The sequence below is a fragment of the Aulonocara stuartgranti genome (genome assembly GCF_965226115.1).
Source record: "Aulonocara stuartgranti genome assembly, chromosome: 20".
Taxonomy (NCBI): domain Eukaryota; kingdom Metazoa; phylum Chordata; class Actinopteri; order Cichliformes; family Cichlidae; genus Aulonocara; species Aulonocara stuartgranti.
Window position 1 is genome coordinate 22,909,828 of NC_138956.1, and position 281,676 is coordinate 23,191,503.

The 281,676-nt window shown below is 40.0% G+C and overlaps 14 protein-coding genes and 1 long non-coding RNA gene across 24 annotated transcripts; 9 read left to right on the top strand and 6 right to left on the bottom strand.

The window, feature by feature from the left end:
- The first annotated feature begins 4,151 nt into the window (after nt 1-4,151).
- Nucleotides 4,152-74,625, top strand: LOC309696429 (acid-sensing ion channel 1-like). Of its 2 annotated transcripts, none has more exons than XM_082517668.1 (10): nt 4,152-4,261; nt 11,688-11,883; nt 67,113-67,263; nt 67,435-67,562; nt 68,564-68,714; nt 68,845-68,901; nt 69,214-69,367; nt 70,461-70,552; nt 70,638-70,717; nt 70,995-74,625. In XM_082517668.1, the coding sequence occupies exons 2-10, from the start codon at nt 11,704-11,706 to the stop codon at nt 71,112-71,114; spliced, it is 1,113 nt and encodes a 370-aa protein (XP_082373794.1). In that variant the 5' UTR covers nt 4,152-4,261; nt 11,688-11,703; the 3' UTR covers nt 71,115-74,625. The 2 variants fall into 2 exon arrangements, with proteins under 2 accessions (XP_082373794.1, XP_082373793.1); XM_082517667.1 differs by lacking the exon at nt 4,152-4,261 and adding an exon at nt 4,746-6,008.
- A 391-nt stretch (nt 74,626-75,016) lies between these two features.
- On the top strand, nt 75,017-83,782 carry LOC309696430 (glycerol-3-phosphate dehydrogenase [NAD(+)], cytoplasmic). Of its 2 annotated transcripts, none has more exons than XM_082517670.1 (8): nt 75,017-75,183; nt 79,458-79,635; nt 79,841-79,981; nt 80,097-80,235; nt 80,472-80,584; nt 81,164-81,400; nt 82,867-82,973; nt 83,062-83,782. In XM_082517670.1, the coding sequence occupies exons 2-8, from the start codon at nt 79,528-79,530 to the stop codon at nt 83,156-83,158; spliced, it is 942 nt and encodes a 313-aa protein (XP_082373796.1). In that variant the 5' UTR covers nt 75,017-75,183; nt 79,458-79,527; the 3' UTR covers nt 83,159-83,782. The 2 variants fall into 2 exon arrangements, with proteins under 2 accessions (XP_082373796.1, XP_082373795.1); XM_082517669.1 differs by lacking the exon at nt 75,017-75,183 and adding an exon at nt 78,409-78,581.
- A 1,542-nt stretch (nt 83,783-85,324) lies between these two features.
- On the bottom strand, nt 85,325-98,303 carry g6pd (glucose-6-phosphate dehydrogenase). 2 transcript variants are annotated; one of them, XM_082517465.1, is made up of 14 exons: nt 98,211-98,303; nt 96,566-96,637; nt 95,977-96,095; nt 93,032-93,069; nt 92,829-92,937; nt 92,238-92,455; nt 90,101-90,259; nt 89,500-89,625; nt 88,720-88,813; nt 88,453-88,639; nt 88,135-88,370; nt 86,928-87,004; nt 86,674-86,766; nt 85,325-86,338 (listed from the first exon to the last, which is right to left on the bottom strand). In XM_082517465.1, exons 1-14 carry the CDS (start codon nt 98,260-98,262, stop codon nt 86,248-86,250), a joined length of 1,671 nt encoding a protein of 556 aa, XP_082373591.1. In that variant the 5' UTR covers nt 98,263-98,303; the 3' UTR covers nt 85,325-86,247. The 2 variants fall into 2 exon arrangements, with proteins under 2 accessions (XP_082373591.1, XP_082373592.1); XM_082517466.1 differs by lacking the exon at nt 98,211-98,303 and adding an exon at nt 98,019-98,199.
- A 110-nt stretch (nt 98,304-98,413) lies between these two features.
- On the top strand, nt 98,414-106,943 carry spmip11 (sperm microtubule inner protein 11). 3 transcript variants are annotated; one of them, XM_082517468.1, is made up of 5 exons: nt 98,414-98,621; nt 104,219-104,334; nt 104,901-105,077; nt 105,161-105,284; nt 105,368-106,943. In XM_082517468.1, the coding sequence occupies exons 2-5, from the start codon at nt 104,244-104,246 to the stop codon at nt 105,414-105,416; spliced, it is 441 nt and encodes a 146-aa protein (XP_082373594.1). In that variant the 5' UTR covers nt 98,414-98,621; nt 104,219-104,243; the 3' UTR covers nt 105,417-106,943. The 3 variants fall into 3 exon arrangements, with proteins under 3 accessions (XP_082373594.1, XP_082373595.1, XP_082373593.1); XM_082517469.1 differs by having other exon boundaries at nt 98,414-98,536; XM_082517467.1 differs by lacking the exon at nt 98,414-98,621 and having other exon boundaries at nt 103,990-104,334.
- A 2,362-nt stretch (nt 106,944-109,305) lies between these two features.
- Nucleotides 109,306-164,207, bottom strand: adcy6a (adenylate cyclase 6a). 2 transcript variants are annotated; one of them, XM_082517643.1, is made up of 24 exons: nt 163,999-164,207; nt 159,259-159,516; nt 158,185-159,124; nt 128,941-129,090; nt 127,219-127,340; nt 126,430-126,541; nt 126,080-126,207; nt 125,788-125,946; nt 125,151-125,292; nt 122,348-122,476; nt 122,222-122,250; nt 121,989-122,136; nt 121,783-121,880; nt 116,211-116,298; nt 115,996-116,112; nt 115,753-115,905; nt 115,461-115,636; nt 115,188-115,208; nt 114,804-114,833; nt 114,482-114,614; nt 114,023-114,286; nt 113,731-113,935; nt 113,510-113,634; nt 109,306-112,247 (listed from the first exon to the last, which is right to left on the bottom strand). In XM_082517643.1, the coding sequence occupies exons 2-24, from the start codon at nt 159,276-159,278 to the stop codon at nt 112,119-112,121; spliced, it is 3,618 nt and encodes a 1,205-aa protein (XP_082373769.1). In that variant the 5' UTR covers nt 159,279-159,516; nt 163,999-164,207; the 3' UTR covers nt 109,306-112,118. The 2 variants fall into 2 exon arrangements, with proteins under 2 accessions (XP_082373769.1, XP_082373770.1); XM_082517644.1 differs by lacking the exon at nt 163,999-164,207 and adding an exon at nt 162,639-162,740.
- A 1,431-nt stretch (nt 164,208-165,638) lies between these two features.
- LOC309696438 lies at nt 165,639-177,047 on the bottom strand. Of its 2 annotated transcripts, XR_014273494.1 has the most exons (4): nt 176,774-177,047; nt 173,930-174,050; nt 165,980-166,207; nt 165,639-165,653 (listed from the first exon to the last, which is right to left on the bottom strand). It is a non-coding gene; the product is annotated as an uncharacterized lncRNA (long non-coding RNA). The 2 variants fall into 2 exon arrangements; XR_014273495.1 differs by lacking the exon at nt 176,774-177,047 and having other exon boundaries at nt 173,930-174,674.
- Nucleotides 172,336-198,733, top strand: cacnb3a (calcium channel, voltage-dependent, beta 3a). Of its 3 annotated transcripts, XM_082517661.1 has the most exons (15): nt 172,336-172,705; nt 173,564-173,656; nt 186,780-186,899; nt 188,006-188,128; nt 188,263-188,378; nt 188,464-188,543; nt 188,644-188,663; nt 189,233-189,310; nt 190,389-190,447; nt 190,562-190,662; nt 191,202-191,353; nt 191,433-191,528; nt 192,513-192,683; nt 192,906-192,951; nt 196,110-196,199. In XM_082517661.1, exons 1-14 carry the CDS (start codon nt 172,625-172,627, stop codon nt 192,933-192,935), a joined length of 1,320 nt encoding a protein of 439 aa, XP_082373787.1. In that variant the 5' UTR covers nt 172,336-172,624; the 3' UTR covers nt 192,936-192,951; nt 196,110-196,199. The 3 variants fall into 3 exon arrangements, with proteins under 3 accessions (XP_082373787.1, XP_082373785.1, XP_082373786.1); XM_082517659.1 differs by lacking the exon at nt 192,906-192,951 and having other exon boundaries at nt 196,110-198,733; XM_082517660.1 differs by lacking the exons at nt 172,336-172,705; nt 173,564-173,656; nt 192,906-192,951 and adding an exon at nt 180,266-180,338 and having other exon boundaries at nt 196,110-198,733.
- Nucleotides 198,734-201,366: 2,633 nt separating this feature from the next.
- On the bottom strand, nt 201,367-210,260 carry ddx23 (DEAD (Asp-Glu-Ala-Asp) box polypeptide 23). The gene is made up of 17 exons (XM_082518880.1): nt 210,144-210,260; nt 208,758-208,915; nt 208,509-208,628; nt 207,912-208,005; nt 207,762-207,827; nt 206,907-207,045; nt 206,687-206,820; nt 206,165-206,277; nt 205,938-206,081; nt 205,608-205,833; nt 205,324-205,469; nt 205,024-205,201; nt 203,617-203,859; nt 203,370-203,521; nt 203,174-203,282; nt 202,206-202,380; nt 201,367-202,093 (listed from the first exon to the last, which is right to left on the bottom strand). Exons 2-17 carry the CDS (start codon nt 208,913-208,915, stop codon nt 201,870-201,872), a joined length of 2,421 nt encoding a protein of 806 aa, XP_082375006.1. The 5' UTR covers nt 210,144-210,260; the 3' UTR covers nt 201,367-201,869.
- A 9,539-nt stretch (nt 210,261-219,799) lies between these two features.
- LOC309696432 (rho-related GTP-binding protein Rho6-like) lies at nt 219,800-231,428 on the bottom strand. Its single transcript, XM_082517673.1, has 5 exons — nt 231,037-231,428; nt 230,532-230,619; nt 223,104-223,213; nt 222,876-223,010; nt 219,800-222,748 (listed from the first exon to the last, which is right to left on the bottom strand). The coding sequence occupies exons 1-5, from the start codon at nt 231,154-231,156 to the stop codon at nt 222,503-222,505; spliced, it is 699 nt and encodes a 232-aa protein (XP_082373799.1). The 5' UTR covers nt 231,157-231,428; the 3' UTR covers nt 219,800-222,502.
- A 6,967-nt stretch (nt 231,429-238,395) lies between these two features.
- prim1 (DNA primase subunit 1) lies at nt 238,396-246,871 on the top strand. Its single transcript, XM_082520178.1, has 13 exons — nt 238,396-238,644; nt 239,909-240,066; nt 240,149-240,255; nt 240,341-240,414; nt 240,510-240,646; nt 243,620-243,678; nt 244,029-244,138; nt 244,257-244,348; nt 244,433-244,565; nt 245,106-245,175; nt 245,257-245,369; nt 246,370-246,468; nt 246,574-246,871. Exons 1-13 carry the CDS (start codon nt 238,536-238,538, stop codon nt 246,591-246,593), a joined length of 1,281 nt encoding a protein of 426 aa, XP_082376304.1. The 5' UTR covers nt 238,396-238,535; the 3' UTR covers nt 246,594-246,871.
- A 939-nt stretch (nt 246,872-247,810) lies between these two features.
- LOC309696434 (nascent polypeptide-associated complex subunit alpha) lies at nt 247,811-258,326 on the top strand. The gene is made up of 8 exons (XM_082517675.1): nt 247,811-247,907; nt 248,433-248,507; nt 256,897-256,982; nt 257,190-257,267; nt 257,354-257,500; nt 257,673-257,801; nt 257,885-258,007; nt 258,203-258,326. Exons 2-8 carry the CDS (start codon nt 248,438-248,440, stop codon nt 258,215-258,217), a joined length of 648 nt encoding a protein of 215 aa, XP_082373801.1. The 5' UTR covers nt 247,811-247,907; nt 248,433-248,437; the 3' UTR covers nt 258,218-258,326.
- Nucleotides 253,665-256,972, top strand: LOC309696421 (uncharacterized protein). Its single transcript, XM_082517657.1, has one exon. It carries the CDS (start codon nt 254,343-254,345, stop codon nt 256,476-256,478), a length of 2,136 nt encoding a protein of 711 aa, XP_082373783.1. The 5' UTR covers nt 253,665-254,342; the 3' UTR covers nt 256,479-256,972.
- Nucleotides 258,327-261,938: 3,612 nt separating the features above from the next.
- Nucleotides 261,939-265,239, top strand: LOC309697108 (uncharacterized protein). The gene is made up of 5 exons (XM_082518763.1): nt 261,939-262,159; nt 262,428-262,524; nt 262,898-263,008; nt 263,457-263,623; nt 263,930-265,239. The coding sequence occupies exons 2-5, from the start codon at nt 262,435-262,437 to the stop codon at nt 264,390-264,392; spliced, it is 831 nt and encodes a 276-aa protein (XP_082374889.1). The 5' UTR covers nt 261,939-262,159; nt 262,428-262,434; the 3' UTR covers nt 264,393-265,239.
- Nucleotides 265,240-266,365: 1,126 nt separating this feature from the next.
- Nucleotides 266,366-271,401, bottom strand: LOC309697106 (uncharacterized protein). Its single transcript, XM_082518761.1, has 12 exons — nt 271,240-271,401; nt 270,501-270,526; nt 269,925-269,957; nt 269,743-269,832; nt 269,063-269,331; nt 268,848-268,950; nt 268,488-268,590; nt 268,356-268,408; nt 268,170-268,248; nt 267,453-267,949; nt 267,060-267,253; nt 266,366-266,951 (listed from the first exon to the last, which is right to left on the bottom strand). Exons 5-12 carry the CDS (start codon nt 269,314-269,316, stop codon nt 266,807-266,809), a joined length of 1,428 nt encoding a protein of 475 aa, XP_082374887.1. The 5' UTR covers nt 269,317-269,331; nt 269,743-269,832; nt 269,925-269,957; nt 270,501-270,526; nt 271,240-271,401; the 3' UTR covers nt 266,366-266,806.
- Nucleotides 271,402-273,613: 2,212 nt separating this feature from the next.
- LOC309697107 (prostaglandin E synthase 3-like) lies at nt 273,614-278,647 on the top strand. Its single transcript, XM_082518762.1, has 8 exons — nt 273,614-273,858; nt 275,007-275,120; nt 275,222-275,291; nt 275,399-275,497; nt 275,588-275,677; nt 277,688-277,744; nt 277,881-277,908; nt 278,014-278,647. Coding segments are annotated over exons 1-8 (480 nt in total). The 5' UTR covers nt 273,614-273,856; the 3' UTR covers nt 278,034-278,647.
- The last annotated feature ends 3,029 nt before the right edge of the window (nt 278,648-281,676 follow it).

Below are 281,676 nucleotides of genomic sequence, written 5' to 3' on the forward strand. Positions count from 1 at the left end.
AGGGAAAATATCCTCTGTACAACATCGGCTTCAAACCAGGCAGTGAATCAGTACATGAAATATTCAGATCCTTTATGTAAGTAAAAAGACCACTACAAGAGTGTAAACTATGCTACTCAAAAAAATAAAAAATAAAAATAAGGGAACACTTGACCATCACAGTGTAACACAAGGCCAGATAAACCTCAGGGAAGTATAAAGCACTGTGCATCAATTTCAGCTACATTGCTGCAAATGGAAGTGACAACAGGTGCACTGCAGAGGCAACAAAAGGCAATCCCCCCAAAAGGGAATGCTTTTGAACAGAACATTGGTCTCTTCTTATCCCTCCTGACTGATTTTTCTTTAGCCTTGCCTTTTGCTAGTTCCCTTGTCACTTCAGGTTGCATTAGACCTGCAGCTTAGTCAGGTTTCACAGCTGCTCCAGAGTGGCACAATCCATATGTGTTGTTGCAATAAGGTTTGCTGTGTCTCTCAGCACAGTCTCAAGAGTGTGGAGGAGATGCCAGAAGACAGACTGCTACATGAGTGAGTGGAAGAGAGCCATAGAAGGGCTTCAGCCCAGGAGCGGGACCTGTATCTGCTCCACTGCACGAGGAGGAAGAGGAAGATCACTGCCAGAGCAGTAGAATCAGACTCAGTGAGCATGACATGAGAGTCCAATGTCCTTTGATGGGACCTGTGCTCATAAACCAGTGGCATGCAGCTCAGTCAGCAGGTCTGCCACTGGCACTGCACTGTTCTCTTCAGAAATGACAGCAGGTTCACACTGAGCACGTGTGACAGACATGAGAGAGTCTGGAGATGCTGTGGTGAACAATATGCTGCCAACAGCATCATCTTTGTGATATACTGTGACGAGTTCCTTTCATGTTTTTGAGCATTGAGCTTGTTTAGAAGTGAAGGTCCTTCATGACTTTTACTAATGATTTTTTTTTAATCATAATTACCTGGCAGCCCATTCAGTTTTTAATTACTGTGAAGAAAATCTGAAATTTTCTGTTAGTTCAGAGAAAATATCCCTCTTTTAATATTTTACAATGGAACCACTGTAAAAACAAACAAACCCAAAAACAAACAAAAAACAAAAAACAACAACAACAACAACTGAAATTTCTAAAGTAAGCATTAACAAACAGGGTCCTTTCTGTTTTTTAATGGTTTATAATGGTTTATCTTTTACTTACTTACTCTGGTGTAGCTTGCCAGGCTATGAGAAGACTGTAAAACTAACCAAAATATAGCTACGAGTGGAAAATGTATTCCTTTCTCTTATTTAAATTATTTTCTAAAGCCATCCAGTGGGCCAAATTGAAGCCTTTAGTGGGCCTTTCCTAGCCCCTGGGCCACATGTTTGACACTCCCTGTAGTAGGAAGCTAAGCTAGTTCATATATAGTTTTATGAGGCACCAGATGAGAGTCTGATTTACAAAGGAGGAGACAAAATTCAAAAGTAACAATCACTAAAGCAAATAAACCTTATAATTAAATATATTTGATTAGAAAAAAATATGGATATAAAGCAGAAAATTGGAAATACTCAAGTACCCATTTAAAGTAAAATACTTACAGTTCTTATTCTTGAGTAGTACAGTACAGTCCATGAATAAAACATTCAGTTTCTTTCCACCATATGACTGTACGTAAGAGAGACATCATGCAGTCATGACTGTAAACATGTGGAAAAGGCTTTGCTTGAATCACATAAAAATGTCTATATATATATATATTTAATTCAATACACATTCTGCAACACATATAGCTGTTTATGTAGCATTTGAGATAAGAACTGCTCCAAGGCACAGTGCCGAATGTTACAGGACATTTAATGTCAGAGATGAGGACTTTTTCTTCTCATGCTGAGGTATTTAGGGAGCTCAATGCATCTTTCATGACATGTGATAAATATTTTGTGATATTAACAAAGCTTGATTCAGCCATGTTGCACAGCCGGATCTATTTTTCACGCCAACATCCAGCTGAGGATAAAATGTCATTGTTTATTCATGGGTCCAATCTAAACGTGGCACATATCATTATTTTTCCTTCCTGTGTAGCTCATAATGATCCTGTTTTGGGGAGAGTCTCCTTCCACATCTTTAGACTGTCTAATAAAAGATGCTTTTGAGTTTCATCTTAATTTCACCTCTGTTTTGTTTTTATTTTTTAATGTTGCATCTTTGGAGATCACCAGTATTATTATGAAAGTAGAATATTAAATTGCTGGAGTATTTATTTAACGTATTGCACTTTATTGTATTGTTTTGTATGGTCTGTTTAGTTCCAAATACCACTGAAATTGACTTTCTTTATTGCGTTTTTGGCCTCAAAACTCAGCAATCTTTCTAAATCTTTAAGTTTGTATTTCAGTCCTTGTAATGTACCCCACTATATCCTTATCCCCTACAGGGATAACAGGCTCTTTTCTCTCTGAGGCTGCAGTCAAACAAAAGAACTGCTCATGTCTTTTTTAATTCATATGAGGAGTAATATGACTTTAATCCTGGCGTTGGGATTGTCTGTGTAAGGAATGAACCTGTGGAAAATTCAGTTTTCTCCTTTGTGTGCTGAAATTATTTTCTTTGAATTTGACTTTAAATTACAGAGGGTGAGTGAAGTCATCTGCTATGTGAGAGTCTGTCCTCTTTAAAAAATGCAATAACGTACATGGCGTTAACTATCACCTTCTAGGTTGATATTATAAAGGTGGAAATCATGAATATCTTTGCAGATTCAAATCACTTTGTTCCTTTAACTTCAAAGATTCACTGATTATGCAGTTCACTCCCCTTTTTTCTCCCAAACTTTTTCTTCTTTTAGAGTTCAAAGGAACTTCAGTACACATAAGGAATCACTTCCCTTAAGCTGGAAGATGTAGCTCTTACTCCTATAACAAAAAACAGTCAAAGCACCCAAATAGTTTCTGTTTAACAGGAAATAATGTTCTCTGAAAACCTTCTGCCAAATTGGCTGTTCACTATTCTCTCATTCATTTGGATTTTGCCTGACAAATATAGGTCCGGTATTTACTTTCTTTCAGCTCAGCTTGAATACGTAAATGTCTTGCTCTTTTGATCTGACATTTGATTCTAAACAATTACAGTGGGAAGTTTACAACTTTTTCTTTTAACTCCCATTCTGTGGGAAAAGTTAGGTTGTACTGTATTGTGTAGACTCACAGCTTAGAGCATCCATTTTAGCTAGCAGCTGATCAGTTCTTAATACAACGCAAGTGTGCTAGAAACAAAGCTAGAAGAAAACAAAAAACACAGACAGACAGACAGATGGATGCTGCCATAATATCGCAATAGAATTTTTTTCATCCAAATGACTCATTTTGTCAGTTTTACTATTATACACCTTTCAGGTTTTCCAAATGGGCTTATTGTGTAAGAAGCTAATTAGTCCAAATTGTCTTCACCAATCAGGCAAAATGTTACAATCCCTGACAGGTGCTAATAATAACTCTGATTATCTCTCTGCAATGGCACCTGCCATGGAGAGGCATGTATTGAGTAGCAGGTGAACACTCAGTTCTTGAAGTTAATGCTCTGCAAAAAGGTAAAATGAGCAAATGTAAGAATCTGTGAAGTGCTGACAAACAAGGGACAAACTGTGACTGCTGGATGACTCGGCCAGAGAGTTTCCAAAAAAGCATGTTTTGCGTGAATGGGTGGATGACTGGATATGTAAAGCGCTTTGGGGTCCTTAGGGACTAGTAAAGCGCTATATAAATACAGGCCATTTACCATGTTTTGGGGATTTCGAGTGTTCTCGCATGTATGCACCAGTTCGAACCAAAGTCCTTCAAAAAGGACTTTTAACAATGTGTCTGGTGGGAGGCATGCAAGTGGTCCAAGATGAGACAGTGATTGAACCAGTGGCATGGGAGTTTTAATCAGGAGTCATGTCACTCCTGAGTTAGCTTGTTCTAGAAAAAGTGAGAAAATAAGGATTTGTTTTGGTTCTTAGCAAAATAGTCATTCGGGTAATACTAGCAGTACAACATAATACTTTTGTGTTTCAAACACATTCATGGATGGAGCCTGATCAGCGCTCGGTGTATGGCTTATTTAGTGAGTCAAAAATATACAGTTGCAGTACACATTTAAAAGTTTACAGTTTTACAACTGTTTATTTCGGTCCTGCTATCTTGGATTGCTAACTTGGGGTACTTTGGTCTGCTGCAACTTTCTGATTTGCAAGTCCAAGTTGAGGGGGCGTTCTTCTTCTTCTTCTTCTTATTCCCTCATTTAAACAGGTAATCTTATGTGAACAAAAAAACATGCAAAAATTGAGATAGCCACATAAACCAACACATATTACAACGCACTTACTGCATCTCCCTTAGATAAAACAAAGGGGGTTGAAAAAAGTTGCTTTTTTCGGTTGCTCTAGCTGGTTAAGTATTTAGAAACGTGTTAGTTTAACTCAGCAACGTAAAGTAAAATAAAATAAAATTCCTAGACACAAAAACAAGTTTTGTCCGTTACTTTGTCTAAGAGCCAGGACAAAATAAAAATGAAAACGCACAGTTAAGTCAGTCACTGACTTAAATATATGCCAAGTAGCTGTTCTTATATGCCCAGTGAATCACCAAAGCCTCATTTAAGCCCCGAGGCAAGTTTGTATATTTTAAGGATGGTGATATGCTTTGATCATTTTAGACCAAAGTTAACAATCTGTATAAATGACTTGCTCAATATTCTATTGAATCCCTGAAATATCGATAGGGTGTAAATCACTGATTCAATTATATTTTTAAATAAATATATCCCAAGATAACAAATCCACTTTAATCTGCACAGTCTCTGAAATCCCACCTCTCGCTCTCTTTTTTTTTTCTTCCTCCCGGCTGCCAGCTTGTGTAGTGCTGACATATAAAAAACAACTGGAGTAACTAACTCGCAGGTGAACAGCAGAGCTTCAGTCCACTGCTGCTTGCAGACAGACATAAATGAGCGCGCGGGGGGAGGAAACCTCACGACTCACCACAACAACCAACCGTCTGACTCCTAAACAGGTTTTCAGATTCCTGAGTAGGGTATAAAAAAAAAAATCTCCGGGTCTGACCTGAAAATCTGCGGACTGACTGTAAGGGGCATGCGTGCAGCGCAGCTACAGAGGAACTCTTTATGAACGGGCTGAAGTGCCAAGAAGGATTTCCATTTCTCCCACAGCTCCGGCTTTCTTCTCGCTGTCGCGCAGGAACGACGCGTGCTTCACTGGACTTATAATCGACCAGCGAATTTCCAGGCTGATGAAGCACTTTGTCAGCCCTTATATTGTTCTTTGCTTTTCTGCAGCCCAGCGAGAAACCTGCAAAACATCATTGTAGCGCAGCGGTGATGGACATTCGCTTTGGCGTCTCGGTTATGCACGCATTGGAGTCATTGTGCTTTTTTTCAAAGGCGCTACTTCTGCACACATCTCTCGCTCGCCTGACTTTCTTTAAAGCTTAAAATGTTTTGTCGGTGTGTATGAGCGATGGCGTCCGAACCGCACCAGGTGACGGAGAGGTTATCTGCACGTTTGGACCTGTTCGCGTGGATAATGAGAATTTATGCCACAGGTGAATGAATATTTTCTGTTTTGAAGCCGCTTTCTGACTCTGGCATACAACTCGAGAGGGCTGCACGGTGAACAATGGATCTCAAAGTGGAAACCGAAGAAATGGAGTCAAATCAACCTCCACCCATAGAAGTTTTTGCGCACAGCTCGACCCTGCACGGAATCTCTCACATCTTCACGTACGAGCGGTTCTGCGTCAAACGCTGCCTGTGGCTCGTGTTTTTCTTGGGCTCTCTGACCTTCTTGCTGTATGTGTGCGTGGACCGGATCCACTTCTACCTCGAGTACCCTCACGTCACCAAACTGGATGAGGTCACGACCCCGATCATGACGTTCCCCGCCGTCACTTTCTGCAACCTGAACGCTTTCCGCTTCAGCCGCGTGACGCGCAACGACCTGTACCACGCAGGGGAGCTGCTGGCCCTTCTCAACCAAAGGTAGCTGTTAAAGAAAAGTTAATAGAGAGCGCTCCGAATTTAATTTCCAACTCTGCCTCCGCTACAGGAGAATTACTGCATTTAATATTGCCCTTTTAGCTGGGCATTTAAAACGCCCCATATTTTACACCCTACTGCACCAGTGGTTAGCACCGATGCCTCATAAAAAGAAATTCCTGGGTTCGAACTCCGGAAGGGTGGAGTTTGGGTACTTTGACTTCCTCCCACACAAACGAGTACAAATGTGCAAAAACATGCACGCTAGGTTAATTGTGTGAATATGAGCTGTGCTGCCTAGTGGCCTGTCCAGGGTGTAGCTCACTATGACACTATGTCCTATGACAGCTGGGATAGGCACCAACCACCCAACAGGCGTACCTGCTTTTCACCCTATGATAGTTAGTAAAGTAATTCACACTTTCAAAGTTTAGATAAAACATTTAATGTTTTTATCAAACGTTGTTCCAGATTAATTAGCAAATTGTCTTTTAATATTCTGTTTTTTGTCCATTTAGACATATTTTTAGAATAAATCATACATACTTCTAGGTGATATTTTCAATACAGGAATGTAACAGAGTGGTTGTATTTTGCAGCATTGTTACTGAAAACTGGCAGAAGTCTAAGAAAGACGAAAAATAAATTCCCTCCCACCTGATGAGCATGGCATATGCACTAAAATAAGTTTACACTGACTTTTGGCTTCACTTGGGATTCCAAACCTGCTTTCCTGTGGAAAGAACTCTACTTAACCCACTATGCCACTATGTCTTACCACTTTCTACTACTCTATGACCTCTGTGGTCAAATTCTTGCATTACAGGCTAGAGAAGGTGCAGTAGTCTAGTTACTTCTTAGATCACTTAAACTACAATGTGCTGAAAGGTTAATCTGGATTTTCTTTTAAAGTCCAGTGGCCCCACCTTCAAAGCATACCCCAGTTTTAAGCATAGGATTGAGTTCTTCATCCCCCACTGGCAGTTTGCACTCCTTTATCCAGCCAGCCCTAATAGTTCATACCTTGTTGAGTGATTCAGGGCTTGGAGAGAGCATGCTTGGCAGGCTTGAATTAACTAAGGCGTACTAATCAGAAAACTCCAGCCGCCTTGTTGGTGCAGCTGAAGGCTCTGGGTAATGGAGCTGGAAGCAGCGTCGTACTGTACAGCATGCACAGGAGGAAAAGATGTGGAAAGTCTGCTTCCTTTGATTGCAAGTGAAATGGCAGACGCTGTGGGTATTTTTTTTTATTTATTTATTTATTTTTGTCGTTCACATACTTACATCCTTCATGTCAGTGAAACCTCACCAAAAATTCTCCTCCTGCACATTAAATCTACTCAGTAGATTTTAAATGTTATATTACGTGGAGGTGTTCAGAATGAATGCTGATTATGATCACGCACAGGGCTGTTGAAGAGGCAGGCAAAAACAAGAGGCTGCGTTAATCCTTGCTTAAGACGCTGTTTGATTGCTTTCCCTGTGGTGTTGTAATATTTTTTTTTTCTTCCAAATGTCAACAGAGGTAGCAATAATGCAACAATTAGCAAGATTTTGACATTCACTACAATCAGGGCTTGAGAGCATTTCAGGAGAGTTTGGACCGTTGTTTCACCCGAGTCATCAAAAACACGAAAGTGTCCTCAGATTATGCCAGGCTTGAACATGTTGTCTGTTAAAGAGATCAAGGAGAAGACTCAGCATCTGGTGGGTTTACTTTAACATGGAGATGGAGACAATTTCTATTCTAAATCTTTAACAGAAATTGAAGTTGAAGAGTAAAATTAGCTTTGTTTTCCTGTGAGGCTGGTGTGGCTGATGATCAACACTTGCCATTTGGATTTTTCTACATCAATTCATCTCTTAATCCCTTTGAATTTTTTGTCAAAGTTGGCCACCAAATCAGAAAGGGGTTGAATTTCCTTCTAAGTTTCTTTCCTTGTGTACTTATCTCAACTCTTACACTCTGAAGTAGGTTTAGTGCTCATTATCCTGCCTCCCTTGGCAAGGTAGAGAGGCGATGCAACAACACACTTAGCTGTTATACCCCAGCCAGAAATGAAAGTGCTCGTGGCATTTAAGATCATTCTCCACCTACTTCCCATGTTTGGAGTCACTGGTCTGGGAAATGTCTTGTGGCATGATATTTAAGCTGTGCACATACTGAAGTGTCACTCTCTGCTGATCCTGTCGGCTTGTACTTCTGGGATTTTATCTCATAAGTGCCTTCTTGGCAGGTTTGTCAACAGTACAAACAGCAGGGAGTCAATGCCTCTCCTCAATTAAGTTCACTTTCAATCAAACAAAAGCACTCCCTGCCCCATCCTAATAAGGTTAGGCTCTTCTTAATGTCTAAAATCTATTAACTTATTTTTAAACCAGAATGAAGCTAGTTGTTATTGATCTGTTGTTTTGATGATTTCACTTAGTTGGATGCCCTTTTGCCTTCCGCAAAATGAAAAGAAAAGCATTTACTGCACCCTGTTTTTATAAGAAATTTTAATAGCTTGGCATAATTGCACATTACCGACTCCATTCTTAAAGTAAGCAGCCACTGGATCTCATTCTTATTCATGTTGCACATAAAACACATGGTGTGTATTAATTGTATTTGCCACAATAAAAGACCATATTCACAGTACATTCATATGAGAAATTTCTAAAAAATCCTTTCATTTGAAGCAGCGTTTGAGGTGGGGTGAGATGGGGGGCTGGAGTAGTCTGCTCTTTGGTGAGTCCATTAAAATGGTGACATTTTTAATAATAGCTCAGTGGGAGATCACAGCAAGGCTGGAGAGCGGCTGCATTTACAGCTATTCTGCTCACTTTTAATACAAGGCAGCGTGGTCAGATTTTTGTGAGCTCCATTAAATGAAAGTAAATTTCCCAGTGCTACCGATAATGCTGCGTATGATGTGGGTTGTCTGGCTCCCCACTACGTTACACATAGGCCTTTATAGTTAAGAGTCTGTCAGGAGAAACAGACGAAACCAACAGAAATGTAACTGAATGCCAAGCTATCAGTGAGGCAGAGCTATGTTAAACATCATACATGATATTACAGATGAGAAACTCATTAATATGGGTATTAAATGCTAAAACACAGACCTAATTAGGCTTTTTGATTTTTTTTTCTGTTTAATATACTATCTTCTGCTTTTAATGTTCCCAGTGTCTCCTGTTTCCCTGTCTTTGCCTCTCTCTTTCTTGTTTCTATGCTCGTACCTTAGTTTAACATTTATCATTTATTTATTTATCACTTCCTTGCCTGCATCTTCGCTTTCTGCCTGATTGTTTCAGCCTGTGTCTTGCCTTCTGCTGTCTGATTTCCTTCCCCTGTGACTGTCTGTCCTGGTTTGATTGTTTCCTCATGTGCGTACTTGGTTAAGCAGCTTTTTGTGCATATGTAGTCTTATTTTTACCTTTGTTCATTGTCAGATTGTTTGCTACCTGAACCTGTTTTTATGGGGAAAGAGTTAGCTTTTTATTATTTACTGTACTTTTCCTTGGCATCCTGTGAAGGTCCCCACCATTAGCAACTATACAGATATCAATTGTGGCCACTCTAGGGTTGGTTAGTGGATGCTACTTTATTAATATTCCAAGATGGCTACAATAACTATGCAAACTTTTTGATGTTAAGCTTGTTAGCTAGCTGACATTTGCTAACTTAACTAAAATGTGTATTTGATATAATTGAACGAAGTGCACAGACAAAGATTCAGAAGGTAAACGGACAATCTGATAAAAGGACAAAACTATGCACTCACTGGCCACTTCATTAGATACACCCGTTCAATGTTAATCAGCAGATTACATGGCGTCAACTCGTTGCATTTAGGCATGTAGACATAGTCAAAATGACTTGCTAAAGCGGGCAAGAAACGTGAGTTAAAAGTTCAAAAGTGGCGTTGTTGGTGGTGCCACACAAGCTAGCCTGGGTTTTTGAGAAGCTGTGGGGGGTTCCAACAGAAGCATCTTCAGGTTTTACAGAGAATGGTCCCCTCCCAAAAAAGTATAAAATATCCATTGAATGGGAATGCTTTGGGAGAAAATGAATTCCTAATGCCAGAGATTAGTGGAGACTAGTCAAAATGTTTCCAGCTGTTAGGAAGGCAACAGTAACTCAAATAACCACTATTCAGAAGAGTATCTCTGCGAGTACATTAAGTCAAACCTTGAAAGATATGGGCTACAGTAGCAGCAGATTACACTGGGTGTTACTAATGTCAGACAGAAACGGGAAATGGAGGCGACAGTTCACCTGTGCTCTGTTGTGGTCTGATGAGTCTCGAGTTCTGCTGGAACATTCAGATGGTAGAGTCAGCATGAAAGCATGGCTCCATCCTGCCTTGTACCAGTGGTTCTTGGTGGTGTGCCCCTTAGTGGCAGTTGATCATTGTTCAAATGCTTCAGCCTACAGTGACTGTGTGATTCCATCTTGTCAACATGGATCAAAATCTCAGAATTTTTCCTGCACCTTGCTGAATCTGTGCCATAATAATTTAAGGCACTTTTTAAGACAAAAAAAGAGTGCACCCTGGTACCAGCAAGGTGTAGCTAATGAATTGGCTGGTGTGTATGTGTGTATGCACACTTAGAGGGCTGATTTCAGAAAGAGACACAATTAAGGTGAGCCAGAGGGCTCAGGAGCAAAAGCATGGAGATACACAGAACGAGACTTCAAAGTAAAACCGGAAATAACAAATAGCTTACACTGATGGGGAAGCACAGAAGGAAGGAGAAAATTCAGCAAAAGGACAGCAAACCAGCACATATAACAGGGACCATGACTGTATTTGAGTATGTTCATGAACTGCTAGCTGGAGAATGCTCTCTGGGATGTGGGTGCACATGTTTCTTTGCTAATGTCCATAATCTAAGTAACAAAACTAAGTTTTGTTGATTGATGAAACAAAAATGAGCTTCTGTCAAAATGATAGAGCACCATGTGAAGCAAAAAGCCATCACGTTTCCCACCATAATGTCTCATCTTTCAAACATGGTGGTAATTCTGTTATGGCTTCCTCTACCAGCTGAACTGTGACCCAGAAATATATTAATGATTCCATTGTTCTGAAAAATTCCCTTTTTTTTTTTTCACCATACCTCTGCCATGGATTTAAAAGATTTAGTTACTTTTACTTCTGAAGGAGACAGTCAGCTTAAAAATTCACATGAAAGTTTAACCAAATGTTCTGACAGGCAACATAATCCAGTCAACATAAGGTTGGTTCAAATTGAAATACCATGCAGCCTGGAACTGTTGCAGTGAAGGGACTACTGGGTTAATGGCCTTGTACAGCTCCTGTCTCAACTTTATAATGCACTGTAATATAAAATAAAGCTTTACACTTTGGTAGTCCTTGTCATCTGAGAGGTGGAAAATGCCACAGAAAAACCATCTTGTACATTTTTATCGTCTGGTTTCTGCACCTTATGATTCATTGTGCAGTATTATTTTTAGGTTGAGGAGAGTAAAGGTTCACTGGTGTAGACGCTCATAAATTTTCTTGGAAGTGTACAAAAGCACCTTTACAAAGTCTATGATAAGGGAGTGATTGTTAACTGCTGGGATGTGCTGCTCAAGCAAGCGGCTGAGTCCATACCAAACTACGAGACATGAAATTTGCAATTGCTGAAACATTTCTATGAACTCTCCTTCTCTATCTGATTTCAAAGGTATGAGATCAGAGACATGCACCTGGTGGAGGAGAGCGTTCTGGAGAGTCTCAAGGTCAAAGCCGACTTCCACAACTTTAAACCGCGACCCTTCAACATGCGGGAATTCTACGACCGTACCGGCCACGATATCAGTGACATGCTGCTCTCCTGCCACTTCCACGGCACCGAGTGCAGAGCAGAGGACTTCAAAGTGGTAAGTCATTGCTCCAGAAGATTTGATCAGAAGATTATTAAAGGATTACGCTCTAGTCACATTGTTTCTATAATTGCTAGTTTGCAACAACCGAGCTGTAATTATAGCTGGGAATTTTTCTGAAACCTCTCATATATCTGACAGAATAACTGTCTGCAGAGCCGTGAACAAACATTGATGTTTTATGTCAGTCCAGGCTTTTTTGAAGCTGAAATTTAATTGATAGAGTGCTTTATTAAACAGGCTGTGACAAAACAGAGATAAAAATTACTGTGTTAAACTTTAAAAAAAACAATTGCAATCCTCAGTGCATTTTGATGGGCATGCCTGCTGACCCAAGTGGTTCCCATACTGAGTCATCAGCAGTTCTGCACACTCATCCATACATGCATATTACAGTATGCAGTGCACTACACTCAGTGTCAACAAATTTCACAACTTTTAATGGTAACTGTGCATGGGATGATCACTCACTTTTGCACTTCTTTATATTTTGTCAGGAAAATGTGAAATGAAACATGTGCAAGCAATTCTAACAAGCTTAGAAGGCTTTCGTTGGTATGAACACCTTTACTTTTCAACACAGCCTGAAGTCTCTTAGGCAAGCTTTCATGTAATTTCTTTAAGTAGTCTTCAGGAATATTCTCTAGGCTTCTTGAAGGACATTTAAAGCCTTTCTTTGGATGTTGGCTGCCTTTTGTTTTGTTTTCTGTCAAGATGATAATGCTGAGGTCTGAGCTCTGAAGAGGCCAGTCCATCACTGATGGTGTGTGTGTTTGTGCTTTATTTCTATCCAGGTATGCCTTTACTGCATTGGTAGTGTGTTTGGTATTAAAGCTGTAAGTGTTACCTGAAGTGCTGGTATAGCTCAGCAGGGGTCCAGATGTGATTTCAACCTGGGCTGTTTCCTCTCTGTTGTTTCCCACACTCTCTTCCTCCTTTCCTGTCTACTCTACTCTGCTACTGAAAAATAATAAAGAGGAAAAAAAAAAACACTTAAAATTGGTCGATACATTAAAAAAGAAGAAGAAGGAGAAGCTGTTGCCAATCAGATGTTTTCCAGATTGTATTGCATGGTGGATCAAAATTGGCTGGTACTTTCTTCTGTTCCCAATTCCATCAATTTTGAAAAAAATCCCCAACACTCCTTGCTGAAATGCAACGGCAAACCATAACAGAGCCTCCACCGTGTTTTACAGATAGCTGAAGACACCCACTGTTGTACCTCCCTCCTGAACAACTCCTCCTCCTCTTTGCTATCTTTGGCTTTTTTTTTTCTTTTTTTTTTTCTTTTTGGACAGTCAACTAAACAAATGGGAACAAATTGTGTTTTCTGCAACAGGCTGCAACACTGGCTCATCCCTTGAGTTATGTGCTTTTTTGGGATTTAATGTTTTATACTGTTTTGACAGAGCCCCTATTTTGTTTCTCCTATATTAAAGTACAGAGGATGCGGTGTCAAGCATTAGCTGTCTTTCTTTTATGGCTCCAGTTGTTATGTTGGCAAATGACCAGACTGATAAAAGTTGCCAACCAGGGACTGAGATCATGACGCGGAGTTGTGTTGGCTGCGCTCGAATCCCAGATGGGAATGAGCAACAGCTGAAGTCAGCACCTCGGATAGTTAATTGCTATGTAGCCAATGAAACTAAATTGAAATTGCAAACCATTAATCATATCTGCACACACAGATACTGAACCAATCAAATGCAACATTGACAGTCAGAACAAACACCTTGTGGTAAATCCAGTGTAAAGCCATCGTTACAGAGATCAACATGAAAATAAAGCTTTTGATAAAATAACCAGCTTTATACTGTAAGATTTAGATCAATTCTAAAATATATATATTTTAAAGCATATATGTGGCAAAATTTGCCACAGTACGTGTTGTTGTATGGGCATGTACGCCATTTCTTTTAATCCCAAGTGCACGCAGATGTTTAAAACCCCCATTTTCACTTCTGTGAGTCTTCCGTGTCTTCTAACAAGTTCTTGTTAAAGTAAATGATCAAGCATTGTTTTGAGCTTTTTAGTTATTTCGCTTGAATCCCTTCAGCTTTTAAAAAAAAAAAAAATGTTCGCGTCTACCTTTTTAAAATAAAAATGGTTTTTAGTGTTTTTAATTTTATCCTTTAAACAATGAAAGGGAGGCATTGTTTGAAAATGTGTTGTATATTTTTACCCCAGGAAGACTAGATGTGCTTTGTGTTTATAGCTAAAGGGGATCCTAATAAATAAAACAAACCAGTAAACAATGTGCACAGATGTCCTTGTGGAGAATGGATGTGAAATAATGCACTGGAGCTGGCAAAATTTGTTTAAGCAGTCCACTGACATTATATATGTCTGCCTGACTGACTGGAAAAGTACGTTTCCCCTGCAGCACAGGAGCAGAGCTGCCCGACTGTAATGTCTCTGCTATAAAACCTTCTGCTGACGCCGGCCCACCCAAACGCTGTAGCCAGAAGTCACTGGCAGCAGACATGGTTTTTAATTTGGAGCTGAACATTGATCATTCGAAACGGCGAGCTCGCTGAGTAGATTGGATTAAGTTCAGTTGTAGTTGTTTTCCTAACAAGATTTCCGTTTACTTTCTGTGAGCATCTCTGTTACTATCTGGCAGATATTATTCACGGGAGCACGAGTCGTCAAAGAGTTTTTACCTCGATCTAACCAGCAGATTTGAGGAAGAACAAGCGTGCATGTGCAGTCCGAAGAGATTAAAGGAGGAATATAATGACATGCATTCATCCACAATGACACCAGAGAGGAGCTCTTAAAGCTGCCGCTTAGTGTAGCAGCTGCACTGGAGTAGCTTTGAAGTGATATTTCTGCTTATGGGCAATTTTGCCATTTTTCCTGCTAAACCAATAAAAGCAAAGCAACTGGGTGCCTTTTTTTGAGTCTCCACATGTAGTTGGAAGCAGCACTACTAGAGTGTCTTTTTTTAAAAAACAGACATGCCTGGTAGCAAGTCGCAGCAGCTCTGATCTATTTTCATCTCCCCGCTTTTCTTTCAACCATCTTCAAATTTAAAAAAACAAAACCTCTTAGATCTCTGCATGGTCAGAGCAGTCACAGCTCTCCTTGCTTGCATTAGAGTAGTTAGTAGATCTTCTAAAGCAAGCTTCTGGGTTGTTTCTCACTCCAGACTTAAAACAAAAAGAGCCTGTACCTTTAAGATTGTGGCTGCTAAACCTCTGATTTCATATTTCATTTTCCACACCCACACTATTTGTATTGTGCATCAAGTCTAGTTTATTGATATAGCCCAAATGACAAATTGCCTTAATTAAAGGACTTTACATGCAGCATATGACAACCAATATTTTAGCTCCTCACTTTGGTGTCTGTTTCTTTTTTTATTGAGACACTTTGAGTAGTGTCCTTCCTATTTCAATAAATTTTATTGCTTTGGGGTTTTTTTTTGGTTTGGTTGTTGTTGTTTTGTTTTTTTTACCTTTTTATAGTGGTGAGATTTAAAGGGACAGGTGTGTTAAGGAAATAAGAAGTCTCTTTGTCATGCTGTGCAATCAAGCTTGGAATTAAATGTGGCTTAATTATACTGGTATTATAAATAGTTGTTCAAAGAGGTCACACTTAAAGGCACACTCACAATAGTCCTTTCACACTTTTCTACAGTAGGGGTCAAATAAATGATTTTATGAATATGTATTGGTTTGTGGTGCAGTGGTGAGTGCTCCCCACTCATAGGTGAGAGGTTCTGGATTTAGATCTGAGGTGTGTGTAGTGTGTGTTATTCTCCCTACACATGTGTGGGTTTGCTCCAGTTTACAGTCCAAAGACCTGTCTGTTAGGTCAACTAGTGACTGTCAATGGGCCGTGGGCGTGCATGATTGTCTCTCTGCGTTAGCTTGCTGATGGTCTGGTGACCTGACCAGTGTGTAGACCAACTCTTGCTCAAAACAGCCTTTTGCAGCCCTTTGCAAGCCTAGCTTGATAAGCAACAAATGGGAAATGGATGTTTAATACTGTCAAAGGAGCTTGCAAAGAAAAGCGTCTGGACTTCTTTAAGTTGCTTGAAGACGTTTCACCTCTCATCCGAGAAGCTTCTTCAGTTCTAAGGTCAAATGGTGGGGAGTCCCAGATTTAAACCTAGTGGGAGTATCCCCCCCAAAGAGGGACAAAGGGACCCCCTGATGATCCTCTAATCGCCTGAGCCAAGGTGTGAAAATGGGTGTGGGTCCCAATCAGCCAGAGTTTCGGGTGAGCTCATTGTGAAACCTGGCCCCACCAGGTGGGGACTCCCCACCACTTGACCTTAGAACTGAAGACGCTTCTCGGATGAGAGGTGAAACGTCTTCAAGCAACTTAAAGAAGTCCAGACGCTTTTCTTTGCAAGCTCCTTTGACTACGATGACCTGGATGACTGAGAACCTTCACAGACGATGTTTAATACTCTTGTAATGAGGAGTCGCATATTTGTAGCTTAATCGCTGCTACTTATGCTAAGACACACAGTTGTATGCTAGATGACGAAAATGTGATTAATGAGGAACTTCAGTGAACATCATTCAATTCATTAAATTGTAGGGCTGAGTTGTTAGTGGGAAATGTTTCTCCTCAATCCAACACAGTAAGTTGTGTGAAGAGAGAGAAATTCTCTTTGAATACCTAAAGAGATGAGCTATTTGAGCTTACAGGTGCAGCCTTAAGTTAACTTGCATGAAAAAATCTAAACTATAATATATATATGTGTTCCTAGGGCATTCAAATCAGGACTATGAAATAACAGCTGAGGGGCAGCGCACTAATGCAGACAGAGTTTAAAAAAAAAAACATTAAGAGGGTGAAATTACTTAGTTTATTATTTTATTATAATGCCCATTTCCTCTGTATTAGGTCCATCAGTTCAACAACAGTTACATTCTCCACACTGCTGCTGTTCTCCATTTAACATAAATTATATTTTCATATTCTTAGTCCCCTGATTTAAAGCTTCTATTGTTTTTTCACATTAAAAGGAAGCCTGCAAGACTGTTAATATGAAACTTTCCTTGATGGAAACTGGCATTATACCGAATTTAATGAGACAACAATGACTTTATATTAACTGGAGAACTGGAAAAAAATGAAGACTTAAGGTCTTTTTCTCTTTCAAATGAAAACCTGACTTCTACCTCATTATTACTGCAGAGCGCTAATTATTTCTGCACATATACAGAATATTTAAATAGCAATTTACATGCTACACAAATTGTATTAGTATTTTGATGTGCTATATCCTTTCTAAAGCCAGTGCTTCATTTCCTTAATCTTTTATCTCTGTTGTATTCTGTTGTTTTAATTAATTCTTTATCTGTTTCCTGGACTCTTTAGACTGTTTCTTTTGCTCTGCATGACAGTAATTTCCTCTCTAAACAGTGATTTCTCCCTCCTTTAAAAATGCTTTGAGGGGGATGTCATTTTGGGCTCTGTATTTTTATTCTTAAGCCCTGACAGAGAAGCTTTGCATGGTTCTCAGTTCAAAATGATCTTTAATGTCAGATCTTGTTCATGGGCATAAGTTTGTGCTGAACATTGGTGTTGTCAAGATCTCTGTCTAAATAAATAAATGAATAAATCTGGGTAAATTCCCAGATGATTAAACATGCAACTATTTTGCTGGTGATGAGTAAAGAAAATCAACAGCCTGTTTATGCAAGATAATTCATAATTTTATTGGCGGGTTATATTGGCTAGGTCTGATTATCGGGGGGGGGGGCATAACCTCCCTAACCCCCCTGTAAATTACGCCCCTGATCTTTCTACATACCCTCAGTTTATACTCTTTTCTGGCTCCTTTTCCCCTTTTTAAGCAGATGACTGTAACTTTCGTCGTACAGCAAGATTCAGAGATGATTTTATTAGCTATATTCCCTCCATATGACATTATACAGAGTGACCAGAAAGGGGGGGGGACATTTCATACAGTTGTCTGTAACCTGACGTCATTGATGATAAGGTTTATTTGCTTGCATTATTATGTCAGACTTTGGCAGTATTTAATCTGAACATCTACTGTTGTAATATTGTGTGCAAAGTGCTTATATTAACGATCTAAAATATTTGCTGTCTTGTTTTTATGGCATCTGTCAAAAACTTGTTTCTGTATGCACATTTTTATACTTCTACTATATTTTTATAATTTGAGCCAGCACACAGGACTTCACTGAGAAATCAAAAGTTAATCAAGCACAACATTCAACCACTAAAACATTATTTTTTTTTTGCTTTTCAATAATGCAAGTAAATAACTAATTTGGCATTTTAATTAAAAATACTAATGTTACTAATGTGCTGAATTATGAATGATTTTGGTAATTACCAGTACTGTTAGGGCATCTATGGCATAAACATTACATTGGGTGCTGGTCTAATAATGTATGAATGGCAAAAAAACAAACAAAAACAAGACAAGAATAAGAAGTTCCCTTTGGCATTAATGTACGTATGCGTGTGAAACCTGTTGACTTTTTATAGGTTTAGGTTGAGGCCACCTGGAAACAAATCTTTATATATAGTTATATATAGTCAATATAAATTATTGAAAAAATTAACTTATTTGAATTCTGAGGGTTTTTTTTAATTTTATTTATTTTATTATTATCAGGTCATTATTTAAAAAGTCATTTGATCCTTGCCATGTCTTTAACTTAGGTAAATACAATCTTAAATGTCATATGTCATATCATTAATTGTTTAAGAAAAACATAATGCAAAATCCTGTGAAAAACTTAAGAATAACCTCACTGCTTCCATAGGAATTAAGGGGATAAGTAACGCCTAAGTGCTGCTAATCAAATGCATTGGATTAATCGATCACCTCTATAAAAGAAGACGTTTTGATGGTCTGGTTCATTCAGCTGTATGTTAACATGATGCCAAGGTGGAAGGACATCAGCAGCGCAATTCTGGCTGCCCACTGATCTGGGAGGTCATTTCCAAACAATTTGAAGTCCATCACTCTTGGGTGATTTTTTTTTTTTTTTTCCCAACAAATGGAAAACATTCAGTCTTCCTGGGAGTGGCTGTCCCAGCAAATTCAACTCAAGGTCAGATCAGGTAATGCTTAGGAAAACTGCAAAACAAAACAAAAATAAACAGCTACTTCTCAGACATTACAGGGCTCAGTTAGCATTTAAAATTTTAAAGTTCATGTCATTATAATTAGAACAATTTTGGTTTGTTTGGAGGGTTTGCCAAGTAAAAGCTTTTTCTTGGATGGCCACAAAGGACATTCTTTACAAAAAAATCAGTAATTAACTTCAGAACAAGGGTTAAACCTCCTAAAGAGAAAAATGAGCAGATTTCTTTTTTAATTTAAATATTCTGCTGTAAGACAAGCTTCCCCACTTTTTCCCCCATTTGGTCAAAAAGCAAACAAAGCATATCAGCACATAACATCTGTTCATATAACTGCTGAGCACGATGAGCACGAGGGGTGATGATTTACCTGAACACACTGCAGTCACTGCGTCAATCCAGAGTTAAAAGTGGGGCCATCTGACCAACAAGTAAAGTTTGGTTAAAATTAGGTCATGCGGCAGGATAACGATCCAAAGCACAGCAGCAAATCTACAAAAGAATGGCTGAAAAAGAAAAGAATCAAGGTGCTACAATGACCCAGTCAAAGTCCAGACTTCAACCTGACTGAGCTGCTGTGGCGGGACATTAACAGAGCTGTGTATAGATGAAAGCTTGCAAACTTCAATGAACTAAAGCAACATTGTAAAGAGTGGGCCAAACCTCCACAACAGTGATGTGCAAGAGTGATAACGCCATACAAAAAACAATTATTGTAAGTTATTGCTGCTAAAGGTCCTGAATCATGACATTTACTTCTGTATTTTGGCAGCATTTATCTACAGTAGTCTTCAAAAGTCTTGAACTTCCCCTCATTTCTTTATCTTTTGCAAGAAAAATGGCAAATGGTTTGAACACTCTTAAATTATGTAACCATACCAGGAAATGCTGCATAAAAAGCCACAACATAAACACAGCACAGTATATGTCATGTGTTGTTGTTGTTGTTCTTAGGTCGAATTTAAATAATTTTAGACTCCGCTAAGGACCAGATGATGATTTTTTTTTTTTATATGATGTCCTGTTAAGTAATAATCTTTACCCCTTGAAAGCCTGCTAGGAGTAACCCTAGAAGCTCTTTTCTGAACTGAGTGATTTCTGTCATATTTCAGACCTGCTTATAGAGCAAAATGACTGGGTGTGCATCAGGAGTTTGTGAGGGTGGTCTCTTGGAAAAACTCTGAAACTATTCTGATGGTCATCAAACTACATCTTCGTTGATATTTACCGAGGTGTCAAAACTCGCCGTTAAAGATACACGGGAGGTTGTCAAACATTGACTTTATGGGGGAAAGAGTGTGTGCTTCCTGAACTTTTTCTACCTAGCCACTATATAATCTATATATGGTGGCTAAAGAAGTTTCTTCACACTGTAATTTCAAAGTGTATTCTGGCTGTTTCAAGGTAGTAATTGTCACACATTACAGGAGGAAAGAAAGAGCTGTAAATAATCATTTTTATGGCTCAGTTCTATCTAGGTGTGTCATTTTCAGGGTCTAGCTGATTTACTGGACGCTTGAAAAGAAACGAGTCACACTTCTTGTTAGTAGAACCTACGCTTGATTTTTTTTTTTTCGCAAGTAGAAATACTCATTAAAGATGACATTCTGTTAAGATTACATGGTCTGAGATCACCTTTCAACCTACCTTCAAGTTGCACACAGAAACATAACAAGGTTGGTAATGAGTTTTTTCTCTCCACAATAGGACATATTTATTCCACCCAACCAAACAGCCCCTTGAACTGAAAGGTGAAGATTGCAGTTGTGTTGTGGTGCTTTAATGACACAGCCGATGTTGGCCGAGCTGCTTGCCCTTCTCTTTAACCCAAACATTGAATTGAATCATGATTTTCTTTTTCTTTTTTTTTTCCTTCGTAGAATTCAAAACTGCTTTCTGGTTGCGAGCACATGCTCCCAAACATTTGATTAGTTCTGCCTCAACAATTCATTTCAGCACTGGAATATGAAATGTGCGCACATGAATCATGTAAATAGTTGTTTCGTGTCACCCCGTTCCTGGCTCTGTAGTTCTGAGTCTAATACACGTTCAGACATCTTATTGACCTTTATGTGTTTTTCTTCTAATTTGTGGGGGATGGATAATTTATGTAGTAGTTAATATCTGCTGCACATGTGCCTAAGACTGTTACTCAGACAGCCCCCACATCCTCTCTACTGTGTCTACTGTGATAGGGCAATTTCTCCACTCTTTGAAGAGCAGAACGCTGCTCAGGAAATTACATCTGGCCAGAACATAGTGGCAGCAGAGAGGTGTTTCCCCTGGAGAGGTTTAAGGCCTTTATTTCTCTCCTCTCCACTTCCTTTTGTTATCTACATCACCGCGTAGCTCCAGAAAACTGGAAAATACACTTCCTTTGAAGACTGTCTTTGATGCATTGCGTTGTTAATCTTTTCATTGTTTCATTGCAACATACTTGATGAATAAGGAAAGAGATATATCCCAACAGACTGTTCTTTGTAAAAAGATCAAACACAGAAAAGAGGCTGATAAACTATTCCAAGCTGTTTGTGACACGAATACAGACTGAAAACTCGACTGAACTGACAGGATCACTTCTCTCTCTTTTTTTTCTTTTTTTTTTTTAAAGAAATATTTTTATTCCATATAATGTGGAAAACGAAAGAACTATTCTGCACTTGTAAGATACCTCAAGGGTAGATTTTTTTCCAAATGATGGTGCATGCGGAGAGCTGACAATACTTTATCGTTTTCTGTTGAGTCGTGCCAGCTTATTTCTCCATATTTTTGCAGAAGATATTTCCTCTGCTGTTGAGTTTCAGTGTATTAAAGAGAAGCTCCCAAAAGAGAATTATATGTTTGAAATGTTCTCATAAAAAATCTTAAACATGTTTGTATTGGCTTGAAAATAAGACTCAGTTTGACAGAAGACTTTTGAGTTTAATTAAAAGTTGATGTCCGAGTCTTTATTCTACCTATCGAAGTGTCAAAGAAAAAGCAAATGCACTTATTTGTTGTTTTGTAAACATTTGCATGAGAAGCTGATGTGCCTTAGCACTACTGCTTACTGTCCTTAGATGGTTCAGGTCTTAGCACATTTTAAATTTGTAATTACATGGAATCTGTTGGTGATGATACATCGATTAAATGTGATAAGCTGTAGAAAATTGTAAATCTGTTGCCATCTACATACAAAATTCGCATTAAACAGAAATTTAGTAACTTCTTACTTTCAGAATCCAGACAGAACCTCAAAGATTTGGTACAGAAATTAAGAAATTTTACCACAAATAGTAACATAGTTGCTGCAGGATGGTGACTGACCTGCAAAATGGCATATGCACTCAGCAACCTTTCATTTATATAGGAATATAACCAGAATACAACCGGTTGAGGTGATTCCATGATTGCACCACTGGAGTAATTCGGTAAATACGAAAAAATAAAATTATTATTTTATTTTATTTTATTTATTTTACTCTGGTGTGAATGTGGGCCATTCACCGTCTCACCAAATGACTTCAGTTCTATTGATTTACTGTATTATGTTTGTGTGTTGAAAAATTGGACAGCTGGAGCAACACAATTTCTCTTAATTAAATGGAAACAAGGCTGTGAGACTCTCCTGTCTGCAAACAAAAATGCACCGATGCAAATTAGTTCCTACCTAGAATCGAGGGCACTAAAAATTTCAACCAATGTGATAAATCCTGGTGTAAGATGAGGGCCTGGTTTTACCCAACATATTAAGGCTGTAACTAAATCAGCCGTTTGGTATTTTAGAAATTTAGAGTGAATGAGAGTGTCAGAGCAAACCGCAGAGAAACGTATTCATCCTTTCATCTCCTGTAGAGTTGACTAACTACAGCCGCTCTTCTACAGTGTAGACGCTACATTTCATTCCGAATGGTGCAGCTGGGATTTTAAGAAAAACTGGCTAAAGGGAAAACATCGTTCCAATTCTCTGCTCCCTGCACTGGTTTCCTGTAAGATATAGAATTTACTTCAAATTAATACTTATTGTCTATAAGTTACAAAATGGTTTGGCAATAAATATTTCTCTGACATGTTTAATGAACATAAACATGACAGGTCTTTGTGATCTGCAGGAAGTGGTTAGCTGGTGGTATTCTGAAGCTGAACAGGGTGAAATGGCATTTAGCTGCTATGCTGCACACTGTTTAAAGCAATGATCTGTGACGGTGCTGTTTGAAAAAGAGAGATTGTGTTGGTTAGTGAGCTTTGGAGGTGCTTGATGGCAGATTTTATTTTATTTTTTTTATTATTTTTGTGCTAAGCTAACAGCCCACTGGCTGTAGCTGTATAAGACAAGTGTCCTTTCAAATGTTCAAAATCCCCAAAATGTCAGACATTTGCCTAAAGACATTTAACTGATTGTAGCTTTAAAGCAAGAAAAGCATAATGGATGACATTTTTCCTGTAATGTCGTGCCAGTATTTATTGCAGCGTTATCGAAAGCACCCAGCGCTCCCCCTCTGCTCCTTAACAGTTGAAGAGAATGATCACTGCTAATTGGACTCTGAGGTATTTCTATAGTAGAGAGCAAACTGGGCTTATTTAAGAACCCACTCAGCAGTGAACTCCAGTAAAGGAGAACAGAGTGAGTCTCACTCTGATGAGCGTTTCCCTTGGCCTGATGCTTGGCCCTTTTTTGTTTGTCAAAGTCAGGCTTTGACAGCTCTACCCGGGGAATAGATGTGTGTTTGCAAGCTCCCAGCACACTGCTATCGTGACAGTTGTGTTATAATTTCAGTACTCTGATCGCTGCTGTCATGTCTCAAGAAGGCAACATGCATTTGTAGATTTCGCTGACAAAATGTAAGACAAGCTGTGCCGAGGAGAAGAGAAGCGAGAGCCTGGTGGTATGAGAATAACAGTGTTTTATATATTTCATCATTTGCAAGCTGTGCAGCTGTAGATGTCATGAGAAAGCCTGTTTAAGAAGAAGTCATATACAAGTCTAAGGTCTGTGCATGCTTTAGTATACTTGCTATAAATTCTGCATATCCTAATTAAATATCCCAAAGCATTGTGGTTTTAGAGCTGTCACTTCACACATCTGCAGAATATGTAAAATAACTTTGGTCAAAATAAATACCTAGAGAACGTAAACCAGTAACTGTTTGGAAGGGCGATGTAAAATAACTGGAATACTTTAGGGGGGAAAAGCTGTTAAATAAAGCCTCTGCGGAGTTTTCAGTTCTGCACTGTTTTCCTCTCTGTATTCATTGGTCTGCAGGGTTGCAGTTGAACACATTTGTTGTGTTTTCACATCTTATTTCTCTTTTGACTGCTGTAAAACCTGTGGTGATGGTCTTAAGCCCCAGGATGAACTCTCCAAAAGCAACCCTCAGGGTGACAATGAGCTCAGATTTCTCTGACAACTGCAGCCGTGCTGGGAGCTGGAAAAGAACCAGACTCTGGAATGGGGGCAGCCAATCTTTCCCTTGGCAGGAATATACTTAGGCTTGCATTTCCTCAGGGTTTGTGGCCCGAAGCGACAGATGTGGAGCACAGCCACCACCCACACCGCCCAGCGGCTTGTGGGTCAGCACAGCTGCTCTCCGCAGCCTGACTCGTGAACCTGCCACATGCTCTGGTGCTGAGTTTGCAAAGTTATGTCATATCTCAGTCACAGTGTTTACCCCCCCCCCCCCCCCCCCCCTTCACTTCTTAGAGAGTTTCTGCATTCCTCCTTCATCTCAACCCTTCACATTACACTCCATGAGGTTTGATGTGCATTCCTCACATCAAACCTCATGGGCATGACGGTGTTCATTATGTTTTCATGACATGTTCTCGCCTCTTCTTACTATCTCCCTTTGCCTGCCTCACTCTTGTGCCCCTATCCTTTGTTCTCTTTGCTCCCATGACATTCCCCTTTGACTCCTCAATCTCTCTACTAGTGGTGAATTGGATTAAAAAACAACAACAAAAAAAAATCATCTGAACACACTTACTGAGGATTAAATTAATATTTGCAGCACATTGCTGAACGAGGGCTATTTAGTGCTGACCATGTCCAAAGAGTGATTGAGGCCCAGCGTAACCAAATTATCCAGATCGGCAGGTAAATGCTCAGGGCTCATAATGGGGAGTAATCCTGTACACAAAAGCCATCTGTCAGCAGTGAAAGTGCCCAACACAGCAGGAGAGCTCAAGTGCAGCTTTATTACACACTTTAAAATGCAAATTTAATAAACATTCATCTTCCATGCATCCCTGCAGATTACCTTCATATATGACAAGGCATACAACTTAAAGCCGAGTGTCATCCTGCTTGCACCACTTAAATTATGATGTTGGATCTCAAATATGGTGAAAAACTCATTAGTCTTTCCCCCCCAAAAGAATACTTTTGTGTGAATATTAGGACCTAACACATGGATAACAGCTGGTGGTACTAATTCACCAGTTGGCTGCACCACTGCTGTAAAATTTTGGCAACATGAGATATAATTATGAGCTCCAGTCAGACCTCAAACAGGGGAAAAACTAATGGAAATCTTGCATTTACGTTTTAATTTTGTTCCACTTTTGAGATTTTGTTCCACCCAGTGCTGCAATCTGATGTTTTAGTATCCCACAGTTGTCTCTCTAAGGCAGGTGACATTTAAGCCATTTCCACTGTACTCTCTATTTTGTTTTTGTTTCCTGCAGTAGTCTTTTTTTTTCTGCCCATTTCTATCTAATAATTCATTTCTTTTCTTTTTTTTTTTTTTTTTTTTTTCCTGCAGAAAAATCTTTTTTTGTTTCATGCCATCTGAGAATCAATCCTCCCGAAACAAGTTGAGGCTGGTGCTTTTGTAGGACAAGTAAGGAGGGAGTGTGAAGGAAGTACAGGTAAAATGAGATGTAAGAATAGAAGGAGGCGTGCAGTTTGGTGACAAGGGAATGAGCATAACAAATGAGTTTTTGCTGCACAGAAAAATGTATAATCGGGGATCACGAGCTTTAGATATCCCAGTCATTCTTTACGATGTCTTGCTTTAACTGTAACAGTGCAATTAAGGATCAGTAATCTTACATTTTTATTTTAAAACCATATCTTTTTCCTGTGTTGTTATAGTGAAAGGTTGACACGTCTCAACGACTCCGGCTTGTTTCGAGATGGATCAGTAATGCTGCCTAAGCACGCTCTATTTATCTGAGACTGAGAGGGGGAAATGCTTTTTAAGAAGACATTTTGGACTGAGGAAGAAGGCGGTAAAGAAAAGAAGAAGGGGGAAAAAAAGAGCACAGTGGGGCTGAAAATAGCCCAGGTTGGCGGCTACCCTGCTCTGCACATGGTTTATTTATCCTGTGGGTTAGTGCAGGTGACTTAAGGGCCAAGCTGTGTGTGGGCAGGAGGCAAGCTGGCAAAGGGCTAGCAGTGACTCAAGCTGCTGGATGGAGTTTAGGAGGAGGAGACTGAGAAGGAACGGCAGAGTTCGGGTTGCTCTCTCGACTGACCCCATATTACGCTAATTGTCTCTCCAGTGGCTTCTTTTAGATGTGACAGACCGGCTTGATAGCCAAGCTTAAAAAGTATCCAAGTACATGTATTTAGTTACTTAAGTATCACTCTTCTTTTTCAGTCATAGTTCTTCCCAGAAATGAATATTTCTGACAGTTACTTTCAGTTAAGGAGAAACTTGAAATTGAAAGCAAAGTTGTTGCATGTCAAACCAGTTGTTCTAAAAAGGGGGTTTTGGGTTGTGACACCTACAAAAATGTAGCGTCTAGTTGGGGATGCTTGTCACATTTCATATGTTCCCGAGTAGTTCCACCAAAGAGACATCTTCCCTCTAAACATCTCACCTCAAATTCTGTTATTTAGAAGAGAGGGAGGTTTTGTTTCACTAAAAGCTTTAACAAAATCTCAAAAATAAATGTGCTTTTGCATTCTAAGATATGGCTTTTACTTTTGTTCTCTCTGATTAGTCATATAACAAATTAAATCTACAGTAATGCTCGAAAAATGTTTGGACGGTGACACACTCTTTTGGCTTTGTTCTTAGCCACAATAGATATGAAATAAAAGAATCAAGATTCAATTGAAAGTGTATGCTTTTAGCTTAAATTCAAAAGGTTGAAGAAAAATACATGAACCTTTAAAGAATTAGAGCCATTTATATGCACATACCTCTTTCTTTGCTTTTGTTTTTAAAGAAGTTTGAGAGTAATTCAGTAATTGGACAGTTCACTCAGAAAGCTGCTGTGATGGCAGGTGTGTGTGGCCACAGATAGGTCTTACATTTAGTTTACTTCCTTTGCCTGAGTAGTCCCTACACCGGTGTGAATAGTACACATAGACTGTAAATAGACAATGGGCATCATGACATCACCTATTCGTTTTTGAACTTATAATTTTGAGGCCTCAACATTTTTGTTTTTGTCAATCACCAAAAAGAAAACACAAACTTCTTAGACACTCTGTACCACACAGTGAGACATATTAATGATGAGGTAATTCTATTAAAAATGCCCAGAAAGGCACCAACACTGCAAACATCAAGTGCTGGAGTTCAATAACCTGCATTAAATGTGGTGAAGCTTTGCTAACTGTTAGGACGCCGTCCTGTCTTTCAAAACAAGGGAAGAAAATTCAATTCAATTCATTTTTTTTAATATAGCACCAAATCACAAAAACAGTTGCCTCAAGGCACTTTATATTGTAAGGTAAAGACCTGACAATAATACAAAGAAGAAATTTGTAGCTGAGAAAAAAAACCCAACAATCATATCATCCCTTATGAGCAACCGTTTTGGTGATAGTGAAGGGAAAACCTCCCTTCTAACAGAACCAGGTTCAGGAAGAGGTGGCTATCTGCCGTGACCAGTTAGGGGTGAGGGGAGGAAGACACGACAAAGAAAGATAATGGCAATAAAGACCAAATATTAAATTTCCTTACAGAAGATGGGCATTTTTAGTGGGCAAATTTAGAGATTGACCTGCTGTTGAGACAAGGCTGCAATAGCAATTGGTGGAACTGTAGTTTTGGTACTTCTTTGTTAGCTCAATTTTAGACCTTGGTAGTAGGTTGGTAGGGGGTTGAAATTGTCTAAAATCAGTAATAGGACCATTATGATGTGCAGGCAGTTAATTTTATCCCACTGAAGTTTTGGTAAAATTAAGAGAAAGTTGCAAAGCCAGACTGAATCACAATCAAGAGATGTTTTCATTTGATCTAACGATGTAGCCATGAAAACATGACATATTGTTTTCTAATATTTCACTCTGTTTGAATGTCATATTGCTTCAATGAAGCGCAGTAACAAGCAGTATATTTGACACATTGCTCAGCGGAGTGGATAAAATGAAGCCACGTAACAGGAGCATGGGGGGGAAAACTGAACATTTTTGTAGTTAAAGTAGGTTATCCAGTCAGATGCACAAGCACACACACAAACAGCAATTCCCAATAATCCTTCATTGTCAGACAACATGCACCGTAAACACAGCAGATTGATTGCAGACAAGCTCTAAACCTGTAAACAATCAAATAATCCTTCCACCGTACAAACAGACCTGACAGAGACACAAACACAGAGTTTGGAGAAGAGAGGCGTGAGCTGTGTTTTCAACTCGCCTCAAATTGTCTTTTAGAAGAGCCTCCTTTTTGTGTGTCTGTGTGAACTTAAATATTGCCCGTTTCTGAGTTCACGTGCAAAATTTGTGTGCAAACAGACTGCGTCACTGTGTGTAACGAGGTCAGAGAAATGGATGCAGGGCAGGACAAAGTGAGAAAAGACAGATGGGAGCAGTTGTAGTGACAGGTGAGGATGTAGACTGTAGTCACTGTAGGTGTGATCCATGGCGCACAAACAAACTCTCTCTGAACGAGGCAAGGACAAATGGATGAAAGAAAGGGGAGTGAAGGGGAAAAAAAGCCCGAGGCATGTTACGCAGAACAAAAATGAGGTTTATAATGAGGAGATTTTGAACAAGGAAGGCTCTCTTTGCATGTCTTACACTGACGCCGCTGTAATGAGTCATTTATTCTGACATGCAGAAAGATCCTGCCCAGATTTACAGCGCCCATATTAAAGGTTTTTTATTCCTGCAAGTAAAGAAGGAGATATTAATTACTAGCCAGTAAGCTCAAGGTGCAAATATGTAGCACAAACATACACAAATACAAAAACCTACACTTAGATAACATGCTGTTGCTGGAGGCAGTGGCATTACCAACAGCAGCAAGGACTAGAAGAGCAGCCTCCTGGGAGAACAGCCGAGAGACTGATTAGTATTTCCTGGATGTGCCTTTGCACTTTTATATCAGTCTTAGAATGGCATTTCCACTGCAATTACTGAGCTAATCAGTTAACCAGCGATGGCTCTGTCTTGGCCTGCAGCCTGAGTTTAGGCAACATTTCTTTCTGTTTTTTTTTTTTCTTTTTTATTGTGTCCGTGGAAAATGGGGGCATGTATGTGGAAATAAGTTCATTAGCTGGCATGATGTGTGCGTTTGTGTGCTGCCAGTGAAGCTGGTGTGTTTGTGGTGTGGATTGTTGATTTGTTGAGACCTTGGCACCTCTTTCTTGAAATATTATCATTATGACATTTTGTTTCTGCCGCACAGAATACAATGCAGACTGACAGCAGAGTGGGGAGATGGCTAGAATAGCATTTACAGGGTGATGGGGAGGAGGAAAAGAGAAAAGAGAGAGGACAGAATGGCTGGGCAGAGTGCCCAATAAAGATAAATAACTTCTGAAATTCGTTTATTAGCTCATTCTTTTAATTTTTATTAAAGGTGAATTTATTCTCTTTTTCTGTAAGTGCAGCAAGATCCAAAGTGTAAATGGTAAAAATGTAGGGAAAAATCTTACTAACTTTTACTAACTGTTCATTTGTTTCAGTTAAAATAATTCCTTTCCTCCATGAATTACTACCTTATTGTGGTGGAGGGGTTTGTGTGTCCCAGGGATCCCTAGGGCTAAGTTGTCAAGCCCCCTGGTAGGGTCTCCCATGGCAAACTGGTCCCGGGTGAGGGACCAGACAAAAAGCAACGAATGTGAAATTTAGAGAACAGTTCAACACACCAGGGATAGTGTTTCTGTGGCACTGCCCTGGAGTTAGTCCTGGGGAGGGTGCCCAAGGGCAAGTGTTTGGTGGCCGGGCCTTATTCCACAGGGCCTGCCCGGGCACAGCCCAAAGAGCGAACATGGGCCCACCATCCTGTAAGCCCACCACCTGCAGGAGGTGTCGTAGGGGTCGGCGAATGAGATGAAAAAGGAGTGGTGCTGCAGCTGCAGTGATGCAGACGCTGTACCAGTCCATCATAGTAAAGAGAGGTGATCCTAAAAGTGAAGCTCTCAATTTGCCGGTCAATCTACGTCCCTACCTTCACCTATGGTCACGGGCTTTGGGTAGTGACCAAAAGAAGATTTTGGATAAAAGTGGCAGAAATTGTATAGAGATTATATCTCTAGGCTGGCCTGGGAACACCTTGGTCTTACTGGGACAAGCTGGAGGAAGTGGCCAGGGAGAGAAAAGTGTGGGCTTCTCTTTTCTAGCCCTCAATAAGTAGAAGAAAATGGATGGATAGCAAACATAAAATGTAGAACTAGGATGAGTAATGGCAACATTTACTAATAAGTCATGCATTATTCGAATTAAATACATTTCTCAGTAATGTGCACTTATGTTTTTATAATGTTACAGTAACACTATGGGAAACAGTGGTTGGAGACCACAGTATGACCAAAATTATCGCGACCGTGTGCAGAGAACTTGTAATCTCGATACCTTCACATTGTTGCCTCGAAGATGGGAAACAAGTTTGCAACTGCTCGCTCTGGGTTGCTGTTTTCAAACCTGTTTGCGTTGTGGAGATCACAGGGGGACAGATAATGATTTATTTATTTAATGCCTTATTCAGACACACAAAGGAGACTAATCAGATTGCCTGAGTCGTTAAGATGAGTAACCGGGGATGGCAGTGTTGTTCACTAGATTTCAAACATATCTGGACATTTTTCACCTGCCTCCCACACACAGTCAGCAAATATGATCCTGAATTGTTCGCTTTATATAATGAAATGAAATTAAACCTATCAGTCATGCTGCTATGCACTGACGTTGGGTAAACCCGGCATTACCGCTTAGTGAGTGATGTTCTGACAATGAGCCTGGATTGGGTATATCAGTCACTGCAGTGTGTGGCAACATTCAGGAGTGAAAGGTATATCTGAAAAAGTAAATAGACTCATTTGTTGTTTACTCTCCGCTGGTCATTGTTTGTCTGTGCTCTGATAAGTGGAGCTGAGCTGAAGTGGAAGCTGTGGCTGAGTTGTCAGGCGCGCTGTCTCCCGCTTTCCCCGTGTCCTCCAATTGACAGGGACACACCTGGTAAAGTAGGAGCAGCAACTTAATATGCTCCTCCAGTCGTCTGTGTCCGCTGCCTGCAGATGCTGCTGTCTGTGCCTGAGCCCCCCGCTGGTCCAGCTTCTCTCCCAACTCTCCACCTCAATTATACTTCTGGGCTCAATTAAAGCAATAAAGTGTGTGTACAGTCGGGACAGCAGAAAACAAGGTTGATGGAACAGCCCGTCTCACTGCTTCACAACCTCAGGTCATAATTCTTGATCTGACGTCTCACATGACTCAGTTTCTGCCCTTAAATCTTGAGATTTATTTTTTTTTTAACTTCGCAGCCCAGTGATGAAGAGTTTGTCTTCAGAAGCATGCAGCTGATGAGTTTACTCTTTCCAAAGTTACCTAAAATTAGTCTGTAGAGAGATGACATCATGTCTGTGCCATTGCATAAGATTCAGCGCCGTGCAGAAATGTTCCTGGACTCTTATCCTAAGACCTGTCATCATCCTGTACAGCAGTTATTATCAGATGCTGAAACTGTTTGTTGTTTCAATTTGGTGCGTTCATATGTTTAGATTTATTTTCAGTAATATATGCAAAAATAACAGATGCTGGCCTGACCCTCTGCAGCAAATCAGGGTTAAGTGTCTCACCCGAGGGCAAGCAAGTGCTTTCAAGTAATTGAGCTAGGGATTGAGTGAAAAAAGTAGCACACTTATAGGTATTAATCTCTTCCTTTTGCGATTTAAAAGTTTCTTTTTCATAGCTGTAAACTCTGGGGTCGAATGCTGTTAAACCCTTTTATTTGCAAAGGGGATGATTGGTAACAATAAGGAAGAAAAAGCTGAACTGTTGAACTACTGAAGGCCCAGTATATAATAAAAAAAATGAATGTGAATCTTGCGAATTATGCAAAGCTGAATTGGTCAAAGTGTAAAAATGTGGAAATTAGCATAATTTGAATGAGGTTTGGAATGGGGAACAGAAACGGTAAAATCTGATTTGAGTCCTCTACAGGTGCAGCCGAATTAAATGAGCTACTGGCTATTTTTTTTTCCCCTTTGGCAGCAGAAACAAACACTACAAACTGACACACTGTTGAACTTGTTAGCAGACGCATTCCAGCAGATAAAGAGCAACATCATCATTCATTTGGACTTGTTGTGTTGTGCTTCTGGCCACTTGATAGATGTGCTTAATGCAATGTCTGACTTGTTAGCTGCTGAATGCTTCACTTTTGCTTTGTTATTGAGTGCTGGGCTTGGATTTTTACAGTTTTTCAAAGTTTTGTTTTGTTTTGTTTTTTTTTTGGGGGGGGGGGGGGGTTTAAGCGGCCATAACTCTGTGAAAGATTGAGAGTAAACCGAAGCAGTAAAGTTGGGAGGTGAAAGCGGTCAAGGGAAACTGCAAAAGTTCAAGTGAGAACTTCAAGTACTGTAATTGTTAATTCAAAATTATTTTAAAAATTAGCTTATAAAGCAAAGCATTTCTTAGAGAAATGATGTGTTGAGTTTGTAAAAAAGGTTAATTAAAACAGTAAATAACTAAAGGCAATAACCTACTTATGGAACGCCACTGAGCAATCAGAGCTTTTGTCTTTATACTTGGAAATTAGTTTTGGCCTGATGGTCCTACTCATTATAAGTCTATTGTTGCTTGGCACCGCGGGAGTGATTGGGTGCATGCATGTGTATGTGTGTGTCTTTAAAGAGTTATCAGCGCCCTGCGTTATCACCTCTGACACCTTATTAAGGACAGTGTTGTTTTAATTATACGCTAATATAGGCGAGGGGAGATAATTTTGAGTGGCACTCATTATGTGTTCTATTAGCATTTGAAGACAGACAAATGAGTTCCACTTTGTGGAAGTGGGCTGCGCAGGTTCAGATACGGAAAAGGGAGGAAGAATGCATAATGAATAGCTGAGGGTGACTGAGAATCACATAGACCAAGAGAAGAAAGACGAAGAGAGAGGAAGCCGGTGTAAAATCCCACCTTGAGATTATGTTTGTATAATTAAGACGCCAATTTGTCACTTGCAACCTTAGCACAGCGATGCACTTGGAGGTCAGCAGGCTTTTTCTTGACGGTTCCAGCTTACTGTCACACTCACATACCTTACTAGGAGCCTTTGTTAATGTGATTAACACCTACAGTATGCTTTTCTTCAATCCAGAGTATTTCCTGTGGCACAAAAAACATGTTCTATTAGTTTTCTTCATAAAAAGTCTCCGGCAGGAGCTGCCTCAGTATATCATGTCTTCCCATACTTAAAACCACTGTTCCGATTCAGGTCTCAAGGCTGTCTTACTCTTATACTCCTCGGGTAAATACTGAACTTGGGAAGCCTTCCTTTAAAACTTTGTTAATGAAATCAAATGCAGGCAGTTTTTAAAACCTTATTATCTCAGCCCACTGGCTCATCTTCTAGCTTGAGAGATTTGTTTTGTAGATGTATGCTTATTTTGGTTTGATTACACGCGTGGGCACACGAGGCAAAGCTCTGAATTTCTTCAAATTAGGTTTATGTGATGTTAGGAGCCTGCTTTGGCTAACATCTTACCCTCAATGTCTGCAACCTGAGCCCATGTTTTAAACTTTTAAGCCTGACCTGTTTCAAGTAAAAGAGAGGGGGTCAGTTTGCACAAACGAATCAATCACGTCTTAATATTCCACGTGGAAAGGGAGAAAAATTCAGTCTGGTTGTACCTTCATGTTTGTGAGTCTAACAGCTAGATCAAAGTTAAGAGGCTGCTGAGTGAAATGTCAGCCGAAAGGTCTCTGCACTTTCACACAGTCCTGAAAGGATGCAAAATCGCATGTTTAGCTTTCTCATAGATGTGTTCACCAATGCCTGCAAATCCATGTAAGCCCATGCAAGAGAATGGAATTATTTTGGATAATCAGGCTTCTTAAGATTGCTGTGTAGGTGTATGCAGAATCTGTTTGACATTTCTTTCACTTCACTGTTAGCATTGTTATGCCTTTTGGGGTGGAACAAATCACAGCTTTGAGCCCATAAGGTCTGAAATTTTACGTGCAAATGTGCAGGCACACTGGATCTTGCTCTTATTTTACATTTCTAAGGTGAGAAATGTGGTCTCTGTTACTAGCTGAACCAGTTGAATTTAACTGAACTTGATATTCAGCCGGTTTGAATGAAGGGCGGGGGGGTCTGACATCTTATTCAGGAATTATTGATTGTTTAGCCTGTTTTATAGAGCTTTTTAATGGCAATCAAATGGCTCATTTACATCTTTGGTTAGCTATGACACAGAGTTTATGTCTACAGTCCTGCCCATGCTATTTCTGTCACCTTTGCTTATTGCCATATCATGTAAATCAGTTGTGCCCTGACTGCACCTTTTGAATGCTGTGATCTGTCTTGTGTTTGCATAATTGGCTGACTTTCTTGTTAGCTGCTTTGCACCTTTGTGTTTGGGTGGCACAAATTACATCGTTATCCACTGTCTGAGCTCCGTTTTGCCACACCAGAGTGCCGTTACGCAGTAGCAAGGACGGTAGATGAAAGAAGTAGATGTGATGAAAAACCTCTGACAGTTAGACAGCAGCAGGTGGTGGAGAGTCAGGATAAACTTAACTGGCAGTGAAAGCTATGTATAAATATGTTTTCCTTCATGCAGTGGGTGGTGCTTGAGTGCAATTGCCATGTGAACAAGTGAACACCTGTGTGGGAGACTGGGATCTGTGACTGAGAAAAACACAAAAGATTTAAATTAAGGTCCAGCAGTCCACTTTCTATATCAGCTTATTCTTATTCAGGGTCGCAGAAGGGACAGGACCTATATCCCAGCATGCACTTGGACCTGCTGTGGAGAAACACTGAGCCACCAGAACATTAATGTATTACTGAGGGCATATACCGTCAAAGAAACATTCAGCAGTAGTTGAAAAATTGAACAAGATATGCACTTCTTTTTTTTACTGATGTCCTCCTTGTCCTGAAAACCACCAGACGGACCTGCTCAGAGTTCAACTGTACCCACACACCAAAGATGCAGTGCACTGCTGCTCTCAGACACTCAGAGAATGTCAATGTGTTAAAAGTGAAAAGCAGTTTAGGAAATGCAGTATGTATGACTCAGAAAACCAGCCGTGGCTATGCTGAGGGGAATAGTTTATAGGCAGCCAGGGCTATAAAACTACTGATGGACATCAAGTTATACGTTTCTGAAATTTCCTCCTCCTTTAGCCTCAAGTGCACTCATCCCGTTCTCAGCAGGCTGAGTTAGTGCCACACCGGCTGGGTGAAAGTAATCAGAGTGAATCAGGGTGTGTGTGTGGTACAACAAAACTCTGGGTTTTCTGTTCCAGAGAAAGAGATGAATTTAACTATGAGTCAGTTACCGAGGTAACAGGCTTTATGAATGTAACCAGCTAGCTGGCAGGTTTTGTTGCACAAATTCAAAGTTACACTCGGACTCATCTCCTCGAATGCTTTTATAATTAATCAGTCATTAATGTAAGGACGGAGACAGCAATCATGGATTTATTATCTGCTTAGAAGAAAATATATAGGCCACATCTTTCTAATGCTGTGGCTCTGGATAGTAATGCAGCTGTCAGGATGTCAGCCAGTTCCCTGCACTGAAACATTTACCATATGTTACTGTGGTAATCGCTCTTTAAATAAAATGAATCACCGTGACGCTTTAGAGACATAGAACACTGATCAGTAATCAGTCATTTGTCATACTGTAATCTGTTGCATTAATGGAAAATATTTGTCAGGCACAATAATAACTTCCACACTACTGTCAAGGTGAGTGAAAAAGGTTCAGGGAGAAGAATATTTTATTTTAGTTTCTATATTTTCTTTATGGGAGTGAATAGCAATAAGGTAATTTGAAATACCAGAATGTCTTTATGCATACATGCAGATCTACCTACGCCTGTCAATACACAACCAAATAAATATACAGATGATTGCATATTTCATACATGTGCTCAAAACAAAAGAATGACAACTTTGAACTGAGCCACTGAACTGGCCATTTTTTGTGAATCACAAAAGATACAGCTCATCGTGTTCATGGTGCAATGTAAAGATGTCTTAATGGTTCCATAGTTTCACTGCATAATTAGAAACTTTTTTTTTTAGTAGTCAGCTAATGTTACCTGTAGTAACTTAAGTGTGAAGTTTTCTCCTGTGCTCAGCAGAATTGTTACTAATAGCACACGACTTCAGTACATCAGCAGGTAATGTTCCATGTACTGCATTAAACATCATTAATAAAAATTTCAAGTCATCTAGATTGTGAAGTCTCACTGAGAATTTAGAAACAATTTGTTGGTGTTTTCTCTTCAAACCATCTTGTGAATTATCCTAAACACCAAGCAGTTTACTTTCAAGCATTTCAATCTGTATATCTTTACTCCTCTTTCCAAAAATAATACATTTTGTTTCATCTGCATTTTTTTTTATTTCACAATTTAATTCGTAAAAGAGCCCAACAATGTATCATTAGAAGTGGTATTATCAGCAAAAAGTAATACCACTTTTTGTCAGGTAAAACTACCTGACAAAAAGTTGGGGTCTAGTATTGATCCCTGTGGAACCCCAAATTATACGCTATACCTTGGAAAAAAAATGTTGTGGTTCACAGAATTTTAACAAAACTTCTTAACATCAATAAATAGCCCAGTTGTGTAACGTCTTTTTTTATGCTGCAGATTTACCGTAGATTTTCTATAAAATCTATAATGACCATTTTCATAGATCTGTTCTTTCCACAGCTGTGTTAATAAAATAGCTCTATTCTGTTCAAAAATGCTTTCCAGTACTTTTAAAAATTGAGAAAGCAGTAATATAGGTCTGCGGGTAGTACAATTATAAACATTAAACACCTTTTTAATCACTTTTGAAAGCCGGTGTGAAGAGTTTCATTAACATTTTGTTTGAGATGAAGTGAATATTTGAGGGAAAATAAAGTGAGTTTACGAGGCTACAGTCTGAATGTGTTCTGACAGCTTTTGTTCAGATCAGTTCAAATATGTTCAACAGCTGAAATTCAGTCCAATTAAATTGATTTAAATGTACACTGGATGTCTAAAAATCTAAATTTTTCATTTAAATTAAAAAAATTTCAACAGCAAATCCCCAAAAATCAGCATTACTGGATTTGCTGAATGTCACTGTTTTGTTTTGACTTGTTACCACCTACATCATTTTATCCATCCATCCATTCATTTCCCCCTGCTTACCAACGGATTCTTTCACATTTCTCAGAGTACTGTATTAAAAGAGACATTCAGCTCTATGTACTCCTTGGCATAGTGAATACTGGTCTTGACACTGACAATGCTCTACACTTCAAACATGCCTGTCTGTAACTGGAGCCTCATAGGCAGTTGGAAAATATTAATATGTACTGTAGTTGCTGCAGCAGAAATAGTGCTGCGTGATTCTGTGTTTGGTTTGCTCTGTGATTTGTGCAACAGTGAGGCGCTCATCAAGTCATCATTTGATTACATCGTGTACTTTGATAAAAAAAAGACGCCATCGCCTTGAGCGATGCCTTTCATTAGCTGTGGCTGAGACCTACGCTCTTACTCTAGACAGCAAAGATGACTGCAGTATTTGTTTTTATGTGTTTGTTTGTTTAGTTTTTTTTTTTTTTTTGTCCTTGAACTTGAAAACATCTTCACTCACAGAAAATGAACACGTAAAGACACACAGGCACTCCCACAGGTCTGTGGAAGCAGGAGGCACCTGTGTTTAAGACTACAGTGAGTCTCTGTCTAAATGAGCTGTTAGCCTCCTGCTAGCCCCTTTTTAGGTCACCATGGAAACCCCAGGCTGTTAAGAGCCTGACCCTCAACTTTCACTGACACTATTCACTTGATGTAAGCTCACTGGGATTTCTAAAATAAACCAGCTTGTAGAGGGGGAAAAAAGAAAAAGGAGAAGCAGTGCAGCTTCTAACTGATAAGAAGAGACTAAAATCCATAAGGGAAAAAATGTGGGGAAATAATTTATAAGAGCCAGTCATTTACAGATGGAAATCATTTTAACACCCATTTGTCACAGATTGGTGTGACTTTTTGTAATTGCTCTCTTCTATCATTTTCTGATAGTGTTAAATATTATTTAGAATACTTTTCCTCATTATTAACAGCTTCTAATTAGTTCTAAATGTTTTCCAAATGGATTCTGATAACTACTAATTCATTTCCACGTGTGACATTGCCATTGGGGTGTTTTCCAGCTTCTTGTCAGCCGTCGTCACAGCTTTTAGACTTATGATTGATTTAACAGTGCAGAAGGGATTGTTGGCTCCAAAGCATGGCCTTCTGTACATGCATATGAAACTGGTTGCATATATTTGTTGGTGGTGTTTTTTGTTTTTTTTTGTCAATGCCACATGTAGTGCTCCTTTTGATGACAAAAAAAATCCTAAACTGAAAAATAGAAATTCATATTTTACATATTTTAAGCAATAACATTTGTAGGTCTATCTTCTTTAGAGCAAAATAAAATCTTTACATAAAGCAAGGTGCCAGCGCTAAACCACATGCTACCCATGCTTTCACCTTGAACCGGAGCACCCGAGCCACTGACTCTTAACAACAGTCGACATTTGTTTTTCTGCTGAAGTCTGCTTGGTTTCTAACTTGCAAACAGAGACACATCTTTCCCCGCACCGTTTGTGCAACAAGCAGTCAACCAAGCGAACGATCAGCCGGAAAAAAATACACGGCTAATGTCGAGTTGCAAGCTTGATCGTTAATTAGCTGCTCAGCTGCAGCACAATTAAACAGCATATTTGCTTTAAGCAGCCCTCCTATTTCTTCACGCAGTTTATTGCTGGGTTTGTCTCCTCTCCTGCTGGCTGCTGTAAGTCAACATGGAGCAAGTCCACATTTTTAAGTAGGTCATGGAAAAGAAACAGAAAAAGACTGCCCCATTGCCTCAAATAGTAAATGTTTATGTTTTATTTATAAGTCTTATGAGAGTCATATGTCTCGTACTATGATTTACTCCTGGAAGTGGGCACTTTCTCAACACGATGTCTACTTAATTTAAACCCAATTCTTATTGTTCTTATTATTGTTGTAGCATGACAGAAATGTAAAAGCAGCCCCCTTTATGCGTAAATCATAGTCTTGAGACAAACTAGTTGGAACAGGCCTAAATATCACTGAGAGATTTTTCAGGTTTTCTATTCCTTTGTCATATGTGATAATGACTGGCATACTCATCCTCACAGATTCAGAAGATAAGACATGGTACAAAGCTACCACAATATCTATCTCAGAGCTAGCTCAGGTACACAGCAAGCTACACACCAGCCCATACACATAGCAGGCTCTGCTACACACCAACATACACGCACTCATATCTATCCAGCCAACCAAAGAAACACACACAGCGTGAGGCAAATAAAACAGCATTGATTCTTTGAAACACTGTGCACAAAACGCACACACACTCACACACACAAAACTGGCTGAACAGTGGCTCATTCCCTTTGAAAGTCATACAGCGCAACATTATTTTCTGTCTGGGTCTTCAGTGTAGAAACAGAAATGGTTGTTTATCAGAGGGTATGGATGCCTAGATGCATCTTTACCAACCTTTTAATATAAATTGACTGCCGCCTGCTTTGCGTGTGAAAAACACGATGATGTCTTTAATAAAACCTCCCATGGCTCTGCTATTCAGTTGATGAAGGACTAATAGGATACAGGGCATACAGTTTTATGCTGTTTAATGATTGCTGCAACTGGAGTAATACAGTTGATTCATTTTTCATTCATTTAATTATATCCCAAGGGTGTTAAATCAAGTAGAATAGAGTAGAACTTGTATGTCCCTGTGGGGCAATTTGCTTTACAGATGGTAGTCCAACATAATCAGCAAACACGGTACAAGATCCAAATCTCTTACACTGACACAATGAATCATGGGAAAAGAGAAAGAAAAGGTCGACATGATGACACTGACATAATTTCTGACTAGTTGTGCTTCCTACTGAGAGACTAATGCTCCTATACAAAAGACTAGAAAAATACACGTGCATCCACACCAAAACAGGGACGGGTGCTGGGCCAAAAATAAGCACACGACAAAATGTAAAAACCACAATCAGCAACTATCACACTGCGGGACTCACCTACACCTGCTTCTGCTCAGGCCTGATGAGGAGCAGGTGTAGAGCTGCTCAAAATGAGACTGCACCTCCTACCTGATGGACACATCTTAAATTAAACATGTAAGGGACGCTGAGTATCCAAAACTGTGGCAATAACGTCAATTCATCCTGAAGGTGTTGAAAACCACTAAGCCTCTTAAGTCTTAAGGTATAGTTTGACATGCCTACATTTTTTTTTTTTTTAATGCCAAAGATGCCAAAATATAAAATAAATAAATAAAAGTTTGGGTTGCTGAAAAGGAAATTAACACTAGAACTGCCAGTTCTGTGTTATTCACACACTTCCACACATTCTTACTCTAAATGCATTGCAGGCAATTTAGGGTTTAGGTTAGCTTAAGGCAGTGCTTCCCAAACTTCTTTTGCTAGGCCCCCCTTTGTTTTACAAGAAAATCTTTGCGCTGTTCGCCACGCTATTGTTTACATGAGATGAATTTCTACAATGGTGGATAGAGACAAAATACTGTTACTGTTAACCTTACTATCTGCAGTTTTTACACGCTTACATATACACATGCAGTTACTGTCCCTCCGTTTAGAAAGGCAGAGGCGTCATGGTGTGATTATTTTACGTGTAGTTGGGTTTTTTTGTCAGGAGTAGTTAGTCGTTATAAGAAGTGTATGTGAACTAAAAATAAAAAATGTGGGATACTGTTTGTCTGTGGTTTGGACAGCCCAGCGCGTGCTCCCGACGCAGGGGAAACAAATTCTGTCAGGGAGACCTACCTTTGCACTTGTGCAGAAGCCAAAGGGAAGATATGCTTTATCATATTTTCTAGTATTTGGCTTGGAAGGAAGTTGGTTTGGAAACATATTTGGCGATGCTTCATTTTCTGCTTTGCGTTTGTGTGGGAGCCCATTATATCCAGTGTCCAAGCGTTGTGTTTTTTTTGTTTGTTTTTATTCATACCCTCACCATCTGCAGTGGCTCTGCGCCCCCCACTTTGGGAACCTCTGGCTTAAGGTCAGTTTCTTGCACACTAGAGTAGATAGCTGAAGCACCGACCTTCTGATTAGTAAAAACTAATACAACAAAAACTAGCGAATGATTATCAATATAAGAAGATTAAAGCATTTTTGTAAGTCACATCTACATTTGACCTTCCCGACTTACTTAAAAAAAACAGACAGTTTTTACAGTAGGTTCTTTATTTGCACTGAAAATCAGCTTCCAGTCCAAAAAGCTTTTACTGCTGCCTCAGGCTCTCCTTAATCAGACTTGGTGCAGGGACAGGGAGAGGGGGTAAAATTAGTTTGGAATTGTGTTATTCTTGTTTCAGTCTACAAACAGGATCTTTTGTTTGATGTGTTGACATTTGTGTGCTGTCTGTTATCTCGCCTCCCAGCCTGAATCTTCCCTTGTTGTCGCTGAGAGATTGGGCAGGTAGTGTCGGTCTGAATCCTGCATATTTGGGAGTTGGAGTCACTTACACGCATTATCTGCGAAATGAATTAATCTCTTGGTATTCAGCAACAGCATGAGACAAGCTGAAAGCCTCAGCGGATTTTTCCCAGCAGACTGTGAAATTTGTCAAATGGAGGAGGTTCACTCCAGGAGTAGAGCTGCAGGGCCTTTTCTCCCTCCTCACTGTTTTCCCGCCCTCTAAAGCCATTTTTTCCATTAGCACCAACTCAGATTGGCTCGGTGTGACTCGCCTCAGCTCGTTTTCCATTACAATCAAGTACCACCTAATGTGCGTGGGGTCATTATAGCAACGCGTCCCAGCATCCCGTGATGTAATAGGTGTATGATATGAACGCCACAACAGTCGTGGACGTCAAGGCAATGATCTGCTCGGTCTGTGACTTTTTGTCAGCCGTTGTTTTTTGCAGCCATTTCCCTCGTTGCTGCCCTTCAAAAATGGCGGTTTTGATTTTCGTGAAGGAGACGCACTCACTGACCAGCCAGTCGGTGGCATGCAATCTGTTGATGTCACATTTTCCAACTGTACTAAAAAAGTACCTGGTAACCAGTGTTGGGTAAGTTACTTTAAAATAGTAACTTAGTTACATTACTAGTTACTTCTCTCAAAAGTAACTCAGTTACTTCAAGTTACTCGTTACTTTCAAAGTAACTAGTTACTAGGGAAAGTAACTTTGGTTTTACTCAGAATTCTCTTGTTAATGTGTTGCTTCCATAACTTTGCCAGTCTTCTAGCTTGCTTACTTGCCACTGTCATGGATCGCTGTGTGGCAGGCAGGAGGAGGACCCAAAATGCAAAACTCACAGACACGGGGATGAACTCAAAAATTACAGCTTTAATGCTGGAGAGGCAGAACGTAGGAAATACAAAACTAAACTGGGAAAACTAAATACAAAGCTCGCCAAGAAACACAGGGAGGAACACACACAACATGAGGGAGAACGCGACACAGAACTGAGGGAGACGCAGACATAAATACACAGAGGGGTAATGAGGGAAGTGGGAGCACACGGGGAACACAGGTGACACTGATAATAATCACGGGACATGGCAGGAGTGAACACAACACTGACGGTAGAGGTGAAACAGGAAGTACAGAGGTTCAGACAGGAGGAGAGAGAGCACGGGGAGAACACCAACATAACGGGCAGGGGAGACACGGAATAAACACGAAAGGGGACGAGGGCTCATGAATACACAGAGGGGCACACAGGGGGTGAGAGTCACAAAGGGAAAGCACTCAGGGAACAACACAACAGGGCAACTCAGGAAACAGAGCCTAAACAGGGAACAAAATACAAACATACAAGAAAACTAAGAACACTGGGCCAACATGGCCCAGGACCATGACAGCCACAAGTGCACTGTGCCACCTACCAATAGAAAGGAAAAGATAATGTGCATATTTCCATGAGAGAAATCCCACGCCTGGACCGTCATTGACTGCTGCCATGATTCTAGCCTACGTCACAGCGTCATGCGCGCCTTTTACATCCAACACAAAAACTGGAGTCGTGGTGCTTTCGATTGTACTCAGAACTCGGAAATTCTGCCTTCTGAATAGGAAGATGTAGGCAACACCAGACTGCAGATGAGCTGCATACAGGGCTGGACTGGGACAGAAAATTGGCCCGGGCATTTTGACTAGAGACCGGCCCACCATTATAGGAAAAATCATAAAGCCTTTGAATGAAAATAAACACTGTTGTGACAGTGATGTTCACTGTTTTGATGGTATATATGCATCAATCTATCAATCGTTTGTTGTAAGATTCAGATAATTATTTTTTAAAAGCTAGACATTTTAAATGAGAATAAGAAAGAAAAGTATTTCTTTGTGCCCCCCTTTCCCTGTTAATGCCCTACATGCCCCCCTGGCAACACTTTGCTAGATCTGCACCTGCACAGTTACCAGCTGTCAGCTACCTAAAAAAGGATCCTGGTGTTATTTGTCTCTCAGAAACAGTTCATAACTTCCCTTCAACTCATTCATGTCACCTAAAAGGTAAACCTGTTTCTCCATCACCTGTTCAGCTCTGATGATTCAGTAAGGACATCTCCTGGTTTCATCTTCATGTTTCCCTCTCACCAGATAACCAAACCATATCATGACCAGCAGCTTTTTTTTACAGCTGTGGCTCCAGCAAACATCAGCTGATACTAGAAATTAATATTAAATAAATTCTAACAACAGCTGATCAAGCTTAAATGTGCTGCTGCTGCTGGTTTCCTCTTTCGGCGCAAAGTGAGCGATAAACAAACAAGAGAGCCGATCAGCTGATCATTGATCAGTTTTCATGATTGAAGCAGAAACGGGAGAGGGAGGGGGAGAGGATGAGAGAAGAAGAGGCAGCTGTGCAGCAAAGACACAGAATAACTCCAGCTTTGTGTCTTTTTCATTGTAGCTGAATTACGGGACAAACTGTTCCTTTTCACCTCAATAAGAAACGCGTAATATTTTCTCTGAATACCAGGCGGGACGGTTGGCAACTCTAATAACTTATGAACAAAATAAAGTTCAACATCATTAACTTCATAGCACCCACCCAGCTGTATAGAAACTCCGTCATGCTAGCTAGCACGCAGTACGGAAAAAGTCAGAATAACGAAAATAAACTCCACCTAAACTTGGTTCATATCTGACCCAGAGAGACTGCAGGTCATAACTTCTTACCTGAGGTTCAGTTCACACTTGGACCGGCGGCCGCCTCGGGTCTCTTTTCCTTCTGCGTCCCTTTCCCTCATCCACCTGCTGGCCTCCACCACTTGCTAATGTTACTGAATCTGTGGAAGCTCCGCGATAGCCACCACACGAAGTAACGAGTAACGACCCTATCTAAATCCCAGTAACGAGTAACGCGTTCCTGATTTTGGCATAATAACTAGTTACCGTGCTCGTTACCACAATAATAACGTAGTTACTGTAACGCGTTACTTAATAACACGTTAGTCCCAACACTGCTGGTAACAGATACCATGACCTGATGGAAAGCCCCGAAAACTGTGGCGGGCCGACCCAAGTAGGTACTAGTGAAAAAGCAGCAGACTGAATGAGCAGCAGGCATATCATCGCCTGCTGCTCATTCAGTCTCTGGCTTTTCGCCAGACTCTGGAATCGCACCGTTGTTTCTAATAGAGATGGACCGATCCGATATTACGTATCGGTATCGGTCCGATACTGACCTAAATTACTGGATCGGATATCGGAGAGAAATAAAAAATGTAATCCGATCCGAAGTCACAAAATTACCTCACAAAACGCGCTACTTGGAGTAACCCAGCTCGGCGCATCGGAGCAGTATGTGTCACGTGATAGAGCGGCTGTTGTCTGCGAGACCTGGCGGCGGTCTGTTGGAGCATTTGGAGCCTCGCTACATGCTTCCTAACCGCGGCTTTTCATCTCGGCAAAAACTATCCCAGAGAAGTAAAGCAAGTATGGAAGTTCATCCCTGAATGTTTGCATAGTATTTCCACGTTAAGCTTTACAACTGATATATTGAGCCACTGCTGGACTGGCCATCGGAGTTCCATACTGAGGTGAAAAGGCAGCGATTTGTCACGTACTTCAGCTAGAATTAAAAAATAGACACAAAGCTGGAGTTATTCTGTCTTTGCTGTGCAGTTGCATCTTCTTCTCTCATTCACTCCCCCTTCCTCTCCTGTTATTACTTCAAACATGAAACTGATCAATGATCAGCTGATCAGCTTTCTTGTTTGTTTATCGCCCACTTTGCGTTAGAAAGAGGAGACCAGCGGATAAACAACAGTAGCACATTTAAGCGTGATAAGCTGTTGTTAGAATGTATTTAATATTACTTTCTAGTATCAGCTGAGGTTTGCTGGAGCCACGGCTGTAAAAGCTGCTGGTCACGATATCCGTTTGGACATGTGGTGAGAGGGAAACATGAAGATGAAACCAGGAGATGTCCTTACTAAAACATCAGAGCTGAGCAGGTGATGGAGAAACAGGTTTACCTTTTAGGTGACATGAATGAGTTGAAGGGAAGTGAACTGTTTTTGAGAGACAAATAACACCAGGATCCTTTTCTACGTAGCTGAAGGCTGGTAACTGTGCAGGGGCGGGTCTAGCAAAGTTTTGTCAGGGGGGCCGATAGGGCATTAACTGGGAAAGGGGGACACAAAGAAATATTTTTCTTTGTCATTTAAAAACTTATCTGAATCTTACAACAAAAGTGGTCTTCTGATTAAATGTATAGAAATCCATTATTGTATATAGTAACTAATAAGTCTAATATACACCCTACTAAGCTATAGTACTTTTTCCTTTGGGAAGGTACCATCTGTGCAGTCTGCAATTCTGTTGAAGAAATATGTTGAATCTATTTAAATATTGTAGAAAAATAAATAATTTCTGTGCATTTGTTTTACACTTGCATTAAATTAAAGTTGATTACATCGATTATGGGTGGGCTGTGGTTCCCTATTATTTTTGCTGGGAGTTGGTAACCCTATTAGTTAGGTAGGTAAGTACTCTTTAGAATACCAGAATAGGGAGGATGGTGTAGGTTTAAATTTATTAGATTGATCAGTGTTGCTGAACTATAAAATGTTTTGGGTGCAGTGTATTTTTTGCATACAGGTACAACAGAATAGCTTCAGTCTCTTGTTTTTTAAAACTTGAGTATGAACTTATACAAAATGCAGCAAGATATTTAGAAAAAAACAGTTTTGATTACAAAATACGCTATATCGGATTCATATCAGTATTGGTAGATATCCAAATTTATGATATCGGAATCGGTATCGGACATTAAAAAGTGGTATCGTGCCATCTCTAGTTTTTAGTAGCCCTTTCCCTCGTTGCCGGGTTTCAAAAGTGGCGTGGGGACATACTCATGAATTGCCAAGCGACGCCGCTGACCAGCCAATCAGTGGCATGCAGTCTGTTGACGTCACATTTTCGGATCGACCTGGATTGTTTGGAACCCTGGCAGAGTAAATGTTAGGAAAGAAACCCCCGGAAACGGTGCCGAGCCATGGCGAGCCGACCGAGTAGGTACTAGTGAAAAAGGAACATAAAGCCTCAGCGGATTTCTCTCAACAGACTGTGAAATTTGTCACATGGAGGAGGTTCACTCCAGGGGTACAGCTGCAGGGCCTTTTCTCCCTCCTGACTTTTTTTCCCGCCCTCTAAACTGCACCATAAAGTGACAGAAGTAATAAACGCATTCATTAATCGTTGTTCGTCCCACCTTCGCTGGGTGGTATTTTGGGAATTGCAAAATCAAAGACGTTTGATAAAAGAGGGGCTTGTTAGCAGCACAGCTGCAGAGAGGTGCTCTTCTCCAGGAGTGCTTCTATCTGTCTTTTGATGTTTTCTTATTAATGAGGGTGATGGTTTCCTCCTTCTCAGCAGATGCGATGCCGTCCCGGTGAACAAATTGGCCTATGAGCAAAAGATCGAGACTGACTGCAATGACTGCTGTCCACCTTCCTTCATAGAGAATATCTCCTGTACAAGCTGGTCCCAATTCACCCCCTCGAGGAGCTCAACGTTTTCATTACAGCCACTCAGATGTTGAATCACGGCTCAATTCCTAAAATAAACCGATGAGTACTCTATTGTGCAACTCAACTATGTTTTACGAGAGGCATCCAGCAGGAATATATATGTCACGTATCACCCATCTGTATATCTCCATTACGTGTCTATGCATGGATATGCACTGTTGCCCTCTGATATACTGTTACCATATGTCTATACCATCCTCATCCCACCCAGGAACAAACTGTGTGACTTATTTATATGCTGGGTTTTTTCCTGGGAAGCTGTCTGACTGCATGTTGCACACACAGCATTTCTTAATGTGAAATTTAGTTAAGTTTTCACATCACACGACAGGATCACAAAGGCATCACTGTGCCCCAGCATTGCAGTGGAGTAAGTGATCGTGCTCGTGGAAACCGTGTTAGATTTTGATTAAAAAAAAAAAAAAAAAAAAACTACTGAGACTAGCTTAAGCACGGCATGAAATTTCATTAAACAGGCAAAGACAGTATCGATTTAAGTCGGTGTAAATTATGTGAGGAGCTGGGATGTATGTGCGAAGTGAAACATGCAATCTCAACAGCTTTCTGAGGCCATTACTAAGTTCAAGTCAGGTGTCAGGTTAAATGCGCTGTGACAGCCTTTTGGCTTTGTGAAATGAACCCCCCCCCCCCTCCATCCCACCCCATTCCTGTTGGAAGGTGATTACAGCTCACTATTAGACACGCATGAAAAGAGGCTTGCATGCAAATTTAAACATTCAAAAGAAACAGGCAGTCTGACATATAGCCACACACACTGTACCTATCGATAAATGTCCACCCAATATTGGTAGTGGTATATGACCTATTATAGCTAATCATTCCTAATTTACAGCTAACCTTTTGTCTCGGGCTTAGCAGGCAGACAGACACGCTGTCATTTGACTCTGGAGACTAATTTAAACTCTACAGAAATGACCCGTCATTATTAGGCTCCACTCCAGCTCAATTCACAGAGACCCATGTGGGCTGTGGCACTGTACAGAACATTTAGACTGCTTCAATGTAAGACAAAACACGGGAGATAAAGGCATAGAAATAATATGTGAGCCCGTAACTAATCTTGTGCCACCAAAGCTAGTAAATAAAAATAGATATAGGGAATTTGCCATGGTAGGGTCTCCCATGGCAAATTGGTCCTGGGTGAGGGACCAGACAAAGAGCGATTCAGAAGACCCTTATGAAAAGAATATCGAGGGAACAGTTTACCCTGCCCGGGATAGGGTTACCGGGGCCCCGCCCTGGAGCCAGGCCTGGGGGGGTGCCCGAGGGCGAGCATCTGGTGGCCGGGCCTTAGTCCATGGGGCCCGGCCGGGCACAGCCCGAAGAGGAGTCATGGGCCCATCCTCCCGCAGGCCCACCACCCGCAGGAGGCGCCATAGGGGTCGGGTGCATTGTGTGCCGGGTGGCGGCCAGGAGCGGAGGCCCTGGCGGACTGACCCCCGGCTGCCAAGACTGGCAATAGGGACATGGAATGTCACCTCTCTGGTGGGGAAGGAGCCTGAGTTAGTGCGTGAGGTTGAGAGGTACCGGCTAGATATAGTCGGGCTCACCTCTACGCATGGCTTGGGCTCTGGAACCAGTCTCCTGGAGTGGGGCTGGACTCTGTCTCAGTCTGGAGTTGCCCCTGGTGAGAGGCGGCGGGCTGGGGTGGGTATTCTAATATCCCCTCGGCTTGCTGCCGGTACGTTGGGGTTTTTCCCGGTGGACGAGAGGGTTTGTTCCCTGCGCCTTAGGGTCGGGGAACGGGTCCTGACTGTCATCTGCGCTTATGCGCCGAGTGGCAGTTCGGAGTACCCAGCCTTCTTAGAGTCCCTGGGGGGGGGGTGCTGGAAGGTGCTCCACCTGGAGACTCTGTTGTCCTGCTGGGAAACTTCAATGCTCACGTGGGTAACGACAGCGAGACCTGGAGGGACGTGATTGAGAGGAACGGCCTCCCTGATCTGAACCCGAGCGGTGCTTTGTTATTGGACTTCTGTGCTAATCACAGTTTGGCCATAACGAACACCCTGTTCGAACATAAGAGTGTCCATAAGTGCACGTGGCACCAGGACGCTCTAGGCCGTAGGTCGATGATTGATTTTGTAATCGTATCACCAGACCTGCGACCATATGTTCTGGACACTCGGGTAAAGAGAGGGGCTGAGCTGTCAACTGATCACCACCTGGTGGTGAGTTGGATCAGGTGGCGGGGGAGGACGCTGGACAGACCTGGTGCACCTAAACACGTAGTGAGGGTGTGCTGGGAACGTCTAGCAGAGGCCCCAGTCCGCGAGATCTTCAACGCACACCTCCGGCAGAGCTTCAACAGCATTCCGAGGGAGACTGGGGACATTGAGTCCGAATGGACCATGTTCAGCCGCAAGGTGGTTGGTGCCTGCCGTGGTGGTAATCCCCAAACCAAATGGTGGACACCAGAGGTGAAGGGAGCCACCAGGCTGAAGAAGGAGTCCTATCAGGCTTGGTTAGCCTGTGGGACTCCGGAGGCAGCCGACAGGTATCGACAGGCCAAGCGGAATGCGGCTCGGGCAGTGGCTGAAGCAAAAACTCGGGTGTGGGAGGAGTTCGGAGAGGCCATGGAAAAAGACTTTCGGACTGCCTCGAAGAGATTCTGGCAAACCGTCAGGCGTCTCAGGAGGGGAAAGCGGTGCTCTACCTGCACTGTGTATAGTGCTGGCGGAGCGCTGCTGACGTCGACTGAGAAAATTGTCGGGCGGTGGAAGGAATACTTCGAGGACCTCCTTAATCCCACTGACACGTCTTCCGAGGAGGAAGCAGAGTCTGGGGATGAGGGGAATGACCCGCCAATTTCCGGGGGCGAGGTCACTGAGGCAGTTAAACAACTCCTTGGTGGCAGAGCCCCTGGTGTTGATGAGGTCCGCCCCAAGTTCCTGAAGGCTCTGGACGTTGTAGGGCTGTCCTGGTTGACACGCCTCTGCAATGTTGAGTGGAGATCAGGGGCAGTACCTGTGGACTGGCAGACCGCGGTGGTGGTCCCCATCTTTAAGAAGGGGGACCGGAGGGTGTGTTCCAACTACAGGGGGATCACACTCCTCAGCCTCCCTGGGAAAGTCGATGCCAGGGTGCTGGAAAGGAGAGTTCGTCCGCTAGTCGAACCTCGGATACAGGAGGAACAATGCGGTTTTCATCCTGGTCACGGAACACTGGACCAGCTCTTTATCCTCTCGAGGATACTTGAGGGTGCATGGGAGTTTGCCCAACCAGTCTACATGTGTTTTGTGGACTTGGAGAAGGCATTCGACCGTGTCCCTCGGGGTGTCCTGTGGGAGGTGTTGCGGGAGTATGGGGTGTCTGGCCCATTGCTACGGGCCATTCGATCCCTATACAACCGTTGCAAGAGCTTGGTTCGCATTGCCGGCAATAAGTCGGACTCGTTCCCGGTGGGTGATGGGCTCCGCCAGGGCTGTTCTTTGTCTCCGGTTCTGTTCATAATTTTTATGGACAGGATTTCTAGGCGCAGCCAAGTGGCGGAGGGCTTTCGCTTTGGTGGCCTCAGAATCTCATCTCTGATTTTTGCGGATGATGTGGTTCTGTTGGCTTCATCGGGTGAAGGCCTCCAGCTCGCACTGGAACGGTTCACAGCCAAGTGTGAAGCAGCGGGAATGAGGATCAGCACCTCCAAATCTGAGGCCATGGTTCTCAGCCGGAAAAGGGTGGAGTGCCCACTCCGGGTCGGGGATGAGTTCCTGCCCCAAGTGGAGGAGTTCAAGTATCTCAGGGTCTTGTTCGCGAGTGATGGGAGAAGGGAGCCGGAGATCGACAGACGGATTGGGGCTGCAGCTGCAGTAATGCAGACGCTGCACCAGTCCGTCATGGTGAAGAGGGAGCTGAGTGTAAAAGCGAAGCTCTCAATTTACCGGTCGATCTACGTCCCTACCCTCACCTATGGCCACGAGCTGTGGGTAGTGACCGAAAGAACGAGATCGCGAATACAAGCGGCAGAAATGAGCTTCCTCCGAAGGGTGGCTGGCCTCTCCCTTAGAGATGGGGTGAGAAGTTCGGCCATCCGGGAAGGGCTCAGAGTAGAGCAGCTGCTGCTCCACATCGAAAGGAGCCAGCTGAGGTGGTTCGGGCATCTGACAAGGATGCCCCCTGGGCGCCTCCTGGGTGAGGTGTTCCAGGCATGTCCCACCGGGAGGAGGCCCCGGGGCAGACCCAGGACACGCTGGAGAGATTATATCTCTCGGCTGGCCTGGGAACGCCTTGGTATTCCCCCGGATAAGCTGGAGGAGGTGGCTGGGGAGAGGGAGGTCTGGGCCTCTTTGCTTAGGCTGCTGTCCCCGCGACCCGGCCTCGGATAAAGCGGATGAAGATGGATGGATGGATGGATGGAATAAAAAATAAATAAATAATGATTACATAAATTGTAAGCAATCCACAGGCCGAGTTACGTAGATGATGTGCTAAAAAGTCCTAAAAGACTTTGTTTCTCTGACTCTCCTGAGATAATCTTCTGAGACAAGGACAACAACGACAAGTAACAAGTGAGTCATTTCTCATAGACTACCATGTTTTTTCATCATTACAGATGAAATACACATGTTTAAAGCCTGGTACAGAAAATCATTTTGTTTTTTTATAGCTAATTTCAGCCTTTGTGACAATAATTAAAAGTTTTTAATGTGGAAAAGCGTCTGGACTTCTTTAAGTTGCTTGAAGACGTTTCACCTCTCATCCGAGAAGCTTCTTCAGTTCTAAGGTCAAATGGTGGAGAGCCCAGATATAAACCTAGTGGGAGTATCCCCCCACAGAGGGACAAAAGGACCCCCTGATGATCCTCTAATCGCCTGAGCCAAGGTGTGAAACTGGGTGTGGGTCCCAATCAGCCAGGGTTTCGGGTGTGTTCATTGTGAAACCTGGCCCCACCTTATCATGCGAATTCCTGAGGTCAGATGGCCCAGGATGTGAGTGGGCGTTAAGGCGTCTGGGAAGGGATCTCAAGGGATCTGATGGTAGGTTTCTTTCATCAGGCTATCACAATCCTTTGCACAGACCTTCATTAGAGCCACAAAAATTGGTTCATTAAAAAAAAATATATATTTTTGGTCCCCCAGTGTGCTGTCACTCTTTATATTCTAATTACTACACTATAAATCCTGCACATCCACCACGTCACGTTCAAATGTCTCATCCGTTATCACCTTGCTTGTTCTCATGTAAGTCGACACTATCGCTTCTTTTTTGTCACTCCATGAGTCTTTTATTCACAGTTTCTCTCACATTGTGCTGATATATTAAAGTACATGACGAATGAAGACACATAGTCACACTTGACACATGATGATTTAATCCTAGTTAACCCCACTGTGCTGTGTGCAAACTAAACTGCCCTCAGCTGTAGTAAGGCCTCTGCCCCTCTGGCTGTTTATCCCCCCGATGTTTACTCAGCTGTAGCGGATGAGAGGGCAGCGCACGCTGGAGTTACAGCGAAGCTTGCTGCTACAGTGATGGCCTCTCCGGCTGCCTGGCAGTTTTTCCCCTCAGCAGAGAGCGAGCGTGGGCTCTGCACATGGCTGACACAGGATTTGTAGGCAGGAGATTTGTAGGCGACAGTGATGATTGAGGGAAAAGGCAGGCAGAGGAGGTTTTAACATCCCATATGGATCTGCAGCATCGAGGGAGGGAGAGAAGGGGCACAACAAAGCAGAGATTAATGCTGCATGTCACAGTTTGCGAGCAGTGCAAGTATTTTTAAGCTGCCATATAGCTATTTAATCTAATATAAGTGCATTATAAAAATGAACTATATAAGTACATCCTGTAACTGGCTCATATCGAATGTATCAGCCCTTTTGTACAGCTATTTACGGTCTCACTTTGCTCTCCTTTGCTCACTTGGGGGGAGAATGAGAGGGTTTCTGCTAACTGTGAGAGCTTCAACTGAAAATTTAACAGCTCTGAATGAATGTGAACCGGCAACTCTAAGACATTTATGTCTCCCATCCAAATTCACAAGATCATTTCCATTATTCACCGAGAAGCCGGCACTCTGGAGGAATGTGGAAGCGTCATTTTTCATTAGTCATTTAAAGAAGCCTTTCAACAGAAATCTCCCTCTGTCTTCATTTGAGTGAAAAGCAGGCATAGGAGGGAGGAATTGTATGCAGTCTTCCCCGGGGCGTTATTTCCTCTCAGTGTGTCATGCATCTCCAAGTCCATCCACCATAGAGACCAGCGATCGCATTAAAACAACAATTAGTTTTCCTCAGAGGAAAGACTGCAGCCTGTAGGCTCTTCTGTCGCCTCTTGATCAGCTATTATGTTGTTTTGTTGTGATTCTCCTTTGTTTTTTCACAAGAAGGGTCTCTCTTTAATTCTCCACTGATTTGGATCCCACTGTGCCACATCTATCTAAATGATAATGACAGACTGGTGCCACCCTCTGATATTATTTCATTGTTTTCCGCCTGTCTGTTATTTTCTTTTGTTTCTTCATTTTTGATTAATAATTTCATTAATAAAATGACGAAAAATAAGCAATGTGAGCCTGAGAAATACAAAATTTTTGTTTAGGCCTGAATCTTTTGATATTGTGTCTCCTGGTCAGTTGGGGACCTTTCAACGTCATATCTAACCTGGAAAAAAACTGCCTGAAAAATGTAGTTTATTGACTAGTCTACATAAACTGCAAATAAAACTGCTCTATTTTGCCCCAAAATCCTTTTAAATAAACTTTTTGGGTTTTCTGTCTTTAGCCTGTGACGATAATGGTGTGTACTCTAGACTGTCATCAATGATTTCATGCAAACCTGGTGGAATTTTCATTAGTTTTATTAGTTACAAATCAGCTACAAGTATTGTTTTACATTGTTGCCAAACAATACTTCAAAGAACAGATGCAGTTTGACATCTTCAAGTTAGAAATTGATAGAAAATACACTAAGATGGATAAATAAACTCTGGTTTATCATTTTAGTCTAGAAGATTTTTGTCCAGTGTTCTTGCATATAAACAAATGTATACATGCGTGTTGGTTATATTAAAAACAGAAAATGATTGAGTCATTTTTTTTAATAACTTTTCTGCACCATATTGCAAAAACTAGGTTGCAGCTTACCACGAAGTCGTCACTTGACTCTGCACCTTTACCTGCTGAGCTCTGAACTTTACTCTATTGCCAATGCTGCAGACAGTGGTGAGAGTATTGTAAACAACGGAGTCATTCTGCTGGGCAAACTATGTGAAGACACCCATTTCAGTTACCCCTAGTTGCATCTGCAAATATGCATATTGAATACAACGCATCTGTTAATCTTTGAGGTGTTTTAGTCTGTTTGCCACAGGTGTATAAAATCTACCATCGAGCCACGCAGTCTGCCTTTACAAGCCCTTTACGAGTTGTTCTAAAGAGGAGACCTACAGTCTAAAACCTACATATTAACTTTTGGTTCTATATTATAGGTTAAACCTTTGGAAGGTTAAACCTATACTGTATTTATTGATTTATTTATTGGCCAGACAACTTAGTCATTTTAAGTACTGACACTGTATTGATTTTTAACTACTTTATTAGGTTTTTACATTCACCTTACCCTACTAAAAAACTCGAGCGTATTCGAATCTCAATCACCTGGTAGTCAAAGTCAAATTTTTCTGAAAATCTTGTGAACTTGAGAAAGGTGACGCTGGAATTTGAAATTGTGACCATTGGTGTGTCTCTCTAGGTTCAGAATCCTTGTTCTGAAACATGTAAAGGAGTTAAAACTTAATGATCAGAAAGAACTGCAAAAATTCTGTTCATCACTTATCATTTTTAATTTATTGTTTTTTATATTGACATTTGTCAAAAGGGATCCAAGGGATTAATCAAACAAGGGATTAATCAAACAAGGGATTAAGTAAATAAGCAACAAAAAGAGAATCCTTTCTCAAATCCTTATAAATTGGACCCTGTGAGCGTGCAGCTTAGTTTTTTTTTTTTTTTTAGTGATTATAAAAAATGATTAATTGCCTAATGAATCATTTGCATCACTGGTATTGATCTATCTATATAAGTACACTTGGCTGCTTTCACTACTGTAGTACTGGAGTATTTTAGGTGTTGTTGTGCTCTGGTAAAAGCTTAAAATAATTCTTCCACCACTGGACAGTATCATGGTGCGCCCATGCGGGTCCTTTTCGCACCTGATGGGTGTTGCCGTTTTGTTTTGTAATATCTGCCAGCTTTAGCCTAAATCTCATATGGTGCTAAGGTCAGGTTTTAGATGGTTTTAGATAGACGTATAGAGCTTAAGTTAATACACAATTCCATTTTTCTTCATATGGCATGCTCCCAGAGACCCAGCTGACTCCTGAGGTGCCACTTACCCAGCGCTAGGATGTTATCATCTCTGAAGGTGATAGGTACTGAGAGCTGAGTAGTGTCTGGGAATAGGATGAGAGAGGAGGACGACTGTCTCTACTGGCCTGTGAAATATTCATCAAATGAAGCAATGGTGGGTGGGGAAGTGCGGCAGGAGATGGAGTGAAGTCCACAGGGGAAAGAACAACATAGTTCAAGAGCCACAAGGGAACCATGGAAGAGCTCTGCAGTCCAGGGAGGAATGAAATAAAGGAGGGAAAGAAATATTTTTATTGTGTGGGAGCTAGTGGATAAATTTCCAAATATGATAGATAAAAACTCCCCTCACAGGAGTGGGGGAGGTTTAATAGTATTTCATGTAGCTGGTGAGGAAGGCGAGAGACAGATGATGGTTTCCTACATGCATTAAATTCTGACATTTAAACTGGTAAACACTCATTTTTTACAAGCACTGAAAAACTTTTGCAAACAGCTGTCAGGAGGACTTTTGTCTAAAACAACAAAGTGTTCATCATACGCAGCTTTTCTCTTAGCCGGTACCATCTCAAGGTGTCTGCCAATCGATGCACTGGATATGACATTTTTATTCTTTGTTTTTTCTTTTTTTTTGGTCAATAATGCAACGTTGATAGAGTGTTAGTCTCCTGATAGTTCAGCCATGTAGTGAGTTTTATTGTTATTGTCACCAAATGCCTTGAAAAGACCAAAATTAAACCTTTTAGGAACAGCCAGTTTAGCTAATTCTTGAAAAGAATCCCCAACAAACTTTTTTTCTGAATTTTCTGGACACATGCTAAAATGAATGATGAATTCTAATTGATTTTTTTTTCAATTGGATACTTTTTTAATTATTTCCTAGCATTACCCAAACATTACTAATCTAAATTAATTTATTTACTTTATAAAGCTATGTTATTTCGCTACATATTTTAAATTGTATTAGGTTTTGTTCTAATTCTAATAATCTAATCTAATTCTTAACTTTCAGAATAAATAACATATATGTTATTATTTCTTATCTTAAACGTTGGATATAAACATCAGCTGCAAATATTTTTATTACACTACCATGCTGACATTAGCCCGGTTCAACCCACAGATTGACTACCTAACCTTGGGTGAAAGAGGTCCACTATTCAGAATAAATGCTAATATTAATGTGAGGGGGAAAAATCTAGGAGACAGTGTAGCTTCTCTTGTTTAATGGTTTACTATCACATTTCACTCAGTAGCTAACAAAACTAAAATCGTGTATGCTTGGCAAGCATCAAATCACGTCTGTGTAATCCCAATTTTGTAACACTCAATATACCACGTTCACAGCAAGTAAACGGCTCTGTATTCATTTCCAGATGTCCTATAAAAATAACCTTAATATTTCAATGTTAACTAAAACTAATAAAAATTAAAGTTGAAAAAAAAAATAGTTAATACTACTAACACTAATGTTCGCTGACGACAGCACCATTTTTGCTGAAGACGACACCGAGGCGACTCACATCCTCTATGACATCGCCCGGCACTCCAAACCATACGGCCTCAAGATTAACGCAGAGAAGACCAAAGTCCTGACCACAGACGGTTCACCAGCGATCGTCCACCTCGACAGTGTGCAGATCACACAAGTCCAACAATTTAAATATCTGGGGTCCCTCGTCGAGGAGAAGAAAGTGGCATCATCAGTGGAGATACGCTCATTGGAAGAAGAACAGGTGCATTTGGAAGAAGAACAACATCTCATTGGCGACAAAGATCCGCCTTTACCGAACCCTGATCCTGCCCATTCTACTTTACGGCGCGGAGACGTGGACAATGCCCAAACACGACCTGAGCAAGCTCGAAGTTTTCCAAATGCGTTGCCTTAGATGCATTCTCGGCGTTTCCCTTCGCGACCGTCATTCGAATGACACCATCCTCACCAGCTGCGGAAGCCAACCAACGATCGGCGACCTAATCCAGCGCTGCCGACTCCGTTGGTTTGGCCACATTGGCCGAATGGACCAGAGCCGCTACCCCCATGGCCTACTCTGGTTGACCCGCCCCACCGATTGGAGGGTGCATCGAAATGCACCAAAAAAGACATGGATGAAACAAATCCAGGATGATTTGAAGGCCCTTCGACTTGACCTCGAGCAGGCAAGAACCATCACCTTAGATCGAAAAGCGTGGAAGATAATCGTTGGTCAAGCAAGAGAACCTGCGGCACCTACAGCAGCGTACTGGTTGCACGGCCAACCACCGCCGCTGGTCGCCCGCGCAAAGGACAAGAAGAAGAGGACTACTAACTAACTGAGTTTTGAAACCTGCTGATGATGAATAGTGATAATAAAAATCCAGAGAGGCCGTCAGTGATCACCAACTATTTTTAGGAGCTTCTTCAGGTTAAATAGAACAAGACACCAAACATTAAAACACGTTATAAAGACAACAGCCTTAATGAACGCAGTGTAGTTTGGACCCGGAAGCACGGTTCATACGTCATCACAACCGGATAGAAGCTATCGGCCTGTCAGGGAATAGACTTTTTCCCCAAGGACGCTGTGTTTTGTCTCTAGGTCTGAGGCTTATTATCAAGCTATGTGCTGGTATTTAAGTAATTGTTTAGCCTTTTTTTACTTGGAGCGTATTTTGTATTGTTGTAAAATTAGGTTGTTAAGGTAAATTTGGAGTGGTGGTATTTAATAACTGGTTAAAGCATACCACATTGGTGAAAAATGTGGCGATTAACCATCCTTCTGATAAAGAGTGTGCTGGAAATCCATTTGAATATTTTTTTTTTTCCTGTGCCGGAAGGATCAGATGGTCATGATTGGATCATGAACAGAATGGGATGATTCACCCTATTCACCCACCTCATAAAAAATAAAAGATATGAACCAAATGGTGGATTATGAGAATCTTTGTACACCTAATTGTGACCTATTTTTAAAGAATAAATGGAAACAAAAGGGACTTGAATCAGAAAGTATGAGAACAGATTGATCCTCAGACAAGCCAGCTCTCATATGAGGATTTATTGAACTGCTTGATGTTTCAATCTCAGGATTTTTCTTTAAACTACTGAAAAACACAGATTTGCCATCTTAAATAACCACAGCGGTGACAGACGTCTGGTGTGGATCTTGATTTGTAGACTGTGAATAAATCGTAGAGTCATGTTGGCCTTGTCAGCAGCTCCGTGACTCACACCTGTATTTTGCTCACAATGACAATACTCATGCTGATACTTGATGTTTGAGGTGACTGTTTTCCATTTAAATATTAGCACTGTACTAATTCTTTTTATATATATATACTATTTCTGATGCAGAGGCTGATATAATCTACTAGTTGTTTAGAGTTTTCGGTCTCCGCCAAAGAGATGGAGAAACTGTCGTACAGCCTTCACATTACTGCTGCTGAAAGTACAAATCAAAATGTGGTGAGGATAAGTGTGTTTCTTGTAGTGTTTTGGTTTTTTTTTTCTGACCACGCTGAAACTACAGGTACAAAGATGGAAGATCCACAAAGTGGGTATCTCAGTAGCGCAGGATAGTCTTTGGTCTTTTCTCCCTAATTAAGAAAAAAGCTTTTCTCTATGAACCCTTTAGTTATCTGTACTCCCCCGAGGAGCCCTGTGGTTCTTCTCTACCTTTTCTTGTTTGCCTCTCATCTTTACTTCTTTATTTTGACAACCAGTGACTCAGGGTCTGATTCTATATTCTGGGCATCATTATTACACACACAAACACCCAAGCTCCACCGTGCCTCTGGCTTTCAATCCCCTGCCTATACTTTATTTTGTCTTTGGAGTAGCTTTCTTTTCCACCCAAGACTGGTTATTAGTGTGGTGAGTCAGCTATTCATTCAAAACAGAGCGGGGGAGTGTTTGGTTTGGCTCTGATGCTTTTATTCTCGAATTAATTTAACCTGTGTGCAGCTAGCAGGCGCGCTCAGACTTTAAGATCACGCACATCTTTGAGAGTGTAAAGCGTAATAAATCACCTGTGCAGGACACAAAAGCCAGCACTCTTTATTGGTACATAATATCACTATTTTCCTTTGATTTTTAACACACGCTGTATTCTCATTGAATAATCACGCTCCTGGGCTTTTGGGTTTTGTTTAAAGATCAAAGAAAAACTCAAATAATAGTGGATGGATCGCTATTAAATGTAAAAGTAATAAATGTGGTGCAATGTCAGAGTTTTACCAGTTTAAACCTCCCTCAAAGAACCAAAGGAAGAACACGTGCATTGTAGCAAAAACAATATACAAATTTTTAATCAATTTTGTTGATTGAATTTGTTGTTGCTCAAACACAGAAGCTGTACGTGTTCTTCCAAATGGTCATAAAACAGAAAAATGCCAAGATTTTTGCCAGATAACACAGAGTCGATGCTTCAAGATCTTCACAGATGGTGCGTGCTTTACATGTAGTCACCTATCCAAAGGTTGATTTTGATTCCAAACTTCACCTCATTCATCCAAAATATAAATTAGGAGAAAAAGTTTTTAAAAAAATTTACACCCAGTTCAGTGTCATGAAGGATAAAATTTTAATAGGAACCAACACCAAAGAATTCCTTAACACATGTAGTTTGAGGTGCACAAACTGACCAGCCAGAGACCAGAATCAGCTGTTTTGCAGCGTTCTCAGCCCTCACCCATAACCTGTCGGTTAGCTGTATGCCTGATTATGAGCCACTCTATTTCATGCATGCACAATATGCGCACAGCAGTGCAGGCAAATACTTTCACACAGACTTATAGCCCACATGCTCATTAGTGTGAAAGGGCCTCACAATGAGGAAAGATACATGATAACATGTATCTTTTAGATACCATGAAAATGTTTGTAATGACAAACCTAATCAGGCTCTTAAATCACCTTCATCTAACTGAACATGGACATTTAAAAGAAACTAACAAAGTGTCTAAAGATATAAACCTGAGCCAACTGCACGCCAGCAGCCTCAGTATGAGCAATAGATAAAAGCAGTTCAAAGGAAAAGAAACTTAGATTCTATATATTTTAACTTTTTTGCAATGAACAACAAAACGCAGAGGAACATGTTACATTTGTATTGGCAATTGACATTTCAAGCAAAAATACAGTTTCATATTCACTGGGCACTTTTTGACTGTGCTTTGAATATTGCACCACACCTCTGCAGAGAGGTGGTAGATGTTTTCATAGCCGTAGAAAGGAAGTAAGTAATGTTTATTTATAGAGTACCTTTCACAGACAAGTGGTCACAAAGTGCTTTACGTAAATGATAGTAAAATATATAAAAACACGGTAAGAAACAGAATAAATTAAAATAATTAAAAGTATCACAATAAAAGGAAATTGAAATAAACATAATTGTAATGGGAGACTGTTCCAAAGCTTTGGCACCACCGACTGAAAAGCTCCGTCTCCCCTAGTCTTCAATCGTATACGCCAGGAGTGGGCAATTCCAGGCCCCGAGGGCCGGTGTCCTACAGGTTTTAGATCTCACCTTGGGTCAACACACCTGAATCACATGATTAGTTCGTTACCAGGCCTCTGGAGAACTTCAGGACATGTTGAGGAGCTAATTTAGCCATTTAAATCAGCTGTGTTGGTTCAAGGACACATCTAAAACCTGCAGGGACACCGGCCTTCGGGGCCTGGAATTGCCCACCCCTGGTATACGCGGAACAACCAGCAAATTCTGAGCCTGTGATCGAAGACTACGAGCAGCAGTGTGCTTTATACAGTACCAATGACACTGAACCAGTCCAGCAACCATGGCAGGTAATAAGTGCCGGTATTCAGAGAGTTCGTGGGGGTTAGGGACCACAACTGCCCGTGAATAGCTGAAATCTGCAAATACTTTAGACCCTCACGAAAATAAAATGAAAATAATTAGCGAATATTTTAGAAATGCTCTACCCCCGCCCCCCAAAAAAGCGAATAGGAGTATTTTCCGCGAATAATTTGGAGTTACGGGGGGTTGACTGTAGTTCTCCCATTTTCTAGTTGTTTAGATGCATTCATAGCACCAGTCATTGTAGTGGCAGAGTACTGCATTACATCCCCAGGTATCAGTAAAAAAAAAATATATTTAATTTAAAAAAAACCTGCATAAACTGTAAATAATTTGATTTCATGGTCATCCCTGACATGCATGTACAAGCTTTATGGGTGTAAACCAGATAATTGTAATATTAACCTAAGATGCACTTTATGTAAATATTATGCTAACATCAACGTTTTAGCATTGTAAATATGAGTATGTTAGCATTTAGCTTAAAGCAGAACTCTGACTACAGTAGGCTGCCAGAGGCTGTATGACTGCAGACTCTTGTTTTCTTATTAATAAGTTCATCCATGTGTGAAGGAAAGCAGCATGGTGTGAAACTTCCCACTTTTTCCAGGTCACCTGAAGTCCTCATCAGATTACAATCCTGAGTTATGTTGTAAATGCACAATAGGCAGCAATAACCGTGAATGATTTCCGTTTTTTAATTTTTAATTTTTATTTTTTTCAGCCCTGGTCACTGTGGACTACTGTCTGCTCACCATTCCATTTAAATAGCTTTTTTTCCCCAGTGGTGGCTATAACAGCATAATAACAGTGAAAGTGTTTGCACTTTACAGAGATGGCTTTAAAGTCTTTGTTGTTTTATGGGGATGTTTTCAGAGCACTAATGGATTGAACTTAGCCTGTCGAGACGTCTTTTAGCTGCTTGCAGACTGCAAGACTGTATTAAGACCTCCCTAAATGGATGGCAAAGAGCAGGGATTTGCGATTTAGAGATTCCTTCAACTTTTGATGGCTATAGAAACAGATATTCATGATTATGTGCATAATGATTAATTACTGCAGAGCTCTGTTGAGTGCTTTTCAATACATGGGAAATTGTGTGTGAGTGACAGTTTTATTGATCAGAGCTGTGAAGATAGTGTGTGTGTAAACTGCAGTTGGTAAGTAATGCATTCAATTCTGTGGAAAAAAGGGCATTGATTTGTTGTTTGAAGTACCTCTAAGTAGTGACAAAAGGGTGTGACAGTCATGCATCTGTCATAATTAAAGTCCTTCTCTGTTGTAACACTCATTATTCCTCATGCAGCGTATAATTTCTGCTGCAGAAAACCTTTTACACATGTGCACGATCATTTATTTATTCATCATAACAGTGTGCCGTGCAGACTTTGTGCATTATACATGGTTCATGTTTTTATTCCTACCACCTCTGTCACAACTATTCAACCAGAGGAAAAGAACACCGGTTACCTGACATCAACTCAGATCTGCGTATTGATCGAGCCGCCTATGAACAATCGTGCACCTGTCATACACACGGGTTTAACATTTTTGTCATGATTGATTTTATTTATGAAATTCAGTCACCTTATGATCTGAAAGAGCCTTTCCACTCTTACACATGTTTGACAATCTGTCAGGGTCCACAGTGTGTACCTGTGATCAATAGTGTGCAGCAAAGAGCAATTACAGAAGGCTGGGAGTAAATGGGGAAAAGAGAGGCTGGGTAGTGCTATGTTTACTGGATGATTTCTACCTGCGGTGACACCAGGGCTCAAGGGATGGTGTTGGTCTGTCAGTTGGTTCACTTTAATCCTAACTGAAATACTTCAACATTTATCAGAAATATTGCCATGAAACTTTTAAAATCCCCACAGGATTCCTGCTGATTTTGATGTTCTCTCGGTTTTTCATGCAGCATTATTAAATTAACTTTTGAGACTGTGGGTCAAATATCCCAACAAATGTTGGATGGATTCCCTTTAAAAACACACACACACACACACACACACACACACACACACACACACACACACACACACACACACACACACACACATTCAAGATGAAAGGTTTGAGATTGCCAGCTTGTTCTAAAAGTTACTTTTGTAGTTACCCTGTGAAGATTTTAACAAAAACCACTAGGAGGCAGCATTTTACCAGTTCATGTGTGTAATAGTTTTCAGATGTGTGCTGCTGTTCTTTCTGAAACTTTGACTTAAGGATGGCAAAAGAAAAAATAATATTTTTAGTGGCATAAACAAACTTCCATAATGTGGCCTATTTTAAATAAGAACGTGTTATTAATTTCTTACCTGGTTAACGTTCTGCATCATCTTGTGGTTAAAAAAGATTGGTATTACACAAAAGTACAGCTCATCTCTAATTTACCTTCACTTGTTATCTTGTCAACACGATACATAAATGTTCAGGACATGAAGTCATAGGTGTTGTTTCTTTAAATGTTATCGATATGTTTAGTTAGTTTAGAGGGATTTAAACTATTTTTAAACACAGGGGTCTACAACAAGGACCTTTAGGCAAACTCTCTAATCATTGGCTGCGCCGCAGAAAGGGAAGAATTGAACAGCAGGTGCTGTGCTTACAGTCAGAGCTGTTTGCTTGAGATTTCGCCTTTCCTTTGGCATCATACAAAGCAGCGAATTGAACAATCTGACTGAATTTGAGTGTTTAGAGCATTATGAAGCCCAAACTTTAGGTTGACAAGGATTATATGCCCTTAAAGATGAGCATTGTAACTGTTAATATGTGGCATAAAAGTAGACCCAACACCTCGGTAAATTTACACTAAGAGACAACTTCCACAATTAAGACTGACATATTTATAAGTAACTTCAAAGACTTTGAAATATACACCAGAATTTAAAACTTTTGTTTTTCTTTAAACAACCAACCCACTGGCCAGCTGTTGCTTGTTTTGAAGGTAAATATGGAAATTTAGGTGCCCATTTTTAGACAGCCTCATGTGGAAGCCGTTCATACTGTGGCACTTGGGTGTTCACAACTCACCTCCGCACATCTGGCCCGTCGTGGTGTGAGGTGGGCGTCGATGTTGGAGTGTCAGTCTCTAAAAGTAACAAGTGCGTCTTTACCCTCATCAGTTTTTATTTAAGCCTGCAGCATATGACAGAAAAATTCTAAAGGTGTGGACACACATTATTTTGTTGCTTTTATTTGCTTTTTTTGTGCAGAATCTTTTTGTGTTTTGTTTTTTTCTCCCACTCAGATTGATATCTGCTTCTGCAACCAGCAGCAGTCTCTCGCTGACTTGACGTGATAGATGGCCTAAATGTTTAAACTGCCCTCGGCAAGATCCCAACTCTTTCTCTACAATTACTTGCTTGGTTTGTTCTTTCTAATCATAGATATGTCATTCTGTGCTATAATGCTGAACAATAGCCAGCTTCAAGCGTTAGCAGCTAAATCCCCCCCCCCCCTCCTCTCTGTCTCTTTCACTTTGCATCCCTGCCCTCCTTCGCTCCTCCATTGCTCCTTGCTCTCCTGCTCTCTCCCTGCATGGGTTACGTGACTCACACAACACTAAAAACTAATACAACATTAACTCCGCGCCGAAGAAAGCTCAATATTGTTACGCTTCTGTCTGTTCACCGTCGCACGCTCGAAGCTGTTTGTCAAATGGCCTTTTGCTGATGTCTCACAGAGGTTCAGTCTAACGTCTGTGTCTCGGCTTTCCTTTAAAATTAAGGCGGTATTCTTCCTTGTCGGGATGCTTGGTCTCCATGGTAACATCAGGTCCATTATAAGTGCCATAAAGAGCATGTGAGGGAATGTTAAATCGCCAGTCTGCCAGTCTCCATCACCTCACTGGGTTGATTGTGTAACTCACACTCCCACGGGAAAACCTCCTTTCTCCCTCACACATTTGCCTCTCTCCTTTCCTCTCATACTATTTCAGTCATACAGTCAGCACACACACACACACACACACACACACACACACACACACACACACACACACACACACACACCATTTATCGAGTCAAACACTGACCCCCAGTGGAAAAACACTCTCAAATCCTCTGACACAAGTTTTACTGTCCAAGGCACACCAGCAAGAAAGACGAGGCTGTACATCTCAATTCATATCTGCATAAAATAGCCTTTACATCATAAGGTTTTCTTTGGATTGCATTGTCAAATAAAGGCAATGGATCAGGCACAACACCAGCAATTTTATTTCCAAGAATGTCGACACTTCAATAGCATTTACCTTGCCTCCATCACCTTATCAGACACTTTTCACACAGTCCCACAGTCTCTTCCCAAGCACCAAATGTCTGCAAAACACTGTTTGCAGACTGACTGCTGGTTTTCTGCTGTTGATTAGAGGTCTAGATGGTAGAGTTTAATAGATCACATAAACATTTCTAATTCACACCAAGCTGTATATTAAGCCATTTATGGCACACTGTCCACTTTATTGGGCACACCTATTCATCTCCTCCTTAGACTGCTCCTTCTCAATCAGCCAATCCTTTGGCAGCATATCTACGTAAACATGGTTAAGGTGCCCAAAGTAAATGGGGAAGAAAAGTGATTTAAGTGACTTTGAGTGTGGCCCGGTGGTCAGTGCCAGATGGAGTCATCTGAGAATTTCAGAAACTGCTGATCTACTGGGATTTTCCAGCGTAGCCATCCCTAGAGTTTACAGAAGCTAATCCAAAACAGAAAATATACAGTGAGCAGCAGGCATAAATGCCTTCCTGATGTCAGAGGTCAGAGTAGAATGGCCTGACTGCTTGCGCTCGTCACAAACAAAGTATGCACATCTTTGAATGTGTGACATGTTAAACCTTGAAGCAGATGGGCTGCAGCAGCAGGAGACCACACTGGGTGCCAAAGTGAACCTATTTGTGCAAATCTCTAGACAGTCAAAGCTTTTCATCCGATATTTAAGTGTAGAATGTTCACTGAGGGCCTTCTTGCTGTGACACGAGAAGTTTTGGGATTCAAATCTGCTAGCCTACACTGCCTGCACTGTTTAGACTGCTGAGTAGGTTGTAGTCTCTGGTTCAGAGCCAGGACTGTTTTTGAAGTTTCTCCTCTAAAGAGAGTCTTGGTTGCCAGGTGCCTGTTCAGTTTGCTCTGCAGCATCTTAGAACTGGCCAACATTTCCCTAGAGATATCACACATGACCTGACGACGAGGTAGCTTTTTTGATGCTGTGTATAGATTCTTGTCTTTTCTTTTGTTGGTGAGCCATCTGCGCTGGTGGTTTACACCACGCAAGAAGGTGATCCGCTTTTAACCCTTGTTATCCTCTGAGCGCTCAGTGGAAGTCTTATATGTTCCAGGCTCTCATTTTTTTCCAGCATCCCACAACTGTGCAGACAGATCGGGTTTCCATTTAATACCCTTTTTTTGTTTTGTTTTGTTGTTGTTGTTTTTTAAGGAAAATGAGTGCAGTGGAGTAGCCCATAATTTTCCATTCAGTTGTATATTCCAGTAATATTGTGTGGTTGTGACAAAATTGACCTGAATCCTTCTCTCAGAAACATTTCTCTAACTGCTTAAAAAATTATATATCTTTCCTGTGTCACTCAGGTCTTCACTCGCTATGGGAAGTGTTACACCTTTAACGCTGGCGGTGATGGGCGCACTCCCCTCATCACCACCAAGGGAGGTATGGGTAACGGCCTCGAGCTCATGCTGGACATTCAGCAGGATGAATACCTGCCAGTCTGGGGAGAAACAGGTGAGAAGAAGCCCACTCACGTGGCAGGTTATAGCTGTCTGTCACACTGGTGTGATTGATGTGTTGGTGTTTGTGGGCGTCGATACCTCAGAGCCTGAAACTCTTCTGCGTGTTTGGATCCTTAGTGAAACTCATTTTTACAGTGATCCCAAACGTTTTGCTTTCCTGCAGATGAGACTTCGTTTGAAGCGGGGGTCAAAGTTCAGATCCACAGTCAGGACGAGCCGTCCTTCATTGACCAGCTCGGATTCGGAGTGGCACCCGGGTTCCAGACATTTGTTTCCTGTCAGGAACAGAGGGTACAAACTGTTGCTTATTAATTTTTACAATTATTACGTTATCATACTCGGCAAAGGAAGAGTTCAGAGATCTGAACAATTAATAATTCACTATAACAAAGCAAAGCAAGGTTCCATATGAGGAACAGACATGAAATAATCTGGTTTCAAATGATTGAAACAGTTTGGTTACCAACTGATTTCTTGCCATTTGATTGATTCATTGATTCACTAATCAGCTTTCAATCAGACACATTTTGTCCTATAATTAAAAATAAAAGTACACACAAACCAAGAATGCGTCTTTGGATCCTTTTCAGTGTTTTGTTTGGATAAAATCACTTTTACACAATGTCAGTCATACTTTTAGTGGTTTTAACTAACTTTATTTTGACCTTTCTGTTTTGTTTTGTTTCTGTTGCACTATCTCACAGTATAAGGCACTTACTGGGCTTCTGTGGCACTTTTTATTTGACTGCGTTGTTTATTGTAGGCTGTGCTATTTTTACTCTTTATCATGTTGCTGTAGGACAAAGATTTCCCTTGTGAGACCTATTTATAAATCTAAAATCAAACATTTGAAGAACCAGAAATACTTTAGTTTCAACACTGATATGAATATGAAATTGAAAATAATAGCCACAGCTGGTAAAAAAAAACATTTCTGTGAATTATGGCAGATGTTTATAGTTTTCACTTTCCCTTTTCTTCGACTGAACAAAGTTAAACTGGAGCCTCTTTAAAATCTCTTTTTTTAAACTAAATGAGTGTTTTACTTTATTATTCCTAATAAAAAAAAATCACATCCATAGCTCTGAATAATAGATTTGAATTATCCGCAGGTCACATCAGACATTTTAAATCTCTTTCCCATTTGTGCAGTTGTAGAATTTAAAAAAAAAAAAAAATGGATTCAGTTGTTTAGTTCTTGCTTTTCCCTGCAAGGAGAAGCCTGCTTTTTATTTCATGCGGTATTTATTTCTTATTTAAAACACTATTAAGTCGTTATGTGGTCATTGCAGCTGATATATCTCCCCCCACCCTGGGGAGACTGCAAGGTGACGCCAATGGAGTCGGACTTCTTTGACACTTACAGCATCACAGCCTGTCGCATTGACTGCGAAACGCGCTACCTGGTGGACAACTGCAACTGTCGCATGGTGCACATGCCTGGTAGGCGTCCGGTCTTTCTCTGTGTTGTATCAGACTTACGCCGATCTGAGAAATTACTGAAGGCACTTCAAAGAAGGAAATCAAAGAAAAAATTCATTAACGTGAGTGTGTGTTGCTGCTGCTGCTACAGGCGATGCCCCCTACTGCACCCCCGAGCTGTACAAAGAATGTGCTGACCCAGCTCTGGGTAAGAAAGAGGCTTCATACTCCTCTAAATCTTTAAAGAACAGCAACACATGCACAAACAGAGCCATGTTTGCATCGCTTCACAGGACATCACATTTATTTCCTGCACATTTAACCAAAACCTGATATTACCTTAATATGTCTTTATGATATTAGTTTCCCCCAAAAAAGGAGAATGCACAGATTTATACCCCAAAAACATCAGAAAGACACACACGCGCACACAGATGCAGGCACATCAGCTCGTGACATCTTGAAGTCGCAGTCGCACTGATTCAAAGGTCAAGCTGAGCTCTGGTTTTCCTCTCTCCAGATTTCCTGGTGGAAAGAGACAATGATTTCTGTGTGTGTGAGACGCCGTGCAACATGACCAGATACAGCAAAGAGCTGTCTTTTGTCAAGATCCCCAGCAAGGCCTCTGCTAAATATCTTGCAAAAAAATACAACAAATCTGAGCAGTACATTAAGTAAGTATGTTTGGGTTTTCTCATTATTGTGTGCGCAAAGCAAAGCCTGCGATGAATAATTCTTTTATTACAGGATTATTGTATTTCATTGACTTTCACTAACAAAATATAAAAAAGGGGCATTTTCAAAGGCCCAATGTGTTCTTTCAAGATATTCATTTAGTTTAATTGTGTCCAGAAGCTAAACATTTTTAGTTTCCCTCTCAAATAAAAGAAAAAGGAAGAAAAACCCAACCTGAGAGGCCATCATCAATAGAAACGTGTGCTGACTGATGACTTTCTAAATGGTTTTAAGGGGTGAAATAAAATCTAATACCAAACTGCTTTGATTCAGTTTTCATCAACTTATACCATCTTTTGTGCATTTTGATATTTTCTGATCATATTTCTGTACAGACAGACAGTAAGTAGGTGGGGCTTCTGCCTTCACAGCAAGAGCTATGTGCCCAAGATTACCCCATTATCACACTGAAATCTAGGAGTAGATTAAAACCGTATTAAACCCAGTGTTGAGACAACAGGAGCGACCAGGATGGAGAGGATCGGGAATCAGTTTGGAGACAAAGTTACCCTGGAGTAACTTTGGAGGTGGCTGAGTTGAAGATGCCAAGATTTTCAGAATGAGGGACCGGGAGAAGATTAGAAATGAATGTATCAGGCTGAACAGTTTGGAGATAAATTTAGAGAGACAAAGTTGAGATGCTTCAGACATGTGCAGAGGAGGGATAGTGGACATACTGGACAGAGGAAGTTAAAGATAGAGCTGTCAGACAGGAGGAAAACAGAAAGAGCGCAGATGAGATATAGCGAAGGAGGACATTCAGAGGGTTGATGTGTTGGAGGATGTTGGGATAGAGTGAGATGTGGCCTCCAAAGGCAGAAGCTGAAGGAAGAAGAAAAAGGTTGTCTCAAAAGCTGTGTTGTGATAACTTAGATGGCATTGTCAGGGTCATATTTCAAACGTCGAACCAGTCCTTTCAGAGCCACTGACAAAGAAAACATTCAAATCTCATCTCTCAAGTGCTCTTAATTATTATTGAGCAGCTTCAAAATGAGGGATTTGTGTCTTCATTTGTTTATGTTGTCTCCACAGGGAAAATATCCTGGTTTTAGATATCTTCTTTGAAGCTCTCAATTATGAAACTATTGAACAGAAGAAAGCATATGAAGTGGCTGGACTTTTAGGTATAGCTTCATTTCTATTATATAACATAGACTGCTTGCGTTTTTTTGTCTTCATGCATTTGTTATGAATATGCTTTCATTTCAGGTGATATTGGTGGTCAGATGGGACTTTTTATTGGTGCAAGTATACTGACTATTCTGGAGATATTTGACTACCTTTATGAGGTAAGACATAGGCATTTAAGAGGCCATATAGTCTGTCATTTTTAATATGCAAAGCTTTGGACTTGATGTATTTAAACCTGACCATAATTAGATCAGTAGGAGTGATCAGAGGAGACCGTATTTCACAACACAGTTTTGTTTTATTTCTGGCTTTGAAGCAGTGTTTACACCTCATATTTAGAAAATTGAAATAATTAAAAGCATTTCTTGTTGCGTTATGCGACTTATTTCTTTTCCTGCACCGACCTTGCTGCGACTGTGCTTTTCCTCCCCTCAGGTAATGAAGTACAAACTGTGCCGCTGCTCTGATAAGAAGCACAAGCATAACAACAACAATGACCAGGGAACGGTCCTGAGCTTAGACGATGTCAAGTGTCACGTCAGTAACTTTCACTAAGCTTCTGCAGCCGGGGGCAGAGAGCCGCCGCACTCTCTCGCTTGTGAGCAGCTTCGTGGACTTTGTTCTTTGCAGGTTTTCTTTCTTTTCCCACTGCTGGAACAACAGAGGAAGTGCGTGAACTGTGCCTGATTAAGGTGTGTAAGCGACATGATGAAATAGGGACGTGTGGCTGAGGTAGGCGGACGGCCACAGAGACGCGAGGGCAGGAGAACCAAGAGAAATAAAACTTAAAAAATGTTAGAATAACTGCATGGTCTTCTGTAAACACCTTTTCAAGACGTAGTAACAGATACAGTTAAAGGTTACACAGGTAAATTATATGTTCAGTAAATCAGTGTTAGAAATCCCAGCAATGTGGTGTCAGTTTGACTGTTTTTGTGTGAAATAGTTGTTAATTTACAGGAATTTTTGTTTGGACTAAACCAGCTTTCTCTTTTACTTACAGCTGTCTTCCCCTGTTAAACTACGCATTTTGCCATCATACTGTACTACCTCGTCTCGCAGGATGACAGTGCTAAAAATAATTTAAGTAAAACTGACTGATTAAAAGGTAACTGCCATGTAGAGTAGGCGGACATTAAAGAAAGCCCAACATTTTCTTGAAAAGTAGTTGCAGGCGGTTTGCACAGAAAGCATTTTGATGTGTCACAATAGGTAAAAGCACAAATGTAAGGATAGCTGAGATCCATTTACTTTAATTATGGGTTCCTGCAGCTGGATGAATAAAACGTAATAAAATCTCGCTTCCCACCGTCACCACGTGCTTGCTCAGAGGGCATCATCTGTTTACTGCGGTTCTGTCTTTCTTATTGTAGGGTCTTTACCTTAGCACAGTCACACATCTTTAGTTGTGAAGGGGCACTATGTGAATGAAACCTAATTGAACTTTTTAAGCCCAATAAAAATTAGTACACCCCGAATTTGTATTTAATGTTATAGATGTTAAATTGCTCATATTAGTGTAGCTAGGTCTGTTTGTAAATAGAAAAAGATTAAATAATAAGAGTAAGTGTAAGCTCTGTGAAAGTAACTGTTTTGTTTTATGGTAGTTATTTTCTGTCATATAAATCCTGAGGTAATGGTGGATGGTCATAATAAACATGGCCAGAGTTTCAGATATGTGTAAATAATCCCTGCTAGCAAAAAGGCAGCTTTAAGCTAGTTCAGACCCCACTGTCATAATAACCTGAGATATCAGGACAAACCTTCTATTTGCAAAAGGCAGCCAATCAGACGAAAGTTGGCTGAATTGGAGAAGCGCTAAGAGTTTTTCTTCCCTTGAAGACAGGGAATATACAATTGGTTACATTTGCTTGTCTGTCTGTTAACAGTTTAGCCTCTGCAGTTTTCAAGATATTATTTTCAATTTTGTGTGATGGTAGATACCAATAACAGCTCAAGCTGATTTCATTTAGGTGGAAATCAGGTCAAGGTGACATGTGAAAATCAGTAAAAACGTTATATTACCCAATGTTTTTAATGGCTCGTCTTCAAACTTCACAACAATATACAAGGCCTTTGGGGATACAAGTACCTGGGTAAGCATTTGACCTATACTGTTAGCACGAAGATCAAAATTTCAAGAATCTATAACAAGTAATATCTCATATGAAAGGGCATGGAGGACACTTTTTTTTGCAATACAGTGCCCTATGGTGTTGCAGTAACACCATGACAGGCTAACGTTATGTATTGTAATAAAAACACCATAAAACATCAAAGTTTTAGTCTAGTCGGTTGCTCTCTGAGTGCTCTTGTTTTTGCTTTTTTCAGACAGCGAATGAACCGATAAACTACCCAAAGGCCCAGCATAAGACACACAAAGAATAATTTGAACTGTAACTCATGTAGACCTATTGTAATGTAGTCCACAATAAAAATACAGAATTGGAAATGAGCACTATAAGCTCTTTCTCACTTTCTCTCAGAAAACGTTTGTTTGCACATTTTCACCGCACATTCTTTGTTATAACCAGTTTATGTATGAGAGTAAAAAAGGCCTACGTATGATTTTTATGCACACGCATAGTTTATACATCCAGCCTCTGATGTTGCACACGGTTTCGCACTTTGGCCCATCATATGACGCTTGTGAATGTTATCAGTAACCTGTGTTTTTCCTGCTGTAACAAGTTCAAATGCCCGCTGTGAAAAAGATCTGCCAAGGGAACTACTTGGGTTAAACACGAGCAGGAAGTTAAAAACCAGTTGCTAGATTCCCCACAAAAAAGATGTAATCGAACAATATGACAAAGAGACTTAATCATCGTGTACTGTATAGCTTTGCTGTAGAAATGAGAAATTTATTAACACGTGATGCCATAACATTCGTTTAAGAGAATGTCATTCATGTTTACATGCTTTTTGTCACATTTTAAGGAATTTTGCTTCTGTTGTGTCAACAAGGCTGGATCACATCAACTAGAATCAATATTTTGAATGTTTTTTTACTTTCGAACGCTTACTTGCATGTAGCACTGTACAGCAAGCATCCTATATGTACAGTTCATCCACACCTGCAGTTTAAGCCTTCTTCTGTCCTCGTGTCTGGGTGCGTTTTGTGAGCATGTATTCATTTGCGGTTTTACGGCGATGAAAGAAAAGTGGAAAGAAACTGCCCTAAAATGCTCAACAGTGAGTGTGGTGTCAGGTAGATGGAGAAAATCTGAGCTCTGCGGAGCATGTTTGAGAGTTTCCCTCATGATTGTGTATATACCAAAATTAGGGATGCACCGATATATCGGCCAAACCTCGGCACAGCCTGATCTCCGCCTTGTTGACCATTCACTTCTCTGCAAACAAGAATGTATTTATTGACGTGAGTGTTTTCTGATCTTTTTTTCACAATGCCTAATGTTTAAGATGGTGTGTCAGTTCTGTTATTGAAAATTTACTTGTCTTCCTGGCACACGAAGGAAAAGCAAACAAGAACAAAGCGTGGCGTGCCCAGAAGTTCACAGTCGGTGCATCCCTACCAAAAATCTAACCATGTTCATTATTCTGCTCCTAGTTGTTCTCAACAGGAAGTGGGATCTGATTAGCGTGTAGCTGTGTGGTGTTACTATCAAGCACAATTATTCCATCAGTTGTAATTTAGTGTAAATATTACTGTTGACTGTGGATAATAATCCTCGTGTATTAGCATAGTCTGGTTTGTCTAACGGTGTACTTAATGGATTTATTTCAAAGAAACTTGCTGTGTGTCTCAATTCATTTTTTTCTTCTGTAAATGACTGTAAATTTGTTTATTTGTCAAAGACAAAGTAGGGGGGGCTGTTTGTTTGTTTTTATTAATATTGCTAGAGTTGAGTCACAGCAGCCGTTCTCATCAGTACATGAGAATTAAATAGCCAGACTGTTGCTGCATGAGGTCGCCCAGCTTACTGCTTTTGTTTTTGCCTCCTTCTTTACTTTTGCCTTTTCATTTGTGATATGAAAGGACAGCTGTTTTAGTCTGGTGATGTAAAGATGAATAATGGACTTGAATGGGTTGTTACATTAAAGATCAAATGCTAACTGTATGTATCTCTTATTCATTTCGAGGAGTTATGTGTCATCATTTACACTTTCGTCATGAAAAATCAGTAAAAGGTTCGAAAAATGGACTTCTGGCTTTGAAGAAATTTCTTTGGAGGCAGGAGCGTGGCTGAATGTGGATCTGGGATGGATCCAGATCCCGTTTTTCTAGAAAAAGCACAGTGGTCCTCCTCAGTGGAACATTGTAACTATAAATATATAATGTTAAATAATACACTGAAGGTTCCTGTGCTCATTTTAGCTGCAAAACAACACTTTCTTTTTTTTAAATGGACTCCCCCCTCATATATCTCGAAGTGGTTTGGTCCACTCCCCCAATTCCTTTTATACTCTGCTTTTGTTAGCACCATGACCTCACTGTTGAATCCTGTGTTTCGGTGCAGCTTCTGTTGTTTTTACAGCAGTCTCTCGGTGCATGCTACAAGGGTAGGATGACATCTTCAGTATCGTCAATGTGATCCTGATAATGATGATGATTTGTTCTTGTTGGCTTCAACTGACTCCCAGCTTGCACTGGGGCAGTTTGCAGGTGGGTGTGGAGTGGGCTGGGATGACATGTATAACAGCTGTAAAATATAGTGCACACACTCTGGGTTGGGGAGGGCTTGCTGACTTATGTGGAGGAATTCCAAGTATCTTGGGGTCTTGCCTGTAAGTGAGGGAAGAATGTGAATGTCTGACTGGGAGAGATTATGTCTTTGGACTAGTTTGGGGACTCTTCTTTGTGAGTTGGAGGTGGCTATGAAGCAGGAGGTCTGGGCATCTGTGCTTTCAGTGCTGCCCCTGGGAGTTGAGCTGAATAAGTGTGGAAAAGGGATTGATGGATGGACCACTGCCCCCCTTTGAAAGATCCTGGAAAAAAACCACTGGCTTAAGAACAAGCATATTGGCTTAAATTCATTATAACGTTTACATTTTCACTTATAAATGAACTACAGTAAATATCTCCTAGACTCTAATAACCCCGCAGCAACACAGCTTCACATATCAGACCAGTCAACTCTTTCTTTTTGAACTATTTTCTGCAGAATAAGCTGGATTTTGTCAGTTTGTTTTAAATTTGCTAAACCAGACTGCTGAGAGCACTTCCTTCCCGTGTTGCCTCTTCACCCACTGATCAACACTTGCGTAACAAGGCGGTCCTTTGTTTGAGCCCTTTGGACCAAATAATTTTTGCCACAGTGAGCTTTTTGTGGTTTGCTCCAGTGACTTTTAATGTCCTGCTTATATTTTAAAGAGAAGTTCAGAAAGAGCAGTAAAGTGGTAAAGAAAAAAAATACACCATTACAAATTCACTTAGAAGTTCCTACCTGTCTAATGTTTATCAAACATTGTGCTATTGGTGCTGATGCATTAAACTGTTAAAATTGGCCTGCTTTTAATGTTCTGACAGTTTTTTCAGCCATTGAAGTGGACAGTAAACTCAAAAACACTGCTAATAAAAAAGTTTTTGTTTTATTTTAACTGGTGGAAAAAAAATGGTTTAACCACAAGCTAGCGCTACAACCAGAGACTAATATTAGACACGACTGCCATAATGGATTCCATGGAAAAGTTTTAAATATTTCACGGACTACTTCTTTTTTATCTTCAACAAAAATTATACTGGATGATCTTCAGATTATTTGCTGCTGCATTAACAATACAATGTGGTTACACTGTACATAAGAGATACTAGTCTCATTGTTAAATGGTAAATGGACTGGTTCTTGTATAGCGCTTTTCTACTCTTCTGAGCACTCAAAGCGCTTTACACAACTTGTGCATTCACCCATTCACACCCATTCGCACAAGCACATTTTTCTAGGTGCTTTCTATGTAGCATTCACACACATCGGATGCATCAGAGAGCAATTTGGGGTTAGTATCTTGCCCAAGGATATTTGGCATGCAGACTAGGGGAAGCCAGGAATCGAACCACCAACCATCTTTTGAGACTTTTAAATCATTAAATAAGCCTACCCAAAAACTTAGGCTGCCTTTACTGTTGAACCTATTTACTTTTCTAATCACTGGGATCCAACTTACACCATCATGCTGTCCTCAATGAGATTTTGCAAAATAGACCGACACCATAAAGTCATCAGGAAAATGTTTACTGAGGTTATACATCAAGGGAGCCAAATGATCGCTATCCCTCTAAATTCTATACAATCTGACTTTTTTTTTCCTCCAGAGGAGTCGCCCCCTGCTGATCATTAAAAAAGAATGCACGTTTAAAGTGTTTACATATTACCCTAAATTAAAAGACTGGAAAAAGACCTATAATGCCATTTGTATTATATTTGATACACAAGTTTCTGAGACCTCTATCTCATCAACATGATCAATACTTGCCGTAATTTCAAAATGTTATGGACGAAACTCTTTTTTTGTGTAAAATTAACATTATTGTTGTTAACAAAAAGTTGCCAAAAACGCCCAATGTATGAAATATGATACAAAAAATATGTAATAAATATATAATAAAAATGTATCATACACAATATCATATAGCAAAAAATATGGATTTTGTTCTAAGGGTTAATAAACATCTCAGTTCCAAAAAAATCAGAATTTTCTGGCTATCTTTTGATGGGCTGGGTCTCACAGGATTAAGTACTTCTTTTGTTTTTGCCTTTGAAACACACTCTAAGTAAAAACAATCAAATACAATTAACATTCCTAAATTCAAGCATTTAATGAAGTAGTAATACAGGTAAGTAAAAATACTTTAAAGCACCAGAATGGAGAATAAAGGACTCATTTTTGAAGTAGTGATGTATGAGTATGCAGTCACTAGCACCCATGAGAAAATATAAATATAGGTAATATTTCGATGTAATATTGTTTCTGCCACTGAAAAATAAATAAATAAAAGTTGAAATCTCAACTTATCACAAAATTTGGAGTTACGTATCTGAAATTTTCAAGCACTTTTCTAAGTATAACTTAAAATTTTTAGTTTGTAAGAACATTTTCAGTTAAAGTTTGAAGATACTAACCTGAACATTAATCCTGTTTCATATTTTTTGTTTTGTTTTTCCCCTCAGTTAAAATTTCAGGTATCTTAGTATCAGGTTAGATTATCAAGATAATCCACTGATTGCTTTGCTTTGATTGTTAATAACAAGGAGCTCAAGGAATGAAAACTTTAATATTTACTTCAATGTTTTTAAGCAACTGTTTTATGTAGTCAAAATAAAAAATGTTTTATCTGTGTGAATATAACTGTTAAATAATCACCTTGACATTACAATTTTATGTCCTGTTTAAACAAATGTTTTGTATCATTAATCCAGTAATTTATTTAAACTACAACTCCCAACACTTTTGTTTGTTTGTTTTACAGGAATTGGCAAAGCCCCCATATGTTATCATATGTCATTACAAGATTTGATTAAGTTGTAATCATTTAGTAATTGTTGCTAAGTTGGTAATTATTCGATATTTAACCATCTCGTTTTGTCAATTACAATTGTAAGATATGTCATTAATCTAAATCTACGTCTGGTGAGTATATATTACACATATACAGACAAGATAATGGTTTAGATTGCGTGTTAGTATGTCAGCATTGATCATCTATATAATTCAAACAACCATAGTTCAGGTTTTAAATTAAATAAAATCCGACAGCTTGGCCGCCTCTGGGTGAAAAGTCACTTGCACATGCAGATGATGTGAAACCATAAAGGCTGACATGGAGACTTTGGCCCCAGTCTAGCATGCTAGCCTCTGCTCTGATGGCCTTGGCCTTGCTTTAATGGGCGGGCCGGTGTCTCCCCTCGGGCAGACCAATAAAACCAGGGAGGCACTGTGTGTGTGTGTGTGTGTGTGTTGCATAACTGGACTGCAGTCAGTACAGGTTCACTCCACACACTCAGCGGTTTACCTCTTCACAATGGCAGCTCCGAAGAAAGTCTGCATCGTGGGCTCTGGAAACTGGCAAGTCGAAGTGTTGATGTTTTGAACCGTCTCCGGTTGTCTCATATGTGCGGTTATCCGCTGGACACGGTGCACAGTAACGTGCGGGAAGTTTGACCTGCTGTACCTGTAACTACCAGATAGGCTTCGTTAGCGGAGGCGACAGTTGGGTTTATCTCCGCGTGGAGTCACATGCTGACAAGCCGGCTTATAATCGCAGAAAACTGGCCACAAGTCTGGCAACATTACTGGGATTTTTGTCGTTAGCTTTAAGGTGTCTGCCGCCTGTTAGCTCGCTCTTATTAGCGGTAGCAGAGACATCAGCGCTCCGTTTACCGGTCTAATAAATTAACGTTACCTCCCCAAAGAGATAAAAGATGATTTGACACGAAAAATAGATTTTTAAATCATCCTGTAAATTCGGTGTGTGGGTTCAGTTTATGAGCCGAATAAAAAATATTAAATTTTTACATTCTTTTCATACACACACTGTGGTTTTTGTAGTTGTAGCTCTTATTTTGGAACGAAATTAAATGTATGTCTATTTCTTTTTATTTCCGAATTCATGATTACCCCCCAAATAATTAAAATCATTCCATAAACTGGTTATAAAGCCATTGTAATTTTGCTGCTGCTTATGCTAAAATAAAATTGCAAGAATTCTCAATGGAGTTCGGTGTACACCCGTGGAAACCGTATGGAGGATTGGTGATTGCAGCATACCGCTATCAGCTTATCTCTGCGTGCAGCTTTGCCGTCTTGCCCTGAAATATTAGTTAATGATCAAATAGGAATCATTACCTTTAATGATCACCCCATTAGATCACAGTGTGACTGAGTGAGAATATGGATTTTTCCCTTAAAATGAACACTGACTTGTAACTGTTAACCACGCAGGGGCTCAGCCATTGCCAAGATCGTGGGTGCCAATGCTGGTAAAAATGCAAAGTTCGACAATACTGTAAAAATGTGGGTGTTTGAGGAGACTGTGAATGGGCGCAAACTCACTGAAATAATCAACTCCGAGCACGAAAACGTCAAGTACCTTCCTGGACACAAGCTGCCAGCAAATGTGGTAAGAAAAATGTATTTTTAAACAAACATTTTAGTGCCTGTTGTCTCATATATGTAAATAAGGTCCTTGAATAGATGCTTTGCAGCTGTTAGTTTTATAATAAGTTTAACAGCTGTAAGAGTGAGTGAGTTTTTTGAATGCAGCAGGTTCCTACTCTACAGTAAGTTGCCTCGGGCTTTAAAGACATGTCATCATCCCTTCTCAGCTGGCAGTGCCGGACTTGGTGGAGGCGTCCAGCGATGCAGACATTTTGGTGTTTGTGATCCCGCACCAGTTTGTGGGGAAAGTATGTGACACCATAAAAGGGAAGATAAAGAACGATGCACTGGGAATATCACTCATCAAGGTTGTTTTTTTTATTACTAGACATGGATTTTACACCTTTTATCTCCAAAATATTGCCAAGTTTATTCAGTGGTGTTTGATCCAGACACCAGCATGTTGTGCTTTTGTTCCCTCAGGGCGTAGACGAGGGTCCAGATGGACTCAAACTCATCTCTGACGTGATCCAGGAGAAGCTCGATATCACCATGAGCGTGCTGATGGGTGCAAACATCGCCAATGAAGTTGCTGATGAGAAGTTTTGTGAGACAACCATTGGTTAGTTTTGTCCCTTTGTTGCGCTCAAATGGGCCCATTGTTGTTGAATTATTTTTGCACTTTAATTAAGAATTAAAGATCCAGATAAGCAGCTTTTAGCCTAAAAACGGGAAGCACATTTGTTTCGGTTAAAGCTTTGTGCGACCTCAGCGTTAGTTCTTTGGTTCAACGCGTGCTTCCATCATGTTTTTTTTTTTTACAGGGTTTACAGTCAGCATATTTCTTCTGGTTTACAGGCTGTAAGAATAAAAATCACGGTGCTCTCCTGAAGGAGCTCATGCAGACCAGCAACTTCCGAGTTACTGTAGTGGAGGAATACGATGTGGTGGAAATCTGCGGAGCCCTGAAGGTGAGCTCTCAGTGCAGAATATGTCTGCTTGCAACACGATTACAAAACATGGACAGTCATCTTGATTTCAACACAGGTTTATTTATGGTATCAAGGACCAATGACTATTTTTGCGCACTCAGCAAAAGTCACACGAAACAGAGTAGAGGCATTTTATCCCTTGTCCCAGTTTTTTTTTTTCCCCCACAGAGTTCCTGTTTCACATGCGTGAGATTATAAAGTGAAGTGACACAGTACTTGTGAGTCACATAAGAAGCACGTGCCTCATAAAGACATGCTGATCTATGGGCACGTCAGTACTGAAACTGAAAGCTGATGATCCCACAGAACAGATAACAACAGATTCAAAAGATTTAGGTTAAAAATTAAACATCAACATTTATTTTTGTTGAAACCAAAGAATGTGTTCTCTTCCTGCAGAGTTTGTGTGTTTGGATGTGTCACCATTGCAGACTCTCTCTCTCAGCATTATTAACATTTACCAAGGCTTTGGAGCCTTTTTCTAGTCTGTTTTGTATAGAGTCAAATAAAAAAAAAGTCATTATAATATATCCGATTATTTTTGTGTGTGTCCTACAGAACATTGTTGCAGTCGGAGCTGGTTTCTGTGACGGTCTGGGCTTCGGGGACAACACGAAGGCGGCAGTGATCAGGCTGGGCCTGATGGAGATGATTGCCTTCGCCCGTATTTTCTGCAAAGAAGGGCCCGTGTCCTCAGCAACCTTCCTTGAAAGCTGCGGCGTGGCCGACCTCATCACAACCTGCTACGGTGGACGTAACCGCAAAGTTGCTGAAGCTTTTGTGAGAACGGGGAAGGTACAAATTTTAAAGATATTTTATATATATATGTTCAATTACTGTATATATGTCATAGGCTCAGGCAGAAGCAATGGTTATATATTCCTGGCATATATTCTTCTCATTAAAGGCAGGAATACAAGAGGCAGTGAGGGGAGAGAGGAAAGTGTAGGGATCTGAGGTAGTTTGTGCCAAACTGTGACAGTTTTGGCAGCTGATTCTGGATTGAGTTGAGTTGTGGTGACGTGGTCCAAGGATTGGTCTAATAACAAAAATATCTCAAGTATCAAATTTGACTCAGAATTAAAATGTTAAATAATAAATTAAATCATTTAATATAATGTGAAGTTTTCCTGAAGGTTTATTGGTGATTATTATTATGGTAGTTACTGGAAATGTCAAAACTTGGGCACACTGATGAGTTCATGCCTTTTAATGTTTTTACTTGACATAGTGAAGTTATTAATACAAGAGAACTTGTATGTATAGTATATTAAAACGTAATTATGTTGCACCTAATGCTGACTACACTAAAGATGGATCTCACCTCTTGGTCTGATGCTCCTGTGCAAGGAGTATAAAACTGCATTATTTCTAATGACCAGCAGAGGGCAACAGCTGTGGTTACAAAGACTGTAGAGGTTGACACATACATAGTTTTCTTTTTTAGAACTGTGAGCGAGTTCGTCAGCAAAATTTAAAAAAAAAAACAAACATTCTGGTCATTTTCTCTCCAATATTAATTACATCAACACCATGACACAATTAGAATGAGCACATTTTCTCAAATAATAAATTCAAATGTGATTTTGTGTTAGTGCTGTTGTGATGTTCTGACTCTTTCTTCCCACAAATCTGGTCTCTGATGCAGTGTAGTGACCATCAGCTGTACTTCTCAATGTATTGAGAGATACTTTGTGTGCACTATATATTGTCTACTAATACTCACTAAAGATTCAGAAACTGGTTTTAAAAAACCCCAGCAAACTCTGACTGAATTCTACAGTCACGCCAAAGACGACAGAGTCAGAAAGTGGTCAGAGGATTATTGTAAATGGGTGCAATAAACTTGCAATGTCATTGCCTTTGAAATGGCTTCTTTGAAGATGGGGACCAGGTCAGCGACGTCATCTACAAAGTGGCACTGGTGTATTGAACCATTAATAAAATGACATTAACACAGAGCCACTGACGTAGCTGCTGCACAACAACAAGTTAGCTGAAAAATGACAAAGGTGCTTTGAAACCAGAGAACAACCAGTTGAGTCAAATCCCTTATTTTAAAGAGACGCATCGCAGACAAGTTCTGCTCTTCATTAATGGCAACAGACTCCATTGATTGCATCATGTTGGAAGTGTCCCTGCGTTTATAATTAAACTGGAATTATTTCCGAGCTTTCGCCAATCTGAGCATCAGACGTGTACACCTTCTCTCATTTTAAACTCAAGAATCTTCAGCATGTCTTGGTTCTTATCTCATTCAGTCCATCGAGGAACTGGAGAAAGAGATGCTGAATGGCCAGAAGCTGCAGGGACCAGCAACAGCAGCTGAGGTCTATCTCATCCTCAAGCACAAAAACATGGTCGACAAGTAAGACAGACTCACAGGTTCCATTTGCTTTGAAATGAAATCAGTTTGTTTCACTCCAGCACTCAACTATGCCTCCTCCTTCCTTTAGGTTTCCTCTGTTCAACGCAGTCTATCAGATCTGCTTCGAGGGCCACCCAGTCACAGAGTTCATAAGCTGTCTGCAGAACCACCCAGAACACATGTAAAGAGAACGAAAAAACCCCAAAACAAACAAAACTAAAGGTGCCTTCTTAACGGAGAACACGACCCCTTTCGCAGCCGTTCAGAAATCGATGGAGTAGGCTGCACCGGACACACCACAGCTGTCGTGCAAGGAAATGGTGCCAGCAAAGTGTGGCTCTTCAACTCCAATTCAGCAAATTCTGAAACCAGAACACTGAATTTCCAACATGTTAAAAGTACTTTTATTTCCTGACGTGTACTGAAACTTGAAGGATAACCAATTCATGTAATTGTCCACTACTTTTTGCTTAAGATGCATGCTTTTTATGTTTTAAAACTAATTAAATCTGTCAGTTTTTAAATCACAACACTAATACAGAAATTAACATTCACGACTTCAGAAAATGCAGGGCCATTGCCTGCCTTCTGGAGTGGGATTAATCTTTAATGTTTCCGTCCAGTAAACACCTTTCCATCGCCACAAGTTATTTAATAATAGATGTATTACCTCATCTCGTCACGTCTCTGTATGCTTTAAGTGTCTTACATCATTCATTGACATCTGCTGCCTTGTACTGTAAGTGAAAAATACTGTCAATCGCACAAAAACTGTTTTTAAATGGAAAAAGCTAATGTGCCTTAAAATGCATGGTTCAAGTCTTTAGCTTTTGTTTGTGGTCTGACCAAAAAAAGTCAAAGGATAATTACGGTTTATTTCCGCTTGGCTTAAATTTCATTATGTCTGTATGGGTCGTGCTAACAAGATGGCTCCTTGAAGATGTATTATTGCATGAAGCTGCAGATCTCTACTGCAGTTAGTAAGCAGGTGTTTGACATAACTAGGCTGTCTTTGCCTTAGCTGTCTCAACAAATCCTAAAATCCTCCATCAAAGATAATGGGCCTCACATCAGGCATAATCTGCTTTTATAATCAGACGTTTTTCATCAGGCGCTGCGTGTATGCCCCCATAAAAATTGGGAATTTAACATGTCAGCTCACTCTTCTCCACATAAAAATGGAGCAACGGAGTACTGCCTACTTAAGCCAAGAAGAACAGATCATTGAGATCATTGTTTAAAAATTAAAACAAAATAATAATAATAATACACGCTGCAAAAAGGTGTGAAAGAAGTGCTGGCAGAAAGCACTTAAAGAGTGCTTAATTGTGAACTTCATGCATTTAAATGTGTTTCCTCTGCACTATGGAAGCTGGGATGGGCTCCAGCCCCACTCCAATGAGGAGAAGGGGTTAAGAAAAATGCCATTTAGTGAAGCGCGTCAAGGTTTAACACCATCCTATAAATCATCAGCCGTGGAATTAACGTGTGATAATTGCAAACTATGATCAATTTTTTTGTATTTAGATAGTATTTAGATATATAGCTGGACTTCCAACAATGTCAATAAGGACCAAGTATAAATTAATTTATATTATTAGCTGAATACATATAAAATCCAGTGCTGTAGCTATATGAGGTTATTCATTGGTATAATATACCACAATGGCCACATCAATGAGGAAACATGCCAGGCTGAAATGAATCTGAATTAAGTCTTTAAACATCCGTCCGCTACATCATTTGTAGCTGTGATCCTGCCTGACCCAGTTTTCACTCAGTTACTAATACATTTGAAATCATCAACATTTGTCTGTGAATAAATTCATTCTAGTATCAAATCATGGCTGGACTAATTTTTTTCCATTTTCATTAGAAAGGAAACAATGAAATTGGAAATTGCAGTAGAAATTACAGCATTTCTTGTTATTCAATAAAAGGGTTGATTATTTTTCCCCACTTACAGGTTTTTATATATATATATATATATATATATATATATATATATATATATATATATATATATAAGTATTAAATTTCAGTTGTTCCATATTCAGTTTTTCAGCAAAACTTGTTTGAGTCCATAAGAAAAGATTCTTATATCTAGAGGAAGATTTATTTATTTATTTTTTTTTCAATAAATATTAACGTTAGCCGCGACTTTGTTCCAGTTTTGATTTTTGGCCCACTGTGTATTTGAGTTTGACACCCCTGGTTTAAAGCAATGTCAGTATGATATGTTATAGCGCTTCCAGCAAGCCTCCTCTCCCCTCTCCACATGCATTTTAGAAATTCTGATTTCTGTGTCAAAGGCAGGATGGCCGGTTAGACGAGAAGGCAAAACAACACGATAACAAGCAAAACTAGTTTATTACAACTTGTGGAAATGTAGCTAGCTTTACATGAGTGTGCGGTATACAATGCATCAAAACAGACATTCACTGCTGACCTGTGGTACACACCACTGTCGTCTGGATTTTGAAATATGGAATCAATGTCAGCAACTTAAATAAATCTGGAAAATGTAAACAAAAAGGGAATGAAGCTCAAAGTGCAGAAACTAAAAAGGAGCCTGCTTTGCTCGTCCGTGAAGACAGTTAAGACTCGCAGTATAAACGCTTTGAAGAAAATCGCCTCGTGGAAACTAATCTGTTTATTTTTAAAACCACCATGATGTCCTTGGTCCCACACAGAGGAGGCGAAAAACAGCAGCAAAAGTAGAAATGCAAACAATGCAATCAAAAGCAGAATGGCATTAAAATTGTGGTGATTTAAGAGCGACAGCTAGCGGACATTTGTTCCTATTCTTCATTTTCTGTGTCCGTTGGTTGACACTATGTGGACAACACTTAGCTTGCAGCGTTTTGTTCTTGTGGTTTGGATATCTGATCTAATCACTGAAGACAGGAATAAGGAGTTCCACTTAGCAGAATAATTTGTTCCCAAAAATCCTTGATCGTTCTGTTTTTTCACAGACTTGATCCCATCTCTACTTAAAGCTGAAAACTGCTGTGAATGTATGAAAACTACCACCGTAACTGTGGTACAAGCCCATGAAAACACAATCAACTCACAAATGTCTAGTGAAAGTTTGACCAGGCCTTATGGAATAACTGCAATACCTGAGATTTTCTGTCTTTGCGGCATGATAGATCCACATCGTGGAAAAGCCTTGTTTCTCAAAGATGATCCTGTACTGGAAAATATCTAACCACTCGCCCTACTGCACCCCTCCTACCATCCTACCTCCACTCATCCCTCATATCATCGCAATTCAAAGTCTGTGAGGGTTCACCCATTTGTAAGTGCCTTCGTAACGAAATCCAACTTTCTGCACGAGGTCATCTGCTTCTTGAGGGCCACGGCTAAAAAGAAGGAAGGGGGAAAATTTATTTTTATTTTTTTTTTAAAGTAATTACATTAAAAACAAAATTTTTTAAAAACCTGCTGACATGTAAACTTTCTGTGTAATTTCATTAAGCAAGTACAATGTAAAAGCTTACACTTAACGGAATATCTTCATATTAAATACCAAACATGGTTTCCTTAATGATTTACTATTTTAATACTTTGATTTCATATATTTCAGCTGCATTTTACACACAATTATTTCTTCATGTTTGCTGAGGCTAAAGAATCTTTTTTTGAATGTGGTATGATTTTCCTCTTCCAAGTGAGAGCTGAGTAAAACCTTTCCTACCTTCCATAATTGTAAGGAATTGGCTTCGGCTTCTCTTTCTCTATTTGATGAAGGAGAGGAGTGAAGATCCTCCATGCTTCCCTCAGTTCATCACTGCAGACAACAATTCAACATGCAGAAGTAGGTCAAACAGAGGTGCAAGGTTTTCACTACTCAGCACCTGATAGCAAAAAGAGGTCCCTCTGGCTCCATCTAGTGATGGAGATTTTAGATTACAAGCAGTGACTTAAGAGTGGACAAGGAAAAGTACAGACCTGCGTACAAAGTGCATTTGGCTCCCGCAGAAGACATCCAGGATGAGACGCTCATAAGCATCGGGAAGCTTCACGTCCTAAAAGAAAAATACCATATTACAGCTTTGTTAGAGACCTGTTTTGGGGGTTTTTTTGTACTACTACCTCTGAAGCTCTAAAACGGGGTGAAACTCTTAATCAGTCTTTGAAGTCAGTGTTAAATATGTGCTAGATTCTTCTTTATATTACCTTGTAACACCCCAAAATACTCAAAGTTAGAGCAGGGCGATACGACCAAAAATATTTATCACGATATACATTTGAAAATTTGCGATAACTGACCATATAGTTGACACTAGACAAAATACTTTATAACTCCACAACTTTATTGGTGCGCAAAGAAAACAACAAAACAATCGTTGTATTTTCACTTAAACAAGCAGCTGTTTTTTTATGTGCATTAAAGTTATATAAAAAATTAACAGTGCAAATGCAAATTCCTTGCTGACAATTTAACCAAAAGGCATTGCCAGTGGAAATTGGCCGACATGTCCTCAGCATGACCATGTATAATATCCACAAAACTTAAAAAGAGATTACACACACACACACACACACACACACACAAAATACGGTAATACTATGTTGAAGCACAGTGCGTATCACTCCGCGAGGCTCCTGCCTACGACATTTGACAGATTTCCGAGCGCCGTGTTCCACATAAAATTGTTTCGAGGTCAGTAAACACAACCAGAATTCATACATAAGGCATACGGGATTATAAGGGGCACTGTCGATTTTCAGAAAAATCAAAGGGTTGATTTTAAGTGTGCCGTATTTTCCAAAAAAAAAAACTGTAATAACGACGGCCCACTAGCATGCTCTACCAAAAATTGTGTTTTGTATCTGACGGACAAAAGCTAAACCAGTTCCACACCACTGAAGTTGCAGCATTTTTACAAACCAATTCTGGTTCATCTGTTTCATTCAACGATCCGCTTTCGCTCTTCTCATTCACCGTCACCGCCATGCTTTTTCCGCCATGTGCGTATGAAAACAAAGGCACTGCGCATGCGCGTTTTACCCATATTCTATCGCAATATTTCATTTTCTTATCGTTGCCCAACATTATACCGGTATTACCGCGAACGGTATGATATGGCCCAGCCCTACTCAAAGTTGATCTCAGAGTGTGTGTGGCAATTAAATAAATAAAACTTGAGCCTGCCTTGTATCTGCTCTTGTAGGTGAGATCCAGCTCCGTTTCTTCCGGGCTGAAGTACACGCCAGGTTTCTTGCTCATCATCTTGGCATACACAGCCTCGTTGGGCTGGACGCGTACCACAAGCTCATTCCTGCGACACTGAGTTCCAAAAATGTCTCCGGGGACGTCGGTGAACTGCAGCCGCACCTCGGCCTTTCTCTCATTCAGTGCTTTGCCACAGCGAAGGATGAAAGGAACGCCTGAGGAGAAACATTTTCATGAGCACAGGAGAATGTTTAAAACACCTTATTTTATTTTTTCTTAACAAATAAGCGCCTTTACCATCCCAGCGTTCATTGTGTACGTAGAGCACAGTGGTGGCAAATGTGGCTTGAGTTGATCCTTTAGGTACTGTGGGATCATCCAGATAACCCAGTTTGGCATCTCCTTCACCCTCTGGATCCCCCACGTACTGACCCAGCACAACATCCGACATGGTTGGTGGAGCAATACACTTCAGCACCTTCACCTAACAAAGGTATAAGACCAGACACACCTCATTTAATACACAGAACACAAGTATTTGGTTTCTGCCAGGCGACTTTGTACCTTTTCATCCCTGACATCGTCAGAGCTGGTGGAAGCTGGTTTCTCCATGGCAACTAGGGAGAGCATCTGGAGCAAATGGTTCTGCATGACATCTCTGATTATGAATGAAAGAACAGGTGGTCACATTAAAGACGCAGAAAACTGTTACAAAATGAATTCAAATTATAACTGATCATGTGTTGGTTTTAATGTGCTCGTAAAACCAGTTAAATCTATTAACATTCTCCCTGCAGTGAGCTCTTAATGTACAAATGAAAAAAAACAAAACACAACTGCACTTTAACTCACTAGTGTGGTAACATTAGCAAAACTTGAATAGCTAATAAATATAAATGGTATATAGCTTGCCAATGAATTATATTTTCTTTGGCGATGATAGCTCATAGCCAAAGACATGTTTGTCTTGTCCCAATATAAATATTAGGAAGTATTCTTACACATATTTACTCTCTGGTACTCCGCTTGTTTTTATATTCATCATTAGAGATAAGCGCATTGAATCTTTGTTTTAGATTTAGTTCAACGTATTTATTTCTTTTGGGTGCCCCCCACAACTGAATTATTGTTAACATTCAAGGTAATCTGCGTGGAATAAAAAAAAATAAAAATAAAAAATCAGCTAAATAAATCCAAAGTCTGTGGGTAACCTTGTTAAATAATTGTGATCACTTATTTTCTAAAATAAGTGTAACATTTGCCTTAAAGCAGCCCTCATATAATTCTGCTTATTCACAGTACTTTAAAAAGCATTAAACTTGATTGAAGTATTTTTCTCCTCACCGGATGATGCCAAAATCATCAAAGTAGCCTCCTCGACCTTGGGTACCAAAGGGTTCCTTAAAGGTGAGGACGACACAGGCCACGCTGTCCCTGTTCCAGATCGGCCCAAAGATTCGGTTTCCAAACCTGCAGCGAACACAGTGCATTCGTCCTCAGCTCAGCAGCACACACAGAGCAACAGCACAGCTGTTCATGACAACATGCATAAACATTTATCTTTGGTTTTGTTCTTGATTAGCCCCCACTTTCTATTCATGGTGCAAGATTTTCATAGTGGCTCTTTTAAACCACAGGCCAGCTGAAAATGAAGTGTTGCATAATTAACTTACAATCAAGAGCACATTATTTTTACGATGAAAATTTAAATATTTAAAAAAAAAAAAAAGTCTTCTTCTTCTTCATACTTGAATAACGATGCTAAAAAGAAATGTTTTTTGATGAAGCCCCAGACATTTGATTTCTCCATGAGGCTCTGTTCTGCTACACTTGCTGTAAACTGTAATAAAGCCACTTGCTTTCACATTTACAACAATCAAAAGTGTCACATATTTAAAAAAAAAAAAAAAAAAAAAAAGGCGCTACTATATTTCAGGTTTCCTACCTTAGCACCATGAGGTTCTGCACCATTTCTTTGCCCAGATAGTGATCTATACGATAGATCTGGTCTTCAGTGAAGAGGGACGAGAGGTGAGTGGACAGCTCCTCAGAGCTCTGAAGGTCATGACCAAATGGCTTCTCCACAATCACCCTGTTCCAGCCCCTAAATAACAGAGAAGGGGGGGGCACGAACAAATAGTTTAAACCTTTAACAATATATTAAATGATCAGATTTACACAGTGTGTTTGAGAGTTAAGGGGGGATAAAATGCATCTGATAGTCCCACCTATCCAACACAATTTTAAATGAATAGTTGCCAAAATAGACAAATATGAACTACAGCTGCAACTAATCATTTCATTCATGACTGATATGCAGACAATGAAAGAAAATAATCAAGTGACCATATTATGACAGAACAAGTAAATCCCAACTGCAAGTAGTACATTTTCACCAGTATTTCTTTACAAATGTACATACAGTGGGGCAAAAAAGTATTTAGTCAGCCACCGATTGTGCAAGTTCCCCCACCTAAAATGATGACAGAGGTCAGTAATTTGCACCAGAGGTACACTTCAACTGTGAGAGACAGAATGTGAAAAAAAAAAAGAAAAAAAAAAAATCAACTGTGGGAGCAATCATCAGAAAATGGAAGACATACAAGACCACTGATAATCTCCCTCGATCTGGGGCTCCACGCAAGATCTCATCCCGTGGGGTCAAAATGATCATGAGAACGGTGAGCAAAGATCCCAGAACCACACGGGGGGACCTGGTGAATGACCTGCAGAGAGCTGGGACCAAAGTAACAAAGGTCACCATCAGTAACACACTACAACGGCAGGGAATCAAATCCCGCAGTGCCAGACGTGTTCCGCTGCTGAAGCCAGTGCATGTCCAGGCCCGTCTGAAGTTTGCCAGAGAGCACATGGATGATACAGCAGAGGATTGGGAGAATGTCATGTGGTCAGATGAAACCAAAGTAGAACTTTTTGGTATAAACTCAACTCGTCGTGTTTGGAGGAAGAAGAATACTGAGTTGCATCCCAAGAACACCATACCTACTGTGAAGCATGGGGGTGGAAACATCATGCTATGGGGCTGTTTTTCTGCCAAGGGGACAGGACGACTGATCCGTGTTAAGGACAGAATGAATGGGGCCATGTATCGTGAGATTTTGAGCCAAAACCTCCTTCCATCAGTGAGAACTTTGAAGATGAAACGAGGCTGGGTCTTCCAACATGACAATGATCCAAAACACACCGCCCGGGCAACAAAGGAGTGGCTCCGTAAGAAGCATTTGAAAGTCCTGGAGTGGCCTAGCCAGTCTCCAGACCTCAACCCCATAGAAAATCTGTGGCGGGAGTTGAAAGTCCGTGTTGCTCGGCGACAGCCCCAAAACATCACTGCTCTCGAGAAGATCTGCATGGAGGAATGGGCCAAAATACCAGCTACTGTGTGTGCAAACCTGGTAAAGACCTATAGTAAACGTTTGACCTCTGTTATTGCCAACAAAGGTTATGTTACAAAGTATTGAGTTGTATTTTTGTTATTGACCAAATACTTATTTTCCACCCTGATTTACGAATAAATTCTTTACAAATCCTACCATGTGGATTCATGGATTTTTTTTTCCACATTCTGTCTCTCACAGTTGACTTGTACCTCTGGTGCAAATTACTGACCTCTGTCATCATTTTAGGTGGGGGAACTTGCACAATCGGTGGCTGACTAAATACTTTTTTGCCCCACTGTACTAGTTACAGATAATTCAAAGTCTAAATGTTTTGAGTTTACTGAACCACAAAACTGTTGCTAGCAGAACAGGTAATGGAAATTTTATTACAGTATTATTGAAGCTACTACTACTCCAAAATTGCAATGGAGGTTTGCCATGATGTCTCGCACTTCATTTCTCAGTGTGAGATTCTGGAGTTAATTTACAAATTCCTACACCACAGATAAACACCTCAGACTTTTAGGTGACATTCCACTCATATCAGATGAATGCAAAGAATCCACTGCAGCAAACTCTCCACTTACATGAAATGGATTTACAGTCAGATACAGCAGGTAGCACAAGAAAAAAAAAATTAAGCTGTGTGGCACATCGACGTCAGAGACAGGAATGTGTACTGACTTTGTGCTCATGCAGTGGTGCTTAATGTTCTTGGTAACATCGTGGTAGACGGTGGGTGGCAGGGCCAAGTAGAAGAGCCTGTTAGCCCCAGGGCCTCCTGGAAGAGACTCGATGTGTGTGTTGAGTTTGGAGAAAGAATCCCCATCTACGTATTTCCCACTGACGTACGTGTTCCTGCCGAAGAAGGCCGACAACCGGTCTACTTCTGTGTCTGCCACCTGTGCCAGAGAGGAAAAACCTTTAATGATGTATGGACAACACATTGTTGATAATATCTTTCACAAAAAAATGCACCGTGTTCTGAGATCTAGCAAAGTTAAATGAGATTTAACTCAAGACCCTCCTACACACTTTGAATCACTATTATTTTGTGTGATGCTGCTATAACTCACATCGCTATCAAATAGTTTTAATTTAGAACAGAAAAAAGCCAACAAACTAAGATGGCGTTTTCAATTTATTTGCATTTTTCTAATACTCATCTTCGTTTTGTGGATATGATTTCATTATAACAATCTGATCTGACCTTCTTTCTTCCATTAAATAAATGAATAATCTGTTGAGCACTATATCTCAAGTGTCCATGTTTACCTTCAGGTATGGCATGCAAGCAGTCCGGATGGCATCAACTGTCAGGGCAGAGCGAGCAAAGCCCACGAAGTACGTCTGCTCAGGTAGTAGGCCATCTCTGAACAACCACCTGGGAGAGAACAGAGGAACACATGGTTCACTATAACCCACCACTGAGGCTACAATCCAGATTAAAGTAGTATCTTTAATGAGCCTGTACTCACCATAAGGTTGGGTAGATTTTTTTCTTAGCCAGATCCCCCTATTGGAGCAAACACACACAAAAATGATCCACTCTAAAGTTTACGGCGTTGTATTTTGTTGTGTTTAGTGTCCCAATTGCGTTGTACTATTGTACTAAGTATGACTTTGCAATGGCAATAAACAGTTATCTTATATCATCTCCCCTTCAAAATACAGGCTACAAGCACAGTCACATGCAAGTCAGTGTACTATTTATTTAGGCTAGTAATCTCAGCGAGCATTAGTCATTTTCCAAGCACACAAAGGTCTAAAGATGCTGCAGTGCAAACCGGTTACACTGTGCTGCTACAGGTAAGTAGGCGGCTTTGGCTTATTTAAGAATTGCACAACCTCAGTAATCCCAGTGGAAACAAATGCCAACCACCAGGAGACAACACTGCCCTGCTGCTTATGGAAATCTTACTGAATAACCTGCTGCTTTAGTGGCTTAAACATAGTGGTCCAACCTGTCTGCTATATAAAGGCTAATGCCTTGTAATCACTATAAAACGCAATAGAGGCTCTGAAATCAGTTATAACCCAAATAAAAGTACAACTTTTATTGCCTTTTAACCTCAGCGTAACCAAACGGTCATAGCAGAACATTAGAAGCCAACTTAATTAGAAATGTAATTGCCAATGCTGGTGTCAAACTCATTTTAGTTTAGGGGGACATAAATTGATCTCAAATGGGTTGGACCAGTAAAAGCGCCACAGAAAAGTGTAAAGTGTAGATTTCTTAAAAACTGAAACTTTGCTTCTTAAAAGTGTGCCAGATATTAAAACAGTACTTCTTGTTAAATTATTATTCTTATTTTGTGAGCAGTCGGTATAAAAACACATTTCAACAATGTCTGCTTTCCTGCCCATTACGTGTAGTTTACAAAGTACAGCAGAAAGGCATAAAACTGTGACAAAAGAAGTACTTTTCTATCTTTAACTGAGATTTTGGTTCCTGTGTAGTAAAGCTGGCATCACCGAGAGTGGAAAAACTCCAGAATTTATTGATTTCACTGAAACTCTCAGGGGGCTGGATGGGACTCTTCACTGGAACAATTGTGGACACTGGGCCACCTATTTCACCTAGTGTCCTCAGGTCAATCAGGTCCCACACCTCCAGTCTCACAAACAGCTTCTTTCCCTGGGCCATTCAGTTACTGTTAACAAACACCATCCCTCTACACCCCAACTCTGCCCACCCACCTCACCAATCTGAGGCACCTGATGACCTGAGTAACCCTCATCACTCAGGCCACTCACACATGGACTCGATACTTAAACCAAGTCCTTTGCACTACTTCCAAGAACTTGGTTCTCAAATGTGTGCATGTCTCTTGTTTTGTATACATTCTCCTTGATTATACATTTCTTCTGTATGCCATTTATTCCTGCCATCTTACCATTTATATTTTATTCCTGCACAGTTGGCATGGAGCACCCATAATTTCGTTGTACATGTACAACGGCATTAAAGTACTATTCTATTCTATGTTTGACACACCTCATTTAAAACACTCGCATGGGAGTTCCTTGACTTGTAATCCTGCCACTTTGTACAAAGTTGAATCCATAATATTTATTTAAAATGACAGCAACCCTCTTTACATTTATTAATCAGAGTTTAACCTGATAAAGATATTATCTACTTAAACCACAAAAGCTAGGCAATTGTTTTTGGTAAATAAATGTTTGAATATGTGGCATGATCCTTGTTTGAAGGGAAAAAGCAGTTACACCTCTTAAAGCGGTAGTGAAACACAAACATAAAACGAGCACAACCAGAGTGAGGCTAATCACAGCCTAGCCCTGGCCTGCTCTTGATCCTACATAGCACAGTGAAAGGAAAACGCTGACTGTCTGTGACTCTGCAAAAAACAGCCACAGCGCCGCTCTCTCCTACAAAGAGCCACAGTGCAGCAGACAGATGCCACAGCCAGTTAGATGTTCATATATAAAGCAAATGCAGCTATTTTTGTTTTACATTTCATAACAGTGACATCATAACTGAAACAGTGTCTTTGAAGATGACAATAAAAAGAGATTTATTCTTTAAAAAGCATGACTTTGCAATTTTAAGGATAAGTGTTTTTTTGTTTTTAAATGATAAGTTAAGACTGAAGGACCAGTAGGTAAAAGCACAGAATGATGATAAATCAGAATATTGTGCAACAAGGAAAGAAGGGGAATAAAATGTTTTTCAATGCTGGAAATGGTTTCATTTCCTGAACACAGCACCTGAGAAGTATAAGGAAACGTTATACTATAAATAGAGTCATATTTCATTCACTTGTCTGGATGGATTTCATTTCACCTTTTAACCTCAGAGTAACCGAGAGTAACAAAACATAAATAAAAATGTTCATTTAGATTTTGCAGATATTGAAAAATATAGGCAATGCTCATTTTACCAATTAGTTCAATGCAAGTGAACTGTTCACAGATCTTTGAGTAAAATAAAAACAACACTGGTGCAATTATTACTTTATATAGACAGAAAATTACTGCCAATCAATTAAGATGTTCCATTTATAACCTCTCCTCAAATGACAACAAAGAGGAACCTTGCCTGATTCACTGTCTCAGTTTTGAACACTGTCCCAGTTGTGCTTGTTTGCAGAAGCTTTTTGAAATCAGTTTCAACATTTACCTAATCACAGTGGGTGCAATTATTGCAAGTTTTTTTTAGGATTTCAACACACTTTCTTTGAAAATATTGCCAAACACTCTTGGCTAAGTGCCCTACAGTCTAAATGTGCCAAAATAAAAAGGGACAAAGAGATTAGTTATATACTCCTGATAATAGAAGGCTCATTGTTTTTAATTTTGAGTGCGATTCCTCTAGACAATTCACCTCTTTATTTGATTTCACAAATCTGCTTATTAGTACCCTTTTTAGGTTTTATTCTGGGAGTGATTGAACTCTTACCGATGCGCCCATGACGATGAAGACATGAACATCGGACTGATGAAACTCTTCATCATCATAGAGCTCCTTCCTCAGCTCCCCAAACACCTCAGAGCGAGAGAGAGGGATGCTCATTTTCTCTAAAAAGCAGACATACAAAAGGTTAAAAAGTCATTTTACCTGTTAAAGAAAAAGAGCAAATTTCAATTCTATTTCATTTCTATAGCACCAATCACAGCCAAAGTTGCCTCAAGCTGACAGGAGAAAGTGTCAGGAATTTTTCCGCGCCCTCCAAAGCTACATAACAAGTATCTAAGACACTCAAAATCATCACTCTCCTTCAAAGAAATAATGTAAAGAAAAACAATGCAATGAACAGTTTCTTAAAGATCACACGTGTGCAAAACTTTCAGCCTTTACAAATAAATACCACAAATAATGTTAATTTGTTTATTTGGTTTTCTTTAACTTCACGCAAACTGCACAAGTCGTTAAAAGAGCAAACTTTTCTAAGATAATTTGTTCCCAATATCTTTACGAACATCTTCTACTTCTTTCTCATATTGCAATCTCAGACCAATTTGGTGATCTTGAGGTTTGGGCTCTTTACCATCTGTTGCAGTGTTCCTTGTTCTTGTGGCTGAGGACATCTCTCTTTCACTCCTGGTCAGTTGCGGTCGCTCTGCAAAATGAATTTAGGTCTGGTCAGATGGCTCACTTAATGCGTGATGCTTAAGATTTTAAACCTCAAGTTTACACTGGCGCAGAAATGTAAAACTTAACATTTTCATTAATGCTTACATGCTGTACTGTTTTAGCATCATTCTCCTACAGCCACCAGTTCATTTCTGTATAATACGAATTACTTACTAGACCACAGCAGCTATCCATCTATACATCAACGCTACCTCAGCGAGTATCCAATTTGATGGTCGGCAAGACCATTTAATAAATGTCATTCGCCTACCCTTCGCCCCTTGTGTTCGTCCTTCTCTTCAAAACGCTCAAAAGAGCAAATATTATATTTAATGATTATTTTACTAACAATAAAACCTTTGATTTTGATGGCACCTTTAGTACTGGTGTTTTTCACTCCTTCAGGCATTTTTAAATATAATAAATGCCAGAAGAGTCAGTTCACACAGCTAATATGCGCATTTTTTTAAAATTTGTAACAAAAAACAAACAACAACAAAAAAAAAGCAATTAAAGGAAATGTTTAGGAAAAAACCCACATAAATATCTGATTCTAGTTTCTGAATAAACTGTAATGACTGAAAAGTGAATCCTATTGGGATTGTGACAAAGCAAGACATTTTGGACTCTATAAAAAGGGAATCCAAATGAATAGATTTCGCCCTATAGTTGTTACCAGTCATGAGAGGGCATCTGACTTGTAAAACGAGCTAAATGAGGCAAAACCCCTGGCACTAGGCGTTTACTTCCTCGAATATTACTTAACGTTGAAAAACAACGGAAAAGGTATAGGCTTAGCCAATCAGGAAGTACAAGTTGGTCCAGTAATTTTATCATAGACTTCTTCACTTTCTGCAAGCTGCATTACCACTGACGTACTGACAAACACAAAAACAACAGTGCACGTGTGTGCCTGTCAGATGGAAGCTACTACTCCCAGAAATAGTCTCACACACAGCAACATACTCTAATGACATTAGTCAAATCCTCTACCAAATCCCGTGTTTAGACTGCTGAACCTTAATGCACAACACCATGATAAAGCTGGATGGCGAACATCTCAGGATGACACCCCAGCAGACAATTTGTTGCTCAACCAGCGTTTTATTTAATGTGCGGTTAGCAGCACTGGTAGGCAATATGGAAGAGCTCTGATGACACTTTTATTAAACGGAGATACAAAGCGTTTTCCTCGCCTGAGACAAAAGCTTCAACATTATCATCCTCTTATAACAACATGAATTGACAGAACCAACCCCAGCTAGCGAAAAAAAGAGCACCTAGCTTTCGCTTAGCTAACACAATGTGCGTTTAAAAAGCGGCAAAGCTACTACAAGCTAAGCTAATGCGACTGTAATGCTACTTACAAACAGGTCCGTTAAGGAGACGATAACCTGGCAGTTAAAACCTGTGAACCCAAGACAAGACGCCACAGCCTTTATGCAACCTCACAGCGACGGCAGCCCTGCTCGGTGGTGCTTATTTCTCTGTCCTGCCTACTTCCCGGTTGAGGTGACAAAGCAGAATTGAGAGATTTTATTGGGTTGGAAGAAACTCACCAGCGCTCGCTCGAGATCCCATCATTGTCGACTCTGGTGACGCCACGCCCATAAGTGGGCGTGTTTAATCGCCCCTCCCCTGCACCCCCATTCCAATCTGAATGAAACCTTTATATAAATATTAATGACTGCGCTAATTGTATTTATAAATACTGGAATTATATGGTTATATAAATAATTTTTTTTCTCAAACAAAGTTCATGAAAGAAGATGAGAGTGAGAAGAGGACAAATGGAGGAAAGCTAGTGAATCAGGAAATGCAAAAAGGGAGAGTGGAAAGGCGGTCTGTACCAGAAGACATTCTAGAGACTGTGTAGACACTGGAGGTAGAGAGCAATGGACTTCTTAAGCAGAGTATTTAACCTGGAGAATGAGATGATGATGTACCGGTTTTGATTTTCAAGAACAAAGGTGATGTGTGAAGCTATAGTAACTATGAAGGATAAAGTTGATGAGTCATACCATGAACAGATAGGAAAGAGCTGTTGAAGCTATAAGGACAGAGGTGATGGTCAGTGAGCAGCAATATGGCTTCATGCCAAGAAACAGCACCAACAATGCAATGTTTTCTTTGAGAGTGTTGATGAAGAAGTATAAAAAAAAGCTGCACAGTGTCTTTGTTGATATAGAAAAAGCATATGGTAGGGTGCCAAGAGGGGAACTGTGATAGTGCATGAGGAAGTCAAGAGTGGAAGAGAAGTATTTAAAGGTGGTGCAAGACATGTATGGGGAAAGCAAAACAGTTGCGAGGTGTGTGGTAGGACTGACAGATGAGTTTAAGGTGGGGTGGGAATATATCAGGAATCTGCTTTGAGTCCCTTCTTTTTTGCAGTGGTGATCGACATTATGATTTTTAATGAGAGTAGGGGGCTGGTGCAAGAGAGCCAACTGTTAAGTCTTTGGTTGGAGGGGACTTACATTATAATCAAAATACAGAATATTCACAGACCTTTATTTCAGCAGTCACATGCGCATACATAACTAGTGAAAGAAAGAGCAACTATAATGATTCCCCTTTTTCATTCCGGCCTTATAGACTTGTGTAACATTGTGTAACTGTTTTGAAGAAGTGCACAACACTTGCATTATACTAAAAGTCTTTTCAAAGTTTAGGTGGAACTAACATGAGGCTCAGCAGTACAAATAATTAAGCCAAGAGGGCATTTACCAAACAGTGACAAAAATCCTTCTTTGTGATAAGAAAAAAAATTTGAGTTACTGTAGTAGGAGACCAACACTTAAACACGGATCACACCACAGCTGATACACATCCTCAAAGAAGAGTCCACACACATAAATCCATGACAAGTCCCTGATGAAGATCCAGCTTTGACTGGCTTGGGCTGATTTGCACAAAGTTAATATCAGAGTTCCTGCAGATACTGTCAAACACTTGCCTGATGAGGGGTTCTTCAAATTCTGGAAATAAGAACAATGCATTATTTAGATACAAAGTGATAAGAATGAGGAAACATAAACTTGCTACTTCCTGTTCCAACTACGGGCTCAGTTTGAGAAAACATGGAAATGTAAAGAGTTACTGTGTGGCAGAATAAGCCCAAAGTGCAGGACTCAGAAGATGAGGTAACTCAAAAATAGCTGTATTGCATGCTCTTACAAAAACACAACAAAAAGCAGGGCAGGTGGACAGGTCTGTAGTCTGTCTCATACCTTTAAGGATATTTCCAAATTCTCACCTCCTCAGAACTCCATCTGCTCATCATTAGTCCCAATATTTTATATGTGTGTGTGTGTGTGTGTGTGTGTGTGTGTGTGTGTGTGTGTGTGTGTGTGTGTGTGTGTGTGTGTGTGTACAGGCAGGTATAAATCTAGACTGTGGCAAAATAGTTACTTTAGTGTGTCAGTAGATAGCAGTATTACATTTTCGGAGCAGAGATTTGTGGTGCAGAGAGTGGTACGGTGGTTGGTATTTGCAGCAAACGGGTGTGGGTTCAACTGGCTGCGGCCTCTCTGTTTATGGGTTGAATAATGTCTGTAAAGGTTCTCAGTCATCCAGGTCAAGTCATCGTAGTCTAAGGAGCTTGGAAAGAAAAGTGTCTGTGCTTGAAGACAAGGAGTTTTGTCTTTGGGATGAACTAGTTTTTTGTGGCTGGGTCTGACACAAACTGTCTGCCATCTATAATCCAGTTTTGAGATCCCTTCAAAGACGCCTTAACTCCCACTAACATCCTGGGCCTTTTAACCTCAGGAAATCACCTAATAGGGTGGGGCAAGGTCTCACAATGAGTTCACCTGAAACCTTATTGTGATTGCTGATTGTGACCTACACCTGTTTTCACACCTTCGCTCATGTGATTAGGTATTGTAAAGGTAAATGATTTGGATCATTTGTCCTTCTTGGGTCGACACTCCCATGGGGCTTAAATCTGGGACTCTTCACCATTTGACCTCAGAAGTGAAGAAGCTTCTTGGATGAGAGGTGAAACGTCTTCAAGCAACTTAAAGAAGCCCAAACGCTTTTCTTTCCAAGGGTTGACTCTATCTTTACTTCCACCAAAGAGATGCATCTTAGTTTAACTTGTTATTCTAAATTGGCCGGAGATCTGAATTATTGCTTGTTTCTCTGTGATGACCTGGTAACCCAGCCCAAGTGTAGCATCTCTCTTTCTGAATAATGGATCTGATGGCACCTGGGAATTGGATATGTGCTTTAGAAAATGGTTGCATATGGAAAAGATCAATTAATGTCACAGTCTTTTTGTCCTCTCAGAAGCAATATACCTGCCAATATACATGTCCAGCAAACACACTTTACTGCTAATATTCCTAATAATCTTCTAAGTACTTTCTTCATAGGTAAAGTGTGTGTTTTAAATGCAAGCAATGACAGTAAAATAAGGTTTGAAGAACCACTGATGTGCAGTGTGAATAGAATTACAACAGCTTCATCATGCAGTACTGTGAATGCACTCACCATCTGTGCTGGCATCATCCTCCAGTAAGATCTCTGTGAGCAGGGCAGCAGGAGCTGTGTGTAAGACACTGTGGACCATCCTGAGGAGAGCGGACCAGGCCTCATTATGAAACACTATGATCACACTGGTGGTCGGGAGGCCAGGACAACGCCAAAACATCCGTTTCAAACAGCTGTCAGAGCCAAACTGAAAGTTAACCCGTACTAGATTTTTAACAAGGGGTACAGTACTGTGCAAAATCTCGAGTCACACACATAGAAATACAGTATGTAAGGGAAAAAGAGAGTTTGTATAATTCTAACTTGAAAGCCAATATTTGGTATGACCACCTTTATTCTTCAACACAGCCTGAACTCACTTAGGCAAGCTTTCTTGTCATTTCTTTAAGTAGTCTTTAGAAATAGTTCTCTGGGCTTCTTAAAGGACGTTCAAAGCTCTTCTTTAAATGTTGGTTGCCTTTTGTTCCATTTTCTGTCAAGATAACAGATGACTGCTTCACTAATATTGAATAATATTGAAGCAGTCATGACCCAGAGACCACTGATAGGATTCCACTCTGTTTTTCTATCCAGGTATACCTCTACTGTACTGATAATGTGTATGGGATTGTTGTCATGCTGAAAAATTAAGCAATTTCCAATCAGATGCTTTAATGTGGTATTACATGGTGGATCAAAATCTGACGGCGCATTTCTGCGTTCATAATTCCATCAATTTTGACAAGATCCCCAACACCACTAGCGTGAGTGGACCCCAAACTATTACAGAGACTAAACCATGTTTTGTAATGTTCATGACTGCAGACACTCACTGTTGTGTGAGTGTGTGTCTGCAGTCATGAAAAAAGCAACCAGTGTGGTTATTCACTTTAGAGCTCGTGTGTCTTTGCCCAGATCACAGTGGAGGGAGATACAATCACCGGCAAACTGGTTAAACTGGTTTTTCTTAGTCCATTTTACTTTCCCTTTATGGTCTTTATCATTTGCGCCCGGTGCCCTGGAATCTTGGAGAGGTCTCTGAAGTTGAGGCTTGAGCTCCTCTTTAAGGTAAAGTCTAGGAGAACAGCTGAGACCTGAAGAATCTGGGAACACGCTATTATGCTCAAGGATGAGTCCCCTGAGTCTCCCCACACTGCCAAAGGGAGGTATGGTGGTTGGGGCGATCGTGGCTCAAGAGTTGGGAGTTCGCCTTGTAATCGGAAGGTTGCCGGTTCGAGCCCCAGCTTGGACAGTCTCGGTCGTTGTGTCCTTGGGCAAGACACTTCACCCGTTGCCTACTGGGTGAAGGGCCCGGTCAGAGGGCCCGGTGGCGCCAGTGTCCGGCAGCCTCGCCTCTGTCAGTGCGCCCCAGGGTGGCTGTGGCTACAATGTAGCTTGCCATCACCAGTGTGTGAATGGGTGGATGACAGGTTGTGTAAAGCGCTTTGGGGTCCTTAGGGACTAGAAAAGCGCTATACAAATACAGGCCATTTGTGGAGGGGCTTTGTAAATGATGTAGTATGAAATGAACAGCAAACTCAAAAAGCAGGTTATCGCTAACTTTACTGATCGGGTGAATTGATGGCTGAAGAAGCACATGATTAGCACAAGGTAGTGCTGACATAAAACAGAGCAGAAAAAAATGAGAGAAAACAGTAAAAATCTTTAAGAAAGCAATTATATAAAGTTTTACTTACTTACTAAGTCATAAAGAAAATCATTTATTGCTGGCAAATGTGCTGAATGGTCTTTAAATAAAACCCACCAGCATGCTTTTTTTTTGTTATAGTAAGTACATTATTAAACTCAATTTCCATGTACCAGATTTCATATGATATTTATTTTCATCTATGATGGAGTAAGAAGTGTTTACAAATAATATAAAATAAATATATGTGAAAATAATGATCTACAGAACAATTACTGCAGTTAACACAATGTTTATATTGTAAATTCTAATCAGCACTTACACATTACCCATATCCCTATATGGGTCTAAGTGTTGAACCCATCCATTATTGGTTTTTGAACGTGTAATTTGGCTGGTAGTAGGAAACAATTTAATCAATCAAAAAGAACAACAACTGCTCAAACCGGTTTATCGTTTGGAAGAGATGTTTTATTTATTCCACAGCTTTTACATGTTTTCTTCGCTGTCTCTTGTCTTAGCTTGTTAATTGTCTTTAATTTTCTATTCTTTTAACTTGGATTTTTACTGCTTTCACACTTTACTTGTATCCTTTTTATCTTTTACTGCAAGAGTTATTTTTAATATTGTATATAAAATTAGATCACAAACACAGTTTAAATAACATTATACAGCAAATATTCTATTTTTGTATAACATGTATGCATTATTAGAAATAAGCATTTCTAACCTTTAAGATATCATAGGTGAAGTTGTTAGTCTAAAAGTGAGTTATAAAGACATTGAGTTATAAATTGTTACTTTTTCTACATAGGGTTTTACCCATTAATCAACGGCTTTTAAAATTTTGTTGATATATACAGCAAAACACCTCGTATTTTTAGTTTTATTTCATCTGGGAACTGGCTGTGCTTAAATGCCTTCAGGTGATCTGGACCAAATATTTACAGATCACTAACTACTTCTGACTTCCTGACATTGTTTTGCATGCCAGGCGGTTTAAATTATTTGTGTGAAATGTTAAATGTGTGACAGTCCACACAGATTTTAGTTATAGAGCTATTTGAAAATTGTAGAACAGTGAATTTTGAACCCTTAGAAACCCTTAGAAATTAAATTTACTGCTTTTGAGATATAGCAGTATCAGTAGTAAAAAGAAATTCTTCATAACGTTAGCGAAACACAATTTTATAATCACTATCTGTTTTGTCTTTTCTAACTGAACCTTTTTTATGCCAATATGATTACAGATTTTTTTCTTTGTAATGATGTGAATCCAACAGATATACGACAGCCCTAACTCGCACCAGACATCTTTGAAATCTAGCAAGTTATTTATCATTAAGTTGGTTCCGGGTAGGCGGGGCTTGTTGCCATGGTTATGTGTAAACGGAAAGTTCTGGTTTATTTACAGGGGGTTTTGTCTCTGGTGTGTCTCTACGGCAGGTTCGGGCAGACAAACTGCAACGTTATGACCTTTTTTGGTTTGACATACCTGGGTTATCAGAACCCGATAGGCGATAGAATGATACTGAATCCCCGGGGACCGTCTAATCCTAACGGTAAGGAGAGCTTTGCTTTCGCTTATGTGAACAATAGGTCTGAAAGCGGGGCTTGGTTGTCTTTTGGCCTAGAGTTACCTAAAGGTTTAGCTACGTGGAAAATTGGCTCATAATTTCAAAACTCTTCAAAAAGAATAAAAGATAGCAGTCTGTATTTGGAGTTCATGGTGTAGACATTTGATTTATGTCTACACCATGAACTTTGATTTTAATTTATTAATACCTAATTTATTTTCACAATCTTTTGACTTTTTATTTGGTCAGTAAAATAGAATTAAATTACACTCAGTAATTGCTTCTCCCCTTTGCCTTCAGAACTGCCTTTATTCTTTGTGGCATCGATCCAACAAGGCGCTGGAAATATTCCTCAGAGATTTTGGTCCATATTGACATGATGCCATCACACAGTTGCTGCACATCCCTGATGTATATCCGTCAAATCCCCAAATTTGCTCTATTAGATTGATTGTAGCAGCAGGCAACTTAATATTGTCCTTTAGGGCCATTGACAAGCTTTATTAGACCATATTTAGTTGTAACAGCAGTGGTAACATATCTCATTACAGATGGCAACAGCAACATCAAAGCCGGGATGCCACCTTCTCTTCAAGAACAACCGAGACACCTCAGATGTGTAGAGGACTGCCAACTTTCTGACCAGCCTCTTCCCCACAGCACTGACATACACAATGGGAGCCATGAGAGATGCGAAGCGATGATTAAGCGGCTTCAAACACCTAGATGTGAGTAAATATAACAGATGTGAATGTTGATGAGTAAACAGCTGCATCAAACAATGAGAGCCTTGGTTTCCTCTGTTCTCCAGCTCCAAACCAGCTCTACATGGTGCCTCTGACAGAGAGCCAGAGGTATGGCTGGATGGTGTCCAAGAACCCTGAGCCATGGATGCTAGTCAGACGGTTTCCTCGAAAGAACAGCGAAATGACCAAGTATGTAACATTTTCAAATCAAATAATTTTTTTGTTTTATTTTTTATAACATGTGAGTGAACTTGTTTTTATTACTTTCATAGGTTTGTTAAAGAAATGTTAAAGACGGACCCGAACTTCAGCCTGTTATGAAAACTTTTGCAGTAACACAAATTACCTCACACATAAAAACAGCAACAAACATGATGTGAAAACGTGAAATTAAACTGACAACATGCACACTTTTAGAGGTTTTTTTTTTTTTGCCTCATGCAATAGTGTTAAGCCTATTTTTGTAATGAGTGTGCTCTCTTTTTTTTACATTTAAGTAATTCTTTGAATGACATGTACAGTATTAAGCCTTTTTAGAAAGTTACTGCTCAGCCAGTTTTTGGAGGTGTAAAAATGTTGGAGGGTTGCTCATTGGAGAAAAACAAAAGGGTATTCAGTCTTAAAGTTGTTAAAGCAAGGAAAAACAGGATTTGCTTTACTCCATAGTAAGGTACAGGGCCATTGATGCATCACTAACAATAAGGGTCCTTACATCTCAGATCATTGAATTTTTAGAACATTTTCTGGGCAACTATCTCTGATTTCTGTCATAATTTTGTGTTTAAATCATCTGGACACAGCAACCTTTCCTTGAAGACTAGTCATTTCAGATGAGTTACTAGTTTTTTTCAATACATTTAATATTTTTTTCTGTGTTTATTTTTACTTGTTGAATTTTAATGCCTCTTATTATTTTTTAAACTCAGTATGACTTATCTGACCCTTCCAGGCCAATGTGCATGCATATAAAGTGGGTGTGAAAAATGAAAAAAGTACACATATATTTTAAGTTATTGTCTCAGTTTTAATTTGATTACAGTTTGGAAACTATTTGGATATTTTTTCTGTTCAGATCTGCTGATATTGTTGTTTCTGTGGTATAACTTGTATCATATTTGCTAAATCCAGCACGAAAGTTGAATGAAAAGAGCATTTCCATAATTTTTATCACCAAAAAAAATCATTTTTAGAAAATGTTTTGCATGTTTTAGTTACAATTTACAGATTGCCACTAGTCATTTTTTGCATTGTTAATTTCTTTTTTGTGTGCTCAAATATGGAACTTTACAAGACTACTTGCATATTTGTTCCACATTGCATGGCAAATGCATTTTCTGATTTTTTTTTTTTATGTATCCGTCCCAAATTATAGGTCATGATTTATTTTTATGGTAAGAAAGACCAGCGAAAATTTCAGGCTTTTGGTTTTTGAGGTAATCATGTTCAAACATTGCCTCAGATTTCAAAGTGTGGGAAAAACATGGTGGAAGTGGGCTGACGGACCATCTAAAAATATATATTTATCTTGAAAAGTATTTGATATATAAATGGGCATTGCAATTAAAAACTCCTCTCGGGAACTCAGAAATTCCAGCTTCAAATGGAACTCACCATTATAGTCACCATTAGAGTCGCTTTGGCGATTCTTGTATTACCTCCTTACACAGAGGATACACTGGAACATCCTTTTTGAAAGGAAAAGAGATAATGCCAGCTAACAGTTCATTTTTCATTCCATGCCATGACGTGCTGATATGTTTTAAGACTTCCAAAACAACTTACATTAAACTCACGCCTGATATTCTTGTGATGTCATTGCCTAGTATGAAAAAAGTTGCATAATTAAAGATAATGAGCTCTTTTAAAATGATTAACGTGAATTGAAGTTTTACCATAATTCATGTGTTAGTTGTGTTCATTGCTGTATTGCATTATTTAATATTTCCATTTATTAAGTCATACAAAGCCTTTAAAAAAGGCATCTAATTTCACCTTTTTAGCCAGTTTTTTTTTTTTCTTTAAAGTACCAACCTTGGCAACAAATTAAGATTTTTTTTCACCAGTGGTTCTCATTTACATGGCATTAAAACAGCCCCATAAGAAGACAAAGAGAAAAGATTTAAGATGTGGATTTTGGGTTTCACCACAGCAAAACCATGTCAGCAACATCCCCTTTGTTAAGGAGCCATGTGTAAGTGCAGTGATTCCTAAAATAATCAAATAATAACTCTTACAATTACTTTCAGAGTTGAGATGCTCATGGTAATTAAGGTTGGTTACTTACAGTTAAAAAAAATATAATTAAGTTTGAAAGTACATATTTCAATTTAAGTCATAAAAAAAGCAGTGTGTAAGCAGTGTTTGTAGACTCAGAAAGTAAGTCTACAAAGGTTTCAGCTCTGTTACACCAGGTGAGGGATTCTGTCACTTCTGTGCTGGAATCTGGGAATATAAACACATGTTTGAGCGAATTTAATCTCTTATATATTCATCTCATAAAGTATGCATGACCGCAAGTTCACAAGTTGCAGTAACTGATCCTGAAACCCAGTCCTTGAAGACTTCCTGTTTGGCACTGGAAATCAAAACTGCCAACTAGTATGTGATGACTGAGGCTTCCTATTTCTTATGTGTCTGAAATATATTTACCTCCTCCAGTGCTGAAGCAGTGAAATCAGTACAGTATGGGCTGACACTGGGATCCTTCAGCAGAATGATAACGGTTTGTTCCCTGAAATCTAATCGTGTCACAATTTATGTCTTTGAGAAACACAAAACATAAAAAGATTTCCCTTTCCGTTTATACTCAGGTCAGCTAGTTTCTGTGTTTGTGCTGTGAATGGTTTCTCCTGTCTCTTCATGCTCATTTGTTGGCTGTTATACATGCTGGTGCTATTATGACTGCCTCAAAGGCCACAACAAAGAATGGAGTCACACCACCCACTGAATAGGGATTACCAAAGGTTTATTAAACTTAGTAATAATCATGGTTCATGTAAGGCTGTATCAGTGGTGCAAAGCCATGAATGGATGGCAGTTGTATGTTTAGAAACTGAATTAAGATAATAGGTCAAATAAAACAAAACAAAACAAAACAAAACAAACAGGGTTGCCATTGCATGGAGGCGGTGCAAACACTGTCAGCAAAGGAGTAGTCGGAGTGAAGACAGGGCGAGGTCTCAAAAGGCAGGGTTCAAATGTCCCTGGCCGGGTGTGGAGGGCCAGGTTTTCCAGGAAACTCCTGCAAAACACACACACACACACACACACACACACACACACACACACACACACACACACACACACACACACACACACACACACGGCAAACCTTGCACAAAAGCCTGTGGCCATAACAGATACCAACAGTTAGAAATCGGTAATATCCACCCAGTTATTTCCCCTTATCCAATTTGAGGTCAATGAATCTGACCCTCAAAGGTCAGAGGGGCTGGAGCTTATCCCGGCTCCCATAGGGTAAGTGGCAGGGTACACCTTGGCCAGTCTCTCAAAGGGCTAACACAGTGAGACAGACAACCATTCACATTCATACCTATGGTCAATCTACGTGAACCAATTAACCCCACTAACTGCATGTCTTCAGACTGTAGGAGGAAGCTGAAATACATGTAAACACCACACAGTAAGGCCCTGAACAGATGGTGGATTTAAACACAGGAAATACTTGCTGGGAGGTAAAAGCACTAACCGTTACGCCACTGTGCTGCCCTCAGCAGCTTATATATGCCGATAATGTTGGTGCACTGATCATCAGGAGTCTTTTCTCATGTTTCCTGCTGCTGTTGCCCTTTACCTTTGAGAATACCTTGGTTTGAAGGCTTGTTTCCTACACATAAAAATGATGGATTTAAGGTCCCCCTACATAAAAAATGTGATCTAAAACCCTTTTTTCTTACAAAAAAGGAACTCAGGTCAATTTAGTTTTAATTATATATCACAACAGTCACCTTAAGGTGCTTTATATTGTAAAGACCCTACAATAATAGAGGAAAAAAAAACCCCAATAATTAGACAGCACCCTATGAGCAAGCACTTGGTGACAGTGGGAAGGAATAACTCCTTTTTAACAGGAAAAAACCTCTGGCAGAATAAGGTTTAGGGAAGCTAAGACTACTGGAGGTTTCTATAAAGCAAAGATAATGACTGAGTCACATTCAGCATCAGGAGCAAAAATACAGTCACACAAAACAGCCATTGATTTTTTTTTATTTTTTTCTTCAAGGGGAAATGTTATTTTTCTCTTTGTCATAGTCCTCAACTCTTCTCGTCCTTCAAAACTTTGCAAAAAACAAAACAACAAAAAAAAATCCCCTTTTCAACTCTTCCAACTCAGGGAAAAATACAAATAAAACAAAAACAAATACGGAAGGATTCATCAGGCCTGAGCAAAAACACTGTTTCAGTAGTATGGGGACAAACCTTCCTTCCCTCTCCTCTTCCCTTCCCCTCCCAAAAGCATCCCAAGAGTTAACAATCAACACAAGTCTATGGACAGCCAATAGAAATAGAATACATACAATGAACATCTTTATAATAAACTCAAGTGCATTTTATAAACTCTTTGCTTTATACGAATCACTCTTCATTGGTCACAGTTCATGTGATAGTTGGTGATCTCCGTTGCATTACTGTCCTCTAGACGCAAGCCCGAGTATCATTGCACAGGAGGGACCAAAAGCACAGGGCTGCGTGAGCTGGCTTTGGTACAAACGTGATCAACTGTTGGTTGCCACTGCTAAGTGTGAGGGAAGAGCTGAGTCAGGGCTGATCCTACAAATTAACAGAAAGCTGCGCCCGGGGGAACCAAGACCTTTACAACGATGAGAAAGTTAACGTAAAAAATAATAATAATAATGTCGACGAGCCCTTGTCCCTCTTTCTCTCTCTCTGCCCGAACATTAGCGGTCCAGGCAGGGAAAGCAAGCACACTTCCCATTTAGTGTTAATCTGTGATTTGTTTTATGTCAACTTAAGGCAATCAGACTCAGCAATCAGTGCTTTCATTTTCCACTGAGGCGGGTGTAATAGGAGAGAAAATATGTGAAGGCCTACCAACTCGACCTTGTCCTCTTTAAACAGCGTAACACGAGGGATGCTGTTTGTTACCACTGAGAACTTTAACGTGTGTGGAGGTCACCGAAAAGCCTGGCTGAGATTTACAATACTGCAGTAGTGGCATGAATTTAAAAAAAAAAAAAAAAAAAAAAAAAAGCAAAAAACAAAAAAAGCACAGTGATTCATTTGTAAATGTGTGTGTGTTTACTGCTATGCTTATGTGAGCATACACCACTTGGGCTCTGCTGCAAAGGCAGCTAATGGTTATTACTTACTATACATGATCACACCTATCGTCAGCTTAAAAATACTGTACTGTACATCAGGACTGAACAGCAGAACTCATTGGCTGCAGTTGATCAGTTGGTACCAGTGAGCTGGAGCTTTACGACTGGCATTTTACAAGAAAGCGTGCTGGTCTTTGATCCTCTTCATCGGAATGGAGTCATCATATTAAGCATAATAATTAATCAGAATCATCATAATAATAACAACATTAAGAATATACAAATGATGGATACAGAAGTGATACAAAATACCCTACGCTGAAAACGAACAAAAATGAAAACCAGATACCACAATCAGACATGCTTCAAAGCAGTTATGTTTGGCAAGAAAGCAGTTTCATTGTATCATAAAAACCTCACAGTGAAAATAGTTATGCCCCTTCAGGATTACAAAGCACAGTATTCAGTTAAAATCAATATATATTAATTTCCTTCATCTATTTCTTCTTCATAGAAGAATCAGGCTGTGCGATACCGATGCATTGAAATCCAAAGTTTCTCCCCCTCCCCCCCCCCGAAGGCTCTGGAACGGGTCTCGGATCTAAGTTCCTTCATTTCCATCTGTACCAAAACAATACCTCTCTGAAAGGGAAGGAGCAGTCGATGTCGGTGTACTGTCACGGCCGAAAAAACGGCTCAAGCTCTAAGGAACCAATCGGATGTGAAGTGAGGATGAAGAGGGGCCAAATCCTGGCTGGCTCTACTTTTACTGCTCAGGTATAACCTTCTGATAACATCCTTAGTCGTCTTTAGTCAGTTTTAAGTTAACCTAATTTAACAATCGAGGTCAGCGTTTGAATTTAGGGTTCGTGATATGCTCTTTGCTGCCTGAATGACAGACGAAATAAATGTTTTGTACATAGTCTAAAAAAGGGAGGGAGCAGACTTTGTGGCCAGCATTTGGGCAGAAAGACGGAGGGTTCAGGCCCTCTGCTTAAATAACAGAGGCGGAGATCATTGCTAACTCTAGCAAGAACATATCCACACGTCTTGCCTTGCTTTTAGTAAATACTTTAGTCTTTGGTCAATATATTCCTCCTCAGTTTATACATATATTCATACACACACAAATATGCATGTACATACACACTTAAAAAACGTGTAATAGACTGGATATTTGTGCCCGTATGTTTCCACACTTTTTCATAAAGGACCCTTTTTGCACAAAACATCGAGATCGAAATAAATAATTAATGCAGAAATAAAACATGAGTACCTGTTTGTAATTCATGTGAAATTAAAAAAAAAAATACAGAATAAGAAAACAAACGAACAAAAAGACCCAAAGTAAAATAAAAAAGTAGCCGTATGTACAGCGTTAATCTTCTTTTGACACAGGCTAAAAGGCGTTTTAAATAAACAGACTTTGCATCTTTCAAGAAGCCTGAGAGAGAGGCTAGACATGAGAAAAACACGTGTCCTTCGACATGTACGGGATCCAAAACGGCCGTCAAACGAGAACATTTTCCTCTCATCTAGAACACTTTCCGTTTGAAGTCTTCAAAGTTTCTCTTTTTTCCCCTCTTTGCTCGGGATTCAAGTGGTGGCGTCTCTAGTTCTTAGCCGCTCGCTCACACCGCGAGTCCTCGCTCAGTGGTGCCGTGTCCTTGCAGTGGGGGGGTCATCCCAGCATCTGCTGCTGCTGCCGCTGTCTTGGCTGCTAACTGTTGGGCGGTCCATCATTCAGGAAGTAGGTTGTCATTTCGCCTTTACCTTTTACCTTTACGACCCCACGACACTCAAGCACGTAGCCTTTGCTTACAAGCACCTGGTAGAGGTCTGTGGTCACCTGTGAAAAGATGTACACAACGATTTACAAAAGAGCGCAATATTTTAAAAGCAGTCACTTCAAACTCTTCGTCTGTTTTTGCACTGATAAACTTTTATTATGAAGCTGACAAAATGAAGTCAAGAAATCTTTACATTTAAAACTGAATTAAGCAACTTTTAATTTAAATCGTATTGATGCTCGTTAAAATGTAAATAATAACACTCATACCACTAAATCTTACCAAAAATATTTTTTAAAAAAATCATATGTGAAATGTTGAAACTGAGATATTTGAGGCCTGCTTTGTTGGTTTTTTTGGGTTTTTAAAAAAAAAATTATATTCTGGTTTTGTTTTGTTTTTCACATTTAAGACAGTGTCTCAGCTTCCGCTAATAGATAAAAGTTTTAAAACAAATTTTATCTCACCGTTTACAACTTTACAATGCTAGCAGTAGCTTTTGCCAGTTTTTAGGGGGGGGAAATCCACTGTCCACAAACACTTCAGCACTAAACTGAAGAGAGACACAGTAAGCAAAAGGCTGCTGAGTTTAGAGAAGCACTCAGCAACTAAAAAGCTCAATATCTGCTCAATAAATTTCTCTCAGAAAAAAATGCAAATAGTAAGCTGCTTTGAGTTCCAATTTTTATTTGACTAATGTTAGTTTTGTGAGTTTTTACTTCTTTATTGTTCTAGTATACTGCGATCTTTAATATCATGATATCGAGTCTCTTGCTGTTACTTTACTCTTTCAGTTCTGTGATGTCTCTTGTGTTCTTGTTTGAGCCTCGTCTATTGTCTGCATAGTAGTCTTGTTCCCTGCGTTGTGCCTCCCTCAGTCTCATTTCTGCGTTTACGCTTTGTTCCCTTTGTGTTCATGTAGGTCTCTTACATTCTGCTAAGTGCTTGTATTCATATCTCTATTGGTCTTCTTTGGTTATTTCTTATTTTACTTTGAAGTTTTGGTTTCTTTTACTTCCTGTTTGTCCTCTGTGTATAAATAGTCCTGCATGTGTCCTGTATTTGTTACTTATGTGCAGTCCTGCGTTTTTTATTGCTTTAAATTTTGTTTTTGTTCTGTTTTCATCGTTGTTTCTATATTATTTCATTTCAGTATTAAAGCACACCTGGACATCTTATCTCTAAAGTGTTTTTATTTCACATTTCTACAGCAATCTATAAATGTGCAGATATAAAATATTACCATCAAATCCACCCAGTGATATTTGATTGCTCCCTAATAACCTATCCGGGCTGATTTTATTAGTTACAAGAAACCTACCTGTATGCAGTCAGGTACACCTGTGCTATCCATACGACTGGCCACATTGACTGTGTTTCCCCAGATATCATATTGAGGTTTCCGTGCTCCAATAACCCCCGCAACCACCGGCCCAATGTTCAGACCTGTCAATTCAAGACAAAAAACAAAAAAAAGTTAAACTGCACCAACAAAACCAGCAATGTATAACCACCGTGTTTCCTCCTCTAACTTCCTCTTACCTATCTTCATCTGGAAGTTGTTGAAGGAATGCTCGTTGATATATTTCATCTGCTCTCTCAGTCTCATGGCATAGTCAGCTAGTGCAGTAATATGGGAACGGCCTTCTTTGTCATAGGTGGAGTCGTTCAGACCTGACGCTGCCATGTAGGTGGAACCGATGGTCTTGATCTTCTCTAGCTGCCTGTACTTCTCCTCACTGATGATCTGAGAAGTAAGGAGATCACAGATGGTGACTGCACCTGAGAAACAAATGACGATCACACGCGGCCTTCCGAGACAGGCTGAGTTTACCTCGTCAAAGTCTGCGATGATCTCGTTAAGCAGCCGGAGGCATTCTACTCCCTCATTATTGGCCTCCAGCTCCACGTAGAACTCGGAGAAGTTGCTGATGGAGGCGAACATGACGGCTACACACTCACAGGACTGGTAATACAGCTCGTCGTTACGCCGCTCACGTGCCAGGAAGTGAGCAGCTACGTCCTTCGGTAGGATATTATGGAGGAGGCGACGATTGTAGGCTTGCAGCTCCTCCATCTCCTCCTTCTCCTCTGTGGCCTGGAAATAGAGGTTATTTATTAACTAAATCAGCTCTTATAGACACAGTGATATAATAATATAATAATTAATTTCAATTAACCATACAACAGCTCTATCAACTTTTTACTCATGGACATGTTTGAGGTATTAATGGAAGATCTTTTAGGTTAACATTGTCAGGTGGCGCCCTCTAGCGGACCCTGATGTCCATACCTGTAATTTCCACAGGAAGTCGAGGCGTGCAGTAGATTCAACCTGTTGGGCGTGCAGGTACAGTGCCAGGACAAAAACTGTGAGGATCACTGGAGTCATGACCCTCAGGGACACTTTGGTCACAACAAACGAGCTGCGGAGAGAATGACAAGCAGTGAGATTAAAGAAAGACTACAAAAAAACATTAAACAGAGAAAGAAACAAGCAAAAGATCAACAAGAAAATAACATTTAAAGAAAGGTGATGTTTAAAATTGGGCAAAATACATTATAGTAACTGAACAAGATGCAAAAATTAAAAGTAACATTGAATGTAGGCTTACCACTGGTTTGTAGTTTCATTGAAACTGGGCCTTAAATTAAAAAAAAAACAACAACTTTTAGTCAGTAGTAATAAATCATTTAAAATGATGATGCAAGAGATATTTACATCAGCAGTCTAAGGATTTGATTTTGATATCAATTTATTTCATGCTACATATTTGCAGCTAAGGTATAAATGAAAGTAGATTTTTAGAAAGAGACAATGAAACATGTTTTAAACTGTGGATTTCAATCTAATGGAATATGTATGTATAGAAGTGAAGTGAAGGAATTAAAAGCTAAATCCACAAACCGTACTTTTTTGTTTGTGTTCTGACCAAAAAATTCAATGGCAAAGGTTTAAATGCAAAAACATCAATAATAAAAAAAAACAAAAAACTTACCACTGAGTTTCATTTAAATCACTAAAAACAGACAGAAAGATTCAAATATATTAATAAAATGCACAAACTTGATTTCACTGTTGTACATGCTCGAATTCATGAGTAAACAGAAGCAAAATCAATGAAAGAGCAAATAAGGGTATTTTAAGTATTTTGATTTATCCTTAAATTACTGAAAATAAAAATCTTCCATTCCCTTTCATCCCTTAAATTATCAGTACAAATGAAGTAAACCCTCTCGGTGACTTGTACTTTCACACTTGTTTCACTTACATGGCATTGGAGGTGACAAAGAGGTCTGCATTGTCAAACAGTGCTACTTGTGGCCACTCCACCAGCAGCAGGAAGGTGAGCTGGATGAGCAGCATGAGGGCCAGCTTCCCTATGCTGCTGATCTGCAGGAACACGGAGCAGGCCAGCAGCGTCAGCAGCACGCTGTAGCTGAAATACTGACACAAACAGGAGGCAGCGGCGTCACAAGCACGCATCATCGACGATAGGTGTCAGGAAAACACAAATGCAAATCTGAGACTCTTCTTTTAAAGCGTGTGGACCGTTTGCTCACCTCAGGAAAGGGGCAGGAGGGGCCTCGGCTGGGGCAGATCTCTAGACCCCCCTCGACGGACACATTCAAGCTGCGGATCAGACAGGGAGTCACCGCAGAGGTGTTCAGCTTCTCAGCGACGCATTCAGCCAAACCCGTGGTGTCGCAGGCAAACTGCATGAAAGTGAAGCAGCACGACTTCAAACAATGTCGCACAAAGTTAGCAGATGCGCTTAATTTGTTTAGCGATAACTTTGATCTCACCATATTAACGAAGGCAGAGATAAAGACGAGGATAATGGAGAATACTCCGACCAGCGTGCTGTTGGTGCGAGACTGGACAATCTTCTTCGAGACAGTCTGCATCGCAGCTGGAAAAATCTACGAGCGGAAATGATGAACATGTTAAATACACGGTGAAGGCAAGAAAAAGAAAATGAGCGCAACATTTGTTATGGAGTCCAGGTGACCTGCTCTACCTTGATGCAAGAGTATATGGCACAGATGAAGAGGATGTTGGCGAGTATGATGAAGATACTGATGTAGATTCCCAGCATGACCGGGGTGCTGCAGGAAAGAATAGAGAACACAGATTATAAAAGGACATTTAGGGTTTTGTTTTACAATCATCATTATTATTATCTAAATCAGTTAAATTTCAGAAAAATACCCAGTTTATTTTTGGCATTTCATTTTCAAGGAAGAACCTTGAAAGACCCTTAAGGTTTTTCACAATATCAACATTTTTTAAAACAGTTTTTAAAAAAAAAACAATCAATCTAAATATATTTATACCAAAAAATCATGGTCTAAAACAGCGGTCCCTAACCACTGGGCCACAGACCAGTCCATGAGTCGCTTGGTACAGGGCCGCAAGAGTTGAGTGTGAAATTTATGGTTTTCGGGGTTTTTATTGGTTTTTAGTGTTATTTTTTTAATGTTTTTATCGTTAACTCGGTTTCCCCAGGAGTTTTCCTGTGTGTTATGAATAAATCTTCTTTTTTGGGGGTATCGGCACTGGTTTTATTTTGTTGTATTTATGCGCGGCACCTTAAAGGCCGGTCCGTGAAAATATTGTCGGACATAAATCGGTCCATGGCGCAAAAAAGGTTGGGGAACGCTGGTCTAAAATGAGTGTGGGGGCTTTAATCCATATTTGTGAACATCTGGAAAAGCCCAGCAGCATGACAGCCTGTAACTCTAAGGAGGTAGGATAACTAAAAGTGTACAACCAGTGAGTTCCTCATCAGTTCTTATTAGTCACTAAAGTGGGCGGAGCAACCCTCGGGCAGGTTCAGTTCACCAACATGTGCAACATGTCGTTCAATCACGTTTTACTGGAACGGTGTGCATCAGTGGGGAAAGGTCAGACCAGCAGTCAGTTACACATCAGGAGTGATGTGTATAATAAACTGCACTCAATCAGCTGACAACAGGGGGCTCAAAGGTGACACAACTTGGACATAAAAGTGGATTTCAGGAGGAAACGTTGTTGCACTGTGAAAGTTTATATTGTCAAAACACATTGGGAGCTTAATAGGGGTGCAACGATACTCGTATCGATATTGAACCGTTCGATACAGTGCTTTCGGTTCGGTACGCATATGTATGAACAATACAAAATTTGTAATTTATTTTATCAACTTTCCTTCTGACGATGCTGTCTGTGTTGAGCGCTCAGTGAATCTGCGTTCGACTACTCCGCCTAGGCTGCACTGTCGAGCGCAGATCCACTGAGCGTTCAACACAGACAGCATCGTCAGAAGGAAGAGCGCAGGGCAAGCTAGCGAGACAGAAGTTAAGCTCTCCTTGCAACATGGCAAATTGAACCTCCCCCACCCTCATTCAGATCTGGCGTTTGGAATTATTTTGGGTTTCATGTGACATATGACCCTGAAGGTAAGCACGTCATGGACTAAAGTAAAACAGTATGTTGGATGTGCCACGCAATGCTCAATTACATGGGTGGGAACTAGTGTGTTAGCGCAGTTAGCTCGTTAACGTGTTGGCCGTCTAGCCCCACGCACGGGGCGATCAGGGGTAGCTCGTTAACGGAGATTTGCGGTGTTGTGGCGTTAACGTCATTTCAACGAGATTAACGCTGACAGCACTAGTGGGAACACAATGAATATGACTGCACATTTATGCCGACATCATCCTAGTGCAAAGACAAGTGGAAGCAGACAAAAACAACAAACATGCATGCTACAAACTTTACCCGAGTCATTTAGACAGCCGTTAGCACATGATTCTCCTTATGGGGACCTGATATGTTTAATATTGTGGCGAGCTCAGACAAGGAGGAGACGGAGGTATCGTTTGGTCTTGCTTCCCGTGAGCTAGCCAGGGAGCACAGCCGTTTATTGACATCTGCAGAAGAACACTGCCGCTAGCTAACTGCTCAGCGCGGCAACCGCACAGCAACAACAACACACAGAGCGCCCTCTGACCCCGGAAAGACACACCGTCGCAGCGAGAAGGCGTCACCCGTCACTATGGCAACATAAACAAAACATAACTGTACAAACAGAACCCCGAACAGCCCTGACCCGCTACATAGCCCCCACCTAAGGGGTCAGTCGTCCCCGACGACCCCATTACCCCACACAAAGTCCTGCAAATGTCCAGGTGCCTTCTTTTGGCGCACCGGCCGGTCACGACCGGCGGGGGAAAAGTCACTCGGGTCAGAACATGGAGTGCCACCATCATCCCACTTCTGACACCAATGTGGCGAGCTCAGACAAGGAGGAGACGGAGGTGTCATTTGGTCTTGCTTCCCGTGAGCTAGCCAGGGAGCACAGCCGTTTATTGACATCTGCAGAAGAACACTACCGCTAGCTAACTGCTCAGCGCGGCAACCGCACAGCAACAACAACACACAGGGCGCCCTCTGACCCCGGAAAGACACACCGTCGCAGCGAGAAGGCGTCACCCGTCACTATGGCAACATAAACAAAACATAACTGTACAAACAGAACCCCGAACAGCCCTGACCCGCTACATAGCCCCCACCTAAGGGGTCAGTCGTCCCCGACGACCCCATTACCCCACACAAAGTCCTGCAAATGTCCAGGTGCCTTCTTTTGGCGCACCGGCCGGTCACGACCGGCGGGGGAAAAGTCACTCGGGTCAGAACATGGGGTGCCACCATCATCCCACTTCTGACACCAATGTGGCGAGCTCAGACAAGGAGGAGACGGAGGTGTCATTTGGTCTTGCTTCCCGTGAGCTAGCCAGGGAGCACAGCCGTTTATTGACATCTGCAGAAGAACACTACCGCTAGCTAACTGCTCAGCGCGGCAACCGCACAGCAACAACAACAACACACAGGGCGCCCTCTGACCCCGGAAAGACACATCGTCGCAGCGAGAGGGCGTCATCCGTCACTATGGCAACATAAACAAAACATAACTGTACAAACAGAACCCCGAACAGCCCTGACCCGCTACAATATGCTGCTGAGAATATAGCCCAGAAGAAGGGTATAGTATAGCTTTTATTTTGGAAAGAGCCATTTCTCTGTAATAAACTCTCTTTTTCAAAGATGAGTGATTCCTCAATCAGATACAGGGCTTGCAAAATCGCTAGCCCGACGTCCCGGGGCTAGCTTTCACTTTGCAATCACGCGAACTGTGTATAGAGAGCGACAGTACTGATTGGTGAGTGATGATAATTTGCGCACCAATTCCTCTGACATCGTCTTATCAATCGTTAGCTTACTATGCAAACATGACAAGTGAAATCTCCCGCAGCAAGCTTAAACATATGAGAGGTTGATCGCGCAGAGAATCACTGACCGTTATATGTGTGTGTGTGTGTGTGTGTAAAAGCAGCAGGATATATATTTTAGTTCTGCTGAGCCAAATAAGACAGGTCAGGGTGAAGAAGTGACAGCCAAAGAAAAGCTTACCACAAAACGGAAAAGTTATGACAAATCAGACTATAAGGCAAAAAGAAAGTGCAGCTTTATGGTTTCATGGACAAAAGAATTTCTGTGGCTGCAATATGACGAGCTATATAACCGGGGCTGCACATAAATGGTCCGCAGGTGCACATTCGCTGTCAAAAAAACAACAAAAAAAAACGCGCACAAGATATGAAGTTGCAACGCGTGTTTGCATACATAAGATTTTCTGGAGGAGGACAGACATTTGTTTAAAACTCTTAAAGATGTCGAAGAAGCTCCTTTAAGCAATTACTTTGGTGTTCCTCCACCTCCAAAGAAATGTCAGAAGGAGTCCGAACCACAAAAGAAGCTCTCGGAAAAGTGGTTGCAGGAGGTGAGCTGGCTTCAAACAAATGATGAACGCACAGAGAGGTGGTGCGGAATGTGCCGTGAAAATCCCACTCTAGTGGACAAAAACAGTGCTTTTTATATGGACGCAAACGCGCGTTGCAACTTCTTATCTGGTGCGCGTCTTTTATTTTGACAGCGAATGCGCACATGCGGACCACTTATGTGCACCCGTGTAAATAACATAATGTTCTGCCAGGTGTGTTGTTGGTTTTCTCTCGATTTCTGAGTCGACAAGCGCCTTTGTTACTGGGACCAGTCATTTTAAGAAAGGCCCCCAAATGCAAGAAATGCATTATTGCGCAGTCTGCAATATCTTTCCCAGAACAAACACCAATTGCAAATAACATACTAAAAATAAACCTGAAAAATCTGTTTAGAACAGTGTACTATGTTGCAAAGAGTGAACTACCACTGGCAAAATTTAGTAGTCTTTGCAAACTTCAAAAAGCAAATGGCCTAGATCTTGGTCCCACTTGCCTCTTACCTGTGACTTCAGCGGAAATTTCAAATTCAGGATCTGACACAGACTGATTCATGTCCTACACAGTTCTTACAAGTTCATAGAAATTTCTGTTCAATTAGAACCAAGTATTTGAGTTGATGATTGTAATTTTTATACAATGTTGTAATTTGTTTTTCAACAATTTTTTGTTGAATGTTTTGTTTCCTTTACAATATTATACTTTAATGTATAATATTGTAAAGGAAACAAAACAGGAAACAAAATATCAATCAAAAAATTGCTCTCTTTTTTTATTCGGGCTACTTACATTTATTTTGGGCTACCAAAAACTGAAGAGTCCCTGCCCGAAGGGCTACCAGGGATTTTGAAATTTTGAGAGCCCTGAGATATATTTATTTTTTTCATTACTTTTGTTTCAGCAACATTAAATTTAAAAACTGTACTTTTGAGTTAAAATATATATTTATAATTTTAATAAATGACAAATTAAAAAGGCATGAACATTTTTTTTTGTATCGAAAAAATATCGAACCGTGACACCAAAGTATCGAACCGAACCGTGAATTTTGTGTATCGTTGCACCCCTAGAGCTTAAACACTTTGGCGTGAGAAAAAGCTAGATATTTCAGAAATAAAGATGAAATTATGAAAACTTTTTCATAATGAAGCCTTAGAATTTCTACATTAGCTGCAACAGTTTGGTCTTTATGCTGAAACCGACAACATTTCGCCATCTTTAACCATGGCATTTAATTTCTCTTTGATATTTGGGCTGATTGGGACCTCATGAATGTAAAAACAAATAGTTTTTTTTACAAGATTTTTGTTTCTGAGAAAAATGAGATCCATAAATGAGGACATTCGTTTTAATTTTTGATCGAGCAGTGGCAATATCATGTGCTTGTACATGAATATCAGGCCCTTGTAGAGCAAAATTTTGTATTTTGGTCTAGGCAACCCAAAATGTGACGTCCACATATGTGGACGCCAGGTCCTAGGAGGTTAAAGTCAAAATACGAACGAGATCAGATCTCATAAATAACATCAGCATGTTTGTTTTTGTTTTTTGTTAATAACTTAAAATGTTTTACATCATTGGGGTTGTGAGATTTTTTTCTTTTAATCAATCTTATCTGTAAAAGGACAGATAAATCATTTCAGCTGTGACTCATGCAAAGGTACTCTCACAGAAACCAAGAATAGCTACAAATGAGCCTAACGGGTCCCCTTGATGGGGTTATACACAGAAGCATTCGCAGTAGAGCATTATGGGAATGGGTGAAATACTCACTGTGGAAAAATAACAATCTGTATGAAGGATATGAAGCAGAATACCAGCAGAGTACAGGCAACATAGCCTCCAAAACGATCGTCCACCTTCTTGGAATACTGCACAAAAAAAAGAAGAAATCAGAAATAATAGGAGTAGACTTTTCCACACATGGCTGATATTTAAGATAAAAAGCTTTAGCAATAATGAGGCATCACAGTTTTAACCTTTTTCTCCAGACTGGAAGTCTGGAAGGTGAGTAGAAACTTCTTAACGTGGTCTTTTCTTAGCTGGTCGATGCTGCGAGCGTCAATGGCCCGTCCCAGAAACTCATCCACCTCATCCTCTGGGTTCATGGCTTCCTGAACGCCACGGCTGCAAAAAGAAGAGGCACAGACTGAGCAGGCGATAACAGGGGTAACCCAATCAGGCAAAGTGGTGTGTCAGAGTCCGTGCTTACTTGTCTTTACTGGAGGTTTCATCAATCCCCTGGAGAAGAAAGAGAGCAGACAAAATTATGGTTCTGGCAGAAAAGCTGCAGCGCCGCTCTGTCGCTGTGAAGCAGCGCGTCGATGTCGAGTCTCACCATTTGTCTGAAGACTTTGGAGTCTTTGGTCCTGGTGAAGGTTCTGTCGGGAACCCAGCGTGGCATCAGCCCCTCGTTAGAGTTGGCTCTTGTCCGCTGCATCTTCGCCATCATCGCCTTCTCCTCCTTCTGCTCGGAGAGAACAACACGAAGGCTTGACCAACTGTTCTCGTGCAACACAACATGGAGAACGACAAAATGTGTGACTGAGGGTTTGTTTAAATTCTGGCTTTCAATTTTCCCACGAGGCAGCTCGGGATCTTCAAGAGGACTTCATTCACAAATTATGCTTTTTCAGCTCTGTTTCCTTCAATAACTATTACATCTTCACTATCTGTTATATCGCCAATGTGCTTCAAAACCTTTGTACTTTAAAGTAGTTCAGAAATATAAAATGATTTGAAATGAATCATTTTATTAAGCACTTCATTTTTTATTTTGCCAGCACAACTGGGAAAAAATAATTAACACCCTACTGTTAAGATAAGTGTAACCTGCTCTTACACAAAACTCTTATCTGATGATTTATGTTATAATAATAAATGCTTTATAACAGGTATGATGACTCGGTGATTAGCCGTGTCGCCTCACAGTGAGAAGGTTCTGGGTTTCAAACCATCGTTTGCATGTTCTCTCCCCTGGTACTCTGTCTTCCTCTCACGGTCTGAAGACACCATAGGAGCCTAAATGCATTTTTATAATTAATGGAATTGTGTTTATTTCATATTCAGTGTTTCCAATGTAATATGTTAATACTTTTTAAATTGGCAAGACTTCATTGTTTTAAGCAAAAGTGAATATTCATGTTCAAAATAGGATTTACAGAGATGCAGGTTAGCTTCACTGGCAAATCTAAATTGATTGTAGGTGTGAATGCAAGCGTAACTGGTAGACTGTCTCTGTTTTCGCCCTGCAACAGACTGGTGGGTGTATCCTGCCTCTTGCCATAAGACCGCTGGCACAGCCTCCAGTCCACCATGATCTTAGGTTGGATAAATGGAAGAAAGTGGAGGGATGTGTTCCTGTGCTCATGAATACAATGTGGAAAGAGGAGAAGCTGAAAGTAGGCGTTTGGTGAAGGGACGTGTTTGTTTGCGCCTTTTGATTTTGAGACTATAGATATCAGGGGAAATCCAAACTGTGGCCATATTTAATTGTGTTCTTTTTTTGTATAATGTTTCATCTTATCAAGCTATTTTGTCCTTTCTTATTGTATTTTACTCAATTTGAGCTGTTTTACAGGTTATGTAATGTTTTAGCCAGAATTCCCCACTATATTTTATCCTATGTCATCTTACATGTTCCTCTTGGATTAGCGGGAGGTTGCTGTTTTTCCAGCTGCTGTATTTCCTGGATTATATTTCATATTTCAGCAACACCTGAAGCAACACACTCCCACCAACTCTTCTTTTGGCTTTAGAAGACAGGCCTGTTTTCTTTGGACTGATCGCCTGCTAAAGCAACAAAACTCCCAGTTTGTCAGTGGAATGGTATTCACACTGTATCTATTAAATCTATCTGGTCAAATTATGCCCTTAACATTCATAACTTTCATCAGACTTTCTGAAAACCTTGCCATTTAGACAAGCAGATGATTTTTTTACTCTTGAAGTTTAATTTCATGGAATTAGTCAACAAACTCAGAGCCAATATCGAACGTTGTAGAGTGCTGCCTTTAACTATGACTGTCAGGGTGAACCCTATTAAAATGGTGAGTTTACTGACTTTACTACTTTACCTACTTGTGGCTACAAGTCACACTGAAAGTCTAAGGCCCATCTACACAAGTCCAGTAGGGTGGGAGGCCTTGGGCTTCTTCTTCCTGAGACTCTACTACTGGGCAGCCAATTCAAGAGCCTTTGTTTATTGGAAGTGGATAGACCAATCCAGTGATGCAAGCAATGAAGATATCCCCCTGTGGGTACACCTTGAGACCTCAGTTGTTAAAAATGCATCCTCTTACTCTGTTATTCTCCAGCGCTGCAATCACAGACAGGCTCCTAGTGTCTCCTTACATGTCCCACTATGGCATAACCATTCTTTTATGCCTGCTCAGCTGGATGAGGTGTTAGATGCAGGTAGATGCAGACTGTGACTCTGGCAGATGTGTTACGGACGAGCATCATTTCCTTTATACCAAATACGGTCTTCCAAATGAGCATGTATTACACATTACACATTACTCATTACTTATATTTCTCATTTTCTTACTCGTTACTTTACTTTCTTGTTACTCTGTGAAATCCCTGTCATGTTGACACATATACAGTACGACTCTTCTTTTAGTATTTATTTTTTGGCCCTACGCGACTGGCATGTTCTCCAGATGGACTGGACCATAGCTTGGTGATTTTTTGATGCTCCATAGAAACCTTTAAGTCTAAATCTCCATATACCTTTGCATATTAAATTAAGGTGGTGTTATTTGTTATACAGATGGAAGAAATGCATAAGTATAAAACAGATATTCAGGGTAGATCTAACAAGAGATGGGGGCCTTGTCTTCAGCGATACTAAATGAACTGTCACAAGCAGTGACCTCTACTTTTTCCTCAAACCAATAGGATGTTGAATTTTGTTTATTTATTTTATTTATGTTCTTGATTCAGTTTTCTTAATGGCAATACTGTCATGGCAGTCATCTGATCTCTATGTATATTTTTAGTGTGTGACGACCTTTTTGTTGGTCCCTTTCTGGTGGGTTTTTTTCAGGTTCGACTAGAAAACTCTGACCAATGTCTCAATTTGGTGAAGATTTCCCCGCCTACACCTCTTATATTTGTGTGTATGTTTGTGTACTGACCCGTTTTTGGCTGCAGCCAAGGACCAGGAATGTCTCAATGCTGTTCTCCTTCAGATACGCATTCCTCTCACCTCCAAAACCTGGCTCCACCTCATAGTCCCCATTCAGATACTGCAACGTGGCCTTTGTGATGTGGATCCGCCTGGCAGGGACGAAAAGACCAGGAAGTGGCTTTATGTGGGGTGTTTATTATTATTATTTTTTTCACATTAAAGGCATACACAGGGGGACAGCAGGCATATATTAATAGCTCCAGAACTGCTGCTGAACATAAGTCAGGAACATGTTAGAAATGAATGAAACAATTTCTTTTAATTTGTTGTAAAACAACGTTCAAGAGCGCAGAAAGCTTTTCAAGTCAAGTCTCAAAATGGCCTTATCACTTGTACTTCTTGAAGTTCAAATATGATATTTTCATAACAGGAGAGCTTTTAACAACCTCCGACATCAGTACGAACTGTACCACCACGGAAAAATATGAATTCCAGACAGCAACAAATTATTTTTGAAGCAGTAGCAATTTAAAAACATCAAAACAAAACAAAGGGTAAAAAAATGATCGCAGTAAGTAAGCATTTGGAGTTCTTAAAACACTGTGATAGTTTTTACAAACTGTAAACGCTTCTCTCGCTCTCACCCTGCTTTGCCTCCCGCCTCCATGTGATTGGCCAGCGTGACATCATTGGACCACACATCAAACTGCCACTTCCTGAGTCCCAGCACGCCGCAGTGCACACGGCCACTGTGAATGCCGACACGCATGTTAACGTTGACCCCTGTCACCTCACGCACCAGCCTGGAAAACAGAAACACACACACACAGACACACACGAGTGTCTCATCAGCAGTGGGAGGAATATGCAAAACACTGTAAACAACGCAGAAACAAACACCACATACAGGTGCATCTATACACTGTTTTTACTCACGAGATGGCCTCTATCATGTCAACACCCATCTCCACGCAGCAGTGGGCGTGGTCAGCCCGGGGTTCAGGCAGCCCGGACACGCAGTAGTAACAATCACCCAGAATTTTAATACGGAGACAATGATTCTCCTGAGGAAGAAAAGACAACAGGACAAGATAAAAATATAAATAAAAACACATATCCATACAGGAAGCACTTCATACTTCTCACCTGCTTTTAAACTTAAAACAAAGAAACACAAGAAACAGCAAAGGATAAAAAAAAATCCACTATCAACACTCTAAAACAACCCCTTAAACTGCCAAACTATCCCTTTTAGAAACAGACACAAGTAACGGAAGACTGCTTACCGACGCCAGTTTGTCAAAACGGGCAAAGAGCTCGTTTAGTGTCATGACCAGCTCCTGAGCCGTGCACTGAGACGCCAGGCTGGTGAAACCCTCGATGTCTGCAAACAGAATACTGAGGACGAGATGAAGAGGAGCAAAAACAAAACACAGTTAATCCTCGATCATGAGAGATAAAAACCTACGAAGCTGATTCAGTTTGATTTAGCTACACCTCAGCGATATACTATTGCATTATGTTACTATCAGGGCAGATGACCTTGAGAGAGGAAGGGTGTTTGACCTTAAAGCATCTGTGTGTGTGTGTGTGTGTGTGTGTGTGCGTGCGCGCGCGTGTGTGTGAGGGACCGAGTGCACCGTGTTTGCTCAGTGCTGTAATTGAATGTGTGCTGAAGCTTTCCATCTTTGGGGATTATCTTATCTTGGCTGCTGGTGATTAAGTATTCCCTCACTAGTGTTAATTAGCCTCCACTCTGCCAAACCACTCTACCGTCTTCTGACTCTGTGAGCGCGCTCAAACATGTGTGTTTTTGTGTTTATGTGTGCACCAACGTGAGTTAGCCATTCTTAGGATGAATTTATGGTATGATTTTGTTTATTTTCTCTTCATTTTATGGGATTAACAAAATCCTAACAGGCTTTTTAATGCTTTACAATGTCACATGTTTTTCAGTGTATCATGATATGACCTCTCTTACAACAATTATAGAAAAGAAAGACAATTTAGTAGCTAAAATCTGAATTCATGGGTTAAATGTTACGTTAGGTGTTGAGGCCACACGCCCGGCTGACCTGACATTGTCGTGTTTCTGGATATAGATCTTATGAAACATCATGTCTTCCTTCTTGGCATTGATGTCAGCCTTCATCTCCATGGCAACATGCCTCGGCAACACTGAAAGCAACAGACGTTCCTGGAAATCACAAAAAATAAACAAGGAAATGCAGATCTTGTCAGTCACAATTTTGTGGTTACATTTCTATATATGTGTTTGTGCCTGTGTTCTTATTATCCCATTATTTACAGAGACATTTAGAACTCATATCTTAGAGTGAGTAGCTCTGTGTGTTTGTGCTGTGGTAGAAGTCCAGATTTAGGCAGACAGGACGTGTTTTTTCTGATTTGTCTAACAAGTGTTGTCAGTGCATCCAGAGCCTGATATGCTGCACTTTTCTGCGCCCCAGATGTTATCCTTAAACTATCAAAAATAAAAGGGTGCCCTTTCCTTTCATTATCATGAACATGTCGGCATTTTTCTTTCCATCGTTCACAGAGGAACATCCTGTCAGCAGCTGAAAATACTTATCCTATCCATTTGAGAGACAAAAATATGCTTTTTAGTCCTCTGGATTCAGTAGCATGAGCTAAAAACTACATTTGTTTGAGGAAGTTACTTATTTCATTAATTCAGTTTGTCTGTTGGCAGGAGAACACAAAGATTAATGGACAGATTTGCATTGAGTTTGCAAGTGAAATTTTTCCCAAGTTAGAAGCCTTAGACAGATATACATATATTTCTTTATATAGTTTTATATAAAGATGTCTTTTGTAGGACCCAGGATTCTGTCGGAGCACCACACAGGAAATGGATGTCGGCACTGAGCGTGTATTTATTGATACCCTGTTTTCTGGGTTGGTCTATTGATGCTGATCTCATATGCTTGTTGCTTCATTTTATGGACACTGTGCTGTGAGATGGTGCTAATTCTTGGGTTTAGAATAAAACAGCCACTAGAATGTACCGCTGTCATGCCTTTATAGTCTATTGCTTGTTATGCCTCTCTTCAGCCCTCCTCCATTGTTGATAAAGCCTTGGCTGGCTTAAGAGGGCCTCAACTTCCTGCTACATCTCATCATACTCTTCGCTCAAATGTTATTCATGCTATGAGCGAATTTAAAGCCATTTATTAATTTAAACATAACAACTGTTTCAAACAACTTTTGTGTCAATCTCTAGTTTTTGTTGCTGCTTCATACTGAACCACATATAGTTCACTTTAACTGACATACATCTTTACAAAAAGAAGAAATAAATGGACTGTGCAGGCCGTACGCTTTCAGAAAGAGTCAAAACATCACTGCTTTCAATAATGAAACTGTTTGAGTATGGTGGTGTTGGTGACGAGCCCTCCTCCACACCAAAAGAGCTCATCAACAGCCAAACCAGGAATCAGCAAAGGTTCACATGCAGGTATATGTACTCATAAATGTACTCGTGTACATCTGATGTTCTTTTTCCTGGAGGACGTGCTTGTGTAAGTGATATTGTTCCAAGTAAAATGAGGGTGTTATATAGAATGTAGATAAACTCCTGACAATAAAAACGAGTCAAAGGTGTTTCCAGCGTCTTGGAGAAAGCAACCACCATGAATTAGGAGTGTCGCTAAATGTTGCAACATCAAGATCAAAAAGTTATGTTCATTTCTAGTCATTAAACACTGACACTGCAGAGAGACTCTTTGTGTTCTGTTGCAAATAAGTGCTGGGAGATAGAATTGTGTGTGCAGGTTTACCTGTTGTTGATTCTCCCTCTGCAGATGAAGCCGGGCCTGAATGTATCCTCTGGTCTCCTGGAAGGCTTGTCTCTGGGAAACCTCGGCAGGGTAGTGGGTACAGATGCCAATGATGTTGGTGCACAGGAAGATCAGGACATTAGCACTCACCTGGAGAGAGTGAATGGGGGGGGGGGGAAGAGATTATAAAGCATTAGAAAAGAAGAAGGAAGAGGAATAATCAAACATGCACTAGCAACGCAGCTTTTACTGCTAGAAAACGGTCTGTATTAGGTACTTTAATCTTTGTAACAGTAGCGGCAGTGATGCAAACAGACTCAGAGATACAGGTGTTCAACTTCACTTCCTTCCATAAAAGGACACAAAACGATAACTGACGGCAGGGTTTGTGTTACACTCATTGTAAGGGTGAAACTACGACACAAGCGGTGTGAGTTTCATTCTGCTGTTTACCTTTTTTGTCATTCTGACATTTCAGTTCTCTGTTTGTCTCAAGAGACTCAAGACTGTTTGTGCATTAAGGCGCCTTTACACTGTGGGCCGTGTGTGAGAGGAACTTGGTAAAATATTCCATCGTCAGTCCAAAAATAAAAGTCCTAAATCACAGATGGCCGGTTTGAAGCTTTGCCGACCAAAATCGAGTCAAGACAGATGGTTTCCAGCAGGCTTCAGGAAGTAACAGAAACACTCACATCCTGTTAGAGCCAATGCTGATTTAATAAAATGCTGGCTGTTTTCTGTCAGCTATGGAGTCTGAAATAAACAGTAAAACAACAAATTAAAGTACTATAGAGGCAAATAATTCAAACAAAAAAAGCATGTTGTGTACTTTTGTCATGTTTGCTGCAGGACAGATAAAAACAGCAGGCCAAGTGCAACCACTTGTTGCACTTGGCAAAAACATTAACACATAGTTAAAAATCAAACGAAGCCAGAACATCATGTTTCATTCTGGCTTCGCTTCACTAGCTACTTGTGCTTTTTAGAGTCATCTCTGACTTTACTTTACTTCACCCCTACACTCCTGTCCGAACTCTCAGGTCATGTGACCTAAGCAGAAGCTCAGGGGGGACAGAGCAGTCAATTGCTGCCCCGAGGTTATGGAATAAATTGCCTTTTTGCAGTTAGACGGTGACCAACCATGACCTAAAACTTGTCTTAAAACACAATTATACTTCCTTAGTATTGAGCTACTGCAATATAGAGATCTTACTTCTTTTTAGTGGATGGTGGTTGTTTTTAATCTGCTGCGGTGTGGCATGTGATCTGCATGTGACTGATTGTCAGGGCTACACGTCCATACAGCTATTACTCTAAGATTCTTAGAAGTTCTTGTGCCCCTAAAGCCTCAGTAAAAACACCAACCTTCTTGTGATGGATGGTAAAACCCTCAATGTGTTTTGCAAGTAACAATAAACCGGTTGCATAAATAGATCACAAATGCTCATAGCGCAGATCACAGATGGAATATAGTCCATAAAATCTGTAATCTGTAACATAAATGCTCTGAGCAAATGCCTGCTGATTAGAGGTCTAAATGAAATCTAAGTGGTACTCTTCAACCTGCCCAATGGAAGCACATGTCTGTTTTTTTAACATAACGTTTGATCGACAGTTTATTTGGTTGCGAAATGATTGTGATCAAACTGCTACACAGCAACCACTCTGCAGGTAAACAGACTAGTATTACTGGAATAAAGGCATCATTATGCTGTTCCTGTATGTCCACATTTAAATGATGTTTCTCATAATCGTGAACAGACTATTTGTATAAGCCTTTGGATAGTCAAAATCCAATCTCTGTACAGATGCCTGGAAAAGTCATCGTCTGCCACCATGTAACATTTATTAATAAACAGAATAAACGTTACATGGTGCAAATTCAGACCGAATATGAACTAGGACTTAAACAGATTAGAAGACTGCTTCTTCTGAATATTTATATTCATTTCATATATATTTATTTTTAAATAATTTCTCCAAAACTAGTAACACACACACACACAACCCCGTTCAGCTATCTTAGTGAGGACCTTCATTGACATAATGGTTTCCCTAGCCCCTTACCCTAACCATTAAAAATGAATGCCTAACCCTAACCCTTACCCTATACCTAACCATAACCTAGATGTAACCCTGACACTAAAACCACATTTTGAGCCTCTAAAAGGCCTTCAAACTTGTGAGGACCGGTGAGTGCGTCCTCACAAGACAGCTAGACAGGATTACACACACACACACTTCCTGACAGGAAATGGTCCTGATTGTGGGATTTGTTGTCCCCTCTACCCCTCACAGCCCACTGACCACTTATTAATATTTGCAGCTTGGCTGTGTGCTGCTATCTTATTTTGAAGTGTTTGTGGTTTAAAGCGCTGCTGCCATGGGATAACCCCCAGTATCCAAAAATAATAATACAAATGTGCCCAAACGCATCATGGGGATTGCTGCTGACCCCACATAAGGCCACTTCCTTCAGAGATGTGCTCTTGTTTACAACTTAAACGTGACGCCTCTCACGGTAGAGGATACACTTAGACAGTAACAAAGGTTGTCTGTGCACCAGAAGGAAACCCAGAGATGATACATCCTGCATCAAATATCAACAGGAGCAAAGAAACAGATTTCAGGCCTGTAAAGTGGAAACTTCAATCCAAAATATTTTGTCTGTGTTACGGAGTGGTTTTTAACACGGAAATCTGCTTTCCAGTCCTTCTGCTTAGTGTCTTTCTGTCACCAAGTGTATCACACACTGACATCTTCTGGGTGGAAATGGAAATACACAGAGATACTTTGTGCTTCAGGTAATGCTTTAAACATACCTTAGAAACAAAAAAACAGACAAAACAAGACCATGAAAGAGCAAAGACAGCACTTTTCTTCAACTATGTAATAGTTATTTTACACTTACTTTGACCCTGTTCTTTATTTTATCTATGCAAACACATAAAAGATTCCTTATTAAAAGCTTGTTTAAAAACAAAACATAATAGAAGTCAGCAAACCTTTGTGCACTGTTAGGTATTTTTGGAAAACAGTTCAAGAATTTAGGCGCTCCTGAGTCCCGTGTTGTCATGGTCTCTGTTTTAATTGTTGGTTTAGTTGTTTCTTTGTGTTTTTATTTACTCCTGCCTTTTGTGTTGCTACCCCTCTGTCATTGACTTGAGTGTTTCAAGTCTCGGTGTTAGTCATTTTCCCTGCGAGAGGCTCGCGACCTGTTCGGGATTCACCCTGAACAGAGCCCTGAATTTGATAAGCAGAAGATGGATGGATGGATGGATATTTTTGTAAATGATGGAAACTGTAAAACCACAACAAGACATTTAGTGTTATAAAGTTAAGATAAGGGTTATAAGCCAGAAGCAGCCATTACTGAGGTTTGGAATGCTGACTTGGGGATCCAGAGACCTACCACCATGCTCTCTTAGACTAAAATTCATAAATACTATTGTGCTCAGTATAGTTGTTGATACTGACATCAGTACAGTCAGCTAAAATATTTTATATGCTGCAAGACCATCAGGAAATGATTTTCTGTTAGTGACATACAGAAAACAGGTTTCTGGACAGTGGTCAAGCTGTCACTAATAGATTGTTACAGCCTCCACGTCTCTAAAAACAAGACAGGCCCTGCAAAAACTGGAAAAAACATAACAAGATTTGGTTTAAAACCTATTTTTTCCAAACCCTGTGATGGACTAAACCAATTAATTATATTATGGTGAGAAAAATAAGAGCCAGAATTTGGATTTTATGTGATTTTATGTTCATATTATTGAAAGTAAATAGAGAGATTTTACATTACCTGACTTACAACAAGGCTAAGACTAGGTTAATGCTGTACAACGAGCACCTTAGGCCTGTCATAACACGTGGCTCGATTTTGGAAATGCTGCTTCACAGCACGACGTGAATTAGAATTTGTTTGGTTACCGGACTCGGTAACCCAAAAGAGATTCTTAATCTCAAGACTTTCACTTGCTGGTTAAGTAAAGGTTAAAAGAGTCTGAAAACACATTTCTGCAAGAACTTGTTATCCTTTAATGTTAAGTAGTGCCTTTAGGGTGTCCGTTTAGCTCACTGAGTTGAGCAGGTGACCCATATGACGTAAGGCTTGGGTTTGAATCTGCCCCGAGGCCGTTTACTCTGTGCCTTCCCAGTTCTGCCTCCTCTCCACTGTCCTAACACAATAACGTCTAAAAGCCCCCCCAAAAAAAAGAACCTTTAAAGGTACAGCCAGATAGCTCAACCTTTGCAGCTTAATAGACTAGGGTCGTTCACATGTGGAAACGGTACTTTAAAGTTAATGCTGGGAATCTTCAATCTCGTTTTCCAAAATTATAACACATTTTTTAATCCCATTCTCAGACAGGATCGACTATTCCTCCTCATAAGTGGTTTTAATTTCTATCCTAATTTCTGAAGCGTCACTGACTTCTTTAAACATTCTGCACGTTATGTGTTTGTGCATTTCTTTTATTGCAGCTTTATGATTTGTTTACAATTTGATTTCTTTCTTTTTTTTTTTTTTAATTTAATTTTTATTTAAGTGTACAAATTGAGAGTACTTGCTAAAAAACAGAACAGCCTGTCCCAACACTGATCAAAAGAATCATGCTTAAGTAGAGAGTTTGCATGATTAAATATATATATATAAATATATATATTGCAGCTGGAAAGTAATTCTAAGAATAGCAGCAGAGGATTAAGGTAAGCCAAGGTGACATAGTTTACAGAGCATCACAGACATGAGAATAGAAGCAGATGGGTAATGGGGACAGGAGTTTAAAAAGAAAGTAAACACGGGGCAGGGCAAAACAAAACAAAACAAACAAAAAAAGAGAAAGAAAGAAAGCACATAATGGATAACGCAGATAAAACTGAAGAATGACAGATGTTGAGGGGAGGAAGGAAATTAGTGGTTAAAACAGAAGCGGCATGAGGAAGGAAAAAGAATGTGTGGATGACAGGAATAAGAAGCGTCCCAGTAAGAGAGGGAGGGAGGGAGAGGACAGATATGGGCCACAGTGACATTAGGCAGATGGCTCAGAGCGCTCAGCTCTGTTTACATTACTCTCACTGTTCAAGCAAAAACAGGCATGAGACAAAAGTGAAACCTGCAGCACGATGCATGTCTGCAGGTGAGAGCGGCCCGTCGGTCTGAACGTGGGTGCAGCTGAGACTACATGCGAGTGGGTCTTCTTTCCAATATTTAATGAGCTGCAGTATTTATCTGTTGAGATCCATTTAACGTCCGCATCGCACTCCAAGCGTCTGAGCGTGCAGCCTTCAAACTAATTGCTTGCTTTTCTCAAGAGGGCACAGGCTAGTGCGTTTACAGAGTACACAGTAAAGACCTGTGTTTACGCAACAGCACTCCACCTCTTTAGCAGCTCTGCTTGGCAGCGTTTACCTGCTACCTGTAAAAGGCCACCACACCTGCTCGTGTCCTCTAAGTTCAACAACACCCTCATTTATCTAAGGGTGTCACTTTTCCCAGTTTAATCCGGCGCCATTATAATCTCGCCACTACGCATCAGCAGGTGAGATTCACGACTGGACTGAATTACCAGCTCGGCTTACAGCCCACTATAAACGTTATATTCGGTTTGCGAAGACCGAAATGTATCACGTCACTGGAATGTCATATAGTTTTGTTTTTGCCATAAAAGCAGTTGTCATTTTCCCGTGGGTGACATGATGGAAGCAGCCGGCCAGTCTGTGGAGAGGACCTCAGCCTAATCCCTGGATATCAAAATGGCATTATGTAAGAGCTGCTCAGATCTACACAGGAAAGCCAAAACAGCAGTAACACTGGCTATTCTACAGCATAGATTAAAATGCACTTAGTCACAGAAAGCCCCCATCAGCTTACAAAGAACACGAGGGTATAATCAATAAATGATTAGCATGACTGTATGGATGCATTGCTGAATCAATAACAACCTTAGTACAAAACAAGTAGGGTGTTGCTCTCATATTAACCTCCAGAGTTAATATGTAAATAAAAAAAAGACTGCATAATTATTTATCAGTAATAATCTAAATCTATTTTTAAAAAAAATTTAATTATTATTATTATTAATAATAATTATTATTATTATATATTAAGTGTATATTTATTGATTATAAAAGTACATTTTTTGCTATGATAGAGGAGTGCTTAATTAAATAAATATCAAATATGGCTATGAAATTTTGGAAAAATGCAGAAAACAGTGCAATATTAAAGAACAACAATATTAAAGATCTACTGATGTCAGAACATCTGTAAAAACTAATGCTCTTAAGTTTGAAAAATTCTCTCATGTAAACATCAAATGGCTTCAGCTAAGAATTGGACCTATAGCTGATAAAGAAAGACTTTCATCTTTTAAAAAATAAGCTTAAATTCACTTATATTGAAAAAAGAAAGACAAAATGTAAAAGTGAATATGGTTACAAACCTCATTAATTACTAAAGAAAAGTAAGAATTGCTGTCTCTGCTAAGATGATGGCTCATAATTATGATTAAAATTAGCTGCACTAAGCATTTCAACTGCAGCCTCTCAGCAAGGGATTAAAGTCCGTAGGAGTCGTCCTCTGGGGATCACGAATGTTTGTACAAAATGTCATGGAAATCCATTGAAAAGCTGCTCGCATTTCCGTCCCCAGAGCCACGCAGCCAGCAAGGCTAAAATTAAACACACACACACTAAACAAACAAAGTGCTACATTTGTGTCTTCACTTGTTCTGTATGTGTAAGCATTTGTCACAACAGCAACGCTACACCTTTTCTTCTCCTCCAATCAAAGCGAAGCTCCAAAGCTGCCAGACGAGCAAGCGAGAATAAGAGGAGGGGGGGGGGGGTTAATGGAATATCCAGAAAATGTATTTATAATTTCTCTCATCCTTTTATGATGGGTTCAGCACGGCGGCCATTTACTTTAACAGGAAGTCTGCGGTCCTGGCAGCGAGCCTGTAAACATTGACTTTTAAGGCCATCGGGCCCCTTTTCAGACTGACAAAGAGTGTTCTTTAAAGAGGAGAGAGAAATGCGTGACAATACGGACAAATGACATGTTTGAAAGTGTCCAATGAGACTAAAACAAATTTAGTGCAACAGAACGGCATTATTTAAAACAGAAATATTTTTACATTAGCAATTGATCACACGGTTTCAAATCCAGGGAAAGGGATCTCTTGTAGCTGCTCAGCTGCACACACATCTCTACGAGGGATTTAAATGTTTTTTTTAGCTTCAACTTTGGTTTACTTCACTGTAGCAGGAAGCTGTTATTAATGAAAAATACTTTAAATCCACAAATTAGAAAGTTAAAGAATAGCTCATGAGTATGGGGGAGTATTTACCCTTTAAAAGCCTGATAAAATTCCTCAAGAGGCGGCGAAGAACAGAAAAAGAAAACAGAGCAAGGGTCCTTGAACTTTCGATGCCAAATAAAAAGGAACCACACAGGAAAGACGCACAAGTCAAACACATTTAGTGAGTGTTTGTTATGTGTCGGTTAAACGATGGTGGTTTGTGTCATTTTTATGCTGGTTTATAGTATTTTAACCTTTGCCGAGGCGACTGTAACAATTCAACAATTCATTCGTCTGTGTTAAGAAGTTTTAGTCTGATTAAAAAATATTTAGAAAAGTGAAATGAACTGTGGATGAATGAAATGTGCAGCAGAGCCTTCCCTCCTTGTCATTCAAGGGCCCCTTAAAATGTTACCAGGAGATTCCAGGATTTTTTTTATGGGGTGACACAGGGGACACCCAGAACAAGGCGAGGGGGGAGGGATACTTCACTGGGACATATTATCCCTACAGAGCACTTCACTCTCAGTCACTCTCAGAGATTGCGGGGTCACTTCTGGTTCCTAGCTTACAAAAGCAGAACGGGAGGCAAAGCCTTCAGCTATCAGGCTCCTCTCCAGTGGAACCAGTTCCCAGTTTGGATTCAGAGGACAGACACCCTGCCTAGTTTTAAAACAGACCTCAAATCTTTCCTTTTTGATAAAGCTTATAGTCAGAGCTGGATCAGGGGAACATGAATTATTCCTTACTTATGCTGCTTTTGGCTCGGACACTTAAAATTTATTTTCCACTTCCATCTTTTATGCATTTCCGTGCATGAAGTTTTGTATTCCCTCTCCCATAGTTTGTTTTTTGTCCTTGTCTATCTATACTCCCCTCCCCCTTCCTGTAATAAGGGTGTTCTTCCTTCCCACTGTTACCAAGTGCTACCATAGGGGTTCATTTATTCTCGAGAACAAGAAAGCGCTCTGAGGTAACTTCTGTTATAAATCAGCACTATATTGATAAAACTGAATGGAAATTAACTGAATTACAAAGCTAGGGAGCTTTATCCATAATAATAAAGCATTTATTAGTAGAATTTGTTTTTTAAAACTGACAAAAAAGAACCCCAAAAAGTTGATTCTGTTCATCAGCTTTTTGGGTTTTATTTTACCTGGATGATTGAGCGTGCATCAAGACAAGATATAAATCCCATGGAGGTTCAGACTTAGTGGAGTAGAAGCAGAAAGTCAGATAACATAGAAATACTAGTAAGCAGTATTTCTACAAGTACAAATATTTCCGTAAGGTACTAAGTTACTACTAGCTGAACGACACTAGAGGGCTATGAGATTTTGAGGGGGGAGAGAGCAGTTCCACGCCATTCCCACCGTCTTAACATGCACCTGCCTTCAAACAGGGTGGACTTTGATTTTTTTTTTTAAATGGAAATATAAGACGTATAAGAAAAGATGAGGGTGATAACAGGTTTGGCAGAAACTGTTTTTACTGTTGACTCAGAAAAATCCAGTATTTGTAGTGCAAATTTAAAGGCCAAGAACAAAGAAAAAGTGCTGCGCAGATAAAGGAATTAAATTACTTAACACTTCACTCCTGCACAGACAGTTCAGTGAGGCTGATATCTGGCACTCACAAGCCAGTTTCATTACAAACCACACCCCCGCCTCAAAGCAACTAAGGTTACAGTGCAAAGTCCAAGCGTCTCTTTCTTTTCTTCTCGGTATGCTCACATGGCGCAGCAGTAGGTGACCTGCCACCCCCTCCTTTAATCCCCCATCCTGCTCCCCATCCTTCTTAACAATACTCAGCCCACACCCAACCCGGTGCACAACAAGGCGTTTGTGTGCATGAGTGTACAAAACTATCAGATCACGGATGACCTTAACTAAATTTCCCACTGACACACGATATTACTACTACACCACTTTATTTATCCAGACCTCTTTAAGTGACAAGTCAGTTGACAAAAGGCAGTGAAATGAAACAGAGCACCAAAGGCTCTCTCGCTCTCTCTCTCAGGATGTGAAAATTACACCTTAAATCCATTTAGACTGGCTGTAAGCAAGAAAATATGACGTGTTTCATCTTTTTAACCGAGATGGTCAGATTGGAAACAAGCTTTGCTGTGACGTCCATACAGGTATTATGTTCGGTCTCGTGACTTAACGTTCAGGTAAAAAGAGCTCATTGTTGGCCTTGTTCTACGTGGAAGACAGAGACCTGATGATTTTCAAATCAAATTCAAATTCAAATTTTATTTGTCACGTACACAGTCATACACAGTACGATATGTAGTGAAATGCTTGGACAACTGCTCGTGACCTAAAGAAAACAAAAAAGGAAAAGGCTATGAATAAGATAGGAAATAAATATGAAAAATTAAAAAGGGTAAATTTAACTAGGAAGGAATAGAATATAAATTAAGGTTAAAAATGAAATAACTGTACAACACAAATTAGAATGAAGGGTAAATTTAACTGGGAAGAATAAGATAAAGATAAATATATAAATTAAAGTTGAAAATAAAATAACTGTACAACAAAATACACAATACACAATATAGAACTATATAAGAATGTATGAAGAAAGATTTTTGCATATATCTCGATGTTGTTCAGGCATCCTCTCCTTCCCCCTCTCGCTCTTCCTCAGCGTGAGCTTCTCTCTCAGTCTTGTGAAAGGTTCTGTTTAGTGCTGGCCCGAAACTTACACCCACGGAGGCTGTGAATTATCAGAGATGGCAACGGAGCCTTCACTTAGCAACTATCACCCACATTCCTCAGCCTCACTCCAATGACCTGCAGTCCCGTCCCCCCCCCAGATTCAGGGAGGGTGCAGAGTGGGGGACCAGCCGAGGAGGGGGAGGTAATGTGTGCGAGGCTTGGCTGGTGTCTTTGTCAACATACCAAAGTCAGAGGAACATATTGCATTTTCAGGATGCCCTGGCCCTGATTTCCCTCCTATGAGCAACTCTTCATCAATATATATATATATTTATATATTTTTTAACTCACCAAGTCATTGAGAAGCTGCTAAAAGTTCACTTAGAGATTAAAAATGTTCAAGATGAATACATTCGATCGACGCACCTTTCAGATTTTTTGTTTCTTAGGTTATGCATTAACAAGCTTGTATTAAAGTAAGATTCTTAATGCAAAATGAAATAAATGGGACACCGTTCCTCTCTATCGGAATCATCTTTTGCATTTGGTTTATAAACCGTCATAATTTTTTATTTTAGCACTTCATTGCTATTCATTTCATCTCCGTTGTGTTATGTGCTCAGCAGTCACTTAGTTGTGCCAAGAAAATTTTCCCCACAGCATTACATCATCACCTCCAATAGCATTAACCGTTGATACCCTGCATTTTCTAATTGAGAGTGGAACATATACATACATAGTGTTAACTGTTTATTTAGTCTAAGCCAAAAGTTTGAAACTCTGAGAGCATTTTAACCTTCTTACTGACAGACATCACCCACGGCCTGCCACACTACACCAAAGTAACAGATGAAGCATTAACTGACACCATTACATTAAAAAAGTTCCTGTTTTTTCACAGTAGATTATCATTATTGACTAAATCAATAAACTAAAACGAAATAATAAGCAATTCATTTAAGTATCTAATGGTCTGCTAACTCTTAATTGTGTCTAGCTTGTAATCAGACATTCGAGTGAACAAACACACAGCTTAAACTTTTCCAACATGTACAGAAAAATTAAGCCCAAGCATCTGTCCGTGAGAGTGGCTTCGCAAAATGTCAATTAATCGACGAACTCTCTCGACGTCGCTTCACCTCAAAGAGCTTGGTGTTGTCCCGAAATACACTGAGAGCATTTCAAGGAGACAAGGAAAAAAAATTATTTACCCAGAGCGAAAACTGCGCGACAAACAAGATTCTGAATTTATTTATTAAGACTTTCTCCCAGAGGGAGTGGTGAACGATGGGATATTATTGTGGAAACGATCCCAGCAAGAGTGCAAGTCATAGGCTATCAGCCTTTGAGAAGCATCTGGAAGTCCTTAGAACATCTGTGTTAGATCAGGCTCTGCAAACCACACTCTCGCACCTCAAACACAATGACAGCGTTTCAGTCCCCACAAAACCTAAGAGTCTCTCCCGTAGGTTGACTCTTATCTTTCCTCGAGTGGGCAGATTATTTATTTCCATATTCTTTCATTTCATTTATTTATTTATTTTTCCCGCCTGCTCTGACTCGCGTTCGCTGTCACTTTCAGCCTTTGTGAAAGAGTCTGTGTGTGTTTGGTGCCAGGCAGCTGCTGGGTTTGTGTACTCAGCCTGAGCCTCATGTCTACACGCAGCTCACACTGCCCTTATCTGAAATGACCAGAAACACATCAACAGATAAATATTCAAGCCCCGCCTGCTCATTCTGCTCCCTGGCTCGGCCGGGTGGTCTACGAGCGGAGCGTCAGCCGCTGAGACACATTTAACATCTTTTTAAACAGTTTGGAGAGTGGTCACCCGTGCAGTCCCGTCGTGCCTGTAACTTGTCAGAAGCAGTAAAGTTGTGATGAACAGCAGAGCAGAGTTTCCCAGGAAATCCTTTTTTCCACGACACCTTTAATCAAACTGTTTAAAACACAGTTTCCAAATTCTGTCATCCTGTCTGTCTAAAACTGACAAGAATCAGCGTCATTTAAACAGAAATAGCACTTTCTCGTGCAAATACGGTTCTGTTTGCTGATAATAAAAGTACAATGTGAGCACTTTGCATACTCGTCAACAAAACATTTACCAGCTACAAAAGATTTTCAAAAAGTCATCCACTCTCTTCTGTTTGTCCGTTTCTATCCAAGAAACAAAAACAGATCTGATTAATTTTTTTAATATAGTAATTCGCTTTGTGGGATTGCATAAAACAATGTCCTTCCATGAGTGGAAATTTAAGTATGACTCAAAGAAACAGTGCTTCAGACCAAACACAGTCTAGGATCATAGCGCCACGTTTACTCAGAAGTCATTTATGCAGATACCTTTCCACCAGGCAAGAATAAACCATTTATTCAGTATTTATTACTTGCAGCTTGCATTAGTTACTGGATGAAGTGGGTTTTTAGTATATTTACAGTCAAAGGAAGGACTTGCTGCAGTCCTATGAAAAACGACACCACATCTCACGACTTCATAGCTTGTAGAACCACCTTTAGCACCAGTAACTTCATATAATTGCCGTCTATATGGCTTCATCAGTCTCTCTTGTTGTGGAGGAATTTTGTTTTCCTGCATTTTACACTATACTACTTTACAATACAGCTTCAGTTCACTGAGGTTTGCGGGCATTCATTCATGCATAACTTTGGCACACAGAGGATTTCATGGTTGACTCAACGACTGCAAGGTGCCCAGGTCCTGTGGCCTGAAAAACAAGTCCAAATCATCACCTCTTCCCCTCTGACTGACAGCTAGCTGTGTGAGGTGTTTGTGCTGACACGCTGTATTTTGTATTTTTGCCTTGCATTATTATTTACGGTGTTATTATTCTGGTCAAAGATCTCCACCTTGGGCTTGTCTGTCCAAAGGACAATTCTATAGAAATCTAGTGGGTTCAAAGCTGGGCAACATTGTGATAACACACACCTGAATGCTCCAGACCAATAAGACAGCTTTTATATAGGTGCTCACACTTGCTGATGATTAATTAATAAAGTGCAACAGATTAGCAGCACCTGGTTGCTATTTACCCACTTAATTCCCATGGAAGCAAAAAGGAAGTACTAAGTTTTCTTAGTTTTAGAGTTATAAATGGGGGAAAAAAAGGAAAACCGATGGCTCATGTTATATCTGAATACTTTTACGCAACTGTTCCTGCTCTCAAAAGTAACTTATTTGCAAAGCCAGCAACAATATGTTTGCTTGTAACAAATATTGTTTTGAAGCTTGACTGCACTACCAGACCAACTCTTTCACTCACTCAGATGTCTATTAATAAATCTGCCTGCTGGTTTTAATGCATTAATGCCAAATCACAACAACAGTCGCCTCAAGGTGCTTAATATTGTAAGTTAGACCCTACAATAATACATACAGAGAAAAACCCAACAATCATATGACCCCATATGTGCAAGCACTTTGGCGACAGTGGGAAGGAAAAGCTCCCTTTTGACAGGAAGAAACCTCCGGCAGAACCAGGCTCAGGGAGGGGCGGGGCCATCTGCCGCGACTGGTTGGGGTGAGAGAAGGAAGACAAGACAAAAGGCATACTGTGGGAGAGCCAGGGATTAATAACAGGTATGATTCAATTCAGAGAGGTCTATTAACACATAGTGAGTGAGAAAGATGACTGAAGAAGGAACACTCAACGCAAATACTCACGTGAATTTAATATGAAGCAACTTATTCTTACTGAGCATTTTAAAACTCCTTACCCATCAGTTTTTGTAAGCAGGGACAGAGACAAGCTGGGGGTCCTAACACTGAAAAACTATGCAACACACACATTTCCTTTGGCAACCAGGCGGGTGTGACTTCTGTGGAGAGAGTGCGACTTTTAAAAAAAAAAGAAAGAAAAAAACAAAAAAAGAAGAGGGTTCTGGCACTAGTGCTGCAAAAACCTTTTTAATTTACTGTATTTTGAGTGAACCCTCATCTGGGACTCTCCTCAGCTCTTACTGGAACAGTGGCGCGGCTGCCCCTCTGTTGGTCTTCCATGGTCTCTTGTGTCTGGGGGCCTCTGGATGTCTGGAGTTTTGATCTCCTCCATACCTGCTTCACACCCCGGAGGACGGGGCTGTGGCCCTCCCACACTCCCTAGCAGATCGTTACATGGAGAAACCTTTGGAATACAAGCGCGCTGATCCACACAGGTATGCACACGGGTGTTCACTGCTCGTAGACCCAAATTACACCTTTCTTGGCTGCTACTTTGAAGCACATCTGTCCTGCGTGCTGCACAAGAACATTGAATATTTAGTATTTACTGCTGTTTACACTTAGCTAGATTAATGCGATGGTGTTGTGTTTAGTATGTTGCTTTGTTTTGTTTTTTTTGTCTTTTTTTGCTTGTTTTCTATTCTTCTCTCAACAGGTGATCCAGGAGATTTTTATTTTTTTTCTCCCCCCTTTCTCACTGTCCCTCTCCCCTTCTGTTTTTCCTTTCCTTCCTCTTTCTTTCTCCCTTTCCTATCCCTCACTCATGTCTGTCCCGTCTGTAACATCTGAAAATAAAATATAATAAATAATAAAAACAAAGATCGACCAAATGGACCAATACGGCAATGCCACGATGATCCATTTGGCAAAGTAAATCCATTGGGTATCCTTGTTGGTCTTCAGACAACAATTCTGATGGCTAAAGAACCAAATGGGACAGGCGAGAAAAAAAAAAAAATTACTGTATTTTAATGGCAACAAAATCTGCATAAGAAGAAAATCACACGATCATCAAGTTGTCTGGAATACGTGGGACACCCCGCAACGACGCAGGGCCCGGCAGACTGAGGAATAACTGCTGTGATAAAACAAAAAGCCTCATAGAGGAGTTACATCAGTATTAGAGGAACGTAAAGGAGATGCAATTAGCAATAAAGCCAATTATCGGCACCCAGAAAAGAAATCTGTATAAATAACAGAACCGTACAAGGCCGACGTTTCAAGCAAGTGAACTTTCTTTAAAAGCTGTTTGTCTTTAAGGCCTAAAACACGCTCGCTGTTTCCACAGCAGTTGGGGTTACAAAGATGCACAGTCATAGCTGACCAGAGATAAGCTTCTCTGAACCAGACAACTGGCAAACAACATCCTGTGTATCCCTCCTCTCGACTCCCCACCACCTCCACTCATATGACCTCTTCCCTGTCATCGCCATGTTTAATTACGGACTGTCTCAATTCGACAGCAGGGGGGAGGAAAACAAAGCACAAATCTATCCGAGCAGCCGAACAGCATCGTGTCTAGAAAGCACAGACCCCCCTCCAATGGCTGCCCCCCCCCACCCGAGCTTTGTGGTTCTCAGAAGGAGAGGTAAAAGGCAGAAATCAATTTTGACCTGATTTCTGAAATGGGTTTTTTTCTCCCATCTTCACTTGAGGCAACGGTTACCAAACTGGGTCTTGGCTGCTTGAGTCGTAGTTGTTTCCATGGCAACACTGGACCAACTCAACACGAGCACTGAGGGAGACACTTAGCGATGCTGTTTATTCCCCATCAGTCTCAGAAGTGATGCTAACTCCTTCCCCTGCACTCTTACTGGTCCACAGATTGGCATACTGGGAGGTGTTGGTGGTGTTACATGTGTGAGCATGTATGTGCATGTGTGTATGTGCGTAGTTAAGTTAATGCAGGCAGCTATGAAAAGTGCTAACATCTTTTGAGCTTTGACTACAGTGGCTTTATCTTAAAAATGCAATCATTTTTACTGGATTAGTAGCGTGGAGTACTAGTAAATAATTCTTAAATTATTGTTTAAATGTTACCCCCACAGACATACCAAAGAAAAAAAACAACAACTAGAATTTTATAATGACGTGCCGAAACAAAATTTACTACTAGGTACAGTTAGGTCTGAACACACAATCTTTGTGTCTGTCCAGCACAAGAGAGCATTTTTAAATGATTTAACGGCAGACTTTTAGCTTTAATTCCAACATTTTTGCATTTTTATACACAGGCAATCATTTTCAGAGCGTCAGAATTAACTGGGCAGTCTAGCATAATTTCAAATATAAGGATTGTTTTTAATTACTGGATGAAAATCCTCTGTAGTCAATGACTGCCTGAAGCCTAGAATCCAAGGATACTATCAAATGACGTATCCATTGAGTGTTCTGCTATACCTTTTTTGCAGCTGTCTTCAGTTTCTGCATGTTTGCAGGTTTCGCTGCATTCAGTTTTGTATTCGATAACTGAAAAGCGTGTTCTATTGGGTTGAGCTCAGGTGCTGACTTGGTCGTTGAAGAATATCCCATTTCTTTGCCTTGAGAAACTCTTCAATTGCTCTTGCAGTATATTTTGAATCATTATCTATTTCCATTGTGAGGAGAAGCTCACTTGTCTCAATCGGAGCGGAAAGAATAGCCCTGGACACTTCACAATTTATCCTGCTACTTCTATCAGTGGTCCATGCTATATAACTGCTTCTACCATGTTTGATGGGTAATGAGGTATGTTTTGGGTTATGACCTGTTTCTCTTCTAAGGTAACAAGTTAACCTTACTTTCACCTGTCCAAAACTGTGCACGCTCTTTTGTTTTCTGGTAAAGCCTACTCTGGCCTTCATATTCTTGGGTGTATCCAGTGGTTTGCACCTTCTTGTAAGCCCTTCTTGTCTCTTGAGTGTAGACCTTGACAATGACAAGCTTACCTCTCTGAGAGTGTTTTTGACTTGGTTAGATGTTGTGAAGCTACTTTTCTTAACCAAGGAAAGAATTCTGTCATCTTGTTAGGTCTTTTGGAACTTTTTTTGGGGGGGCTCAAGCTTTTATTATAGGAACAGGATGGTGAAACGAGTGATGGTGAAGCAGGGTGAAAGTGTGGGGAATGATGTGCAGGAAATGGTGAAAGGAACACTCAAACCCAGGCCCTGCAATTGCCTTCAGTACCAACATAACAAGACGAGCTACTATATGGCTCTACCAGTGTTTCCTCTTTTTAGGAATGATTGTTGATTTGGCCACTCCTGAAATTCCTATCTCCCTTATCAGTTTGTTTTGCTATATAAGCCTAATAATAGCTATCCTGACTTGCACTGGCAATCTCTTTAGGCATCATATTTAAAATGACAGTGAAAAGCTATAAAATGCAAATTCAACACTCCAAATCAACCAAATATCCAACTACTTTTGAGCCACTGAAAACTGGTGACTGTGTATAAAACATGGTTGTAATTCCTAAACAATTCATGTAAAATGTTCACAAAACCCCTGAAATTAAAGGTGAACGTCTACATTTCTGTCACATATCGATTATTTGATTTGGTCTACAGTAGCAAAACTACAAAAACTCTTTGTCCAACAAAAAATGGAACTGTGGAACTGTGCCATACTAAGCACTAAATAACTGTATTTGATCATTTTCCAAAGTCAAAAATAAATTTCCCTCCAAATTCTCTTCACTGTGTGTTTTCTGTGCGTGTCCCATCCTGGTTGTGAGTAGGGCTGAACGATTATGGAAAATAATCTAATTGCGATTTTTTGCCCCAATATTGCGATTGCGATGCGATATGCGATTATTTTTTAAGGTCTTTGTCTTCTGTATTATTAAACAAAGACAAGCAATACATCATATAGTATGGCCAATACTATATTACATTAATTTTAAACTGTTCTTTCCTGGAAGACAGACCTCTGTTATGATGACATGAGGTGATGCATGAATTGATGACTGACATTTTTATTTAACTTCTTCAATCACAACAGTATATTTGAACATACACAATAGTTTATTTTTAGCTTACAAACATCTGAGCATAAAGTGCTGACAAGGAACCCTGGTGTAAACATTAAAATGAAAGTCAGTACAATGTGCAGATTGCAGAAATATACATAAAAAAAAAAAATCAGTGGCTTTACCACACTCAGTTTTTCGACATCTGTGAACTACTAGACAGTCATTCAATTAAAAAATAATATTAAATAAATAAAACTAATAAATAAAAAATACACACATCTTACTGATCTCTGCAGTCAGTAACATTACACATAAAGTGCAAACATAATAGCAATTGTATAAACACACACACAAACACGCCTTTAAAGTTTAAAGGCGTGAAATTGGACGGTCTAGTTCTGATTAGCGTCACCGCTGTCTCGGTGGAGTTTAATAAACTCGGCCGTCTGCTTCTTGCTATCTAAAATATAACCAGACACTGGTGTAAATTCTCGACTGTCTCATACTTCTGTTTAATAAGTTTTCTGTTTGACGTTTAGTCAGCTGTGTGAAAACCAAGGAGGAACCCACCCGGGGGATTAATAAAGTTTTATTTTATCTAATCTAATAACTTTAATCTCAGCCAAACCGATTTACTCACGAACAAACAAAACACTGAAAAAAGCCCAACAATAACATTTTTAGGTTGTCTAAGTGACTTATATATTACGTTTAACCCGAGCAGCGAAACTCCGCGGTGATCTGAAAATGATGTGCCGGGAGTTGTGCCGTTCTCGGCCGCATCAGTAACCCTCGAGCTCCCGGCTAGCTGTCGAGCTGGTGGGTAGCAGACGCCTCTGAAAACGTCGAAGCACTTTTGCAAATATGGGATATCTTGATAAACCGAGCAGATATTTGATGTTTACACAACTACTTTCTCGCCTGAAAATATGTTAAAAGTTTATTTTGTGACCCAGAAAGATTAGTATGAGTAATTTTAAAACTTAGTAGCGGCCGCCATTGCTGGAAACTGGAGTTTGGCTGGGCCGCGCTATGAATTCTGGGATATGGTAGTAATTTGGACAGCCTTATAATCGCAGTATAATCGCAGCCTTTGCGGTTAGAAAATTGCACTTGATCATGTCGCGATATTATCGCAAATGCGATATATCGTTCAGCCCTAGTTGTGAGCCTAGCGTACATGTGACAGGTAGCCTCGTTAAAATGCTGCTGCCGAGTTAAACACACAAATTATTTATCAAGGAGGCTGTGGAAGGATTACGTGCAGAGAATATCAGATTCTGCTCCGTTCCTCTTTCCCTTATTCTATAGCTGCGGCTTTGCACAGGTGGCCATCGCAGGCTGACGCTTCTCCCACTGAGATCCAAGCGCCCCCCGCCCCTCATCCTGATGCATGATGCGCACACAGGGTTACTCCAGCACCGGGAGATGCTGAAACTGTAAACAGCTGATATGGTCTGTGTGAGGTTTCCTCTGATGGAAATGCATCTATTCTCTGTGAAACCTCATGGAAATTTGAAAATTGAGTAAACAGCCTTTCGGAAAGTTTGACGTGAAACCCCAGGGGGTTTGCATACTCTAATCTTATCTAACAAATACAAAATACTTATTAAATAAGAGCTAGACAAGGAAGCCAGTGTAACAAATTGACTCAGGGTCCTCGTAGTCTACAAGGAGGCCTGATTTGCCCTCTGTGCTCTTTCTTAACCCGCCATCTCGTCTGTGGCCAAAACTCAAATACCCATTCATCTACACACAACTTTAAAAGATAAAGGAATGGTTGGGCTATCTGTGATTATACAGCGTTAGAAGCCTCTACCCTAGTGAGGCTAGTGTGTTTCAGGGCATGTGAAAGAGCAGGCCAATGTGTATCCACAGAAAAGGGGGATAGAGTGACCTGCCCGTTGCTCTGACGCAGGCTCTGATAAGACTGTTCCATGTGACGCAACAGTTAGCAGAAACGCCAAAGGCCAGGTATTTTTAGGAACCAGTCTTTGACCTCTCACGGCACTTGTGTCAACAACATCTCCACGACAATGTTGGCCATTGTTAGTGGCCGTAAAGCAAACAACTCTGCTGTGCGAAAGGTGCGAGCGTGAGAAGATTGTGCGACAAAAAGAAGATCGAGGGTGCAAAAACAAAGTGTGCAGATTCAAGCGTGCATGCTGCATGTTTCTAATTTAATGCCGAGCACGGAGGTAGACAAGCACATGTCAGTATGGACGCAGAAACGGACACCCACACACAGGCGAGCAGGACCATTGTTTTGTGATGTTATTTCCCAAAGAAAAACAAAGAGCAGCAATTCTGACAACATTCAATAGAGGGGAGAAGGGAAGGCGTAAACCATAACAAAGCGTGCGTGTGTGCGGGTGTGTGTGTGCGTGTGTGTATGAGTTGACAGGGGACATGTGTACGTACTGTACAGTTACAGCTAATTGATTTCAGCTGAGGAAGTTTGAGGAGCACAGACATCGTGACACAAAAACAGCAGAGTGAAGCTCACGCAACTCACGTAACAGGGCGAACACGAACCATGTTTAAACTGTTAGTGTTTGTTTCGTAAGCCTTATACAACAAGGTCGATCAAACCGCCACATTTTGTGGTTTACAGTGCGAGGCTGTGCGGAAAGAGATGATCCTCGATTCTACAGCTGTAAAAACACACCTACCAAACCAAATCCAAGAGCAATAGGGAACAACCACAAGGTCTTCCTGTGTTTTGAAAGGTTTGAGGACCAGAAATGTCATGGGTTGAACAAAAAGTACCCCCCATACAGCGATTACACACTTATGAGATGTCTCCAAGAGTCTTAGCTGGTCTGAACACGTCTGAGAAATGTTACAAAAAAAGCAACCCTGAGCAGAACACACATCCTAACACTCACATTCATGCAGAAATTTGCTGTAACTTCATTAAAGGTTCTTTTATTTTGACGATGGCATATTAAAGTTGCTCCATAGTGCAGTGATATACAGTTTGCTTCGGAGAGGAGACACAGATCAAGGGCGTCCAGGGTGGAGCTACCCGCTATGGCGACCCCTTATGAGCCAAAAGCAGCTTCTTCTTCTTCTTCTGGTGGTGATATATCCTACTTAACAAGTCACAGTAATACAATGTTTAAAGCAGTAAAGGTCTGTCTTTTTTAATCATCATCCACTGAGTTATAAATGCATAGAGACAGACAAGCTAATTTAGCTTTTCACCTTAAACTGTTCAGTTTGCCAGTCAAAATGTCAGTTTATAAAAATAACCACAGCAAAACCATGAATCTTTTTGTGCCTTTGTTTTTCATGCAATAGAACTCTGTCTTTGAGTAGAGTGTTGCAGAAATTTGTCTTCAAACCCACAAATTATTTTATATTTTTGCACTTCCTGTTGAATCCTCATGAAGGTTTTTTTCAGTGGCTTGTCCATAATTTTGGACAATCGTGGTTCAAGTGAACAACGCCCCCAGGCCAGGAGACTGGTCCATGATCATCTGACAACCACCAGTCATGAGGGAAAAGTAAAAGGTGACCTTCTCCATGTCCAATCCTTAGCAACCCTTGAAAAACTACAGGCAATCTGTTGTTAACCACACCAATCATTAGGTTTCATGTGCAGCACTTTCTTTGCATCTGATTTCATGCAGCAAAATCCAGCAACCTCCAGGAAACAACCAGCTGGGAAGTACACATTTTTCCTGAGCATCCGGTGGTTATATCACATCCAATATGGACAATAAGACTTCACAAAAGCTTGAAACGCTTTCATTTTGTTTTACAGCACAGAATCTGTACTAAATATGCCACTTGTGAATTTCAAAGCCAACGAGCAGCTAAAAGAGTTTGAAGATGACGTTGGAGACGTTCATCACATCCCACACGGGATTTGGTGACTATGAGACTCGTAGTGACACTAAAGTCCATTTATTGCATTTATACTTCAAAGGTATTGTTAATTTTTAAAGATTATCCTGCTGAACAAAAGGTGTCATAAACTCTTATTTCCCACAGAACAAATCTTCCAAGATGAGTAGACTGTGGAAAAAGCCCATTTACTTCCGTGGTTAACACACTGACCATTCATGACACAAACCCAGCCTCAGTGGATCACAAGCTAGTGTACTCTCAGTGTTGGTTCCAACCAATGTTCCCTCTAATTTTTCATGTGTCTGAGCGAACACACAAACTCCCTGAGCGACCACTGTGAGCAACAGCAGACGTGTGCACTGTGGTCACGCCAGCATCGAATCCATCCAAGTCACATGGTTTATTAAAATAATCAAATTACAGCATTTACATTTATGTTAGACTACTTTTAATTAACTGCTTTAGCCCACATACAATGAAAATGTAAAAAATGTTGTTCATGACCTGTGTAGCATGTTAACACTATTGGAAGTAAAAATAACTTGAACTCCAATTTTGAAAACACAACTTTCTTTTTTTTAATAAAGCTCTGATTTGTATTATGAGTATGAGTCTGTGGTCTGGGAGCGAGTCCTGTAACTCTCGGTCTGCAAAATACTGTAAATAATGACCAATGTTGGGCAATTAATTATATAGTTACTTCTTCAAAAAAGTAACTGAGTTTTGCAAACATTAAAGTTTCTTGCAGCTGTTTACCTAAAAGTGCAGCCAAGGCGTTTTTTTAAATAAACATTTCAAACTATCTACAGAACAATCAGCTGTTCTGCATCAAATCTGATGCCACACAAATTATTTGTGCCACTCCAAAAAATAATTTCTGTCCACTATGAGATAAAGGAGAACAACAGCCTGATACCTGCAGGCCTGACAACAGGAGATGTATCACTCCTGTATCACAAGTATAACACACAGTGAAATGGAGCGTGTCAGGCTACATTTCACTGTGTGTTATACTTGTATAACTATGCATGTGACAAATAAAGAACCTTGAACCTTGAACTCCTGTAACACCTGTAACATTCAGCAGTCGCCTCATTGTTCAAATCTCTCACATCTCAAACACCGCTGTCACTCCTAAAACTTCCTCCCTTCCTAAACAACTAAATGCCATGTTGCCATATAATTTTTTTGATTGGTCCACATGGTAAAATTTCCAACAATAGGAAAGGGTGGGGTTTTTTGGTTTTGTTTTTGCTCACAGGTGAAGAGTGCTTTCGAGCGTTTTCCTTATAAAATGCCGTTTTTACCGTTTCTTCCCACAGTAATTAAAAACAACGTTAGTATCCAGGGGAAAAAAAAAGACAAACATTGTATATATTTTTATCATAACTCTGGTTTTACGTGGCCTATCGTCACAATTTAAAAACTGGTATAAAGTCCACACTTTTTCCGTCAATTGTTCCGTCTGTCCTGCTAACATCTCCAACGGTTGTACACGTTGTCATTAACGTGGCTTCACTCCACATCAGCCACGCTGCTTTGCTAGCTAAGGACGCTGTCATAGCCTGTCAACAACGTTGATTAGCTGCGTATATACGAATGTGAATCACATCATTAGCTGCACTATGGTATAAGGTGGCATCGTTCTAATCCCAAACTGGAGCAGTCAGTCACTTACTGACTAACACTGCAAAACAGAACTGTTAACGTATTTATTTTGCGCGTCCAATCTCATTGTTAAGTTTGCAGATGACACTACAGTGCTCGGACTTATATCCAACAATGATGAGACAAACTATAGGACAGAGGTGCAACAACTAGAGTCATGGTGCCACGACAATAACTTGGTCTTAAACACCAAAAAGACCAAGGAGATCATTGTAGATTTCCGGAAGAGGGGTCATAACAACCATCTGCCTCTCTTCATTGGCAGTGAGGCGGTGGAGAGGGTGAGCAGTTTTAAATTCTTGGGGGTAACTGTGACCGAGGACCTGTCCTGGGGCAACCATATCACCTCAGTTGTACGGAAGGCCCAACAGCGCCTCTACTACCTGAGGAGACTGCGGAGCGCACACATTCCCAGATCTCTGATGTTGAACTTCTACAACTGTGCCATCAGCAGCGTTCTGACGTATGGATTTCTAGTGTGGTTCCCCAGCTGCACCAAGGCCGATCAGCAAGCACTCCAGCGGGTGGTGAAAGAAGCTGGCAGAATTATTGGAACAAGTCTGCCAGAGATCAGTAATATCTTCCCCACTCGCTGTCTGAGGAGGGTGCACAGTATCCTGCGGGACCAACATCACCCTGCGCGCCACCTTTTCCATCTGCTGCCCTCAGGGAGAAGGTACAGGTCTATACAGGCCAGAACATCCAGACTGGCCAACAGCCTGTATCCACAGGCTGTGAGGCTCCTGAACTCTCTGCCCCCCTCTCACGGACAATAACCATATCCAACTTCTTAATAGCAATGAACTGGTCTGCATTGGTGCATCATATCTTTATTCTCTTCCCCCTCCTGCCCCCCCCCCCCCCCCTCTTTCTTAAATAGATAACTATCATATCTGATATCATATCTCACAGTACAATAATATTGAATGGGTTGCATTGTTGTATTTTGTCATGTTTCTCAGGTCTTTGTCTGAATTTCTACGAACATTATTGCTAAGGATTGTCTTATTGCATTGGAGTCACACTGGGTTAAATATGTACACTTGGGTTTTAAGGGGTATTTATTATTTTCTTCTTTTTTTTGGGTTGTATGGAAGCCCCAAACGCAATTTCATTGTTCTTGACAATGACAATAAATAAATAAATACTAAATACTAAATTTTAATTTCAATTCAGGTTAGATTTTTTTGTGCGCAACACAGATTTTCTGTGCGCAGAGACCGTGCCAGCAGTGCGCAATTACGCTTGTGCGCAGCTTAGAGGGAACATTGGTTCCAACCCTGGGTAGGGTCAGAAAGGCCATCTGAGATGAATGTGCCATTGTGACCCCTTGCAAAATAAGCGAGCAGCCAATTTTACTTTCACTCAAGGAAAGCAGGGCAATAAAAATAAGCCATTCACTGCCGATTTGAAAATGTAAGACCTAACCAGGAACCAAACACCATCTTTTACTAAGAGTCTCAGTTTTAACCCGTCCAGACTAAAACACAGTTTTTCTGACTTATGCCTGATTTAGACTTCTGCGGGTAATCTAAGTCGTAAATTACAACGTAACCAGAAACCCTTTTTAACTCTTTGCTGTAACCTTCCGAGTTGCAGGTAGTCGCAGGAAGGTTACATTGCAGGTTTAAAAGAGGTTTCTGGTTATGTCGTAAGTTATGATGTAGATTTCTAAATCTAGTCTAAATCAGGCATACAACAGGGTCATCAGTGGTTCCAGCAGTCTCAACTTTCCAGGGTGTATCCCATCTCTCCCCAAGATTTAATTCTACCTGAGTATGCAGTATAATATCTGCTTTCTATAAATACTAATCTATGCAGGAATAATAACAGCAACAATTTCCCCAAACTTTATTACTTTTTATTCATTAACAACGTTCTCTGTGGTTTCAGTTCATCGTTTCTCTTTGACTTGATTATGGCTTTAAATGATTTCTGCAAGAAGCAAATGAAACTAGGGTTTGATGCGGAGCTGCTCAATTTATCTAATTGTTTCAATTTCAATGATAATTTTGGCATCCATTGATATTTAAAGCATGGCAAGTGAGAAAGATTGAGTACTGCACTGCTTTAGTTGTTAATATTTCTTTAATTCTGCCTTTAATCAAACCATTTTCCTTTATTTTTGCCTCTTCATACATGTCCAAATTTAGCTATAAGACTGAGCTACGATAACCTCAGCCAGTGATTTATTTCTGTAGGTTTTCAGGTAAAGTTCAAAGAAATCCACTGAATTACAAACAGAATTTTCTTCATTTTTTAGCTTAGCATATCAACTATGCTAACCAACCCAATTTATGTGATGCAGATTAATCAGCTTCACTCTGACAGAAAATAAGGGAAGTGAAATAAGACATCTAGAGTCTAACAAACTCTCCACCCTAAAAAAAAACAAAAAACAAAAACACTATCTGCATTTACATCATTCGTCATGCCCAGTTTTCGAATCGCCTGCACCAATCACCTGTACTCATCCATCCAAAGAGAAAGCCGGTTAATGAGTTATGGGAGAAAGAGGAAATAGCTGCAGGCAAGCGTGAAGCAGTGATTGATGACACTGAATTAGCTGGTCACACAGTACACAAGCGACCTTAGGAATTAACAGCATAGCTGGGCTGCAGCGATCTCATGACTTTCATTCACGTAACGATGGCAAACAATGTAAGAACATGTGATGGATTACACTATGATATATCGTGCCTGATGTGACAGAGCACGCTGTAATTACTGAGTTCCCACGAATCCCTAATCTACTCCTGTGCTACAGTAATTAATTTATAATAAACAATCACAATATTATAACACAGGAGTCGATAAATGCATTACAGTAACAATTAGTTAAGATTAAGCCTAATATCCCCCTTATTGTTTCTTAGTAATGGCCTTCCTATTTTGTTTTGCATAACTTTTCCCAGAGGAGAAGACAGCTGTAAAACAGCTAAGGCACTACAGAGGCCAAACATCCACCATATTGCCCCCCCCTCTCTTTCGGCCTCACCCCCGTCACCCCCACCCTGAGAGAAAAGTACAAAGTGTCCCTTGTGTGAGAGCACAGAGACCTGAGTGATACTGCTTTATATCATGGTATTCTCCCACTGTCACACAACAGCACACATACGCGCACACACTTACAGCCGTCCAGCTGGGGCGGTTCATTCAGCCCACTGACCTTCAGTGAGCCCCTAGGTCCTTGGCATGACGCACAAACAACACACTGTACAGCGAGACCCATAAGCCCCAAAGTCCATGTAAATACGCACATACAACGTGGTGACAAAACCCAGCAGAGCCGTTTACAGTTCACATGCTAGCCGCCCCATCAACAGCATGATGTCAGTGTTTTAAATGCAGTCAGGGATATGACTGAGAGTCAAGTTCAGTCAATCTACAGAGAAGTTTATCACTATACATCCAACGTTTCGTTTTGCTTGCATATTCAAAACCTCATTGTTTCCCCTTTTTTAATTAACCCAAAACAGTTGGAACCTGAACGTAATTGCTGTTGTTGTGAATAAATATTTTATCTATAGAGTGTCGGGTAGGTACATAAAATTCCTATCACACTGTAGTAAGGCTCAGTTTTACTTTTGCCTAACAAAGCAACAAACTCATAACTAAACTGACCAGTTTCGGCAATGTGTTTTATTGAAATTAGCTGATTTTCAATAGAAGTTTTTGAAAATGACTAATTATTTCTGCTTTTTTAAAATCACACTGCAACAGAAATTCATTACAAATCTGCATTGTCACATCATAGCAAAAACGTCCTCGGTTTGAATCCAGTCTAGGGCCACTGGGGCCTCTCTGAGTATTCTGGCTTCTTCCCAGAGGCCAAAAACAACCTAACATGGGGTTGGGTTAATTGGATGTAGATGTGAACGTGTGCATTAGTGGTTGTCTGCCTCTATGTGTTAGCCTGAGAGAGACTGGAAACCTGTCCAGGGTGTACTTTGCCTCTCTCCCAACAACAGCTGGGAAAGGCTCCAGCCCCCCAGTGACCCTGAATTGAATAAGCGGAGGAAACTGGATGGATCATGTAGAATATTTACACCAAGGATGCCATTTGTGTTCATATTTTCTGTTAATTGATTTTCTCATTGGTTTGGTTTGGTTGTGCTTGTCAGAAATTTGAGTGTGTTTTATTTTACTGATTTTAATTAAGTCCAGAAAAGAAACCTTACTCATATCAGTGCACCATCACCTAACTTAACAACTTTCAGCTCCATATTTTGGTTTTGCAACAAGAAACTGTTTCTGTTCTGTTTCCTGGCTCTTATATACTCTGTTTTCAGCCCTTACAGCCAGCTTATTCCATAAAAAAAATGCTATGAGAAACCCAAAGTACACCGTAAACTCTAACACAGAACACAGAAATACAGATTACCATTCATACTCACGTTCACACCTATAGCCAGTTCAGTTTACCACCAATGAACCAAACATGCATGTCTTTGGAAATACCCAGCAGAAATACCCAGAGGCCCGGGGTGAACATGCAAACGCTACACAGAAAGGCACCAAGTATATTTGAACAAAAACTGGATCATCAAATCATCAGGAAGGCCACTCCCAATGAATCTAACTTAGCTTGTTGTCTCCTGGACGTGTAAATACAGATTGTTTTGCAAAGGTGACATTTGAGAGATCACTATTAGGATGTTACAGCCTTCAAAGCATTTACAGATGTTCTACCAGAATGCAGTTTTAATTTAGATACCTCCTAAATCAATCTGAGTGCTCTTATGCTTCTCTTGCATAACGCCCAAGAAGAATAAACATGGGGATAAAAGCTTGGCTTAAAACTGTGTTTCTCTGACTTGTCAAAAGAACAAAAGTAAGAAGGTACTATTCTGCTGTTATGCAGTTTTATTACAAAGTAAGGTACTAACCACCATTCCTGCTGTTATTGCTATGGTATCTTAAAACCTGAGGGTTTTTTTAGAGAGTAAAAAAATGATAATATATCAGTCAATATGGTTTGGCTACATAAAGCAGCAACTTTCAGGGTTGTAGAAATAAAGCCAACAATTAAGTCCCAAAAACTGCAGTTCCTCTTTGTGTCACTTGAGGCTCTGGCTCCAAAGCTGAGTAAACCCTCACACTCCCTTGTTAAATGCTCCGCTTAAAAGCATCAAAACTACAAGGCCCTTTAGCCTCTATAGTTTGTTTCCTCCTCATGGAGTTAGGGGTGTGGCCACTTTGACTGGCAGATGTGGTAAAATAGACTGCTATTGCCAGCAAGTCACAGACTTCAGTTGGACCTCTCAACCATGGTTTTAGGAGCATTAAACGGAATTATTATGTTATTGTTAGCTACCTTAACAGCAGTATGTGTAAAACCTAAATGTGAAAAGGCCGCCTGTTTTTGCACCACCGTCTGCTGAGCCGCAGCTGCTTCGTTATCATTACTAAATGAATCCAAGCGCCTTTTTTTCTGTAAAACAGCTTTAATCTCACGACTACCAATACATCTGTAAGAGGCCAATACTGGCCATTAACAGGGGGGAAACCATTTGGGTTCCTGTTTGTGGTGGCGCTCTGCTTCAAACGGATCTGGTCATTCGAATACTTTTTAAATGTGGGAAAATGGCATTCTTTTTTTATTATTCAGGTTGGGGGTTAAAAACTTTGCTGGAGACCTCAGCATATTGATTCAACCAATGCTTAGCTACACTCTAAGCCATTTATAATGAGTGACTCACCCAAGAGCCTGTGTGTTTTAAGAGGATATGAGAGTATGAACTTGATCATGAACTTCTAAAAAACAGCAGGACAACAAATCAATAACCACAGAATGGGAAGAGAAGAAGGAGCTGTTCCCTTGTCACAGGGGTCACCACAGCAGTTAGCTCTGCATGTTTCATTTGGCAGTTTTATACCGGATTCCCTTCCCGCCACAACCCCAAAGGAGATCTGTATCTGTGGGCTGGAAATGAACCAGCGATCTTTCACTTGCCAAGCAAATATGTATGGAGACAAAAAAGCAACTACTGTTGGCCATCTGTGTCGCTTCACATGAAAAGCAAAGACACCACAGAACATTCAGACATCAGGCTTTTTACCTGTTTCCAAAGGAACTTGTCTTCCTGGTTGACCTGCCAGGTGGTGACCACGTGTATGATGGACAGCACTGCTCCACTTAGTACCGCCGCCCTCATCCTCACAGGCAGCAGAGTGTAGATGATGTAGATGAAGAACACGGACCACCAAATGCCTTCCGAAGCACTCCTGGGTGCCACCATGAGCACCCCAAAAACCTGGACGGACACTAAGACCCCGATCACCAGGTAACTGACCATCCACATGTAGTCCTGGTGGAAGCCATTGCGGTTGCACACTACCATTAGAGCCATAAAGAGTGCCATCGCCACTGAAAGGGCTGACGAATAGGCCACATGAGGGGCGGCGTGGACACAGTGGAAGGTCAGCATGATGCCGCACACGATCACAAGTACCCCCATGAGCATGGTCAAGGAGCTCTGGTTCAGCCTAAAGAAGTAACGCTGGTATAGACGCTCCAGTTTGCGGGACTGGAATTTTTTTGACTGGAATACTCGTACCACCCTGAGCCAGCAGTCCGCAGCCGTCACTACCCCCGCTGCGCCGTTGGGACCTTCGTCGCCCATGTCGCTGCTTCCTCCATTACATCCCCCTTTCCTCCCTTTTAACTCCCCGTCCTCAAAGCCCAGGTCAACCGATTTCAGCCCCACACCTTCGCTCGGAGCCCCTCCCCTTTTGCCATAGTGGTCCTCCTGCCATCCGCAACGGACGCCGAAGTTTCCCCCACCTCCCATGGCCCCTGCCCCCCCTCCGCGGTGGTGCTGATGGAGGGGGGCTCCGGAAGGGGGCTCCATAGCATCGGGGTCCCGCAGACAGCTCATGTAACGCGGGTTGCAGAGAGATGAGCCTCCCTTCCGTTTGGACTTCTTGCCATTGCGCTCCCCCCACGCAGTCTTGCGGTCGTCCACTCTGGCAACTAGGAAACCACTGAACCAGGACATTCTGTGTGAGCAGAGAGGAAAAACATTCAGTAAAAGAACAGTTCACATAACAGCCACAGCACTGATACCACAGTGGAGGACCAAAACACCGTTTTACTCCTCGCCTCGCCTGGAGTAGAGGAGTTGTTCGTTTACCTGTTGGGGTTCTGGTACATGTCCCAGCCCTTTCCCCTGCAGCCGGTTCACTCATTTATCCCCGTGGACAAAATTCTGAAGACGCAAGGAGGTGTTTTTAGGAGCCACGCTGCAGGGCCGCAGGGTGGGAGTGACTGGATGGGGGTTAAATGGCGCACAAAGCTCCAGATGTTTGTGCCAGAGCCAGTGATCAGAGACCAAGATTAATAAGATGACCAGTCTCTGCTGCCAGGCCTATCTCCACAGCTCCTGCTGGGTCTAAAGGGAAAAAAAAAAACACACACACACAGAAGATTGTACAGTGACAAACAGAAAAAGGTGAAGCAAAAAAACATTTTTAAGTAATCAGGTGAAACACACAAGCAGCCTGTCACTGATGCTAGTAGTCATACTAATAAACTCTTCTGACACACGTTTAGCTCTTTTAATAGCTCGTTAGAGGGGGGGGAAAAAGCTTCTCCATGCGCAAATTGACAGGAAATAAAATGCATCATACTGAGAGCAAAATGCACATAAATCTAATTTCCTGGAAAACCAGACACACTTGATATAGTCTGAAAATGGATTCAGAGCTGGGGGAGGGGGCCCAAAATAGCATGTAGGTGTGGGTTTTTTAAGGTGAACCAGAACCTGCTCCGTTTGACCCCCCCCCCCCACACACACACACACACACACACAAAAAGACCAAAAAAAAACAAAAAACAAAACACCCTCTGGTATAAACACAGAAATTTGAAGGCAGGTGGGCTTGAAGATGCAGAAAGGTTCCTTCAAGCTCTGCTGATAATCACAATCAACAATAAACAGACGAGTGAAAAATGGAGATAAATGCAGCCGGACAACAGGACACTGTCAAGACAGGAGCAGCATATACAACATGACAGGATCTGGGGCACGGCAGGATTAAATCACAAGTTGTTCACCTATATTTTCCCTTTAGTTGTACATAACACACACAGCATTTCATACATACATTTTCTTACATGTAATTTGTCATCTGGTTGGATAAAATTTAAAAGTAGGGATTTTTTGTGAACTCCAGAATAAATGAAATTAAACTTTTGGAGTTGTGCTTTTCCTGAAAATTGCTTCTCTCCGTCTAACAGGACAACACTCAGAGCACACTCTGTTTTATTAACCTTTAAAGACTTCTATGTATGTTTACTTTATGTGGTTTATGATCTCGAATATTACATCTCTCTTAATGCCATGAAGTTTAGGAGAAACTTTTTTTTGTCTTCTAATTTAATTTGATAATCATAATCATATTTTTATTATCAGTTATATTTGGTAACCAAAAGAAAACATAGCATATGGCACTCTAATGCCTGCCTTTATGTTACCTTACAAGAGAATGACCCCTGTGAGCTCCACAGAAGAAAGAAAATCGTATCCATGCATCACACACAAAAAGAAAATTTGTGTGTTTTAAGTGTTTTGGAAAATTCTGAACAATTAAAAGTCATAACAAAACATGAGTGATGGTTGGAAGTGGAATCTTCAAATTGATGATTCTTTTGCTGTCTTTCACATTATCTGCGCCGGCGACTTACATCATGCGATGGTATTAAAAATCTAACTTTCTCCTGAGTCTTTGGTAAGTTCAAAACAATCCTCTGGCAGTAAAAGTGTTTAAGGTGTATTTGGGGTTTTGCTTTCCTCTCATTGGGCTGTTAATGATTTATCCAGAACAATAATTTGGCAGCAAAATAAGCTTGAACCAAGGTACACATATTTGGCTAAAGGCACAATTTCCTGGTTCAGTTCGGTGAAGAAAGCTCGAGTTGCTGTAGGTGACTGACAGCTGAAATGTTTTTTGTTTCCATCATAAAGAAATACTATGACTATGACCAAACTTTTGATTGGTACTATATATACGCATACTGTAATATAACATGATAACCTCTTAACATGTACCAGGTAATCTGCAACCTGTTAGGATTGGGTTTTGTTGTGACCACCTGCTAAATACTCACATTTTCACAAACTAGAAAATTTTACATTTTAAAGCTTTTTCTTTTGGGTGTTTCAAGTGATCAAATAATCCATAAAAAAAAGGCTGGTCGTTAACCAAAACTTAACCCTAACCTTAGCCCCAGATGGCCTAACAATGACCTGACAAAGCAAGTTTCAAATAATGAGGTCAGCAATTCTATAAACCAACCCCTGACAGGCAAAAGCTTGAACTTCAGAATAATGTTTCATTTTTTTTTCTACTCTGGCTCTGTATGATGTCAACAAAAGCAGACATTTGTATTGTGGTCATGTCGGGCACACAGATGTTCCAACAGAAGAAATGAGCTATAACAACTTGTCTCAGACAGAGAATGAACTGAGGGACTGCACAAAGGCCAAGGAGATAGACAAGGATTATTTTCAAACTGCTTTGAATTATGCAAAGCTACTCTAGCAGAGTTCAAGTTTAATATTGTGAAGCTTGAAATGGGCCCAGCAACTTCCCTTTCAAATTACTGTTAATAAAAGTTCACTTTTGTCTGCTATTTTTGTTTTCTTGTTTCGATCGCAAATGCCTAAAGTAGCAAAATCATTAATTTCACTACTCACTACTGCATTTTGCTATACTGTGTATAAGATAATGTCTTGTTTAATAACTCATGCTGGCTTTAATTAATTATAGGATGGCTGGTTTAAACAGAGGGTGGCCAGTTTTTACAGACAGTGGTTGAACTTCAGCAATGATACATAAAGGATAACTTTGAATCCAGAGCCACTCTAGCTGAGTCCAAGAATAAGAATATGGATTAGGACGTGCAGTACTGTGTCTGTTAAAATGGGCATGTCTGTGGAATTAAATTGGGAATTTGTGCTGACCTGTTCAAATTTATTGTGTTTCTACCTGTTGTGATATCACTATTAGAGCTCTCATGTCATGGAAAATACACACAATAACAGTTTGGCGTTGTAATCATTCACTGTAAGCACTGTTACAGTCCCTTATTGAGTTATAAAACGTCTGTCTGCCAGATACCCTCAGCTCCGTAGTGCAGAGTCGAACGCATAACGCAGGAAACGCACAGCCGCTTCTGCTGCTGCTGCACCCGCCGCCTCCTCCTCCTCCTCCTCGGCCGGTATTTTCACCGGAGAGAGGCACGATGTGTTGTTGAAGCAAAAATAGATTTTCCTCGCTATATCCTGCTGCCTGCATGCGCCTTCGCTGGCACGTATCTGTCCGAGCTGTAGCCTATCCCTCCTCCCTGGCAGCGTATCGACAACATTCAAGGAGAACCACCAACACCACCTCACCACCCTTCTCTCTCTCTCTCTCTCTCTCTCTCTCTCTCTCTCTCTCTCTCACACACACACACACACACACACACACACACACACACACACACACACACACACACACACTTCCCTACCCTCTCCTCCCACCTCCACGGCTGCGTCCCTCGCTCCCCTGCACAAGGTCGACCAGCTCATGCCCATTTGCAAACGTCGCGGAGCTGCCAGCCGCTTGTGTTTGCATGGTGCCTGGCTGCACTCTCCGCCCCCCAATCCCTCCCCACTGGCTCTAGGACAGGCAGGGAGGGGAGGGGGGTGAGAAGGGGGGTGACCGACCGATTCCTAAGGGGCATTTTAAACCGGACAACTGGCCACAAACAGCGAGCATTCAAGTCACTCATTACGGGGCAGTAGACATGTCCGAGGGCGCGTATGCATGCGTCTCTTTCTCCCTGTGGTGCACTTCTCATCCAGAGGATAAAATGCAGGAAATAAAATAGGATCAAGCAGTTGGTAGTGGGTGGGGGGGACCAAATGTACGCTGTGGATTTTGAAAGGGCAATTTACGCATATTCTGCGGCCCTGTTTATCTCATGTGCGGATGATGTGCCTGCGATCCTGTGCCTAAATGCCATGCACAGACAGGCCGTGTGTGAGGGCCCGCATTCAAACAGCGTAGGCTTCTTGTTACATAACACCACGGCCTGTGTGACAACCATAGCGGGGACCATAAAACCATTCCGCCGCGTCCCGTATCTCAACTTAGGACACAACACGCCTCTGTCAGCGATTTATTCTCTTTTTGTCGTCCCCCCTCCTCCTTCTCCTCTTCTGTCCTTCAGTCTGCAGCAAAGCAATAGCTCACAGGATTAGTGCACTGACAAACACGAGTCTTGGGTAAATAAACAGATTAGCATTATATTTATATTATTACTGCTGCACATTCCTCAGCATCAGTCAGTGCAAGGAAAGCGAGCGATCGCCTACAAAAGAAAGAAAAGAAAAGAAAGAAATCCACCGCATTCGAAAGGCAATTAGCGCATAAAGAGAGGTGTTTGAGTTTAAAGTTATGTCATTAAAAAGATCCGAATCATTATGAGCGCCTCATGCGAGATGCAAGCCAGCCCGTCAGCGCTGTCAGCTGTGCTCGGAAACACAGGCGCACGGTGATGCGGCTCATCCTTTCCCCACTGCTACACAGATATGTTGTTTTTGGCCGCCAGTGGAAAACATGTACTGGCCGCGTATCCTCTGCCACCACCGCCGCCACACCGCCGCCGATGTGAAGCAGAGGCCTCGCAGCAACTGTCGCCAGCCATGTCATTCACTTCAGCACAAATGGAGTACTGACAGCGAGGTGGCACGGGCGTCTGCGGCGCAGCGCAACAGCGCCCGAGACGTTTGTGTGACAGGAGAACATATTTTATATATGTCGGCCTGCGGTGTGCAGCAGCAGCAGCAGCAGTTTTTAAAAAAAAAAAAAAAGGACGGACTCACCGAGATCATCTTTTTCTATCCGCCGACAGGAGCGCAGCACACGATCCGATTCGGCGCGGTGGTTGTCGGTGGTGGCGCCCAGGGTGGAGGACCATTTGTAGCCTAGCGGTCCAAGGATGGTCCGGTTAAATTGGTCACCCTGTGGTGGATCTCCTCCTGTCGTCTTCTCGCTCCACTCCCTTGCCTCTCCTCCCCCTGACCCTCTCGGCTCCCAGCACCACTGTCAAGACAGGGGGAGTACAAACATCACACTTCCGTATACGGTTTTCAAACTCAAATGCTGCTGCCGCTGCAGAAGAATCCTAAACGTATTTGACAGAAGGAACATTAAAAACTACACATCTTACAATTCAGAGATTTAGTTGATCTTAACACAGCACGGGTTATGTACGAAGCACAAAACGATCTGCTGGCAAACTGCGTTCCTAGGCTGATGTTTAAAGAGGCAGAGGTCAGTCAGGACCAATGTTTACGTCTGTCAAAAAGGGCGCAAACTTGTGGGGCTGCACGAGAAAGACTGTTTAGAACCTTTATTATTTTCTTTGCTCTTTTTTTTGCAAAATATAGTTATAAAATGTATGTAAATTATTGTTGTTTTATTTTCCCATGGATATTTTCTGTGATTATAATTGTTTTTAAACTCTTAATGACTGATTTATTTTGTATTTAGCATTAATATAAAAAACCGCTAGAATGTAAGTAAAAGTATGAAGTTGAAATCCCAGCAGAGGATTGGAAATCAGCCAGTGCTGTCACTCATACTCACACTGTGCATGCTTCTGATAAACAAACATTCAGTAGTTATCGAAGTGTTAGAGGCTCAGATGATCAGTGGAAAAGTACGAAGTGAAACCAAACTGATTGAAAATTATCTTTAAGGGTGAGAAACAAGCAGCATTTTGCTGATGCTTTATTTACCTGTAAATTCACTTGCACCCCTGAGGCCCTGAATGTTTTTGGTTTCTATAGGGTGACATCATAGAAAATGTTTTAGAACCACTGTTATATTTGGTGAACATAATGTATGTGACTCTTGCCAAGTTAAATCATTATAATTACAACTATTCCTTATACTTTGTAAACTTTGTAATATACAGCATTATTTCATTTTGTTCAGTCTGTTACTGTTACAGTCTTGGAGCAACTGTAACCACATAATTTCCTTAGGGATTATTAAAGCTTTCTGATTCTGATAGAAAACTTTTAACATTATTGGTGTGTCGTTTTTTTAAAATATAGTTAAACCATCCAAATATCTTAAATTTACAAAGTCTGATCACAGGATATAATAGGATTTCACCTGCATACTAGAAAAAAGCATTCATAATGAATTCTGTTTGAGTTATATTATCGCATTGATGCAAGCCAGCTGTTAAACAATTTGACCCCTAATTAAAATACAGGACTAATGTGATTCTTTGCAGGTTTTAGCCCAGTTTCAGAAGCAGAATCGGAATCCATTCTTTTAGTATTAAACTTCTTCTGTGCAGTAAAGTTCAAAGACCCATGATGGGTTTTTTAATCAAAACTATATTGCAAATAAAAACATAAGGGGCTCTAGACAAACATGAAGGTCTGTGTTTGTAAAAAAAATAAGCAATAGCTTTGAAGCACAGTTTACCTCAGTGTTACATATAGTACGCATGTAAGGATTTCTGTGGATGAGAACAACAGGCCTTCTTTTACAAACTAAAACAAGTTTTAGCAGCAAGTTAAACAATATTTTTGCAACACCCAGTTTTCTAATGATTAAGTTGATGAATAACTAAAAGAACTACATTCATTTATATAAATATTTAATGCATAGCTTCTTATCTGGGTGTTCATTTAATCTAGTGATCCAGTAATAAAAAAAGAAAAGAAAAAAAAAAGACCTTGACAGCAGCTAAAGAACATTGACTAAAATGAGTATGAAGGTTTGTTCTTCACGCCTATCTTGTTTTATTCCATTAAATCTCAACTATTGCATCAGCTTATTCACTTCTTGTGGTCCTCGCACGTTCCAATTGTGGCGTTTTCGGCTTTTATTTTGACATGAAAATCCTCTAATTTCCGGCGTAATGCTGTCTAACTTTGGCTGCTTGGCGCAGCTCCGCTCCGCCGAGGCGCGCCGCTGCTGCTCACACCACTCTCATTCCCGCTTTCAATCGGCACGCCCTCTAGAGGTGAAGTCTGCAGCAAGCCGGGCAGGTCAAACACCTGCTGTGATCTGTGAGAGAGTAAAGAATTAACCAGTGTAGTAATTGTATTTATTATCTTTTAATTTATGGAGACAGACATACAGCGAAAAGCAGTATTGTGTTAATTTGATCTCTGCAATCCCTTCTGTGTGCTCACATTGCAAGGATTTCGAAAGATCTCTTCAGGACTTAACTGTCTGAATTTTTATATAGAAAATGTGATTGTTCTTCTGTTTCAGAGCCATAAGCTATAAGACCTACACAACATGACAACCTTTAAAGTTTACCCAAAATGTATTTATTGAGGTATTTTTTTCAAGTGAAATATGAGAAAACAGATCAAACATCCTGGGTGCCAATGCTTGTTTCTTTTACTCTTTGTTAGACCAATGGCTTTACATTGAAAAGTCGGACTAGTTCCAGCTTTTAACAGAGCTTAAATGTATTTTTCAGCTGTAAAAATGTAACATGCCTATCACCTGCGTTACAAAGTTATAAGAGCTCAAACATGCTGGAAAAATGTTAAAGTTAAAAAAAGAACAAAATGTAGATGCTCCATGTACCCCAGGGCCTGTTACTCTGAAAATATGTATAGCTAGTAAAAAAGACTCATTACAGATTTGCATAGCTTCATTAAATATGGCAAAGTTCTAAAAGTACCAAACAAATACAGCTAAATGTGAGAGGGTCAGGTCAGAGACATCCACAGATTTTTTGTGTAATGACTCAAAACCAATGGTTTGTTTTCAGAATGGGGGACCCCCCCCAAAAAAAAAAAAAAAAAAAAAAAAGACTCTTAGATGATTAAAAAAAACAAAAAACAAAAATCTTAACAGTATGTTATTTCATGATTTTACACATGGTAAATAGCATATTTCTTTATGTAATTAAGCTATAAGACCTGTAGCAGCTCTATTCACATTATAATTGTATGGCAAGCTCAATTTATTATTACTACACACAAGCCTCATTTATGCTTGATATGTAAAGATCTGAAAGATTGTGAGGAAGAGATATTTTCTTCTTCGTCTTTGTAATCCACAACAAAGACGAAGGAGTTAAACTTTTTTTGAATAACTTATTCTTATTTTAAAACTGAACATTTATTTCGCTAGTGTATTTTGATTAATACTGAATTATTTACTCTTGCTTACATTTGTTGTGCTAATTAATATTTATTATATTGATTTACCCTAATTGGGTATATATGATGCATGTATGTATGATGCATTGACCTTTTTTTCTTAGAAAAAAAAAAAAAAGATCACGCAAACATTTTTCTAATACTACAATTTTTTCTATATATATTTAAAACTCTCTTAGTTAAAATATTTTGTTCTTGTAACATATTTCTTCTTGTTTTTAGAAATTAAACAGAGTAGTAGTTCTTGATGTGGCGCAGTTATATTGATTATTTTCTCTTTTTTCCCCCCAATTGTACTTTAATGAATAATTTATACAAAATAAAAAAAAGTTATATAAAGAGTTATATATTTGGATTAGGTTTAGAGTTAAAGTTAAGGTTAGGATTGTCACCTATTCCAACTTACATGTGGACCTCAGAGGGTTGATGCCTTCTTTGGAAGAATACAACCTGCTAAACGCAGTACATAGATGCATTCAAAACAATATAATTAGTTCTCTCACAGCTTTCTCTGTAAAAATCAAATGGAATCAGCTTTTAAACAATGTTTGTTCTGTATATAGTTTCCACTTGCTTCTGATTTAATTAAAAACAACCAAAATAATATAAGTTTACAGTAAAATCCAACAGCTCCTGTAAACTCTGTAATCACAGTCATTTCTTGGAGATGAACAGGGTTTGGTTTCTAAGCAGTGCCTCCTGATTTATCGTCAGTGCCTAAACTAAATCAGACAGGACACTACAGTGGTGTTTACAAAGGCTGACAACTCATAAAACTGAGCCTTAAACAAACAGAAATTAGCAGGTTACAGTGGACAAGCTTAAATTAACACTGGTATTTAAGCTGTAAACTTGAACTTGAGTGCCCAGAACACAGATGTACTTCACGCCAAGTCCCACAACCATCTTTTAAAGTTATGCCAGTAACTGCGATATAATAGACATAATCTAATACGTTACTGTCCTAAAGAGACAACACATGAAACGAATGCTAGATAACAAAAATAAATGAACTCCAAATTTTTAAAAGATGTTAGTTAAGGGTTTTTTGTGGTAAAATCGATTAGTTATAAAATCATCAGAGACTTGGTGGTACAACTTGTGTCCATGTCAGAATTTATTATGTTTAATATTGCACTTAAAATTTTTATCGCATGGAACATATTCCTGTCATTTTAACCAAATTAGCATAAACATATTGACACACTGAATTGTTATGTCAGCATAAAGAAAGCCGTAATCCTGGCCTCTTATAGCTCAAACTGGTCAATAAAAGCCATTCAAAGTTCACCTGTAGTTTTTAAAGTGCTTAAATAATTCAAGTCAAAGCTTGGTGTTGTTAAAGCTATGTTATTGTTTAGATTTAGCTTTAGGATCTTTGGTTTTCTGAGTTTGAATAGCAAACTGCCAGCTGGTGTCACAGGATACACAGACAGCTGATTGTTGCTAAGTGTGGCTAACTAAACATCTTGCCTTCTAAAGGTCTTGTTCATATTTAGGTCCACATTTAACAACAGGAAGAGAAACTGGATCTGCATGCATGCATGCATCTTAAAAAAGCCATCGGGCAGACAAAACAGCTACAGGATGGTAACTAATTTGAATAAAATTTGACTATATCACAAATTAAAACACCATGGATGTGTCACTTTTTGGGTATTTATGACTTTACTGAATTTACAAAAAGGTTAAAAATTGCCTGTAACTCAACTAGCTATAGAGCTGTAATGGGCTTTTTACAGCTTATAGTCCTTGTCTTTTAACATCCTCAATGTGAAATGATAACAGCAAAGCAGACCAACTCTTGACATACTGTGGTCTTAAAAGCAGGCAAACTATTGGAAGCATAACTTACAGTCAACACACATAATTCAGTTGCTGGCCATCTGATCACTTTATATTTGCACACTTTTAACTATTGAGAAATAAAAGATTTAACCCAGGGGTATCAAACATATGACCCACAGACCTGAAAACTGACTAAAAAAAAAAAAAAAAAGCCCAATCCAGCCAAACAGGATGACTTTGTAATGTAGACAAGGTGGGTGTGCATGGTTTCTGTAGTTTTCACTGTATTTACTCTAGGGAGCGTGGTGGAGAATGGAAAGGAAGTCATGAAGAATGGTGTCGTGCTATGAAAGTGGTTGTTTATCCAAGCCGGAGATTTGAATCACGATCACTTACATCACTTTCTTACTGACAAATTCATTTCCCATTTTCTGCTATACCACACCAAAGTAAGGTGGTTAAAATAAGGAGTGACTTGTAGTTACTGTAGAAACGTTTGTTTTGTTTTTGTAATGACAGCTGACTGACCAAATGTGGAAAAACTGACACATTTTGTTAAAACTAAACTTTTTTTTTTTCTTAAGACAGGTCAGGCTATTCATCATCTACTGTGGTTCAGTTTTCAGAATATACATGTCCTTGTAAGGGTAAAATTTCAGTTTGTTTTCATTGGTTATGAAATTGTTGCTGCTGCAGTTTGCTGTTGAGAGGTCTCACTGCTGCAGTTTCTTTTTACACTTTATCTACGAATGCATTGGAAGTAATTTTACACTAAAGATTAAAAGGTGTAATGGCAAAAATCATACTTTGACACTCAGTCCAAGGGAAATCAATTTGTTATTTCAACTTTCAATTTTATGTTCCACCCTTTCCCATCTAAGATACCATAAAATATTGATTATCCTGGGATATCATAGCACTTAATTTCTCACTTATCCTTTCAATTTTATATTTTCACTTTTATTTCTTATTATGGTTGATAGGAAATGTGTAGTTTATGTGTAGTGTTAGCTTTAGGAAGAGTGTTTTCTCCCCAGAGGGAAAACTCTGGAGGTGTCTTGTTCATGGCCTGTACTGGGGGTAAAGGGCGAAAGAAAGAAGAATGTCAAAAATGGAAAACTGCAAATCACTACCAAGAAAAAAAAAAGTTGTGCAGATTTTTGTACAATATGAAAGTGGTGGAAAGTGATTCTCAAATTACTAAATTCTCTTATATACATGTTTCTCAATTATTTGAGTTGAATGAGAAATGTGCAGCTCAAAAAGCACTTCTGCATGGAAACCCTAAAGACTGCTCGACAAAACAGCAACATTAATAACAAATAACAGTAAATAACATTTTTAATTATTTTGGGGACAAAAGGTAGTGATGAGAGTGCTTGTTTTAACAAACAACCCACAGTGCAACCAAACCCAGCGTCATCAGGTGTTTCAGGTCTTTCAACATCAGACACCAGTACCCAGGCAACCTAGCCACGGGTGATCAGTCTCCAGCTTGTGTCTAGGTGGCTTAAGTCATCTGCAGATCTCCCCTTTTGGTCCACAGCCATCTTGATGTCTTCTCGGGTGCATTAATGATGTTCAGTCCCTTGATCCTGAGCAATTTCATGGGCTAGTACAGTGAGGTACAATGGGTCTTCCATGCCTTGCTTCACCTGTAAGCTTCTTCTACTTGGCAAGAAGCCTCTTCCATCTGGTCTTCTCAGGGAATGGTCAATTCTAGCAGGACCACCAACTGCCTCAGTGAGTCTGATATTAGCACCATATCAGGTCTGAGGTTTGTCAAGGTTATGGTGTCTCCCCAGGTCAACTTTCTGCCAGTCCCAGGTTGCTGCAAGAAGACCCACTGCTGGGTCCATGTGCTGTCGTGACTTCTCTCTAGCATTGACAAAAGCAATAGAGCACTTTTGGTTTGCATTGTGTACACAGACCTTGCCGTTGCACACGAACCATACTGCTGGAGCAGGTTTCCACCACCCCTGCCCTGATCTATTACTTGCCCAACTGGCTGCTTCCCATCCCCTTTTTCATATTGAGGTCTTGAGGTACTGCCAAGACCTGCCTGACCTACTGAAACTACAGCCCAGGTCTTTTGTCTGATCAACAGAATACTATCCTATGACAAAAGTAACCCTCAGGTTTTTTGTTTGTTTTTTTTGGGGTTTTTTTTGGTCAGTTAGAAATCTTACACTGAACACATCTCAGCATTAGTAATGTGCACTGTATTGTTGCACACAGACAGGCCTACTCTTTGTACTACAGATAATTTGACAGGATTTGTAACCTTATTAAATCAACCCGATCATGTGCAATTTCACCAATATGTCTTTTACTGTCATAACAAAGAGATACTATTATCTTAACTATCTAACCTAAAGACACACATCAGCGTCAATCTTGAGTGTGGTATAGAAGGTTTTAAAAGAAGAAAGCTGCAAAAGTGACCTAAATTTATGACAAAACTCTCATTACTAGACATTACTTGCACCACAGCGCTTCCTGGTGCAAATTGCAATGCAAAGTCTAGCCTCAGTTTTTACACGTTGCAAAGGTGTGTTGTGTTGTGTTGTGTTTAGTTGTGCCTAGTGTCGACGTGGGACAGTTTCCAATTTCGTTGTACTATTGTACTAGGTATGACTGTGCAATGACAATAAGGGGTTATCTTATCTTATCTCATCTTAGTCGATCATACTGGAACATTTAGCAGGCCAGTCCTGGCTTGCACGCCTGCATTAATCTAAACCTACTGATTTCAGATGGATTAATTTTGAAATGATCTTAACTAGGTTTCATATAATCCAAGTTCACACTACGTAATCTATTAGACTGCTGGGTATCTGTGATTAATAGCTCCTAAATGACCTATAATGTATTTATAAATTATTATCAATCACCAATAAAGCACTATAAATGATGCCTCGTGAGAAAGTACCACTTTTACTGAGGCAAAGGTGATCAAAGAAAAACAAACCCGTTCAACTAAAATCCACCTCTCCTCTAAAATATGACTTCAAAGCTGCCCTCTTTGAAGGTTCCACATTTATTTGACTGCGGTTTCAACTATTTGAATCCTTCTTTGACAAGCAAATATTATGCACAGACGAGAAGGAACACGGCGTTTGTTTGAAGCCAGGCACTTCTAAAAAAGAAAGAAGCCAAATGTTGCCTGTAAGCAGGTCTGAATTGATTTTTGTGTCATTTTAATCAACGCCGACACCCCCGGCAGAGTCTCACACTTAGTACGGACCTGTACGGTTCGCTCGTGCGCTGATGCTTCAGCTTTAACGGTTTATTTTAGCTTCTGTATTTTCCCCCACTCCCTTTACGTTTCTCCGCCACAGACTTTTTTGTTTTTATTCGGGAGTATGAGCTAGCCTTCCCGTCAGCTGAGTTTGGATATTAGTGTCCGTTTCCCCCCCTCCCGCTTCTTCGCTCTCTTCACTGTATCTGATGCCTCTTGTTTCCTCCAGTAACCCATGTCTATGTGCATCCCGCCTCCCTGCGCTCTCAATATATGGTGCAAGTCAAAATGTCCAAATCGCCCGTAGACCCTCTGTCTGCCGTGGAAACCGGCTCCCAGTCGCACTATTTCCAGGTAAATCCGCTCACTTTACTCCCATTTCTCTCGCATCTAACTCTGTCTTCACCGAGAAAAGAGGAAAATGGGTAATTAGTGTGTCAGATGCTACTTGTTGTTCAATCTGAGGCGTCGCGTTTTGGCAGCGAGCTACTTTTTTCCGTTTTCCCTTTTTTTCACCTCCGCCTTTTCAGAAACTGCAGATTGATGCTTGAGCCGGTGAACGGTCATGTATCCTCATATTATGGCTATTAAACACAGATACACAGTTTAACACCTCCTTGGGTGTCGATGCATTTGCTGTTTTGATCTCAACTCGCAGATCAGGCCTTTGCATTGATGCTTTATTATTTATTTCAGTGCATTTTTACCCTCCGTGCTACGCTTCATCCACTCCAGTGCAGGGAAACCAGCACACACCAGTAACATTATGGGACTTTCATGCAGGATATTGGTGCAAATGTGCAGGCCGTGACTCTGGACTCACCTGTAGCCTGAATCTGAAAGGCTTTCTCCTCAGTTTGATGGGGCTCTCTGCATTAATCAAACCACCATGTGAAGCCGAATAAAGGCAGCCCTGAAATATGTGTGATTCTGGCAGAGTTACTGCTTGCTTTGGTGCAAAGCAGCTATTTTGCACTTAATGACCATACATTTTGTCTTTTGCAGTCCTTAAAAGCCAGCAGTAGATTTATTTTTTGTATGAATAATACAAATCTACAAAATAATTAGTAACTAAAGCACTGAAATAATTATAGTCAGCCTTGCTGCCAGTATTACTGCTAGAGAGTTGTTGCATCCCGTTATCTATCGCCATCCATCTACCCATTCCCCTTTTTATCTCTTCACCCGTGTGCATCTCTTTCTTCCTCACAGCTGCCCCGGAAGTTGCCTAAGCGCAAGAGCCGCTTCAAACGCTCAGATGGCAGCACATCCTCCGACACTACGTCCAGCTTCATCAAACGACAGGTAAAAGCTCCTTTTGTGCCTGGATTGTCTCACTGCAGGCCCATTATTGCACACTGATTGTTAGTGGGTGGAAAAAGGTGTAGGTTCTGTGGAAAATATAGGTCATGGTGTGCTCTAAATGTTGGAATAAAGCTATAAGGTGCTTGAAATTTGTCATCAGAGCCAATGTCTCTGAAGTGTCTGGTTGGCAGTAACGCAACTCTTGCATATTTTTTTTTTAGGTATAGGCTGTTCTTGCTGTTGGTGGAGGTGGGGATGGGGGTGTTAAAATACCTGCATGATTCTCTACTTATTTTGTTCGTATCAGTGTGACAGTTTCTGCTCTGCATCTTCATCCACAGCGCTTTTCCCTCAGTTGCAGAGGTTGCTTTGCCCAGTAGAGGGTAGCAAAGTGCTTGACAAAAGAAAAGAAAAAAGAAAAAGGTTCAACCAAAATCCCAACACAGCACAGTATTTTTTTAATTAATGTTTTCAGGTCAGACAAGTGTGGAAGACTCCGATGGAGTTTTAGTGTTATTTAAGAAAAAAGGTATCTGTAATTGGAAACAAAAGGATTCTCCATGTGATGTTGCTGCATAGCTATTTTGAATGGATTGTAGAAATGGGCAAGGGGTGGGAAAGATTTTCTCAGATGATCATATTGACTTTAAGTTGAAAGGCTATATATTGAACAGCTGAACTGGAACATGAATTATTTTAAACTGTGTTAATCTGATAGATGGTGTTCCAGAAACCGAGAAATTAGTTAAAAAATAAATAAATTAAAAAAAAAAAAATGTGTCTTTGCGTGTCAATACGATGTACTGACATGAATATATATGTATACTGATGACATGAAATTTGTTTTACTTACTACTTTAAATTTTAATATTTTACTTTAGAAAAATAAACTTGTTACAGTTTGTGAACAAATCATCTGAAATATGAAGTCATTGTGATGTATTGGGTTATTTAGCGTAATAGATCACTTGAGATCGTTGCCACTCAGCAAAACTATCAAATTTGGCAGATATGAGAAAACCAGATGTTTAGCTTGTATCTGCAATGTGCTGGAGTTAATCATAGAAAAGTGTTTTTGCAAAAAAAAAAAAAAAAAAAAAAAAAAAGGTGGAGCACCCTCTTTTGAAATCAAATTAAAAAGCTTCTTACAGCAAAGTTGAATATCGTTAAGGTGCTCTGTTGTTCGGTTTTGTGGAACATTGAGGGTTGGAATCACATGGACCATGTGTCGGCTCCTCCCATGTATTTTCAAGTTAGTTGTCATGTGCCGTTTTGGAATTTGGTTTTAAGATGCATTAACAGAAACAAAAAACCCAATTCCAGAAATGTTGGGATGCTATCTGCAATATAAATGACACAGAATGCAATCATTTGCAAAACTCATAAAACCCACATTTATTTACAATAAACGAAGTGTAACGAAACAAATCAAATGTGTAAAACTGAGAAAATGTAGCATTTTGAGAAAAAAAACAAAAAAAACAAAAAACACTAGCTCGCTTTGAAATTGGTGACAGCGAGACCTGTCAAAGTTGGGACAGGGCCATGTTTACCACAGCATCCCCTCTTCTTTTAACTGTCTGTAAAGATCTTGGAACGGAGAAGTCCAGTTGTTGGACCTTTGGGAGGGAAGTGTTGACCCATTTTTGTCTGATAGAGGATCCTAGCTGCTCAACCATACTGGTTTATCGTTATTGTATTCTTTGGTTCATGATGTGCTAAATGCTTTAAGCATCGTCTTGCTGAGTCTTTAAAGAAAAAGAAAAAAAAAAAAAAAATTCTGGATGATAGCATATGATTTAAAAACAAACAAAGCAAACACAAATAATAAATTAAATTCAAATTTTGATTTATTACAGCCAAACAGTTTTCCACTGTGTTTCAGTCCTTTTTAAGCTTTTTAAGCCATTTTTGCATCTCTGTATGATCACACTTTAACTTGTATTTGTAGATAGTATAGAGAACTGTGTTCAAACAGCGATTTCTGGAAGTGTTCAGGACTGAATATCACAGGGTCTCAGTATTGATTTTCAGCGATGTCCCTTGCACACAGAGATTTCTCCAAAAATCTGTTACTTTTGATATTATAGATTATGATATACTCAAAGTCTTGGAAATTTTACATTGAAGAACATGTTTCACTTTTTTTTTTTTTTGCATATTGGTGAAACTCTGCCTCTCTAACATACTTTTTATACCCAGTCATATTACTGATGTATTTGTGGTTAAACCTGATACAAAATGTTTCTCCAGCCATTTCTTTTAGTACCATTTACTTTTTTAACATTTTGCTGCCTCCACTCCAATGTTTTTAAGACATGTTGCTGCAATTAAATTCAAAAGGAGCTAATGATTTTTCTTAAAATATTTCCATTTTCTATCTTCAATCGTGAATAAGGATTTATGAGAGTTGCAAATCATTGTATTCTGTTTTTGTATACATTTACATGGCATTCCACCATTTTTGGAATTGGGGCTTTATTGGGACTTTAGGTAACCACTTCCCATTTTTGAAATACGAGGATTTACAGTTTATCATCTGCTACTTCTCCCAACTTTCCTTATCTGGGACAGGAGTGGAGCAAGTATTCTGAGTTATTATTTTAGGAGAAGTAGAAATACTCTGTTAACATTAAAAGCCATGTGCTCATAATCTTATTTACTGTGAACATAAATATATCAGTAGCAGCACACTTAAAATACCAAAGGCAAGTTCTTGCGCTTCACAATAATTCACCTTAGTGCACTTTGCCTAATACACCCATAGATATATTTATTATCAGTGATGGTTGTTTGTAGATTATATTTCAATTTAACTGCCATTCCCGACGTCCCCTCCCTAAAGAATAAAAATAAACCATCACAACCAACAACCAACGCACCCTTATCAGAAATATTGCAAAGACAGAAAAAATCCTGAATAAAAATTTGAGTGTGAATTTTGAAAGATGGTCTCAATAGAGCCAAACAGCAGCTAAAACAGGAAACGTATGAGCCAGCCATGCCTTTGCACTCATGCAGCAGAGATAGAGGTACACAGCAGTTTCACTAGTGTTGCAGCTTATCTAAAACTTGTTAGTAAAGATGTAAGAAAGTGTACTTATTTTGCCAGCTTACCACATCCATTGTCGTGGTCCAACTCATAAGTTGTGACAAATAGGAGGACAGTTTCAAAAGTGCACAACTGTATTAATTAAAACAGATCGGCACCATACTTGGCAATATGAGGTGTGTTAGTCAGTATTATCAGTGTGTCAGCAGTGGGATGAGTGTTTGAATGATGAGTGGAAGGTGTTGTTTAGTATAAACTCCGAGCTAACAGGGCTAAAGCAGACCAAATAAGAAGCAAATGTTGTAAATGTTTCAGGGAGACCAGCCAGGTGCTCCCACTTACACTGATTAACTCCACCTACAAGGGACCTTTACAAGGGAAACGTAGCAGGCCTGGAAAAAGTCAGGTAAACTGAGGTAAATTAAACAAATAGATAAAAAGGCTCTTTAAACATTATTGTTTATTAAGTTTTTAACAGTTTATTTTATTAGATTTGAATGGCAACTTTTTACTTTAGGTTTTTCTGTCCTGATGAAGATTAAAGTTACTTGTCTCTTTATGATTTTGTCAATTACAATTTTCTTTTGAAAACTATAATTGACAGCCTTTACAAAAAAAAAATCAGTTCAAAATGTAATTTTAATAACAAAATATATTATTAAACTTTACAAATTTCCACCTACCCCCAGTACACTAAGTTAACTAACTGAAAATAAAGACCTTTGCTTCTTGGAAAGAGGCATAAATAATTAACTGAAGATAAGACGATATACATTCACCTTTATCTGACATATTTTACTTTACCAAACAAAAGAAGGTGCAACATATTTCTTTAACAAAGCAATTGTCAGGCGCTTACATTGTTTTCATTACATCATTTTGCTTGTCTCTATAATTTTCCTCATTACTGCTTTGATCCTGTGACTGCTCATACCGAGGCTGCTGCACTTTTAGAACAGATGTATTAAAAACATTTTTCACACATTGTGTTACATTTTCACACAGTTGCTGCATTTTTGTTGTTGTTTGTTTGTTTTTGCGCCTGGATCTGAGCTCTGGGTAGCTTAAGCTTCAGCTACTTTCCCCTTTGTTAGCTTCTTTAAATGTCCATGCTCGGCTGGGTGAAGGTGATTTCAGTGTAGAAATGTTTTTGTGGCGGTTCCGCCACAGTTTACTGTGACTGTGAGTGTGCAAGTGATTATTTGCTCACACCACTGTGCATAGACAAAAATGTTTGTGTCATATGTGAGACTCAGAACATTGAAAATCAGACTATTCTGATTCCTGGCTGATCAATTTTTACTCTGACTCCGTGCACTTTGAGAAAACATTTAACAAAAATAACCTTGAAAAGTCAGTTGGTCAGATAATCTCTCAAAGTAAAGCTGAAGCTATTACACTAATAATAAGCAGTAGTATCCTTAACCGACTGAGTTAGTTTTAATCAAAGGTGCCAAATTTTAGCATTTTAAACCCTTTGTGTTGTATTACGTTATAGCAACTTCCATCACTTTAGGGTTTTCTGCACTGTTTTGTGAGTGTTTTATAGACCAGATGACACCAGACACCCTTATATCCACAGTCTTGTTCTTTTGGTCACTACCCACAGCCCACAGATGTAGATGACTGTACAAACTTTTGTTACCAGTGAATCGACAGCTTCGCCTTCACCCACAGCTCGTTTACTATCTTTTATGATACAAATAAGCAGCATCTTCTTAATTTGAGAGACTAGAAGCAGCAAAAATTTGGTAAAGTAGCGAAGCAGTTCATTATCCACTTCTTCATTAATCTCCACATTACATTTACTTAGAGGGTTTTAAGGGGTAAAGGCATCATGTTCCTTTCTTATAGGTGTGAATAATCTGCAAGCATAAAGGTCTGTAAAATAAATAAATAAAATACCTCGATTTCATTTACAGAACAGGAATGAGGAACAGTGTAACTGAGAGGCGTGAGAAAAAGAAGAAGATGAAGGGGGGGGAAAGGGCTGAGCAGACATCTTCTTCAGAAGGGGACATTAGTTATCCAGATCGCGAGGCTTAATGACAATCTCCAGATTTCCAGAGAATATTGCACGGTTTAAAATATTCATGACTCTCATTTTGAAGGCCTCGGGCGATGTGATGTGTGGGTTCAGTGTTCACACGAGCACCTTTTTGGTTTCTTTTCAATCATTACCTTCTCCCTGCACGCACAACAGGCACCCCGCCTCCTCCTGCTCCCATTGCTGATATGACAAAGTGTTTTATGCAGAAGGAGTAAAATTCACAAACAGAGCAGATAGTTTCTTGTCTGTGATAGGGGTGGGGTGTCTATGTAGGAGCAGTGGAGTATGACTCATTTCTGCAGCAGGATACAATAAGCAGTATGGATGTATGTGTTATATGTAGGACGCGAGGCTTTGAGACCAGAGGAGAAATCTTCAGGGAGTGCATGATAATAACAGCAGTTTCTTCAGTTTCTCCTCCGATGAATTGGACTGTAATGGAAATGAGTAAGAATGTGATGTAAATTTAAAGAGGCGGTTTGATCAGGTGACGCAAAAGCTGCACTCGTTGTTGTGTTGTGATGTGATGAGGTAAGAATAGAAAAAGGTGTTGCCGGTGTCTGCTCCAGTGCAGGTTGTAGTGAGGTAAGGTGATGGGACATAGTGCGGTCTGTCTGCACGCAGCATGTAGTTTATAGAGAGGGAGGGACTGGCAGCATCACCATCACCACATCAACTGAGTAAGTACAAAGACTTATAATACAGTTAGATTCTTCTTCTTCTATTGATTTCCTAACATCTCTAAAGGATCATGTTGTAGCCGCTTCACCTGTCTCTCTTTTGCTTTGTCTTCCTCTTTCATGCTCGTTGTTTCGCTCATTCGTTCACCTGTTTGACTTTATGATTGCCTCAGCTGCTCTTCACACCTCTTCTGAGTTTTGCAGTTTGACATGCAGTATGCCTGATCTTGCCTTCCATATTGATGTAACCACAGACTGATTTATTGCAGTGTGTTTCAGAGAGCTCTGTAGCTCGTGGAACTCGCTGACGTTGAATTACGACCGCACAGCTAATCGAACACTTTTTGAAATTAGATATTTGGTTGCTGGATATCCTGATTGCTGGAGTTTTTGCTCAGAATATTTGCAAAGAGGGAAAGGGTTTTCAGCATGCTGAATAATGTATTTTGCTGCTGCTCTGGATAATCTGCTACCTATGGTTTAATAAAACCATAGAAATTTGCATTAGCATGCTGTCCCTGCATTTTATTTCTCTCATAAAAGAAGGAGTCTCTGTATGTATTTGATCTATACACTTTGAAAATCATTTGGATTTTTGGATTTTCTGTTAAACTCAATGTAGACACGAAACGTAGAATCATGACCTTTTCAGCCTCAGAAGGCTCCTTTTAGGCATCGTCTTGGTTAAAGTTTTGTCTGTTTTCTGTGTCTTATACCTGCCATTAGGGCTGGGCTATATCATACCGTTCACGTTGGGCAACGATAGGAAAATGAAATATCGCGATAGAATATGGGTAAAATGCGCATGCGTAGTGCCTTTGTTTACATACGCACATGGCAGCGACGCAGAATGAGAAGAGCGAAAGTGGATCGTTAAATGAAACGGATGAACCAGAATTGGTTTGTAAAAATGCTGCAACTTCAGTGGTGTGGCACTGGTTTAGCTTTCATCCGTCAGATACACAACAAAGCACTATTTTTGGTAGCGCATGCTAGTGGGCCGTCGTTATTACCGTGTTTTTTGGAAAATACGGCACACTTAAAATCAATCCTTTGATTTTTCTGAAAATCGACAGTGCCCCTTATAATCCCGTGTGCCTTATGTATGAATTCTGGTTGTGTTTACTGACCTCGAAACGATTTTATGTGGTACACGGTCGCTCGAAAATCTGTCAAATGTTTCAGTACGACTTTGCTAAGCTATATAATTTTAATGCACTTCAAAAAAGCTGCTTGTTTAAGTGAAAATACGTTGATGTTTTTTTTTTTTTGCACTAATGAATTAAGGAGTTGTAAAGTATTTTGTCTAGTGTCAATTATATCGTCAGTTATATCGTTATCGCAGATTTTCAAATGTATATCGTGATAAATATTTTTGGTCATATCGCCCTGCTCTACCTGCCATATGATGGTATTTTTCTCTTTCAATTCAAGACCCTCAATATGTACTTCTGTTGAGAGCATTTAACCGTCATCCCAGAGCTTCCTTTGCTAATGTGTTTATATTGGCCTAACCATAGCTCTGTAGCTAGCGACGAAGTAGGATATCATTATACAAAGAGTCCAACCAAAATTACCCTCTAAATGTGACTGGTGTTTAGTTTAAGGTTTTTGTTTACATCTAAAGCAGTGTGATATTTTTTTACTTTCTTAATATCCCAAAAAAAAAGTTGAGGTTTGGGTGTGAAATTTATGGTTTTCAGGGTTTTTATCGGTTTTTACCGTTATTTTCTTTTATCGTTTTTATCTTTAACATGGTTTCCATGGGTCTTTTCCCGTGTGTTATGAATAAATCTTCTTTTTTGGGGGGTACCAGTACTGGTTTTTATTTTGTTGTATTTATCCGCAACACCTTAAAGGCTGGTCCATGAAAATTTTGTCAGACATAAACCGGTCCATGGGGGCCACTGCTGTAGAATATTATATCTTTAATCTGACGAGTTAAAAGCTTAAAGTGTTACTTAAAAATAAAATCAAAATGAAAAACTACATTTTATTTGTCAATTCCAAATAAATACATAGAGATTCATTCAAAATGAAATCTAAATCTGCTAAAACTATTAAATAAAACCTCTTAATTTGTATAGATTCGAACTGGTTTAAATTGTTTGGAAACAAAAACATAAATAAGACAAAAAACAAACAAAGCATTCTGTTTAAATATCCTTAGTATAAATGTAAGAAACGCTAAAATGTAAACAAAGGAGAACATTTAAAAAACTCATATTCACTCAACTGTGGTTGGCTTATGCTCCAAAGCAAAAAATAAATGGAAAAAAAATTACAGCCCAGGGAGTGCAGTACAGTCGCAGTGAGGTGGGCAGCGAGATTCATACACGGATCGGATGAAATCTGATGCAGTAGAGAAGTGTGACACTCTCTACACTCAGTGTGTTTATGGCCAGGGAGTTAGTAACAAGGGTCAGTTACATTAATCAGCTGCTAAAGTTCTGTGTTTTTGACTGTACTTACTGACATCAGGTGTTACCATAACACAGGCGCTTGCATTTGTGATACATCTGTGTCTCTTCGTTTTTGTCATAAGGCATGTTACGGGAGAAAGAGTCTTGTAAAGTCTTGCATTGTGCAGGTAAATTGTCAGCTGTGCAGGGATGGCACTGCTTGATTTTCTGTTGTTGTGCTGGTGTATACAGCTGTGGTAGCCCACGCCTCCTAGACTCCTCAGTCTAACCTGATGTGGCTCCAACTCTGTTCCAGCCACCTGATTGATTTGGCACAGTACTATTCTCATTATCATTGGCCTTTTGTGTTGTCCTTCAAAACACAGACGTTCTATAGACTTTAATTATGTCTCATATCACGGAAAACCTATTTCGCATTAACTATCTTTATCACTTTATTGCCCAGTCCTTCAGTCAGAACACGGTGTATCATCTTTAGATTCCAGCTAGCTAGATTAAACTCATACGTCCTGTTTTTGTCAAGTTAAACTTTACAGTAACACCTGAAACAGCTACACTCATCATTTTATTAGAGCTGAAAGAATTTGGACCATTCTTAAGCCTCATTGGTGCCTCAGTGTTTGTTTGCTTTTGGGAACAGAAGGAGCATTTGGAGCCCTGAAATGGCTAATGATGTCAGAGTTAACAAGTGAGGCGTTTAGGGAGAACTGTTAAACTGTAAATCTCAGCCTGGGGAAAACACTGGAGTTACAATGTGACACAGTTCTAAAAAACATGTTTGGCACCATGTACGACTTGATCTTGACATTGAAATTAAGTTTTAATTTGATTATTTAGCAGCTTCTTCGGTTTGCATTAGCCCTGGTCCTAGGGCTCACTTGAGATTTTATGTTTAATAGTGGCCTTGCAAAAAACGCAAAAACACACAGACATTCTTAAATTGCACAGTTTCTTTTTAAGGAGGAAAGTTATGTATGTGCGTGCATGACAGCTTTCAGGACCAACTGCCATCACATGAGATGTTTAGAGAATATCTAAAGTATTGATTAACAAATTCTGTTCACTTAACATCACTTTAAATATGTGCAGGGCATCATTTTATGCATGATATGAACACTGAAGAACAGCAGTTTACACAGTAGCACAACAGTCTGTTAACAGCTGTCACTATATTCAAGAACAGGAAGGACAGATGGAGGATAAAGAAAAGAGACCAGAGAAGCTTCAAAATGAGTTGTGATCAAAATAGAGGTTGTGTCTGCTTTTTGTAGTTTTTCAGGTGAGGCAAAGATATCGTGTTAGTCAAGGCCAACAGATTCTTTTTTAAAACATAACAGGCACAATGTCATTTTTGTTAACAGAGGCAAAATGAGATAATTTTAAATTTTTTGTGTGGTTTCGCTTTATTTTTGCTTAATTTTTTAAATAATAATGGAATTAAATTTTTTTTAAGTATTGTATACACTCCTGACAGAAGTATGAGCCAACGTGTAAAAGCCCACTTGTGCAGTAATAATACCACTATGGCATACTGTGAAATACTATTGTCAGCAAAACAGAGGGCAGGTATCCATTGTTTTTTGCTGTGTTAGCCACATGGCAGCAGGGATGGATGCCAGCCTGCTGATTGCCAGGATTTACTCAACAGCTATTGGATGGATTTTTCCCAGACTTTAAGAGGATGACGAGACACTATTATACATTTAATGAGATCAAACTTTCAGTTTGTCCAATACTAATTACAGAGTCACTTCAAAACTAAAGACCTTCACATCAGTCTCAGCTGGAGCTTGTGTTTACTGGTCTTTGTTTTCAATGGTAAGGTCATGTGAGTTTCCCAAGGTTTTGCTGCCTGTAAACCTTAAACTTCATGTAGCGACTGGATTTTCACATTGAAATCAAATTTGGGAGAACAAGTAAACAAGTGATAAATTATGTCAATGAAGGTGAAAAAGGGTAAAATATAAAATTTTAATAGGGTTAATACAGTCAATAACTTTACATCTGATTTTTGGAGGTACTTGCGTAAAATATACACCCAATTTTTGTATTAATGGCAGCTCAAATTACTACACATAATATTAAAGACTCACATCATAGGGACGAACCCACATGTAATTTAATCCAAAGAAAGCTTCTGCTTTGTTACCACAACACATGTACACATGATGTCTAATATCAGATTAACTGAGTTTATGCCACCTTCTCGTATTTAGCAGCTCAAAAGCCACATTTTTCTTCTAATAAGATTTATCAACATCATAAATCAATAATCAGTTGTTCCTTGTTGTTAATGGGGTTGTGCTTCTGTAAAGTTACTCTACCATGGCTAAGAAATTCATTAGTCTTGAGCCAGTAGTAAAGACATCTCTACATGTCTTATCAGAAGGAGGGGGGAAAAGAACAGAACAGTATAAGTGAAATCCGCCTAATCAAATTAGTGTGGAAATCCTCTGTTGTTCGGTCCCTAGCCTGTAGGATGACTTGGCCCTCTGAGGACTCGACTAGTTAGATGACACACTTCCCTGTTGGCCCCTCCCTGTGGAGTTGGGGCCATCAGTGTTGCAGTGTGTGAAGAATAATCACAGAAGCAGAGTAGGAAGGAACAGAGTTAAATTTAGTCTGCAGACAGGGACATTAGCAGCAAAAAAACAGAAACAAAAAACAAGACATCCTTAGAAAACACAATAAGGATGTTCTTATATTGTTACACTCTGCAATGCAGCCAAGCTTCACCTAAAAGACGTTGGTGGTAAAGCTGCTCTTTGGAGAATTTAACAGTTGGTAAGTTAGTGAGTGTGCAGCACAGGTGCATGCTCCCCTGTCTAAACGTTATTAACGAAAAGCTCTCTGTGTTCTAACATCATTAAAAGGCACTCTGACATAACACCTTTCCTCTGCGCCCACCACCATATTTATTCCGCTTTTATGTCTGTGTGTGTTTGTGAGCATTCCCAGTGAAGACAGGGATCGTTGTTAGAGTGAGAAAATTCACATTCATGTCTTTATCAGACTCTAGCGCCGTCCTGCTAATCAGCCAGGTATGCAATTCTCTCCGGTATCTGTGTGCGTCTGTCTCATGTGGTCACGGTCCCTCCCTCCACCACCACCACCTCCACCTCCCTCTGTTTCCCATCTTTTCGTGTATCTGCAGTAAGGAAAGATATGTAGGTCTCATTCCAGTCCTTCACAGCATTTTACTCTGTCCTAATCTCATCTTTCCCGTTAGATAGCCTGTCTTTATCGTTGCATAAAACCTCTCGCATCTCCATCACTCACTCGTAAACATCCTCTTTTCAGTATGTCTTGTCAACAGTATTCACCCCCCCCCCCCCCCCCCCCCTCTCGCTGTCTGTTTCTACCCGTTCTTTCTCACCCTCCTTTTTTCTGACGGTGCTGCTCTCTGGCACTGGTGCAGTGTTGCCTTGCAGAGCTTCTGAGTGCTAGAAATCAGATCTAGTTATCTAACAGACACCACCACACCAAAAAAAGAAACGGGGAGAGGTGTTCGCTTGCAGTGGTACTGTAGATGATGATTTATTTTGGATTGCATGCATGCGTTTTGAAGTGCAGAGAAAGCAAAGGTGCTGGCTGGTTCTTTTTTTGTTTGTTTGTTTTGTTTTGTTTTGTGGAGGGGGGGGGGGGGGGGGGGTATGTCTGGACACTTTGTGTATGTGTGTGTGTCTATATTATGTGCCTGTACTTCTTTTTGTTTTGCTGTTGCTAATTGGTCCTCCAGAGGATCTGTTTGTATATGTGGGCAAGATGGATGATCGGGACTGAATCGCTGCACTCTGGAGGAGAGGAAAACCAAAGTGAACTGTATTTCTGCTGTTTTTTAGTTTCTCAACATTTTGTTTTATTTACAACAATATGGCTGATCATGTCATTTAGAGAGGTTTACCTGAGCGTTTTCATGACCACCACCACAGATTTTTCTTTCTCTCCTGCCAGAACCCCCTTTGTATTTTGTCTCCTCTGACTTGGTTTTCTTTTTGCTGACAGATTCAGGACTGAGTTCCTTAAGAGAAGCCAAATATAGGAGAACTCACACGCTCACAGGGACACGCAGTAACCAAACTATTACTGTGGAAGTCCATTTGTACATTGTATACAAACTGCAATTGTTATTATTACTATTGATTGAATCTGTGGGGCTATTTTGAAAAGCCTTTTTTTCCATTAACAGTTCAGAACCATAATATTAACTTTACTCCCACATGAGATCAAGAAAAACCAGAAAACGTCACACTTGAGGTACTGGAATCTGATTAAAATGTTTACCTAAATATTTCCCTGTTCATTTTTAGTTGATTGACTAATTAATTAATTGACTAATGGTTGCAGCTATTTTAAGAAAATTAGAGTTTTTTGTGAATAAAAGAAGGACCTATGAAGCTATTTTCACTATTTTACTTATTGTGTAAAATAGCTCTTTGTTTGCTTTATACCTCGCCCTCAGCATGACATGCTAGCCATCCTTGGTATGTGTCCTACAATGAAAAATGATAACCAGCATATATTTTGCTAATGAGGAGATGTCCTTGGAGAATAAACAGGGGAATAAATGATGTATATATGCTGCACTGTGGGGGATGATGGACTGGATTGGGGCCAAGCAGGAGAGAAGAGGAAGCTCTTGCCTCCTTTGTGCTATATTTGGCCTCTCAGAAGATGGCTGGTGTGGGAGAGCAACGCATTGTTTTGTAGATGCACACACATGAATGTGTTCATGAGTACAGGCACATATTTGCATGCACACCTGCACTCAAACAAACGCTAAAAGGGAGAAGCAGATGAAAGAAAAAACAAACAGTAATACAGCCTAAGTAATGTTAACATGACTGGATGATCTTCATGTGACTCACTGAGTTATTAAACACTGTGCCACTAATATCATGTCACTCTTTCCCGACAGGGGTCAGCTGATTCGTACACCAGTAGACCATCTGATTCAGACCTGTCAGCAGAGGAGGACCGCGAGGCGTATCGGCGTGAAGCCGAGCGCCAGGCACAACAGCAGCTCGACAGAGCTAAGGTACACCATACAGTCATTATCGTAGCTACACATTGCTGTGTTTAGACTGTTTATGAACGAAAATATCTAAGAAACATTTGGCTCTATCTCTCCAGTTGAATTTTGAAGTAGAAGAGTCTAGGTTGTAGGTAAAAGTCAGCAAAGGAGATGTTAATGTCGGTGCTTTTACAAAGAAATCTGAAAATCTAATCATTTTTCATCGTTTGTGCTGTTTGATACCGCTAAATTAGCGTTAAATTATCAAACTTTGTTCATCACTATGAGAAAGAGGCAGGAAGTCATTTGTTATGTCTATGGAAGCATCACTATTAATTTTAAACATATCTTTCCTAACTCTGTAACCAAGAGTATATTTTTAATGAGTTGATATTAATTGGTAAAAAATAAGCAACAACAGGCCCAAGATAACTAATGGATTTGTCAAATGTATTTGCACTAGTCTAAGTACCTTTGTCTTTTACAGTTGTGCTAGTTTACTTTTCAGAGGACAGTTGGAGCAAAATAATATTATTTGAGTTGACTATGACACATTATGCTACTGTAACCATATTAAAAGCTTTCCAACAAGTTTTTGCACCAGCTTCTACCTGATACTTTTCTGACTGAATATAATAAGTGAGCAAACAAGCAGGGTGTTGACATAACTTTAAAAAAATTGTTATTAGAAAGACGGGTTGTCGGTAAAGGAGGCATCTAAACTGCTAACGCTTTGCTGTTAGTGCTTCTGCTAGCTGCTGCTGTTGTGCGGTGAAGTAAACAGAACAATATGAAAGGTGACATCATGTGACATCATGTGCACAATCACTGTCACTGATGTCTGAGTTAGGATCTGACCATTATCCAATGTAAATGTTGTATTGGTGCGTTCCTATTTGAGCCACATATTTGGCATATTACCACCCGGTCACATCCTTTGATAATCTGCTAGTCTGGTCACCATCTTTTGTGCTGTGTGATTGGTTGCTGATTCAATCAAAGGAAGTCTGTTTTCAAGTAACAAGGAGTTGATCTATTGCACTCTGTTCTTGTCCTCGAGTCTCACATGTTTGCAGAGCATTTGGATCACTGACAAGTCTTCTTCATGTTCTTATTTGTTGACACCACAGTCCAAACCTGTAGCGTTTGCAGTAAAGACGAATGTGAGTTACTGTGGAGCTCTGGATGAGGACTGTCCAGTCCAAGGAGCTGCAGTCAACTTCGATGCCAAAGACTTCCTGCACATCAAAGAAGTGAGATTATCTGTTTTGAATAATACTAGTACTACTACTACTAATAATAATGATAATAATATGCCCTTTCATTATATTAAAACAAGACACATGCTGTATGTAAACCAGTGCTACTTTTGAACTGAATTTAACAGAAGTACAATAATGACTGGTGGATCGGCCGGCTAGTAAAAGAAGGAGCAGACATCACCTTCATCCCCAGCCCTCTACGACTGGAGGCAATGCGACTGAAACAGGAGCAGAAACAGAGGTCGGCTATTTCATTTCATCTCAGGTGATCTATTTCCACAAAACAGCTTCGGTAATTCAATGTGTCTTTGCTGCTGCTTCTGCAGGAAAACAGGAGGTAACTCCTCAAGTTTAGGAGACATGGTGACAGGGAGCTGGAGGACGACGCCGCCATCTGCAGGTGAATGTAAGTACAGCAAACCTTCTTCTGGTCCTGAAACAAAAAGCAGCTTCTGCTGTCTTTTATCAGTTTCTGTCACTGATTGCTATTTTCTTGTTTTCACAAGCTAAACAGAAGCAAAAACAGGTAGGTTCTGGTACTTTATGATGATGTAGAATTTGCTTATAATCCATGCTTTTTTTTTTAATTTTTCACTCTAAACAACACAGAGTTTGTAGAAGATAATACTGAATTCCCTAAAGTAAGAGAGGCCATGGAAAATAAACAAAAATAGGTTATACAATTAGAAACTACAAGCAGGCTTGGTGTAACAGATTGTGAGTATAGGAGGTTGCTTAATTGTTTTTTTATGGAGTTAATATTAAAATAATCACTGCAGTAGTACACTGGAAGCACCTGATCTTAAAATGAGTGATTTTAGCAAAACCTTTAAATATTTTACAACTAACCAATCCCTTTTCTGTCACCTGTCTCATTGTCAGGTTAGTTGATTAACTAATACCAATAATTATTGTTATGTAATATTATAAAACCAAAATGCATTTAAATAACTTCAGGTCTTAATACTGGTTTTTCGGTCATTGTTTGATTGAATATGAGGGTAAAAAACAACAACCAAACCCAACTCCCATCATTTCTCACCCCTGTTTTCGCTGTTCTTTATCCCCTTTCCTGTCCTCCTCTATTTCTGGTAGGAACATGTCCCTCCCTATGATGTGGTGCCCTCTATGAGGCCGGTGGTTCTCGTGGGACCATCGCTGAAGGGCTATGAGGTCAGCTTCTTCCCATTTCACCTCCAGCAGACAGAACGACTGCTTTCCTCTGCACTATTTGCACTGCTGCGTTCGTTATTAGCTCATGTGAATTTGTCCTTTGAAAGTTATTGGAAAATATTCAAATATTAAATGATGACTTTTTTGCTATTTAGTCTACACACATAATGAGAAAATGACACTGTGATTTTGCATTTATGAAAGTCCTCAGACCCTGAATTTATACTTTGTTAAGGGCCATTTGACAGCCATTACAGTTTTTGGAAATTTGGACGATTATGCAGTCTGTAATTAACACTACTTACTACTTTTAGGAAATTAGGATCAAGAATTTCATCAAAGCTGGACTATTGATACAGTTGCATGTTTATGTCTCTTTTTTACTCATAAGTTATTTTTCAGTAGACAGTTTCATCCGTTTGCACAAGTAATTGTTTTCATGACTCCTGTACTCAAGCTTTTGTCTTTTATGAAGTAACTGTACTTTGACTCAAGTGGACTTTTTGGGTTTCTGCCATGTGATTGGCTAATTAGACATTTAGCGAACAGTCTAACAAGTGTACCTAGTACGCTTTACTGTAGTAACCCAAACATTTTATGTTTTGTTTATTTATTTGAACTGTTTTGGTAATTTTCAGAATTTTACTTTTTAGTTACTTATAAATCTTTGACTTCACTAAAACCACTTTGCAGGATTCAGATCTTAAAATAATCTTTATTTATGTTAAACTGGGCCTTGGTGCTAAGTACATTTTATCCACTCCCTGAAAGAAGCTGTTTTACCTCCTGCCATCCTCCCTTCAAAATAGCATTCTTCTGATTGGCTGATTAGCAGGTGGAGGGGTGGATCTACTTTCACTGATATCGTACCAAGCCAAGAATAGAAAAAAATGTCCAGAGTCAAATGTTAAGAGCAGTCTGAAGCATAACATTTTGGTTTATTTGATTTGACCATGTTTAGTACTAACATGAACAACTCTAGCAGCATACATTTGAAAAACAATAAGAGGAAGCAGGATGTCTTAGCCTTTTAATTATAATGTGTTTGTAATTAATTGTTTTTCTTATGTTCCCAAAGGTGACAGATATGATGCAGAAAGCTCTCTTTGACTTCCTGAAACACAGATTTGAGGGAAGGTCAGTAAAATGGGGAGATTATATAATAAATCAAGTAGTTGGTGAAAGCCAGGCCTTTATTTCAGTGAAAGAGTTTCAGTGTATATTTACCTGCATTTTGCAACTTGTCCACAGAATTTCAATCACCCGTGTAACTGCCGACCTGTCCTTAGCCAAGAGATCTGTCCTTAACAAAAGACCCATAATGGAGAGATCCAACACTCGCTCGAGCTTAGGTAAGCTATGCTGATGCCAGTATGAAAGTTCCACAAGTTTCTTTTTTCTTTCTTTTTTTGAAGGGAAGCAACTTTTTTTTTCTTCCATGTATTTATTGAGTTTTAAACTTTACACTGACACCATCATTAAACAAAACAAAACCAACATAACAGAATAAAACAAAACAGACAAAACAAACAACCCGGCTCAAGAATACAAATAAATAAATAGAGAATCCACAGTGACACACATTCCAGTATCATCCGGTGCCATTGAGTCTTAGATGGGGCCGTGTCCGTGATCCAGTTCAAAAGTACACATTTCCTTGCACAGAATGTTAACAGTGCATAGAGCTGCTTTCCAAACTTCCCCTTGATTTTGACGTTTGCTACTCCAAGTAGCATGCACAATGGAGTGCATTCAGAGTCAGTGGTGAAGATCTTATCCAGTTCACACTTAATGACAAACCAAAATTGTTGTATTTTGAGGTTGGCCACCTCTATTTTACATTTAGGGAAGGGAATCAACTTTGATAATGTAATGTATCTTGTCTGTGCAGCTGAGGTTCAGAGTGAGATTGAAAGGATATTTGAACTCGCCAAAACCCTGCAACTGGTTGTTCTGGACGCAGACACCATCAACCATCCCGCACAGCTCGCCAAAACCTCCCTTGCACCCATCATTGTCTATGTTAAAGTTTCCTCACCAAAGGTACACCTTGCTCATGAACATTAGATTAAGGCAGTCTTATCTTTCTTGGTTTCTTACACCATCTGTTTCTTTTTCTCAGGTGCTCCAGAGGCTGATCAAATCCAGGGGGAAGTCTCAGAGCAAGCACCTGAATGTGCAGATGATGGCTGCAGACAAACTTTCTCAGTGCCCCCCTGTGAGTGCTACAGTTTGTAATAAGTCCATACAGTTTGGACATTTTACATGATCATGTAAAATGATTTTTCAAAAAGTATATTAAAATATTTAGTATCAAAAAAATCATCTGAATTAAAGGCTTGAGCAGTGTGTGGCATGGTTAACTGTTAGTATCTACAGGGGGATTAAAATACGAATGAAAAATAAAGGTGTAGTTTTAGCAAAACAGCTGGTTAAGCTTGTTGCACTCAGACATTCTCATAGATGCTAATCTCAAAGTGCTCCTGAGCTTGCGCCTGTTCAACTTGCCTGTTTTATTAGACCAGGCATGGTCAGAGCTGCCTTGTCATTGCTTTCCTTTCTAATGTATTGAAGTTATTAAAAATGTTTTCACGTGCCATCTCCTCTACATCTCAGAAGTTGGCCAAGGTGATTAGCAAGAGAAAACTCCTCTGAAGCTATAATGCTATCACTGAAGCCCGTTCATTTGCTAATGCTAGCTGTGTTTCCACACAAAGCGCAGGTCATAACTGATCTTGAAGCAGTGAAAGCAGACCAGCGGCAGCTTGCCTCGCACTCTGCTCTCCCCTTAGATTACCATCAAAGACCAGAGGTTTATCCGCAGTGCCCATGCGCAAACCACCAGAAAAAAAACTGCTGGCCTCTCAGCTTGCCTAGCAGCAGTTATTGTTAGCAGGAAACAGATACCCCCTCAGAGAAGGAGACGACTACACTTTGCTATGTCATGAAATAAGCACAGCTTTCAGCGACAATAGCCAACTACCTAACACAAGATGGCAGTAATGTACAGACTGGGTGCGCATTAATTGACAGGCAAGGTGCTTTATGACAGCACTGTCTGAGATGAAAGGAGAGAGATCGCTATAGTTTGGAATGTTTCAATGTATTTTACTTTATTTCTAGATTTAATAATGCAAGCACTGCTTGTCCTAACAGAATGCCACTGAGTTACAGTCTAATTTTTCATGTTGTACATTCGTAGGATATGTTTGATGTCATTTTGGATGAGAACCAGTTGGAAGATGCTTGTGAGCATTTGGCTGAATACTTGGAGGTTTACTGGCGTGCCACTCACCTCCCAGGAAACACCCCTCTTAATCCACTATTGGAGCAGAGCCTCATGACCCCGCCTTCTGCCATCTCTAGCCTACAGGTAAGTTTGTCTCTGAGTGTGTACATAAATCAGGAGAGCGTAAAAATACGCTTTTAAAATAATGTAAGACTTTTGACAACGAGCCTTGTTTTTTGAACACATTGTATGTTGTCACTGTCTTTGCCAGCTCTTCCCATCTCAGGCTTCACTCCTGTGTTTTGTTTAATTGTCTCCAGTTGTCTTGTCTGTCCTCTCACTCATCCATGCTTAACATCTTTGCAGTTTTCTGAAACACAGGAATTAATTGAATGATCGCGTACAAACTGGGGTGAGTAGTAGGGTTTATATAATATGTATATATATTTGCACCTCTCTTGCGCACCTCCGACACCCGAACACGACCCTGCGGCTGAGACAGTGAATGAAAAGCATTTTATTCATTCAACTCTCAGAAAAGATTAGACCTGGTGTGTTTTTGTTTTTCTGCTGTTGTTTGTCTTTAATTTACTGCATCCTGCCTCTTTTCCTTTACTTGGATGGTTTCAGGTGAATCACTGCTCCACAAGCTTTATTCACAAAGTAGCTAAGCTCTGTCTCCATTTTAATACTACAATTGAAATATATTGGTTTTGTTAAATCTAACTTTCCCTATTGTGTTCAGTTTCCAAGCATGCTTTGTGAATGCTGTCCCCGCTCACTGTGGCACATGAAGCTACCTGAATGATGCTAATTAAAGCGAGTGATGGGTGCTTAAACGATGCTTTCACCTGAACTAAATGCAAATTTACACACAAAAAATGAGTCCACAGCATCGGCAAAATAACTTTTTACCTCCAAGAGGAACTTCCTGAACATCCATTCAGCCGTTTCACATGCATTTTTTTGTTCAGTGTCTGTTGTATCAATCTATACACACACCGACAAAACAAAGGACTTTGAAGATAACAACACTGCTGCACTTCTGCATGCCACTTATGAACACTATCACCCTTTTATGTCGCTCAGCTCTGTGTTATTTCTGCAGTTTACTTACCTGCGGTTTATGACACTGACTGCAGGTTGATTAAAGAACAAGTAATCCCAGTTTTCTATACCTTGATATTTTAGAAAATGCCACAATATCTCTGAGGTTATACATCACATTTGCTATTTCTTGCAATTTTAGTAAAAATAGGAGTTTTTTGGTCATTATATAGGCTTTTTTTAATGTTACCTACAGTTGTGGTCAGAGGTTTACATACACTCATCATGAGCATGAATGTCAGGGTCATTTTGGCTTCTTTCTCCAGGGTGGAATCGTTGCACAGCAAACATTTTAATAATTCGAGCAGTGCCAAGTAGGTGCACAAGTTTGAATTTATTTTGAATTTTCTCTAATTCACACAGGGACAGAAGTATATATACAGGCTCAAACATATACATACACTGGCAGCATCATGTTCTGGGGCTGTTTTCTTGTCAGCGGTACTGGTGCATTACACAAAGTGGATGGAAAAATGAAGAAGAAGACTACATGCAAATTCTTCACCTTTACCTCAGATCAACACACAGCTGGACAGTTGAAACATGAAGATAATTGGGTGATCAAACAGGACAACGATCACAAACACACATCAAAAATGGTTTTGGACTGGATAAAGCTAACATTAAGCGTCTGGAATACATTTTGAAACCTTGTGGAATATGTTTAAAAGTCGGGTCTGTGCCAGAAAACCAAAAAAATTTATGAACTCTTCCAATTCTGCCAGGAAGAGTGGTCAAATGTCCAGGCAAGAATTATGGCAGAAGGTTGTTGATGACAATCAAAAGCATGAGGTCGAGGTGAATCTTGCTAAGGAACATTTAACCAAATATGTGTAATATGTATATATTTGAGCCTGTGTGGATTACAGGAAAAACTGGATAAATTAAAATTTGTGCACCCATTCATTTTTTTCATTAAAGATGTATGCTGTACAATTATTCCACTGTGGAAAAATAACAGTTCAAAGAAATCATTAGCATTAGCAGAAATGAAAGCCCTATATTACCATGACATTCATGTCGATTATAAGTGCAATGCAAACTTCTGACCACAACTGTAGTTCTGCAGCTCTGTGTCACGGAATTAAGCTTTTGGGTTACGGTAGCTTACTTTACATTGGAATATCCATCCATTCATCCATTTTCTTTACCATTTATCCAATTCAGGGTGGTGTGGGGCTGGAGTTACATAAGAAAATATAGCACCACAAGCAGTAGAGGATGTACTTACATCTTTTATCAATTGATATCAATAGTTTGTGTTGTTGTCTTACTCTTACTTACTGTTAATGCAATTCCGATGTAGAAGAGAGATTACAGAGCCCACAGTCCTCAGGCCATATAAAGAATCATAAAAGTAGCATTGAATTGCAGGAGTGTCCAAGATATGTACAAGGAATTGTAAGTGGCCCGCCAAATGGTCCAATGTGGCCTACTAGGTAGCTTTTCAAATTGTAAAAACTGCAGACATGCACGGCATTATTTTTGTGACTTTTCTCTGTATTTTGTATCAGGAAGTATTGCGGTGTTAAGAGTGATCGCATTATAACTTTTTATGTGAGCAAGAGGTCTGAATCGTCATCAGTTTTGCAGCAGTTTTACTGACAAAGATATCACATATATATTTCACTTAAGTTCTTTTGTTTTGTTTTTGTTGGGTTTTTTTGCAATGACCATCTGAATGTGATGAAATTGCACTTCTTTTTCTTAAGACAGCTGAGGCTTTTTCCTATCTGATTGTAAGGGATTGTTAGTGAAGACTGAACCTTTTCAAACACTAACACAAAGATACAAAGATGATACATTGTTTCATTGGTCATTATTCAGTAGTTTTACTAACCAAGATCAAGTAAAACTGGGCACGGCTCTTCAGCAAAAATAAAAGTGACACCTTTGCCCTTTATACTCGTTTAATACTCGACACCTGTTTAAACAGAACAAAGACTGTGGTCTAAACTGTACCTAAACTCCTACAGTAGGTGTCACTTTGTGTTCAGTAAGAAGCTTTTTTAAAGGCACACGTGGGTATGTGAGGAATGATTTGAGTCTGCCATATTCTATTGGTCTCTGAGGGTAATGCTAACTTTATGCTGTTCATGGAAAAGAAAAGAAACAATTTTGTATGAATCATTTTAAAGTCTTAATTTAAATCTACTAAAAATAAACATAAAAACTGACCACTTAGAACGACGGTTGAGCATTGATCTGATCACACTGTGATCAGAGACTTGGAGAGCTCAATGTCTTCTGTAGGCTCAAAATAGTTACTTCAGTGGGAAATAATGAGAAAGAAACCAGAATTTTCCTTTCAGACAGACTCCCACAATTCCTTCAAAGTCCTTATTGATGTAGTGTTTGCCTTATTTTGTGTTTTTCCTTCGAGATGATATCCTGAGTCCAAGCTTTGATGTGACTCTGCCTTTATTTGTATTTTTTTCCTGCATGACCACTTGAATCATCCAGAACAAGAACCAGCCGCAGCCTTGTGAGACAGCAGGCTTGGAGGGTGATGAGGAAGAGGAGGCCGGCGAGGAGGCCCACTCCCCCCTGGAGCAGGACAGTCTTATGCCATCTGACGAAGCCAGCGACTCGCTTTCTCGTGGCCGGAGGGGGAGCCCCTGTCACAGGGGGGGCGAGGAGGATGAAGAGGAGGAAGAGGAAGAAGAGGAGGAGGAAGATGAGGAGGATGAATACGCCTCTCCCTGCCACGCTCGCACATATAGGGACATGTACCCCTCTCACCGCGGCCATACGGGCGGTGCCCACAGTGCCAACGGGCACGAGTCACAAGACAGGCTGCTCCAGCGCGAAGCTCAGCAAGGTCACAACCAGAGGAACCGCCAGCGCAGCCGCCCCTGGCCCCGAGACACCTACTGAGACAAGGGGCCCCTTCCAGCCTCCAGCTCCCCCCCCCAAGCCCTCCACCCACCGCACAGGCCCAAACTAGCAACATAGAGATGAAATTTGTTCCCAGATTCGCCAAACTTTAGTGCCAATTGGAAACAAACACAAACAGATGCCCAGTTTATCGACCAATCACAATCTTCCAGGGGGCCTACTCACCTCTGAAAGGGAAAAGTTTCAGGCTACCAGCTGTACGCAAACTCAAACTTTAGCTGCTTTGCCTAAGGTTTCTCTATTGTAGGATGTCTCATATACTGGCCTTAAAATTCCTAAGACTTTTAACGATCTTTACTATTGCATGTATAATTTTAAGACTATTTGCACATTAACGTCAGAACAGGAAGTGAATGACCTTTATGGATAAACTAACGTAGGAATGTCTACCGCTGAATCAGTTATGGGAAATAGTAATGCATTTGATTCCAATGTATATACTGAATGGGCACTGCTACTTTATTTGTTTGATTTTGTTTATATGGACTTGTTTGTTGCCATCCATGTGTTCGGTGAACGGAGATTTTTGGAGAGACATTGTACAGTCTCTAAACAGTTAAAACGTCATCGATATGAAGCTGCAGTACAGCGTCAGCGTCACCTACAGTGCAGTACGTTCTGGGCATCGCTCGTCTTTGCTGTTGCACAATCACTCTCTTAAGAAAAAAAAATCTTTGAATGGGCACAGAGAATGTAAACACAACCATGAAAGGGAATGTTTTAAATCTTTTAAAGGATGAATTCCTTGCCAAAAAAACAAACAAAAACAAAAAAAACACATGCTTGTTTACATCCACTCATACACATATTTCAAGCACATGCTGCACAGCTGCAGCTCCTCTTCAAATCCAGGCTTCAGAGAATGTAAGCTTGCATGCCTTTTGCACCTCCAGCACCACTTGGTCGCACAACCTATCGCCCCGTAAATTCGATTGTAGCACGTTATTGATTGTAGCATCCACAGTTTCTAAACTGATCTCACTCCCCTTACATCCACCTCACTCTCCTCGGATATTTTTTGTGTGTCGAACATTGTTTGCGTACTGCAGTTTTACAGCTGGTTTTTACAAAGGCGGATCCTCAGGTGTATGTCCTACAACACTCATCGCGCTCAGCTCCATGTAACGACCGTGTCGTGCTCCCCGAGGACTTGTAGCACTCGTGACACGTCATTCTGTTCCTGCGCCATTTCTAGTCCATGAGCCGACGACGAGGTGGACGCGATGCTGATAAGCGGCGGCCCAACTCTGTTCCTTACACAGGGTGGATTGTTGTCACGGCCGGCTGATAGGAAACCCTGGTTTACTGCTTCCATGTGTCACAGGTATCTCTATCTAGTGTTCTGTATATTTTAAAGAGAAAAAAAAAATCAGCATGATTGAAAAAAAAATTAAGAAAAAAATCTATGCAAGTGTTGCATGAAATCTGATTGTTTCTTTTGAAGTATTTTAGTAATGCATCGATTCTGACTCTCCTCGTCGTCTTGTAGTGATAGTCTTGTCTTTGGGGCTACTCACTCCTCGCACCACCAACAACACGATTACTAAAAAGATCTGTTTATTTCTTCACACACCTTTAACACTGAGGACATTCTTCCACAGTAAAGTCACTCACTGGGGGAAAAAAACAAAACAAAACAAAAAACCCGTCCCAGATCAGGCCTTTGATTTTGTTAATTTGTGATCTAATGAGTGGATTATCTAAGCCCTGCATGTCTTAGTTCAACAATTAGCTCCTTTCGTTATATTTTGGCAGAGTATGTTTTTCAATGCGGACCAATTTAGCAACTGATAAAACAGTTGAAGGTTTTTCGATTTATGAAGCACAATTTTTACAAGAGTTATACTTCAGTTTCCTCTGTCTTATTCTGTATGCAATACAAAGCCTAACATTGAAAAACTTTAAACGCCTTAGACCATCTGGACTTCCTCTTTTGTGTGAGTAGAGAAAAAAAATTGCACTACTTTTTTTTTGGGATGGTTGCTTTGTAATGCAATAACTGCACTAAATATAACCATATATCCACCAGACTACCACAGCGTGCTAGCGTGACCTGACACGCCTCTTCCCTCTATTTATCAAAAGAGACAGCAAATGAAAAAGTGAGACATTTCCTGCCTGATGCTGTATAGAATGCTTTCTATTTGAAAATAGATTTACAATGTTAAGTAAAATATGAATTAAACTAAATAAACATGACATTTTATGTACTTTTAATGGTGTAACTCATTTGTCTTTCATTGTCATTTACTGACCAATACCTATGAGCATTTATGTGTAGCAGGAAAGGACTGTCTGCCATAAGAATTAAGTGGATCTCCAACTGGATTAACAGAGTTTCAGTCAGGATTCAAAATTCATCACTGTACAAAAATACTGTGAAGGTTATGAATGATGTTCTTATGGCTGCTGACAGTGGAATCATCTATGAGCATCTGATACCAATGACATGCATTGGTTTGCATGAGCATGCAATATGTATTAAAGGTACTGTGCTGGAGTGGTTTGAAGCATACAGAATAATTCCAATTCGTTCATGTAAATAGTGTCATTTTCACACAGTCAAGTTAATTATGGAGTTCCACAAGGTTCTGTGCTGGGACCAATTCTATATGCATTATACATGCTTCCTTAGACAGTATTATTAGAAGGAACACCTTACATTTTCATTGCTATTCAGATGATACCCAGCTTTATCTATCCATAAAGTCAGATGAAACCTACCAGACATCAGGAATGTCTTAAAGACGAAGATGTGGACGACCTCTAAGTTAAGTTATTATACTGGCCTAAAAAAAATCTTAGAAACCTGGGCCCGTATCCCTAAAGATTCTGAGAATCCTCTCAGAGAGCTGCTAACTTAACCTAAAAATTCCTTGCCAGGAGTTTTAGCTTAGAAGTGATTCCAGAACATTTTCAGTGAACTCTGAGCAAGGAATGGATGGAAAATCCTATCTTAGTGAGGAGGTGTGGTTGACCCCGTTGCTAGGTATGAGTCATCATTTCAAAAGCCGTGATTGGTTGATCCTACAAGTTTGATGGAAATGAGCTTTTGGTGATAATGAGCAAAGGATGTACCCTCAAATCAATAAACATAATTATACACTCTAATCTTATGCTGACTGTAATTGTAAATAATATTTCACATTCAAGAAAATATCTGGAAAATGAATAGTAAGCTGTAGGGGTTATAGCCTAACATTAGAATCTAAAATATGTGAAAACTTAAACTCATTACACCCTGTTCAAATAATGATTTGTGTCTTATTTGCTCATATTAATATCCTAGCTGACATATTTTGTACTTTCACTCCCATATGGACCCTGTTGAAAACAAGATGGCCTATCTCAAGGGGCTGTCCTTAATGAAGTAGAAATCACAACGTTACAAGTCCAGTGTGGTCTTAACGAGGGTAACACGGCTCAGCTTTTAGCAATGTCTGTGATTGCAGACCCAAGTCATCACTGCTGCATTGTTGCATTTTCCCGGATGCCAAATACCTCAGGGTTGTGATTACTTTCGTCTCCGGTGTAATAGTGTTGTGGCGTCGAGTTAGTGAAGTAATTGCATCTCTAAGGAGATCCACCACAAACATGATTCCTGCACGATCCAGTCTGTAGCGTCTCAATAATTCCCTGTCATCCAGTGTTTGCAGGACATCTCTCCTGCCTCTTCTGTTGGCCATTTTGTGCAGCTGCTTAGGGGAACTCCTAAGCCACTAAAAGTCCTCTTCCCTGCTCTTAGCAGATCTCGCCTTAGGAGCCCTTTTAAGCGCTAGGAATCTTGAGGAATAGCTTTTATATTAACTGGGATTGTCGTGTCACTTTTAGGGGAAATTCTAAGAAAACGTCATGACTCTGAGAATTTTCTTAGAATTTGGCTGCTAGGAGCCACTTTTTGCACAAAGATTCTTTAGGGATACGGGCCCTGGTGTGTAACCAGGTACTTACCCTGGGTGGCATTTCCTGGCTTCTGGTAACACTGTGAGGAATCTTGGAGTCATTTTTTAATTTAAAGTCTTTGCCCTCAAATACAAGATCTTGAATAATCTATGAGGTATTTATCTTAAACACCTCATAGTGCCCCCAATAGAGCACCACACTCTCAGACTGCTGGCTTACTTGTGGTTCCAAGGATATTTAAAAGAAGAATGGGAGGCAGAGCCTTCAGCTTTCAGGCCCCTCTTCTGTAGAACAAGTCCCAGTTTGGACACCCTCTCTACTTTTAAGATTAGATTTAAAACTTTCCGTATTGATAAAGTTATAGTTGTTCATAGTTTCAAAAACAGAACTTTCTGCCTATCTTTGTATTAGCAGAAATGATTGAACTTCAGTATTATGGTGTTATTATGACGTCCCACTACCACGTAATTGCCAGGTAATAGTTCGATATTCCTTCATTTTCAAATGTAAATTTTAAGAAATAGGGAGTTTTGCATTACTCTATCATTATTACTGCAATGTCCAAAAAGCCTGCCTCAACAGCTGGTGATTGGACTGCTAGGGCCTCTGCCCAACACACACTGCACCTGACCCCTATGGTGCCTCTTGAAGGTGGTGAGCCACATGGCATAGATAAACACATAAAGAGCTTTAAAGAGTTTTCCTATATAAAAGATATTGGGGTCAAAGAGTTTTTCTGGTTAAATAAAGGAATAAAAGGTTAAAGAATATAGGTGGGAAATGCCAAGAGGAAAACTAAAGGAGATATGAAGAGCTCTATAATTGGCATGTTGAAAGGAAACACTGCTCTTCTACTTGTGAAAACTCCACATTTCACGTGTAATTTAATGCAAAAAGAAAAAAGAAAAAAACAACTCAGTTTGACAGTTAAGAAGCTCAAATTTGCTGTATTCACATCATACATTTAAAACAGCTGTTTCCATTTTAATCAAATGATGTATCTGAAGCAAAGAAAACTGGTGTCACTTCTGGTAAAGGTTTCTTACATAGAAAACTCAAATTATGACTAAAAACACAGCACTTACTGCTCATCTACACTCACATCCTGCCTGTAATTTGGTGCATTGGGTATTTATACAGTACAGATCAGATCAGATTGGGGTCCTGCATACTGCTCCTGGTTCTGGCTTACAGACGCAAAACAAAGTTATCTTAAAATCCACCCACACTGATGAGAACCAGTGTGCTGACGACTTCGGCACCAGTTACTGTGTTTCTGCACGCACAGATGGGACCAAAACACAAAGACAAGGTGGGAAAGAACAAAATGTGTGAGAGTAACCTAGAGAGCAGATCCTGAGAGGGAGAAAAATAAACAGTTGGTGGGGTTTTCCCCTCCCCCTTCAGTTGATAAAGGTCATTTTAGGCAAAAATGGTCTCCTCGCGTCTCTTCTTGGTCAGGATGGTTCCAGGTTTATGCTGAGCATCTGGATGGTTAGCCAGCTCTGGAGGGCAGGTGGAGACGGGACTCTCGAGGATGGCCTGCTTCAGGTCGTAAAACACCGCCGAGTCCTCTTTAGTGAGGAAAGTCATGGCTACACCACTCTTACCAGCACGACCCGTACGACCAATACGATGGATGTAGTCTGCAAGAGGAGAAAGTGCAACAACGATTCAGTGAATCATTTAGTGATTCCTATGGCAAAAATTTAATTTCAGTCAATAAACAAACACTGCACACCAGATGAGGCCTCTTACCTTCGATGTTCTTTGCCATGTCGTAGTTAATGACCATGGAGACGTCCTGGATATCGATACCTCGCCCAGCAACGTCTGTGGCCACCAGGATATCTTTGGCTCCCGCCTTGAGATTGGAAAGCGCAAACTCTCTCTGCTCCTGGCCTTTGCCACCGTGCAGCGTGCAAGCATTGTACTACAAAGAAGAAGAGAAGGAGGACCAGTGGAGGTTAATCTTTGCTCAAAATATTTAGTATTTTAGGAAATCAGAAACCAAAATGAATTAAAATTAAACCTCCATCTGAGATTTATTGGCTTTCTTTTGTATTTTGGATAAAACTTCTGACAACAAACGGCAAAACTCAGCATTATGTCAGGATGCAACACTAGCACTGAACCCCAAGTACAGCTGAGGCTAATACTGTGCATTAAAAAGCTGTTGTTGCCTTTTAATGTATCTGGCTTTCCGAATTTTCATAACTTCTTCTTTATACTAAAACTGTGGGTTTTTTGAGTGATTAATATAATTTTAGTGCAACAAGACAATTTGTTCTGCTAGTAGGAAAACAAAAACTTCTAGGAATATTTCTCTTGTGACCTTAAACGTATCCGAGAATAATTTTAAGGCAATCAATGAAATATTTGTTGATATTTTATAAAAAATGTCCCCAGAAATTTCTACAGGCTGGCACAAACATCAAATGTCATTTATCTGTTTATCCATTAATTGATTTGGTGTATTATGAGTGGCAATGCTTCAGGTCTTTATCTGTAGGAAAATATTTAAAATCCAAAATGCTGTCTTTCACATATTTCCAAAATCATCCAGTGAGCTGGACTGGAGTCTTTCTCGGGCCTATTCTGATCCCCGGGCCTTATATTTGACACCCCTGACATGATTGTTACTTTTTTTACTCCAAAGCATGAAGCTTCTACCAAATCTCGACCCCAAATTGAGATCCATTGTGGTTCAGGTTACAGTGACTTACCCCCATCTTCTCCAGTGACTTGGCCAGCACGTCGCAACCCTTCTTCTGGTTGACAAAGATGATAATCGGAGGCTCGAAGCCGTGCGACAAAACCTCCAGCAGCTTCTTCCTGCAAGGGCACATTATACAAAACATTTAGAATCTTGATGCAAGTGAAATTTTTGGTGTTTAAAATTAATGCTTGCATCCGTCTCACCTCTTCTCTCCCTCCGACATAAGCAGGACCTTCTGTTCGACTCTCTCGTGAGGCTTTCCAGCAGACCCGATGTACACCACAGCAGGACGTCTCAGGTAGCTCCTGGCCAGTCTCTCCACAGCGGGAGGCATGGTAGCTGTGAACATGACCGTCTGTACGGTGCAATCAGACACACAATCAGTGAAAACACTCAACAGATAATCATGTGGTACCTTCAGAAGATTCCAACTGCTAAAGAAAGACCTACTTGTCTGTATTTTTGTTTCCCGGATTCAAAGTTCATCGTCATTTTCTCAGGGTCCTCCGCCTCTTCGGTGTCTGGCTTCTGATTGGTCACCGGGATGTATTCCAGAATCTTTTGGACGTCGGGCTCGAAGCCCATGTCAATCATACGATCGGCCTCATCGAGGACCACGTAGGTGCAGCGGCTCAGTACCAGGTAGCGGTTCTCCAACACGTCAATCAGACGGCCGGGCGTGGCAATAACGATCTGTTAGACGATGTAAACAAATATGACGCTGGTGAACAGATGATTTTCAAGTAGAATCCTCACCTTATGGATAAAAAGCCAGGATGGACTTCCTGCCAAAAAACACAGTGTAAAGTCTGTGTGTATTTAAGCTGCTAAGCTACCAGCGTCTGAGAATGAGCCATGTGGACTGTTTGTACCACCATCTGTACCGCTTCCCTCTTTCTTTACTCACATAATATACACACTGACAGAAGCACTACACATCACAAACACACACAAAACATACAGACGGTTTTCAGAAAAAACATCAATAGATGCTCTATGCCATAGACATGAAACTGATGCAGTTTTACCATTCAAACAATGACAAATCCCATGATACTGATGCTCAAAATTAGTTATAGAAACAAAGTATGAAATAAACTTGGAAGCCTGGAAATTATAAGAGCAAGAAAAAGCATGTGTGTATTATATCCGTGTTCTCCCATTAAGCTCTTAATGTGGGAGACTGTAAATAAAGATTGGAAACATTCTACTATAAACAGAGTGAATCACATTAAATAAACTTGGCTGCAGGCTGACAGCAGCCAAGTCTGCAAGAAAGCTGCCAAATTTAAGAGCTAGTGGCAAACAAGACAAGCAGTTTGGATTCTTTATTCGGTAACGCTGCTTCTGTTTAACACAAGCAGTGGATTGGAGCTTTCATTCTCTTTTAAGCTTGTTGTTCAGGTGGTTTGATAAAAGACCTTTTTTATTTTTCTGGGGGGGTTTACCTCTGAAGGTTCTGGTTAAGGTTACAGTGAGTGTTGCTGAAGAAACGTCTCTCACTTCACCTGGACTTCAATTTCCTGGTTGAAATATCACCTCTGTGTGTGTGTGTGTGTGTGTGTGTGTGTGTGTGTGTGTGTGTGTGTGTGTGTGTGTCAAGAGACTAGAGCCTACAGCTCCTCCATAAACTACACCTGTGATGAGATTGTTACTGCTCTGCAAATGCAACAGTAGTCCTGCACCATCTTCGCCTTTCTGCTGAGTTTATTTCAGTAGCCTCATGGGCTTCTTTTGATGTAAAAATACTGACAGCAAACAAAAACTACTAAAAACTACTTGTTAGTGAGGCTTCAGTTTGCTTCACAGGCAGAAACACTTTTTTTTTTTTTCTAAAATTAGCCCTCTCCGTTTTACCTCACAACCCATCCTGAGTCGAAAGCCTTGGTCCTCTCTGGAGATTCCTCCGATCACAGCCACAGTTCGGATGCCGAGCGGTTTACCAAACTTTATGGTTTCTTCCTCGATCTGCTGCGCCAACTCACGAGTCGGAGCTAAGATCACAGCATAAGGACCCTGGTCTGAGTCTTCGATCCTGCATCCAGTCATACAGAGAGCAAAGGATCATAAGAGATAGTAGAGGCACAGTAAGACAGTCCAAATGCAGAGTTATTATTTCTGAAATTGCTGAAGATTATTGGATCTTAGACACGTTACCTGTCGATTTTTGGCAGGGTGGTGATCCAGACCAGCAGTGGAATCAAGAAAGCAGCAGTTTTACCGCTACCGGTCTCAGCCACACCAATAATGTCACGGTTCTGTAAACCAATGGGAATGGCCTGCCTCTGAATCGGCGTCGGATCCTGGAGAGAAAAAAATTAATAAAAAATTCCTTAGTGGAGACTGAATTGAACACAGTGAAAAACAGTGAACAGCTACAAAATAATTTAAAAAAGAAAAATTACAAAACACAGAACCAGATAAGTTGAACCCTAGCTGACCTTATAGCCGCATTTGTCGATGACCTCCAGAATATGTGCAGGCAGCGGGTACTCCTTCCAGTTCCTGATGGGATTTGGGATTTTTCCTCCTTTGGTGGTGATGCTATAATCCTCTCTGAAGATTCGCCAGTCTCTGTCTGTCATCTCGTCCAGCTTCTTTTGAGACCAGTGTCTGTCATCCCAGCGCTGCTTGGCCTCCTTCTTACGCATCTTCTTCAGTCTTGTCCTGAAGCGAGGTAAAACAAAGATTAGATGTGGGGTGGGCGGAAGCTGAAGGTGAAACTATGGATACAGGATCATTTTCCATTATAGATACTCCACTGTACTCACTCTTCCTGCTCCTTCTCTTCCAGCGTGCGCCTTTTCTCCATCAGGTCACCATAGAAACGCGACTGCTCCCTTTTCTGCTGCTTTAAGTCGATGCCGGCGATGAAGCCTCGTCCGTACAGCTGCACCTGATGCTTCTCTTTGTAACTGCAAAGACCGATCACGAGAGTTTAGCGAGGGAACGCAAAGACCTAATCTGTGGATATATTTTGTGCTCACGATCCACTCACATCGGGTTGTAGTCGACCGAAGTGTCTTCAGAAGCATCCCATTCAAACACAAATTTCCTGTCGTTCAGGTGGCGAGTCCGTCGCCGTTTTTTGATCCCACCAAGATAACGCTCCTGTGAATAATTTGTGGACATCGGTTTAAATTCTGCTTTTCCAGTTTCCCTAGGAATTTTCAAGCCCCTCAAAATAATAAGTGGAAGTTTTGTTTGTTAGTCTACACCAGGGGTGCCCAATCCCGGTCCTCGAGAGCTACCGTCCTGCAGCTTTTAGATGCATCCCTACTCCCAACACAGCTGAATCAAATGGTTTGATTACCTCTTCAGCATGCCATCGTGTTTGGCAAAGGCCTGATAACAAGCCATTCATTTGATTCAGCTGTGTTGGAGTAGGGATGCATCTAAAAGCTGCAGGACGGTAGCTCTCGAGGACCGGGATTGGGCACCCCTGGTCTACACACAATAAAGTTTCTGTCAGCCCAATCTGTACACAACTGTAATTTTAACTCTTTCTCATGCAATTAACCTTGATAGCCTGGAGTTCTTTGCCTTTATCTTTCTCCTCTCTGAGCTTCTGTCGCTCATCATCATCTTCATTGCCGTTGTTCTCTCGTTCCATTCGCTCCCTACGCTCCCGCCTCTCCCTTTCCTGAGGGTCCTCTGTAACAAAGAATCACGGTGGTTATCGACACGTTAATATCCTGTAATTAAATGCAAACTGTTTCAGGTTAGAGGCTGAAACACACCCAGCATTTTTCTCCCTATGTCCTGAAACGTCCTTCTCTTCTTTCTCTCCTCTTCAATCATCCTCCTTCTCTCTTCAGTCTCTTGCTCTCTGCGCTTCAAAGCTTCGGCTTCTCGCTCTGCTTTTGACAGGAACTTGGGCTGAAAAACACAAAGCAAAAGAAATAATATTAATTTAGAGAAAATATAATCTTAAATTGAAAAGTTAATCTCCCAGATGAAGAGCAATTCACAAAACATGAATGCAGAAAGAAAAAAAAAAAAAAACTAGTTCAGGACTAGTTCACCCCGTGCAGGGCATACTTTTTGGTTCCCCACTCTGGAGTCCGGAAGGAGCTCAAGCAAGAGTGCTTGGTAGCTGGCCCTTAGCCCACAGGACTCAGTCGGGCACAGCATGAAGAGGAGACATTGGCATGCCAACACCTGCAGTGCCGTAGGGGTCGGATGCAATATGTGTTGGCCTGGATTTAAGTGGAACCAGTTTCCTAAAGAGGAGTTGACTGTGCTACAATCTGGAGTCGCCTTCAGTGACAGGAGGTGGGCAGGCATGGGTATAATGTTAGGGTTATTCATGGTGGACACAAGTGTTGCTTCCCAACATCTTTGGGTTGGGAAACTGGTTCTGACTGCTATTTAGGCTTACAACAGTTCAGAGTATCCAGCCTTACAGGAGTCACTGTGTGGTGTGCTGGACGCTTAGCCTGGGAACCATCTTGGTGTTCCCATGGATGAGCTGGAAGGAGGTGGGTGGGAATAGGGAGATCTGGCCATCTTTGCTTAAGACTTCTGCCCATGTGCCCTGGCCCCAGAAAAGCTTTAGAAAATGGACAAACTGACAGACGGATGGATGTTCTCACCTTTGCTTCAGCTTCCTCCTCTGCCTTCTTCTTGGCCAGAAGCTCCTCCAAAGACAGCGGCTGGACCTGAACAACAGCACATGTCAAACACCCAAAATAATAACCGAAGTGGCAGTTCAAATTTACACAAACACTAAACCAGACTTTTACCTTTTCCTTCTTCTTTTTTTCATCCTCCTCATCTTCTCCTTTTATATCCTTCTCTTTCTTTATCTTGGCATCCTTTGATCTTGGAGAAGCGCTTCTATAGATGACAAAAATGTAAATACGACAAAACAGAAATTTAGCTGAAGTGCTAACTGTAGCAAAATCCAAACGTCTGGATGTTTGGTAAGAGTTTAGTTAACAAGTGAGAAAGTGCAGCTGAGAACTGACTTCTGAGAAGAAAGGTGACTTAAAGGGAGAGGAGGTAAAACTGCTTCTTTCAGACATAGGATGAACTTCAGGTGGTTTGATAAAAGACCTTTTTATTTGGATTGAGGCTTATTTATGAGAAAAAACCCCTCACTACTAACAGTTGGCCTTATCGGCATTTTCTAATATGAGGCAACAGTAATGTCAGTGCCAAAAATACTGTGCACTGAAAATATTGTCACTTAAATTGGGTTTAATTCCTTTGAATATCAAATTTTTGTTAATGTGAAAAATATTGGCGTGTTATTCAGGCAAACACGGATTATGAAATAATTATGACTAAAAATCTCCTTTGCCAGCTTTGACCGAAGAAGCTTAATCAGTGTCACATACCTGGATCTCCTGCTGCGATCTTTATCGCGCCGATGGCTGTCTCTGTCCTTACGGCTCCTGTCTCTGTCCTTATCTCTATCTCGGTCCTTGTCTCTGTCCTTGTCTTTCATGCGTCGATCTCTATCGTAATGACACAAAATCACACAGACACAAAAAAGCTTAAGGGAAAGATAACACAAGTACGCAGTAAGATTAATAGCTAGAAGTCAGTCTGGTGTTCCTGATGGGTTCTTTTTGTGCAGCGGTTACCTTTCGGGAGATTTAGAGCGGTTTCGTTCACGGGAACGATGGCGCTTGCGGGAAGGTGAGACTTTACGATCTCTGTCTCGCGAACGGCTGCGTTTCCTCTCTCGGTCTTTGGTCCCCGAAGAGTCTGCATCTTTCTTGTCTGTGGAGTCAGCTGCCATCTGCACAAAGACCAGACATTAAACTCTGCTTTCATTGCATTTACAAAAGTGAAAACTGTTATCACACCACAGTGGCAGGACATATATTAATATTACATTATATTTGCTTTATGTACAATGAGTACAGATCATGCGTTTGCCAGCTGTTACTGTTTATATATTGCTGTGTACGCATCTCCAAATCCAGTTTTTCTTTTCACCTCTAATTGAATTACGCTCGAGTTCAGTTGACTAAATTTGAGAAAAATTCCTAGCCTGGCCAACCTTGATTTCCCTGAAGAAATATTTCAGGGTGATGATACACTTCTTAAGAGACAAGCTGTCAAATTAAAGCTTTCTAGTGTTAGTTTGCTCATAAGACTATTTTTGCGATAAAGCTAGGGATATTTTCGAGCCTATTTAGAGTTTTCGGTGGAGTCATTTTCAAATGGCTTTATCTGGACAACTACTTAAGCAATGTCATTTCAATATTTTAGGCCAAATATCTGTTTCTATTACTTGAAGAAAGTGAGAGTCTCTGGTTCAGACAATATTGAAATTGTGAAACATATTTACATTATTCATGCCATATATCTTATCAATAGCAAAAGACGAAGTAAAAAGGGTAGCCTGATGATCAGAGTGATGATGTTTTGTTTTGTTTCTGATCATGCAAGGAAGGGTGTTGCAACCTTTGTCCGTTTGTATATTTAGCTTAATCCTTTGGTCTAATTTTTCTGTCTGTAATTTTGATAATTTTTTAATGGCTGACAATTTTGAACTCAATCAAATTGTGAAATACGAAAAGAGAAAGCACATGAAAACAATAGCAATACAGAAATAACATATGTTTTGTGGATGCATAAGTTTCTTATGCCCTAAAAACGGGTATCAGGATGTGCCCCAAAAAGTGAAGACAGCTGTTATTCCTCAACACTCTCCGATAGAAAACGCGATTAAACTCTTAGAGCAACAAATAACGACACATTTTTTTGTGCGGACAGAAATTACAAACCAATAACGAAAATGACTAACTTGTTAAACGAGAAGAGAAACTGAATTACCTTCCTATCCTCTTGCAAAATAAATGCAGCAAGCTAGCTAGCCTCTTACGTTAGCTACCAAAAAGGCTAACTATCTCCAGGAAAGCTGCTCAAAAGAGCTCCGGTTAAACCAAATTAAAATCAGCTAATCGCAGGTAGGACAGCGCAGTCAGAGTCTATGATACTTAAAAATATTTAGAGCTTACCTCAATCACTTGTCAACAAAACAGTTACGGTTTATCTACGCTTCAAGAAGACGCCATGTCGCCCGCAACGCGAACTGGAGCACGCCAGGAATTGTGGGGGCTGTAGTACTGGCTGTTACGAAACAGTGGAAACTAGCGGCTAAAAGGCAACGTTTGAAACTACATTTCCCTCCCAAAAAAGTAAGCTTACGCCAGGGCCCTCAATGTTTAGCATACAGACGCCTAAATGCCTGAACAAAATTACTTTCTCTATTATGTTGTATTTTTGTCATTTTGGGCACGAGGTGGCGATAGGGTTACGAGTTACCACGATAGATAGAAACTACAGGTCTGCAAAAAAATGTTTTTTTCAACTGCATGGGATATTTTCGGTAAATTTTATGTTTTTTAGGGTGCTGAATCCAAAACTGTTCTCCATTTCCCTCCATTCATCAGCTGACCCTTCTCACCCTGGACACAGTCTGGGCAGGAGGCTCCGGTCCATTCGTACCAGAACCTCTCGCCATAAGAACAGTTTCTTCCCCTCTACTGTTGGACTCATGAACAATAACCATATGACTGTTCGCACGACTAACACATGACCTTACACTGTGTTCACAGCATCATTCCAATTTTGCACTGATCACCACCTGCATTCATGTATATATCTATCTACTTAGCACTTTTAATTTAAATTTTTATGTTTATTTAAGCGTTGTCTGACAGTATGTTTTTGCACTAAGTACCGCAGCAATTTCCTAATGTTGTAAACCTGCTCAACATTTGGCAATAAAACCCTTTCTGATTCTGATTCTGATCAAGTACTTTTTTTGCAAAACATGTGGAGTTTACATTTTTTTAAAAATCAATATTTTTTTTGCAATTAACTATGCATAATTTTTCTGAGATTTCTGAGATAATTTCGCTATGAACAAAACAAAGCTGTTGGGACATGCTTTATTGGGACGTGTTTTTTTGACACAAGTATAGGGGTTACCGGATTTCAGTTTAAAATTGGAAATTGTACATTTAATTAAACTAAAAACACAAGTTTTGCGAGAAAATCTGACGAGATGGAATATTTTCCTAGTTTCAGTGAGTAAAAATCTATAAGAACCAGTCAATATATCCTATTTTGGTTGCAGACCTTTGGAATCTATCTATCTAAGCTATTTCACACAGTACTGAAAGATATTTTCAATTCTGTGGGATGTCTTCTTGGCCTGTTATTGCCTGATAAAACCCTAAATGCTATGCAGACCTGCTGATATGATGAAACAGTGTTGTCTGCTGAGCAGCACTTAGAGCGGCTATCCTTTGCAGCAGATTAAAATTCAAGAAGTGCTGTTCTGTTAGTGCCAAAGCTAGAATATGTTCTTCCCTGTAATCATAGCCATTCTTTCTTTGTGTGTGTATGCATGTGTCTTATGATGAAAGACATTTTAGATGGTGCTTTGCTTGACTACAGTCTGGATTGGCTGGATGCTGATTCATATTCTGGACGTGGATTTTCTTCCAAGACGAGATCAAAAGAGATTTATGGAGCCCTTCTGCAGTTGAACAGTTTCAGTAGGAACAGATCAAAGATGATGGTTTAAAAATAAGAAAGAAAGAAAACACACACACACACACACACACACACACACACACACACACACACACACACTACAGGAGGAGAAAAGAAAACAATAGACTGGTAAGACAGTAACAGGTTTTATTCACTGACCTTCTATTCATTTAGAACAGTTTGTGCTTCTTGCTGGTTTGCTTTTTTTCGACGAGTCTAAACTGAGCTGTAACAACAACTTGTATCAGTGTCTGAGGATGTAAGTTGCACGTAAGTCCATCCATTAAGAGTACAATGGCCTGAAACCCCTGAACATAAAAAACAAGGGTTAATGTTGTTAATTCCAGCTTGACTCTTTCAGCTATGACAAAAATGCCTGCTGAGGATTAGGTCCAATTTTTAAAATCTCTGCTAATCTTTTCACTTCCTTTTCCTGTTGCATTAAAGACTAACATAATGTATATTTTATGGTTTAGAGCCTCTGAACCCAGAGTCTACGTCAGCACACAGGTAAGCTGATGTATCTCACAAAACAGATGGGGTAAAGCAGTCTTGTCTTGTTTGATAGCCATGTAGGTAACATAAAGACAGTCAGGCTAAGCAAACAAATCAAGAAGACCTTTTTGTTCCATTAAGGTGGAAAAAGAACTGCATAAAGCAAGGTCAGCCTGAGGTACTGAAAAAAATCAATAAGCAAATAAATAAAATAAACATGGAAAAACGCAAAACAGTGCCCATTTATTACATGCATATAGTAGCAACAGCAAGAGCTCCAACACACATGAAAAATTATCTTATAAAGCTGAAAACAGGCCCAACACCAAGTATGCACTGTGTCCAAGAAAGACATCTGATTGTGATGCTGGTGGTCATGAAATTTGTACTTTCTTTACAAAAAAAAAAATTCTCCTGTGATATTCAGGAATGACAACAGTTTATAAGTTTTTAGATGTAAAATTATCAGAATATAGCAGAATTTGCATTAATCTTATATAATATTAGGTTCTGAACATGGGTTTATAAGTGTATGTGTTTTTATGGATTCACAATCAAATGTTATATGTTAACAATCTCAATAAAATAATGAGTCATAAAACTGCACAAATCAATTTTGGCATTTGTAAGCACTGACATGCAGCCTTTCATTTCTAACGTGTCACACTTTAGGACATAATTAAAAATCATCCTGTCCTTTTTGGGTTTTAAAATAATTCAAATAGAACCTGAGAAGAAACACACACACATATGATGCCGTGTCTTTCTTTACTCGGCAAAAACTGAGCCAAAATGCAGAAGCAGTGTGTTATTAAGTAGCATGTAAAATCACTGTTAGCAGTAAAATTATTATTTTTTGTTTGATTTTATCGGTCTCTCACATCATTGTGGATGAATATCCGCCTGCTCATCTTTACAGCGTTGCTTCAGTTCATCGAGGTTTGTTGGCATTTATTTGTACAGAGCTCTTTAAAGGCCAACATCTCAGTCAGGTTCAGTTCTGAACCATTCCGCTCCTTGATGCTTTTCTTTTGACAGCCTTTCTGATGTAGATTTGCTGCTGAGCGTAGTGCATTGTCCTCTTGCACCAGCCAGTTTGTGATAAGCTTTAGCCATCAGACAGATGGCCTCACATTTAACTTTAGAATATTTTGGTACACAGAGGAATTCATGATCGATTCAATGATTGAAAAAAACAGGTGGGCTTGGTTTTACATGGCTTTATGGCCACTTTGATCTCATCTATCCAAAGAACATTGTTCCAGAAGTCTTGTAGTTTGTTCAGATTCCACTTTGCAAACATTTGTGCTGTTGTGCTGTGTTGACATGTTCTTTTTAGGGATAAGGGGCTTTCTCTTGGTGACCCTTCCAAACAAACTATACTTATTCAGTCTTTTTATAACATACAGTATAGGCCTTTAAAATTTGACAGCTCTTGGGTTTTTCTTTGCAGTTTCTCTACACTTTGTTTGGCCTGACAGGATGTTTGGCAACTGTCTTGAATGTCCACCGGTGAATAATTGTTCTCACTGTAGAATGATGGAGTTCAAATTGTTTGGAAATGGCCTTGTATATCGCTTCCAAGATTGATGGGCGGTAACAGTTGCTTCTCTGAGATCACTGATTATATCTTTCCTCCTTGGCGCTGTGTTAACACACACCTGAAAGCTCCAGATCAGCAAACTGCCAAAACAAACTGGTTTTATGGAGACGCTCACACTGGCTAATAATCAGTTAATCAAGTGTATTTGATTAGCAGCACCTGGCTGCTTCTTACCCTCCTAATTTCAGTAGAAGCAGTGAGGGGAGTCCTTAGTTTTTTGCACACTGCTTCTGCATTTGCCTTCAGGTTTTTTTTTAATAAACAGTAACACAATGCAATATGTGAAGGTTTGTAGTTCACCTGATTTTGTGTTTACACACTTTTTAAACCTGCTGCCAATTTTTTTTTTATTATTCTCCAATATGTAAAAGCTTAGAAGTGACAGAGGGAGTACTTTCTTTTTAACATGAGTACACATCACTGTTACGCATATACAAATGCACACTGGTTTTCTTCATCTTGACTACACCATGTTTGCCATCAGGAGCTTGACTTCTGTACAACAGCCCCACTGAGCGCTGCACAGAGTAAAGATTCAGCACAACAGATGAACCTAAAAAAAACAAATCCACTCTCTATTATTTTCCTAACGAGCAGCAGTTTTGTTTTTGACGCTTCTGCTGTAAAGAGGCAGAGGAGACGAGCAGTGACAAGAGGTGGGAAGATGAAGAGATGAAGAGACGTGACATGAGATGAATAAATGCCTGCACAAGAAACAGATGAAGGGCAGAGACGATGAGAATGTGAAGAATTACAGTAACTGGAAAACAATTACCCTTTTTGGATATTTCTATGACCAAAAGTCTTTAAAAAATGTGTGTTTTACAACCACTTAATCATTCTTTAAGTGAGGAAGGTGAATTGCTTTCGACCAGCATTGTGTAACGTTGACTGTTACTCAGTTCTAATCACAAGCAGCTGATGATTGATGATGGTTAAAGTTAGGCTTTGATTGAGAAAGGAATCAATACCAGAGTAGTGACACTGTTCAGGCCATTGTTTTACGATCTGACATTGAAATAGCTCTGCCGATCAGTGATTATTATCACTTTTGAAGCCCTGGAAACAGGCTTCTGTCACATGATTGGATGAAACATCATCTCGTATATTTCTCCCAACTCCTAACTAAAGTCAACCCCCATCCCAGGCACCTCATGTGCCCCAGCCTCAGCTCCCTTCCCCCCATATTCCCCAATGCCAGACGCAGTTGTCTAATTAAAGTGCTAGAAGAGCATTCACTCATGACATGCCCTAAGGGTCTGCCAAACGGGGCATGTATGCAGGAAGAGGGATAGAACTGGTGAAGGTGAGCAGCATCAGTGAAAGGGTTATATAAAGGGGGAGTGCAAAGGACATAGCAGGGAGGTTATTTACCCCAAGCAGGGACACAATAAGTCTTATCATTCCAGCAGATGAGTTGAGTGCTGTCAGTGTGAACCTCGCTCACCTTTCTGCTCTTGGGAAGCAGAGCAGACACGCTAAACTGCTTAGTATACACAGCACACCCTGACACACATTCATACACCAGTTCACATGTGCATGATTACGCATGGCTGCCCGAAGCTGCAGATAATTTGCCCACAGATACACATACGAACTTAAAATTGCCCCATATGGGTATAATTGATAGTGCCCCAATGACATCTATCCCATATTTATCGAGCGCTGTATTTGATTTTCAGTTTGTTGTGCACTGCATGTAAATGCTAAAACAGCGTAATGTGGTTAATATTAAAAAGAATGAATCCTCAGGGTTTAAGGCTACAGAGGCTGTGCTGCGTGCTGTCTAGTGATGTTTGTATGCCTCATTAAATAGCCAGAAGCTCACTGACAAACAGGCCGAGAGCTGCGTGAAGCCATCACATCAGAACAGCTCTGGACTCAAAAATCAGACACACAGAGATGGACTGATTGCATGAAGCATTACAAAGTCCTGCACAATCAGAAAAAAATCCGCTCTGATTTTTCTCATGTTTGCAGCTGTGCCAGGACTGCTAGTTTGTTCTTTTATTCAGAGAAGAGATGACAGATATAAACATATATGTGATGGGAATTTGGAAGGCTCACAAACTGTGGTTGACAAAGGATAACCAAGATACTAAGTACTTGTTTTAAGTTCATTTCTGTTCTGGCAAATATATGTGTCTAGACCCAGGTGGTAGGCAAAGACTTATTTATCCCTATGATCTGTTGATTTGTTAACTTTTGCTGCAAGTGGTTTTCATCTTCCCAAGTATCAAACTATTGCTTACAGTTCATGGATTATGCAGATATAGCAGTGTGCTAGTTTGAAACAGAGGGTCGCTCATGTAGGACAGTCGTTCCTCTGCTCCTCATCCAGCTGAGCCTTCGACTGCAACCCCATTTTCCATCCTGAGACAGGAATTACGAGACCGTCAGAGCAGCTGTGGCAAAGCTCACTGCACAGAGAGAACGTAACCTACATGTCAGTGTGCAGATAGCTCATCAGCAATCAGACAGCATAGCTTTGCCAACCCATATTCTCTCCTCAGCTTCCTTTTCTGCTGCTGCTGTGCAAGATGTATGCAATAGTTTGTGTGTGTGTGTGAACCTGCAACACGTGTGTGTTTCGTGTGGGTCTGCACTGCCATGTCTGATAGATGATGTGCTTGTGTAGTAATGAGACGCTCTGCACAAGCGACCATTTTCTCCAGCTCCTCAAGAGGGTTTCAGATGGCAGCGCTCTTCCCTCAGTCATCCTCCCTCTGGATCCCGATCCCGGTCCTAGGCAGTCTCACCGTCTGTGCTGCAGGCTCCTATCCATCATGAGAGGAAGGGACAAATGTCTAGACTGCACAGATCACTTGCTGCTGAACTGTTCATTAGTTTACATCAAATATGTCAATGCCACATGTGCCTCTTCTGGGCTGCACAAATCTGTTTTCCAAGCAGGGATTGTTTTTCAGAAGCTGGCATAGAAGATGGAGTTAATTTGATCAATAAATCAGCTTTTTTTTTTTTTGCTTTTATCCACTGCCAAGTAAAAAGAAATTAAAACTTCAATATCCTGGGACTAGAGTAGCTTTGCATGAGCCCTACCGAAAATATTTGTTTTTCTACTTTAAACAACTTCTCAGTTCATCTTTTATCTAAAGCGTAGACTGTATTATATTAATGATGGACACAACCACCATACCTTCGTCATCGGATTTTAAAGTTTCAGTTTTAGTATTTAGATTTCTATCATTTTGGGGGTTTTTGGAGCCAAAAGTTATCATTTGCAGAGCGTTGAACACAAAATTGTAAGATAAGACTATAGCGAGCTTGGAGCCAGTTTCAAGTGGCCATTAGATGAACTGCAGTTTATGGAAACTATGTCGCCTTTTGTTGAGAGTCTACAGAGTCTGTGATCCTTTCCCTTGAAATCCCGTTCTATAAAAACGTATTTCTCTCTGATTGGTCACCTTCTGGAAGCCTACTAAGGTACAGCTGCACCACATGTCTTCATGGTAAAGTTTTTGCTCACATGGGTTATTTCACATTATTTACGCCATTATATCTAAAAATTTTACATTAATATACAAGCTACAACGTTCATATTTTATGTGTCAACTGAGCACGACTCAACAGATAATCAACTATAAGTCCTTTCTATGTGTTTACAACAAATGCTTTATATCTGTTACTATATAGCTTTTATATGGCTTTATTTCTAGTCTAGCTTCATATTTCACAGTCAGACATGAAAGTATGATCAAAGTTATACACAAGATTCCCTGTAGGTCTATTCACATACTTGTTCAATTATCATTTTAATGGCAGTCTGCAGTATAACCAGCTCAGGAGTTACATTTCGCAATCCACAAAGGTGCAGTATTTGTCAAAAGACCACATGCCTGCCGTGACTGTGATCTTAAAGAATAATCATGCCTTCGAGCAACCTGCCATGGATGACAGGCTGAGTACGCTTTTGTCAGACCGTTATCTGATTTGCGGAGACATGTAATGTACATGGGCAAATTTTTTGATAAATGTGCTGAAGAAAAACAGAGAGACAGAAACTGTAGGAAAAGATAAGAGAAGGGAGTGTCGTAGGGAGACAGGCTGGCTGGCAGCCCTGTTTATCCAAAAGATGATCAGACCGCTATTCCATTTCTTGTTGTAGAAAATCAATGTTGGAGGAGCCAAGAGATGAAATTTATCTGAAGCTGCCGGTGCAGAGAATATTCCCACAATTGCCTTGACTGTACTGGATAAGTTAATGCTGTATCCTGTGTGTGACAGCTCAGGCATTGCAAACATTCAGACCTTTCATCCATGTCCTATCATCAGTGGGAGAGCAGGACGCAGCCAAGGAGATTCTGATAAGGGCCAATATCAGCCGGGCGAAAGACAAAGCAAATTTAGAGGTGGAGGTCACGGAGGATGGTTTGTGTAAACAAGGAAAGGCAAAAGAAATGGAAACCACTGAAATAGCAGGGGGCTAATTTATTTAAGAAATGACTCCATTTAAAAAAGTTTAACCTTATAGCAGAAACACCACAGCATCATGCTAGCAAATAGGTTCAAGGTTATTTGCTTCCTAAGAGACCATTTACTCATTACTAAATAAAAAGTGGCAAAGCTTAAGATTTTTCAGCTAACTGAATAGATGTTCTCTTGCTAGCTTGTTAATACAGACTGTGGTCAAAACAAAACGTGACAGTCGTTTATTTACGTTTATTTAGCCTATCTGTGTTTCCAGTTCCCCACTATCCCCCAGTTCAATATGCAGTTAACGCATTAAAACTCCTGTTGTGCTGAAGGTAAAGAGCTGTTTTAGGTTTAAACACTGCATGTGTTATCAAGTTGTTGTTGTTGTTTTAAGGCTTGAAAACATATAATCTATAATCACAAAACCCCCACACCACCCAGTTGACCTCAAGGAGTGGTTCTCTGTGTTTAGGCTTATTATTCATGGCCTGTGCTGGGGAACAGAAGACCTCTAGTGGCTTTCTACAACAGCCAGTGTCATCAGTGCATATAGAGTTGTTTTTTAGGTTCGCATTAAGTGCTACAGACTTGCTAACATGGTTACCTGTGCACCTAGGAGCGATCTTAAAATCGGGTACATTTCAGGTATATAAAAAAAAAAGATTAACCACCCTCCCCGTTTCCATGTTGTTTATTTTAAATTCTGACTGATCTGAATGTTGCCATAGAGTGAGCAACATTTTTCCAGTCTTCTGTTGTGTTGGTTTGGTGAACAAGACGGCAATTGCGTCCTCAGTTTCCTATTTTTGGCTGAGAGGATCAACACATGGTGTGGTCTTCTGCAAGGTTTTTGTGTGCTGTGCGATCAGAGATGCTTTTCTGCATACATACTTGTCACTTAAATCACCTTTCTTTATCACGATTGTGGTACTTGCAGCACTGGACATGTGTGTTTTTAAGCGTGTGCACATGTTTCATCAGTACGTCCAGAGCCTTGTTTAGACTTGATCATTTTTGTCCACAAATCTTTTTAAATGCAGCCTTGCCATTGGTACTATTTGTAAGGCTTTTCATTCAAGCATAGTGTTATTTGTAATGCCGCATTTCTTTGTGATGACTGTGAAGTAGGCCATTGTGTCCTTGATCAAGAAAGTAAGAGTGAGTGATATTAAAGGTTATCTTTAAGACAAAATAGACAATGTGCTGCCAAGCTATCAGTCTTGGAATTTGATTAGTGTACCCAAATAATCATTTGCTCCTGCTAAACAAAACCTTGAAAAGTGCAGTGTGATGTACTTTGACCAAAGTAGAGAGATATAGCGGGGAGTCAGTCAGGGTGGGTGTGGATTTCTTTATAATCACTGGTCAGTACATATGGCTGTCCAAGAAGGATCCTTCAGCTCTTCAGCTGCTCTTGCTCCTGTTAAAGAGCTTTTGTGAAGTTTTCATTTAAATGAGATGAAATGTCCAAGGTCAGAGTGCACCAACAGATTTGTGATATCAGGTTGCATAAAGAAAACTGACTTAATACAGCCAACAAAGTTTCACCTTTAATAAGCTTAACACAGAAACACAGACTTAAAATAAACTTCAGACATATTTATTAAGTAAAAGACTTAGAAGTTAGTGTATGGCATTAACAAGTACAGAACTCAAGTCAATAATTTAAGCAATAATTGGCAACTTCACATGAACATTTAGTTTTGCTTCACTGATATTCTTTGGGGAATTTCTAAAAGGATATATACAAAAAAAAACAAAAAAAAAAAAACAGAGAGAGAGACTTAAATAATGGCTGTACATTAGACAAATACAACTTAAGGGTGACATGATGTTCCAGGCAGGACTGAGGAGTGAAAAAAATGACTGCAGTAGTGTTACAAAGACAAGTTTTAGACAACACGTGACGGCTCAGGACATCCCCAACAGTCCGCTGCTCCGATATGTGCAGCCATCACCTTTGCTGTTCCTTCTGTCTAAATGCTACAAATAAAAAGGTCAGGCGCCTTCTCTGAGAGATCCCTCCCTCCTCCTCTCCGAGAAACAGGAACTGCCCCTGCTCACACTGTTGCTAGGCAACACGTTAAATTCCAGTGATCCGCGCATTGCCGGGCTTCTCGGCGCAGACCTACAAATCATCAAGTCCTCCATTAGCCGAGCTGTCAACAGCAGCTAATGCCAGAAGACTCCGGTGAATACAAGAACAACATCATCAGCTACAAAAACACCCGTGACAGCCACAACAAAGCATCCACCGGGGGGGAAAAGGCCGGATTAGGATGAAAATGTATATATATATATATATATATATATCCAAATATATCTAATGCATAAAAAAAGAAATGAGGAAGAAAAAAGTCAGGAGCAGCCTGTTCCTCTCTCAAGGAAACTTAGTTAAGAATTGAGCTTGGAGAAACTTCTCCATATTACAAATCAGTCTGTTAACAGCTTTTGGGACAAACTACTGCTTAACTTCCCCATCAAAATGGCATTTGACAACCTCCCTTGTCCCTTAATGATGACTTTTAGCACCTCAGTATATATCAATAAAGCCAGGGTTTGACAACCTTTAGAGCAGTTTCTGGGTTCTTCCGAGCATAGCTGCATAGGCAGAGATCACCCTCACTAACTTCTGATGCACACCCGGTCATTTTATTCTATAAGCAGGCAGATTTAAAGAGTTAAAGAGCGGATACTGTACCAGAAAGTTCATGAAGCTGGAAAATGTTTTATGGTTGAAGCACCAGACAAGCAATCTTCAAGTGTCTCTTAATACTTGAAGATTGGTAGCTAATCAATGCAAGGCTTGATTAGCTACCACTAGCATGGATGTAAAAAAAAGAGAAGACTCATTTGCTGTCATAAGAAAAGGAAAAGGTTTAGGCTTCTTCTTTTGGGAGTTATCCTAATGTTCCACACACTTATACAATTTTGGGCCCATTGAGAATGAACATTAGCCACCTTTCCAGCTTAGAAATTATAATGGAGGTTTCATTATTGAAATTGTAGGCCTGTGTCAAGATTTTTGTAAAGAAGGAGAAAAGTATGACCCAATTTTGGTCTTCCTTTTTTAACAGTCCATTGTCCATCAGGCAATTTTCTGTTGGTAAAATTGCTAATCAGTTTCATACCCCTTAAAATCAGCCCCTGGAGTTCATGAACCCTGATAAGCACGTTTATGGCTCCTAAGCCTCCCAGGACTACTTGTCATTAAACGTCTAGCAGGAGAGGGATTTGAAAAGAAAGATTTCTTTTGGTACACTAAAATACATCTATCGAGTTTGTGTTGTGTAAAAGGACATCTTTGTGTAATCGATGAAGGCCCAGCAAGAACAACTTCATTTTTATGCTGGAACATGTATAAAAACCGATATCCATTAAGCAGGGTAAGATGATTCATCAGTGCCATAATAAAGGCCTGTGGTTAGTAACACTGAACAAAAGACTGCCGTGGTGGGTGATGATGGGTAATGGCAGAGAATCCACAAAGACATGCACGTGTTTGTTTATTTGTTTTTAAGCACAGCACGTCCAACCCGTGACTGTTTTGCAGATCATGTGAGTGCTGAGTCACATTGTGCTCCTTCAGACGAGCTCTCGGTTTGTCCTCCCGCTGCCTTTGCAAATGAGCGCTCTGCTCGCCAAACCCCTCCTCTCTCTCCCCACCTTTTCTCCACTGTCAGCTTTAATTTCCAACCGATATACCAAGAGGGGTCAGCTGGGAGAGGAATTTCTCCAAGGCCTGCCATTTTCAATCCCCCGCACCGTATTTCTGTTGATACCAATTCCTGTCAGATTTTACATTTAATCTCGTCACTCAGCCCATACGGTGACCTCAGACAGACATTCAAACAAAGATGGATGGGAAAGGGCACTGCCTTCAGAATTTTAAATGCAGTCAGATGTAATAGTTACAAACCCTTCCTTTGGTAAAGAGGCAGTAGTGACCTTATTCAAGACGATTCACAGCACCTTAAAGCGCCTGTTATGCTCTGCTAGCACATGGTTTAATTGAACATCAAACATAATTCTCTCTCTCTGCAGATATTGTGATGCTGGTGGCAAGTCATGATCAAAACTTCAGCACTGGAGTTGAATATAGAAAGTGATTTTTCTGGAAGCGGTTGACAGGAGTTTGCAGGAGGAAGCTGCAAAGGAGAGAGAGAGAGGCTTTGTAAAAATCCACATAATTGCTCTCTTTCCCTTGCACACCAGGCACCCCCGCTGAGCCAGCAACAGTCTCGTTCGTTTGTCCTTTTGCCACATTTATCTTAGTAGTATTCACATGATGGAGCAGCTCTTGGACTTGTCCTTGCTGAAGGTGGAGGAGAGGAGTTCCGTCTTGCTGGGCAGGTGTAGGAGTCTCTTGGAGAGGCGCCGGACTGGGCTGGGCTTATTGGTGGGTTGGAGTTTGTTCATGCAGGCCAGAGCCGCGGTACGGAAAACACTGTGGATGCTCTTCTCTGATGTGAAAGCTGAGCACTCCAAGTAAGCCTCGGCTCCAAGCTGCTTGGCTAATGATGAACCCTATAAAATTGAAGGAAGAGATGAGTCTGGGTCGGAGGAAATCAAAGACAAAGGAGGGGCTTGTAGACAGGATGGAGACAGAAGCTTAAGCAGATACTAAGGAGCAAAAAGTTGATGAGGAACAAACCTGTTCGTGGGAGATTGGAGCCTGTTTCTGATTGGACAGCTCCATGCGGGTGCACACGTCTGTGCGCAGGTCCGTCTTGCAGCCTACTAGCAGGATCCGAGTGCTGGGGCAGAAGTCCTGGATTTCTGCTTTCCACTGCAAATAAAGGAAACAGGTTTAACTGGGCAAGAATAGACATGAGGGATGGCAGACAACTGATCAATGAGGGCAAACTGCAGGGATACATACCTTCTTGAGTGCACCGTCTACTGTGTCCGGTCGGCTGATGTCAAAGCATAAGAGGACTGCATCTGAGTCGCTGTAGCAGAGAGGCCTGACATTGTCGTAGTACGGAGAACCTAACGAGACAGAGAATTGACAAAATGAGACCATAATTTTCTAAATATGCAATTTAGGAAGCTAGAGATTTAGGATTCCGAGCTTCTCCATTCATTTAGTTTGGTTTTTGCGTCTCGTGATCCATTCTGCTGTCTCTTTAGACCAGTCACTCCCGCCTGCACTGCTTTTCCTGCCTGCTGCATCACCTGGGACATGTTCACTCTGACAAATGTGTGCACCCCACTGTCTTAAAAAGGCATCGCACACAATGGATCAGCTGCCACAGGTGCAAAGAATGGGTAGCATGCATAAGATGGTGTTCTAATACACCACAGTTTTCATTTTTAATAAATGTTTTGCTTGTTTTAGGGGCTTTGCTCACCTTTACTAATTTTTCCACACAGTGTATACACCCATTCCTCTGCTAGTTATATGTCAGACTGGCAGTTTATGTCACATCTATGCAACATTGTGGTTCTGATTCTGATTTCTTTTTAGTCATTCAAAGCCTGAACAACGAATTAATGGCAAGAAAATGCAATTTTAAAAAATGAGTGTTTATTGAACCTTCTGACAATAGTTTAGATTAATTAAATATTAATTTGAGCATATGAGTTTTAATTTGTATCATATTTGCTACATCTCACAATTTTTATTTATTGTTGAATTTACTGTTGATTTAATGTTGAAGTTTTTTTTTTGATGATGATGTAAAAGTCTCAAAAACACACAAAATCTCATGTAGCAAATATGACACATTAGTCGTTACGGGGTTAAATTTGCCTGTACTTTGACTTTATCACTGCCTGGACTGTGTGCTTTGTCTGCCTGCCTGGACTTTCCATCCTTGAACCTATTTTTGTAAGTAAAGCTTTTACTTTTTTATTTCTATAACCTGCTTCTTGTGTCGTGCTCTTCGGTCCTAAGAACTCAACCCTCCACAGTCGGCCACTCGGCACGAAACAACATCTCTGAAAACTGAAAGCTTTTTTTCAATTTTGTTAGCCAGCAAAAACAAAAATATGACTGCTCTTTCTACGGTGTGCCAGCTGACAGTATTATAATGTTCCATCACAGTCATCCTACTCACATTAACACAGTACAAACACAAACAGACACATACACCCCTGCCAAGCTCATGAGAGTTTCACAAAGCCTGGAGCCTTCCCACTGATGGGAAATTTTCCAGAAAAGTCCACTAACTCAGTGAGTCAGACAGTGCAACTATCTTTCAATGATTCAATAGAAAACTTTTCATACCAGAGTTTTGAATGATAAAATAGAAACCCTGGTTAAATGTTCAGGTAGACTCTTTACATATTTGTTCTCTAATAAAGACATACACACTGGTGGCTGTGGAGCTCATTTGAGTACAGTAAAGTCACTCTTATGTTCAAGAAAGCAGTTTGAGATGATCTAAGCTTTGTGACATGAGTGCACTGTGGTCATAAAGGGATGGACATGGTCAGCAATAATACTTGGGTAAGCTGTGGCTTTTAAATAATGCTCACTTGGTACTAATGACCCCAAAGTATGCAAAGAAAATATTATCCACTAAACCGTAACAACAAACACTAAACAGCAGATGATAGGCAGGATTAATCCATGCTTTCATGATGCCAAATTATGACCCTGCCATCTGTGAGCTGCAGCAGATGCTAAGTTTGAACTTCAGCAGTTTGTCTTGACCATCTTGACGTCTTGCTGTCGTGTGATTGGCTGATTAGATATTTGCAACAAGCAGCTGAACATGTGTACCTAAAATAATGGCCTGTTAGTAAAATTAGTATATCTCTATATCACAATCAGAACCAGAATACTTTATTATTCCCTAATGAAAAAAAACATAAATTCTAATTTTAAATTCTAATTCTAAACATAAATTCTCGTGCAAGAGTTGGAAGGTTGTGGTTGGAAGGTATGTAACATTCTTGGAAAACACTTTTCTTTATCTTTGTAGTGAAGAATTCAAATAATCTCCATTCTGGATGAAAAGAGATGAAAGCAGCTAGCATGGTTCAACAATCTACAATGTCAGTGGGCTCTACTGTCAGACTGCTTTTCAGTCACGCGCAGTAACTGTTGTTATCGCCACTCACTGAACTGCAACTGATAATCAAAGCTGCAAAAATGTATATGCGTCTTCTTCATTTTTCTGCAATGTTTGTTGTTCAAAACATTATTCAACAGCATCAAACACATTACTCTTGTCACGTCTGCATTGGCAGACGAGGGGAGGTTGAAAGTAGGACCCAAGCGTCAGATGCAGGTGAACTTTATTAAACCGGTAAGTGAAACAAACAAAAACAGAAGCTAAGGCTACGTCCGCACGTACACGGGTATTTTTGAAAATGGAGATTTTCTGTTTTCGTTTTAAAAAATAATCCCGTCCACACATAAACGCAGAAATGAAGGAAAACGCTGCTAGGAACATGCCAAAGCAACAGGTGGCGATATATTCCTAACCGTGTAGAAATGTTGGCCAATCAGAAGTCTAGAAGCCTCGGTGGGAAATAGTAAACAAAGATGGGGCATAGAAGCAGATCCTAGTCGTATGTACTACAGCGGTGGTTAAAAAGGCCCAGCAGCGTCTCCACTTTCTGAGAGTGCTCAGGAGGAACAACCTGGAGGAGAGGCTGCTGGTGACATTTTACAGAGCCACCATAGAGAGCATCCTAACGTACGGCATAACAACATGGTATGCAGGGTGCTCAGCTGCAGACAGGAAAGTACTGCAGAGGGTCATCAACACAGCCCAGAAGATCACTGGCTGCTCTCTGCCCAGCCTGGAGGTCACTGCAAACTCTCGGTACCTCAGCAGAGCTGGCAATATCATCAAGGACCACTCTCACCCCAGCAACCAACTGTTTGAACTATTACCGTCAGGCCGACGGTACAGGTCACATAAAACCAGGACAAACAGATTCAGGGATAGCTTCTTTCCCAGAGCTATCACCGTAGTAAATAAGCACAAAAACAATTGAACCTATTCCATACCGTCACTGTCATTATATTATGCTGCTATTCATACTGTCATTATATTAATGCTGCTATCCTGTATATATTGTACATACTATTGTTTGAGTACTTACGATTGTTTTTTTTGTACTTTTTATATTTTACATTTATATTTATTATTGAAACTTGCACCAAGGGAGTGGCACTCCAATTTCGTTGTACTCTGTACAATGACAATAAAGGCTATTCTATTCTATTCTATTCTATTCTATGTGTGGAGGAACAGTAACTGTGTGTGTATATGTAAGCATTTAAACACTGCAGAGAGTACAATTAACAGTAACAGTATTGTAGAAATTCATTTCACCGAAACAATAACGTGGCGCACAGTGTGACGTCAAAAAAGGCGCACACCTTTGACGCTGCGTTTTCTTGTCCACACGTAAATGCAAAAACGGAGTTTTCAAAAATATCCACCCTGGCTGGAGTTTTTAAAAAACGCCGTTTACGTGTGGACGAAAGGTGCAAACGCATAGAAAAATCTGCGTTTTCAAAAATACCCGGGTACGTGTAGATGTAGCCTAAAAAACCTATACTGGGAGAAACTAACAAATGCCGCCATGAAACGCAGAAATAACAGAATGAAGCAGAAAAAGAACACAGACGAACCAGCAACGCACCCAAGAAAACACAGGGCTTAAATACACACAGGGCAATCAGGGACCGTGAGACAGAAGGGAGACACGGCTGGGATTAATTGGACATAACATGACAAGGGGAAGCGAAACTTGAAACACTGACAAGAGAAACTGACCTTCAAAATAAAACAGGAAACACACCGACAACACTCTAAACACGCAAACTTAACACAGATTGGGGTGACAGAACATAGAAACTTGAAACGTGGAAAAGGAGAGCACAGAGGACACAAAACACTAGAGATGATCACAAACAACCCAAAATAAACAAAACCACAGAATATTAATAAACTTAAGCAGAAACACAGAGTCCACAGACTACAGACCATAACAACTCTCACACAGTGGTATTTGTATAGACAAATAAGATATAATATACAGATTTATGTTATGCTTTTAGGTGGATTGTTGCTGTCTTTTTTTAGCTAACTGCCTCCCAGCTACATCTAGTGTTTTTGCTAACCCAACCTAAACTACTGCTAGCTGAAGCCTTATATTCAACCTGCTACATAAGGAACTGTTATCCATCTTAATGTAACACTTTTAGTTGTCCAAATGCTTATTTTAAATTTTTAAACAATTACTCCAAAACTTTACGCTGTATTTCACGATCCACAGTTTCAAATACTCAGCTCGATGGAAACCAGCAAAAACAATACGAATTTACATACACCTGCTGCAAAATAACATCAACTTTTATAGCACTGCTGTATAGTACCCACAATTTAATTATGATTATTTGCTTCACTATAGTCTTTTGTGGAGCAATCACTGTACTGAGAGGCTGTGTTGTCCACTTAAATCTCACTTAAAGGAGAGTAGTACCTTTAATACCTTTAGTATTAAAGGTTGATCTTCTGATTTCTTAGCCCTTGCAGATACCTTGACATCATTGCACATTTTTAAAATGTATTTGAAGGCTTTTTCCTCTATCAAACTTAAAGCCCTAACATATAAAAACCTCCTCCTGAGCATTGTATAACACCTTGTTTGTCCTAGTGAATTATGACATTAAGGAAGCATATTTAGCTTACAATTCCAAAAAAAGCAACTTTTTTTTATATCATTCTCAGGAAGTGCTAAAAACAGACTGACAGGACGTCCGCTTTCTATTGTCTTCCCTCTGCTACCTAATCACTCCGCACACACTAACACTAAAATGTAATTTCCTTCTCCTGTCCTCCGAGGTTAACTTCAAGCCTTCTGTGCTGATATAAGAGGTCATAATTATAGCAAAGATAGATTTTTCTATTAGTCCCCCAGCTGGACAAACAAACAATCATGTTATCTTGATGAGCTTTACAGTCAATAACTAAACGTTTTACAACAATATTACTGCCAAGAAGCAACCCTGTTCAAACGAACTCTTGGTTGGTTCAGCCCGTCTAAATTTTTGGACTTAAAGCTGCAAAGTAAGTCAACTTACACAATCTCTATCTTTCAGAGGGAATCAAAGCGGCCGTCACATAACTATCCAGGGTGATGTAAGGCTTGAGAAAGAGGAGGCAGACATATCTAAAGAGGACACAACTTCTAGCACCTACCACCTCCCACACATTAGCAGCCCCCTGCCTGGACACACAAACAAGACAAGCCAAACACACACACACGCACACAAAACCCTTTTAGCTGAGCAAACAGGAGCTGTTGCAACTGTCCGCTCTACTCTCACACAAAAAAGCAAATGGTGGGAGCTGCACTCATCTTTGTACACCAAGAGGACTATAAGACTGCCTTAATATAAATCAGAAATAAAACAGCCTTTCATATGCAAAGAAACTTAAGATGCACATAGAAATAGGGTAAAAATCTCTTTTTTTTCCTCCTTAGGCAGTGTCAGTAAATCTGAAATGATAATAATTAGTTTATAAGACATATCAAATTCTGTGGACACCGAATACCTTAAGACATCTCGAGGAACCAATTTGTGCTTCAGGAAGTTATAACACTCACTCTTCATTTCTCTACCGAACAGTTAGCTTGGTTAAATGTGAAAATATTGAAATCCATTATCAGAAAACGTCTTCTACATGTTTGAATAAAGACAACAGGAAAGCGGAATTAATAAGCAAAACAAAGAGAGATGGGAAGCTCGTGTTTATGTTTGTGCTCTAAATGTAAATCGGTCTTATGCAACGTTTCCTCTGGAAAGGGTGACTGTCCAGAAAGTTTTCACTTCGTGGGAGACAAACACACAAACCTACATTAGTTCAGTGCTGCTTTCAGTTACATAAGACCTCTTTTTTCAAAGCAGCACACACCATAAGGCAGTGAGGAGGTCATGCTTCTCTTTACTCTCAGTATCCCTCACTGGTGCCTTCTGTTCACAGCGACTGTACGCCGCACACACACGGTTACACGCATAGTAAAGAAGGGACGCGCACAAACACGCGCTCATCCACACTCGTGTGGACTTCCACCCCCTGCGTGGACGAGGCATCCCCCTCGCCCCCCTGTTAAACAACCCCACTGAAGGCCAACTGGCACCGCTCAACTTCCTCTGAACACAAAACCTCAGCCAGTGCTGTTATGAAATAAATCTGTAGTGCACCGGATGGCTTTGCTTATTGATCCTATTTACATAATTTCTATGTACATTCAAAGGTCAGCTGAAGTTAGCACATTAACCCAGAGGCACAAAGCACACGAAACATTTGGAACTAAAAAACAAAAAACAAAAGAAGAAACAACCGATTGTTTTCATGATACGTTATCTGCTGATTTCTTTTCTTTTCACAGAGGTTATGGCAACATCTGCTAAGACCTTGATTTGTTCAACCTACAAGCCCAGAAATCTTAACTTAAAAAAAAAAAATCACATTAAAAAAACTAGAAGCAGCAAATTCTGGTGTGTGCTTTATATTTAAGACCTAAATAATCAAATCTACTTTTGCTTTACTCTTTTGTGACATTGATAGCTTGACTTTGTCCACGTTGAGGCCAGAGGCCAGCAAATTCAGGCTTGAATGATCAGCTGAGTGTGCTGGAATTGAATCAGCTGCTAAACTGATTATTTACTTAAGGCCGTTTTCGAACACGAATGGTAAACACCACATTTTTTATTAGTCTAATATCTTTGTAAACTGCATATATGAAGGTTTTGGTCTGGTATTGAAACACACCAGGCTAGCTGGTATTGTTCTCAGTTTTTATGACAGATAATAAATGATTTAATGTTGAAATCACAAAAAAAGGATGTAAGGATCAAAAAGCAACAACCAGCAGATTTATTTTACGTGTCTACCAGCCATCAGGATTATTTATTCGTAATAACAGTTTCATAGTTTTTCAAACCGGCTCTCTTTTTAATCTAAATTTGGCTCATTAGGATTTCAGATTCAAAACTGGATGTTTGGCTCCAGATGTTCTTAAAGTAATCCAGGCAGGCTTGCGGCTCAGACCTGCCGATCACTGATCTCTCAGCAGATCTCACACCACTGAAAAGCTGCTTAACTGCATCAAAACAGGATTGACAGAATGTGAAGACTGAGTAAACAGCAACAAAACTGTAAGCCAAACAATACACGGGACGTGGTTCGATTCACCAACTCCAGGCTGGCTGAGTTTCCCAATAATGACCCTTTATCCCAGCAGTGAACCAAATTACCTTACTTTACTGCCCAACCTAAGCCGCAAAAGTTAAAATAACACTGAATTGAAGGTAGACAGAAGAGGAGCTCACCTGATGTGTCCCAAAGGCTGAGCTCCACACGCTGGTCTTCAAGCTCCAGACAGGCTGTGTAGTTCTCAAACACAGTAGGGACATAAGTCTGGAAACAATTAAAGAAAGAGATTTAAAAAAGACAAACACACACAGAAACAAGTAGATTTAATTAATCAGTCAGTAAGAAAAGAAATTACAACATATTCTCACATATTATTCTAGATTAAATTTTGCTTCTTTTTTTTTACATTTAAACAAAATCAACACATCAGTTCATGACTTGATGCTTAAATGTAAGCAGCATTATATATATGTATGTGTGTGTGTGAGCTAAAAAAAAATCTCATTATTATAGCTTACACACTATTTATAATTATACCAATTATACCCCCCAAAAAATATGCAGAACAGAATCTACAACATCGTATAAATGAATGATAATGAGACATTTTTTAGGGATTTTTCCTCAGTATTGATCCTAAAACGACTGCAGACACATGAGACGTGTGCAGAAATCTCATACCTCTGGATAGCAGTCCTTCACCAAGACTTGTAACATCGCTGTTTTACCGCATTGGACGTCCCCAACCAGCACCAGCTTACACCTCCCTACAAACGGCTGTGTGAGTCTTCGCTCCTTCATGTTGGAATAAAACAGGGAGACCTTCAAAGGAAGCCCGAGTGCAAATGCGGGAAAGTTTGGTAAATCCTCTCGGACGCCGGGCACCGTACACGGTGTCCTCCTGCAGTGAGTGAGTGAGGCTGAGCAGCAGTCAGTGAAGGAGTCACTGCGGAACTTTATATTGTCGCGCCAACCAATGAGCGCTGCGCAGTGCGCGAGCCGCAGGAGGAGGGCCGTGCACGAGAGCTCATCTTCTAATAGGGTTGGAGGAGCAGCTTGTTCACCACGAGTATCCTTTTATTTAATAGTACAAACGAATGTTCTTCTGCTTTTATTTTGCACACTTTGTTTACTGTTTATGTGGGACAACAGAGGACACAGTAGACCAGGGATGTTAAACATAAGTCCGGAGAGCCAGAATGGGCCACCAATCAGGGTTTGATCCAAACCACTGGATGGCTTGGAAAATGTGAAAATTTTAAAAAAGGAGAGCATAATTTTTTTTCGTTTTTTTTTTGTTTTGTGTTAAAAAAAATACATACAAAAAAGTGTAAAATGCTTCCCTGCCTGGCTAGACCAAAAAAATAAAAATAATAATAGATAAGCAGAACTTGAAAATTAACAAACCATGCAGTTAACAGGATTGACATAAATAATTTCATGGGCAAATATCTATGTGTAATTCGTGTAAAAGTATCTACGATGAGCATAAATAATGTCACAGTACAGTCACAGTTTTTTCTTGTCAGACTCTCAAAATGTGGGACACATTTTGTAAGATAAGGTTTACTTTATATATCCCAAAAGCAGGCGTTAGAGCAGCCAAAACATTTTTTTAAAAATGGCGTAAAGCAGAATACATAGTAAAAACAAAAACAAAAAAAAGATTAAAGATGAAATAAAATGCATTTTAAAAAGCAAAACCATTAAATATATATATTAAGGGGTGAAAAAGAATAAGAAGTAGTGTTTCATTCCAAGTGGGACACCTGGTCACACTTATAAATATCATCAGATTCTTGGTAAATATATATATAGTTCTTTTCTACTCTAACTGTGCACTCAACGCACCTATCACAGCTTGCCTCATTCACCCATTAACACTAGCACTTTTTTCTATGCTCTTTCTATCTAACATTCACACACATTCATATGTCAATAGATGCATCGGAGAGCAACTTGGGTTTATTTAGCATGCACACTGGAACAGACCACCTGAGCTACAGCCACCCCAAAAAGCTTATTCACAGCTCCGTTTGCCTGTTTGATTCTGAAACATTGATGGCTTTCCCAACTGCCTCTTTAGATTCAATGATACTTATCAAGCTTATGTGCTCATGGCTTTTTAAAAAAAAAACTATTTTAAAAATGTTTTCTAAAGGCTCAAAATACTCCAAACTGTGTTTTAGTCATTTTCATGCCTCTTGAAGTCAATATCAAGCATCCAACAGTGGATTTTGGAACTTTAAGTCAGGATAACAAATACAGTGTATAACTCATGACATGCAGTTAAACCTCAGAACTGAAAATATTTGCATTGGAGTTCTAAATTTTCTACTATTTCTTGTTAAAGGCTATTGGAGACTTTTCACAGAAGCATTATAAAATGTCTGATGGGAGCAGAAAGAAACAAAAAGCCCCTCTGTGGCCAAATGACCTCTAAAGTTCACTAATTATTTCAGATATGATTTATTTAACCTGTTAAAACAAAGATTAAACATTTCTATTTTAAAGCAGGTTTATGTGCAAAGTTACTTCTGGGCACGCAGGTGAATTTAGGTTATAGGGGCATCCAGCAGTTAATCCAGATGTTTTTGTGCCCAGCCAATCCAGTATTTCTCGAAATAAACAGATTAAAGACAGTATTATACGGTGAGCTCTGCTAAGCAGATTTTTATTACCTTTGGGCAAACCCAGGCAAGCTATTTCCCCCTTTTCCTGGTTATTGTCAAAAGTAAACAGCTCCGTGACTCATGGTTAACAGACAGAAATGAGAGTGGTATCTATTTGGTCACCAAATTCCCAAATTAACAGGGCAAATAAGCGTCAGCAGTGCTAAATTATGGTATCTCTTTAAGTAAACACAAAACCCTTCCAGTGACAGTAAATCCACAAGTTTAAGGGGATTTTCATTGTCTTTTGTTTTCTTCCTGGAAAACTTCATGCATCTCTGGCTATGACTCTAATTTTGTTCACAGCTGATAAAAACTGATACTCGTAGGGAAATATTTGCCAACTTTGCTGGAAAATGTGATTCATGTAAATCAACTGCTGTGCAAATTCCTCTTCTGTCAGGCGGTTTTTGTAGGTGCATCCAGGAGTCATCAAAAGCACCTCATCTGTTATACGAGTGGTGTCAGTGAGGGTTTTGTGTGCAGTGTAACAACAAAGTCAGCAATGAGCGCAAGAAAAGACCAGAGAAAATAAAGCATACCCATACACATACACAAGTTTTATTCTCCCCCTTAAACCTTGCCATACCTAAGGTCAAAGGTCATTTTGTCATGAAAAGGCTCAACTAAAATGGTTCAAAGTGTAGGATCACATACAAATAAAGCTACTCTGAATCTGGTGATGTATACGTAGCCTGAAAGACTCTGTTAATTGAATTCATGTGTCACAGTCATGTAAGGATGCAGTTATTTTCACACAAAACATATGAGTGACTGCATGTGTGCACGTGTTTGTGTAACATACAGTGTGCAGCATACAGGGCAAAGTGCTGCCTGCTAAATCAAACAAATGACAGTTGGTTTCATCAGTCTGGACAAAAACAGATAATTCGAGAGTGTCAGCTGTGTGGCAGAGAGGAAATGGAGCATGGTGCGGTGTGCACAACATAAATGCAGAGGGCTTTTTACGAGAATAATGTAATGTGAGAAACTTTGAATGGACCAGAAGCTGCAACCTGACAGAGAAACCACGTAAATGTCTCCTATTGTCTTGCTTCTGTTTATACACTCTGTTACCTCACTTCCTCAAGCTCTATTTCTCCCTAATAGCGTCCTAACTGTATCTTAGTGTGAAACACCCTGCATACTACAAACACTTTGGTGGACTGTTTGTTTTAAACGAGTTTGCAGGAATTTTTGAATGACTCAATCGCGAGGTCAGCCTCCTCAGATTAACATTTCCCCATTTGTGAAATCTGTGAAAAGCCAACAGTGACTGTTTGAAGTTTCTGTGAAACTCAACATTTTATGACTATGTTGTTACTATTCTCTCCAGAATTACATCATTTTATTTAGACTCAAGTAAAACCTCATTAAAGAGTAGCAAAATAGGGGTGGTACTTGCTGTTTATGTACATAAACAGAAGATAAAGATGTAACCAAGTGTATGTTTATGTACAGCAAATTGTATTTACAACCATCTATTACCTAAAGAATAAATGTATTACTACACACTGTTCGCCTACATTAAGGTTATAAAGAAAAATTGGTATCCAAGATTTTGTACATCGAATATAATGTAGTAAAAATAAACTTAACTTTCATTTTAAACTTGTTTTGGGGTGATTGTTTCTTTGTTGTAGCAATCTTGAGTTGAGCATGTGGGTTGTGCCCATGAAAAACTTGCCAAATCTTCTCTGTCATTGCAAGACATCTTATTTTGCTTTAACTCACTTAGCCTGGTTCTGCCAAAGGTTTTTCCTTCTCATTGTCACCAAGTGCTTGCTCACCGGGAGACGTCTGATTGTTGGAGTTTCTCTGTATTATTAGGGTCTTTACCTTACAATAAAAAGCGGCTTGAGGTAACTGCCTTTGGGGTTTAACACTAGATGTATTGAATTTAATTGAATTTAATTGAATTGAACTGAATTGACTTGAATTGAATTGAATTGAATTGAATTGAATTGAATTTTGGTGTCATTTATTGGATTAGTTGATTAATGTCTGAAGAAACAGGACATTGGCAATTTAACAATTGATTCATTGATTGATTCATTTAACAAACAGAGGCCAGCATCTTATTCTCTGACCAACACAATCACATTGGCTGACTTACAACAAATGCTGGTTGAAGACTGAGATGCCATCCCACAGCAGTGTGTAGCCAAGCTGTTGACCAGCATGTGGAAGGAGATGCGCCAGGCTATTGTAGGTGTGAATGGTTCTTTCCCATCCTACTGAGTCCTCTGTTTGCTAAATTAATCAATTATTACATTTCCAATATGAGTCTATGTCCAATCATCCAGGTAAGGAAATCCCCCCCCCAAAAAAAGATTTTGGATGAAGTCTTTTCAGTGGGAGAAATGTTTCGTCACTCATCCAAGCGACTTCTTCCGTCTTTATAAATAGTACATTTGCATAATGACTGACACTAGCACCACTGATTGGCAATGGGCCATGAGGTCAGTTTCGTGGTAATTAATTTGCCAGTTGTCATGACCATTGATCAATGACCATTCCAATATGTCTTGTCTTTTTATGATAAAATCATCAAATCACGTTTGGCTTAGCAGTCTATAAAAGGCATCAGGTTTCACCTGTTACCAGTCATTTTAGTCTGTCTCAAGCCTCCTGCCTTAATCGAGTCGGTAGAAGCCATTCTCATATTAACACACGGTATATGTAAACATACGTAAACATATGTATGCAGATACAAACAGACCACGATTAAAATCAAGACAAGCAAGCAGTGGAATCCAAAAATGAAAACAATTAGCTCTCATACCTCCTGTGGTAAGGTTACTGTGTCTTTGGACATGCATTTTTGCGTCACTGCAGACTGGTTTTAGGGTTTCTACTAGCCTGTTTCACCAGGTTTTCCTGATGAAAGGTGACAGTGACACACTTTGGCCATCTAAAGACACAGTGACTTTTAAATCATCGCAAAACTACGACTCCTCATGTACAGCAAACACAATGACCTTTGGTGCTGGCCAGTGGGCTCCGTGGACACCTGACAGCAGTCTGACCTACATTCAACAGCTGAAAGTTGTATCTTCACTCCATGTTTTGCCTTATCTAACTTGCCCCACTGACATTTAGCATTGTGTCTGGTTGCTATGTGTTACAGTATGTGTCTTCGCGTATGATGAGCCACTGGAGAGCTTAAATAGAACAACTCACAGAAATGCTCGATATTGCAAACTCCTGAATGTAAATGTGCATTAATTTGCTACTCTAATATACGGTAGAATTGTGGATAAAAGCAACAGAAGGCATTAATCCCAAATCTGATTCAAATGATTTCTAGAAATTGATTCAAAAGGGGGGAAAATGCATCGCATCCAATACGCCTTGCAGTGAAAAAAAATTTGCATAATTCAAGTAAGATGAGGTTGAGAGCTCTTGCATTATGCAAATCAGGGTATGAGTGGTATATTAGCATAAAGTGCAGTCATAAAAGGAAATGTATTGGCATTACTTGTCTATCAGTTGCTCTTGGGTGTGGCACATTTCACTGAAGCTGGTTCATTACTATCAATCTAGAGTGTAGGTATTACACGTTTCTGTAGTTGGCTCGCTCAGCATTTACATGTGTGTGTGAAAGTGGAGAGGGAGATTAAATGTAGTGCATATGAAGATGTTTTCCCTTGAAATATTTCCTGTATATTAGAAGTTACAAGTTACTGTTATGTCTTCAGTGGGGAAGGATGATTTTGAAGGTTTGTTGTTTGGTCTGAAATAAGAACAGAGTGTCAGATGTACAGAGATTCAAGTCTGGGGATGAGATGGAATGAACAATATTACAGAGCCAGACATATTTAAAGTACAACACTGCAAATAGAGAGTGTTGTTTCACATTAGAAGTACAACAGCTGACAAGGGCTCTTGTGGCTGCACACCTCTCAACCTTCACTGTGAGCAGCACCACTTCAGTCAGGAGGTGTTTGATGCACCACAGTGAAAGCTGAAACACTAATAGTGCAGCAAGCCAGACTGATGGGCAGGACAGAAAGAGGCTCCATGCCTGACACTTTTTGTCTTGAAAGCGCATGTGGCCTTTTCAAATGTCAAGCAAAGGGTGGATTTGACTGAAGAGTAAAAATGGCATGAATCAATCAATTAACACGAAAAAGAGCTGAATTAAGCTGCTGTTTGTCCTTGTTTAGCTCATTTGGATCCCGTATTTGGCACCATTTCATCCATGCTTCACTGAAAACTGTGGAAGTGTCCTCTGTTCTTTCCTGAGTGTTTACTGCTCATACTAAAGATGCAAGAAACAGAATAACTGAGTGTTTTAGTACAACTGATCTGCCAGGATGATGAAAACTACTAAAAGAAAACAAATTTCCTGAAATGTGGATTAATGTGGGAAAGTTCAAATTATTGTCATGAGACTGTACTGCCCTCTAGGGATGTACAGCACAAAGTGCAGCTTAGGAAAAATTGAATTGATAGTATTAAATCAATTCAATCCCCCCCCCTCCCCCATTTTCGTTTGTTTGCTTTCAGTTTCTAATTAGTTGTTTGTTTTGTCCTATGCCCCATCATGTCGCATCTCAGACTCCAGTCTTTTTGTTTCCTTTGCTCAGGCCCCCAGGCCCAGAAGCATAAACCATCATGAAACCATTTCAGCTGTGTTGGTGCAAATGAAAGGGACATTTGTATCAATGCTGGGTCTCCCAACATCCACTGAAGGATGTAAGGGCCTGATGCTATGCCACACAGCAAACCTTGCAGCGTGTCTGCATGTTCTAACCTGGAAGAGCGTGTCACATGTGTGACTTGAATGGGCTGCAGGTACCATCTCATGCTACTGGTAGTATCAAGGACAAAAGCAAAAAGCAAAACTGGAGGAGGGATGAAGTGAGAGCAATGGTTGGATGGATTTACAATAATATAGTAATTTATGGAGCTACTTTACCAAAAACCACTTTATTGTATTATATTCTGTGCTCTTTGTTTTTTGTTTTCATGTTTACTCATTGAGCTACTTTATTTTTTAAATAATTAATTTATAATGTTTACCACAGCTTTTTTATTTTGTCATATTGTATTTTGTAGTTATTGCTGCCAAACGACTACATGTCCCATGAACCTCTCTTCATTGGCGTCACGTCCGCCTTTTGTAAGCTTCTAGGACTAATATTACAAGGTTAAGTAAAACCATAAGAAAGAAAGAAGGAAAGCCATTGTCAGTGTTATAGAAACGTTTCGATGCAGCAATAGTTTAAAAAATTCTGATTACCCTGGATGATTTTGTCCTCGTTGATTTTTTATGGCCTAAAAGGGAAACGGGTGACGGCATATATATTTTTTGCCTTTCAACTTCCGGGTTGTGGTGATGTCACTGTCCCAACCTTGTGTCATTGGTTTTGTCCGTTGCTTGAGAGTTTTCCCGCGCTACCCTCGGTGTAAAACAACACAGTGAGCTGTCACAGTGTAGCTAGCGTCTTGACAATATTTTACCGTATCTTTACATCCAAAGCTAATTTTTGCTACCATATTATGCCATCATCAGACTATGATCCGGCTTCTCTGCCGGACCTTTTACCGCTGTACTACCGGCGGCTTTTCCCATTCTCCCAGTATTACCGCTGGCTGAGCTACGGAGGAGGTGAGTACACAGGCATGGAAACCTAGCATAAATGCGGCTAAATAACTGTGGACGTTGATCTGTGTTGTGTTATGTAGGAAGCTACGTGTTTTGTTAGGCACTAAAATGGTAGAATTATTCTGGATTTGACTTTCTTCCAACTTAAGTAAGTCATCCTATTCAACCATTCTAGCTTGATATTAACGCCTCTACATTCATCAGTAAAAAGTAAAATGATTTTGTATTTATGTATCCCTATGAATCTATAGTAATGCTGTTATTTAACAGGGATGCTGAAATTCTGGTCAGATACTCGTGTTTAAAATAAGCCTCTAGCCAGTTATGAAACAAATGTTTGTTTTGTTCGAAGTGTTTTAAAATAATTCACGTTTTCAGCAAGTTATCATTTATCCAGCATAAACATTGCATTAGACACACGGCTGATCTGCAGAAAAATGTGAGCATTCATCACTTTTATTGATTTTTATGCCATTTAACACCAGAGTGGATCCTCTTCCTCCTTAATACCCTGTCCCTGACATCCTCCTCTGTCACACCAGCCCTCTGCATGTCCTCCTTCAGTACATCTACGAAGCTGCACAGTGGTCTTCCTCTTTTCCTCCTGCTTGTCACCTCCATATTCAAAATCCTTTTCCCAGTACATTCACTGTCCCTTCTGTGCATACGTCCATCTCGGCTCTCTTTGTCTCCTGGTCACTCTCAATAAAAACCTGAGAATCTTCATCTCTGCCACCTCTGGATCAACCTCCTTACTTTTTGACAGTGCCCCTGTCTCCAATTCATACAACAGATCTCACTACCATTTAGCAGACCTTCCCTTTCACTCTTGCTGCTATCCTTCTGTCACTTCCATGCCGGCACTCTCTTCTTGACCTCTGTTGTGCACTAGCCATTATTGTAACTGCAGATGTATAAATATATCCACCTTTACTACCGCTCCTCCTTGCAGCTTCCCTGTTACACCTGTCTCCCTCTCATTCACAGACATTTATTTTGTATTACATCTACTGACTTGGATGGATGCAGTACTGTACCCTAATTTCCTTCGGGATTAATAAAGTATTCTGATTCTGATTCTGTAACATTTGCTTATAAATGAAACCGTAAAAGTGCAGTTCACAATTTAGCCAGGATCCACTGCTCTGTGATGCTGACATGTAAAACTATTAAGAGTTAGACAAAGAGTTAAAAATGCCCAAATACAGGACTAATGTGTGTGTGTCTTGTTGTGTTATTTGTTTTTGTTTTTCTTGTACAATCTCAGTGCAGAAAAACTACTTTCAAAATCGCGAGTTCTCGTTTACCCTGAAAGATGACATCTATGTACGCTACCAGTCGTTCAGCATGCAGAATGAGCTGGAGAAAGAAATGCAGAAGATGAACCCCTACAAGATCGACGTGGGAGCAGTGTACAGCCACAGGGTAATTTTCCACACCTTACAGAGTTTGTGCATCACAGCAGACATATGTATGGAGTATGTTTGTCTCCCTTTGTTGCCCACAGCCAAGTCAACACAACACTGTGAAGTCGGGGACCTTCCAGGCTCTGGAGAAGGAGCTTGTGTTTGATATCGATATGACAGATTATGATGACGTCCGAAGCTGCTGCAGGTAGGTGAATTATGTATTTATTTCCTGTCGCAGAATATCCTGACCGTTTCATCGCCCACATAACACTTTAAAACTGTCATTTTAGTGCTGCTGACATCTGCTCCAAGTGCTGGACCTTAATGACCATCGCCATCCGTATCCTGGATAGAGCTCTTCAAGGTTTGGTCATCACAGATTCAGTGCCAGGTGACAGCTTGTGTGGATTTTTGTTGAAATTCTCATCAAGCATGTGCTGGTTTTTGTGTTACTTCCAGATGACTTTGGTTTCCAGCACCGTCTGTGGGTTTATTCTGGCAGAAGAGGAGTACATTGTTGGGTGTGTGATGAAGCTGCCCGGAAACTGTCTGTAGCAGCACGCTCTGCTGTGACAGAATACCTCAGCCTGGTCAAGGTACGAGTACTTCAACTTTTAATAGAAGTCCTTTGTAAGTACTTTCTACTTCCAAACCTAATCAATTCAAGTTTTTTGTTTCTTTTTTTAGAAACTGTAATTAACAGATGTTATTGGATATAACCACAGTGGACAGGTTGGGATTGCTAAAACATAATTTGAATGTAACGCAGTTAGAGAAAAGTCAGTCAATTGATGCATTGCTCATAAACCACCAAAAGCTACTTTTCCTGCCAGACCAAATAAGACTACTATAATAAGGTGAACTATGATTATTATAATTAAACAAAGTGTCGCACCTACATTACAATGTGCTTCATGTGGATTCATAGAACAGACCACACAACAGCTAGAACAGCATGTGATAGACAGACATGAAGTACAAATATTAAGACTCTTAAAACAAAATAAAAAGAGCATTATTAAAGAGACTAATACCAGGGTTCGTACGGGTACTTGAAATCCTCGAAAATGCTTGAATTTTAATATTGTCTTTTCAAGGTTTGAAAAGTGCTTGAATTTCAGATGTGGTGCTTAAAAGTGCTTGAAACTGTATTTCATTCACCACAAATAACTATCTGACTGAATAGTTTTCTTATCAGATAGAGAAAGAAAATGAGTCGCAAATTCTAAAAGCAAAATTTCTCCGACTGAGCTGCGTAGCACCTCTGCATGTCAGTCTGTTTCAATGTGTGACCTGCCCCTCGGGGGTGCGTGCGCTAACATGCCTGGAGATTGCCGTTTTAATGAGTGTTTGATGGAAATGACAATGGTAGACTTTGCGCTCTCGAGTCACATGATAGGTGAGTCCTAGTAAATCATTTTTGAGAATGTGTACATAACACGTGCAAATTTTTAAAACTATTATTATTTTGCTAGCTATCAAACTTGCTGGAGAAATGATTGAAATGCACTGAATGTGATGGGTGCACGGCGGATGATCTGATATTGTCGTGTTGGTGTTGTTCCCAGATCATCATGAAAATGTTGTTCCAGGTTCAACATTGCAAGTGACCGATCACATTGTTGTGACGTTATTCTTTTGCGCGCCAAGCCATTCGTGCATTTATGAAATTCCAATGTTGCAAGGACAATATCAGTTTTGCTTACCGTTTATTAAAGGGTTAGGGTCAGGGTCCGTTGATCGGCGGACAGAGGCGGTTTCTCGCAGCTTAAGTACAGTTTTTTGTTTTACGGCGGTTTTTCCCGAAGTCGCAAAAGTATGACGTCACAACATTCTGATTGGTCATTTGCAATGTTGAGCCTGGAACAACATTTAGTATGATGATCTGTGAACAACACCAACACGACGATATCAGATCGTGCTAGTACGGCAGCGCTATTATAGCAGTTAGTTATGACATGGTGATTTATAGAATATGCTGTGAATTTGGCTAACATTACTTAGCAGTAGCAGTAATGTAAGTTACTTCACTCAAGTAAAAGCTTTAAACATTAGTCCGATACTTAACTAGCCAACTTAAGGCTTAAAGAAATAATGGTAATAAGAGGGACTGATCTACATGGGCACAAAGAATAGCCTCTTTTTTGTGCTACCCAAGTTCCCTCGCTTTCATTCAAAATCTGATTATTGTTATAAATTATAAATGGCTTCAAGCTCAGTGGGGCTCATTATAATTGTACCTAATAATATCACAGATGATAGACTAAATAAATAGATTTTAGGTAGATGCTTGTGCATTCTTAAAGTCTTATATGTTGAATCGAACTATGTCATCTGTTCAAAGCCTCTCCCAGTCAGTGCTCCATGCCTGTCTTATTGTAAATGGTGTTATTAGCACAAACAATTTAAAGGTGATCATTTATGACTTTTACAGTAATACAGACAATGTAGTTAAACAACTTAAAGTTGGTTTTGTTGGGAATTAACTTTAACCTGTTAGGCCCTCAGGGGTTTTCTGAGCTTTCTGCTCGAAAATGAAATGACCAAAATAAATGGAGTATTTCTCTGCTGTTACAGAGTCTGTGTAAATAGTCTTGGTATCAAAAATAAAGGTAACACTTGTGAGATGTCATCAGACGTGTAAATATTACTGCAGATGTGACTATGTCAACGTCGCTGTGACTCAAACATAGAAAAATTTGATTTTTTTTATATCCCTCGCCTAATTTTTAAAAGTATTTTATAGCATGTAACACCTTTGAAAATATGCTTTGGTTCACATTTAACTCTAGAAAATCATAAATCAAAATATGGATATTACCTGTCCAGATTCATGGTGACGTAACTGCTCTAAAATGTTTGGTGTTTGTAGAAATGGTTTATATGAGATTTTAGTTGAGATTCAGAGGTTTCTGTGGACACTACTCTTGTCGGCACTTATATTTCTGACCTCGTGTTATAACAGATTAAAGGTAATCTTCCTTTTGCCCCCATTTTTGGGGGCGTGGGTGATTAACTAGTTAAAAACAAACAAACATCTGTCTCCTATTTTTTTGTGCCACATACTAAAGAAGAGTCAATATCTGATGAGAAGACTTATTAATTTGGCCTTGCTGTGTATTATTGTGGTGTTTGGCGCAGTTTTCTTGTTTTATGGGATTGATGTTTTTTTTCTTTTCAAGTGGAGAATATCTCTAACAAGTTGATTTGTTCACATTTGTAAATCTTAATTTTTAAGAGAAATGCGTTTTTTGAGTTTGTACCCTAAATGCTAAGTGAAACATGCATTCTTTTTATGGGTAATGTGCTGGAAAAGCTTGAAAGTGGACCTTGAAAGTGCTTAAAAAGTGCTTGAATTTGACCCTGAGAAATGTGGATGAACTCTGTAATATGGTACTTATTGAGTTAAAAGATGTGACTGTTTTCCTTACATCTGCACAGTCTTAAGACTCTGATTTGATTGTTAATCAGACTGTTGTCTTGTCTTGTTTCATGAGCAGCATATTAGTGAAATGTATCTTCCTCAAATGGCCTGCAATGTTTGATTTTAAAAATGTGATGTTTTGTAGGGTGGTGATGAAACCATAAAGAAAGTAGTGCTGACTGAACCAATTCACCCTTTTATCAGGTAACTGTTTGATACATTTTGGTGTTTGTCTTTTATAGTCTGTGTCTGTGTTCCAGTAAGATTGTACCCATTTATTTTTCAGTATTTCTCTTGCTTTGTCTCTCTTTCATCAACACAATCTCTGGGCATCATTTTTAATTAGGACCATTTTTGTAAGCAGTGACACACTGTGTTCTTGTTTGCCTTGTGAATTTGCTAATTACTTTCACTGAGACAGCTGTCCTGGATTTCTGTGCTTGGGTGCAGTTGTGAGCACAGTGATCACCATGCCTGCATACAGGGATCACTGGTTACACACACTTGGGTACAGTGCACTCTGTGCTTTTTAAAATTGTGATTCTTTTTCACAGCAAGTCTCTGGAAGTGGTAAAGGAATACTTTAGCCGATATGCACTACATGACCAGGACCTGATGGGAAGCAAGGAGTCTGTAGAAAAAGTGCTGGCACTCGTTCCTGAGGATATCCTTTTCTTAGTTTACCGCATATTTGCCGCATAAAGTAATTGATTGGACCTATAGACATTTGTTGGCAAAGAGTTCAAAGATCTTGTTGAAAGTGACTTGACTTTATATATTACATGCCAGAAGCTACCTACAGCAGGAGTTCGAAAAGGAGAAGAAGCCTGAGAAACGTTGGAAACTGATTAAGGAAGAGGCTTTAAGGAAACAGGTTGGTAACTTCGCTCACAGTTTTTACATTGTTTTACACATTAGAACAGAAGGGCTTATGGTCTTACAATCTGTCTCCTTGAAGAGCACTGCAAAGAAGGGCCAGTACTTTGAAAACGAAATCATGCTGCAGTATTGTTACCCACGGCTCGACGCCAACGTCAGCAAAGGTGTGAACCATCTGCTGAAGAGTCCTTTCAGTGTACACCCCAAAACAGGTGAGCATACTTTAAAGAGGCTTGTACTGGAAATGTCTGGGCCTTTGCTAAGAGTACATGCTAGTAATATTGTATCACACTTTTTGGGCAAAGGTGCTCCTTGGAGTCAAGAGTCATACTGTACATGTACATGATTGTAAACAAGAAGACAAAAATACAGTTACTTGCTTGTTTCCTATATTTTTGCATATTTGTCAGACTTAAATGTTTCAGATAATCAGATACATTTTGATATTAGACAAAGATAACCCAAGTAAATATAAAATTCTGTTTTTAAATGAATGAAAATAATAACATAAATAATAAAAGCTTACACTGGATGGATATAAAATATTGGCTTCTTCATTCTGTTAAATGATATTCTGTCATTCATATCAAGGTTTTTATTCCTGAAATGTCAGCTGTGTAATATTAAAGGCTTTTTATTGATATACCTCCAAACTCAGAGGACCTTGGATCTTTTTTCTTTGTCACCAGGTTGATTTAATCTGACTTAAGTATGAGTGTATAAAACTGTGTCCTCTCTCTCTCTCTGTCCAGGCCGCATTTCTGTTCCCATAGATGTCAGTGAATTAGACAAATTTGATCCCTTTTCTGTGCCCACGATCAGGTAACAATTTAATGTTTGGTGCTCTGTTGTCTGCAGCATGTGAGTGATCCTCATGAAGACTTTTGTTTTATCTTGTTGTAGTCTGATCTGTGAGGAGTTGGATCGGCCCAGGCCAGGCGAAGAGAAAGAGAAATTGGAGGATGCGAAGGAGAAGGCAGATGAGAAAGATGCAATAGAGAAGCGCAAGAGCAGAGGTGCTGGGGGAAAGAAAAATGCAAAGATCTACCTGAAACTTTTACCTAAAATACACCTGGACAGCACATAAAACTGAAATCTTCAGGCCTTTAAATGGGCTGACATAAGGTGTTTTGGGGGCTAGGGTCTTCTTAATGGCATGGTTTTTTCTGAGTGTAAAGATCATGTGATGTAAAATAATCATCGGCACTCTAAAAAATGCTCGTTACACATAATTGGCTAAGACGTACAGGCCTAGTCACTAGTAAGCGATCCAAAAACTTTCAATTCCCCTGCAAAGTGGCACATGGTTGCTGAAGGTTGCTGGCTGTTGCTAGGCGAGATTGTTTGCAAAGGGCGTGCTTCATCCAAAATCTTATGATTGTTGTGGTTGCTATAAGATCACCTATTGTTTGCATAATTGCTTGCTGTTGCAGAATTATGAAATGCATCAAAAACAGCCAAAAGATGTTGAAGGACCAGATCAAGGGAAGAGCTAGTGGCATATGAAATGTTGTCATCTGGATAAAAATGTACATTTTGGGTAGCAAAGTTAATACTATTTATGTACATTTTGCCTTTAAATTAAAAGTTGTGCCTAACTGCTGTAACACAACATATCTCAAATGGTGGAACTTTTACTCTGAAGGTGATCATTCTCCATGTCTGGTTTACATCGCATTTTTCACAATTTCACTGCAAATAGTTGAGTGTAAGTGCAGACAAGTCGGTGTCTCCCATGTTAACTATACATGACTGCATAATCTTCTAGCAACCAAAGCAATTAAAAAGCAAACTTGTGACTAATTTCACTAGAAACTGCATTCAGTCACAACTTTTCAAAATCTATGTACACCTGAATGAATGACTGGTGCATTGGAGTATAAAGTTCCCCCCCAAAATTGGAACTTTATATAGTAACTTTATTGTTACTATATTCATATAGTGTAAATATTTAAACATATCTTTGATTTATCTGAGTGTTTCAGCTAATGCTACTTTTACTACATTTCGTCTCAGATTACAAAAGAACCAGCCTGGCGAAGTACATAAAATACTTTGACCAGTTTCTGGATGGAATGGCTCGTTCATGGAAAGGAGAGCGTCTCAGAAACAGTGGTAGGTTTCTTTCTTTTTCTTTTTCTTTTTTTTTTTAATAGATTAAACAGAAAATTTACAGCAACTTTTAATCATTTTGCTTTTCTTCCTTTTTTTCTCCTTCAGATCTTCAGAAAGAATTCTGAACTGGATCATCAGAAGGTGACACCTCAGAACAACGTCCTGTTGGCTAATGTTGCTAATTATGCTTTGTGGTGTTTTTGGTGCCATTTTTCTACTACACATTAATTTCGCCAGAATCTGTTTTATTATGCTTTGTAATAAAAGACTCGCTGATAAAACATTTAATAAAATGCTTAATAAATCCCTGATTTTTTACCATAAAATTTCACAGTAAAGTTTTATTTGTCTAATTGTTGGCTGTATTTGTGATGAATAAATTCAGTATTTCTACTCTTGCAAACACTTTGTCTTCCTTTATTTAATTTTTTTTTTTTTAAAGGGTTTCTCACATGATTCACTTAATCCATTGAAGCTTAAAGATGAGGAGTCCTGTTGATGTGTAAGCAGGGACTCTGCCTCAAATCTGTAATATTCAGGTTATAGGCTTTAATGATAACATCTGTAACTATCTAGTCCATGTAATGAGAGTTTCAGCAGTTCCTGTGAGTCCATTCAATCTGAATGTTTACTGTTCCTTCCTAGCGAGTTACATGCATGAATTATACTGCAATGCGAGATTTAGGTATGTTATGATTTCTGTTTCATGTTCTAACATTATTTTACTACAACACATTTCTTTTCAAATTAATTTTCATCCTTCAAAAACTGAAACTCCATGGAAAATATGATTTTCCAGGTTTTTCTCTGTTTTGACATGTTATGTTTTTTCAAAATATGTATATTTTCAAATATATCTTTGCCTTCAGTTTTGGCAGGTGTTGGCCATTTTGTTTCTAACCAAGTTTTTTTTCTTCAAAAATCTATTACTTTAATCTCAAAAGTTTTTAATTTTTCCAGCACCTAAACACAGCCCTTCTATTTTTTTTATTTTTATTTTTTGCCTTCAGCTGCACCAATATGCCATAAAGGGATATTCTTTGTCCCATGGGGGACAATAAATAAATAAATGAAGACCCAAACATTTTTACTGTTGTAAAACTGTATAAGCCCAAAGCATTTTTTCTTCTTTTATTTTTCATTTTTTGAGACCTGACAATCTGAGGGAATATTTGGGTATTTGTGACTTAAATTTATTGATTTAATTTCAGAGAATAGAATTCTTTCCTCTTTCACTATAGTACTATTGGAAATGTTATTACATTAAGCTTTGAGTTTTGTTTGTATTCCTGTGTTTCGCGGTAGGATAAAGCTAAACAAACGAGGCCTTTGCCTTTAAATAACCCGGAAGTAGAAATTGTGGCTGAAGCGGATATTATCGTGAGGCGGAGGTCAGAAGTTCTCTCTCACAGCCATCTTGGATATAACGTCCTGAGTCGGTGAGTGTCTCCGCTGATAATCCAACATCATCCAGCTGTTTTTTACTCATTCCCACCTGAATCAAAGGGTTGGCGTGTTTATTGAATGTAGAGTCATTATATCCGTACAACTATTACCGTTGTGTGGGCTCTCTACTCGGTGATAAATGTGTCGTTGTGCCGCTGATTACCGGCTCAAAATGGGGGAGCATGATGTCTTGCAGTCCGCTCACACCTTGTCAGGGCCGCAGTGAGTTAGGTGGCCTGAGATGAGGGAGATATTTGAGTGACAACAAGTAGGTCACTTTAAAGAGGATGAATTTGGAGAAAAATGCGGTAGACTGGGTTATTAGCAGCGAGCTTCCCCATGCTGAGGCTAACTTGAGCTAACACTAAGCCTGCGGGCTAAAGCATGGGTTCATTATGGCCTATTCAGCTAGTTATGACAACTTCAAGTCGGTGTATTAACAGTCACTTATGTTGGGGAGCTCATATGTCCCGACTTATGTAACTAACTAAATATCTAATCCTTATTTTTCTCCGCAGCAACTATGCCTGGTGAAGCCACAGAAACGGTCCCAGTCACCGAACAGGAGATGCAGCAGCCTCAAGTCGAGACTGGTTCGTATATTTTTGGCTTTCTCACAACCTGCATGCAGTGCTGCATATTAGAGAGTGGGGTTCTGGATGAGAGGCTCGGGGTTTAGGGAGTTAACTCGGCTGGCAGGACCCTGACTTGACGTAACAGGTGACTCACCAGCTGTGTGTTGGGGACGTCCGGCCCTAAAACACAGTTAATAATACGTGTGTTTGGAGCAGAATGTATGCCCACACTGAGGGGATTTGCGGCAGTAAACGCTAATCCAGGACCCCTTTCTTTCATTTAAACACAGGCTCACAAATGCGTGTGGTGACTTGCACTGATAGCTGGATTTGGGACACAATGCATGGTGTTAAGTGTGGTTTTCCATGTGCATGATGAATGCCTTGAAAACCAACTAGGTGTGACAAAGTAGTGGCATTGTGTGTTGTGTAATTATTTTCATGTGACATTACAATTTTGCTTTAGCAGCACTTTATAAACCATCTATTTTCGTTGAAGAAAACTGTGCTTTTAAGCACATGTTATACTTGTTTAGGGCAGGTTGTCTGCAGCAATAGTACGTTGTTTAATCTGCAGTTTAAACGAATGAGTCTGTTGCCTTAACAAAAGTCTATGCAATTTCCTGTTGTTTGCAGCAATTTGATAAACAACAGTGCATTATATGCTTGAGTAAATTAAGCCCCACTTGGAAAATGTTTTTATCTGTCCCAGTGGTTTTATTGTGGAAGACAGAGTGGTTTTTGGTGGAAAAAAATGTAAGCTTTTCCTGCAGAGTTTTTGCCACATATCAAACAGAGCTTGGCCTCTGACTAAAGAATGTGCCTCATGCATTAAATTGAAGAAAAAGGCTCAGAAATTAGACTTGGACTTAAAAAGGCCAGTTTTAAAGTCTGAAAAACCCTGACAGTACAGCACAGACCTTAATGATGGCAATAAGTCTGTTTGGTGGTATTATAAAACATATAAACTTAGTAGGACTGAAACTGTAGTCCACCATGAACAGACCGGTTTAATTCGTGATGGCCATGCAATGTTATGCAGTGCAGTCACTCACTACAGAGGGGATTCAGTGCACTACTACAAATTACACTAAAATAATTTTGAAAGTTAGTCTGTATGCGTTACACCAAGCCAGGGATGTCCAACTCCAGTCCTCAAGAGCTACTGTCCTGCAGCTTTTAGATGCATCCCTACTCCAACACCGCTGAATCACATGGTTCGGTTACCTCTTGAGCATGCCATCATGTTTGGAACAGACCCGGTAGCAAGCCATTCATTTGCTGCAGGTGTGTTGGAACAAGGATGCATCTAAAAGCTGCAGGACAGTAGCTCTCGAGGACTGGAGCCGGACACCCCTGCACGAAGCCATTTTCACCAGAAAAGGGAGGAAAGGCAATTATAGTTATCTGGTGTTGTTGTAAGTTTGTTTTTATAGGGAAATCAGACTTGGTTTTACTGAAAGCATTTAGTCAGATGACATGAAATGACTGAACATATGTTGATAGGGTGCTCAAAGCTTAAAATATATTGATCTGAAATATGTTCCAAAGTTATACATTTAAAAATAAAGCCATCTCATTGTGACAAATTCAAACGAATACTACTTTATTTTTAACTTTAAGCCTGCTGGTAACTTTTGTTGGACACTATGTAAAATACAGAATTGTAATTTTCATAGTGGTTGTATTTGTTGTTTACTCTCTTTATCCATGTAATTGGATATTGGTGAAGGACTAAGAGTAGCAAAGGTAGCTTTGTGCATTTATTTGAACTTTGAACATGCAGATTTAAGACAACAGAGTGATGGCAGATGCTGCACTGCAGTCTTATTGTACTCCCATGATCAGTTTGGACTAGAGTAGAGCTGGGCGATATGAGATTTTTTTCATATCACGATATGTTTTTTTTTCATTTCAGGCGATAACGATATCTATCACGATATAAGCCAAATAACTATATTTGTAAGATTTAAATGTGCCGTTGCTCACAAGTAAAATGTGAAATAATCAGCAGCTTGTTTTTATTTAAATATTTATTTCCCATAATAAGTTCAACAGGATAGATGTACTTAACTCATTCACTGCCAGCCATTTTCAAATCAGGTAACTCCCCACTGCCAGGGTTTTTGAGCATTTTTACTCATTTTTGAAGAGCCACAGAAAACTGTGTGTTATGATCATATAAACGCTGAACCTACCAAAATGAAGAACAGACTCTCTTCTTTCATCCAAAAAAAAGCTTGTTTCTACCATTTTCCATTCTTTAGTAATCAGCTGTAGAAGAGAGGTGGGTTCCACCAAAAATGCCTGTTTTGACCAAAAAAAGGGAGAAAACGAGCTTTTTGTGAAAAATACATTTCAAGCAGAAAAGTGCCTTTGACACTAATATTTCTTGCTTTGTGACACCTCTAACATATAAAATAGTTTTTCACTTCTATAAAACAGAAATGACACTGAGAAAGGTTATGTTTTATCAAAACAATTTATTTACAAATATATGAAAAAATAAAATTCACTGACAAGCTGCCCGAGGTTGTATTCTAGCCCCTCCCATTGAAAAACGTAATTGACGTCTATAGACGTCAATGGCAGTGAATGAGTTAAGGAACATGAGACTTTTTCAGATAAATAAAGGCAAATATTGCAAACTACACAAAAGGCAGCCGCTAAAGCGTTTAAGTTTCAAAATAGAACAAACGAAACAGACTACTAAATTGTCAATTCCACTTAGAAACAAAATATTAATTCTAAAAATAAATCTTAGTTTGTTTTACAGAAGAACAGACAAAACTGACTAACTTTTGTCAATATCAAATAAACTGAGAACTAAAAGGAAATTCTCAATCTCTCCTTGTTGTATAGCTGAGCTTTTCAAACAGTTTTAACAGTTACTTTAGTCTGACAAAAGCCAAATGACGAATTAGCGCTTCCAGTCAGAGACTGAGGCTACGTCCACGCGTACACGGGTATTTTTGAAAACGGAGATTTTCCGTTTGTTTTAAAAAATAATCCCGTCCACACATAAAGGCAGAAATGAAGGAAAACGCTGCTATGAACATGCCAAAGCAGCAGGTGGCGCTAGATTCCTAACCGTGCAGAAATGTTGGCCAATCAGAAGTCTAGAAGCCTCGGTGGGAAAAAGTAAACAAAGCTGCGGCATAGAAGCAGAACCGAGTCGTATGTGTGGAGGGACAGTAACTGTGTATATGTAAGCATTTAAACACTGCAGAGAGTAGAATTAACAGTAACAGTATTGTAGAAATTCATTTCACCGAAACAATAACGTGGCGCACAGTGTGACGCATGCACCAGTTTATTGTATTTCCAGACTTGCTTTCGGCACAATTTACAGTGCACGCTACTCTGTTTTTTGTCAGACTTGAAATAGCCGAAATACCTTCACACTACGGAACTTCTTTGGCTCTTCCGTTCGACAATCTCTCCGGCATTGGAACCATCATCTGTTTTCTCTTCGGTCACGCTCGGTTGATTTTTCTAGTCGGCACACTCATTTCCTCCATTACCCGCTGGCTGCTTCCCAAACAAACACACGTGCGGCTTGGCACTTGTGCTGTACGTAACAAGTCACGCGACGTGACGCTGCGGCTGTGATTGGTTCGGCTCTGCGCTACTTAGTTTGGATTGGCTGTTCTTTTTTATTTTTTTTTATTTTAAGAGGACAAGAGCGGCGAGGTCTATCGCGATAGCTTAATTTCTCTATCGAGTAAAAGTTATATCGCAATACATATCGTTATCGTTCTATCGCCCAGCTCTAGACTAGAGGGAGCAATGTGACGTTCATAGGAACACAAATTAACCTTTGACTGGAAAGGTGTAGTGGCTGAAGCTTTAGACTGGGTGAGTTCTGGATATTGTTCAAGATAAAAGCTGTGAGGTAATTAACAGAGACACATTTCATAGTAATGTTGCCTGTAGATCTGCTAATGCTGCCTGTACTGATCTCCTCTTGGTATAAGAGTACTTTTGATTTAGTCAAGAAATGCTACTGAAGCAGTGAAGTGATCTCGTTCAGCGGTTTCTAAGTGCAGTCCTGTATATCGAGTCTTACACTTTGAATTGACATGCTGCTGTTTCCTGTCACATTTGGACACTGCACGTATTTTAGGACTTGAGCACAGTTTTGTTTTGGGGGGATTTTGGGAGCATATTTAACAACAAAAAACTGGTCTGATTCCTGCATTGCTGCAACTTTCTCACATACACAAATTCTTCTTCACGTGTGGAGCACAATTTTATTTTATTTTATTTTTTCCTTGTCGTGTTGAAGCTCGTAGTCTTGGTCCTCAAGTCATCACGGTGAATGCCCTACACCCCGTCACAATGTTCTTAGTATTGAATGAATTTCCTCCTGTGATAGCTGTTTCCACTGCGAGCAAGGCAATCCCACTGGAGAACCCCCCAGAAACCTCTGCTCAAGCTAAAGAGAGCGCTTCTGCAGAAGAAGCTCGCAGTCAGGCTACCTGTGACCAAGCAAATGGTGTAGCTGCAAACCAAGAAGTGACCAGGGAAATGGAAGCAAGTGGGTTGAACCCAATACCTTTGTCTCAGCAAGGGCTCACTGCTGAAGTAGCAGGAGCTTCAGCTGGTTTGGCACCTCTCAATGAGTCTTTGCAATCTGCTGAGGCTGTGAGTGTTTCTTCAGAGCTGCATATTTGTGAAGGAGCAGTTATTGCTGGAGAGGAAAATCAGTTCTTCATTTCAGCCGAAGAATTGACCACCCAAGAGGTTATGCTGACTTCTGAAGAACAGTCAGGAGTACCTGGAGGAAAAACCTCAGCTGATCCAAAGCTTTGTACTTCTGAAGATGGGAAGGCCAGCGATGACGCAGAGACTGTGGTAGAAGGTTTAAAGAATATGTGCTTGGATGCAGCTCAAGATGGAGTAGATGCTGGTGACGTGAACGTCACCATGGATACTCAAAATGAAAACGTTGACAAGACGGAGCCTGTAATACTTCTGTCTGAGGTCATTCAGTCAATGGATGCCGCTAAATCTGAAGCCCAACCTGTTTCCACCCGCCACCTTTCAGGTTGGTTTATGTTCTGTGAAACCAGAATCACATTAAACACCTCTTGTTTATTTATGATTTATTTGGTCCCCACCTTTTCAATACATCTTGTTGGCTTGTTTCTATTCAGCATGTGGTCATGATGACATTTAACACTAAGGTGCCAAGTTGCTTGAGGCTGCTGGCTTTTTTTAAGGGAGAGTTTAAATTTTATGGAAGTATATCATAATTGACATAAAGTGTAGTTATTCTTTGACTTGTTTTGATGCAGTGTAATGTCCTTTTTTACCATCCTTACATGACTTTTTACACATTTGTTTGCCTAAAGTGTAGTTTTTTAAAAATTATGGTAAATCGAATGCATAATTATGACCCATTTCAATAAAAACTTGGATGTAATTGAATTGGGTTAGTTTGTTTTGCCTGGTGTTTGCTTTTACTGGATGTACCAGTTCATTGGTGCTGTGTTTGTGTTGCGTGATTTCGTAAAATGTGCGTCTACACTAAATAGTTTTTCAGTGTGGAAGTTAAAGTGTCTTGTACATTGAGTGGCTGTTTGCATCCAACTCAAGGGAGGTATGCTTTTTTTCCTAACCATAAGCCAGAAGATTGGGTCTTGATTTAACCCGCATGAGAAAGACCTCCAATATCAAAACAAAAGAAAAACTTGAATCTTTTTTTGTTCAGCTACACCTCCTGCCCCAGCTTCCTCCAAGCAACCTGAGGCATCTTCAGGCCCTGCTAAGCCCAAAGGCAAAAATGCCAAGAGTGCACAGGGTGCCTCTGCCCCAAAGGCTGTCCCTGGCAGAAGAAAGCGTTCCTCTATGTCTGTCTCTTCGTCCTCTCCTACCTCGCCAAAATCAACTCCCTCCTCTACTCCATTGTCACCTTTGCCATCTCCCCTTGCTGCCTCACCTGGCAGCTCCTCTGCTAATCAGGGTAACCGTTCAGGCCCAAAAGTTGTCAAGGCTGGCAAACAGGGTAAGGCTAAAAAGGGAGAGGCATTTGTGCCTGCTCCTGTCCCCGAGTGCAAGGCCACAGGAGTTGATGAAAAGCCAACAGAGCCTAGCCTCAAGCATAATGTAGCTGATGATGCTAAACCTGCCCTGAGTGAGACAAAAACCCCATCACCAGGTGCGACAAAGGCTGGTGCAGTGCCACCTGCTTTTAAAGTTACCTCAAAGCCTGCTGTTGCAGCACCAGTATCATTTTCAGATACTATTGCCTCTAGTCCTCCTAAGTCAGCTGATGTTAAAGCAACCTCGTTGAAAAATGCTCCACTTATTGCATCTGTTGACGATGAGCTCCCTCCCCTTATCCCACCTGAGAAACCAGTTAAAATGCCAGCTTGTGCATCTCCTGTTGAGAAACAAGGTACAAAGCCTGCTACATCTCCTAAGCCTAATGCTGAGAGCTGCAGTTCTGCTCCTGTAGAGGCTACAAAGACACCAGTTAAACCAAAGGCAGACAAGCCAAAGCCTGTTAAGGTTGCTGAAGCAGCCCCAGTAAAATCAGCTCCCACTGAAGTTGCTAAGGTGTCTTCTGAAATATCAGCTGTAGCTGATGATGTTGCTAAACCAGCTCCTGTCAAAGCTCCTAAAGCAGGTTCCAAGACTAAACCAGCAAACCCTGGCAAAGTTGAGGAGGTTGTGGTGGAAACCCCAAGCAAGCCTGCTCCTACCCAGGCTGCTAAGCCAGCTCCTGGGGCCAAAACTGCTTCTGCTGAGGCTGCTGACAAAGCTTCTAATAGAACTAAACCACCTGCCAAGGAAAAACCTGCTCCTGCAGAAACTAAGCCAGTAGCTGAGGCCAAACTTGTGCCTACTGAGACTGCTAAGCAGACAGCTGAGGCCAAACCTGCTCCCATAGAGGCCAGTAAGCCAGCAACTGTCGACAAAGCCCCAAATGTAGCTAAACCACTTGCGAAGGCAGCGGCCGAGGCCAGACCGGCTCCCTCAGAGACTGCGAAGGCAGCGGCCGAGGCCAAACCGGCTCCCTCAGAGACTGCGAAGGCAGCGGCCGAGGCCAAACCGGCTCCCTCAGAGACTGCGAAGGCAGCGGCCGAGGCCAAACCGGCTCCCTCAGAGACTGCGAAGGCAGCGGCCGAGGCCAAACCGGCTCCCTCAGAGACTGCGAAGGCAGCGGCCGAGGCCAAACCGGCTCCCTCAGAGACTGCGAAGGCAGCGGCCGAGGCCAAACCGGCTCCCTCAGAGACTGCGAAGGCAGCGGCCGAGGTCAAACCGGCTCCCTCAGAGACTGCGAAGGCAGCGGCCGAGGCCAAACCGGCTCCTCCACAGACTGCTAAGCCAGCAGCTGAAGCCAAACCTGCTCCTTCAGAGACCGTTAAGCCACTGTTTGAAGCCAACTCTACAACCACTGAGGCCACTAAGGCAGCCAAATGTGCCTCCAAGAAGACACCTAAGCCAGTGGCTGAGGCCAAATCTGGCCCCAACAAGGTTCCTAAACAAGCTGAAGAGATTAAAACTGCAGCTCCTAAGGCTGCAAAGCCAAACGCAGAGGTCATGTCTGCCCCTGCTGATGTTAACATGACAGCTGCAGCACATAAGCCAGCTGAAGATGTCAAGCCAGCCAAAGTGGTGGATGTTAGTGCAGCATCAGCTGAGGTTGCTAAACCTGTAAAACCAGTTGCAGACCCTTCACCTGCTCCCTTAAAGCCCACTCCAGTTGAGCCTGCTGTTCCTAACCCAGCTCCCCGTAAACTCACGTTTGCTGAGGCAGTTGCAAAACCTGCCCCTGTTAAACCTGAGGTTGAGTTAATTACTTCAACTCCTCCTCAACCTGTCTCGCCACCTAAGCCTGTCCCCACACCTGCTAAAACCCCAGCCAAGATGGAGCCTGTGAACGACAAGAACAATAATGGTATTTCCTCCTTTCTCTCCTCTTGTGCCGTCTGTTTGTTTTGGGGTTTCTCCCCCCCCCCCAATCTGTTAGCGTTCTGAAAGATGTTCGGATGCTTAAATATGCTTTTCTCTTACAAAGGTTAGCTTGCGAAATAAATATATCTCCTATAGATGCTAAAATATAAGATGCTATTAGATTTTGGCAAGTGTGCTCCTGGTTTTGGAATGCATTAGTTCTATTGGTTACTGTTTGTTTAAAATGTAGTGCAGGTCAATGCTGGTATTATCATGTGTTGTCTGATCAAGTTTGGAAATGGCTTTTTTGGCTGGAAAGAGATTGTTCTCAAAGTCCTGAGGAAAATTACTATAATGGTAATAAGATGACAGAAAATGTGCTGTTTTGAATCGAAGTACTTTGTTCCACAATATTGGTGCAGCTTACCTTCAGATTAACTTTCAGGTGTACACATGTAACCTAAGTGGCACATTGTGACAGTTTTTCTGTTGGTCTCTACAGGATCCGGCACTGAGTCGGACAGCGACGACTCAGTCCCTGAGCTGGAGGAACAGGACTCTGCACAGACACAGACACAGCAAGCTCAGGTGAGACTTGAGTCTGGTTTATTGTGTTCACTGGTATAGGTGTCCGTCATTGACTCTTCACTGATGATTTACACAGTGACTTTCGTTCTTCTGAACCTACTGAAGCCAGCCTTTCTGTCCTGAGAAGAGATGAATATAAAACGTATCTAATCGCTGATTCTGCATTTACTCGTTGGTGTAAAACACTTAATGTAAATTCTACTTTAGCTTGCAGCAGCTGCCGAAATAGATGAGGAACCTGTCAGCAAAGCCAAACAGAGCCGCAGTGAAAAGAAGGCACGAAAGGTAACAGTCCCAGTTCACTCAGTGCTCTATAAACATTCTGTACGTCTAAAGATTAGATTTGATAAATTTACTTCCATTTCTTTCAGGCAATGTCAAAGCTTGGTCTCAGGCAGGTAACAGGAGTCACTAGGGTCACCATTCGCAAGTCAAAGAACATCTTGTTCGTCATCACCAAACCAGATGTCTACAAGAGCCCTGCATCAGATACATACATCGTCTTCGGGGAAGCTAAGGTAACGCGCCAACAACAATACCAGTTGTCAGGGTTTGTCAGTAGAGCTGCTGAGTGTGTGTAGTCTTAGCTTTGTGTAATGCAGGCAAATGGACTTCATCACCGCATTCATAAGCTAAATATTTTTGCTAAATGATGTGCTGACCTCTTAACTTCCTCACTGCTTTCCTCAGATTGAAGATCTTTCCCAGCAAGCCCAGCTGGCCGCTGCAGAAAAATTCAAGGTACCGGGAGAAACTGTATCAAACGTCCAGGAAAACACACAGACGCCAACAGTACAGGAGGAAAGCGAAGAAGAAGAGGTGAGATGCAGTTTAGTCAAATGAAGATGGGCATGGCTTTGTGTTGGAGAGATGATTAATGTTTGCATTGATTATTTTCATAGGTTGATGAGACCGGAGTTGAGGTCAAGGACATCGAACTCGTCATGTCACAAGCCAACGTGTCGAGGGCGAAGGCTGTTCGGGCCCTGAAAAATAACAACAACGACATCGTCAATGCCATCATGGTGAGATTTTGACTATCTATCAACAATTTAAACACTTTACTCTCCAGCGCTCTTAAGTGATGATTTAACACAGTGACTTTCGTTCTTCTGATTCATATGAAGCCAATATTTCTGTCCTGAGAAGAGAGCAAAGCTTTAAAATTATATCAGCTAATATTTACACATCCACTGACTTTTGCTTTTGCTGCTTTGCAGGAGTTGACAATGTAATGGGGACCCTGTCGACGAAGAGTTGACGAAAGGTTGCTGATTTAATCCAAACTCATTTATACAATTTATACCCAAGATGGAAATAAAGTCGTGGCTTGATGAAATTAAATTTTGTTTCGTTTGTGGTTCTTTAGTGGGGAAAATGGAGCTCTGCTGTATGAGCAAGTGTAATTATTAGTCTGGTTAAGGCCGGGATAGTCACAGTCCTAATCTGGGAAATGTATATATGTAGTGTGGGTTCATTCAGATTTTTATTTTTTCCTCTCCTGTCTTTTTACGAAGGCCCAGCATACAGACTGCAGGTTAGGTTTGAAGCTGTTACAGTGCTAACAGCACAGAGGTATAATGGAGACACTAGTTTTATTTTTTGTTTTGTTTTGCAGTAAAAATCTGAAAACTTGACTGTAGAAGAATGTTGGTGTTTTATTTAGTGGGGGATGTGGATTCCTGCTCTAAGAAAACTGTAGATCTCTCCATGTTTTGTGGACTTTGTGTAAGACTGAAGGTATCACATTGTTCTCGGAAAAAATAAAATTGGTAAATCTGAAATGACTTGATGCATAACTTCTCATTTGTTTAGGAAATTGCACAAAATGACAGTGAGTACTTTTGTCAGACAAAGGATTTAAGGATTTATTTATTTATTTTTTCAGGAACTGCTGACGGCGTCATTTGAGACAACTATAATCAAATTTGTATCTGCTTGTTTTTACTTTGTGTATAGTGTTTTAATGTGACATTTATAAGGTAGAACTGTTAAGCTAATATAGAGTATCAATATGTTGGGCGCCTCCTGGGTGTGTCCTGCTGGGAGACCAATGGGTAGACCCAGGACACGGACTCTTGGCTGCCCTGTGAACACCCCAACGTTCCCCTTGATAACCCAGAGGAGCTGGCTGGACAGACGGAGCTCTGCGTTTCTCTGTTTAGGCTGATGCCCCCGCAACCCGACCCTGGAAAAGCACAAGAAAATTCAGTACAGCTAAAAGTAGTTGTTGATTGCAGAAAAAATGCCGCAAAATTATACTTAAAGCATAGCTGAATTAGCTTGCAAATGACTAAGTCACTGGCAGACTGAGCAGTGATTAATATGGTTGGTATACATTCACCAGTGACTATGTTAGGTACACCTGTTCAACACTATTTCATCACGCCAAGTGCATGGCAGCCAAGTTCAGTTTCAGTTCAAATTTTATTCGCCACATGCAGTGGCAGGTTGCCCTGCAGTGGAATGAACCCGCCCCCCGACCTTACACATACACACACACACACACACAACACAGACCTCACATGGGGATACAAGTCAGAGAACGGTTGCATTACAGAAAAACCACTGAAATGTACACTACTATGGGAAAAGTACAAGAGGAAAAAAAGAGACCTCTGCTCATGCTGGGCTACAGGAGGACAGCATGAGACCGGAAACAAAAAAAACTGCACAGAAAGCACACAAATGTCCACAGTACAACATTATAGAGCACGTGACCAGCAACAGGGTTGGATAGGGGATAAGGAGTAATCCCAGGCAACACAGCAGCCATCCTGCCACTGCGCCGACTCTCCAGCGCGGGCCCAGACCCGCCTCGTGTTCCCAGGAGGCAACAAGCATCGAAGGCATTTGAAGGGGAGGGGGGATGTGTGAGTGCTTATCAGTGTAAGTGTGTGCGTGTCCATAGTTCAGCTGAGACAGTGTCCTTCACCCTATCAGGCTAAGTATAATATCAGTGTATTTAGTTATGTAGATGTCGTCAGTGAGCGCATGACATTTTAACTGGGCATCAGATAGGTATAGAAAGGTGAATTAAGTGACTTTGAATGTAGCATTTCAGTTAAAACTCAACATGCAACATTCAGATGCTAGGCCTGCCTCAGTTCTGGTTTGCAGGGGTGTTGTGATGGTGTGAGCATATTGTCTTGGTACACTCTGGGTCCAGTTAAGCGGACGATCTGATTTCCTCGTGTCAGCATTGTTCCCACATCATCATAATTAATGTTGTTCCAGGTTCAATATTGCAAGTGACCAATCACCTTCTTGTGACGTCATTCCTTTGCGACTTCGAAATACCCGCCTTCGAGTATTTCGAAATACAAGTGAAGAAGCGAAAAACCGCCGCCTGTCCGCCGAATTTGAAGTCAATTTAGGATACTTTCCTTTAATAAACGGTAAGCATTATACATATGTTCCTCACTTGGCTTGCTGTTTGTTTGCTAGCGATAGGCTACTTGACAACAGCATTAGCTAACCAGTGTTCTCTAGACCAGCGTTCCCCAACTTTTTGGGTGTTTCGTGGCCCGGGGGTTGGGTCAGGCAAAATTGCAGTAGCTTCCCTGATCATTTTACAAACATAAGTGAAGAGAATCTGGACTAAAAGGCCTAGACTTATGGTTGTGTGCTGAATCTATGACTCAAACTATCACCTGGAAACATAATTAACTGGTCCATAGCTGTGAAACTGGACATGAGTTCTTGATTCTATGGAGATTAACAGTAATCCAGAAATTTACAAATTTGTCCTGGTACATCGCGTAAATGTTGTCCCTGGGACATCGCGTAAATGTTGTCCCAGGGACATCGCGTAAATGTTGTCCCAGGGACATCGCGTAAATGTTGTCCCTGGGACATCGCGTAAATGTTGTCCCTGGGACATCGCGTAAATGTTGTCCCTGGGACATCGCGTAAATGTTGTCCCTGGGACATCATGTAGAAGTTGCCCTGGGACATCGCGTAAATGTTGTCCCTGGGACATCATGTAGAAGTTGCCCTGGGACATCGTGTAGATGTTGTCCCTGGGACATCATGTTAAAGTTGCCAGAGACATACCATATGAAAGTTTAGCTTCTTTTAGCCCCTGTTTGTTTTATATTATTTTATATATATATATATATATATATATATATATATATATATATATATATATTTTTTTTTTTTTTTTAATATTATATTTAATATTTACATTGTATTGCAAAAAACCCCAAAACAAGTTAAAATGAATTAATGAATATTGACTAATTAAACCTTCGTTATTTTTCCACCAGAAATGGACGACATAATTAGAAGAAGTGTTCTGAATGACGAAAAAAAAAGAACCGGAAAAGACACACAACTTTGTGTGCATGTGTCACAATGCCAGGAGGACCCATTCAGTGTTGTGTTAGAAAAATTGAACTCATTAACCCTTCATGGACATTATAAATGTTTAAATGTTGTCTCAGGTAAAGACAGGAAAAGAGACTATTACAAATTCAACTGCATCAGAGCTGGGGAAAAAAGTCGAAACAGCTACAGAGCAGTGGGCTGTAAGGCCTATGTTTCATTTAAAGTACTCAAATGTTGGAAAGACCACACAGTCATCGTGCAGCGTACATATGATAAGCATGATGGGCATGATCCTTCGGACCCAAAAGACGCACATTTCAACAATATTTCCAGTGATTTGAGGAGGAAGATTGAGGAACTGCTTTCCCTTGGAACTAAGCCAGCCATCGTACTAACCAAATGTCATAAATGGGCCAAAGAACATGGACACAGAGATCTTCACAACAGAGAGCATTTTGTCACACCACGTGACATTGACAGTGTTAGAACCTGCATGATGAGGAAGAAGCACTTTAACTGTGGAGACAGTCAAAGTGTACATACCTTACTTAATGGAAAACATCAAGAACATGTTCTCTTCTATCAACCATACACATCTGACCAAGAACTAATGATTGTTTTGCAGACACCTGTAATGAAATCAAACATGGAGAACTATGCAAAACAGTATTTGTTGACACCACGCACTGCGTTAACCAGTATTCATTTCCCTTATTCACACTTGTTGTAAGAGATGATCATGGGCATGGAGTCCCTGTGGCCTATGCTATTGTCAGCAACGAAAGTCAGAAAACCCTGGAAACTGTTCTTGGAATAGTTTGTGAGCATTTCCCAACTTCCCCGAGGTAAATAATACATTGACAGCTATTAATTTTGAAATAATTCCTTTTCAAAAAAGTTATAACATGCCAGAATCTAATGCTATAGCTGCAGCATGGGCTGCAAAAAACTTTCCTTTCCAGTTGTTAAAGTTATTCCTATAGGCTGTATGCAGTATTTTATATATCTACTTGTGAGTTGAAATGTTTAATTTGGCATTGAAGTGGTGCTTTGAGATAGCAAAAACATTTTCATACTGTTTAATCTCATTTAGTGTTTTCTTTTTTTCTGTAGAGCATTTATGGTTGACAAAGACTTTGCGGAAATAAATGCTTTGCAGAAGGTTTTTCCAGAGTCAGCTATCCTTCTATGCTGGTACCATGTCTTGCAGGTAAACCACATTGTTTTCTTTTCACGTTGTCTAAGATGCACCTGAAACACATTTTTACAACAGGGTCCTGTTGTTATGATTTGCCTCATTGTGATATTCACCTACTCAGGTTAATGAATATAAAGGGATAAAATGTTGAGTGACTATGTCCATCCATTTAAGACCACAGTGCACTCATCTTCTGGTGGCTGCTTCCCAAAGCTCTTTTTGACATTTAAAAATATGTTTGCCTGGTTGATTTCTGTAATGCACAGGTCCTCTTGTCCAGTGAGTGACAAAGTTATTTTTGGACGTCAGCTTTCTTTTATGCTTTTTGTACAGCTGCTCCTCTGTCTCTCTCTCCAGATTAACTTTTTTTCTCTTACATTCACAGGCTGTTAATCGATGGCTTTCAAAATCAGAGTCCGGGGTCCATGGGCTTTCTAACACCCAAAAGAGAAATGAAATCATTTCTTTCTTTTGTAAGCTGAAAGCTTGCACATCTGTAAGTGTAATTTGTCTATTTCACATTTTGATTTCTTGATTACACTAAGAGCATAATAACTTTCAGTTGCTAAAAAAAGTTACAGAGAGATACAAAATAGATTTTTGAAACAATTTCTAAAACTGGCTTCTTATCTTGCTTATCAAAACAAGTACTTAAGCTGTGCAGACCATCATTGTGTCACCCACTGTGCAGTAGAACTTGTGAGTGGGATTCTTTCACAGACAGATGCTGAAACCAAATATGCTTATAGGTTTAGTGTTCCTTCTTAGCCATTGTAAGGGAAGAAATAATTGCTTCTTAATACAAAAACACGACATATTATTAATAACTTAAAATTCTTAATGTTATTCAATAAAAGGAAAAGGGCTTCAATACATAATATTAAAGATTTCAATAGGTCTGTTAAATGGATTGAAATATATTCTGTTGCATCCAATTCTCTTAGGAGGACGACTTTAAAGCCACATCAGCAGAGTTCTGCCAGACATTTAAGCAATACCCTTTGGTGTGCCAGTATTTTCAGAAGCACTGGGAAGGCATTGGCCACATGTGGTGTGACTACGGCCGTCGCTTCAGTCACGCTCGTTCTGAAACAAACAATGTGATTGAAAGGTATGATTTATTATTTTGACCTCATTCAATTGTATTGCTGAAAAAAAGATATTATGCTTTAATCCAAGAGGCTAAACTGAGTAGGTTCGTCATGTCATTGCCAGAACAGGTTTTAGGCAAATCCTTTAAATTCTAGCAGCGTGAGTAGGTGGATTTGCCTAAATCAGCTAAACCGGCACAGAGCATTCCTTTATAAAAGACGTGTGCAATAGGTATTCCAATTTTTTAAAAAATAATACAGTCTTGATTAAAACTTTAAATTCCTTCAATTACAGTTACTAATCATTTCAAATAACTGTTTTTCAGATTTTTCCACCGCCTGAAATGCCAGTTTTTATCTGGCTACAAGAATAGGCGTCTGGATGATCTGATTGAAGTGCTCCTAGGGAAGGCCGACGACTACTTCTCAGTCATAAAAACCCTGCAAGATGTGGGCCGCATGAAAAACAGGTTTGCTGACACCTTGTCTCAAGTTTCAGACTCTGCTTCAAGACTGATGGAAAGTGGTTGGGCTCTTAAAATTACAGTCAAGAACAGCCATGGAGTTAATGCATATCAAGTCCCATCTGAGTCAAGAGAAGACATGGTGTATGATGTCTGCCCTGTTGAGTCCTACTGCAACTGTACATATGGCTTACGAGGACTTCTTTGCAAGCATCTAGTGTTACTTGCAAAATTAGCAGAGGCTGACAATGACATCTATCCAAACATGGAAACAGACCTTGGCAAGAATTGCAGTGAAAGAAAGGCATTACTTTGTACACTGTGAGGACTTGAAAGTGATAAAAATGCCAAGTTTGTTTGGAAATTTGTGTTTTTTTGCATCGGCTGAAACACTTCAGTGCACTTGTTGTACGTTCTCTCACTATAACACATGTGCTTGCCTGAAGGTGGCTTGTAGCCATTTTAAACAAATGAAAAACTCTCTGAAAAGTCCTCTATCAACTTTGAATGACACTCCTGTAGTTGAAAGCACAGACAAAAAATGCACAGAAGATGCAGTTGGAAAACTAAATGCTGTTTTAGACACAGTTAAACAGTGGGCATTCATTCCAGAGGGTATTACTGCAATGATAGATGAACTGCATACAAATGTCTTAAAAACAAAACAAGTAGGCAAAAGTATATGCCAGTACGAAATAAAGACGACAGATAATGCACGCAAAATTAGGCCATTGTATTCTAGCAAGAAACGTTCGGCCAGCATCGACATTCCAACAGTCTGTGAAAATGAATGTGAACAGTCGATAACCACTGAAAGAGAGACATCCTCTGGAGAAAATGAAAACCTTTTGGAATACAAAACAAAAAAGAGAAGAGTTAAAGCTAAGTATATGCACAAGTAGACTTTTGTGTGACATTTCAAAGGGACTGCATCCATTACTTCTGTTTATTGAAACCTAAAGCTGAATAGCTGTCTTAACTTTCTGCCAAGGAACAGATGAAAAGAAATTGTTTGGTCTCTCAAGCAGTTGTTATTTATGTGTGTTATTCATTACTTTGGCTTGGTTGCTGTTTTTGATACAAATTCATCTGTGCCCATTGTAATATTTTCATATGTTACTATTTTTATATTGCTATGCATTATAAATAAAGGATTACTTATTACTATTAAAGGTCTGCATTTGTAATTGTTGGTATTATTTATAAAATATGCGCTCTTAAGTTTTTTGCTCCATAAAACGATACCTGTCACTATCAGCTGTTGAGAATCCTGGCTCATACAAAATAGAAGTAAAAGGTTTCAACATCCAGCCTTTTTATGATTAAATACAAAGTGTAATAACAGAGTTATTGGGGTGTGATTTTGTTAATAGTTAGTCTTAAGTATAAGTTTAATAGTAATGAGTAAGAAAATATAGCCAGAATAATGGAATGAGACTAACACCTGACCTCACACTGAGATTTGGTATGAAGTGGCATGTTTGTGCTAATGCTGACATTGGGGCTCAGAGTTCCTCTGTGTGTATATATTTGTGAACGTTAACTTGGCTAATGTCCAAGGGTTTGACTGCTTTCCTGTTGGATTGTATCACAAAGAACAGGGATAAGAGCACCAGTGGCCGTGCACACCCTCATCTCTCTCCTTCACCCGATCATTAGTGTTGGAAACCGGCATTAGCTCAGAGTAGATTAGACTTCAGTATAGTGCAAGTGATTTGATTTTATGATTATTTGATTCAGTTTTTTCTGTGTTCAAGCTCAATTACTTTAATAAAATATGTTGAATTCAAACAAATAAATAAACAAATAAACTGTGGACATTACCCTTTTAAACCTTTCTGAAACAAGACAGGTAAAAACCAGTGTATAAAAGTTTACATAGGTATAAATAGCTCTAACACTTTACTCCAGCCTGGCGTCCACACATGTGGACATCACATTTTGGGTTATTTAGACCAAAATACTAAATCTTGATCAACAAGTGCCTGATATACAGTTATGAGGACATTATACTGCAACTGTTCTATCGAAATTTCAAATTAATGTCCTCATATGTGGCTCTCATTTTTCTCAGAAACAAAAATTAGGTAAAAAAAACAAAACCTGGTAATTCTTTCTTTTTACATTCATCGGGTTCCAATCGGCCCAAATATCAAAGAGAAATTAAAAATACATGCCATGGAAGATTTCGGGTCTTAGGGGGTTAAAATGACCAGACCCCTCCGGCCTGTTTTCCAGGCCACTAAATTAAACCCAGTCAATTACCAATTGAACAGAATAAAAACCTACGAGGTCCACTAATAGTCCAAAAGTCCAAATCTTTAATAGAAAAGACAGGCAGAACTCAAACAAACAATAATCCAAACGAGGAGCATATATACACACTGGAAAGTAAATAATTATAAGTTATTAAATCAGACTAATTAAATACAGTAAAACTAATAAGGGAAGACGAACACACGGGAAATAAAAATAACAGTGTAAACATACCAAAACTCAAAATAAAACAGGAAAGCTACTACAAACCGAGTGTGACACAATTACATTCATATTGAAACATATGTGATAATTTTCTTTCTTTGTAGCATTTTTAAGATATGTGTTAGAACAGTCATTATGCTGTTTGGATTAGGAACCAATCATTTTTGCCAAATAGTTAACACAAACTTAGAACAACAATGAACAATTTTCAAGATTCTGATTTACAGAACAAACAAAAGTCACAAAAGGTTTCATTATTTAAGAGACAAGATCAAGTTTTTCACACAGGAATGAAATGACAGAATCCAGTGCAGCGGGGCCAAAGGTGTGTGTCAGCAAACTGAAGGTTGAGGAATCAGTCAGCTCATGTTTAAGATTGTGTTGGATTTTGAGAAGAGTCTGTCTGTTATTAGAAAGTAAGATTAACAATGTTACACCAATAACCCAAATACGGGGAAATGACAAATAATACCAAAAAAGATACAACTTTCATATTGTTTTACTAACTTACTTTGTCATATCAGCACTTGAATGGTCGATGCCTTTACAGACCATGTCTGTTGTGACATCGCAGGCCAATCTTCCGGCAAACCCGAGGGCTAGCTCCCCAGCCTCCTCTTCACTCAGAACACTAAACACTGTTACTTTAGTTTTGGCCTTCTTAGGCCTGTCAAGAATCATTGCGGGCAGTTTGGCTTTACGGCCCTAAAAAAGAAAAAGTGCAAACACCAAAAGAGCAGAGAGAGACACACACACGCGCACAAAGTTAAATGCTTTTGTTTACATGGTGTAATTGTGTATATGTTGCAGCAAATGCACAATTTCCAGCCACATTGTCACTTCATTGATACGAGTAACCCGGATTTATTTCAGGTGACATCAAAATCACGAAATGTATACCTACCCCAATCAAACCTCTGAAAACATGAACTGACATGTTCTCTGCATTGATTCTGCGCTTGATCTCGTCTTCTGTTATTGTGTAGGTTTTCTTTTTTGAGCTTGGTACAGATAAGCGACCATGCACTCTGTAAACTGTACTAGTTCCTTCTGAATCAGTTTGGAATTCTGTATCTGCATCGATCCTGTCAACATCATCAGCAGCAGCATTATCTGTACTCAGACTTGTGCCGTATACTTCTGCTTCTTTTTCGTTGTCTTCAGTCTGTGTACCTTCATCTCTTTCAGTCTGTGTACCTTCATCTCTGACTGTCAGTCTTCCTATCTCACTGTTACTTGTCGATTTGCTGCAGATGTTCTCTCCCTTAGGAACTTTTCCTTTGTCATTCGCTGCCTGATGCTTTCCCTGATGACATTCTTCACTGGCTACTTCTATTGCTCCTCCTGTATAGCCACCCACTATGCTGCACAACTCCTTTCCCTCTGCTGTGCTGCACTGTGCTGTTACATAAAGAAGAATGATATAAACAGCACTATATCAATTTAATTGTGAAGAGAAATCCCCACAATACGACACAGTTATGTCTAAAATAGTTTTGTGTAAAAACTGGATCTTGAAACGTCCACTTTAATTACACAGTCCGGGTGTGCAAAGGCAAAATTACGAAATTTTTTTCACTTTAAACATTTTTGGACATTGTTTAGTTATATTGTGACTTACTCTCACAGAAGATACAGATGCCACAAACAGACTTTGAACAACGCATGTGCTTGTATGCACCACATTTCTGGCACTGCACCTGTGAATTAAAAAAAAAAGAAGAAGAAGAAATAAACAAACAAAAAGCAAATGAACAAAGTCCATTAAATAAACAATCTATATGGCTAAGGACATGTCATAGTGTACCCGGTCTTTGGCTGCAATCACACACCAGCACTGACTGCACTTCCTAGTTCGATCTGCAAAATATAATTTGTTTAAGTACAAGTTACATTTTCCAATGTTAGAGAAAAAGAAGGCAGCTAATTTTATCTTTACCTATTGAGGAAAATAAGTAGTGGCAAAGTCGGGACCTGAGCTTTGTGATTTCAGTGTTGTACTCCTCCACTTGTGTTTTACCGTCAATGAGAGATTGGGCAAACTAATAATTGACGAAGAAGAAAAAAAAAAAAAGAAAGAACAAAAAGAATTAGATTAACAAAGAAATGTTTGTTTGTTTTTAACCCCCCCCGAGAAAAAAAAACAAAAACAGAGCAACCAAAGCGAAGCATTACTGCTGAAATGGTTCAATCTACAAAAAAAATTGAGATTTTACCATCCTGCCTCTAAGGCTTTAAAAACTGAATAGGCAAAAATGTAAACATTACTTATATAGGTTAAAGCTATAGTTTTCAGTACCATTATGACATGCACTCCACATGAGTTCCCATCCTGTTGATGTGGGTGGCTCACATGTGACAAGGTCCACTCTCCAGCGCAGCCTCTTGCTGAAGCAAATGAGCTGAGAGATCGCAGTTATTACAAATAAAAAGCATATAGAGAAATCAATAACCACGTTCGGTAATGATTTCAATTAAATTAAATATGTTATGTTAAATATGTTAATTAATTACCTCCAGTTTTTCAACACCGCACTTTTTCTGACCTCCGACTCGCCAAATGAATTCATATAGACTATGGTCCTCTTGGGTATGTCACAAAACTGTTTTGTAAAAAGATGGATATGGTAGGCTTGGGCCTTGAGCTTTCCTAATGAGGGACACTGAAAAGTATCATGCACTAGAGAGAGTGCAAAATCTGTGCAACTTACAAACAAGGTCCAGTGGCTGCCGTTTTCCAGACAGGCTCCAATCAATTTCTCATACATCTGAAAGATGTTTTTCTGGAAATAAAAATAATGTGACAAGTATGTTTTTCTGTCAAGAATGACACTGCAAAACTGCAAAAGCTTGTCAGGTGAGACTTGTAATTAATTCTGCAGATACACAAACATATAGAAAGTGTCATTTTTGGTTTACATTAATTAATTTCTATAGTGTGTACAAAACAAATCAAGACCACAGACTCAACACGCACCACTCAATTTTTGGTGTTCTTTATCAGTTGGCCAAGACAGAAATGTTTTAATCTGTGTGCATTGCTTTTGAACAAGTCTTTACACAGAAAAGGTTTCAGAAAGGTATTTTTCAGGTTCTTCTGACAAGGCTTCAATTTTGGAAAATGCTGTTTGTTTATAGTGGCAACTTATAAACCCTTTGTGATAAGAACATAGTTACCACAGTCCAAGTCATACCTTCAAAAAGTATGCACTTTGTGCTCTTGTGGACCCATCCAAAATTTTTCCAGTGATTTGGCTTGGTATTGGATAAATGTGAGGGAAATTCTATAAAAATAACATAAATACATGTTTTCAAATACATTACAAAAAACGTAAACATGCTATGTCATTATGATCAAACAAGCTTTTCAACATACCTCACACTGCAAATAGATTAGGCCATCTATTACCTTATAAAACAAATAAATAAATACATATAAATAAAAACAGAACTAAGGAATACGATTCATTAAGTAAATTGTACAATAAAGTGTATTTAAAGCAGAATTTAACATTAGTTTTATGACAACATAAAAGGATTTTTATGTCAAGAGGTACTTCATCTGAAATGTTAGTCTGGTCAAACAGGGATTTCAAACTTGAAATACCAATAGAGTTTGGTCCAGCTACTCCCACAAGGTAATCTGTGAGAAAGCATATGCTGTAGTCAACAGATATCATTTTCTTTTTGCATGCTGCAACCATCATCCATTTCAGTCTTCTAGGAGCTTTGTCTGGTTGTAGTTCTTTTTTCTCCTCCTCTCCCCTCATCTATTAATTAAATTGTTTTCTGACCTTCCTAACTGTTTCCGACCTGTCTTCCCAATGTGATGTTTAAGCAATATATGTATGGTCAGAAGGGGGTGAAATTTTCATTGCAGTTGTACGTGTAACATTGCATGTGATAATAAAAGGCTTGATTGGTTGATTATTCAACATGAGTTGACATTTACCTGACATTGTGAAGGAGTCACAGTTTCTGTAAGGGTGTAAGAACATAACATGTGGATTTGTTACACTTCTTTTTCACAAGTTAATAACAATCAATAATTTTCATTCCATTATTTACAAGCTATCACACGATGTCCCTGGGTCAACATTTACACGATGTCCCTGGGTCAACAATTACACGATGTCCCAGGGACAACATTTACACGATGTCCCAGGGACAACATTTACGCGATGTCCCAGGGACAACATTTACGCGATGTCCCAGGGACAACATTTACGCGATGTCCCTGGGACAACATTTACGCGATGTCCCAGGGACAACATTTACGCGATGTCCCAGGGACAACATTTACGCGATGTCCCAGGGACAACATTTACGCGATGTACCAGGACAAATTTGTAAATTTCTGGATTACTGTTAATCTCCATAGAATCAAGAACTCATGTCCAGTTTCACAGCTATGGACCAGTTAATTATGTTTCCAGGTGATAGTTTGAGTCATAGATTCAGCACACAACCATAAGTCTAGGCCTTTTAGTCCAGATTCTCTTCACTTATGTTTGTAAAATGATCAGGGAAGCTACTGCAATTTTGCCTGACCCAACCCCCGGGCCACGAAACACCCAAAAAGTTGGGGAACGCTGGTCTAGAGAACACTGGTTAGCTAATGCTGTTGTCAAGTAGCCTATCGCTAGCAAACAAACAGCAAGCCAAGTGAGGAACATATGTATAATGCTTACCGTTTATTAAAGGAAAGTATCCTAAATTGACTTCAAATTCGGCGGACAGGCGGCGGTTTTTCGCTTCTTCACTTGTATTTCGAAATAATCGAAGGCGGGTATTTCGAAGTCGCAAAGGAATGACGTCACAAGAAGGTGATTGGTCACTTGCAATGTTGAACCTGGAACAACATTAATTATGATGATGTGGGAACAATGCTGACACGAGGAAATCAGATCGTCCCCAGTTAAGCATTGTTTAAACACCACAGCCTACCTATCGTTGCTGACTGCGCCTATCTCTTTATGACCACAGTGAACCCATCTTCTGATGACAGCTTTCAGCAGGATAACAGGCCATTTCTTAAACTGTTTTTTGTTTTTTTTTAACATAACAGTACATTCACCACACTAATGGCCTCCACAATCACCAGATAACAACCCAGTACAGCACCTCAGGGATGTGGTGGAACAAGAGATTCATATCAAGTTACCTAACTGGTGATCTTGCACTGACAACATTTTTAACTATTTAAAGACTAAAATTAAAATACACAAAATCATTAGTTCTAGGAGCCATGTATAAGTTACATCAACGTAAAAAGATATGTAATAAAAAATCGAAGACAATTCTAATATTGTATTATTTTTAAAATCAAGCTTTCTTAAACACTAAATATGTTTTTATTATAGTTTGTTAGAAACAAACCTACATTTAGGGTATGTAATGAAAGTAAACTAGGTTTGAAAGATTAATCCCATACAAGGTTAAATACAGAAATTATAACCTGATAAAGTTCCAAAGGCTTTTTTAACTGAGAGCATGATTTGAGAGGAAAGTGCATGTTTGAAAAGCAAGTTGAAAACATCTCATTCATGATCATAGCACATGTTTGCATGTTCCCTATCTTCCCCTAGATGAGTAGACCAATCTTGATACAGCTTTGCACAAAGACTGAGTAAGACACTGTGATTGCTCTCATATATATGGCTTATACAAAAATTCTAAACAAATCCCACAATGGTACTGTACCATCCTGGCACTGTTAATTACCAACTGTGGAGCCAAGGTCATGCTGGCGATGGGCAAAAGGTGGATATGACTCCAGGGAGGCTATGCTTTCAGCCACACAGCCAGATCTAGATTTCCACCCAGCTGAGCACCTATGGGAGATTTCAGAGTGAGGTGTTAGCTTTTCACGGCCATCATCAAAACACCTTTTGAGTTAATGGTGCTCCATGGTGCTTGGTTTTTTCCCATTACTTAAACTATTTGTACCTCGCAGGATAACTACAGACATAACTGCTTTTCCAGCAGCACAGTCCCAGTGCTTGTGATACTGTTGAACAATTTCTACATGTGAAGTAGAACGCATTTGGACATATTTGAGAACCGATTATTACAGGGTATTATGAGCAGAAACCGGAGAATTCGTGAGTAGCCAATCATTGGTGAATTTCTTGTGGTAGCCCTTCCCATGATCGGTGACGTCAATGGTTCCACTTTTTCAATAAAACACGTTTATTTTACCTGCTTTCTTTTCCCAGCTGTGATTTATATGCAACACTTTATAAACAGAATGTTGGAATGTAATGTATTTGATATAATGTTGCAACCAGTATCCAGTTTTCTAGACTGTGTTATCAACTTCTGATCATTCCTTGAAAAGGTCGATGGCTTCAAAACCTGCTTTACTCGTTTGACTGCCGTACTCGGTGTTCACCGTTTAAAAAAAACAAAAACTCATTATGTATTATTTATCTTTTAGTCTTTTTTAAGTAAAATAATACAAACTTCTTAACAAAATTGTGTGTTGCTGTTCTTTTGCAGTTTTGGGGGCTTTTTTGTGGAAATACTTAGAACTGGTTGTGGGTTTGACACTGCCACCGGGTTGGTAAAAAAAAGACAAAAAAAGAAGAAAACTTCATACTAAAACTATGCATGTCCTTTTACATGTTTTAATTCTATATTTTATATTGTATTTATTTTCTGACTGTTTTATTTTCACTTGAGCACATATTAACACAGATTATATGTGCTCAAGTGTTTTAGATTATAAGTAAAATTGTCGGGATATTAGGTCCGTAGGTGTTTGGACAGTTTTTCTTTTTAAATATTTATTCATTTAAACCACTTAAATTAAACCTGAAAGTGAGCTACATCTTGCTTGATTTAAAAACTGTGGTGGCAAAATAAAAATAAATCATTAAAAACAAAACAAAAAAACCGTCAGAGTAAAATACTTATGGATCTATCTGTATTTATATTTTTGCGTGCATTTGAGTTGCTAGTTGCAGTTACATACTACAAGGATCCTGCAGCTTCATAAGCCTTGATAAACCGTTTGAGGTGTTTGGACCGCAGTCAGGTTGTAGTGACTTGCCATAGTAGTCGCCCTCTCTCGCATCACTCGCAGCTGTGGCTGAAAGCTCTAGAAACGTCTAGTGCGCTCGGAGTGCGTCAGCACTGCTATTCCGTTCCTGGGATACGCAATAAAATCCGGAGTAGAGTCCAGGGGCTAGAGGCGTTTGCTTTGGCCGTGTGTTGGGCGGCATTCCTTCTTGTTTTACAGGCGCCACCGATCTTTTTCACGAGGCTGTTTTATCTGTGATAAAGAAATTCACTTCACACCAAGACATGTAAGTTGTGGGGAGCGTACGTAAAGGCGCAGTGGAGGGAAAGTACGATAGTACAGGCTGAATGATTAGCTAGCTTTAGCAGCTTGAAACATGCTGTTGGAAAGGCGGGAGGGTGGCATGGCCTCAATGAAGTAGGGACTCAGCGTGACTCGCTGCCTTACAAACTGGGTAAAACCTCACAGTGTATCGGCAAGGCTAATATAGCAGACCGCTTTATCCTTCATTGGCGAAAGAGTCGGTTTATTTTAGCTGTAGCATGGGTCAGGTGTACCGCATGGCACGACTAGCGTAGCGGCACCGCTGTTAGCTTGGCTACAGGAGGCTTCATTAAGACTTCTGGAAGGCTAAGATCAGATTAGCATCGGATCTGCGGCAAGATTTCCGATTTGTAAAGAAAATCAGACTCCATCAGTGGTTTTGTTTGGGCTGTAACGATGTTTAAAGCTAGCTACCCCACACTGCATTGAGGGTTTGTAAGAGGATTTATCTAATGAGACAGTCACCACAATGCTAAGAGAGCAGTAAACATACCTGTAGCTTCATGCAAAGACCATTTAATTAATGGATGCAGGTCAGCCAGGCTCATGCATGTGTTCTGTAAAATTACTTGAGGTGGAAGTGTGTGGTAATGAAGCCAAATATACCCATCATTTAATTTGTATCCATTGGTGTTTTTTTAAAAAAAAAAAGAAAAGTACATGGCTTTTCTGTTCATCCCTCATGTTCAAAGTTAGAGATGAGCTTTTCAGAACTTGTCATGCTACTAGACCACATTAAGTAAAATTAGCAATACTGGCTCACATTATACCCTAAAGACTTAAAAGTTAAAAGGAAAATTTGAGAAGGGGGCCCCTCCATCCACAACAGCTTGTAAATGTGTCTTGTCACAGTTTAGTATCCACAGATGTCTCACTTTTGATACTGGAGCAGTGTGTGTAACTCGATGCTCTTTACAGCAACCTCACACAAAGGAGGTTTGATAACAGGCTGTCTTGTCTCTTCACCAGCACTCGGATTATTTATTGTTTGTTTGTTTTTGTTTTTTTTCATTGAAGTTGTTTTTGAAGGCTTGAAAAGCTGAACTTTTAAAGGATAAAAGTGAGTTGCATGCTTTTTCTTCTTTTCTCATGCCCTTCATTTTCTTAAAGGCATCCAGCGACTGCCAAGTGGTACGACAGGAGGGACTCTGTTTTTATAGAGTTCTGTGTAGCAGACAGCAAAGATGTTAAGATCAATTTTGATAAAACAAAGTGTGGTTTCAGGTGAGTTTTCCTAATTCTGGCTACATTTATCTGTGCATTTCTTGTTGGACCTTCTCTTATATGGTATATTTATAGTGAGTATGTGTCTTTGTTCCCTGCAGCTGTCTTGGAGGAACTGACAATGTGAAGCACGAGAATGAAATAAACCTTTTCGATGCCATTGATGAAAATGTAAGTTGTACTGACCGCTTTCAAAAATGCTATAAAACATTTATTCACTGCACACAATGCAGGAGTGACCGCATTTGTTTCTGTGCTCTGTTTAAACCTCGACCCAGGAATCCAAACACAAACGCACAGACCGCTCAGTGTTGTGCTATCTACGAAAAGCGCAGCCAGGGAAGGCGTGGCCGAGGCTAACGAAAGAGAAGGCGAAGGTCTGCCACACGTGAGGACATCTGAAAAATATTCAGATTTAAGCAACGACAGCAATTTAAAAAAAAAAATTGTTGACTTTGTTTCCACAGCTGAGTTGGCTCAGTGTCGACTTTAACAATTGGAAAGACTGGGAGGACGACTCAGATGAGGAGATGGGCAACTTCGATCAATTCTCAGATGTAAGCGCTTTGATAAAATCATACTTCATATTTGAAAAGTACTTAATTAAAAAACACTTTTCACGTAATGAGGCTAATACAAAGCTTTAATACAGACAGTTTCAAATTGAACCAGCAAAAGAAACAACTTTGAAGGCAGATATAGGGTACCTGACTGTAAAAATACTTTTTTCCCCTGCTTTTTATTTTTTTAGTCTAAATAAACTCAGCTAAAGCCAACAAATGCCAGAGACATAGAAAGTAGCCCTCTCTTTTCTCTTCCAGACATGTCATCCTCCTAAAAACAGTAGGTTTAGGCAGACTTCTTGCAGACTCTAGTCTCGACTCTTCCAGGTGAAAATTCCTGTACTTTAACCTACTTCCCCACATGACCTTCTTCAACATACTTTATACTAGGGCTGTTCGATATAACGATATCTATCGGATGACGATATAAAAACGTCTGTCGTTTCATTTTACGCTATCGTTTGTTTCGTGTTACGGCAATGTTTCTTTCACCGTTTTGATGGTCACTGTAGTGGCTATATTAATTTCTTACAGTTCTCTTTCTCTTATTTTTAATATAACCACACTATGGACGGACAAGCGCCTGTTTTTATGCGTTGTCGTTAGCAACAACGACAGTAAAACCATTGTGTCCACTTGTTTATTTTCCACATAAACCTTTCACAATAAACCTCAAGATCCTATTGAGACTTTTCAAAATAAATTGAATCACGTGAAAGAGCAGATTATTTACGGATGAGAAGTAAAAAAAGAGCCGCCAGGTGCTAAAAAATAAACCTTAGACTCAAACGTTAGAACAGGCTTTTCCCTGCAGCACGCCGTGTAATAAATACTCACAAAGAAAACGGCAGCCGTTACAACTTATGTCTAAAAATGTATCGTTTCATGCATCGGTTAAAACACTCGACTCCAAGTACACGACGCCCAGCTGGAAACACTTCACGCATGTCGAGCTGCCCGAGATTCACAGAATTTACAGAAAATGTTACATTTTTGTGATTTATATCGTTATCGGACGATAGATGTCTTATATCGGGATATGAGATTTTGGCCATATCGCACAGCCCTACTTTATACTACTTATCAGATCTGCATAGGTTGAAGTCTCCCATCATCTGCACATTTTTCTGAATCTAAAAACGTGACACCTATGTGCAATTGGTTGAAAGGTTATTTTATTACTAGTGTGTCTAATAACAACAGAAATCTGTTGACTACCCGTGTCTGTAAATGATAAACTAAACAAGTTGTTTCTGCTCTGCTATTGCCAACGTTAAAGTGGAACCATTGTGTTTATGTTCGGCCATATGTACTGTTACAATGGTGGATGCTGGTAAATGGTCATATTAAACAAAGTTTCAAATAATGAGCTCAGCAGATTTTCAGGTTGCTCCTGTTTGTTAAACATCAAAGCTTCAAACTGCTCTAAATACTCAGTTTTAGTTGTTTTTAACTAGTCTTGAATCTTGATGAATTCACTGAGAGGTTAAGTCTAAATAAATATAGGGCGTCCACCCAGGAAGCGATTTGCTCATAATGTATCAGTCTGTCACTGTTGGTTGCTAGTGGACATTCCAGGCTCCAGTTGCCTAGGTAACCCTGTAAAGTATTTACAAACCTGTCATACATTAATCAGCAGTATCCCCAGCTCTCATTGGTACTCGCTTCAGTCGCGCACCTAGAAGTTGGGAAAAGTAACCCTGGACTCACCCACTTCCCATTGTTTTTGTTGTGTTTTTTAATATGAATGATCATTTTGAATATAAATTGTGCAAAAGTACTCTGGTAGAGTCCAAGACAATATAGAACCATGTATATTTTCATATAAAGGGCTGGAATAAGTGTAATCGATCTGCTTTTAAAAAAACAAAAACAAAACAGTTTTGACTGATTAATGCATGCCTCAAATCTAATCTCATGAGGAAGAAGGGGAAAAAAATCAATCTGTCTTCGACTCGTTGGCATTTAAATGATGTGGCTTTAATTGCTAATCTTATATTGCAGATGATGAACAACATGGGAGGAGAGGATGACCTACCTGATCTAGACGGTGCAGATGATGTAAGACCTCCTCTTCAGTCATCTCTTTGATTGATCTTATATTTATAGATAAGGGAGATTTTAATTGGTGACACTAGAGGTTGTGGACGTAACCTAAGATCGATTTCACAGGTCTCTCTTATTTTTTTTCTTTCAGGATGAATCTGCAGATAGTGACGATGAGAGTAAGTATTTGAGCTTCTGTAGCATCTACACTTATAGCTGTATTTATTTATTTATTTATTTATTTTCAATCAACTTTTAATGTCTCCTTTTCACTTTGCTTTCAGAAATGCCAGATTTGGAGTAGAAGACCATAAAACTCTGGAGAGAAAACAGAAGAACAGAACAGAGAAGACTATTAACAAATGTATATCTTGAAACTGAAGGCAGTGACAAACAACTGTACATAATGAGTCAGTAGCCATATTTAAATCCATAGCCTCAGCTCCAAACCTTTGACCAATCAGTTCACTGAAGGTTGATATGCATGGTATTGTACAGAGCAGCTATCTCCACTTCCATTTGCTGTACTGCACCTTTTGGATATCTTGTTTTACTGTTAAATATTACAACTAAGCACACCTTATTTGTTGGAGGGAAAAAAACTGTATAGTTGTCCTCAACTGAGCAATGTGTGTTAAAGAGATTGACAGTCTGTCTTCAAATGAATTGGTTCAAAGCTGATTAGGCACAACCATTCCTAATGTTGTGGTTTTTAAGGTAGTCGACCAGTGTAGTTTCTCATGATTTTTTGTTTTTTCTAAGAAAATAATTAGGCAAATTTACCAATTGGGTTCTTCTTCAAGCATCTCTCATGTGCGGTGAATTAGAGATCCAAGAAGACTGTTTCAGTAGCTTAACCTTCCAACTTACATGTTTCCCTTTACTTCTTGTTTAATGCTCGTTAAAAAAAAAAAAGAAGAAGAAGAAAGAAAATTGGAATTTTCTGAACTCATTCCAGGCATATTTGCATCTTCCCAGTGATCACCTACTGTACTTTGTTAATCTGAATGAATTCAACATATGGACTATGTCTTTATACCACCGAACGTGCACACTTGTGTCAGACTGCACAAGTGAGCTGACATATTTTGCAGCTGGTAAAGAGGCTTGAAAAACGCAGCTTGATTGAACGATACGGCGACATGTAATGACCAAATTATACTTGCACTGTCAATAAACTGTAAAGGGAGACCAGTAATGTTGAATTAGAGTGGGGATTCTTTTTTTTATTGTCTACATCTTTCTAATAAACTGTTGAAGAATCATTTTTAAATGCTTTTTGTTTTCTTAGATATGAGGTGTCAGGGTTAATGAGTTAGCCTGCCAATATCACTGGCGTTTTGGGACGACTTCTAATCATTGGAAGTTCAGGCTGTGCAAATTTGGACTCTTATTTGAATCGGATGCAAATGAATACAGCAGGGATGATGCAATTATTCTCTGTCAAGTTTATAATGTGAATGTTTTTTGCCCAACTATAGTAGACTGAGTTTAATTTTGAGGGACCACTGGGGGAGGAGGTAAATTTCATAAATGCATCAGATTTTTTCAAAAAGAAAATGCATCGGGGAAAATAAATTATGACAGTCTCGCTGATCTGCTTGCCACTTTATTAGGTACACCTGTTTAACTGCTTGTTAATGCAAATGTCCAATAAGCTAATCACATGGCAGGAATTAAGTGCATTCAGGAATGTAGATATGCTCAGGATGGCCTGCTGAACTCCAGACTGAGCTTCACAATGAGAGGATTTAAGTGTCAGAAAGGCTGGTCCGAGGGATTCTTCTGCATAACCATCTTACCATCAAACCAGACCAGTTGTAGTTTTGCATTTTCCAATTTTTATTTTAGTTTGTTTTGACTTTTTTTTTTTCTCCTTTTAGTTGAGTGTTAGTTTCAAGGTTGGGTTTTGTCATTTCAGTTCAGTTTTTATTGTATTGAAAAATTTTCCTTTTACTTTAGTTTTTATTAGTTAATCTCTTTTTTGATATTACTATATGGAGAACATATACGAGAGGCAAGATTTGGGAAAATCTGTTAAGATACTGCAATAAAAATGTAGAACTTCTTTTGAACACAGTTAACTCTCACAGTCCTGTAGACCTCCAGCAAACCAAAGTCTCACCAAACACCTCCATCAAAGACTCATCAGGCAAGAAGTGACAACAAAGTTTTACCAAATTGACAAAGACTGAAACTAGTTAATTTTCCAAGTTCACAAAATAATTTCAGTTAGATTTCTTTCTTATTTAATTTTAGCTATTGAAAATGTTTGGGGGTTTTTTCACATCTAGTTTTGTTTTTTTGTTTTGTTTTAGCTATAACAAACTTACACCAGACCATCTTGGGTGATGGTCCGGCAAAAAGAAAATATCCAGTCAGTGGCAGTTGTCTGGGTGAAATGGCTTTGTTGATGCCAGAGGTCAGAGGAGAATGGCTAGTCTGCTTTGAGCTGATGGGAACGCAACAGTTACTCAAATAACAACTTGTTACAACCAAGGAATGTAGAACAGCATCTTTGAACAAACAACACATCTGTTAGAAACAGATGGACTGTAGCAGCAGAAGACCACAACGGTTGCCACTCCTGTTAGCTAAGAACAGGAAACTGAGGCTAAAATCCCCACGGGCTCATCAAAACGGAACAATAGAAGACTGGAAAACATTACCTGGTCTGATGAGTCTTGATTCCTGCTATGACATTCAGATGGGACAGTCAGAATTTGGCATAAACATCATGAAAGCATGGATGCATCGTGCCTTATGTCAATAGCTCAGGTCCCTACCGGTGGTGTAATGGTGTGGGTGACATTTTCATAGCACACTTTGGGCTCCTTTGTACTAACTGTCATGTCATATCACAAAGCTCAGATCATCTCAAACTGGTTTCTTGAACATGACACAGTCATCAGATCTCAGTCCAGTAGAGAACTTTGGGGGTGTGATGAAACGGGAGACACACATCATTTGCAGCTAATAAATCTCCAGTAACTTTGTGATCCTATCATGTCAATATGGAGCAAAATCCAGAGAAATGTTTCCAGCATCTTTCTGAATCTTTGCAATTAAAGCAGTTCTGAAGGCAAAATGAGATGCTATACATATCTAACAAAGGAGTTAGTGAGTGTGTATTTTAAGCTCAACTATAAAATGACTGCTGAGTGTATGATGCACTAAATAATTTACTGCAAAGAAAAGGAGGTGGATGGCAGTGAAGCTTCCTAAACTAGAGAAATATTATAAAAGACCTTTAGGGGGCATCAGTGAATTGCATTGGGATCAGCCGGCATGGGATACGCATAATTACATCATTTTAACATACAAAACGCCCACACGTCATTTACCTTGTACTGGAGTATTTGTACTTGAGTAGGATTTGGGGTAACTGTAACTTTTACCCGTGTATTTCGGCGCTATGACCCTGAAGCCTTCAGGCTCCTCGGCCCAGAATATTAGCATACTTCCTCTTCGGGCCTGAATTTCTCACTGATTGTCATTCAGCAGAAGGTGACGGTAATAAGCAACATGAGTTTCCTGTTTTCACCCTGAAGCGCATTAAAATAAAAGCGTGGCTCTCATATACAGAACGTTTATGAGAGACAAAGAGAGACATGGCAGTCATATGATGAATTAAAACCCACTAAAGAGTTCTGCAATAACAAAAACTGTGGTACAAGTACGACGTCAAGAGAGGAAAAAGCTTCTAAAAACTTACTTTGCTGAAAGTTAATAATCTTTTAATCTTTTTTGTTTTTCAAGTGAATGTCAATTAAGATAAAGATTGAGATAAAGCTAAAAGATAACTGGCCAAATATGTATGAAAGTGTTTCACGATGACTGGTGAAACTTTCCACTCAAGAAGACTGGAAGGCTCAAGGTTAATAATATTGTAATAATAATATTTACCATGGTGATGTAATGATAACAATTATGCTTCTCTAAATGAA

What these genes read in the sequence shown, in the direction of transcription:
- LOC309696429 (XM_082517667.1), top strand. Translation starts at nt 5,647, where the DNA reads ATGGATCTCAAAGTGGAAACCGAAGAAATGGAGTCAAATCAACCTCCA. An exon ending in CTGGCCCTTCTCAACCAAAG is followed by an intron (nt 6,009 to 11,687) that starts GTAGCTGTTAAA and finishes CTGATTTCAAAG; the next exon opens with GTATGAGATCAGAGACATGC. An exon ending in TCGCATGGTGCACATGCCTG is followed by an intron (nt 68,715 to 68,844) that starts GTAGGCGTCCGG and finishes CTGCTGCTACAG; the next exon opens with GCGATGCCCCCTACTGCACC.
- LOC309696430 (XM_082517669.1), top strand. Translation starts at nt 78,538, where the DNA reads ATGGCAGCTCCGAAGAAAGTCTGCATCGTGGGCTCTGGAAACTG. An exon ending in ACAAGCTGCCAGCAAATGTG is followed by an intron (nt 79,636 to 79,840) that starts GTAAGAAAAATG and finishes ATCCCTTCTCAG; the next exon opens with CTGGCAGTGCCGGACTTGGT. An exon ending in CTTTTGTGAGAACGGGGAAG is followed by an intron (nt 81,401 to 82,866) that starts GTACAAATTTTA and finishes TATCTCATTCAG; the next exon opens with TCCATCGAGGAACTGGAGAA.
- g6pd (XM_082517465.1), bottom strand. Translation starts at nt 98,262, where the DNA reads ATGGGCGTGGCGTCACCAGAGTCGACAATGATGGGATCTCGAGCGAGC. An exon ending in GGGATCTCGAGCGAGCGCTG is followed by an intron (nt 96,638 to 98,210) that starts GTGAGTTTCTTC and finishes TTCATTTTGCAG; the next exon opens with AGCGACCGCAACTGACCAGG. An exon ending in TCATCGTCATGGGCGCATCG is followed by an intron (nt 93,070 to 95,976) that starts GTAAGAGTTCAA and finishes TTGCTCCAATAG; the next exon opens with GGGGATCTGGCTAAGAAAAA.
- spmip11 (XM_082517467.1), top strand. Translation starts at nt 104,148, where the DNA reads ATGGTTATGTGTAAACGGAAAGTTCTGGTTTATTTACAGGGGGTTTTG. An exon ending in GGGACCGTCTAATCCTAACG is followed by an intron (nt 104,335 to 104,900) that starts GTAAGGAGAGCT and finishes ATCTCATTACAG; the next exon opens with ATGGCAACAGCAACATCAAA. An exon ending in AAGAACAGCGAAATGACCAA is followed by an intron (nt 105,285 to 105,367) that starts GTATGTAACATT and finishes TTACTTTCATAG; the next exon opens with GTTTGTTAAAGAAATGTTAA.
- adcy6a (XM_082517643.1), bottom strand. Translation starts at nt 159,278, where the DNA reads ATGTACCAGAACCCCAACAG. An exon ending in GTTTTGACAAACTGGCGTCG is followed by an intron (nt 126,208 to 126,429) that starts GTAAGCAGTCTT and finishes TTTCTTCCTCAG; the next exon opens with GAGAATCATTGTCTCCGTAT. An exon ending in CAACTTCCAGATGAAGATAG is followed by an intron (nt 113,635 to 113,730) that starts GTAAGAGGAAGT and finishes TTGAATTGACAG; the next exon opens with GTCTGAACATTGGGCCGGTG.
- cacnb3a (XM_082517659.1), top strand. Translation starts at nt 172,625, where the DNA reads ATGGTGCAAGTCAAAATGTCCAAATCGCCCGTAGACCCTCTGTCTGCC. An exon ending in CCCAGTCGCACTATTTCCAG is followed by an intron (nt 172,706 to 173,563) that starts GTAAATCCGCTC and finishes TCTTCCTCACAG; the next exon opens with CTGCCCCGGAAGTTGCCTAA. An exon ending in CATCGCTGAAGGGCTATGAG is followed by an intron (nt 189,311 to 190,388) that starts GTCAGCTTCTTC and finishes ATGTTCCCAAAG; the next exon opens with GTGACAGATATGATGCAGAA.
- ddx23 (XM_082518880.1), bottom strand. Translation starts at nt 208,915, where the DNA reads ATGGCAGCTGACTCCACAGACAAGAAAGATGCAGACTCTTCGGGGACC. An exon ending in CGCTCTAAATCTCCCGAAAG is followed by an intron (nt 208,629 to 208,757) that starts GTAACCGCTGCA and finishes TCATTACGATAG; the next exon opens with AGATCGACGCATGAAAGACA. An exon ending in GGAAACAAAAATACAGACAA is followed by an intron (nt 203,522 to 203,616) that starts GTAGGTCTTTCT and finishes TGCACCGTACAG; the next exon opens with ACGGTCATGTTCACAGCTAC.
- LOC309696432 (XM_082517673.1), bottom strand. Translation starts at nt 231,156, where the DNA reads ATGAAGGAGCGAAGACTCACACAGCCGTTTGTAGGGAGGTGTAAGCTG. An exon ending in CAGCCTTTGGGACACATCAG is followed by an intron (nt 223,214 to 230,531) that starts GTGAGCTCCTCT and finishes CTGTCTCGTTAG; the next exon opens with GTTCTCCGTACTACGACAAT. An exon ending in CTCCAATCTCCCACGAACAG is followed by an intron (nt 222,749 to 222,875) that starts GTTTGTTCCTCA and finishes TCAATTTTATAG; the next exon opens with GGTTCATCATTAGCCAAGCA.
- prim1 (XM_082520178.1), top strand. Translation starts at nt 238,536, where the DNA reads ATGCCATCATCAGACTATGATCCGGCTTCTCTGCCGGACCTTTTACCG. An exon ending in CCTGGATAGAGCTCTTCAAG is followed by an intron (nt 240,415 to 240,509) that starts GTTTGGTCATCA and finishes TGTTACTTCCAG; the next exon opens with ATGACTTTGGTTTCCAGCAC. An exon ending in AGAGCGTCTCAGAAACAGTG is followed by an intron (nt 246,469 to 246,573) that starts GTAGGTTTCTTT and finishes TTTCTCCTTCAG; the next exon opens with ATCTTCAGAAAGAATTCTGA.
- LOC309696434 (XM_082517675.1), top strand. Translation starts at nt 248,438, where the DNA reads ATGCCTGGTGAAGCCACAGAAACGGTCCCAGTCACCGAACAGGAGATG. An exon ending in GCAGCCTCAAGTCGAGACTG is followed by an intron (nt 248,508 to 256,896) that starts GTTCGTATATTT and finishes TGGTCTCTACAG; the next exon opens with GATCCGGCACTGAGTCGGAC. An exon ending in AGGAAAGCGAAGAAGAAGAG is followed by an intron (nt 257,802 to 257,884) that starts GTGAGATGCAGT and finishes TTATTTTCATAG; the next exon opens with GTTGATGAGACCGGAGTTGA.
- LOC309696421 (XM_082517657.1), top strand. Translation starts at nt 254,343, where the DNA reads ATGTCTGTCTCTTCGTCCTCTCCTACCTCGCCAAAATCAACTCCCTCC.
- LOC309697108 (XM_082518763.1), top strand. Translation starts at nt 262,435, where the DNA reads ATGGTTGACAAAGACTTTGCGGAAATAAATGCTTTGCAGAAGGTTTTT. An exon ending in GCTGGTACCATGTCTTGCAG is followed by an intron (nt 262,525 to 262,897) that starts GTAAACCACATT and finishes TTACATTCACAG; the next exon opens with GCTGTTAATCGATGGCTTTC. An exon ending in ACAAACAATGTGATTGAAAG is followed by an intron (nt 263,624 to 263,929) that starts GTATGATTTATT and finishes ACTGTTTTTCAG; the next exon opens with ATTTTTCCACCGCCTGAAAT.
- LOC309697106 (XM_082518761.1), bottom strand. Translation starts at nt 269,316, where the DNA reads ATGTATGAGAAATTGATTGGAGCCTGTCTGGAAAACGGCAGCCACTGG. An exon ending in GCGGTGTTGAAAAACTGGAG is followed by an intron (nt 268,951 to 269,062) that starts GTAATTAATTAA and finishes GCGATCTCTCAG; the next exon opens with CTCATTTGCTTCAGCAAGAG. An exon ending in TTTTCAGAGGTTTGATTGGG is followed by an intron (nt 267,254 to 267,452) that starts GTAGGTATACAT and finishes TTTCTTTTTTAG; the next exon opens with GGCCGTAAAGCCAAACTGCC.
- LOC309697107 (XM_082518762.1), top strand. An exon ending in TCGATGCCATTGATGAAAAT is followed by an intron (nt 275,292 to 275,398) that starts GTAAGTTGTACT and finishes ACCTCGACCCAG; the next exon opens with GAATCCAAACACAAACGCAC. An exon ending in ACTTCGATCAATTCTCAGAT is followed by an intron (nt 275,678 to 277,687) that starts GTAAGCGCTTTG and finishes CTTATATTGCAG; the next exon opens with ATGATGAACAACATGGGAGG.